We start from the raw sequence: 277,997 nt of genomic DNA, 5'->3' as shown, positions 1-277,997 counted from the left end.
AGTTTCAAGTGTATTATTTCCCTTTTGGAATGTGAGTTTTAGAAACTATTTCCAAGTCACTGCTGCTAGTAGCTTTTAAACAGATCTGAAAACTGGAGTTCCTTCCACCATCTCTGTAGTTAGTGCAGAATTACCTACAACTAGCTTAATTCCTGTAGCTTGTGTCTAGAACAGATCCATCATTTATTATGGACACCTTGTGATTTGGTTTGTTATTAAAAGAGGCTTCTCTTGTCAATGGTAACTTTATACAACTTTTGAGGTTTTATAAACCTAGGGTTTAAATTCACTGCAACAAAAGTGTGCTGTCCATAAAGTATTAAGTACAAGTGGCATTTTCAGGGCCATTAGCAATTACGGTTTCAGCATTCTGCGATAGTTTAATCATCAGCAGAACGCTTTGATATTGCTACCGATTTCTTAATTAATCTAGCTTCTTTATCAATTTTGGTTTCAGTTTGTTAAAACTGCCTCTTTAATTTCTTTATGTGGACTTGGCTTTCCAGGTATGTAATCTGGCAAGAGTAAGTCTTTAAATCCTCCATCACATTTACAGCTTGAAGTGAAATTGGGGGTAGGGGGAGGGGAGAAACAAACGAACAAAAAAATAATCACAAAAATCCCTGAAAAAGTAAAGCAAGATGTGTTAAAACCTGAATCAGTAAAGATATACTGAACATTTCTATAAAGTGTAAATTCTGTTACAGTACCCTGAAAGTACTTTTCTTTAGTATTCCACTTTAGATGTGTAAATTTGAAATTCTAACTCGATGGTAAAATTTAAATTAGCAAAATGTGTGTGAAATGAATCTTACTTTCTTCAACACCAGTTTCTAAATAGTTGCGCTTCTAGTATTTTTGTAGTCAAAGTGTAGAAGTTAGTCTACAAGAAGCTGTTGTTTTTTGGTGTGTTTTGGGTTTTTTTTAAAAACAAAAACAACAAACCCACAAACCTAGTGGTCGGTACACTTTTAACCTACATAATGTTAAGGATGACAGTAATATACTTGAATTACCAGAACAAGGACATTCTGATAGAAAACCCAAGTAGTCTTGTTTCTCAGACTGCTATAGATACAGTACAATACAATCTTAATGTTATATGGAGTTAAAAGTGTAATTGTTCTGAGTTTGCTCCTTGGAATGACATACTGTCTAAAAAAGAAAAAGCTTTGGTAGAGGTGTTTGTATTAAATATGTATGTAGTGTATGCCCTCTTACTGGCTTTACTGTTAGGGAGTAGTTAACCATCTGCCCTATACAAATTAAACACTAGAAGGTAGAAAAATGTAGTGCTGTCACTAATTCTAACTGCAGTTGAGGAAACTGTACTTTGAATTGCACTAGTTTGCCAGCATCTCTGTAGAAAGGGAAATAGGAGTAACACTTGCCCTCTAGTAGTTACTAAAGGGTTGGTCATTCTTGCCTTATGTTTTAGGAGGCTTGGGCAAACTATACCATTGTTGCAAGATCTCCTTTTACATGTACAATACATCTTTTAATAGCTGCTTGAAATGCAAAACTGATTGTTCCTTGGACTTCTTAGCAGAGCTCACACAGACTTTGTGTATATTAAATCAGAGTAAGCAAGAAAAGGAACAAAAACGGCAGTAGTGTCAAAGTCTGTCCTAGTGAAGTAAAATTTAACATCAGTCTGAAACTAACAAATAGGACCAAGATATTTATTCATAGGTTATGGTTCAAGTATAATCTGTATCATCTTGGTCAAGTTGAAAGTGGATTGTTGTGGTCAGTGTGTCATAAGACAAATCTGCCTTATCATGCAGGAACAGAGTTCTGCTTCAGTTGAATGTCCAAGGAAATCTGGTAGAGATTGCTTTAACGGCATTTGATCCTCCAGACCTGTCTGTAGGTTATATCATAAAAATCCTTTTTTTAATCCTTAATTTCAGTGCAGTTTAGACATGTCACTTGTTGATTACAGAACACATGGTGACAGCCATAAATTAAACTTCTTGAATTAAGGTAATTTAGTTGAAGATGGAAGTTGCAGTCTTATCAGAGATCTGTAAGAAACAAAGTGGGAGTTGAGGTTTTTTTTTTTTTTTCCCCCAATCAAAAACTAATGCTTTGGCTCTTAGTCCTTCGACATGAATGGTGAATTTTCACTGTCATGATGAGAAAAAACATGTGTTGAGGCTTTCATTGGTGCTACTGAAGTAGTTGTATGGCTGTTGCGAATGGAAGTTCAGTGCATTTTGCATTTCTCTTAGAAGGTAAAGACCATCCCTGATGGATCTACAGGAAGAAATATCCAAGCATTCTACTGATATACAATGTGTAACTACATTTTGAGTACAGTAATTCATTCTGACTCCTTGCTCGAGCAATGAAGCAGTTTCTGAATCCATTTCATATGTGCATGGTGTGCTTACGGAGTTCGAAGTTAGTCCCTGGAGTTTAGAGACAATCAGACTTTCATTCCACTAGGCAAAACCCCTCAAAAACAACCCAAGCTCAAAAAACCCGAAGAGAATCCAGTAGCTAAGCTGTTAGTCTAGGCTCTGTACAATCATTCAGTTTCTTGGTTTAGAATTAAATCTTATATCTTCTTACTTCCCAGGAGCAATCAGTAGCATTATTGTAGCAGGGGCAGCTACATATGATTAAAGCTTTCCTGTATTAGTTTTGCTGTGCTGGTGCTTCAAAAGAAGAGCTGTAACCTAGCTATGATTGACCTCCAGAGGTAAAGGCTGCGGTCTTAAGCCACATGTCACTTTTTGTTTCTTAAAGCTGGCCTTTCACAAAATCCTTTTGTTAAGGAGATCCTGCAGGTCCCATCTGTACTGCTCAGAGTTGTCTTACTGACTTGAAGCATTTCTGTACAAGTTGCCATCAGGCACCTCCCGTTCCAAAGCAGTTTGTCGTTAGTGGTGGTGCAGTCAAACTACACCGCCTCAGTTTAGTGATTGCTTTTGAGACCCTGCCTCTTCCTAGCTTTGTGGTAGAACTGTGTGCAGTTGTTGCCATGCGATTGTGCTGATGTTTCCCCTTCCTTAGTAAGAAGGTGTTGGAGGAGTGGGTGAGAAGTATGCTTTGTTAAGGCAAGTTGTGTAGTACAGTTTTTCAAAATACCCATTAAAAAGTCCTACCCTTCCTCTCCTCAAACTTAAACTTTCCTTGGCCCCTAAAACAGCTTTGTGCTGTTACCTGCAGCTTGTGTGTTACTAGTACTAGTCCTCCTTTGTGTTTGGTTTTAGAGAATCAATCCACAGGGTGAGTTATGGATAATTATAATAACTACAAGAAAAGGCAGTAACAGCTGCACTGCAACTAAGTGTTGCAGTTAAAGGATTTTGTTTGATTAGGAACTGTTGCTGAGCCACACCTGCAAATGTGAATAAAGAAAATATCTAATAATCCAGTATATTTTAATTGCTTGAAAGCTTTGTTGAAATTAGAATTACTGGGAACACTACAGTTAGGTTTTCGAAAGGATTTGTAGTTATACTGTGTTTGTAGTTATACCTGCATAGCCAGAGGAAAAAAGATGGCACATTTCTCTCCGAGTAGAAGCACTGTCTTATTTGGTTATACTGCTGGCTTTTTGTTTTCAAAGTTCCTTAAGCAAAACAGCAGAAATCTTGGCAAGCCAAGATAAGAGCATGTACAGTATCCAAAGCCCGATTTCTCATTTTGAAGTGGGCTCAGTTTAGTCAGATGCTAGGAAGTAGTTGGTGTTTTGAGGATACTTTGTGTATTGAAACTCTCACTTTTTTAGTTCTCTGCATGAACTAGCTAGAACTTTACCACAGGGAGGACCTAAACCACCTCACTCCAATTTAGCTCCTTAACCTGAATTCAACTCTGCCCTGCCTTAGCAAGCTTCTTCCATGTATGTGCACCATGTTTTGTGCTTGTACACACTTAAGTTTCATTTGCTCACGAGTAGAATAACTTGCATCACTGCGGCATGTGAGTTTGCCTCAGTGCTACATTCCCCACACGGCACAGCACTCCCTGGAACCACGCAGCAGTCAGCCTTTGCCCGCGGTCGGGGTGCGGGCTCTCAGGCGGGGTCCCGCGGGGCGGTGCAGCCGCCATAGCTGCGGCATTCAAACGTCCCCCGCTCCCGACACCCCCCGCGAGCCTGCTCGCCCTCGCCCACTCATTGGCTCTGCCCTCAGCCCCGGCTACTTCCTATTGGCGTGTTTTCCTTTCTGCCCCGCCCCTACTGCTGATTGGCGCTACCGCCCCGGACGCCCTCGGTGGGCTGCGGAGCGACCGCTGCGCCCGTCGGCCGCGGCTTGAGGCGGGGGCTCAGAGGCGGTGTGCGGGCTCGCCTCTGTCCGCTGGCGGCTCCCGCCGAAGACACAGCGCACCCGTATTTTCCGGGGTGGTGGGAGTGTGGCGGGTCCTTGCCTGCGGCGGGTGTGCGTGTGTAGCGATCTCTCCCTTCGGCGCTGCAGCGCGCGCGGCCGCCATGGCGCTGGTGCTGGATCTCCTCAGGCGGGTGCTGGAGTACTTCGGCTGGCCGCCCGACCAGGTGAGACCTTCAGGCGGGGGGGCGGGGAGGGGGGCGGCTCTCGCCTGCCGGGCGGTGCCTGGACACCTCTAGTGCCTGACGTCTCGTCTGCAGCCGCTGTGGCGAAGGGGAGAGGAGGGGCCGGCGCGGCGGCGTGGTGTGGTACGACGGGCCTTGCTCCTTCAGTAGATCCTTGCGGTTGGGAAGGCTCGATCGGCGTAATTAGACAGGCTATCCGCATGTGGGATTGCGTGGGGGTCACTGTTCTGATACAGCCATTCAAGTGGTCCTTTTTTCTCTGAACAGAGAGGAAAAAAAATAAGTAACCTTTTGTTGTTAATGTCTTGCCGTTTTAAATGAAAGGCCACATAGCGATTCCCAAGTAGTAGTTAATCCTGTGTTTTCAGAGGCTTGGAAAAGATATTTTATGGGAAACTAAAAAGGTTAACTAATGTGGTGTCAGGGTCTCACATTAGAGTGTGAGTGTATAGGCAGCTCTTCAGTGATGGGTGTCAGTAGTGAGGCACTGCTGCAACTTGTACTTCTGAGGAAATTCTTGGTTTACTTACGTGAAACTAACAAACTGTCTCTAGGAGTAGTAATTTGATTGAGCTATACTGATTACTTTATGGTTTTGTTATTGGGAGTTCACGTTTCTTTTCATAGGCCATATTTTTGGAAGCTCACATGTTCAGCAGCAGTATCACTCATAGGATCAGAACATGCCTGCCTACAGCAATCTCATCAACAAGGCATTTCCAGCAGTTATACGCAGTCATAAGGAAGTATAAGGCTAAGGTACATTAAACTTATTTTACTTCTTTACTAATTTGTTTCCCCAAAACGTATCTAGATGCCTGCAGTTACTTTTTCTTTTGTCACTGCCTCGGAATATTACTACCCACATGATGTAGCTGCTACATTCTTTGTTGGCCTTTGTGCCACTCTGAAATGTGTTGGGTGCAGGCCGTATCTTGGTCGTGTTTTGGAAACAAAACCATTGTAGGCCTCTTTGGACTTTAAGCTTGAGAAGAGTGTTGAAAAGTCAGGTTATCCTGACTGTGTTATATTTAACTACATTATAACATTAAATTATTTAGTAACTTTGGTTGTAAGAACAGCAGACTTTGATTTTGCTTCTCTGATTAAAAGGTATTCTGATTTTTAGGTCATATCTGTTTGTGAAAAAAAGAAATATGGATCTACTCGAAGTGTTGTCCGTAGGCTTGGGACAATTCTTTCCTTAGAGCCCCACCCAAGACCTTATTTTCAAGTAAGTGATTTATTGTTATATATATGATGTAAAATTATGATATAGTGGCAATCACAGAAACACGGTGGGATGTCTCCCATGACTGGAGTGTGCCAGCTGATGGCTACAAGCTCTTTAGGAGGGATAGACAAGGAAGGAGAGGCGGTGGGGTGGTGCTGTATGTTAGGGACTGTTATGATTGCTTTGAGCACAAGTGTAGTGAAGGCACAGTGGAGTGTCTTTGCATTAGAATCAGGGGGAAGGCCAACAGGGCAGATGTTGTAGTAGGAGTCTACTATAGGCCACTCACCCAGGACAGAGAGGTAGATGGAATAATCTATAGGCACTTAGGAGAAATCTCACCATTGCTTGCCCTTGTTCTTGTGGGAGACTTTAACTTCCCAGACGTTTGCTGGAAATACAACACAGCAGAGCGGGACCAGTCTTGGAGATTCCTGGAATGTGTGGCAGATAACTTCCTGACACAGCTGGTGAGTGAACCGACCAGAGAAGGTGCCCTGCTGGACCTCCTCTTTGTGAACAGAGAAGGGACTAGTGGATGATGTGGAGGTTGGAGGCCAACTAGGGCACAGCAATCATGAAACAATAGTTCTCTATTCTTAGAGAGGCCAGAAGAGGGCTAAGCAGAACTGAGATCCTGGACTCCCAAAGAGCTGATTTTGTCATGTTTAGGCAAATTCTTGACAGAATCCCTTGGGAGATGATCCTGAAGGGTACAGGGGTCCAGGAAGGCTGGGGCATTCTTTAAGAAGGAAGTCTTAATGGCACAGGAGCAGGTGGTGCCCAGATGCTGTAAGAGAATCCAGTGGCAAAGAAGACCACCCTGACTAAACAGGGAGCTTTGGCTGCAACTCAGGGAGAAAAAGAGAGTTTACAGCCTTTGGAAGAAGGGGCTAGCTACTCACAATGATTACAAAGATTCTGTGAGGCTATGCAGAGTGGAAATCAGGAGGGCTAAAGCCCAGCTAGAAATGAATCTGGCTTCAGCAGTCAAAGATAACAAGAAACGTTTCTATAAGTACTTCAGCAGCAAAAGAAAGACCAGGGAGAGCCTCCATCCCCTGCTAGATGCAGGAGGAAACATGGTAACAAGTGATGAGGAAAAGGCTGAGGTGCTTAATGCCTTCTTTGCCTCAGGTCTTTAATAATAAGACTAGTTGTACTGAGGGAATCCAGCCTCCTCAGCCAGAAGACAGAGATTAGGAGAATGACCCTCCGGCAATCCAGGAGAAGATAGTCAGTGACCTACTTCATCACACAGACACACTCAAGTCTATGGGACCGGGTGGGATACACCTGAGGGTGCTGAAGGAGCTGGCTGGGGTGCTCGCCAAGCCGCTTTCCATCATTTACCAGCAGTCCTGGCTGACCAGGGAGGTCCTAACAGGTTGGTAATTGGCCAGTGTGACACCCATATATAAGAAGGGTCAGAAGGATGATCTGGGAAATTACAGGCCTGTCAGCTTGACTTCGGTGCCTGGGAAGCTGATGGAGCAGCTCATCCTGAGTGCCATCATACAACAGTGTGGAACAACCAGATGATGAGGCCCAGTCAACATGGGGTTATGAAAGGCAGGTCCTGCCTGACAAACCTGATCTCCTACTACAGGGCAACCTGCTTATTGGTTAAAGGAAAGGCTGTGGACGTTGTCTACCTTGACTTGAGTAAGGCCTTTGACACTGTTTCCCACAGCATTCTCCTGGCGAAACTGGCTGCTTGCGGCTTGGATGGGCACACGCTTCACTGGGTAAAAAACTGGCTGGACGGCCGGGCCCAAATTGTTGTGGTGAACGGAGTTAAATCCAGTTGGTGGCCAGTCACGAGTGGTGTCCCCCAGGGCTCGGTTCTGGGGCCACTCCTGTTTAACATCTTTACTGATGATCTAGACGAGGGGATCGAGTGCACCCCCAGTCAGTTTGCAGATGACACCCAGTTGGGTGGGAGTGTTGATCTGCTCGAGGGCAGGGAGGCTCTGCAGGGAGACCTGGACAGGCTGGAGCCATGGGCTGAGGCCAACTGGAGGAGTTTCAATAAGGCCAAATGCCGGGGGCTGCCCTTGGGCCACAACAACCCCCAGCAGCGCTACAGGCTTGGGGAGGAGTGGCTGGAGAGCTGCCAGTCAGAGAGGGACCTGGGGGTGCTGATTGACAGCCGGCTGAACAGGAGCCAGCAGTGTGCCCAGGTGGCCAAGAAGGCCAATGGCATCCTGGCTTGTGTCAGCAATAGCGTGGCCAGCAGGGACAGGGAAGGGATCTTACCCCTGTCCTCGGCACTGGTGAGGCCGCCCCTCGATTCCTGTGTTCAGTTTTGGGCCCCTCACTACAAAAAGGACATTGAATGACTCGAGCGTGTCCAGAGAAGGGCAACGAAGCTGGTGCAGGGTCTGGAGCACAGGTCGTACGAGGAGCGGCTGAGGGGAGACCTCATCGCCCTCTATAACTACCTGAAAGGAGGTTGCAGAGAGCTGAGGATGACTCTATTTAATGTAGTAACAAGCAATAGGACAAGAGGGAATGGCCTCAGGTTGCACCAGGGAAGGTTTAGACTGGATATTAGGAAGTATTTCTTTACAGAACGGATTGTTAGGTGTTGGAATGGGCTGCCCAGGGAAGTGATGAAGTCCCCATCCCTGGAAGTGTTTAAGAGTCACATAATCAACTAGGTTGGAAAGGACCTTGAAGATCATACAGTCCAAGTGTTAACGTAGCACTGACAGTTGCCAACTACAGCATATCCCTAAGCACTATGTTGACCCAACTCTTGAAGTGTTGACATAGCTTAGGGATATGGTGTAGTTGAGAACGGTCAGTGTTAAGTTAATGGCTGGACTAGATGATCTTCAAGGTCTTTTCCAACCTAGATGATTCTGTGATACGCTTCAACTGTTTAAGTTTCCTGGTTTCTTAATATAGTGGTAGCTTTCCTGTTTTTTTTAGCTCTGTGTTGCATCCCTTACGCTCTCTGTCTTCAACTTGCTTACAGCACTGTTTAAAACTTCCTTTTACCTTTTAGTATGTGCTGAATCTGGTTTCTCTTCATCCTTTTTTGTTTGCTTGCTTTTAGCTTGTTCGAGACCCAAGTCCATTGGGTAATGATGAACAAAGCACAGCTCCAAGTCCTGTAGCTCCGTCACTTGCTGATGTCCTGTGCATGGAAAATAACGAGGGACAAGCATTTACTAGACTTAGGTAAGTAAAAGTAGAATATATGCATAAAAAGGAGTAATAAAAGTCACTTACGTCTTTTCTTCTTTGTGGTATGTGGTTGTATGGTTGTGTGTTTTTTTTGTTTGGGTTTTTTGTTTTTGTTTTTTTTTTTCTTTTTTCCAAGCCCTTTCAGGGTTCCAGCTAATCCTGGGAACTCCTGCTTACCTGGAAATTCTTACTATGGAGAGTATTCTTATGTGAAAGATTTCTGAAACTGAGTCCCTTCTTTTCTCTGCCTAGTAGCATATCAGATGTATTACTGGTATTTTAATTTGTTTTCCCTCGCAAAGTACTTTGCGAGAGAGGAGGTTTAAGGAAAACTTGTGTATTGCAACATACAATGAGATTCTTATCTATCAAGCATTTTGATAAAAGTTATAAAGGGGAGAATAAGAAAAAAATATTTAAATGTCTCCTTTTGATGTTGATTACTACAGTGCTACGTGTGTAAACCTTGATGGTTGCTTTGAGGGAAGGAAAAACATTTTATAATTCTTTTTAGATTTTACAGAGTGCTAAAGAAAAATAGTTTTACAATTGTAAAATATTAGAAGTACTGTGCAATGACAAATTATCCAGGAATTTGCAGACATAAGTAGTATACAAGTCTTCTGCCCCCTGAGAAGGAATAGCAAGTTGGCTTATTGTTCCTCTAAAGGATCTGTTCAAAGTCAGAGGAGGCAGCAGTCAGAACCGAGGTTAAAATTTGGTCACTTGTATTGTCTCATACTATTACATCTGTATCAGACAACATAACTTTACTTCATATTGGCATGGTTTGTCTGTGATCTTTGCGCTGATTGCTGGTAATGAAACTACAAGAAACTGATGAAATAATGCACTTTGATAAAATTGTGTTTCATCTTGTGATTCGTGAGATGTTACTGTTGAATTATGTAAGGTTTTTCTGCAACAGATAAAAAATACTGGAAGAGTAAGAATATTGTTCAAAGGAACTGTGGCCTGTTTTGTCTTGCTTGTGTTTTTTTTGGTCAGTCTGATTCACAGATCCATTAAAGTCCATTCTTTTGTTGTTTTCATTCTTTCTTCCTCCTTCTTTCTTGGCTTTGTGGGATGTTTTTCAAGAACAAGTATATCGTAATTGGTCTCTTTTTCTTCTGAGCCAGTGTGAAGAGCAAGGGTTTTTGGCAAATCAGAAAGCAATGCTGCAGATCTGATTTGAAGTAGAAGGGTGACTAAGGGAAAAGGTCTAGTTTTGTTTTAGTCAAAACTTAGTGCATCTTCAATAAAGGAAATTTTAATTTCTTTGTTTCATAATTTGTTTGCACTCATTCTATATATTAAGGCTATTTTTGCAGGCACAGACTTGAAACAATTTCTAAAATTAAAACCTGAGACTGTAGCACAATTTTCTAATATAGTCTGTGTTCATATGTAGCTTACAGAAGATGAGGTTCTTATTCTGTAAGTATGTATTAAAATTCATGATTATTCTCCAATATATTTTCTGAAAGATTGCAACTTTTGCTGCTTGCAGTGTTCATCTTGCAGAGTTTGGTAAATGACTAAAATGTGTGAAGCTTAATTATTATTATTTGATCATTTCTACTTGACTCTCTGCCTTGAAAGAGATGTGAATATCTACTGTTTCAGGTTGGGAGGAGGGAGGTACACCTTTATGCTGTCAGTCTAATAGTTATTGAATAAGAACAGCTCAATCCTACGTTATGACCATATGATGTATAATCTATCCCCACATAAATTAGCTGACTTTTTTATGGTATCTTTTCAAGAATCTGTATATTACTTGAGCAAAGGGAGACTTAAAATATTTTAAAGATTATGAGTAGTTAAAAGTTTAAAGTTTCCTTAACTAGTTTGCAAATTTATGTCTTGCTGAATGATAATTTGCTTGAACAGATAGTAAGTTTTGAGATTTCCATTTTTGGCTGAGCCTTTTGAAACTGTGTTGTTGTTGCTTTCTAGGACTGAATTATGGAAAAAAGAAAAAAGTACAGTGTATCATGACCTACATCCATCTATAGATTCAATACAAAGTGTTATAAAACACGGTACACAAAAAGACTGTCTTGTTGATCAAGCAGCACTCCAGAAAATTTCTGCACTTGAAGATGAGCTAACCTTTCTTCGTGGTCAGATTGCTGCAATTGTTTCAGCGCAGACATTGGGAAGCATTCCATCACGTAAGCCCTTCTGGTTTGAAGCAAACCAGTTTTCATTTTTTTGTTTTAGAGTTCCTGTTCACAGCTTGCCATGTCTGATATTGATAGAGAACATCTCTAACTTATCTAACTAAAGTTACACCAGCTAAATGTACAGAATATAGTATTTTGTTTCTCTTTTTAGTATTTGGTACTCCTCCCCCACTTCTATTTCGTGGCCTGTTTGCCAGTTTTGAATGCAGTTGATCCTAAGGGATCTTTGTACTCATTTCCATGTTTGTGGAGGAGCTTAGTAACAACACTATCCATAGGCTACCAGTTACTGTCTAAAAAGTTACAGACTATTAATTATCTCTTTTGGGTTTTGTACTGTTTTTGACAAGTTATCAAAATAATGGATAGAAAAAGTATTCTAAGTCAGTCAGGTTCAGGCTTTAACACAAACAAATGCTGCAAATAGATGTGTCATTAGAGTATCAAAGATGGAAGTTCATATTGGAGACCAGCTAGCTTGTGACTTTTTCCCTTTAAAAGTTGTGAGGTCTCAATTGTCTTACTTGCAGACTAGCCCCACTGTGGTGGTTGGAATATTTGGAGTGGTGTGAGGTAGTTACCTTTGTGTGACATTATGAGGCACCTCTGTGATTCAGTTAGCTGTTCTGTTGGCTCTTCTTTTGTCTCATCTCCATTGCACTCAGTATTGTAGTTTATTTTACATGTTTTATGTTTATCTTTGCTTTGCTTTTGCTTCATGTGTTTTATTCTAACCTTCACTCCATTGAGAACGAACTGTATGTAGTAGCAGGTTGCTTTGCTGTTGGAGTGTTGCTTTGCTGATTTATCTAGCGCATAGACGGAAGATACAAATAGAGAAAATCAGAGCAGCACTAGACACCTCAGACTGATCATTTCATATGTTCTGAATCTGTGGCTTTGAAATAAAAAAATATTCTTTGTTTTAAATATATTTCTTCTGTGGTATAATGTGTGAGGTATGTAAGAAAGTGTTTTAAGAGGGCTGTCTTACCTTGATGTTGCTTAATACAGTTAATTGTGGAGGTATACTGCCTGAGAATCACTACTTTTCTTTTCTAACTGCATCCAGAAGCCTTTAAAACATTCAGCACATCAGATGGATTTTACCCAGTGCCAGCCATGACTTCTACGCCACTGTCCGTCTCTCACAATCACTTTGTAATTCCCTCGCCTCCTCCACTTCCTTCTGGTATACCATCTGGTGTCGGTGCTGGTAATTCGGGAATTGAACTTATAAAACAACGTCGTGCTGAAAGAAACAGTGGTTCAACTACAGCTGGTAGTGCTGATCACCAGAGGACAAAAAACGTTCCTAGTATGATGGATGTTTTGAAAGACCTAAACAAAGTTCAGTTGCGAGCTACTGAGAGGTAGGTTGAATTGAATGTGTACCTGAGTAAGTCAAGACTATGTAAGCATCACAAGCCTTAAGTAGCGCTAAGGAACACCAATGTAAAACATCATTTAATGAGCAGCTACTGCTGGCAAAACTTAAGTTGGCAACTTTGAAGGTCACAGCTTGGAAAATAAGATAGGTACTTGTGACATGGCTTTTAGATGCATTTAAAACAAGCTGAACATCATAGCATTTAAAACTGCTATGCTCCTGCTTTAGTATAGAAATATCAGGTTGCCCTGGGGAGGTAGGTGTGTTGCTATCTGAAGATTGCTTACAAAGTTGCCTACACAGTCACAGGAAACTGATCCGAACAAATAAATTTTTGGATTCACTGTGAAAGGACAAATCCTTGGGGAAACACTGGGAAACTGTAAACATACCTAAAAGAATTCTGGTCCTAGCTTTCAAGTGTTAAAGAAAATACATGCTGTATCTTTTATTGAAAATGTTTTGTAAATTGTATTTCAGTAGTGCAGTTGGATTATAACTATTTTTAATGGTCTGCCATTTTGATGGTAAGCACAGTTGACGTTACAAACATGCGTTACTAAGGACTGCAGTAGCTCTTTGGGTCGGTGTCGATGTGTTCTGCTAGGTGTGATGGAGGTTGTCAGATGTCTCTTCTGAAATTCTTGAGCTGAAGAAGTATATGAGAACAGCTGAGGCTGTAATGATTATGTGGAGCTCTTAATGGGCAAAGAATGTCACCTAAACTTATTGCATTTTTATTTCAGCATTTTCTTAACTGTGATTTTTATCTCAGAAAATAACTAGAACAAGTAGCGGACAAATCATCTATATGCAAGTCTAAAGCGTACCTTTACACTTTTGATGACATTTTCATAGTAAATAAAGCAGATATAAAGTGCACTTAGGTAAACCTGTGTGTTTCCTTATATGTGGTTTCTTCCATGTAATTCCATGTCTGGTAAGTGAAATGTTCAGGTTGACAGTTTTAACAACCAGCATGTTGAGCAGAGGTATAATTAGTAGGAAGTGGTAAGTGTGCATCCAAAATGCTTTCTGGATTTAGGCATCTGCCTGTATTCTGAAGGTAGAACTTAACTGAATAGTAAATTTGTATTGTTGGAGGGAGTGATGATGATCAAAATTGCTATAATGTTTCAGGCAGCAGTCTGATAATAGTTTAACATGTGCCCTGTAAAGGGAAGACCTCTGTTCTTGCAAGTTGACAGCCTGAAGATCCCTGTTTCTGCCACCTGAGCACCAGTTTACACATTGGGCAAGTGCTCTAACAGCTTGATTCTATAGGAAGGGTGAACTCAGTCCTTTCAGGTTTCATGTTAAACGATTTCTACTGTAACTGCCAGATTTTGAACTTGGTGCTGTCACTGTGCATTAATAGGTACAATTTGCTGGCCTGGAGGTAGCACTTTACTAGCAGAAGTCTGAATACCTCTAGATTTTTTTCAAGTATCTCAGTGGTTAGGAAGTCTTTCTTATGATTTCTTTTCTTGAGCTAGTCACTAACTTCCACATTTATATTAGGTCTTGAGGTGCAGGTGCTGTTTAGATCTTGCATCTCTTTGTTATATTTTGATTTTGAATTTGATAACAGTTTTTCTAAATTAAAATACAAACTCTTCTTTTTAATTTTTGCCTATAAAATTTTTATATTTGGATGCTCAGGTGCTCGCTTAGAGGGAAAAACTGTCTTTGAAGCCTTTGTGCCAAATGTGTTGTTTTTTTTTTTTTTTTAATAATGAAACTTGAGTTAAGTATGGTTTCTAAATGGGACTCTATGATCACTTGGCTGCATAGTTGACTTAGAGTGATTGTTTTCTTTAAATATATTTACTCTGAGGGATTTTCTAAGTTTGTTCTTTCTTGTGAGACCATAGAAAGGTATACTGTTTCAAACTTAAAATTAATTAATTTTAAATCAAATTATGTTCACAGTGGTTATGAAAGATGTTACTGGGAATCTCCACATACCATAATATAACTTATAAATGAGATCTGTGATGAAAACTGCACATTTTGCTTTTTTTTCCTCATTATTTATTTGCAATACTTTAATGCTTTTTGTTGATTTACTTCCATTTTTTTTTATGGCACACCATCAAGTTGTATTTTCAAGCCAAGAATCTGGCTGATAAGTTGTTAGGTGTACTTTTATTAGTCCTATTTGGTGATTTGCTATAAAATAACATTAGCAGCTTTTTTGTGTAATCAGGGATTTATAGGATAGGGTGTATATAGAAGTTCTGTCACTAGATTTTGGATCACTCAGTACAGAATAAGGGTCAGTAGACAATTAATTTTCTTTTCTTTTGTAGGTCACCTGGAGGTACTCCTCTTTCTAAACCCAAAAAGGGGCGAAGTTCTGACTGGGATCCAGTCGCTCTACTAACTCATGCACTGAAGCAGAAATTTGCACATAAAAATGATGATGAAGATGATTCCCTGGACAAAGAAAATCAATCTTTTGATAGCTCCCCATTTTCTAGTCCAGAGATTCCACTGGTATGTGTTTATGTAAGACTGTGGGTTTTATATTGTTGAAATGACTGCTCATTTCATGGATAGTTGCAGGGTTTTTATGAGTCTGCTGCGATGTTTTTAAGCCATTGGCCTAGGTAGTTGCCTTTTTCATGTATAATCAAGGCAGAGAATGTAAAAGATTATTTATTTTGAATGGATTTAGACTGGTAAATGCGCTTCTAGATATGCCAGGAGGGAAAACTTAGAAGGCTAGCTTCAAAAATTCAGCTCTCAATTGATTGAACTATGGGCAATTGCTTCATGGTAACTGGCAGGTATCCATGCATAGAAACTGTGTGTCTGCTTAGTAACACTAACTACTTGTTGACTAATTTTACAAATAAAGATGCTAGGAAGGTGCAGAGAGGTCTGACTAACGTGTGCTATGTGTTCAGAAATGAAAATGAAAGTATTGACCGTAATCTTTTTCTTTGAGGCAGCATCATTTCTGCACAGATTGCATCTTTATCCAGAATGAGATGTGATTCTGCATGCTGTTGCAAAGCCCATGAAAAATACAGTTTTTGCTATGAACAATAAAAGTGTAGTGGACAGAGCCATTAGACAAAGGTGGTTCTGAGCGCTGGTTTCTGTAGAGCAGCCTGTGCGGGCTACTTCAACTTCCACAGTCCAGCAGTACTGTTGGTTGTTTGTTAGACTTCCACAAACCTCAGAACTGCTTAGATGAGATGCATAGAATTAATTAGCAGTAATTTAAACTGTGTCTTTCTGTTAAGCAATTCTATCTTTAGATCTTACGAGTGAGATAAAAGTTTGGACTGGCATTTGTTTGCTCAGTGGAGGGAAATAATAATGCAAAGCGTATTATGGAAATCTAGACATTCTTTGAAGGCTGATGCTTATACTCATGGCTGGCTGTTTGGCTGAAAACTTAGCTTTCCTTAAGGAGTGTGTTCTAGCTGTATTTTTTTTTTTTTTTTCAAATTTCAGCTGCCACAAGGATTTTGCAAGTGAAATGTAGCATATATTTTACAGACTGGAGTGAGTCAGCAGCTCTGGTGCAGTCTTAATAAATTTCCCTGTTGACTTGTTTTTTTTTCCCCCAATGGAAAAATTAGAAGCTTCTTAAAAATAGCCAGGCTTGTATTTTGGATGCTGCAGACCATTGCATTTGAATAGCTGACATACCTGAGTCTAGATGCAAAGGTCAAAGTTAGATCCTGGAACACCTTGTCCTGGTTTCTGCTGGGTTAGAGTTAATTTTCTTCCTAGTAGCTGGTGCAGTGCTGTGTTTTGGATTTAGTGTGAGAATGATGTTGATAAACACACTGATGTTTTAGTTGTTGCTAAGTAGCACTTATCCTAAGTTGAGGATTTTTCAGTTTCCCATGCTCTGCCAGTAAGGAGGTGCACAAGAAGCTGGGAAGGAGCCTGGCCAGGAGAGCTGACCCAAACTAGCCAAAGGGATATTCCGTACTGTAGGATGTCATGATCAGTATATAAACTGGGGGGAGCTGGTTGGGGAGGGGAGATTGCTGCTCGGGCATTGGTCAGTGGGTGGTGACCTGCTGTGCATCACTTGTCTTTTCTTGGGTTGTATTTCTCTCTCTTTTTGTTCTCTTCCTTTTCATTACTGTTATTATGATTGTATTTTATTATTATTTTTATTATTATATGTTATTGTGCTTTAGTTAAGCTGTTCTTATGTCGACCCACAAGTCTTACTTTTTTTTTCCCATCCCCTCCAATTCTTCTCCCTATCCCACTGGGAAGGGGGGAGGAGTGAGCGAGTGCCTGCATGGTGCTTAATTGCTGTCTGGGACTAGCTAATCTATGACACTTGTTTATGGAATAGCTTTTGTTCCAGGATCTAATAGCTGAATTGTAAAGTCCTGGAAGAGTGATTGCTTAAGGCCAGCATAATCAGTAGATACAGAAAGATGAGATTTTTCTGGTTAAAGCAGAATAATCTCATGAGCTTGTAATAAAGCCTCTAATAGTTTACTCTTGAGTGTTTTGAAGAATAAATGTACTTTAAGTAATTGCACAGGCTTAGTATTTTATTCTTCCTACACTAAGAGAAATGCAGCAACTCTTCCAAACTGTCTTTACTGTAAACACCTTATTGAGTAGTGTTGGGTATAATTTTGTTTAACTTCATCCCTGCTCCCCAGGTTGGACGTTGCAGTCTGAAGCCAAGTGCAAAATCTAGCCTTACAAGAACTGATGAAGTTAAGCAGGTACCAGCGTGGAAAGTGAGAGCTCATATTTAACTGATGGAGACTTCTGAGGAAACTTCATAAGTGTGTGTAAGTGGCGGGTCCACTTTGAAGCTGCTGTAAGCTGCTGTAATGTGTTCTAGCACATGTCTCCTATGCTACTGAAGTTTGAATAGGGTTTGTAAAATTGCCTTTTCCTTCTCCTTAGTTTCCCAGCAGCCAAACTTGTGAATGTGATGCTTTTACGAGAAGCATAGACCCCAAAAGAAGGCTTTTATTGTCATGGAGCAGTGTCTTTGAAACCTGGGAAATGTAGGAAAGAAGTGTGTGTGAGAAAAAAAAATAAAGGTATTGGTGTAGCAGCTGAGGTGCGTGCTCTTTTTGCACTCCGGTGTAAATAATGAGGAAATGTAAACTTTTTGTTCATGTGTTATGTATAATTGACTGTATATAATGGTAGCTAATGCTGTTTCATTAGATGGTATAGTTGCCTCAGTTTTCCTTGCAGTTTGGTGATGCAACTCCATATTCCATGTGCAAACAGTATTCTAATTTATTTTGGGTGAGTAGATGAACTTTTATGGTTGTGAAACTTAGTGCGGTAAGTAAACTGCAGGTTGTCTGTTAAATACCTATAATATGGGGGAGTTGTGTTCTGAGATAAAGACCTTGTAGAGAGATCTGCTAGCACATAGTCTAAATTTCATATGTAAATATTATCTCTCTCCTTGGCTTCTCCATACTAAGTCTGTTTTGTTCACAAGAGTTCATAAAATAAAATTTACTTTATATCATAGATGTGTGTGGTACTGGCGTTTTGTGTTGCAGACTAACTTTTTTGTATATTAAGAACTGACCATATCAGACAACTTCTTAAATAAATTGTATTAACTAAAATTAATGAAAATAGAGCTTATATTTTTCCTGCCAGAGTCCTAGATAGAGTCCCTTACTTACAAATTTGTTACGATCCACTGCTTACGATAGGTGCCTTCACTTAATCTTTTGGCTAATGATCCTCATGTATAAAACCAAAATCCTACCAATTAGACTGTTGAATGTGTCCCTTATATATCCCATGTTTCTTCTTTTTCCCTGCTCACTTACACAGAGTAGACTGGCAGCTGGATTCCTTGCTGAGTCTTATTTGCACAGTTGTAAGAAATTACTGTGCAAATCCCCCATACTTGTGGTTTAATTTTAAAAGTTTTCTTTTGACTAAAGCTGGAGCTTAAGTGATTTGTTATTTTATGACTTCTAGGTATTTCTTTTAATTCAGTAATTCTTGAACTTTATCACATTCTCCCATTCTGTTCTCAGTCCATAACAGAGTGACCTTCCCTTTCTTTCCACTTTCAAAATAGGCATTTGCTGCATTCTCTACCTAAATTTGACAGCTGCTATGAAATCCATACAGAATAGCCTATTTGGCCCTGTATTTAACAATCTCACCCTCTTCTGTCAAAGCTCCCCATTGTCTTTTGTCTGCTGCTCTGGTCTCTGATATATACTAGGGCAGCAGGGAGCAATGGTGAAGGAAGAGGGATATGAAGGCAGGTGAGTCCTGGTCAGCATAAAGCCTATGAATCAGCTCCCTTTTTTTCTCAGTATCTGCAGTGTGATGAGGTGGAGCAAGTTATCTCCTGTGTTACATCAACATTTGTAGATCCAGGGGATCTCAGGGCTTGTGGCCATTCTGTTGTGACTGACAAACATGAAGGTGCAATTCTTGCTGTGAGAGACTGAATTAATCTGCAAAAGCCTGAATACAGTAGTCCTCTTTCTCTCCTACTTCAGTTGCTTTATGTGACCAGCAGCTGCTTCTCTTCAGGAAGAACTACTGTTTTGGACTGGTTTTGTATTTTTATTTTCTGTTCTCTCCAGAGTTCATAATTTAACTACAAGTTTGGCTTACAGGAGTATTTTGCAGCGGGAATTTTGAGTTTGAAAGTGTCTTTTCATTTTGGAAGGGAATTGTGTCAGAAATTTCTTAATATCTCTTAAACCAAGGATCTAGTGTCAGACTTCAGAAGCATCTGCAAATTCTACTAAGGTGTGTGACTCTTCAGGTTGTTTGGTACTCTCTCTGATTTTTGTGTCAGTCTGATGTGAATTGTACAGTAATGTAGTTTGTATAGCTGATCTGCTTCCTTAGGGAAAAGTGTAAGTCGTGGGCCATGTGATTTTTTTTCAAGTGTGCACTACCTACATATGTTACGAGAACAGATTCTTTGGTTTATGTATTTCCAGATGTTAATTAGGTTAGGCATCGAGCCCTGCTATACCTTGAAGTCTGTAGGTGGCATCTGGTAACATCTGACACTTCTTCAATACTAAGAAGTTGCGAAACATAGACAGGGCTGCTTAATAATGAAAAAGTGACACCCATTGCAGAGATTTTTTTTTTTTCCCTGCCTTTCAGAGCTAACAGAAAAGTGGCTTTGTCATCTTATTTTCTTTGACTAAAACATCTGTATCAACAATTTGGAAGAAGTTAAGAGCCTCTGAGGTTGTTATCTGTGCCCACCTAGAATCCATGCCCTTGTTCTGCTGATCGAGGATGCCAATTAGACACCAGAGTGAAAAGAGTAGGCTTATTTTACTGTTAATAATCAAGGATATAACCAAGTAATACAGAAATTAAGAAAAATACAGAATAGTACACTTAATAAGCAAGGTAATGCACCTAATCATTACTACAAAATGGGGAGAACGGTGATTAAGAAAGATACATCACCACTTGCATATGTTGGCAACATCCAGATCCGCAGTCGCTGGGGAGCCCCAGTTGCAGCGAGGATTTGGAGAGCCTGTCCCAGCAAGTGGAAAGTCCTACACGATGTGTCTATCTGTAGGCAAGGCATCCGAAGTCGCAGCAAGAGGGTCCAGCCTTATATATAAAAAACAGCGAGTCAGAATGACTGGCACCTTTCTTTGAGTGGAAACATCTGGTTTCGTTCTCCTGTTGGATTCCACTGAAAGCCTGGCCAGAGCTTAGGGGGGAGAACCAAGGGAGTTTCCAACAAGGCCAAACACCTGGATTTGCAGCCTTGAACAAGGCCAAACAGAACCAAAGGAGTTTCTTTATCTACTTGGTTCTGTTCCCGCAAAGTTTCCAACAATGCTATACAAGGAAAGTTGGATACAGTCTCATGACATTTCATCCTCACAACCAATTATATTTTGTCTAAGATACATCTTTCACTCATGAGCACACGTATTTCGTTAATGATTAGATACTAATAATAAACACTAATAGTAATACAGATTTTACTAATTAGCAGATACTAATAATGGATTTTGAGGTTCATCTAGAGGTCAACTTTGTTTCAGGGCCTATTATTCAGGCCCTAGCACTACAGCCTTGTTTACCTACAAATAACCTCATTTACATAAAGTCACTGAATTGCTCAGTGACAATGCAACTCTTAGAGATACAGTAGTGATATGGGGGAGAAGGAAGAGACTCAGGAATGTGAGCTCTCTAGTGGTCTGCTGGAACAAATCTTGTGAAATGTTGTGCCTTCTTATTATCACTGAAGAAGTTTGGAAAATTTATTCTCCCCCTACTCCTGATGAATTTTTTGGACAGGATGTCTTCCTTCAGGAGTTGCTGGGGAAGTCTCTGGAATGAAAGTTGGTTTTGTTTTTTCACTAGAAAGACTAAGAAATATGTACTGTATATCCAGTTATTCAATTGATAAAATTGGAAGAAGAATAAATGTTTCAAATATTTTGAGTAAATAGGGCTAGAAGGAAAAGTACAGTGTGGCTGTTTAAAAGCACTCAAGGATTTTTCCCTAGGAGATCCTAAGAGATTTGAGTTCTCTATCGGTGAGCTTCCCATTACAAGGAGACTAATAAATATAATTGCCTGAACTCTCAGAATATCACAGTTTGCTGACAAACTCCTATGATATACCAGACCTGTGCAGATACTTGCAACTGGTGAGGGACAATTGATATATAAGCTGTCATCTCTCTGTAGGTTTTTGGGGAAAGGCTCAGCAGAGAATATGCAACAGTATTCACTGCCTTCAGTCTATTCCTCTTTTCAGGAATTAATTATTGTTCCTTAGTCCTACCTAAATAGTTAAATTATATATCGGGCTCTTGCAAATGCCTAATTGACTGGGGACTCTAGCTAAACAAGTTATCCTTTGAATTACTGATCAGAAGCCTTGGGAAAAGAAAGTCCTGCAGGCAAGACTATTGAAGCAACTGGTGTCACAATATTAGTAAGGTCTGCAGCCAGATTTCACTTCTGCTTTATCTGAAATCTGTTTGTCAGTGATTGTAGGTATCCAGGAGACATTTTAAATCCCGATTCCTATACCAGTTTCTCAGATCCCGATGTGATCTATCAATACATTTTTCATAATTTTTCATTTTCCAAAAAAATGAAGCCTTCCTGAAATTTTCCAATGGTCAAAAATGGGCAACATTAGCCCACTGTGATGAGAGAAGCAACTGAAAATTTGACATTCGTATTGCCTTCGGTCAATGGCATGATTTGATTTGATAACTTTCAGTTATTAAAATAACTTTCAGTTGTTTTAAAATACAACAGAATTATAAGTGAGAAAATGCAGCTTTTTTCTGAACAGCACTGGCCTCAATATTAGTATGAATATTTTTTTCTCTTTCTCAGGCATGAATGTTCATCATACTTAACAAGTTTGGCATTGAGAATGTACTGCTGTGTAAAAGAACCATCTTATGTTAGTTTCACTGGCATTTGTGAAGAATAAGTTGAGAATAATTTGTTTGGACATTGAGATTACATAATCCTATTTCTTTTATAAATATAAATACATTATGTTGAAGAAAACCTTACATTTATTAATAACTTATTTTAAAATCACAATTAGAGTAAGTTATCCAGTATACAGAAACAGCTAGCTTCAGGTGGAATGTCTTGGTATTTGTACTACGATTTTTGAAGAGAACATATATGAACAGCAGTTCCTTTAGGAATTTGATGTAGTTTTGAAGGCTTGCTGCTTGTCTTAAAGTTTTAATGACAAACCTCTAGAATTTGAAAACTGATGGTGACCAAAACTAAAACCAAGTAGGTTTTTGCATATATGTATTTTATCTTGCTTTATATTCTTTATTTTTCAGTGCTAGTACTTGACATCTTACAAACTTCTTATCATGTATCAGCCCATAGGCCATTCTTTTCCTCTTATTCTGTTTGGGAGAATTATTGCCAGACATAAAATGATTCTTGAACTTCTTTGAAGTGTGAGTCTAGGGATTAATTACCAAATTCTTTCGAAGTACCTGTAAAGTAAACTTTCATAATTGACTTTGTAGAGTCTAAATCGTAGTTAAAAGATTTACAAGGCAGTTAACTGTTAGGGCACTAACTCCTGCTAAAATGCTTGATTTTATGATTTTGTTTGAGGTTTTAAAATACCAAACCGATTTCTGTCTCTGAAGGTGTTTTGAAAGGACATACTATTCTTTCTAATTTTCATTTTATGGCTTATACTTATGTTTCTTTTTCCTTGCAAAACTGTTATGGAAATATTTGTTCATGGATAAAATCTACACAAGGTAGATGTGTTCTTTTTATTTAGGTATATCTTTGTACTATTTATGTAATTCAGTATAACTTAATAGTGAAGCTATTGTAGTGTTTCTTCAATAAATGTACTATTTTTTTTCCTTTCTTGCCTTACATCTTGTATGCAGCATCATGTATTTTGTACAGTATATAGACTGCAATTCTATTCCATTCAATTATTTCACCAGCCCCTCTTGCCTCAATAATTCTTCCTGTATTGGCATAATCAGACTCTCTTGGTCACTATCTCCTTCCTCAGGGGATCAAAGAAATAGATTAAAAAGGAGAGGAGTTACTGCAGAAAAGCACATTTGAACCATCTGATTGATCAGCAAGTGTGCTGGCCTTGATTAAGGTATGTTCTGCCTCTGAGAAACTGGAAGTAGGTAAATTCCGTAGTGGTAGATATGGGAGCTTCCCTCAGAGAAACTCAGTGTACTTTTATTTCAAAGATTTGGATAGGAAGCATGTAGCTTAGCTATAAGGAATAGAATACCTGTTGTAAATCACCAGTGTATAAAGAGGGAAATGTCATTATTTTCCAGAATACTTTGTTGAAGTACAAAGCTGAAGTTACTATAAACAGTATAGGAAAAAAAGGACAGGGATAGTGAGTATGGAAGGGATTTTGTAAGAAAAGAAAGAATCTGATAAAGTCACCAGGAATAATGCGTGTGTTGTGAGAAAGAGTAACTCAAGTTATGTATAAAGAAACAAGGAACAGATTAATGCTTGTATCTGTATAAATAATTGTGCTTTTGTTTCTTGCAATTTGAAAAATGTGAAAGGCACAATCTGGAGGGGTCTTTGACAAGCTTTTTCCTGTCTTGCTGTTTGTAAATATTTTGGTGGCTTATAACAACACACATCATGCTCCATAGTTAAACCTTGAAACATTTTGTTTAGGAGCCCAATGTCTAACTGCTCTGATAGGTTTCACAATAGCTAAAATTATGTTGTGGGCAAAGACTAAAGAAGACAGCTGTCCTTCAAATCGGGAAATATTTTGTCCATTTCAGTATTATTTGCCCAGATTATTTACAAATTCTTGTGCTTCAGAAATATTTTCTCTCTTTTTAATACCAGTCACTGATAGAAATAATCTCTATTTCTCATCAGTTTCCAGTGTACTTTTTGTATCTCTTAAGTTTTTGTCAAAGAGATGTTTTGGCTGTCCATCTGTGGGTGTGTGTTAATAGAATAGCTGTCTTCTATAAGATAATCGATATTGACCCAAATGTCTGTGTTATTTAATTTGTATTAGGGCATCCCAAAATTAAGTTACAAGTAAATGATCTTGGCCTATGTTTAACAGAACTGGAAAGAAAGGATTGAAAATCACTTAATTGTGAATATGAATCCTAATCCGTTCAGATGTATATGGAAGCACCTACAACAGGTATTTGAACTTGCCATCCTAGCAAAAAATGAAGATTCCAAAAACTTCTATGTTACTAAAGGTATCTTTTTCTTTAAATTCAAATGTTATGTTTTGTGCTAGGATATTGAAATAGTAGTTCCATTTGCAATATCATAACTTTACTCAGTTTCATCTAGCCATAATTTCACTATTTAGCTGAGAAACATTTTTGATTGTGCTAGACATTAGCTTCCACGGTATTTTTATTTAGAGAATGAGTTTTAATAAGTAATTATAATAATCAAAAGGCTGCATTCATTATTTTCCCCAGTAATCCTGTCAGCAGGATCTCTCTTTCTGCAATGGGTTGTTGTTTTTTTTTCTTATGTTGAAAGAAAAACAGTGTGGTGCTTTTGTTCCAGCTATGTTTCTAGTCCTCTTTACATTTTAATTTCTGCTTACATTTTCATTCGGGCTATTTGCCTGGAAGGCTGAAGTAGGCTTTAAAAGCAGATTATTTTATGTATGTGAGCCAGAGTGTTCAGACTCTCATTTTGATTGTTACTGGGATGGAAGTATACCTTTCGTTTAACGCTAACTTAGGCATTTTATTTCAGCGGGTCAGAGAACCAAAAGCAGGAGCCTACATTCCCTCTTTAGGTAACAGAAGGGTAACAGCACAGTGTGCAAGGGTGGAGTTGGCACTGGTTGCAGTAAACTCCTGATCAGCAAAACATATCTTAGAATAAAATATATTTGAAAATTTTGAAAAGAATTGATGTAAATTGTTGATACATTCTGCAGATGAACTGAATGTATTTAACCACAAGAGAGCAGTGTTACACCAGCTCTATGTTGCAAATCTTAAATTTGAAAGTAATTCTGCTTTGTCAGTAACAGATCTAACAGCCAAATTTTAATCCCTTTATGTTTTTCTTCAGTGATATTTACTAAACTGTAGAGGTACATGCTTCTTACTAGTGTTATGGTGAAGTATATTTATATATATTTGGATTAGTACAAAGTCAACACCAGGCTAGTTTACTCTCCTATTCACAAAATAAATCTGCTACTTCATTTTCTAGGAGAGCAGACAAAAGATTTTATGTGGTGAGTTAAGAGAAGAGCTTCATCTGGCAGTAGTTTTTTCCCGAAGAATCATCCTTTCATCTCCCATGTAAAATGGCTGTTGGAGAAAATTTTCTGTATACATGTATAATGAGCATTGACATGAAATTGCGGGGATTTGTGTAAATAACTTTTAGGTTATACAAGTGAAAATATGCTGCTACTTACTGATTAAAAGTCAAAGAGACCATCTGGCATAAAAAAAAATCACATTTTTATTTCAGATGAAAGATTATACTCTGCTCCTGGAAGCATACACATTCTTTGCTTGTCGCATGTAAACAATGACTTGAATGAATTTAGGTGCATTCATAAAGCTGAGTAAGTATATGTTTGCAGGTTTGGGCAAAGTGCAACTTTTAGTAATGCTTCTGCATTGCTGTTGACTTCATTAGAGCTGCTACAGTGGAACTAAAGGCAATATTTAGCTACGTACTTTTAAATAAGGAGTATCTTACCCACCCCGTCACCTTGAACTGTGGAGAACCTGTACATTGAAAATCTTTATTCTTGCCATCTGTGCTTCCTCTTCAGTACTCTGCATGTTACTTAATGGGGAAAGTTAAACTAGATTGATTGTTCCTGCTTCTCTGTTTTGCTTCTTAGTTCTTATGCCATAGCACAGCAGCTGAATTTGCTGCGAGGCAGTTGCCACTGAGCAACAGCTGTTGGTATCAAGGAAGAGGAGGAAGAAATTCAGAGTAAGCGTAGTTTTAGTTTCTTCACATGCTATTGTTGTATTACAGTTGTTTGATGCATTGTCACCTTATAGTTTACAGCCTGTGAGTATGTGTTTTGTTTTTTGTTAGTGAGAGCTGTAGCCATCTGTGTTAAAAGTTCTGAAATAGCAGTATGGATCAATGAGGCTGGTTGTGTGTTCTGTATGGAAATGAGGGGGATTTGTCCTTTGGAATACTGTTTTTTTGTACATGTATTCTGTTGTTTCTTACTTAATTTTGTCTGCTTGGTATTTTATTACTCTATTTCCATTATGCTTTTTCTAGTAGGTGTATTGCTTAACTTATATACCATGTTTGACTGTCACCTACTGGGGCGGCTTGATCAGCCAAGCTGTTTTTGTTATTCTCTTTCCTAGCTTCTGAGGAAGTGTTTCTGAATAAAAATCAAGCTCAATGTTATTTTTTTAAATTTGTTAAGTTAGGAACTGCCTTACCATCATGTACAGTGGGAAAGTAATCTGAAAGTCAGTACTCTGGGATAGTAAGAAAAGTTAGTTTGAAGTTGTACCTTGATTTGACTCAGGTGAAATGTAGGCTTTATCAACAACCCCTGTTTCTTATCTGCCCGTTTGACCATGCAAATATTTTTAATCTGTGTTTGCTTCTGATGTCTTCTATTCCTCCCATATGCACTGTCTGTATGTATATGAATTACTAAGGTTTTACTTGTTATATTTCTGCAGGGTCTTTTTTTCAAAACTTCTAGAAAATATTCAGCCCCTGCATTATTTCTCAGTAGTGGCATAGACTTTAAGATTTGAAGAGTATACTTTTTATTTAGTATATTAGAACAATGAGGCTGTTAGTGAGACTGATCTCAACCAAATAACCTGCTCTATAACCTGGTTTGTCACTGATATCGTGGTTTTTGATGTTGACTTAGAATTTTGAGGCCTCATATAAAAGAAAGAAATATTAACATAAGGTAAGCAAAATAGCATGAAGCGGGATCTCCCGAATTCTTTGTAAGCTCTTGCTGCTGTTGCTAGGAGAAAAGCATGTTAACAGTCCTCTAAGCTAGTAGTTGCCTGGGGAACCCACAGAAACTTGTGCTATTTCTACACATCTGTACAAACTCAGACAATCTTTTTTCTTTCCTGCACTCCCCTTTTCCTCCTCTCTAGTCTAATAAAAGCCATAGAGAAAGGTTGTTGCATCTTAATCATGGAACTAAGTCCTTTCTCATTCCCCAGCTTACAGGTCTCCCTTACCGTAAAGACCCAGTAGCTTTGAAGAAAATCGTGTGTGGCCAGACCTTGACTGAGCACAATAATTGTGAATAGTTGACCTGATAAGAGTTGAGAATCATTAACATCTCACCTGGTAATGGTCACTGGCACTTTCATTTGGAAGTTGTTGCTGTTCTGTTGCTTAAAGAAGAATCAAAGTCTCACAGATTGAATAGATTTTAGGAAAAGTGAAAAACATTTACTTCAGAAAAAGCAGGATCACTAATTACTACAAAAAAAATTTTCTAATGGAGGAATGAATTAAATTTGCTTGCTAGAAAAAAGCTTTAAATTGCGGATTGTGAAGCAATTTGCATCTGCAAATTCTAAAGAAGCTGGCTGAAGGACATACCTGACCTTTTGTATTCACTTTGCAAAACTTCAGAGTAATACAGAAATTCAGAAAATTATTGTGGCATCTAAGTTTGCTTTTTAAGAAAAGTGGAGTAAACCAGGTGACTATAGGTCCGTTAACATGTATCAATTCTAGGCAAAAAAATCTGTATGATAGGATCCTATTGCAGATTTGGAACTACTTAGATAACAGCAGTGATCTCATGACTTTATTGGAAAATAGGTATTTTAAATAATCTTTGACAAAAATAGCTGCAATAGAATAGTGTGAATTAAAATATAGCATTCACACAATCCACAAAGTAAATGTTAAATGGATATAGAACTGATTAACTGGCAGATAATAGTATTCACTGAAAAGCAGTATTTCTACTAGGATTATCGAGAATGGTTCTATGTTAGCGTAGTTTCATATTTTTAGTAACGAAATAAGTGATACAAGTTGTGGATAATTAGAAACAGAAATTACATTGTGAGAGACAATGCAGGTGGGAACAATGACACAAAGCCATAATGATAATGCCATAGGAGGTTAGGTCTTCAGGAAGAGTACATTCTGGTACAGTCAGTTGAAAAACTGTAAAGGAATTTTGTTCAGATTTAGAGGTTTTGCTTCTGTATTCTTTGAAAAACAGAAAATCTGTTTGCAATGACCTGATTTGTCTGTGAATGCATGAAGACATGAAAAAAAAAAAAAGGTTCTTAAAAGCCTCTTTCTCTGACAGAAAGAAACAATACTAACCAGTAACAGGAAGTGAAAACTAGAATCATTTAAACGAGAGTGCGTTTAAATGATGAGCATGACATCCACAATGGGAAGTGGTGACTCTTATTTATTTTTCCTCTATAGTAGAACCCAAAGCTGGTTCTACAGTGAGCCAACTATGGAGTGAAACAAACAAAACCAATAAAAACCTCACTATGGCTTCTGATATCTAGGTGGTCAAGGCTTATTAGATGTAAAAGCTCAGGTGTCAGACACATGAATTAGGTGAACTTTCTAAGAGATTTTTCTTGTCTGAGTCACCTTTTGGCAATGGTGTCTTCCTTCTCTGCCTCTGAAGTTATTTTTTCCAGAGTTTTGAAGTATGTTTCTTTTCTATTGTATTTATCATAGTTTGTCTTACAAAGAGATCAGCTCTTAATAAAGATATTTGGTTTTCATTTCAAAAGAACTTTTAGTTTCACGGAGGGAAGACCTTGTTCTAGTCTTGAAGGTGCAAGCTCCTTGCTGATATTCAGAGCTGTAAGAAGACTGTCGTGGATCTCAGTAAAATTTAAGATGTGCTGTGCCAGCTAAAAAAATGACATCTGCATTATTATGTAAGATGTCCCTGGGACCAATATAACACCCACAGGCAAAACTTGAAGCTGTTAAGTAACTCAAGAGTGATGATGTAAGCTCTCCCTTTAAATTAATGACACTGAGGTACCAGAAAGAAAGAACTGGAGTTGGATTGGTGAAGGGGTGTAAGCTCTTTCCTCAAAAACCCCAGCAAAATGTACAGGTTTTTTTAAGGCACTTAGAGGTGATCAATTCACTTTTTCCACAAAACCGTAGAAGTTTAGCTACTTTATCATTAAAGTAAATGCTGTCCTTTCACATCTAGCTCTCTACAGGATCTGTGGTGGTTTTTTCTTGTGGTTTGAAGTAACATGGATCTTTTATTAAATTATTTCTATTGTGAAGACTTGTGGTAGGAGCAGTATTGGTGTCCCTTGTGGGGTTCTGATCTATAACTAGAGCTCTCCAAAGTGTAACCACAGTGCAAAGAAATAAATTCCACTTTTATCTAGAATTTTATGTACAATGTGACTGTTGAGCTGTAATAGTCTAAATGCCAGATCATTTTCTTAGCGGCTTATATTTCAAAGACCTCAAACATGTAGGCCTAAGTAGTGGAACTGTTCAGAAGAAAATGAAGGCTGTTGGTAATGCGAGGTTATGTTTTGATATGTTTAGGTATAGGGCAGATGGAGAATTTGGCAAAAGACAGCTGAAGTCCAGACATTTTTCCTACACTCCTTCCTAAACAAACATTAAGAGTAATATTTTTATCAATGAATCCTTGAAACTGGGAAATGGAAATGTATACAATAATGTCTTTAAAAAAAATAGGCTTCATACTGTTGTAAAATGTGCTTAAGTAGTGTAACAGGAATTGAAGCTGACCTGAGCTTCAGGGAGATGTTTCTCTTGAAATCAAAAAACCATGTTTCAATACATTAAAACCTCATACATACATTAAGAATTCAGAAATTACCAAGAAAGACAGAAAATAAAAAGGAGGTTAGAAGTAACTCTTCCTCCTCTTATTGTGCCCTTACATGTGAGTCCTTGCTTCCACTTAACTCAGTACCTTTCTGAGTGGCAGCGAAGTCTCTTATGTCTCTCTCATGTCTAGATGATAGCTAAGCTTCTCAATAATTTCATTTACTTGCTGTGTTCCCCAAGTGAGCTGTGAGCTGCTTGCTTATGGCTCTCTTGCATGAAATACCCGGCAGTATCTGACCTTTTTCTCTTCCAGCCCAATCCAGAGCATCTCAGAGAAGGAAGAATTCCCCTTCTCTTTTGATCATAACGTATGACTGGGAACATAATAAATACCATACTTTCCCAAAGAAATTTTTTTTTTTTGTCTTGCTTGTGAGTAGTTGGTGTATTCAACAAGCTGACTGTAATTATGTGGAGGGGTGGGGTGACAGGACATCTAAGAAGGTAAAAATAGAGGCTTAATCAGTTTTAGTCATCTTCAGACGGGACTACTGATACAGCGAGCACGGAGAAATTGAGAGTCAAGTGCAGAAGGAAGTTGACTACACATCTTTTCCAGATTCCTTCACTTCAGTACACTAATACCTTCAGGTAATATAATTTGTGTATGTTATCTTTGTAGCTACAGTGAAGGTAAATGTAGGAAGTGTATTTGCTATGTTGAAGCTTTTGTATACACCTTTGTGCACCTGAAGTATACAATGTGCCAGTGTCAGCTGTTTTGAGTAGCTGAAGTTCCCATCCAACATCACCACTGACTTATTTAATTTATGGTTCTTAGTTTGCTTAATGTCTGTCTTCAGGCAGTCCTCAGGTAACAGCATTGTTGAGGAAGGTTTCCCTTTAATGCGGGATCAGGGAAGTTAGCATACATATGTATCTGCATCTTAATTAGGCCTTAGTGCTGATAAAAGGTAGTTCAAAGCACATAGTGCAAATGGCCACTCCTTCATGTTTCGTGCAGTAAAGGTAGAACTGATGGTGTTGACTTTTTTGCTACATTGAGGGCAAATGTGTTGTGCATAGCTACCACAGAGGACTGTGCCAATGTCCTGAATAACTTGTCATATACATGGAACCTCGTCCTAGCAAAACAGTACATTTTAAACAAAGTAATTCCACTTGTGTCTTGGTCTCATTTGATGATGCTAAAATATATTTGTTCTCCTCCCTTGAAAGGTTGAGTTGATACATATTTATTCACTGCAAAACATGAAAGATACAAAAGAGTGGTCTTTGGGACAATGTTTTCTCTTTCTTGCTGAATCTGTCTCTAATCTAGCATATGCTTCAGTATTTCTTGGGATTTCAATTGCCTGAAGTGACTAGTCCTGAGTTTGTCTCCAGATGTTAGTAGGTTCTGTTATAGAAATGAGGCTGGGTGCCAAATACATGTGTAGGTGTAGCTCTAGATTTTTCATTTTGGTAGCTGTATTTCTTTCATAAATATGCTTATGTATGAGCTAAGCTCATAGGAAGCCTTTGCATAGCTGCTGACCTGCATGAACAGGTTATGGAAGTGTGATTCTAAACAAAAGGTTGATTTAAGTCTTAAGGTATGTTTCCTCCAAGATTATGATTTTAGTAATGTTTGTTTGTAACAATGAGTTTTCTTTTTGTTCATTTAAGTGTTCATTTTAGGCTTTGCCATGTGGTTAATGTATTCTTGTGGCAGCAACTTCCACATGTATTGCTTTACTTCATTTTATCCATATTTTGATTTGGAGAAAACAGAAGCTCCCAATCTGCCCAAATGTTCAGTTTTTTCATAGGTGGTACTAATGAAGCTACAGGTGGTTTTTTTTCCTGTCTCTTCTTTCTGTGGGTTTTTCATGATTCAGATTGCTTTTTGCCACCCTTCTTTGCACTTCCCACTCTTGTACTTTGCACCTTCTAGAGAGTGGTGATTAGTATGAAAGTGATGGCATAGAATTTATCTCTGGGTGGTAGGAGAGGTGGAGATAATAGTTCAACTTGTCTTTATCCCTGTTTGTACGGATTCTAATACTCCATTTTAGTTACAACTTACTATGAAATCCTGGTCCCCTTCGTAATTTAGTACAATATATTTAGAGCTCTGTAGGGTATAGGATTCAACTCTTCTCTCTGCAGTGTATAACTTTGTCTGACATGAAATTCATCTGCTGTTGTGATACTTGCTTCCTTGTGTGTTCAGGCCCATGTGGCCCTGTGTAGACAGACACCCAAGGTAGCTTTTAGGAAGTGGTGCTGCTGGTAGCAAAACTCGATTGTCATGCATGGAGCTGCTGCATGATGTTTAGTTAAACTCTGCCTGAGACCCAAACTAGCCCAGGCTATATTAAGGTGATCCATTGGTTTAGCAGCAGAGCTAATCTAAACTCTTTCTTCTCTATCTTGTGGTTATTTTTCTGTCTGTCCATAAATAGCTGTTTTAGACTACTGTACACAACAACACTGAAAGAACAAGAGGTGCAGGAGTGGGAACCCTAGTTAGTCTCACCTCTGTGCCCAACAAGATCATGGAGCAGGTCCTTCTCAAAACTATGCTAAGGCACATGGAAAATAAGGTGGTGATTAATGACAGCCAACATGGCTTCACTAAGGGCAAATTGTGCATGACAAATTTTGTGGCCCTCTACAATGGGGTTACAGCACTGGTGGATAAGGAAAGAGCAATTGACGTCATCTACCTGGACTTGTGTAAAGCATCTGACACTGTCCCACACGACAGCTTTGTCTCTAAATTGGAGAGACAAGGCTTTGACTGATGGACTACTCAGTGGATAAAGGAACTGGCTGGATGGTCACACTCAGAGTTGTGGTCAACAACTTGATGTCCAGGTGGAAACCAGTGACAAGTCATGTTTCTCAGGGGTCAGTACTGGGACCAGTGCTGTTTGTTGGTGATGTGGACATAGGATTGTGTGCACCCTCAGCAAGTTTGCTGATAACACCAAGCTGTGTGGTGCGGTTGACACACTGGAGGGAAGGGATGTGCCATCCAGAGGGACCTGGACAGACCCATGCAAACCTCATGAAGTTCAACAAGGCCAAGTGCAAGGTCCTGCACATGGGTCGGGGCAATCCCAAGCACAAATACAGGCTGGGCAATGGTGTGGATTGAGAGCAGCCCTGAGGAGAAGAACTTGGTTCTACTGGTGGATGAAAAGCTGGACATGAGCTGACAATGTGCACTTGCAGCCCAGAAAGCCAACTGTATCCTGGGCTGCCTCAAGAGAAGTGTGACCAACAGGTCAAGGGAGGTGACTCTGTCCCTCTATTCTGTTCTGGTGAGACCCCACCTGGAGTACTGTGTTTAGCTCTGGGGCCCCCAGTGTAAGAAGGAGATAGGCCTGCAGGTTCAGAGAAGATGACTGGGAGGCTGGAGCTCCTCCCTTATGAGGACAGGCTGAGAGGGTTGGGGTTGTTCAGCCTGGGGAAGAGAAAGTTCTGGGGAGACCTTATAGCGGCCTTCCAGTACCTAAAGGGGACCTACAGGAAAGCTGGGGAGGGACTTTTTACAAGGGCATGAAGTGATAAGACAAGGGGTAATGGCTTAAAATAAAAGAGGGTAGATTTAAGATTAGACGCCACAAAAAATTTCTTCACTGTGAGGGTGGTGAGACACTGGAACAGGTTGCCCAGAGAAGCTGTGGCTGCCCCCTCCCTGGCAGTGTTCCAGGCCAGGTTGTTCGGGGCTTTGAGCACCCTCGTCTAGTGGAAGGTGTCCCTGCCCATGGCAGGGGGGCTGGAACTAGATGATTTTTAAGGTCCCTTCCAACCCAAACCGTTGTATGATAAGCCTGCCTTGTTGCTAAAATGAGTGTATTTTGGAATTACACCACGTTAGCTCAGAGAGGATTGGACTGTGTTGGACATTGGAGAGACCCTGCCTGCCTCACCTTTAGGTAAAAGGAGTCTCTGTCACCTAAATAATTGTTTGTCACATGCATATTATATTGCTTCTTAATGAATAGTTATATGTCAAAGATTCTCCATCCGAGCTTTAAACCACAGTTAAGCCTTTGGCCAGGACAAAAAAATCGCTGTATTATTATTTTTTCTTTTACTGTTCAATGATTAGTTCCAGCTTGTTAGTCTGCATTATTTGGTTTGAACCATGAAACATCAGCATCTATACAGACAATGCCTGTGTAGAGAGGAAGATGTATTGACTTAGCTGTACTTGAAAAGAACACTGCTGAATCTGTTGTGGAAAATTGTGAGTGGTTTTCCAATGCTGTGTAAAACTTCCCCTGGCGAAACCATCACAACTCCATCCATATATAGGACAGATCTCTAAGGGACTTCATTCTAGAATTCATTCTGCAATTGAGCTTGCATACAGGGGACACAGGAAAACACTTTTTATTATGATTCTGAAGGTGGTTTTTAAGAAAGCAAATTTAAAATGTTGGCTAAATAACACGGAAACCAAATATATTTCCAGCTCCTCTGTTCAGTTGAGTTGTAGCATTTGCACTGCACAAACTATGTTTAAAGTGTTGTTACTGAAGACTTTGTGATACAAATAAATTCTGCCTTTAGAAACGTATCGAAGTCAAGAAGAGTCCCTGCAGTGACAAACATTCATCAGCGATGACACTTCTCACTTAGAAATACTTACCAGTGTAGAATGTCAGTAGTTCTCATATTTTCAATTAAACTTCACAGGCCTCTGTCATGTTGCACATTTATACAACATTATCTGCAACTGGGAAATGAGAAAAAGAAGGCTAAAACTGACCCGTTACATTGGAGAACTAGTTACTGGAACTGAAACAACAGTAAAACTCCGTCTTCTTTAAATACTTAAACAGGGAAACATCTTCTCTGGCGTTTGAAAATCTTTCTGTTATATGCTTAGGAGAAATACATGGAAATAGTTTACTTGCTGATAGTTCCATTTAAATTCCTACAGCAAGGCTAAGGGTAAACTTAGAGAAAAGCTCTTCTTAGAAACAGTGCACTAGAAAAGTGTTTATTCTGCTGGTAGGAAGGAGAGGCAGTGGGAAGATGGAAGCAGCGGAGCTTTTGTTACCTTGTTAAATCAGAATGTCTTCTGCAAACTAAGGCAATGCTTTCAATCAACTGCTTCCACCAATGAACTTTGGACACTTTTTTTTTTTTTTTTTTTATTAGTTGTCATTCTTTGACATGATGAATACTTACAGCAGTATGTTAAAAAAGATACAGTTAAGTCTCTTGGCATCACTGCATAGCAGTCACAGCATTTTCACACAATCTAGTGCTTCCTTTCAGAATGATGCATATGGCATATATACGCACATATGGGGGCTGATTCTTGGTCCCAGTGAAGCTGGTGGGACCAGTGTTTGGCCCATAGAGTTGTATAAGATATGTGAATATGTATATATAAAATGCTTTACAATAAACATGACATATACAATCTTGACTTCAAAGATAAGCAGAATATATTTTACATCCAAGTTAAACTTATGCTCTGCACTTAAAAGTTTATGTACCTAAAATATTGGATGGATTATAGAAACAAATAATAAAATAATAATTTGCACCAATCAAAGTAATTTTGATACATATTCATAGCATGAAGCTTGCCTTGGGGTTTTATTTGTGGTTTGGGGTGGTTTTGAATTTGCAGGATCTTAATTAAAATTTAAGTATTATTTTTGTGGGCCGTGAGTGGGGGGTGGTGATGTCCGGAGGAGAATGGGAATACTTTATGGACAACTCGGATGAGTGACTTAAAATATAAGGCTATAAATTATGGCTGGTACCCTGACTGGTGCCTGAAAATAAAATTTTAACTACTTGAGGGTTTCTCTTTTCTGAGGAGAGTCCATTTGGAAGGGCTAGTATGCATTCTGTCTCTGTTTTGCTGGAAACTTTTAATAGAAATTTCAACCACAGCTTGGAAAAGCTGGTGAGATAGCTATGCAGTGTGAAAATGGGCTTATCTCATCTACTGTGGTTAGCAGCCCTCTCACTGAGTATTCAGGGACACTTGTGATTTCTGTCATGAAAAAAAGCAGTTTATACAAAAATAATTGACCCATGTTGTGGATTAGGTTAGATATAACTGCAGATCATGTGTTTGGTATTTTTTGTCTCCATAAATTCAGCTACCCCTCTCCATTGCTGTATTTCGAAGGTACACAGTCCTTTTTCACCCTTTTGACTGGTGACTGGAACGCTGAGCCTTAAAAACCTAGGTTAAATCATTACTTACCAAAATGCATACATATGCATCATTTTATGACTGCTTTATTATTGTTGTTATTTATACAAAATTTCCCTCTTAGATGGTATAAAATCTGCATTTAAAGAAACTGTATTTTAATCGAATTGTATTTGTGGGGCATAAAAACATTTTAAGCTCCTGCTTTTAGTAGTTTTATGCTTCTTTCCTTCTATGAAAAACCTAACAGTTTTAAAACTTCAGAATCTTTCAGCAGCACTGGCTCAATAAGAAAAAAAAAGTCAGTTCTAAGGGCTTTCTGTAAAGTGGCTAATAGGGCTGACAAGACAGAAATTTATGTTATCTGCATAGACATTTTTCTATTTTGTGCATCTAGCATTCTGTTGGCATCCTGAGGAGAAATCGCAGGACAGAAATGTCCTCTGAACTAGAGAATACCAAATACATATCACAACTGCGTATACGGAGCACTGGTGCTGTTGGATTGGCTGTATCAAGTATGATTTGGCTTCTTCCATGGGAAATCAAATGGTAGCATTTTGTGTTACAGACCCCAGTGAATCTGGCTAGCAGGCATCTGCTGCCAGAGCCCAACTCTTCAGCACGCTTTTGTCTAGAGCACCTGAGGCAAACTGGCCCAGACCCAAACTTGTGTAATGAGTTTGGTTTACAAGTACGGAAGCATTTCTGGAGCCACTCTGAACCTATTTCAAGAATTGTTTCATTAGACAAGGTGAGGGAAATCTAGCAAGTATGTTCAGCACACCAAAAAAACTGCACAACCTGTTCCTTTAAAGAGCAGCTTTTCAAAGTTGGGAAGTTTTAACTTGGTAAGAGCAGACTTGTCAAGGACCCTGTAGGTTAAATTACAGAAAAGGTCTTGGTTTTATTGTAGCTGTAACAGAACTTGATTTGTACCTAAGCTTTCCTGTTGGACCTATTTTCTGAAAGCTCCTCAGAAACAGCTCAACAATGTATCTGTCAAGAGCTTTTTATGCTGCTAGACACTGGGTTTGCTAAACTTCAGAACATCTTAAAAAATTTCTCTGAACTAGATGGAAAATGGCTCCCATTTCTTAGTAAAAAGACAAAACAAGGGAAATTATATCCTTTTGTATGTACTTAAGTGCTTCTACAGACCACATTACACTGTTCAGGCAATGTCCTCATAATTGTCCTAAATCTGTCAGGAGAAGGAAAGACACACCTAAAAAGCTGCAAAATGGTGATGCTTCCCACCCCCCACCATCAGGTGGTTAAAAAGACATTTATGTTCTGCGGTTAGAAATAATTTTATTCTTCAACAACTCTTTCTCTGCTCGTTATGGTACGCCTAATATGCGAGTCCCATTTAGTAGAGTGAGGAAGAAGAATATTTTCTACTGCTTATAGTTTACAAAACAGTAGAAGAGAAGAAAAACATCATTCTCAGGATGCTTTGTTCTCACAGTGATTTCCACCTTCCTACTTCAGTGGGTTTCAGTCTCTTTCTCTGAAGCTACATGTCCGATGAATTAGTAGAGTAAAACATCCTTTACTAAAACTTACGCCTTTTATTTTCCTTTAAACGTATTAGTCATCTTATGAGCATGAACACTTTGTCTAATCAAGTCAATATTCTCTGTAATTGAAAAAAATTCTATTATATCTCCCCTTGCACTGCTATGACTAAATATTATCTTTCTCAAACACCAACTTAAATAGCTCTTTCTTTGTTGGCCTCTCTGAGGTATTCACATCCAAACATGATTATATGGCCATATCTGCTAGTTCTTTTGGAAAACAGCTATACAGATTTGATGTACCGGGGGTTTACAACAACACTATATTTTACCTGAATGCAATTAATTTTTCTGGGGGCACAGGAGAAGGGACAATCACTTTGGTGCAATGCAGTAGTGTCTGAGAATACAATCTCATTGAAATGATGGAAGCTTAAGTAAAGTTTTATAAAGATTATCTGAACTGAGGTTGTTTATGGCACAGATAAGGCCATGTATCTTTCACAAACACAAGACCATAGAAAATTCCTCAGCTACTATGATAGTTATGACGATTTTCCTTAATAGTCTGACTAACATGTGTTTTTCCTTCATTGAGTGAGACTGATCTAAAAGTCAGTTGAAGTATTTTTTTAATTAAAAGAAAAATACAAATGCATTTTGATGCTGGCTATCTAAGGAGGGAATGTGGGGAAAAAAATCAGCTACACTGCAACATCACTCAAGAAAACAATTGGACTCCAGAACTATTACAATGTCGTGCTTTGTAGATCACTAAGCTATTTAATAAAAATTCACACTCTTAAATAAATGGTTATCAGATTGAACTGTCAAATTATATGGTGCTGCTGTGGGTTCTGTTTTTTTATTTGAACCAAAAACTTCAGGCTCTGTGAAGCATTTGTCTAGATCGATGTGCAAGGTGCCATGGATTAACAACACTGACCCATATGGAATGTGTTTGAAGTTTTCAAGAAGTTATCCTGCCAGACTTCATTCCTTAATGACCTTTGACACACCTTGGATAGTGGAAAGGCAGTTCAGAATCGTATCTTGTGATCGTATGGTTTTGGCAGCTATCAGAAGATGAAGGATGCTAAAAGTTAAGGCTTTCATCAACAAACAATGGTGTATATTAATAAACTCTATACCATATTTACAAATGCTTTCTCTTGTATTAAAACTAACAGTATTCTGTTCACAGTGCCAATGTTTTTACAGGTAGCAATCCCACAGTACTCCAGTATTTTGGCATGGGAATCAGTAGCGCTTTGTATTTACAGAAAATGTACATATATGAATATAAACATGTTACTTGAAACAGTACTCAAAAGATAGATCTGCTCGTGTTTCAAAGGTTTAGACTGTATGGCACCTTCCCTTCTGCTTGCGAGGGAATACTGTTCCTTGCAATGAGAAGATGCCCGTATTTTATCCAAAGTGGCATAAAAATGATTACCAAAATGAGCCTTGTTACACTGGAGTTGTGTAGATGGAGAGTAACTTCAGTCCAAGGTTTATAGATCTGTTGTTTAGTGCACAGAATACAAAAGTTAAAAAGGTTTTTGTTTTAATTACTAAAATAACCAGATTCTCTCTGCCCTCTGTGAGCGCTCTCACTCAGCTAGTGTCCTCTGGATGCTGAAGATGCTGGTGGTTTAATGTGCAGCCCAGCTGCCAGCCTGGAAAGCATATGGTGCTCTGGGCCTATATACATATGTCACAGTATGACACGTGGTAAATGAATATATAACCAAGAGTGACTTTATCTCCTCTGTTCTCTCAGTATCCTCCCTGCTTCACGGCAGCCGTAACCTGCCCAGCTTCAGTACTGCTGACTGGGACTCTGCATTCAGGCAGTTCATGATCAGGAGTGATGAATGGCATCAGGCATATGCAGAATTTAGAGAGGGGAAAGGAACATGAAGGAGATCCAGAAAGGAACCCAGCAGAACTGTGGGCTTGTTCGTGAGGACACTTACAGCTTCTGCTTTGCCACTTCTTCCCCTTCCACAGTCTTGACAACAGGCTCCTGGCTCCCCAGAATTTTGTTTGCTGCTGTGATCAAGATGGAGATAGCAGTGCTATAAGGAAAAGTGCAAAGCTGCCACTAAGGAGTCTCTTCCTTCTTTAAAGTCTGTTCTTGGCTGCCAGTCACTTGACCTGAGTGGTCATTGCTCCTACTACTGCTGTGTTGCTTGTGGAGCAAACTCCTCCACTTGGCCTTGTTCCTCCTGAGATGGTTTAGCATATTTCCAGATAGGGGGGTATCGCCTGTAAACTGGGCCCACCTCTCAAAGAGTGGCTCTACGATGTACGTCATGAACCCTGGGGAAAAACGCAAAGGACAGCAGGTGAGGAACAACTTCATTCCATGAGTGCATTACCCCACAGAGTGCCTTGAGAGGATACAGTCATATAAGCGGCAAAAACCTTGACGAGAAATAACAATAAACCCTCAAGCAGCCATCAATTCCTTTTGAAATGCACAGCTTTTGACCAGCACACATGAGAGGACGTGGCTCTATCTTATGTCTAGCAGTAAAATCTGTGAGAGACAGCATCCTTCTCTGAGATTTCATACCAATATTTAATCACATGGCTGCAATTTTTCTCCACAGATATTAAAATGGCCCCTTTTTTCCCTATCCAATGTCTCCTTTGTCTTTCCGCTGAATGTGACTCTTAAAGTACCTGCAGTTATTATTGTTAAAACAAAGGGGTGGGGGGGGTGGGGGGAGTTTCTCTCTGAGCTTGTGCATACTGAGATAAACATGGAGAGAGGAGAATGAAACTAATACCGATTTGTATGCTTGGTATTGTATCCTTCTGCTGATTGCAAAGGGGGCTTATCTCCAGTTCAAATTTTTGTTCCAGGTCACCTGCAAAAAAAAAAAACAAAAAAGGAGAGAAAATAATTTTCTGCCACTTTTCTACCTACTCCAGACTCTCACGGTGACTGCAACTGTGTGGATCTGAGCAGTTGGAATCTTCCACCAATGATGACCATGTCAAATGTCTATAAATACCATTGTTGTTTGGACTTTTTAGGTATCAGAGAAACTGAGTATCCATACAAAGAACTATCTCTCTCAGGAAAGGTGACTTTTGAATGAACATTAAATCTGAGCACTTAAATGTTCTGAGGACCTTAATTTTTAAAATAAGATTGCCTCACATGAAGTATTTTTAAGACATTCTAATTCATTTACTCACTGTTCAAATGTCTTCCCACTAGAAAACTGCAGAATATAAATTTTAGAAGAAATGCTGCTCTTTTAGTACTGTAGTGTGAGTCGCTACTGTGTGTGCTTGTGGAAATGGCTGTTAAAGGGCAGTGTGATGGAGCCTGGCTGTCCACAGCTGTGTCTGCACTAACAAAGAGCCAGAGCACGGGCTTGGGTAACGTGTTCTTGTATCAAGAGCTATGGAGTTCAAGTTATAAATGTGGAAAAAGGATGAAATTAAAAGTTTGTCCTATTACTGTGGTGTAGCTGGGTATGAGGTCTATGGCTGTGCTGCTGCATTGAACTTGTATCACTAATTCCCTGGGTGGTCCAGGAAGTCCCCAGAGAGTCATCTGCACAGGACTGACTCGAGACAGCAGACAGACTTCAAGTGGTTGAATGAACTCCTAGCCACCTTCATAGCAAAGTATTTGATTAATTGGAGCAGGAGGTCTCAAGGTGCAAATCTGGGACAGCCAGATTCCTGCAGGAAGCTCCTGCCCTGGGGTCTGTTTCAAATTGTCAAAGAACAGCCTGGCTGGGGGATTTGCTTACTCCAAATGCCATCTCAGACTGCTCCTGCTACAGAATTGACCAAATCGGCATTGAGAAGATGCTTATAAAGAGTCAGTAGGAAATATTCCTGCAGATGCAGAAACTGTCATTCATAACCATATTCTGTATATAGCTAAATCAGGAGATGTTTTTTTATAAAGTTGAAGGTAATCAACAGCAATAATCATGCGTATGCTGGAGTTGTTGCAAGAGGTCCACAGGCCAGCTGGATTTAAGAATTCATCAGAAAAATGGCTCAGAAAGTCTCATTCGCCTGTTGTCATCCAGACAACAATCACTTGACTTGTCCTGCTAGAGAGGTTGCATTTCCCCACACAAACAATTACTCCATGCAAAGATTGCTGTAAACGAGTTAGGTTTTGGGTGGTTCTTTTTTTTTTTTTTTTTTTTAAACAGTCTCTCTGTGAATGCAATATATTAATCCTTTGTGATTGTTACCCTTCTCTGAGACACTGCCACAGTACAGTCTTGGTTCCTGCATGAGGTACAGGACCTTTCCTGTCCACAGCAGAGGAGGGAAGGGAGACTAACTGTGATGCCACTTGCCCTCAGACAGTAATATTTCATCCATTTGTTTTACTAATAAGGATGTAGTGAGAACTAGTTATGCAAAACCTCAAAACCTGCTTAGAAGATGGGCCTGCTAGATCAGACAAAATATTGCATTCAACCCATGAAGAAACATTTTGCTTTAAATTCACTGTAAAAGCTCTTTTCTCTCTAGTAATAGACAGTTTTGATGTAAATGCCATTGTGCTACTCAGGTTCTACAGCCCCATATAAAATACCATGATGAGTTTTTAAGTCTTGCCTTTCTTCTCTCTGCAGCATGCAATTTCTTCTTAAATCTGAGGGGATTTTCAGTTTTAATTAGATATTCAGAAAATATCAGGGAAACATTTTTAGTTTCGCAAACAATCAAATGGAACAATTCAGCAACACTAAGACAAAATAATAGTTTGTCATGTTTCCAAATGTGCAGTTTGACTGTCCTCTTCTTCTCCTTTACCCCCTCCAAAAATTTTTGACTGAAGAAAGTGTCTAACTCTGCTGACATCCCCTCTATAGGTATTCTAGGTTCAAAATGGTTGACCTGTCTTGCTCAAAGTGTATCAACATCTTGTTGTCTTTGACAAGTCATTTAATTGACAAAAATAAGATTTTCCTTTGCATGGTAAGAACTTAAATAATGGTCAGTAGTTTTATGTTTCAAGTTGCTATAAAAGTAACGGCATGAATTAGTTGCTGAGAAATTTCATGCTGGGGAAAACCTTCCAAGCAATTTTAAAACCTCACCAGAGAAAGTGATCATTAATATTGCTTAAACATCAGCTATTTTCTCAAAACTTTGTGTCTTTCCAGTTCCAGTTTAATATAAACAAATCAAGTTGCATTACTTGCCCTGTGTTCCTAATTGTCTTTTAAAACATCTGGGAACAAATTAAAGTATTATTCTAGGAAAGGGTTGTGTTAGGAGCTGCTGTAGGCATCAGGTGCTCCCTGAAACATATCTGAGTTGTGTATTTTATTTGCTAACAGGTGTAGTGTAGATGCACCGAATGACTGGAAGATCAGGATCTGAGTCTATTGAAATGGCATTAGAAATGTTTAATACAAAAAATCACTGAAACTCTGTATGCCTTCCAGAAGGAAGATTAAACAAGGCACTAATTGTAGTATTACCTACCTCATTTATAGTTAAAAATCAAAACATGAGAGCTGTGGTTTTCGAATGTTAAATACCTTCAAGCCCCAGTGTCGTGCATAAGGGGGTAGAGGTCTACGAAAACTTCTTAAAGTGATAATAGTATCTAAACACATGCTATTTAATACTGTTTTCTGTGTCACTTACCAGGATTATAAAGTCACCAGTGATAGTCAGACCAGAGTTTCTGTATATTCTCTCACATGAAATGCTCTTTTTCTCCCTGTTAGACTTTTAACTGGTCTCATATGCTCCAGTGACCCCTTTTGGAGGTGTATTTTAGATGTTATATTAATAAATCTTGAGTCTTATAAGAGTTGAGAGTGCTGTCTTTCTCAGCATGGTCCCTCAATACACTAAAGGTGAGGTATTGCACAACTGGGGCCTCCATCTCATGAGCTGGATATAGATTATGCCTTGACTATACATCTGACTAAATAAACATGCATCTGGCAAGTTGTTTATGTGGCTTCAAAAACATCAGTCAAGGACATTTCACCAGCTTAAACTGACGTTGGCTGAAAGTTAACTTGCTGATCTACTTGTCCTTGTTATGGACTAACTCTACCAGGTACCAGCTCGGATGTGGCTTAAATTTGTAGTGCAGAGTTTTAAATGAACTGTGAACTTCACTGTGTGCTCTTCCAGTGTTTGTGCTGCTTGCCTTCAGCTCTCAGGATGCTCCAAACAAAGAATTTAGCAGTGATTAAACCCTGCTGCACCCTGTGTTGTAGCACAGCGTGACCTTGCCTATGCAGATAGAGCCAAATGGTGTAATTACTGTGCTTCAAAAAAGCCCCTGCCTGCCTGCGCTCTCTGCAGGGGTTTGAAAACATTTGCAATAGGTCCTAAGTGAGCTTTGGCTTGGCTACTTTGGCCCTTTCAACAGTGTTAGAAGAGCTCAGTGTGCTGGGAACTGCGCTTGAAACCTCTCTCTGCATTTCTGCACAGAAGAATGTCACATATTTGGGAAACAGCGAGGGTAAGGCTCCCGTTGCAGCTGTAGTTGGAGCGAGTGTGAAAAGTGAAGTAAAACACGGTGGACAGCAGTAGGATTTTGGTGCAGTGTAGGCCGGGTGCCATTCCAGATCAGAAATGCTAACAGTGACTGGAGGGTCCTCGGAGAACAACTCAGCCGGGGCTCTCCAGCCAAATGCAAGCACTGAGGCACAGCAGAGCTCTCCATTCTGCCTGAGGCTGCTACAGGAGCAGCAAGGGCAGAGAAATACTTGCTGCTCTTCTATCCCTTCCACTTTTCAAACGAGGCATAGCATCTCTTCAACAGCTCCTTCTTGAGGGACATTTCAAGGCAAACTGAGTAGGTTGAATGCTACATCTGTCTTGCCACACAAAAAGCCTGGAAAGCTGAGGTCAAAGAGGACTGCCACGCATGAAGGGACTGACCTTGCCGGTAAAACTCTTCGCAGACCCGTTCACTCCACTGTTTGCTCAGATCCCAGAGCCGGCAAGGGTTGCAAATGTCAGCACACTTGAGTGCAATCTGAAAGCAAGGAAGAAAAGTAGCGGTGAAAAAAGAATTTGATGTCTAGCAGTGCTTCAGCAATATATCTGCAGTCATGAAACTCCCAGGCCTCACCAGAAACGTTGGGAAGGGTTAAGATCACCTTTTGGAGACTCAGCCTCACCCGAATATGCCTTTTGAGGAAAGAGCAATTTAAGCCGCAACAAAACTTTCATTCAGCCCTCTGCTTTACCATAGTGAGAACAAGAGGAGGGCCAAATTCCAAGGCTGCAAAGTGTTTTGGATATTCCTTGCAAGGAATAAGCCAACAAAAGCCTCAGGCTGGCTCCTGCTGACTGCCTGGCTCAGCGTCCATGGCTGATGACAAGGAAGGGAAGAGCCAAGCTGGTGTATTTGGGCATCATTTCTCTGTGGTCTCAGTGAGTGACCTTGCATCTCACTTCAGTTACACTTCATCTTAATGTCTGCATAGTTTTGTTTACAAACCGAAGCACGGGGCTTTCCACACTACCCCTGGCTTGGTTTCACTTAGCTAACTAGTACTGCAGGGCAATGAGTACAGGAGGGCAAGAGGTTTTTAAAATCAAGTAACAACTGCTTCAGAAAAGTAAACCATGTAATAGTCTGTCTGTCTTACTGCCTTGGAACAAGATGTCATGTGCCTTGTTCCTTCACAGATTGAATGCAGTCAGTTAGCCTGACAGAGGTCAGAAATCATTCTGGCACCTGGGAGGAAAACATAAGAAATATTTCCTGTACAAATTCAGACCTGTGAACTGGAGGAGGGAAGTCTCCAAGTCTCTTTTCTCTCTGTATTAAATTGATTAGCCTTAATGTGACTGTTACAAGGACCTGTGAAACATTCTTTAACTTAACCTGATCAATCAAGTTTTCTTGATTTTTTTTTTTTCTTCTTCCACAACTAATCCACCAGATAAATAAATCTCACCATGTCTGTGCCCTAGTTCCTGTCTTAAAGAGAGTGCATAAGAAACTTTTTGCCACAGTTGAGATCTGTAATCCCTCTGCCTTTGGCATTTGCACAACTTTCTTGCCTAATCTGTCCAGAAATATGATACGCCCACCATCCTGGCCTGCATGGTCCATGCAGGAATCTGACAGAAGATTGTGCTTGATGGAGGACAGGCAAGCAGATCACCACATCTCCCACACTGCTGGAGAGGGAAGAATGAACAGATCAGCACTTCTTTCCTTGCAACTGTCACCTTTCCTGTAACCTCGACAAAGTGATGACGTGTAGATGTTTGTTTTATAAATGACAATAATTATTTAAACTCCTTTATGTATTTAAGAGTGAAATTCATGTCACTTCTCCAGAGAAACATGTATATGCAGCTACTTTAATCACAATAATGCTTTAATAAGTAGAGGTTTATTCTGAAGAGCCTGTTAATGACTGCAGCTTAGCTGGAAGAACCAGTCTCAATCTATTTGTTTTTTTAAAAAATCATGGTTTCCTCATTAGCTGGGCAGCTCCACTACAGAAGCACCTGCTGCCATGGCAACAGCTGTCTCTGCAGAGGCAGCTTCTGAACATCCATCCCAGGAACACGACTTGGGCACCTGATGTCAGGCTGTCTTGGAAAGAATAACAACAAGGGGGCTCTCCTGCATAGCGCCAGAAAATAACACCAGTGAAGTGGTGTTTGCCAGAAGAGAGACTATAACCTTTGCATTACCTGGCAAGAGCAGCAATGGTCTGGAAATAAATTAATTAATAGCTTATCTTCACTTCTCACCTTCTGACACTCTCCTGTACCTGTTGCATTCACAGCTTTTTAACTCAAGGAAATTACATAAGGAAATACTGGAGACACATTATGCTTGCGTGACGTGCCAGGTGGCAGAAGGGAAGTGTTTATGGTGATAGGTAAGGAGATGCTGATGTCCAGACACACTACTGTATGCTATTCTAACATATATTAGGAAATACTGTGACTTGAAAAATGAATTAAAAAAACAGTGGAAAAATATTTTTCAAAGTTACCTGAAGCATAAAATGTCTGTCTTGTGCATCCTCCAGCCTCAAATCCTGATTGTCAAGGTGAGATTTCAGACGGATCAAAAACTCATTCTGCCTGTTGATGTCTGTTGCCAAGATCAGGGAGCCCAACTGCTGCTCGATGTCCTGTCTGCAATTGAGGAAAGTAAGACCCTTCAGTCATGGAACCACTGAACATTAATAGCTCAAAACAACGTGCTGTGGATCATAGCTAGCATAAACCTTCCTCTTTCTTTATGGATCCAGTCTGATCTCTTTGGTCTCTGCTGGGGTTTGCAGGGTACAACTGTTCTAGCTGCCTAAATGGGTTGAGGAGGAACAGATAATGTAGAAGAAAAACACTTGTTGGCATAGGTAGTTCCGAAAGCTTCTGAAAAGTGCTAGGAATGTAAAAACAAAACCACAGCATGATGCATCTAGAAAAATGCTCACATCTTACTTCAGTTGCTCAGAGCTGGGTGGTGAATACTGCAACTTTGAAGTTGCAGTTAAAGTTGTGAAGGACTTGACTGAAGTCCTTTAAAGTACAAGTGAAGTTGTTGGTCTGATGCAAAGGATTTCTGGAGGGATATGGAGTTTATTGTTTCCAGGTAACTTTTTTATATTCTTTGTAAGGTCACCTGTGATTAATATTGTAGGCTGTTCAGTGTCTCAGTCTCCATTCCTTGATGGCAGTAACAGTGTGTAAAACCAGCAGGTAAACAGTTAGCATCAACATGGCCAAGGTACTCATGGGGCTTCTGTTTTTTGCTTCACCCAAGAAGACGGTGAAGGCTGAATCACACCTCCTGTCAGGTGTGGAAGTCCTGAGCTGTCTTGATGTTACTCAACCAACTCCTTCATTTTTCTATTTCATGCTTTTTAATCTCTAAATCTTTCCATATTTAGTTGGTGCTATGTAGAACAAAAAATGTGAACAATGGATCTGAAAAGGTCCATTACTGATGGGACTCCCAGTGTTTCTGGTGCTGACACGGCCCACTCCTCTGCTGCTGAAGTGGCAAGGTCTTAGGAAATACTTCTGCTGTGTAACTCTGTCTCATGATTTCCTACTGCCACCAAGAGACAGCAGGAAGATCAGCCTACTCTGAAGCCTGTTTTAAAAAGAGCGAAGGAAGCCATGGGTTAGTTTCAGTGATGCATTCGCTCCGGCGGACACTTACGTCACCTCCTTGGGCAGGTGGGCGAGGAGCCGTGATTCTCGAAGCATGCCTATCGTAGATCGCCAGTGATGATTTTCTAGCACTGAAACATTCTAGGAAGGAATAAAAGGAGTAGATTCAAGGATTAGGCAAGTATCTGCGGTACAGACACAGATTAACCATATCACATGATGCCTAGAGCTGGTTGGAAGTGCTGTAACATGAGCCTAAAATGTGTGCTTTTTAGCAACCTTCTGGATTTCAGGAAATGGTCTGGATTTCTACAGTTAAGGAACTTGTGTTTCTAGGTTTCCTAGCTAAGGTCAATCCTAGAGCCCTGTTGTTCTACCGTTTTTGAGTCCTGCTGTGAACAGAGGAGCTAATCTCATCTGAGTGGGAGGTAAGCTTGCATTCTAACAGATTTATTAACAAGTGAATTAAAGAATGAGTGCAAAATCATATTTTTACCTCCTACTGATCCCAGGTTGTCTTGTTAGCTTCTACAGTTTGAATGCAAGGCAGGCAAGAAAAAGAAAACTAAACTGCCAAATCTCCCTTGGAGCCAGGGAACTGGAAGATGCCTGCAGCTGCTCACTGAAAGCAGGAGGAGTATCAGTATCACTGAGCATCTGCAGGCTTCAGCAACTTAGTCTGCAACAAATTTTGAGTCCTTTTTGTTTCTTTGCTTCCAACTAAGTGGAACCAAAGTTAGGTTGGAAAAAATTCCTAGGGAACAGAAACCCAGCTTTCTAGGTTGCCTGTGAATTACAACAAGCTGGGTATCTTATGTCTGATGACTTCATATTATTATCCTAACACACAATGCATTTGTCAGTCATCACTTGTTTAGTTCACAGAGTACTTTCTACCACTGAACACCTCAGAAAGGTCACTTGTTCAGAAACCTCTAACACAATTCTAATTCATAAAAGCATCTGCTTGCTGCAGAGAAGGAGCCCAGCAAAGCACCCCTCCACTGAATGGCACAGTCCTGTTATCCACAACAACGTACAGTGTGAATGAGACAACTGTCACCTAGCAATAGGGACACTCTCAGGGGACTTAACGATCCCTGTTTTGGGCAGTTTATGGCTTTTGCAGTAGACGATCACTGGATTAAGAAAAACCAAACAGAACCAAACTTTCTGGGCAGGTAGCAGAGCAAGAACTCCACCCTGTCACTGCCAACTGGGAAACAAGTCAGAATCCCTCTCTCCGGCCACTGTTAAGCTCTGTATCCCTTCTGCACAGTCCCACAGCTTTGAGGTGTAGTAGTGCTGCCTTTCCTGATGGATGCGATGCACAGCTTCCACTTCTCCAAGAGGGACCGAACAGTATTTTCTTCTTAAGGCTTCCCCATCCTCTTTTGTAATCCTGTCATACCTAACAACTGTTGCAACACTAAACATTGCCAGTAACCAAGATCCAATCTGCATTTTGATAATCTCATCAGTGTTTTTCTTGAAACTTTGTGCTCAAAATTAGTGTAAATGTGACAGGCAAATTTGATCTCCTATTACAATTACCTTCTGCAGTATGTTCTATTCTCACAATTGCTGATGTTGCTTTGATATTTCTTTGTTTTGGTTTTCCCCTAATAGAAATCACAGATACTGGGGAAAAAATGAACCAAACCAAAACCAAACCCAAAACTTTCCAACCATGTAAAGACTAAATCCTTTTCCTTGGAAGAGCTGACAAACTCAGAACTCACAATCAGCTCTGCAATATCCAAATTACTTTTGACAGCAATTCTGTTCATTAGCCAACTTAAATATCCCTCTTCTCCTTTTGTCCAATACATCAGGATGGACTTTTGCAACCTGGCACTCTAACCAAGAAAAACAAGGGAATTTATTAGGACATAAAAAATTTCTTTCTTCTTTCACGTCCCTAATCTGAGCTGAATCCTGGTCCCAGCACTCACCCCAAATTCATCTTCCTCCCTTAAGGTAAATTAGACAAGCCCTGCCTGACTGTCACTTTTGAGAAGGCTTACCCTTGTTTAATGCAGCGCTTGTGTGCACAGTTCCTGCAGCCCTGGTCTGACTGCACCCTTGAAACATCCCAACTGGGAAAATTCTCCCATGGTTCAACCACTCTGTGCTCCCTTTCCCTTCTAGCATGGTGGCATTACTTGCTGGGAAGGAGCTGCTTCAACCAGGGAATTACACTCCATGGATGCAATGGCTCTTTGGTCACACTGAAGACCAACCAGAACAGGGCTGAGCATGCAGGCATTGAAGAACTTTCTTAATCCAACTAATAGTGACTCCAAGGAAAAAGGAAACTCATGTATCCATCCCAGAGTATTCCTACTTCTGTAAGTTTCTGCTCTTTGCCTGCAGCTATAAGGAGAAGTTAAACCAAAGCTGCTGTATCATCTAGCTTCCCACACTTAAAGTACTGGAGGAAGGAAAAGGAAAGGTGAAGTTAACAAGCAACAAGTGAGCATGAAGTCATATGACTCCCTTAAATGCAAACAGCCAGAATCCCTGAAGCTGCTGCCAACAATTAGTAGAGTCAGCTATTCCACCTAGGAACACTCTACTGCCTTATTAAGACTAATTGCCATGAGCTATCTGATTGCCCAGGCTGGTGGGGAGGTAACCCATGCAGAGAAAAGTCTGTGTGCTGGTTTGTAGACTGGTTCTCAGCTCTGCTTCCTAGAACTTTTCATTTTTTTAAAAAACTGAGTAGCACAGGTTTGTTTTAAAGGCTGCATGATAGGAAGACTGTCACATCTACCACTTAATACTAGTGGGTTGCTATAATACAGACTTCAGAACTCTGAGGAAAAAGAATACTTTTTTTACTTGGACTATCACAAATTCTCCAATCCATGACCATCCCTGAGCCATTCAAACCACCGCATTTGACATATGCGTTTGGAAAAGAATAATAACTTGAAGAGAGGAAGACTTGCTTAACTAGGTGCAAAGAAAACTTCAATTTTAATTCGGAGTGGAAGGGGATCTAAATGTCTTTCAATCTGGTTATCTATTCTTAGTCACTGAGCAGCTGGTTTAACTACACAATGTTAAATAACTGAAAATGATACTTTAATTACAAATGGTGCTTTTAAGGAAGACTGCAAAGTAGAACTGTCATAACTGATGTCCAAAACATATTGTCCTAATTCTAGTTTATATACATCTATATTAACATTGCAAAGCATTCTTTTATAGATTTCTCAAATGTGTTTTGTACTACAGATACTGCATGTGATCATTCCAGACTTCTAAACTACTGCCCTTCATTTAAGAGCCAGAAAAAGATAGATCTCAACTCTCTATTACTCAAGTCAAAAAATAACACTTTATTTATATCAATGGATTTGTTTTCTCAGGAAATTCATACATAATTCTCAGTAAAACAGAATTATATTTTTTTTTTTTTTAAAAAAAGAGTATTACTTTTTCTGGTATTAGGTTTCATGTGGAGTTTTGGATAAATACAAGGCAGGATTTTATCTGGCTGAGCAACCTTGAATTGTATGCTACTTCCAGTCAAAAGAAGCAGAAATAATGCTGGATAAGTCAAATGTATCAACCAGAATTTGAGTTATTTGTGACTTTTAAGACCACAGAGACCTAAAACAATGACTATCAAGCCAGACTAAAACTTCTACTTTTCATTTTAATGTCCAGTGAAAGTTAGAAGTATCACATAACAAGGAATGCTGTTGTGCTCCTCACAGGAGAAGTGACCTCCAGATTCCTAGTGTCACCTTCTACACTCTCAACTGTCTTTGTAATGCTGGAGACTTGAATGAGGCACTTATATTTTTGTGGAAAATTATGGTGCCTCACATGCAATAGACTCTTGTGGAAATTACCCTATAGACTACAAAAAAAAAGTCCTGCATCATAAAATATGGATTTAGTTTGAAAATAGAAAGTTCTGAAGGTGATGACACCTATCTTCCCGAGACATGATTCTCCTCATATATGCACTTCAGAAGCTGTCAAACACTCTGCATCTTTGTCAAATACTGACCTTGTTTTGCAAAACCTTTTTTTCCAGATGATTCAAATGTAAAGTTCTAATTTAAATGTGCAAACAATCAAGAATAAACAGATGACATAAACAGATAACCCTTAGTCTCAGTTATTACTGCCTCAGTGACAGATGACTGCCAGCTATGTTAAAACTTACTTTCATTTGATCATTTTTCTGATTAGTCCCAGCAGTTCTGTGGCTCTGCTACTTAAAAACCAAAACCCCAAAACCCAAGTACTTTTTTGTTTCAGTTTCAAGCACATGTGAAGTACTAATCTTAAGAAGAATGTAATTGATGGTTTTAAAGACTATTCACTGAATCTAAATTTTGGATTAAAAATGTTTTCAGCAAAACTTTTTTTTTTCCAGCATTGTTATTTTTATTGGCATCCATATACTGTACACTACTAAAATCTTTGGAAACAATCTGGGTTCAATTTCAGATAAAATAATATAAGTCAAACTTGCCAGTAAATGTCCCTAAACAGGATAGTTAAAAACTGTATTTGCTGCTGAAAGATTGCATTTTTCTGTATTGTCACTGCCTTTTCTAATCAACATCTGAAAGTATATTCAAGCCCAGTTAGCTGAGCAGAAGCCACCTCTCCAAGATATTAATAGTTTATTTTAGCTACACTTTTCAGATTAGCCTGAATTTTCAACCTAATTATATATCGCTGTTTCCCACTATTAATTTGAGGACTTGTTGTTTATACCTTTTCACAGGACCAGGGTTTTTGTGGAATGGTTCTACCCACTCCTCTTCAAAGGATCCTTAAAGTGACCTTCCCAAAGTCCCCTGACTTAGTCCCCTGGCTCTTCTCCCTCCCCACTCAGCTAGCCTGACATTTAAAAAGACTGGAGCAAAATGCACCAGACACATATGGGGATGACTTAAGAAGCTGCATCAGCTTGTGACGAGGACAGTCACAAAGTTTTAAGTGTCTGAGCATCACCGTGCCCTGGCTGGGACTCCCACGGTGCAGCCTGTTCCCTTACCTCAGGGCAGGACAGCTGCGTTACTACAGAGTCCCCTTCTATGGGAAAACCTAAATACTGCTTGAGTAGGGCAGGACAAGAGAGAATCTCTTTTCAAGTAGTAAGCAGATCACAGCAAAATCTTGATTTGCTAAGTATGTGCAGACAGGTATGTAGCTATTAGCGAGTTGTCTTCAGTTAGATTATTTTTTTACTTGGGATACTCCGTTTCTGACACCTTATTACAAAGGCTGAAGCTGACTCTTCCAAAGGCTAGAAGCCAATACCATCTCCATTTATTAGTTATGAATTAAGGTTACTGCAACCAAAATGATTTACAGCATTGTTCTGGCACGTATATTTAGGTAGAATGTAAAGAATAGAGATGTACATATATAATAATAATGTATACATGCATGCAAAGATTATACACCTAGGGCAGCTGTAGATAAAATTCAGAGTTACAGTGATTGACATAGGCCAAAACTACAAATATATTCAAAAAGGACCACAAAAATCAGGGCAGGATGGGTTCATCGGTAGTTATTGAACAAGAGGGTCTGTATTTTTGTTTCAGGGAAGTGTTCTACTGCTTGCCAGAGCTGGGAGGATGTATACCAGGTGAAGGAAAGCTCTATACTTATCCCAGGCTTAGGTTTCTCTCTGGGATCTTTTACTGGCTGCTCTTAGAAACAGGATACTGGTCTAGACAGCCTGTGGTGTGACCTACAGTGGCTGTTTTTAAGTTCTTTATTTATATCTCTAGGCACGTTTGTGTAAATATCCACAACTTTTCCTTTGGTTGCCTTTATCTTCCTTTTTTTTTTTTTTTTTTTTTTTTTTTTTTTAAATTGCAGTATTCATTAAGTGTTTAATTTTACTAGAGCCACACTAAGCAAAAGTTTCTTTTAATGCAATGCCAATTTAGAACATGCCTGCTGCTTACTTGCTCACTGAAGGAAGATGAAGTACAAATTGCCTCACCATGATTTTAAATCTCCTGTCCACAGTTCCTTACCCCAGATGATCTACAGCAGAAATAACCCAGGCAACTGATTTGGCTTAAACGTCCTCCACAAAATCTGACATTTCCACCTTCTTTCTCATTTATATCAGCTTTGCTGTAAGAAGAGACACCCAGTGAGGAGCTTAACTGAAACTGTCCAGTCTCTAAAGTGCAGGTTGATTTGATCAACAACCTCCCGCTTCCAGATTCTGGCATTGAAGTTCACTGCAGATTGCTTAAGACTCTCCTTGACACCATTTTATGTATTATCAACTTCACGAGCAGTTTTACCTGGTAGAGGCTGGCAAGGTGGTGTTTAGTTTTGATCAGAAACGGTTGGTTGACCCCTGGATGATCCACATCATGAGCCGCAGCAGCCAGCAGTCCGAGCATGATGTCCGATGGGGTGAGGAAGTTGGCAAGCTGAATCACACATGATAATCACAACAAGAACATGAACAGTAACCACTTTTTTTTTTTTTTTTTTTTTTGGTAAATAAACAAAATAGCTGACAAAACATTGCTCAGTTTTGTAGGCGTTTGTGCACAAATGTCAAATATGAAATAGATTTTGTGAATGTTTTTTTTAAGGTTACTTGAACAAACACCTATAAAGATAGACTATATAGTTGTATTTTATTACCGTTTGTATTTCTTATCACTCTATCATTCATGGCAATATAAAGATTGTTGTTACACAAATACTTGAGCATAGTCTAAAAGATGCAGTTTGAAAAAGTAAGTAAGTATAGTAGCCGGTTGGCTTATGTTAGCATACATGATCAGAGCTCTGCCTCACACAGTGTTTAGTAATACCAACAATACATCAAGCTTCACTTTTCTAGCAGAGTTTATAAACTTCTGAACTTTCAAACTTGGCTGTTAGAGACCTCAGTTCAAATATAGGTATTTTATTAGAGAGCATAATTCGCCTTTTCACTTCAGACATCCAAGTTTGAAAACTTGCCCAGACTTTTTTCTTCTACACAGATTATCATTTAGACGCAAATTTTGTTATCATTGGAAAAACAAAATAGGAAGTCTTAGAATTTTCTATTTCTGAGAGTGAGGTAGCAATTACCAGCCCAATGAGTCTGTGCAGAGTACAGGTCCATGAGCTGAATGAAGCATCCTGGGATGAGAAATGAGGAGCAGTATGGTACAGATTCTGGATGTTGGCTGTCCTCTGTACTTCTTGACAGAAGGGACTTGCGGATCTTGCAGGAGATTGAAATGCAGGAAAGCTGGGGCCTGCTTCTGTCCTCACCATTACTATATTCTGGTCTAACAATTTGGTAATTCTAGCAGAACTTTCTTTCACTGAAGTCAAGCCAGGAAGGGTTTAGTTATATTTTTATACTGTGGCTCAGCATTACAGTATTACAGCGCCCTCCAGTAACACACCAAGCAATGTCACACCCTCACATTGTGAGGGCTTGCTGCAGCTCCCAAAAGCTGCTGTTCACTTGTGCAGACAATACAGACAACAGAACCAGCTGAAGGGACCGTTTTCCCCTTTTCTGGTATTGTACTGCCCAATTTAGTATTTTGAATTATTGATGTGAGGAGCTTATGCCCTGAGGTGACTGAGGCACAGGCATGCGTTGCCTTCTGCTGGCTTTGATGGGAGGATTGCAGCCAGTGGTGGGCAGCTGGTACACACAATCATGGTAGCTGAGCTCATACGACAGCACTTTGGTACATCGCCTGCATGATGGGAAGTGACTCCAGTAGCTTGTTTGAAATGTCTGTCATCTGTTGCTGACTCTGCTACTGATTTGTTGCTGACTTCAAGCATGCAATCATCTTCCGCTATCTAAAAACAGCTTTTTGAGTTTTTTTCAATCCTGGGAAAAAAATTTGAGAATTAGCTGAAAGCAACATAAGCGTGAAAGGTTGTCATTACCTTGGGCTCCCTCAGATAGCAGTGCATAGCTTGTGTGACATCAGCAGCATGGACAGCATTGTGGTATGGGTTTTGGCTATGGTAATCTTCTTGAACCATAACTGGGAACCAAAACAGAAAACAAAGGTCCTTTTGTCTCTGAATGCCATGGGCACAAATAGGAACTGGATTTAAAATACAATTTGAGGTTTTACAGTCAGCTGCCTAAGGAGTTTCTTCAAATAGCTGTAGCTTACTTAGACTGGTGCTCTTATTGGGATACCTTTAGAGAAAAAATGCATGAAAGGATTTGTGAGGCCCAAGGGGATATACTGGGTCTAGTTCATAAATCAACTCTTTCTTGCCTTAGTGAAGGCTCTCATTCAGGAGTAAAATAAATAAGGAAGAGAGGCAAATTTATCCACAACGGAGTGTAATTATTTAGGCTGCTGTCATAGGGGAGTAATATGTCATTAAGGCAGTACCACCTATTTTACAGCAGCAGGGGGTGAGGCCCTGATACCCTAGCATCATTTGTTATTTGAGTGACTAACTACAGTCAAAGGCATTCCTACTTCTTCCAGGCACAGAATCAAAAGATACAGCATTGGAGTATTCAGAGCAAAATCTTCTGCGATAATTTTAGTCACATGTACGTGTTCATTTTAAAACACCAGCCCCTCTTGTTTTACTTTGCAGTGCTGGAACTGGTCCAGCTGGACCAGGAGCACCAACCTTTTAACTCTCAGCTTTCACTTGCACAGAAAAGCATCAAGCTGTGTGCTTCTGTTCCCTGCAGCAGTGCCTGCACCATTAGGTGGTCTCAGAACAACACCATGTGAACACTGGAAGCTGCACGTGAACTTGCCCAAAGCACTCTCCTAGGCACTATCAAATTAATCAAACAGAAAGGTAACAGGCAGATTTCCCAGGGCACTCATCTCCAGCATGGGGAACGCCAAATAGAGTCCTAACCTTCAGTTTGCTTCCAGCTCTGTAAGCATATGAAGTTACAGTGGGTAATCCTTTAAACCCTGAGTACCACTAGCTCTAATTATCTGAGCATCCACTTCATGGCTGCCCACAGGAGTTAGAAAAGGCAGGGAGATTTTGTCTGTCTCCACACCGAAGGAATATTTTCCAGAAGCAACAGTTAGGCAGTTTTAAAGAAGACACCCTGCCTTGGAAACTCTGCCTGACAGCCTGACAAACCGGCATTCAGCTGCATTCAAAACACGATGCAAAAAGTAATTGATTTTGGCCAATTTCTTCTTTTGGTTCACTGACAGCATGGGGCTAATATTTCTGTTGGCAGTAACAGCAGCAGGGGCTTTCATCAACACTATTCAGTGCAGACAGCTTGACATAATTTGTTAAATTTTGTACATAAGCTTTTAACTGCCCTGGGTCTCAGTGGTCTATTAGTCACTAAAATAATTACCCTGCACCACAATTGTACTGTGCACAAGTAGGTTCTGTAATGTCTGTCTGTCTGTGTGGGCCTGCTCGGCCACATCTCTGCACAGCATACTTTTTTTTTTAAACCACCAGTGCAATTATGGTACAGGGATGCTTCAGCCCACTGCAGAGCTTTTTGAAGTCCCTCCACTGACTTAACAGGTACTGAACCAAGCACCTGAGTGCCTGCAAATTATGTGTATCACAGAGATGTTTTACTGAAATATTTTCAACAACATCATAATTTTACATAGATACACAGACCAAGGCAGTACCTTCTTTGATGCCCTACTTAAGCTGTAAACTGCATTTAAAGATGTCTTTGAGGTGAGCACTTACCTAAAAACCTGTGTAATGTAACCATATCTAATTGGAAATGGTGAATAAGTCCATGCACATTGAAGAGGTGACAAAGCAGTGTTACGAGACTGTTTCCTAAAAGTAGAAAGAAACAACTCTTAGATTCCCTTATTAAACCAAGCAAGACTAAAATCTTGGTAATTTCCTAAGTACTCATCAGTTCCTATCATGAGCTTAGATGACACTCATATACTCAGAAGTAGCTTATATAAATTACTCCTATATATATCTCTATCAAGGTTTGATGGTATGGCTGTACCAGTGGAGCGCCATTCTTGTGTACAGATGCCATAAAGTCACGTTTGCTGTTTCAACATAACACAGAAGGAGAACTGACAGGCTTGTCTGAGAACTACATCATCTCCATAATTGAGGTCTACCTCTGGAAATGACAGAAAGGAGAATGGCTTTTCTGCCACTTCAGTTTGCCATACTGTACTAATTAATTAATTACTGAGAAATCAGCAGTTTGTAATTACATTTTTTATTTTACACATGGCTTTAAAAACACATCATTAACCCATGTACCTAGCTCAGCTACAATTGCATCTCATAACAATGATGCAGCCAGGAAAAATGAGTTGCGGCATTTACGGTCTCAAGTTACACTGATGTTACACTGGCCTTACTGTGAATCCAGTACTGCAAACACTGGCAAAATTGAGTCTAACTAGTATTATATGATCATCTATACATACACACAGTATTTTAAAAAGTTTACACTGCATAATTCTGCAGCAATGTTTCTACAAAAGTTAGAAAAAAATTCCCCAAAACATACAATGTATAAGCAATGTTAGAAGGGGGTCTTTTCTTATTTAATGCAACCCAGGAAAGAAAGAAATACATGTATGAAGAAGGCATGGAAACTTTGCCCATGACTATTGAGCAGGGGTGCAGAAAGGTGCTTTAGAAGAATTATGCCTTTGCCTCCCTTGCCATTTGCAGTCCTCTCTGCTCTTCACTGCCAGTCACTCAGATGAATTACCTTCTAACCCAACTTTTCTCTACACCTTCTTCCCCAGCCAAACCTAATTAGATTGGGGGGCGGAGGGAATGAAGGATCCCATTCCTATGATCAATACAGAAAGGAGAAAGGTGCGATCATGATCCTCTTCAGCAGCTACCTGATCAAGAGGTATTGCCTACACACTGGTGTGTGTGTGGTATTACAGGCAGGCATTTAGACAAAACATTCCACAGAGTTTTACTTTCTTAATGAATTTCCTAACTTGTGCGGCTGAAAGAAGCAAATGTATCTTCAGTTAAAGGTATTTCATGTTGATAGAAATCGACGGATTATGGAGGTCTGAACTTACTGACCAATGTATTTAATAGGTATATTTAAAGTACATTTGGACTTCCTGGCTAAAGGAAACTGAAAAACTGCCTTGAAAAGGTGACAATAACAAATGTAGGAGACGATTAATACAAAACCAGACAAAACATTATTCTGTAGTTCACAAACAGCCTGAAAATATTCAAGGATATGATTTTAGGAGAATTTAACTGTGTCCAATTTCTCTTCAGTAATCTAAACTGGAAATGTTTAGCAATTAATTAATTAGTGTTTTTTAGATCAGTCATCTATGAGGGAAATTAAAATAAAAACTTAAAAAAAATTCCTTACCATTTGTCAAGCGGTCGAACAAGAAAATGTCAAAATCCCACATTCCCACTTTGGATAGCATGTGCTATGAAAAACAAATATGAAAAGGCAAATGACTGGCATGTCAATCTGTAAATCAGATTTAAATTATTATTCCACATTAAACAATCACAGGATTGGTTGCTGCAGCTTTAAAGTTTTGTTTGGGAAAGCTATAGAGACGTATTTCAAATATCAGACATCAGGAACTGAATTTAGCGGTACTGCATAAAATGTCACTTGCACTTTTAACTACGGAGGTTTTGAACTTGACACTAAAAACATCTTCTAAATGGAGCTCAAAACAACAAATAATATACACAAAATAAGAAAATAATCCCTTTTACTGCACAACATTTTTATTGTTCTTTCATGTCCCCAAATCAATTCAGTAAAAATTCTCTTAGGTTTTTATTACTTTTTTATTTTTTCTATTGGTTTGTTTACCAATATAAAATTATTTTATATTGGTAAACAAACCAATACACAGGAACAGACTTTATAAACTTAGGTACAGTGCTTCTCTGAAGCCCACTCAGTCACACAGAAGAATCCATCATTACCATCATATACAGTGTTTTTACAGCTATAGCAGTTCAGTCAAGAGACCGAGTCTGGACTCACTGTATGACTCACTCCAACAATGGCACGTGCATGAATGGAATGTGTGTTCACTCCCATTGCCTAGTCTGTCTTCAAACCAGTTCTGGATTCTTAATTACTTTCTAATGCCTGGCGTATAATCTTCTCTTACAGAGAGTAAGAATTGCCTAGCCACATAATCCCAATGCTACCAGTTGTGCCAATTTTGTTAGAAAATACCATTGAAAATACTACTAGAAGAGCTGCAAGATAAGTGAATTATATTTTGATTATTGTGAAGTTCTTTGCAGTGAGTATTCCCTGTTTCTTAGCATTTGCCATTATGGAGAGCTAATGTGGGTTGTCTAATAGCTGCTCCAGACCAGCTGAGAGACAGTATCTGTTTTCAAGTGGGTGAACTAAATCCCATGTCAAGGCTGCACTTACATAAATCAGTAATTCAGCCAGGGATCCTTCATCCTTTTAATAAATTCAGATTATAATTTCAGTTGACAGAATCTGAAAATGCTGAATTTTCCTGTTGCTCTGGGACTAAGCCTTTAAAGCGGTAACCATAAAAGAGGAATAGACAGTCTGTGTGCTGTGAGGCAGGCAATTAACGAGGGTCATTTAAGAAAGATCAGCCATACATTTGAAGACTGAAACAAAACTGACACTCTCTGGAATATTATTGAAAGAAATGGAGATCCGGAGACCTGTCTTACCCTTGCTTGCCCAAGGTAGTCCTCATCCAGTAGGTACAGTGAGGCTTGTGGTACAATTCCACGCAGTAACCGGGATGCATGGAAATACCTCTGGAAACTTAACAGTCTTTTCACTTTTTTCTTGGTGCCGATTTCCCCTGAGAGTGTAGTATCTGTGAAAAGCAATCAGTACAGAAATCATGAAACTCAAGATGAAGGATGACATTCTCAAGAATTTAATAAGAGAAATATCAATAACTTTATAAAAAAAATCATAAAGTTCATGCTTCTTCCCCATCCACACGAAGAGGCAGTATCCAATCCCTATACTTCAGCATAATATATGTGTTTATTTCAGAAGGAAAATACATTCCAGTAAAAAGAGTACTAACACAGGACTTGGAAGATCCTGAGTTCAGTTCACTGCCTGTAACTGGCTTTAATGTGCCCCAGGCTAGGTGACTGAGGGGCTGATCTATCACCTAACTGTACATGTCTGGATGGAGCGTAAATGACTAGGCAGAGTTAGGTACAGGAACGCGGCTCTTACTCTTCTGTGCCTCTGTTCCCTAGCTGTACAACTGAAAGCAGCAGCAACTTGCTACCTCACAGGAGTGTCACTGGAATATATTAAAATTACACAGCACTAGCATACGAGGATATAAAACCAAAATGTGACACCAAAAGAAACCTCAAAGTACAGTTTGAAAGCACAAATGTATGACCCACTTTTGGAAAATGAGAGAGAAGAGAGAAAGAAGTAAGAATAGGTTAATAATCCTACTGTATTGTCTGCTGTCCTTCCTACATATTAAGGCAAACTATAAATGAAGAAAGTATCTTAGTTCTACAATTAGGAAAGCAAGTATACTCAGGCAATACATGCATTTCTGGTTACTCAACAGAATACATTCTTCTCACTCAGTAGCAGAATAACTCTAATTCCCTAATGCTATATTACGAGATTTTTGCATAGGGCTAAAAGTGACACAAAAACCAAGGCAATTTTTATACAGTGATTAAATCAGTAATTAGAGTAATCAAATTACCTTATTGTTAGTAAGAAAAATATGCAGGCTTCATAAAACTGATAATGACTTAGGTAATTTCATCTGAACTTTTAACAGAATGTCACGTACAACTGTGATGTTTTCATTTTGCAGTCTGGTCTTAAGTTTTGGGAAAAGGGAGGACAGAAACTGGGCAGTTGTTCGAAGGAAGTAAGATTCAACACAGTTTTATTCATAAAAGGAACTGAAGATTAAGCATTCATTTCAGAGAACAGTAATGATTGCTTGAGATAAGAAGCTGCATAGCAACTCACTGGATTTCAGATTTAAATAACAGCTCATGAAAAATATCCACGGACTGAAGATGACTCTCTCTATTCTACTATTCCTTTTTATGAAAAAATGCTGACCGCTTGTTCTGCTGTGAAATTAAAATATGACTTTGTATGCTGGTTTTATGAGTATTATTATTTTGAGAGGTTTTTCAGAGAAGTCATTAAAGTTTTTCTGGATCATAGATAGTTCAGTATTTGATTTCCCCAACAGCAGATGTGTGAGCACATTCTGTGGCAAGTTTCTTCCTTAAGTAATCCAATGGCTATTGAGTGACATGAAGTCAGCAGCAACAACAAAAAAACATACTTACATATTGAGTACCAATAATTAATATATTTTATTACACCTGCAAGTCTCACACTTCTCGTGGGCAGCCCAAAGATCCCACTGAGTTTTAATAATATAAAAGCACAAAATAATTTTATTGCGACTTGACAAGCCATGTGTTTTCAAGAATGCAAACAGTAACAATGTCACTACTGTACCAGCCTGAAGGTTAGATTTTCATTTATGATGTGCCAGAACCTGCCTTAATTCTCTCACACATTTTAAAAGCTGAAACAATTTCATGGCCCGTTGAAGGAGTGACTAACGTAGGTGCTAACAGTTACCCAGTGACAGCGACATGTGGAGGAACCGGTAGACTTGTTTTCACATTTCATTTATACAGTGCTGCTAAGAAGTGGCTGGCATTCAGTTTAATTCCTGGATAACAAAACACTTAAAATTAATTCACTTTTTAAACTTGTGTCTGCTGTTTCTCAACTTCCCAACCCTCCTAATTCCATCTTTGCCCCCAGACTGTGACTGCTTTCAGGTAACAAGTTTAAAATTTAAAGTACAGAAAACTTTCCTTTTGTAGTACATTAAAAATGAGTAGTCGCTCCAATCAATTTTTATCTAAATTACTATCTGGTTTTGAAAACAGATGAGTTAAATTACTACCTATGCTCCCCTAAACTGTTTTTAAAACTCACATGTGGAGTGGCTGTGAATGAATGACCTGAAGGTGAAGGTTTGGCCCGAGTCCCAACAAGCAGCTGTACGCTGGATTATGAAGAAGTGGATATTTTATCCTTCGGATTATCAGATTACTTCAGTAGCACAAATACTACTTACCAAACCACAAACAGAGCAGGTTGAAATAAGTAATTTCTTATTGTGAAACATATTTTCTGAATTGAATGATCAAACTTGTTGCCACTGCTTTGTCACACTGCTCCGTATGGTTGTCATGGGTCTCAACTGAAATTTAATCATCATCAGACAGCACCTCTGAAACATCACTTGCCGCTTCAGATAAGCACTGTATTACAATACATTATGCAAAAAAGATTACCCACAACAATCTGTTGCTCTGTATTTTCATTCATAAGGGAAAGAGTTCATAATACTGGTAAAGAACAGTAGGAAATGTACTTTCAAAACTGGGCTCTTGACAGAACAGCCTGAAAACAGCTAGTACTGCAGGCTAGCCACATGCAAACTCTGGATGTTGACTTAAAGGACATCATGTTAAAATCACATCTTTTTGGTTATTTCAGTAATAACTGATTTGTCTATGAATCACAAGACTTGTCAGATGATTGCTATGACCCATAACAGATTACTCTGCCACCCGCAGTAATGTACCTTATTATGGATGGTGTCTGGCATAAAATCAGACTAAGACTCTGCCCTGCTCCAAGCACAAAACACCCCAAACTATTATAATCTCACCAGCACTTTCTCTTTCTCCTCCCAAGATCAGTGTCAACCAAAAAAGAAAAGCACATATGAAGTTGAGAGAAAAAGGACAATTTAGAAAGAAGAGTAAAAGGTGAAGCAGCTGAGAGTGAATGCTCAAATTCTGTCCACAGTTGCACCTGAATCTCCCAGCAATGAGGAGCCATTCCTAGCATATGAGATCCATCAGATGACATAAAATCAAGATGCAGTTTTAAGAGGAAATTAAGAGTTTATGTGAATGACTTATAACTATTTCTTTACTAACAACTGCAAATTCTAATTTTAATTTTAAATATAAAATTTCAGTGATGACAGCTGATGTAAGTCATATAGTGACTCTGAAACAGGAAGTTATTGATAGTTATTTCTAGTTAAGATAAATTAAATTACAAGTAAATGAATCAAAAATATCACTGCAGATATCGCTGAACTTGAGCTGCAGAACCACATGCTATATTATCTAGTTAAAGAACACAGGCTGGAAGGCTCACATGGGAAGGATTTAATAAATATGTGCAATTTTGAAATTAACATGAAAGATGAAAAAGAACAACTTTTGATTATACCCATAGAACTTCCTTTGAAAACCGCTGTTTATCTTTAATCATTGTGGCAACTTCTGAATGCTTTGCTTACCTAAAAAAAGCATCATCTGTATCTTAAAATATGCCCATTCTCATATCCTGTGGAGTTACTGCCTAGCACAGTGGTTGGAGAAACCCTTCTTTGTATACTGAACAAAGTTACTGCAGGAATTACACAGACATATTGTATAAATTACATGCACATTTACAGAAGCGTCCGTATAAGCATTCCTCACAAAGCTTAACTAAAGCCTGAGCTCACAGAGTATCTCCTGATGTCTTTCAGCAGGCAGCAAAAGTGGTTGCATTTTTCTTTGCGTAATTTGATAGCCAGAATCACATATGCACACTACCAGACCATGGATGATGTCTAGATACCGCACGTGGCCCTCAAGAGGTTAATAAGCTACAGGAATCAATGGTTGCCTTCTCTCTCCTCACAAAGTTCCTCCAGTTAACACAGCTCTGCTTGCCTTAACATGATCTATGGCTCACTACACCCCAGCTTCTGTTATTTCAGGGAAAGAGGTTTCCTGCACTAGGAACTGCTACCACTTTTCTTTCAGATTTCTTTCACATTGCTGCGTTAGCGTGTGCCCACAGGCAGCGTGAATATAAAAATGATGGAGGTTATGTTAACAATGGTTGAGTTAACATCCAGAAACAATCACATAAATCAAATTTGGACAAGGATGTACTTAACTCTGCACCAGACATTCATTACATTGTTATTGTTCTTTCAAAGTAAACAAACTTGGTTATGCATTCAAATAAGGCCTTTGAGTTTTCCTTCACAGTATTGCCTTTTTCTATTTTATTGCACCTCGGTGTACAATAAAAACAGGTCACCCAGCAGCATGAGTGGATAACAACAGGTTTATTAATTTTCAAAAGCCAACTGATTCAGAAGCAGAAAATGTTTTTCCTCTTCTTTCCAAAAGGATGTAGAATAAATCAGGTCCTCAAGCACTTGCCTTTGACTCATATGGTTTATAATACCCTTCCCCCTCTTAAGAGGATGGAAAGACTTTCTGTACTCAGCCACTGCTCTACAACTGTATGCCTGAAGAGTCAGGCAGGATTGATGGAGAAGTGCTGGCATATCTGGAAGATATGATGAGAGGATCAGCCCTGCAATTTACTGTCCAGACATCTTACAAACAGCAAGGACTCTGGGAAACAATTTGTCTGTGGTTCTATATGTTATGGAGGGAATTTCCTGCACTGGTTCCTGGCTTGACAGCTAATTAGAATGCTTTGATTTGAGAGCCCAAGAGATACGTAATTGATTTACTAGGAATAACTGGTGTTTGTCCATTTTTTTGTGTGTCAAACCATGCCAGTCATTTAGATCACCTTTACTGAAGTCATTGGGCATACTCATTGCATGACTTGGTTGCTAAATTCTTCTTATAAAGAAGAGCACATAGCATGGATGATAGACAAAAAAAATTGCTGTGCCGTCTTAATATCTTAAATTATGGATTTATCATATTGTCCAGAAGAAAACTGCAGCATGAGTAGGGATAGCTGAACTAACACCGGTAATCTAAAACTTAATTCCAAACTTAGTATTTCAAATTTGAATTTTGGAGAACGCACTGGTAAACTGAAAGAACAGATAACCTCTTCTCTCTGCACTGTCTAGGCTTTCCTGTTGCCTTTTATCTTGCAGTCCAAAAACCTTTTGGAAAGGAAACGTTGCAGTTTTGAAGAAAGGCCTGAGAAAATGCACAAAGCACCAGAAACCTATGTAAAAGGATTGTTGCTTGAAAGCTTTCAGTCTAGTGTAGAAAGACCAAAAAGCTCAGATGAATATCCCAGTTGTACTTCTTAGTTGTCTGTGGCTGGTGTGAGAAACTGACAAACAGGTCTGATTCAAAAATCGTAAGATTGTGTCAATTTTATCATCTGAATATACAGTGGTCACAAGAAGACAGAGATTAACACCTTGCACTTTATCTATAGATAAACAAGTGTTGTACTGAAATCTTGTAAATGTAGAAACCCTCATGAGACTTCCTCAGTCCAAAAAGGTTGTGCTATAAACATTTTGTTTTTACTTGCTTCTCTAATGTCTAAATAATTTTTTGTTTCTTGACTTTTGATAAAAATCAGTTTTAGGGGTCAAGCGCTTTCTGTTTGCTGGCACTTTTCATATGGGTTGCAACTGCATCATTTCTCTTTAAATGTGTAAACATTTTTTCAATTAGGAAGAGGCTGTGAGAAAGAGATGGGGAGTCTGATCACATCAGAGAAAAGTAGAAAATTAGAAGTAAACCAAAAGATCTTTAAAATTTTACGCTTTAAGATTCCATTCTTCAACCACCTGCACAAGTGCACAAAAGCAATGCAGAGCCCTGCTTACAGAAGAGGCGCTCGTGTGCTTCTTTGGCTAATGTAGTTAATGAAATGTGACAGGTTCTGGGACATCAATTTTGCAGGTCACCTTGCTGTGGGGTTTCCTCTTCTTTGAACACCACTTGAGGTGATGGTATCTTGTAACAGCTCAGTTTCCAGATCATAAAGTTCCTGCACACTTGTTGGCACCTTGAAGAACGCCTAGTCATGCAGTTTCCCCCATCCCAAAATATATTCCTTTTGATGCAGTTTGAGACTACAGAATTTAAGAATTATGCAGATTATCCCACTTATATCTAATTATCCCATCATACCGAGTTCTGGAGCAACTAGGGTTTCAAAGCCCAGTTAGGTAACAGAATATTAGCCTTAATAACAGGAAGAGGAATAGATTAAATCCAAATTTCAGATTAATTTAGATGTGTTTCTCTTCACAATTTGCAGCCTTTATTGGGGTCATCAATCATCTTTATGCAAACAAACATGTTGGCATCTTTTAAGCCTCCTACAAGTTCTTAGGAAATGGCATATTGTGCTCCATTTTGCCACAAAGTCATTATAATTTCAATATGAACCTTCACTTCGCCCCTTCAAGCCTCATACAGTAGCACAGTCAGGACCTTTTTTTTCCTAAAACTGCAAATGTTCTATAGCTGATTATAGTTTCTCCAACAGGAAATGGTACATCTCCTCCCCCTTCACTCCCCTTGAGAAAAAGCAACATAACCTGTAATAACAGCAAACCCAGCTTTCATTTATCATCTTAATGATCCCTTCTCCTTGTTCTTTCTTTTCCGTCGGTCATTTGGAAAGCATCCTCAGTGTTATCTTCAGTAAACCCTTTCCCTTTTCTAATCAGCAAAAAGGTGGGGCGGCAGAATGGGTCACACATCATTTGGAAACTTTTAAAGGGACATTCTCAGTTGAACTGAATCCCAAATCTTACTAAAAAAATAAGTTACAAACCTGTACAATCAGGTCAGTGTTCACTAAGACTTTGTGTGTGAAGACTTTGTTTGGTTCTGCTTGCTCTTGTGAGTTCTGAAGCATTCATAAACCAAACTGCTGCATTTTGTTAGCATATGGGGGCACCTACATCACTCAGTTTTACATTCGGGTTTTCATTTTCTACAAATGTAGTGTAAAAGCTAAACAAGGAGCATGAATGGCAGGAAGTAGAATATACTTTTCAACCTACCTTGTTATTAAATTTTGCAGGTAACAACTCTTTAGAAACACTTAAAAGCACAAACAACATCTTGAAGCAAATGAACTTGCTGTTATTTGATGAAAAGGAGGAACAAGACTGACTTCCAATGACAGAAAGAATTTTTGAATATAGTGAAGTATTACTAGAAAACAGAACAATCTTTGTGCTGAAACATTAGGAGAATTCCAATTCCTCTTCCTTTAAATAGGTAGCTGAAAGCAAGGCCACAGGCTGACTTCAGTTCTGGAAATGTTCTTCCCATTCAAACCAGACACAAGCTAACGAGATTAAGAAGCCCATATGACTTCAGGATGTTGATGAGTACCTTTTGGACATGTTTATCCATAAGGAACTAAGGTAGGTATTATGTAGTAATGATGCAGACCTTGTAAGATGTCACCCTAGAACCATCTAGAACTTCGGACTCATCTCCATGAGCTGGGTTGGGATCCAAGTAACCCAATCAACCCTTGAAACTTCCTCACAAGACTTTTGGTGTCCTAATTTAACCTGGGTCAGAAATATCTAAAAAGGCATCTGTCACTCCCACTTCTTTTTCTAGCCAAAGGCAACAAAACAAGACAGTTAACCAAACTCTTTTTAACCTCACTCATTTGGGTTCAGGTTACTTGATGGTTCAGTTTTGGGTTGGTGGTTGTGGTTAAGTTTTGTTTTCCCTGGAGATGCGCCCTACCTGAAAGCCCTGGAGTGTTCAAAATCCAAAACCAAAAATAAATGTAAATTTTGCAAATGGACCCTTCTGTAGACAGGCAGAAACCACAGATTCAAACATCCACAGACTTTGGTTCTTTGAGATGGAGACTTTTTCATGAGTTCATATATTCCCTTACTAACCCTGACAACACTTTTCATTTCTGCAGTAACTAATTCATCACTTGCAGCAAAGCATCACTTTATTTGCAAACAAACTGAAACCCAGGAGTATTTTGCTTGACTCAGACAGCAAATCAAGAACAGAGACTGAACGGTACCTAGTATCACTGTTTATCACCATCTGGTACTAAAAGTAAATCATCCATACTAACTTAATTTGCTAAGCTAAGCTTAAAGCAGGTGGAGTTCTTTTGGACTCAACTTCTGCCTGCATAACAATACCAAGATCCTAGGTAATATGCAGATATACCTTTGGAGTGTCCATGTTTTGACCTTTTAGATATTCTTAGGTATCACTCTATGTTCCTGTTCTGGAAGGCGTAAGGAAACAGAAATCTCTTTGGGTAACACCATTTTGATTCAGAGACTCCACTTTGCTGCTCACATACTACATCCTTTCCTTGTTATCCCTCCTAGATCAATATAGAGAGAAGTGAATTCTATCAGCCACTGGGATACTGTGGATAGCTTACTGAAAACAAGTGGGTGCAAGATAATGAAAGCAATGGTATGACTGATACTGTGACAAAACCAAAGTGTCCCTAATAAAGAATTTTTCAGGAAAAGTTAGAAATGCAAGCAGAAATAATTTTAACTACATTATTCCATGACAGACATATTTAAATATAGTCAATTAGAGGCTAACAATTTTGTCATCTGCAAGCAAAAATTTGATCCAGAGGAAAGCCTAGCATAAACAACATGGGAACTGGAGAATTGCTGTTTAAGTCTTAAAAATCTCCTTGTCTTCTGACTTAAAGCTCGACAAGCAAATTTGTAAATAAAGTTACTCATCTCAGATGTAAACTATGTTATTTTGTTACTCTACTTAATTTCACCTGTCAATAAAACAATCTACATAATTGGCGCAGAGTGAGGTCTTCTTGGTTACTGCTGCACTCCTGCCTACAGTTCTAGATTTATTACAAGGAATTCCCCCAAACTTCTGGCTAATGCAATGAAGAAGTGCCATCACAGTCACCAGCACAACTCATCATGAGATAACGAAATCTATTTTAATCAATGCACATTACTCACTGGCATGATCTGGTTCAATGACTCACTTGAGTGACTTTGTCAATCAGAGAACTAAGTTATTGCTCCCTTACCTTATAGTCCTTTATTTCTCAAATCCAAACTATGCTTTGCTAGAAGGAAAATTGGATCAAGCTAATTTTCACTGAAGAAGTGTTTCAAATTCTGAATTATTACCCTGAAAATCTCATTTTCTATCCTGTGAACACAAAAAGGTTAATTTAATTCACAGAAATGCAGAGATGCCAATAAACTGCCATCATTAATTTCAACCTTTACCAGGTTAGGTTTTCTTCCACTGCTCCCATTTTAAGGAATGGCTTATTTGCATGAAGAGAAAACCCTCTCCTCATTTTCCTGTAAACCTATAGGGCTGTGCAAAACTTGTATCTTTTAGTTTAGGAGTTTGTAAAGTCTGAATATTTGTTCATAAGCAGCCTAGTGAACATGGAGCCTCAAGTCTGCCATGTCCAGCTTATTTTTTTCTGGGGTATATCTATCTTCAGCCATCAGGAGCAGGTGGTCCCCTTGCCTTACTACATCAGGATGGAAAAAGGGATGGTTGGCTTGCCTCTGGGGGTCTTCACACCAGGCTGGCTAACCAACATCAGCTTCTGCAGCTTCCCTGGGGAGAGGAGTTACTATGTAGCTTCCCCTCAAGCTTCTGGCTTGATACTGTCAACACAAACAAGTATCTGGTTGGTCATGCAGGTCTCCACAAGTTACAGGGATGACTCAAGAGGCTGAGGCAAACATTGCTTCTTGCAATGCAGAACCAAGGAGTTCTTGGTGACACAGCGGTATTTCACATTCCATTTTGTATTCCAGAGTCTTCTTAATAGACCCCAAATCCACCATTGTAACTACACCTCAAGGAAAGCTTGCAACTAGGCAGAGAAAAGACAGGAAGATGCTAAAGCCTTGCATCTCCTCCAGACATGATCCTGCAAAATCCTCACAGTCCTGACAACCTGGCACTGACAAGGTGAAAGTTAGCTCACTAACTTTCTATATATTGCAGAGAGGCACCAGAGGAATGTGTAGATGGCATCACAGACGTTAGCTCAAACAGCAAGAAGAGAACATTAATCCAGTTGGCTTTGATTAGGGCTACAGAAGATCCCATTTTCAGAGTGCAGGAAATTTTCCTATCCAAAAGGACTTAATGGTGTTTAAAGTTACACAGTGACTTTACTGCAGGACTCCAGAAAAAACAAATGATATGGTCTACTCTGTGTTGACCCTTAATATCCATACTAAGGAAAAATCCACTTTGGTTTGACTGAATCTGTAAGTATGTTAAAAAAGTTACATTTAAATAACCTTTAGTCTGACAATAGCAATGCCCTGAATTTTTTTTAAATTTCAGTTTTCAGAATGAATGTCAACTCTGTTCAAGAATGAGCTTCAGTGTTTCCCCTTAGTTTAAAACAAGGGTGGTACTGTTATTTGGAATACTTCAGATGGTAGAGGGAACAATCTCCATTTAAGCTCAGTTTGTCCGAATTAGTGAGAAGCTGGAGTAATGTTTATGCTGCATTTCTTTATAACTTCGGAGGATATTTACCATAAAATTGTCTGTCTCATCCCTCCCATACTGCAACAGCTTTCAGTTATTGCCCCCAAACAAATGTAACATGGTGCCAAAATTTTACTGCAAGTATTAGCTAGGCGCTCTTCAAAAAAGTTTGCAGTAGTGACATTTATATATTTCTTTTTGACAGGATGTGCAGCACCATGGGTTTTGCTGTTTATAGGGTATGCACAGCAGAAATGGATTTGACAGGCAGATGTATATGAACAAATAATATGAAAGTTTGTTTACTTCCTGGAAAAAAAACATGTCTGCATGCTCTGACACCGAGCATCTTCATTTACCTGTAGGTCATTGAGTCAGCCAGGCCCAGCGCACTTGCCATGTATGAAATTTGTAGTCAAGTGTCTAGAAATATCACTTCATTTTGCACTGAAAAAATAAGTCAACACCACTCCCTAGGCAGAAAGCAGTAAGTACATAAAAACCTGAAAACAATGGGAAATCCAAAAATCAGGATCCTTGCTTTTCCTTACACAGAGATCATGGTAAGATGTAGTGACTTCTTTCAGATTATAGAAAAGCAGTAAAAAGAAAGAATAAGTCAGATGTCCCCAAGACAGAGAGCACAGGAACATAAAGCCCCAGGTGCCCCATTTCTGTGGGACCAGATACGCATGCAGAGAAAGGCATCGCTTTTAAGTTCAGCAGTTACAGGAGAAGGGTTATGCAGAGTGCCCTGCTCCTTGTATGATCAAAGGCTGAGTATTCACCAGTACATCTCTCGATGTGGATCTCTCCCTAGACAGTCCACAGACAGCACCAGCAATTCCCAGAAGCTGGCAGGATCTTAAGGATGGCAGGATTCATCTACAGGGGATAAAACTGAAAGCCCTATTGCCAGAAAAAAAAAAGAGCTGAAAACTTTTTGGTTTCTTTAACCAGGTAGGCCAAAGAACATATGATGAGAATTTTACATAATGTGTATGTATTAAAATTTAGTCACACTTGAACGTGAATATATATTGACTTCTACTTCATGAATAAAAATAACTGGTTTATTTTCTCTCAGACTGTATTAGGGCATCAACAGTAGTATTTCCAGCTAGCATAAAACCAGTTTTCATTGGCAAGCCAGGACTAAATTATCCTCAGAGTTCTGCTCAACCAGTGCATTATTCCCTTTGTCCAGGAGAAACTACTGGACCCGTCTTACCCCTTATGTCTTCCCACCTCAGCCACAGCAAGCACTCTGATGCACTTACAACCTAGAAAACACTTTTAATCAGTCAGGCCAAAAGCAAGCCATTTGCCAGCTTGGGCAAATGCAGCCGATCAGAGTCCAAGTCCTCCCTTTCCTGTTAGACCCTCTTTTCTCCTTAGTCCCAGCCAAATCTCACCCCTTGTGGCTGGGTTTCTCCCCTACTCCTCACCACCTCCCTCCCTTCCCCTTCCCAAGAACTTGGGCAACCATTTACACAAAGAAGACGTAAAACTTTGGTTTGATAATTGCTTTTTAATGAAAAGCATAATTTCTAGAAGCTTAAAAGTGCCACCACTAAACAAACTGTCGGAGTTTCAGTCTGTTTTGATGAAGGCAGTGCCTAACTTTTGTTTCGAAGGTTACACAGAGTGATCTGTGCAGTACAGAAAGACACACTGAGATCTGCCTGTATCTGAACATTGGAGTTAACACAGCATTCAGACTGAATGATACAGGGCCTGAGTGTTCTCTTTGGGTTTTTTTTGTTTGTTTTGTTTTTTTAATTTTTTACACACTGCCTAATGAGTCTGCATCAGTACAGAGAACCCATCAGGTGAAAAAAAACCTAACAGCATCTTGATTTTTTTTGTTTCTTTTAGATTTGCCCTCCTTTATTTACAACAGTGGCAAAATAACTTCAATCAAAATGAGGTTAAGATTATTTTTAACAGATGTTCACTGCTGGCCTGACCCAAAATCCATTGACGTCAATGAGAAGACTCCATGGGGCTTTGGATTGGGTTCTAATTGTTCGAAAAATTAATGTTATTGTAAACCACTGGTCAGCGCTGTCACATGCTCCCCTTCTGTGCCAATTCTATATGACCGGATAACAGACTCACATAAATCTGTTCCAACTGTTGGCTAAGAGGCTAAAGGACATAGAGGTTTATCTTTTTAATTCTGAAGCACCCCCGTCCCCTCCAGCACACCCCATGGCACTACTGTATTTACTTGACAGACTCAGCATTATGGACAGTATTCATACAATCAAAACATTTCACAGTCAAACACTGGGTGGGAATAATAGAATTATTAATACTGACTGTGTGAAGACAGCTGAACTACAGATATATATGAAATGAGATACTTTGGTTTGTATACTTTCAATACAGATAATTTTTTTTTTTTTTGATGCAGACCTGAAGGAAGGGTTGCACTTACTGTTAAGAAGACGGAAGTCTATAAACGGGTAGGAGCCACGGCGCTCGGAGAGAACCCCTGTCTGACCTCTCACCCGTGCATCTCCTGCAAAACACAAAATCCCCAGAGACATTAGAGGGGGCAGCTGCCTTTCTCTGCTGTTTAGATCTAGATCTATTTTCTATTCAAAGTTATGAGGTTACACTCCTCCAGTGGGAAAATTAAGGTCCAAAAAATCATCTCCCATGACATCCCTGGGTAATTGGGTAAAGCAGTACAGCTGATCGTCTTATCATAACAAAGGCATAAAAAAACCTCATGTTTATCCTACTGAACAGCGTCCTGCCCAGTAAGTAGACTCTCACTGTTTCAAGAGTAGTGCAGAGGTCCACTTTTTTGCCCAGACAAGAGCAGCTGGATTCTGACTGTCATGGCATTCATCACACACAAAGGTCTCAACCGTGGACTAGGCTCACAGTCCAACTGACCTCCAAAGCTGTGGGACTGATCTCACAATCATGAGTTGATGAAAAAAAATCCCCAAACAAAATACAAAGATTTTTTTAAGGTGGGTTTTTTTTGGATTGTTTGTTTTTGTTTTACTTTCTGCTCTTTGAGCACTCTGGAAAATGTCAGCCTCAAACACTGAAGCTGCTTTATGTAAGGGAAACCTTGATGTTCTCAGATAAGCATTACTCCAGAGCTTTAGGATGTACATTTAGATATCATAAAGTGACAACACAATACTAAGTATTGCTGTGTAATTCACATTGAGTAGTTCCTGACTCACCATGTAACATTGATGAAATAGGCAGAACTCATTTAAGGAGAAAAATGCTACTCAGATGAGTAAGAGTTACAAAACCTCTCTCCAAGTAGATCAGAAGTAGTGGGAAGCAGATGTCATTTTTACATTTCTAAAACCTTAAATATCTTGTACTGTAATGCAATTGTTTCTTTATAGGCAAATAACAAGACCAAAATATTAAAAGTTCTTAAATAAGATGAAGTTTGGAGATTTTAGAGATTCAGGTTAGAGCACTCTAGTTCTTCACAATACCAGTTTCTCCTCTACAGAAACACTGGCCACAGGTTGAAAGCATACCCACTGCACTTCCTCAGACAGCACACACTGTGGGCCTCTCAAAGTTTGCAGCAAAACTACAAATTATTAGTTAGTTTGAACTGTGCTTCCTCTGGGATATGAATATAGCATCTGACATCTAAACAAAAATAATTTAAGAATCTGGCTGCTAGTACTAGCTTCTAATGCTTGTGTTTAAAAACTAGAAAACATCTTGCAGCATAAAAGAAGGACCTAGTTAGATGCTGTTATTTTTTTCTATCCAACGTTCACTTAAAATGTGCTTACAATTATGTTTAAGGGAAGAAAGCCAAGTAGCACTATTAAGTTAAATATTTGAGGTGGAGAAAAACTTCTGTGCCCTCTAGGGGTCCTTAGAGGTTATGAAAGACACTGGAATGTGCACTCAGATTAAGAATATTTCAAACACAGTCACTTTTGATTATAAATATAAATCTATTTTCTCTCTCTGTACTTTCGCTTTGCTCCTGTGTTTCCAGAGACAGAACACGTGTTCCCATACTCAATTCCCCCTTGCCAACCACTCGCTCTATGGAACCAGCCCAAACCAACTCGTTCTTGACTCCACTTACCCCTCCTGATAGCAGGGGCAGGAGGTGCAAACCTTTGCCTGCTCTTCAGCTGTCTCACTTCACAGGTATGACAATAGCACAGGTCTACCTTCATCAGCAGTTTAAAATCATGTGCAACTTGTGACAGTGGAGGTATATCACAGAATCATTCAGGTTGGAAAAGACCCTTGGGATCATCGAGCCCGACCATCAGCCCTACTCTACGAAGTTCTCCCCTACACCATATCCCCCAACATCTCATCCAAACGACCCTTAAACACATCCAGGGATGGTGACCACCACCTCCCTGGGCAGCCTATTCCACTGTCTGTCTATTCCACTGTCAACTTATTCCCCTGCGATTCTTCTGCTAAATCGCAGAAGGGTGGAGCAAATAGTCGGGGAGTTTGTGAAACACCAAAGCAAGATGCATCAGCACCCACGAGTCAGAGCTCATATGGCAGCACCCGGATTTAAAAGCACTGCTGTCCACCACAGGTAGACCCATCAGATTGACTGATTTGCTCAGAAAGAGTAAGAATGGAAAGCATATGGTACACATTATTTAAAACCCAAAAAATCAGACAGGCTTGTGACTGTCACTAATACAAGCATCAGCAAATTAAGAACGGGTGTGATTGAAGCTTTTGTTTTTTCCATATGCACCGATGAATTAACAGGAAACTGCAAATAATCCCCTGCATTAGCACACTGATAAACATGTCACTCCTGACTAAATCAACAGATACTTTGGAAAAAAAGGGAAATTCAAACTCCAAAAATTTGAAAAAATCCTAAGACATAAGATACTGTAAACCCAGAAGGATTGATCTTTCTGGACATGAAATAATATATCTCTCAGATCAAGAGAGGCACCATAGTACTAGAGAATAACAAAATTGTACAGTTATGTATCCCAAAACTTGCCTAACTTTGATCTTAATGGTATGACTCCAAATTTTCAGGAAGTTAAGCAGACAACTGAAACACAGGAGAAAACACAATGTGGGCTTACCAAAAGCAGACCATACAAGATAAAACTTGATACTTAATTACCTTGAAGAAAATAGATAACTCAGACAAAAGGAAAAAAATCGATACTGTAGTGCGTTTCAACCATACGGACTTTGTTAAAAATATAAGAGAAGTCAAGACACGAGTACAAAAACTGAAGCTGGAAAAGATTAAGAGTAAGAATATAACAAGGTGCACTGAAAGGAAGCTTTTGCTTGGGAACAATTACTGCGTAAGAAGATTCATATTAGGAATGGTCTTAAAAATGGTCTCTAAAATGGTCTTTTATTGATGATCTTGACACAGAATTAGGAGAGCACTAGTGAGATATGATGATAACACAAAGCTGGGAGATACCAGATACATACAGCTAGAACTATTTTAAATAAAGTCCACTGCTACTGTCACCTTCTCTGCCCCAGGTGCTCTATGGCCCAGCTACCTGCAGCTTCCACTTTCATTTTAATGGTAGTCCAGCTCTCTCTCCTGGTGCTGCTGATGTCTCCTACAGAACTAAAGACCAGTCTACTCAGACACATATGTACACTATACATGCAAGGTAATTTCAGTAAAGAGAGGGAAAGCAAGGGAGGTATTGATGCCATTAGTCAAAGCACTTTGGTAAAAGTTCATCTGAAATACTGCCTCTGAGAAAGCTGAACTCCTCCTGGAAAAAGTGGAGAGAAGGACCTCTAGGAAGATGATCAGGGCGCTAAAGGCCATTTTATAAAAGGAAAATCACCCTGTAGTAATGTGCACCATTGATAAGACCATTGATAAGCAGCAAAGTGCAAAAAGAAACACTCAGGTGACCAGAAGAGTATTCTGAAGGAGGAGATGAAAACAATTGAAGCAGCTGATGGCATGGGCTTTATACACATTGAAAGATGACCTGAAATAGTTAAGGACAATCCATGATGATTGATAAACTTGCTACTAGCTCTATGTTCCTCAAACTAAGAAAATGTGAATGCGCTTTACTTAACTGGCAAAGTTGAGGACCTGAAGTCATGGAAAATTACTGATGATTCTGACTGGCTATTTGTGCCATTTTACATTTTTTACAGATAATAAAAGTTTGGGCTGTCTCTAGCACTGTTAGAATCTATACACAGAATAAATCTGCATCCCCTCTGATTTAGTAACAGCCACTAAAATCCTTATATTTGAGGATTATTAACTTTACCCTCAGGGAAGGCAAGTTTCTGATGAGTCAAAGATGTTATCAAGTAGCTCTACCTCATGAATCTGTTATTTCAAAATACTTTGCCAGGTGCCACCTAGTCTCTTTCCACATCATTAGAGAAAGATTAGTTAGGAAGTGGTGGTGGGCTAAATCAACCACACCTGCCTTCCTCCATTTTTTCTTGGCTCACTTATTTGGAAAACATTTATATTCTTCCTTATTGCTTTTAATTACCTCTAAGTACATTCAACAGAGATAACAAAAATAGGGATTGCACCAGATGTACACCATACCACATGATTTTTAGTTTCTGAGAGGCAAAGGTTGTTCACGGCAACATACCAGACTCTCTTTTGAGGGTGACTTTCATCGGTCCAACAGACCTTTAAAACTTTTTGCTCTCCACCTTAAAATCAAGCTAAACAATTGTTCTGACAATTTATGTAATTAGCAGTTTTAGATAAATAATCCTTTTTGGAGCAAAAAGGAAGGATTCTGTGGAAACAGGGCAGGAAATTTTGACAGCTCATTGTGTTCCCAAGTGAAACAAGCAGGGTGAAGGGAAACGACAAAGGTACAGGTTCTCCCTGGCTGCTTTGGGCTCAAGATGCAAGGCTGGAACATTTTCAACCACAAACACAGAGGTCTGCACCCTTGCCAGAGCCAAGCTGCCATAAGAACTTCCAGCGGGAACATCTCCCATATCCCAGGGGCCACCACGCTCTCGAATTTTACTTTGTCCTCATTAAAAGAGACAAGAAAACAAACCGAACAAACCAAAACAACTTACATTAGGTAACAGGAGCCTGTGTGGCACATGCTGTGACTGACATGAATGACAGCTTATAGTCATGGGAAAATCAGATATGGGGCAAGATCCACTGTGCACTGCGGCCATAGCATCAGCGTGATTTCAAGATGGGCAGAAGGATTAAAAAAAAAAAAAAAAAAAGAGGCAGCTCTTAGCTGCCTGTCACATCTGGAGGAAAGAGCCATCTGCACCGAGGAAAACAACTTTTCCAAGACTTGCCTGAAATGACGTGGGATTCAATTTCACTGAGCAAGCACAACAAATCAGGAGAGAAAACAGGGCCATAGCTGTGACAAAACAACAGAGCAGCTTCATGCAGCAGCAGTTAGGATCAGCCACCAAATTACTGATTTTAGTTAGTACACAGCTCCGTGTGGTAAGTCAGGAAGACCACAGCAAATTCACAAGAGGTTAAAAGTATTTATTCTAGTCAAGCTTTTTGACAATTTGCATCCAAATATTTCTTAAGCTGACTGTTTTAGAACAACATACTGCAGTGGCTGAGTACTTTCCATGGAAAACCAAGTGACAGTAGTAAGGCCTCTCGTGGACTTGAGGGAGCTCCTGACTCCTTCACTATTTCAGTTATGAAAAGGCTTGGGATTTCTGAGATGAAGGAAGATGAGTTGTTGATGGTTTAAGCATCATTCTGGTTTTGGTGGAAAGCTTTCTAAGAGGGGGAAGTGTTGCTGTGTAAAAGTAGCAAACTCAAATGAAGTTAGGTTTAAAACAAGTAGCAGAGGATTACTGTAATTATTTTTGATTTGAAGACATCTAATGCTTGTTCATGGTGATTTCTGCTTGTTTGGATTATTTTCATTCTGTTGTATTAGTGTTATAAAGGTTACTGTAAATTCTTGTCTGCAGAGAGAATTTTATGCAGATTTCCTCATGTGTGTAAGATCTTCAGCGAACAAGAACATTTCCTCTGAGCAGACACACAGCAGGACTGATGTTAGACGTTATAGAGACGACTCTACTTTCCAGCAGGAAAAACAGGGGGAGCCACCTCACTTCATCCATTTGCTGGCATTGAATTTAAGCATGTAAATATTTCAAAACACAAGGTTTTCTGTGACATATAATGCACGGTTCTACTATTTCTGGTAATAGCCCTAATGAGCTCACGAGTAGTGATTTCATCCAATACATTCTGTAGTTTCATGTCAGAATTCTCTTCAAAGGAACTGTTGGTTCTCTCTTTTCACAAAAAGAGGATAAAATGATGGTGTAGAAACCATTTGGTTTTGTAGATATTTTTTACACAGAAAATCACTTAATTTCCCTGCAGTAGTCTTACCCCATGAATGAATTATTTTTGTTTATTTTTTTTACCAGTCCATTACCTGAGTTTCAGCTATTCAAAATTCCATCTCCAGACCAGCAACAGTTGCAGATGAAACATTTCACTCATCCTCCGTTTTCTTACAAAGGTGTGTTTTGGAGTAAATGTTGGTTCTTATGCTCAACATAAACTAGTGGCACTGCCTGACTGCATCCGCCAGCTGTAATTTCTCCCCTCCTTTACTGACCAAAATCTACACAACTGCTTATCTTAATCTCTTAATCAGTATTATCACCATTGCTTGTGCCAATCAGTAAAAATTGAAGAAACAGAAGCTGACAGTCTGTTCATAAAACCCTCCCCAATGCTAAAACTCTCTTGGTAAATTTGCTTTTGCACTGACGCACAGCCTATCTGGATATACAGCCAGAGGAAGGCCCTAAGATCCACAGGCTGGTCCCTTCTGACAAAGGAGAATTTAAAGTTAAATGAGTATTTCACAGGAACTCTCGAAATCCTTCCTTAAACCATATCACATCACATCAGTAACTCTGGTGAAGAGATTCTGAATTGAAGTATCTCAAGGCAAAGCTATTACAACATGCACAATTTGGGTAAAGTGCTTGCGGACAACTGAAATCCAACAGGATGAGAAAACTGCCATAAAGAACCAGGTAGCAGCAGTAATCAGCAATTCACATACTGAAGCAGTACCCGCACTGCCCTCCTCATGGACTTGTTTACTCTTGCATGAGCAAACGCAGAGCCTGCAGAACTAAGTAGCTATCTCTGACTGAAAAAATGGTCAGACTTGATTAGGATAGACAATCCTGCATGTGCTGAAGAAGGTAGCTTTCCAAAGTGTCAATACATTATATTGCACTGGAAATGCTTTCAATTGTTTCCGAGTTTGATAATGGGCTACAAATTATTACCTTAAGGTCAGATGTATTTCATGCACTCGTAGGTGTATGTCAGTGGAGTCACTGGTGCCTCTGCCCAGTGACTAATGCTTAGAGACTGAATTGTGTTTCAGAATTGCACGTTTTTGTCTTTGACTGAAGATGGAGTCTAAGACACTTCTGTTCCTAAATTAGGTGCCATGATTATGAGCACAGCATACCGGGGGAAGGATCCTATTCAGACAGCTGAGACCACACCAAACCTCTTATCTGTAAGTATGCTTTCCACTGTGATTATTCTTGTTTATGCTACTATTCACTTTGTAATAAATGTAACAGACACATACACCTTCAGTTCACAGCAATGTGAGCACACCCTCAAAGACACGCACTGTGTATGCTCATATAGTTTAGTATTATCCCACAGCTCAGTTAAACAAAAATCAGCACTTGTTATGCATTAGTAATTTGGAGTACTGTTCTCTATAAAAAGAAATAACTACTCTTTGATACTAGTGCGTGATACTTAACTATCACTATTTTCTAAACAAAAAGTTTATATAAAGTATACACGAAGTGCTAATTCACGGGACATAAAGCCAGAAAGGGAGCATGAGAACACCATTTACACAGACTGCTTATTCACATACAAAATTTTAATTTTGGAGACATGAGAAATTCAGATATAGAAGTTTGCCTGCACAAATTTTGCAAAATTCTACTAATGGCTTTCACGTGCAGAAGAAGAGATAGACAAGTGCAGGCATCTAGCAGCCAAGAAGAGTTATATAGTAATAATAAATACTGTAACAATAAGAAATTAATAATAATACTATAATAAAATAATAAATAAAAGCAGAGGACAGATCTTGGAAAAAAGAATCCAATGAGAAAGCACGCAGACTTGTATAAATACAGCATTTTAAGAAGACTGAAGTAATCTATCATTACCTCCATACCTGCAATGAACAGTTTAGACAACAATCTTGACCTTGGTAAATAGTTTGCCTGAACTATAACGTAACAAGTTCATCATCTATCATCTAGGGGGCTGAACTCACTAGTAAAAGATGAAAATAAAACCCTGTGAAAACAGGCAACTAGGAGGAGACGTGACTCTGCTTTTTTTTTTTTTTTTTTTTTTTTTGAGTGATCCATTTATAATTCCCACTATTGCCTGCAGTTTATAGCACTCACAAGCAGCACCATATGACCGATGGCATCTTGAAAGACTCACTGCTGCTGTGATCCTGGATGGCAGCACTTTGGCTGACCTGAGGCTTATCATAGCGCTGCTGCTCAGCAGGGTTCAGTGCAGTAAATGAGGTTCCAGGACACTTTGCTGGATCAGGGAACCAGACTTGCAGTGCACAGGGTCCTCTTAGTCAATTGGATATTACCATTTCTAATATTTCTAGGGCTAAGAACCACCTGTCTGTATTTTGAAGTTTTTATACTGCATTATTGTTGGGGTTTTAGTCTTTTCTGTCTACAGATATTGATGACTGACTTTCCAGGGAAAGTAGGTATTAATATAGATAGGGCGCTGAATTGTCTTGATAATTCTTGTCTTCCTAAATGGTTAGATAGCTTGTAAATTACTCTGCATGAGAGGATGGGAGCTATGTTAGCAGAATCATGTTCTCGCATTGCTATCATTGCTTTTGCTCTAGACCCCTGCTGGGAAGTGGCAAAATTTACTGGTTTTCTTACGTATGAAATTGAATCTAAAATAACACCTTTAAAACTAAAGGATACATCCTGAAATGTTAAGAGCTGTAATAAAAGTAATAACAACAGCTACAGTATGATCTTAGCAACAGATAGTAGGTTACATCACCATGGCAACTTTGAAGATAATATCTTACTGTCATGCTACTATCCCTCTCCCAAATAAATTACAGCATAAATAAAACCACATTATTTAAATTGTACTTTTTGCATTCTAGTCTTCTGTTAGACTCCCAAATATTAAAATAAACATGTATGTAATAACAAACTTCTAAGATTTGTACACTTCCTATTCCATACACACAAATTTCCAAACTAGGTTAAGTACTTTAATATAATGACTTCCGTTTTGTGTGAAAGAAAAAGCACAAAGAATCTGTGTTTTGTACAAGACCAATGCCAAAAAGAGGTATAGAGTTCAGATCTCTATGCATAGTGCATTAGGTCAAGCTACTTCTACTGCCATTGACCAAAAGGTACGATTTTCTTCACTCACTGTTACACCCAGACCTTAAGTAATCCCTATAAATTACATCCTTTTAACAGCAATAACATGCTAGATACAGCTGCTCTTTCAGAGATCCCTTTGCATTTGCCTATGTACTGCAACTTCAAATGGAATTCTCTTAAACATCTACGTCTTACTCATGGATTTCTGACATCTACATGAATTTCTGACCTGAGCATTATCAAGGCTTTAGGGCTTCCTTCCACTGTGAGAACACAACCAGACTCATTGAATCTGCCAGTGAGGGTTTTGCAGTTGAAGAATAGATTATTTTTCTGCACAAAGTTGAGGTAATTGATGAGCATTTATTCAAATAAGTTTGCGTTACTGTTCTGCGTTCTCATTTCCCACCTACCTATAATATTTAAATGATCTTTTAAATTAACTTTTTTTTTTTTAATTCTGCAATTTCCTCAAGAATCTCTGTTTGAAAGTATGTGCATATTATGGGTTGCATTGATGAGCTACCTGAGCCACAAAGTATCATTCTCACTTTCTGATAAAGCACTATTATGTAGACAAGCAGAAACTGGTTGACACTACAATCCATGTGTATCTAATGTAGCCATTGATTAAAATTTTATATATAATAGATACCTACTTTATGTAAAGTAACAATTGATATAATGACACAAATATTAATAGAAAAGTGCTGATAATTCCAAAGTGGAATAGAACAAATGGAGCTTGTTTTGGGGAAATGTTCAATAACTTGAGATCAATGGTTTTTTATTTCTGAAAAAGAGGGCACCCTTGGAATTAAAATGCAGTACAGCAATCGTAAAACCTGAGCTCATTTCCTGGTTTCTTATGGAACAAATCGCTTCCTTTCCATGCCTCAGGTTTCCAGTTCTGTGTTTTGTTTGTTCTGTGTAGACAGCGAGTTCCCTAATGCAGGGCCTCAGTGGTTCAACACCATTTTCTACCTGCAGTCCTGGTCTATATCGCCACAATGCAAACACTGATTATCCCTGCTTTTCATGCTAGCAACAGTTAGGCAACATTCAAAGAAAATTAATGTGGAGGGTTTTACTCATGCCATCACACCAAAATTTGCTTTCAGCTCTTAACAGGACACTTAAGAAAATTTCCTTCTATTTCCACAGCTTTGCCGACGAGATTTCTACACCCTCCCTTTCAAAATATACGTGTTCAAAAATGTAAGTAGTAATACAGCAATTGCCATTACAGCAACACATCGCCTACTTCTGAAATGCTCAACATCAATCAAAACCTAAAGTCTGTCAATAGCTTTTACAGATGGCAGTTTTGCCTGTGGAGAAGCCAAGTAGGAAAAGTGCAAGACTTTTGATATTTGCTGCCTTCACATTTTGCCCTGGAATTGCATGGCTGCCATTTGCCTCACACACGAGGAGATTCAGGCTTTGCTGATTCTGCCTGTCTCCCTGTATCTAACACGTCTGCCTAAAGATCATACGGTGCTTGCACAACCCTAGGTACATCTATGTAGAGTCACCTACAGAGGTGAGACAATAAAGTAAATGAGTCTCCATTTTGTGCATTAACCCCAGGATGATCCTTCCCCAGTCTCTGCATGTTCTTCACCTTCTCTTTTCTCACTCCCCTCTGCTCTATACATATATATATGTATAAAGTCCTCAATCAGGTGTGACCCTTCTTCTTCCTCCCCTTCTCTCTGACTCGCTGCTATTTCAGCCTCCCCTCTACTCACTGCCTCCTCCTGAGGCTGGAGTACTGTGCAGCTTTGTACCAGCAAGCCCAGCAGTGTTGGCCACTTAGTCCTCCTGATGGTGCTGCCCAGGAAATCTCCATGGCTGGGAAAAACCAATGAAAGGGAGGAGGAGGAGAAGGAAGCACTGAGCATTGGCTCAGCAGCACAAGAAGGTGCCTGTAATATCTTGTAGGAGAAAACTTTACTCACCACCTGAAGCTTTGCTCTGATTGAGAGCTTTACCTACACACGAGACTGCAGGAACAAATGTTTGAGATTAATCATTTGACTTTTGTTTATACATCATAAATTGCAATAAATTTTTTTTTTGCATTCAAAAGCAGTATCTATGGCAAATAGCTGGAAATCTTCTTACTGGTTTTATATTTGGTTTAGTTTCTCTGTGGAACATACAAATACCTCCATAGTTCCCTGAATTACTAAACAATAAGGCAAGAGAACTTTGTCCAAAACAAGCACAGGTAACCTTAGTATTATTTGCTTGTTCAAGATAAGTATTTCCTGAGCTAGCCCCACATTTTATCATGTAATATTTCTTCATCAAAATATATTATTTTGATGAAAAATTCTTTTAAAGACTGTTTTATTGTTTAGAAAAAAATAAAAATAGCATATAAAGGTAACATAACTATTTGGAGTAGAACATTCTTCATTTTGATGACAGACAGGAAAAAAGGTGCATAAAGTGGAAGCTTGACTGTTCTACTGCTTGGAAAATGCTCTTCTTTTCCTGTTTTTACACTGTATTTTTCAAATTATCAGATCTTTGAAAAAAAATTATAATAAAGCCTGCAAACTACCAAATCCAGAACTCTAACCTAACTAGAATTTAGCAAATATGCTACCTCTTGTACTTAAACAGATCACTGATTTGCACCATCTTTGCTGTGTACTATGTATTGAAAATTTAAAAATTCAGAAAAAGTGTGGCAAAAGCGAACCAACTTCATGTTACTCAAACACTAGCCTACCCTCTGTGCCCTGTTCTGTTATGGTTCAGTTGCATTAAATATTTACAGTCTAAAGTACAATTAAATAACAGTTTACCTTCTTTACTCCTTGCACATTCTTAAGAGATGTGAGCATGAGATGGCTCAAAGAAAAATAATTAGCTACATATTTCTGTAATTACAAAACAGTTGATAAACACATCTAATTAGGTGTTTGCCATTGGCAAAGAGTGGTATTTCCCCAGAACTTGGTTTCATGTTTCCCTGACCAGGATGTCAAGCAGCAGCAGGAGCAGCTGGCGCTTGGGCTTCTTCCCCAGCAGATGTGCTGGCAACCATGGCTTTGATGAGGCCATCAAATAGGCAAGCTGCTGCCAGGTAACCTCTGCCCGACTTGTTCTGGTGATTATGGGGCTCTATCCCAGCTCCTTGTTCCAGAAACTGCAAAACCTTAATATCTGAAAGGAAGAGCAACTAGCAAGATTTGCAAAGAGGGATAAACATAGCTCACTGTAACCGGAGCTCCTTTCAATGACCCTTTGCATCACCAACTTCTTTCCTCATCCCGCAAGTATGTACACCTACTCTTTATTTCACTTTGACACTGAAGTTATGAACATCAATGTCACATAAGGGACCTGCACCAAACACTACCCTTTGGGAGGAAAGGCCAGGCATATGTGAAGGGAGAGAAAACCTTCTCTTGCCCTGGAAACAGAAATGGATCGTGCTTGGCCCCTCGCTGAGGAAGATGGACAGAGCAGGGGAGGAAAGGAAAGTATTTTCTTCCTTCCTCCTACTCTGTACGTTCTTCCACAAGAAGTGGGGAAAAAAAACTACTTGCTGTTCAACTTTGCATCAATATATATTTGTTTAATAATCTCCCAAAACCACCATGAACGGACAAACACATGAATCAACATCGTAAGCACTGTACTACTAATCAATCTCCTAACCAGCATAACCCAGACGCCTCCATTCATGAACCACTACGCTGGAGCTACACTTAAAAGCCAGGGCTGCAATACAGGCCCACCATGGGCATAAACCTTGCCAAAACTTTATCTACTCTGTCAGTGCCAAGAACGCTACTGGGAGGCGTGTGCAGGCACCCCACGCCGAAGGGAGCCCGCAAGGCAGCTTCCTGGGGATGCTGGCGGTCCAGAGCATGTTGGCATCATACCCCTTGCGGAGGCCAAGACAGCCTGTAAGAACTTCCTATTCAATGTTTTCCAATTACTTCATCATTTAAGAGGTGTAACTGGTAAACATATTTAATTGTGCTATCTACATTGCCTTATATTTGAAGCTAACTAAAAGCCCTGTGTATTTTATCCATGTTTTTTGTTAATACAGAAAACCAAGACCAAACCAGCAACAGAAATATTATGATTATTTCAAACTATTTTACATGAGAAGTGCCCAGTCCTCATACTGACAGCATATGCTGCAACACTGCCTTTCTCTACAACTAGGGCTGAAAACAAAAGCTGAGGCTTTTGTCTCCTGTGTTTTAAAATGTTCTTAGGGAATTCAAATAATTGCTAAAGTATTTCACAAAGAGGAGGAAACCTCAATCTAAAAATTCTAATACAACAAAAAACCAGACCTTTTTGGGTGGAGGCAGAAAATACTGGAGATGTTTTTATAAATCCCAAAGGAACAGTAAACCGTAAAAACAATAATTTAATTTTGTCTCAAAATTTACCTTTAAATTCCAGCTTAGCAGCCTGAGTTCTGTCTTAGATATTCATAGAACAGATCGTTTGCTGGGCAATCCAGCTTCTCAGGCTCCTCCTCAAATAGTATTTTAAAGGAGAAAGAGCAAGACAGCACTGCAGTATTTGCTTTTCACAAACCCCGGTAAATTCCAATAGAGAATAACTCCGGCAGAGACTTTTTGGTATGTGCATGTGAAGGTATATAAAAAGCATTTCTTGACTTATCATAGTCTTGTGCAATTCATACTAAGCAGATTTTTTTTTTTTTTTTTTTTTTTTTCTTGTTTGTTCTGGGAATTGCAAGACAAAAACCAGAAAAAGTAGTAAGATTACTGTCTTTTTCTTCAAAACAGATCAGCTTGAATAAATATTGAGTATATCTTAAAGTAACATCCAGAAAAAAGTTATGGTTTTCCTCAACTCTACCTTAACAGTATATTCAGTAGCTAATGGTTACCAAACAAAAATCAAGAACTGTATGAAAAATAATCCTAACTAATTAGACTCTACTTACAAGTGACATCTAATACAAAGGTTCTGCAAATTAGCTTTTGAATTTATTACAGAAAAGCAATTCAGAAGCTCTGCTAGAAAACTCACAAGAACCTTCTCTCCCCAAATATTTGGCTAGGTTTGTCTTACTGAACCAGTGAAACAAGTACCTAATCACTTGAAAATTTTGAAAAAGTTCAATTTTCATTTGCTTCTACACTGAAGAGAAAGTCCATGAAGGTTTGTAAGAATCAGCTCATCATTATGAGATTTCTGCATAATGTCATAAAATTCTGTCTGTAGTTGTAAAACAGACTAATGTTTTGGAGGCTCTAATACCAGATGTATATTACTGGGAAAAACGCTGTACTGTGTTAGTTCCCACACAAGTGTAGCAAGGTAATGTATATTGTATTAATGGATATTCAAACACAGATTCTGTATCAACTACATGGAGAAAAACTTGGTTAAAATTCTACCAGAAGACAGAAGCGTGCCTAAAATCTTAACTAAGGATGTATATTCCAGATCACCTTAAAGTGATCTTCTTGCTTTATTCTTTCCCAAAAACCTAAAGGCTGGGTAATTTCTCTAGAATGCAACAGGATCCCTCACAGAACAAAGGGATTGTAACAGAGAAAAATAAATCACTTTTTCGAGCACCATCTTATTTGTGTGGCAAATATACTGCTGCTGTGAGTTTGTTGTTTCAGTGTGACATGTTCTTACTCTCTCTGTTTTTATGAAATGAAGCTCAGAAAATGGTTTTTTCCTAGATCTAGGAAGAATATTTTTTCCTAGATCTCAGGTATCAAGTACCGGTGCATTCCGTCCTTGTGTTGGCTACTGTGGTTGTTCTGCTGGCCCATCTCCAGGTGTCTCAGCAGCCTCAGATGCAGATGCCTGATGGGCAGAGAGATCTCATGTGCACAAAGGCTGGTTGAAGTGGCTGCAAGTGGTTACTCCCCACAAGGGAGCTGAACAGCCTGTCTTGCTTTTTCACCTGAAAAGACAAATCTCACTTTCCTGAACTGACTTTCCATTTGTATATAAAAGGAGAAATAATTTCAACTCTGTGGAAACAGGAATGGGGTTCTGGAGGTGACCCAGTCACCTTCCCATTGTCTGAACTCCTCTACGACCTCATTTTCCAATCTCAGCAACTGACATCATCACCGGAGCTCCTAGAAAAGTAAACGTGATGGTCTGGGGAGGTGCTGGGAGTAACAAGAAGAAAGGAACAGGTTGCTGTTAACCTTCCATAGAAGGAGCAGCCCAGCCAGTGCTCCCCCCAGGCCCCTGGGACAGAGGCAGAAGTCACTGTTCCCAAAACTTTCTTTTTCAGAAAGTTGAAAAAAATCCCATGTATTCAAGACCTTGATCCAGCAGCCACAGAACTCTGTCTCCTGAAAATAACCAGTGACATCCTGCACTCCTAGGGCAGTCTTGTCAGGCTGCAAGGACAGCACAGTAGAGAACACCACACATTCCAAGAAATAGATTCAAAATTAACTTATTATCCTTTTTTCTCCTAGTCAGGTAAAGACCTGGAGTGGAACAGACAGAAATTGCAAGAAATTAAGGTTAATATTTGCTTTGTAAAATGAAATATATGTAACTGTTAGTAAGAAGAAAGCCTTGTATCCATTCTTAACATACTAACACATACAAAGGAAAAATACTATATTATACACTAGTATTGATTGGAATTCAGAAGATTCTGGCTACAGAATCTACAGAATGTTTGTCCTTCAGATAGGGATTTTTTTCTTTTTTTTTTTTTTAATCAGTCCAATCTGATGAGATACAGGATGGAGAAACTGAACTACGTTTTAGTAAATCACAGGTTTTGGCAGAGGAAGAAATTATTGCTTTGAGCAATACCTTGTCTAGCAGTTGTAAAAGGTAGGATATTGGACTTTCTTTATAAAATGAGCTTCTCAGAGAAAAGCATAGGTAGCTAAAACAGAATAGTACAGAGGCTGTTATTTGAGTTTCTTCCACAACTACAAGGTACTAGAAAAATAATCACCTTTCCCAACAAGCTATATACTACTATTTACCATCATCAGAAAACGTGAATGATCATAAAGAGAAATAGTAGCTATAGAGTACAAACGTCTTCTTTACACTACATGTAGGAGAGGATTGAGGGAGTAGGGGGAGATTAAAGGCAACTATTCTACATCTTTTCCCACCGTTTAGATCAAACTTCTTTCTCTGATTTCTTTTCTCCAAGATTTTATGTGCCGTCTTACCATATTTTCTGTTGAAATCAAATACATTTTAGCTTTCATGAAATCCTACGTTATCTAATCAGTAGTGAAGCACATAGTGTTATGAGAACTTTTCTGTAAATATTAATATTACATACAGTAAAAATAATCATACTGAAAAAACACTCTTACACCATAAGGTATCTTCAAATACCTTCTGATTATTTCATATCCTACTTTTGCAGGGCAATATATTCCCTGACCAAAACAGTCTTATATGTTTGATAGATTCTGAGAAGAAATTGTTTAACAATCTTCATTCTCTAATCTTAACAGCAATAAATAGGTGTGAAATACATTAATTTTCCTGAAAGCTATTCCACACATCCGAGAAAGCTTCATCACTACCCATTCTTGAAAGGCTTTTATTATTTTAAACAGTACAATAAACTTTCAATAAAACCCTGTGTTTTTCTGTTGTGTTAGTATGAATTCTTACCCTACTTAATGAATTTGAGGGGTTTTTCCCCTCCTAGTGTAATTTTTTCAAAATAGGAGGCACTTAACATTTCAGATCTATCATAATTAATTTTATCCCCAAAGACTGCCAGCGACATGTGTTTGCTGTTCTATCGCTTTTAAGAGGAAAAGTGGGTTTGTATAAACAGCCCTACGTCATCTGCCTGGCAAGCTATCTGCTCCATCTGTGAGCGGCCCTTTAGTTTGAAAGTTCCTGCCTAATTGCTGCAGACAGATGTTCTCCTGCTGTAGCTGTAGACAACACCGGAGGCTCCTGCCACGTAAATTAACCAGCTCAAAGACATTGCTTTCCCCGATTCAAAAGTCTACAAATCCTTATACACAGCAGTAACACAAGGTCTCACCTTTACCCCCAAAGCCACGTTTTCCTAAATGCAATGTTTCTAAACATCCCCTCTAGCTGCTCTGTGGCATTTTCTTTGTCAGGTGCCCCCAACATAACACACCCGTTAATATTCTGCATTTTATAGCTCACAGTAGAGCTTTTCTATTATTATGTGAAATTTGTCCCCCTATCATGAATCCATACTGCTCTGGGTATACATACCTAACATGCTACTAGTCTGTCAATACTAGTGAGAACTAGTCGATTCACACGAATGAGATATATACAGATGATAAGCAGTCTCTTCTCTTAAGAGAATTTTTCAAATTTAAAAAAAATTATTAAAATGTTTAAAATTTAGATTTAGATTTTTTAAATTTAAATTTAGAATTTTTAAAAGAATATTTACAAACATCTTTGCTTTCTGAGTTGGAGAACTTTTCTATATACTGTTTTGTGTAGCTATCAGTTATCTTGATTGATCAAGGGCTAGACTTCTAACCTGCCTATTGCCTTTTTCCCCCAACACAGACTGCTCAGGAAATATTCCCCCCAATATTTGGAGGAGAGGGGACTGTGCACGGTAGTAGTCCTCATGTTCTCAGATATCTTCTTCAGACCAGTCTAGAAATGCATGTCTTACGATGGTACAATAATACATCTGTCTGCTGCATATAAAGAAGGGCTTTTCATCCCTTTAACAGCTACTGAAATAATTTTTATTGGCTGATCTTTTCCACCAGAATTTACTAAACCTTTCATTGTCTTTGGGACATAAATCCACTCCTCTCATAAACATAACCTGGCAAATGCTTTTATAAACCTGTTGAATATCACCAACTGTAGGAGAAAGTTCATTGATGAAAACTACCTTTATTTCTCTGACCTAAGAGGGACTCATCACCCAGGTTACTTCTCCAGTCTCTTTAATAAGGCCTCATCTTCTTTTGCCTCTCCTTTATGTTTTTGCCTTAAAATGCACTACAGCAAGGAAGGCCCAGTCAGCTCTCAGCTTTGTTAGCCACTCAGTTGTATGTCCCACCCACCTGATACTTTCCTCTTTTCTTTCCCCGCCTCCTTTCCCCAACATATGGAAATTCAGCCTAGCTTGGTGACAAATATGTTTAACCTCTCCTCACCCAAGCACTGATCTCCTTTTTAGCCAACTACTCTGAGACACCAGCATTGTACTACACTTGCCAGAGACGACTTTTCACTAAAGTAGTCTGAGACAATGCCTGAAACACAAGCTGGAACACTCGAGCTCTCTCTAAAATTTTCATGAATTAATGAAGAGGTTGCCCACTAAGACTGTGTAGTCTCCATACTCAGAGGTTCCTAAGACCTGGCTGGGTAACGTCCTGAACAACCACTTGGCACAGTAGGTTGGACTGGAGACCCTTCCACTTGTGTAGTTCTGGGGATTTTAACTCAATGTTATGACTCTGGGCTTGTCTGAGAGTAGAGGATGGCAGAGTTGCAGGCAGCTCTGTGCAATTCTTTACCCCCGCAGCTGTTCCTGCTTCTGGAAAGGAAAAAATGTCTGTCTTTTAACAGGATCTTCCTTCTCCACTTTGGGACATTTTTATGTTATTACTTTCTTTTGTGAACCTGTATATCCATCATATTCTCTGACAGTTCTGCTTCCAACATGTCTCCACATTGTCCAGGTCATTGGCCCCACTAATCATTCCTCCTGCATCACATTTAATCTAACCAAATCCCATTTCTGATGAAGATTTCAAGAGACTTAATTTCTGAGATTAACCTATCAAGACTATCTCTGGTAGAGATGTCGATTTACTTTTCATCTTTGCTTCGGCAGGAAGCAGAGCAACATCTTGAACCCTACAAATCTTGCCTACTGTAAGATCATGTTCTCCTCCCTGAAATTCTTTTGGGGAAGCTGTTTTTCAAAGTGTCTCCTCTTCCTCTGGTCATCATTCTATGCAGATGGGCAGCACAGGCAGTCTGCAGGTTGCAGCCAGCCCAGGAAGGTGCAGCACTGTGCACCATCTGATCCACCACAGGTCTGGGTTGAGGCAGCCATCTGTGACCCGTCATAGCTTTTCTCTACATCAAAGAAGTCAACATGCCTCTTCTCCCCCAACATTCTTTTTTTTTTTTTTTGTTCATTGATGCTTCCTTGTACATTCCAGTTTCAGACAGTACTGAAAAATGCCACTTTAATATTGATCCAGCTGCATCAGGAATGAAATAGGCCAGAAATCCTTCAAGAGATCTTGCTTAAGTGTTAACCTCTGTTCAGAGCCATTGAACAGTTAGGCTGCCAAATTCCTGATGAGAAGATGGTTGTTATTATGCCTTATCTTCTCATCTACAAGACCTTACTTGAAGTCCTGTAATTGCTAGTTGTGGGGACATATTTCACACAATTTAGCCTCATGTTCTTTGCGCCAATGAACATTTGTTTTTGGCTCTGCAAGGTGTTAGACCTTCAACAAAGTACAGGTGGTGGTGTTCCAAGTCTCAGACCCTGTCACTTTCTAATTGTTCAGATTTTATTTATGTTTTGATTTTGTACTAGCTTTCCTACAGTCTCTTGCATGCACTTATTAAACTGCTGAGGCACATGCAAAATCTTGCTATACAGGCTGCGTATAGCTTGTTTCCTAGATATTTCTCCCTAGAGGTGTCCAAAGAGCAATTAGTCACCAGTGGGACAAAGTTTTAAGAAACAGTTTCCTAATCAACACAACTATTGAAATTCACTACATATGTTTGCAGAAATAATTCCAATTTTGTGAGAATTATTTCTTCTACTCCTTCAGTTGCATGACAATGAATCAGTACTTCATAACTGGAACTATTTAGCTAGGCAGATTTACACCAGTAATTTACAAGACTTTGGAAAATAAAACATTATCAGGTTCCACTTGGGCATTGGCATCTTTCAGACAATGTGCCATCATAAGACATTACACCATGCTTTGATCTGTGAAATTTCCCATGCGTGAAATGATTTTTAGAATGCAACTGCTTCAGAGCACATGATTTTTTTTTTAACTCTCACAGTTAAAAATACATGCTTCAAAACCCTGAAATAGATGTGTGATGTGTCCAATAGCAAGACTGTGAAGATGAGTATGCTAGTCTCATCATAGGCTAAAAGTCAAAGACAATTCAAGGTAGCAGCTGGAGAAAACAGTACTGAACTAACATGTATTTTACTCAGCTTGGCCAAGTCATCTCTACTTTTCTCTGTAACATCCAAAAGTTCCTGTCCCTGAATTGCCTCCACTGTTTTACTGCTGCAAATATTTGTGTGGCAGCCATGATAAAAACTGACTCATCTGAAAAGGTACAAAAGCAGCCTGGTACAAATTTGGTTCTCTCAGCCACATCAGCTTCCCAATTATCACTTAGCATCAGCATAGCCATGAGAACCAGTGAACATTACCACTAGTAACATTTACAGGGCAATTCTGCCCAGGAGTAAAATCCAAGTACGTTGTCTTTTTTCTTTTTCTTTTTTTTTTTTTTTTTTTTTAAAAAAAAAAACCAAACCAACACAGGACAGATCACATACATTACTTATTCTAATGACAAACTATTAACGCATGGCAATGATCCAGAACTTCGCTAAGGGCTGTACTGGCAAAGCAGCAAGTGGCAAAGTTGGCCATGAATTAAATCAGACTGGTATAGCATTTGAGCAGCCAGGTGCCTGAACAATCCTCCAGTGGGAAGAAAGGGAAAGCACAAAGAAAAATTAAATACAAATATACTATTTACACACATTTAAAATACAGATTTATGTACATAAATATATATTTAAATGCATTTTAAAGATTTTTAAGATGTGATGTCTCCCAGAGCAGTGTATTGATGAGGCAGTCAAAATGGCTTCAGCAGAAGTTTTTTTATCGAGGGAAACAAAGATTTAAACAGTAAAAATATTTCAGGAACATGCCCCCTACCCAAAATTTGGTTTTACAGCGTGATTCTAAGATGAAAGAGTTTGACAAAAAGATTGACATTGGGAAAAGAAACTGTCCTCTCACTCTCTAGTTTACACTTTTATTCACTGGGAAAACATATTTGGGGATAAACTGCACTGACCCTGTTACATCTTCAGGAAACACTGAAGATTTTTTATGACTAGTGATTAAGATCACAGAATATGCATTTTTTTCAACTAGTGTTGTTAGGGGTTGCTTTCCTCTGCAAAGCCTTCTACAAATGGTCAGATGGATTCTGGCCAGTTCAAAATATAGAAAGAAGAACATCAGCCTTTTGCAGTTAATGCAAGCAAGGCATGAATGTAATCCAGGCTCAGTTCATTCTCATGTAGCTGTTAAATATAATATCTATTTCACAGATGGAAAACCAATTCTGGAAACTGAAACTGACTTCTGAGAATCCAAGGTTTTTAAACCATCAAGTCCAAAGTCCTTCATATCAAACATCACTCATCCTTCACCTGACTATTTAATTTAAGCTGTTTCAGTCTCCAAGAGACTTCTGCACTTCAGGACAAAGGTGGAGAACTGGGTGGTACCTCAGGTTTTCAGTACCTGTCCTCCTTACAACGTGCACGTAAGTGATGTGCCCAGACTGCAAGAGATGAACAAATGAAAACCATCATGATCCCCAAATGTGACTTATTTTACAGTAAATTAATGTTGAAATTGAAAAAGGTCCTGTATTTATACTCAGGTCACTAAATGATCCTACCACATAGCTTTGACTTTTCATGACACAAAACATCACTACAACATATGGAGCAAGGTGCAGGGCTGGACCCGAGTTTTGGGATTCTCCTAATGCGGTCCGATGGAGGGGTGGCTCCTGGTTCTGGGACCCGCTCCACAAACAGGCAGATTAAGTGCCATGTTCTAGCACCACTTTCTTTTTGCACTTGGAGGCAATAAAAGGTGAGTCTAATTGCAGGTGCAGTTGAAGCCTTCCATCTATCAGGTCAATGCACACTGCCCTACATTAATTTTTTGCAATCTCTGAGGCAGGAGACAAGTGGCATTAACTAAGACCCACTCATAACTAAGGGAAGTGCTAATACAGAGAACTGAAAAAATCAGATGAAAATTAACAGAATAGCCAGAAGCAAACAGCATTATGTCCTTGAAGCAAGGGAGCATTCAAAGAACATCTATTCCACCTCCATAAGCTATGGATAATTATCTCTCACTAGAGTTTTGAACCTCAAATGACTAAACTTCATTAAATCTTCTCAGACTTCAGTATAAATACCACTGTAGAAATAAAATGTCTTTCCTCTACAGGAGGTATTAGTCCTGAGGAAGTTACACTGCCAAGTAGAAAAGTCACTTTGAAAAAGAACTTCCATGTTGGCTGAGGCAAGACAACGGACAGCAGTCCGTTTCTACAGCATGGATCCTAAATGGCTGCAACGTAACAGGTTACTGAACAACTGTGCAAAATGAAAATAGTAACATACACACACCCAAAATATGTAGCAGGGACACAAATGCTGCAGTACAGATGGCTACTCTAAAGGACGTAAATGCAAACAAAACACCCCACTGCCCAGAACATGATGTTCTTGAGCATGTCATGGCTAGAGTGACATCTTTAAAAATATCTCATTTGTTAGGTAGGAAAGATGGTATGCAACTACTTCTGCACAGCTCTCCAGTAGGTCCAACATCCTTCCTCCTTCGTGTGAAAAATCTATTACAGTCGACTCTGAGCCTCCATAATTGTTCTCCATTAGCGATAATTTACATGATATTGCAGCTGTCACTGAATGTCAAGGTAATTTCCCTGTTTTCTTTCTCTGGATTCTTTTAGAAATTCTAGTTTAGAGTACGTACTGTAAACATGTTCTAACAGAGGAGACTACTAAAGAGAAAAAAACCCTAAAGGACATGAAACAGTAATTTTGAAGTATCTTGTCATTACAGAATTGACATTAATCAGTTCTAGCTCTGAAGAATTTGTCTTTCTTTTTGCACCCAAGGAAACACTGTGAGGAGTGAAGAATTCAATTTTCTTATCCGACAATGGCACCAGGACAGGGTGGAACAATCTGTCACTCCACTTGGAAAGTTAGTAACCTGATGTTTTTAATTCAGTGGCTTTAGTGCTTCTCAAAAAACCCAAAGTTTATTTTTTGTAAAAGGCACTTCTGAGGAGTACATGCCAAAACTGGCTTTAAGTTCTGCAGGCCTGAGAATTGCCAGAAAGGCCCTGAGCTGCCTCCAATTTCCAGCTGCAAGCTTGGAGAAGAAGCAGGTGCTGGAAGTAAAAGCTGCCTCCACACCAGTCCCACTGCTGGCGGAGTGAGGCACACTGGTCCATGACATGGTAAACAGGCAGAGCAGCATGGAATTAAAATGTCCTGGCTGTATACACACCTGTGACACACCAGACCTAAAAGAAGATGCAGTGTAAGCATGCTCTCATCAAAGCTGTTGTTCTAGAGTACATGGGACAGACCTGAACTTGGTTGCTACGAGAACCCAGGCTGCAGGTACAGATTCTTGGTGGGTGTGACTGATGCAGCTGATTACAGTGGTTTGCAACGGATTTGTTAAGATTGTCTTCTCAAACCCTACAGATCCAAGTTATGCCCTGCATTTCTTACTGACAAGTGTAGCCAAAGACAACACTGACTTCTAATTAGATTCTGAAAGAAATACATATGACAGTGCTTTATAATGCCATTTAGATATGGAAACTGAACAGTTTGGAAAATCATAAAAGGCAAGAAGAATGTATTGGCTGACACAACTGGATCACTACTTTTAAAATTGTTCCTAAAGCAGATTTAGACCTTAGCTGATTTTTTTTAGTATGGGTGGCTCTTTAATTTACACTTACTACAGATTATTCAGGAACTACTTATGGAAGCATAAGTGAACTTTAAAAGGTGTAAGATCCATTGGAAATTTGCCCTGGGCAGATTTGGTTTCGTTTTGAATAATCCATCTTTCTTCCAAACACAAGTCCCATTGATTATCACTATGGAGGAAATCTGCTTTCCGTTAAAAAGTAATTAAGTTGGTTTGCATTCACTTCTCTGTAGCCAAGTCTTCATGTCATAAAACAACCACTACCATTTACACTATTGGATGAACTTCTCAGGGGCATTAGCAGGGAGTTTTGAGGGCTCTGCTGACCCAGAGGATGACGCGCCCTGTTATTCCTGAAGACTGCACTGCAGATCAGGAGAGAACCATGCAAAGGGAGCTAAAAGGGAACAGCTACAGCCACCATTGACTATGCTGAGATGATTGAACAGAGCAATTCACTCCTGACAGCTCTATGCTGTCCGTAACAACCTATCAAGAGCAGCACATTCTACTTGGAAAAAATAATTATCTGTCAAGCAGCAATTTTTCAAATAAAAGTAAAGAAGCAGTTATTGAAGGCTTCAGACTATATCAAACATTGTTTGCCCCTAACAACCAATGTAAGTGGGGAGGGAAAATACTGCGATACTATTCTGTGCTGAAGGGGGGTGACCAAGAGAAAAGCAGAAAGCTAGAACTATTTTAAGCTGTAATTCATTACAGATATTAAAAAAACAAACCACCACCTCACAAAAAATAAGAACTCTATACCTCCAACATGGTAAAGATGTTTCCTTAATGCTTTAGCACATGGAAGGAGAATACCATTTATCCACAATTAAGAAACTGTCCAAAATCATGGTCCACAGTTACACACATTAAGTATTTAGGAGAGACATCAAAATCATGCTTGAATTGCTAACAGTTGCTTTATGAGTGAAGTTAAGCGATAAACAGACATATAACTCAGGTGAGAGAAAAATTTCCTTTTGCTCTTTCTTTTACTTTCTCCTTTTCTTACTTTTTAGCATCACACCAAAGGAAGGGCAGTTGCACAGGTCAAGAGATAAAAGTAATAACAAAACAGCAAACCTTCAGATCCTGTGAGCTCTACCAAAAATTATTTTGGCCTAAATCTTTAAAAAAAAAAAACTTCATAAGCTTTTAGGCAGAAGTGGGGCAAGCCACTTAAAGTCCATCCAGGCAAGTAGCTGTGTAGTGTGTTGGGTCCCACTGAGTGCTGGGTCCCGCTGCACCGACTTCTCCAGGACTCAGGCAGGAGGGATGAAGGAGGGGGAGGGACTGCTTCCTTTCCCTGTGCCTGTAATGGGAAGGGATCAGGCTAAGCAGCAAGAGCTGTATTTTCTTGCCCTCTGCCTGGTTTGTTGATACCTTCGGGTGAGCAGGCTGCGGGCCAGCCCTGCCATGCATGTTGCATCTGGGGGTACGAGAGCACTCCTGGCTACTCTGGCAGTGTGAGAAATAAAGGCAGCTTTGGGAAGGGAGTGGATTTAGAAGCTAAGATGTAGGTTTCTCTTGTGCGTCTGATCCATGCCTCATATTGCCACTGAGGTGAGAGTCCCCATGGAGCCATCCCAGCCTTCCAATAGAAATCTCTGGGGAGGTCTATTTGGGGAACAGGGAAACTCCCACTCACAGCCCCTACATCCCTCTGAGCTCTCTCAGCCCATTTCTCCATATGCCCATCTGCTTCTCCTAGAGCTTCCACCACTCTGCGTGGCCTGGCAAGTCCCACCAGCCTTTCTCAGCCTTCCTTGTCCTGAATTTCTTTTACTGTCACCAAATTACTGAGCTCTGCTGCCATCAAAGGTAAGGACAGAATATGCATTCCTTTGTCTCTGCTCCCATAGTGGCCAAATCCAGTTTTGCCTTCTCTATAGAGAAACCTTGAGCTGCCTCTAGATCAGACCATCACAAACTAACCTCACTAGAGTGCAGCAGAACCTAAAGGCTGAGAGAAACCTATTTCCATACCTCAAATACTTAAATGTAAGCCTTTGCATGTGAGCTACATGCCTCAGTTCCCATTACAGTCAAAGCCAAAAGTCGGTGGAGCCTAGAGAGTTATTCAGTGGACTCAATTTCCTGGCTACAGCAGGAAGTCATGGATCTAACCTCAGTACCTTGAAGCATCTAGCTTGGAGCTGAATCACTGACCCCTAGTGACCAAGAACAAAATTCTCTAGAACGACAACAACTCCAGGACAAACTGTATAGAAAGCAGATAACTATGTTAAATGCTGGGGGTAATTTAGAATAGTGTGTAAAATTCTATTAGATTCACCTTATTTTTTGAGTAAGGGATGGAGCAAAATATTTTCAACTGTTATCTGACACAAAACTAATTGGATTTAAAGGCTATCAGTTCAACAGTACTAAGGGAAAAAAAGACATCTAAATAGGTTTTCAGCAGAAACCTATTTTCTGGATATTACCCGAGAACACTTTAGATTTCACTATGCGTTCTCACTGTAAATATATATTTCCCTCATCTTAACTCAGGAAAACCATAACATACGAAAACATTTGCTTTCCATAGCAAACCATGTTTAAACTTAACTAATTAAACTAAACCCCTAGCAACCAACACTAACATAACACAACTATGCTTTGTGAAGTCAAACCCCAGAAACCAGTCATGACCACAGTAATCATGTAATACTCGTGGTCACATTCATTGAGCTACATAGTATGGTGCCCTTATCTGAGTATTTACTAACTTATAGCTTACCACAGTTCATTAACTATTATCTCACACATTCTTGATTAGCAGTATGTGAGATGCTTTCAGGCTGTACAGAACCACTGCAAAGCAGGAAAATATCCTTTGTCAGTCTGCCTAAATCTGTAAATCCTTACTATCTGAAACTAGTGAATACTTACAGGCTCCTGTTGTCTTTCCAAATTCCTTCCCACAATGTAAATGTAAAAATCACGACTCCTGTGAAACATCTGATACTCCTATTTCACTGCACCCTCACAGCAGCTAGATGCAACAAGAGAAAATAAGGATTTTCAACAATAAGGGAGTAAAAAGAGGATCTTTGAAACGTGTGTGTGGGAAAGTGCAGTTTGAGATAATATGACAGTTTATGCAGCTAACTGAGGAATGCTATGATTGTCCAGATGATGTTCAGTGCACTTTCATATATAAATGAAGTTGTGCTTGCTTAATGGAATTAGTGCTAGAATGAACAGCTTTCAATCCTGGAGATGGAGATACAGTTTTTCTTTAATTTCTTGCCTTTAGGTGGAGTAGGCTAATGGAAAGGCAGTATTTTTGGTCTCACCAGAGAGACACAAAGAAAGTTAAATCACATTTTGGCTGGGTTGGAAATCCTGAGGGCATAGTCCATCTCACAGTATTTTTGTTCAGTTTCCACTAGATTTTAGGTAAAGAACTCTAATGGGTTATGATAAAATTAAACATACCATCTTCAGGCAGGAGTAAAATTACTTTAAGACATTTCTCTACGAGCACACAAATTAACATCTACGGCTTTGACTATTCCACATACATAAGGCAGACTGCTACAGCAGACCACTTATTTTGGTCCAAATCCAGTCACGGTTCACATAAACAGGCCTTGTATGATTCACGGCCTTCATGTCCTCAAAATAATATTGAGATAAGACTTCTTTGCAGACTTTTGTTTAAGCATACATTTCAACTAGTGTGGGCTAAACCCAGAAACTGTAGGGGAAAAAGTAAAGCACTAGCCAGACCCAAAAGCATTCTTCCAGGTCTCGGAAGATGCTGTTCTTAGTGTGTGGTTTATCTGTCTTTTGAGGTCCACCTGTGCAGTTTCTAAGTGGCTCTAGAAGTGGGTCTAAAATAAGAAACACAATGACAGAATGTGTTTGAACCATGGGTGCGCTTGCAACAGGAAATCGAATTCAATACAAATTTTGCAAAGGCACCTCTTGTGACAGCAAACAATTACATTGCTCTGCTTTTCTAGATTTTTCTGAAACTCTGAGAGAAACGGCAATTTTTAAAAAGTGCTGATGTACTGACATGTCATCTCCAGTTAACTACAATCACTAGCATCTCTGCAGTTTGTAATTCTGAATAGATGAATTTCTATGGAACCAGTAAGAGAGTGAACAAAACTACTTTAACCCATGAGTATTTCTATTACATATTTCATACTACATAGTGTTGTATCAGGGTGAGAGAAAATAAGACAGAACTGTAAGGAAGGAAAGCTTGAGTTGCTGTGTGACTACCTTCTGTGATTCTCACCCTTACACTCACAAGAACTCTATGGAGAGGATGCTGATGTTCTCATCACTGCTGCAAAAAGAGACGAGTGCATGCTGTGCTCTTCTGGAGACATTTTTTTTTACTCTTCCTGCTTTTGCTTTCAATCTAAAGCAAATTCTATGCTTAGTAGATACCTATGACCACTCATCATTATTTTCTGATGTTTGTGGCTCAGTGGCAAAACCTCTCATCAGAAGGAGGAATTTCTTCTCTCATCAGGATGTTTTCCACCTCTTGCCCTCTGGCATTTCCTTCATTCATCTGCCCATCTTATCAAGAGAGATGTATAAAGTTAAAAATTTACTGCATTGGACACTCCTCCTTTCTGCAATCTATTTATCACTGCCAGCCTCTTTTGTGCACAAACTCTGCACCCCAGCATTAGCAGCAAGTGGACCCCATGGGGTACTGCTTGAGAGGACGGTCAGCCTCTCCCACCCAACAGGTTGTGTAAACTGTGCAGGCGACAAAGTTTTCAACAGCTCAAGGATGATTCAAATCTCCCAAGAACCTGGAATGTACCTCTGTTTAAGCAGAAAGAAAATGGTGGGTAAATAAAGCAAATTCATGCTTACTATTTAGCAACAGCTTTTCTCTCATCATGATTGCAGTTTCTGTAATCTTCCTGCCAAAAGTTGTTTATTTCATACACAGGCACTGCTGCATAAAGCCCTGCTAATCTGCCCTTGCCGCCTCCTCCTGTGCTTTGAATATAACAAAAGGTAATCTTTTGTTATTTTTGTAATGAAAAATGTGAAGGACACGTACTTTTCATTTAAAGGCTTCTTTGTACAAGTCTGAAATATGTTTCAGATATAACCATTAGATACTTATTAGATGTAAACAACAGTATCGTCAAACCTGACACTGAAACAAAAAATTCTCCTTTCCCCCAACACCTCTCTGTTCTCCCAGCTACTGTATTATTTGCTGTACTGAGCCTCTGACCAGAAGAGACTGTTCACGTTGGTAAGTACAGTGTAAGTTTCAAACTCCATTAGCATCCAGCACATCTGCTTGCCTAAGCGCTTTCCTTTTGTTGTCTTTCATTAAACACAGAATCATGCAGTGAGGTGAAACATATCTGGAAATATAATGTTCGTGCTTTCAGGCTGGGTACGTCACCCAGAGCACGATAAGATGTTACAACTGCACTTTCAGAATTTCAGGACAGAAGTAAGAGTTAAGTGGACAGGACTGGCACTCGCATGGACCCAGCCACTCTTTCATGACGCTCTGAAACTGGCTTTCTACAGCTTTCCCTTCGTAAGAGTTGCTACCCACCGGCCAGTCATGCCAAGCTGTTGGACACTTAGGCAACAACCAAATTCAGCTTGCTTGGACTGACATTTTGAAAACTCAAAGCCATGAAAAGGATTCACAGCTCAGGGTGATCTAATGGTTAGAAAGAACAAAAGTAGAGAATGGCAGCCTAATGCTTTTCCATGCCAGTCCTTGTTTGATCCCATTCTACCCTAAAAACACCTTCAGGCCCAAACCCAGTACAGCCCCAGGATGGACAGGCCTGAAATGCATATGCCACCAGCCAAATATCAGAGTAAGTCTGAATTTTGACCAAGCATGTATATTTTTCTAAAAATAAATAATTTTTTTTTTGGATCCTGCCCTAGTCCCTATAGGGTAATTCAAATTAACAACAGGGTGTTATAACTAAGGATTTGGACCCCGAGCTATTAAATTTCATCACTTTTTCATTTGGACATCTGCACATAAGAAAGTATCGCTCACTGCTGCTCCCAACAACTTACTGTTGTGTTCAGTGACAAAATACATAACCTTGAAAAGCCTTACCAACCCTGCATTTCAAAGGTATTTCATAATTGTTTACCTCTTGGCCTGAACAGTAGTACTGTATGTACAAGGCCCCCTTGAACTTGTGTAACTCCAAACTGCTTAGAAACTTTTCCTCAAATAATTCTAATTTCTTCAGGAAAAAAAAGCAAGCAATAATTATATTCAAACAAAGGATTTTTGTTCGGGCTTTTTTGTTAAAAATAAAAAATTCGTTTTTCTTTTACCCCAGAAAGGCAGTTTTCATTCCTACTTATTTCAAAGGAATGCCTGCAATTTTGCGGTATTAAGCAAACCCCAATTAGCAGTCCACAAGGTGTTTTGAAAAACAGTGCCTAATGTGTTACAGACACATTTAGTGGCCAACTTCCAACAGCCTGAAAAAATGGCTTTTTTGAAAGAAAGTTTGGGAATTAAGTCACTTCAATTTTACTGGGAAATGCTGATAGAAATAATTCTTCCAACAGTTAATAAAACTTTTTTTGTTTTTTATTAGTTGTTGGTTTATGTTCTCTTACAGGAACAGAGCAGGATATTTGTGGCAGTTGAGAAATTTGGTTTCCTTCAGACTTTCCTTAAAATCCAGTTCTACAACTACTTCCTGCTGAGCAAAGTGGTTAGTCTTACAAACCTTAAGTCGTTATTTGAGTACAGTTCCAAACACATCTATTGATCACATTTGTTTATTTAGATTTTCTTTTCCGTTTTCTGTAATCTAATAGCTGCGGGCTTTTTTTCACCTGTACAGTGCCTAGCATAATAGGGCACAGGTATCTAGACCGCACAACAGAGCAACCTCCAAGATGGGGTTTTACAACAGTTATGAACAATAAAGGATGGGGAGCACGGTTTACTTTGGGAGTTATCCTGAGCTATCAAGACTATCACTGAGCAGAACGCCCTGCCTGACACAGTTTACCCACACTTCAGAAACAAGACCCCATAGATTTAAAACACCCAAAGCAGCACTGCTATATACAGATGACACTGAAGCTACCGCTCATTCACAGTGCTGAGGTTTTATTCCTCCCTTCCTCACCAGAAATGCGGAAATGTTTTACGGACGCAAAAGTCTGAAGGAAGCTAAAGGACATTATACATATGTGTATGTCAAATGCTTGTGACTATATTATGCCACATATTTTATATTCCTTAATTTCTCTTCCCTGCAGAGGAAAAAACCCTCATCCTGTTGTTAGTAATCCTTTACAAGTGATCACGCCCTAGCCAACTCCAATAAGCACGTTTTATTGCTCAATTAGTTCTTTATTTCTGTCATGCCTAGGAACAGAAGCTAGATCTTCAAAAGTTTAAACCTTTTTTTTTTTTTGGCTCACATTCTACACACACTGTTTCTAAAACTTCCATCCTTTCTCACTGACACATAAAAGTTCCTGGCCTCCTCTTTCCAGTTGCTAATCATGCCTCGGCTTCTCATGAAACTCCAAGAGGCCCTGGCAGGCTCAGCTCCTTTCTCCTATTCATTTGCTAGCATGAAGTGGGGCAGAGTGGGACTTACAGGACAGATTGACAGAAGGGAGAAAGATTTATTAAAGTCACACTTGGAAGACTTTCATTACCATCAGGATAGACCCAAAGGGAAAAAGTATCTTAAACTTTGATAATTTTTTACTAAATTAATAGAATAACATGAATCTCTAGAAACATCATAAATTACAGATCACCAGTCTCGATAGTGTAAATAAATAACGATTGGTTGAATTAGACATACCATTTAATTCCTCCAATAGCATGTCAAAACTTATTTCTGTCTTGGTCTGAGAAGTCAGCTTTGCTGGCCAACTGCCATTTTACGCTTTCTTGGTTTAAAATTTGCAAAAGGGAAAAATATATTTTTTTTAAATGAAAGCTATAAATCAGTAAATTAAACATTTCTGAGGAAGGATCAGAGCTTAAACTGAGTGATTTTTACAACACTGGCTTTACTTTATGATTTACTGGGCCTCAAGCAGCCAAAATGGGGTCAGACGGTGAAAAGCTTTCCCTTCTGGTTCAGTCTGGAAATTTGGAAGGGTTGAGACACTTACAAAATACCGGTCCCAATAATCTGCCTACTACAACCACCATACTGGTAGCTGGTCTTGCTAACAGGCCACTGCTTTCAACAGTGCAAAGTCTTCCAGGCAGTCACCAAGCTTCAAGTATTAAGTGATGATACTCAAAGTGTCTATTGGTTTATAAAGTAACTGCCATGCTGCTGAAGGTACCATCCTTTTAGCTCTGTTATATCAGAGGAGCATGCAAACACCTCTAGCCTCCCTCAATGCAAAATGAGCTATTTAACCTCACTAATGAACTTGAACCTACCGCCATGGTTTCCCAACGTTATCATGGTTATGGTCCATCTGTACCCACATGTTGCAGCTGGTTTTAGAGGTGAACTGTACAGGACACTACAAGACAAACTCTGTTTTCACCTCGCTGCAGGCATAATAACCTCTGTACAGGAGATCAGCACTGATGGCAAAGTAAATCCAGAATGAGAGAGGGTTTGGCCCTTATCTCACCTGTTAACTAACACGAAGGCTCTCTAAATCCATCCAGTTTCAAAGCTAGAAATTCAAAGACAAGATTATAAGCTTTTTCTTGTTGAATTACAGCAGTAAGAAAAGCTGCCACTCTGAGCCTAAATAAATTGTATTTAGGGCTTGGGCTCTATTTCAAGTTCTTATTAGCTCCTGGAAAGGTGCCACAGCAGCTCAAAATCTCTTGCCTGAAGTTGCGTAACTCTGCTGTACAAAGAGGTTTGCATCTGCATGGAGAGAAGACCATTTCTTTTGATTTCCCGTTTGTGGCCCTGCTTAGCTCTCTGTATTCTCCATGTGCTGAGCAGCCCCAGCCAGAGAGGCAGGTCTGCTTTCAATCTCCATGTCCTCCTGCAGCCCAGGAAACACAACCCCACGCCACACAGCCAGAAGGCACCACCAGACCACCGCTGATCCGATGCACAGATCACCTGTGACATGTCAACACTGTTATCCCTGAGCAACTTCTGAGTGCCTCATGCATAATTCATTCTTCCTTAAAGTGGTTTCTGTGTGTATTTTGATGGCTGACACTCCAAGATCATTTCTGATCTGTTGCACACTGGAATCTAAGAGCTCTAAATGCTAGCTGACTTCCTCTAGAAGGCACTACATTACACACAGAGTCTTTGTTCTCCACCCCCCAAAAAAACCCAAAACCCTAGCACCTTTCCTGTAAACCAGTTCATTACTTCAGTAGCTAAAAAGGAAATAAAAGAAAAGTCAGTTCCCTCCCCCACCCTGCACCTTGCCACAGACTCATACAGAACACCCATCTCAGTGGTCACCCATCCTCCCGTCTCTCCTAGGTATCTTTTCAAGCAGTGGAGACTGCTCTTTGAAAACTATCTCTTGTGGTAAGTTTGCAGGTTGCATTTTCAGAGCCTGTCACTGGTGATTTAGGATAATCACAATCTGTGGCTCCACCAGCTTGACTTCTTGCCTCTCTCAGCTGGTCATGCTTTCAGGTGTGGCTTTCCACCCAAGGCAAGCAGGAAGATATATCACTTGAGGTGTGAGAACAGGAGCTGGCAAGCAGCTCCTATTTTTTAAAATTTTTTTTCATGATTTCCCCATGTTTCTTTATTTGTGGAAACATCCTGTAAACAGAGACAGCAAAAATAGATATTTGCCCTGGTTCCATTGTAACTTCTGTGCTTGCAGATTTTACATTTGATAACTGAGGGAGAGAAGTAACGGAGAAAAGTTTTCATTCTTCTACTTCCTCTCCCCAAACGGGAGAGAGTACCACCTCTTTTGTGCATTGCTGCCTCCTTTTCAGTGGCCACATTCCACCAGCCCCTACTTCTGTAAGAAGTTTGTCCACAGACATCTATTCATACATATCAAGCCTTAAAGAAAGCATTTTCTTATTTCATCCTCAAGATGACAGCCTGCAGTGGAAGTGATACATAACCTTGCTTTCAAAAAAGTTTTTAATTTATACAGCATTCTTACTTGATGGGCTACTTAGATTTGTGATGTCCTATAGCACTACAAAAGTAATGTTGAAGAAGTCATTCTTTCCTCATTTCAGTGCAGCTTACTTTTGCTCTCTGCTTATCCAGTCTGATTAAATTGCTGTTTTCTCCATTTAAAAGATTTTAAAACAGTCATCCAACTGTTCTGATTTCCCATGGATTAGTTGCACTTCCCCCCCAAGCCATCTGTCTGGCATTCATATTTTTACATGCTTTTCTTTTTACTATCACGCTGCTTCATATTATTTGATCTCTGCTCCTTCCACTTCTGCCTCTGTGTGTGGCTCAGACAGTCCCGTGTTATTTTAGCAGCCTCCAACTGTAAGAGCAACATGGGACATCAGACACAGTTTTGCTGTTGTATTTCCTACTTGTGCTTGCTCACAAGAGGCTGAGGCCCTTCTCTTGATAAAAAGATGTTTCTGGGAACAGGAACAGAACATTCAAGCAATAGTATTAAAGCCAAACAACTTCTACTGGCAGCACCTTACCAGTTCACCTGGGAAAGCTGCTGGCTCCTACAAGCCATACGGTTTTGGTGGTTGCAATGTTTGAGATCCAGAATATAATGAGGTTTTCATAAAGTTTCGGTACCTACTCTCTCCTTCTGGACAAAGGTGAAAGAGAAGCTCTCCCAGGGCAAAAAATATATACCTTCTGGCTAAGACACATCATTCAAATAGTCGCTGTCTGGTAGCATGTGTGACAAGAAGGCATGAGGTGATTACCTGGGGGAAAGCAGGAGTTCTATTGACTTGAGCCAGGGACTAAGTATTTGTGAGGCATTTCACAAGCCATTCATAGAGCAACAGTGAAAGCTGTATTTCTGGGGGACATTAAATGTCTGCGGACTCCAACAGGACAGTATTCTCTACCATGTGCTGTCCTTCGGTAAAGGAAGGAGCAGTAAATAAAATTATGCCTGTAACAAGGAGGAAGCAGGGCGGGGGCAATAGGGGATAATCTGCTGCTGAAAGCAGCATCAGTTCTGCTGTGCAGAGGTGGAGGCTGCAGGAGGGGAAGATGTAAAAGGCTATCTTAAATACAGAAGAGGCAATTAAGACTCCAGTTTTGGGAGCCAATTAAGTTGAAGACACAAGTGTGCATTGCAACAGAAGAGAATTAATTTGTAGTGCTGTAGTCAGCCTGGTCATGGCAATTTGGAAAGATGCTTAAAGGCACGGTAGCCGAGGAGTATGTCAGGACAGACTTTGCAGTAGGAAAGGAAAACACATGACTAAGAAAAGGAGGACTTGACAGTGATGGTGAAAAAAAAATCCTGTATCAAACTGGTCTGCCTTTCTAATGTGGAGGAGAACCGGAGACTGGATCTTCTAGCTGTCTACATTTTCTCACCCTTATCTCTCTATCTGATCTAGACTCAGCATGAAAACTGAAGTCACCAAGTCTAAATGGGAGAATAGGGGAAAAAGAAAGTTAAGCAGATGACCAGAAAAACACAGATTCTCAATTATGATCTAAGCTCCAGTAGCTCTGCCTCTACTTTGTGGTGTTGCTCTTAACTCATGCTGTTAACAAGGTCACATCCAAAACATTTTTCTGTCTGTATGACAAGACAGCTAAGTATAGAGTACTTTCCCCTTCTAGTCATTTGATCCTATTCATAACATATAATCTCTCAGGTCTCCAGTCTGTGCAAAGCCAGACATCAGCACATTTTTGGCTACAGGGCACCTACAAAAAGATTAGTGACAGTCTTGTGAGGCTTGTGTTGTAGATTCTGTCAAGGGGCCAACATTTAAATAAGGTACCTTACATTTTCATTATGAGAATTCCAGACCATTATTAGCAAAGTTAGTTTAACTTTTAGTCTGTTTTGCCAGCTACTAAGTACATATTTAATGATGTGCATTGCTGGCAATGGGGGAAGGGAAGATCTATTCCATTGCTATTCCACTGGGAAATTAAATGAGCTTGCAGAGTATGCCTAGTTAGAGGTTATAACTTTATTCTGAATTCCACCTCTTTAATGTAATTATGATTTAATAGCTACACACCTTCAGTAGATGATCACATTTTACAGATCCCAGCTTACAACTCAGAAAACCGGAACACTGGGTTCTGTAGGTAGCTTGAGCAGTTATTTGACATTAATCAGGTTGCTTCTTAAGACACTTAAAGTCAGACTTGTATCTTAATGAACCAAAAATTCAGACCTAATTACTAGTGAAGATTTGAGCATCCAGGTTCAACCAAGGATCTGCAAAATCTTGTCAAAGGTCATACATTTCTCCTGATTATGCCAAGTGGGTAAGTCATGCAGACCACCCAGTGAACACACCCCATTCTAGTTAAGACTGGAAAATCCCTTCCTCCCGATTCTCTCATTTCCTCCCCATGCAAAATACAGTCTTAAGCACACTTCTGTCTTAAGATACTTATTATTTGCTGCACTTCACCTTGCATGCTGATGTTATCCGCACTAGCCAGTTAAGTCCTAGTATCCCTTTCACTTCTACTGTAAAGAACAGTTGAGGAAGAAACAGAAGGTATCATACTGAAACCTGGTTACTCATGAGTCTGGGCCAGAGTAGTCCTGTAACAGCTCCTCTATTTTCATGTCTGCAGCATGTCTTCAAGATGAGCGCCTACACTGTCGTAACTTGAGTTGCTATCCATGCTATTTTCTGTCACTTTGTCTGAGATGCACAAAGCTAGAAAAACTGGTAATTCACAACTCATGAGATGCTCCTTAAAAAAAAAAAAAAGTATCTGAGAGTCAGTGCACAACTGCATCAAGCCCAGTTTATCTGTGCGGCCAATGCACTTGATCCACAGCTGCAATTATGGTTTCCAGTAAGAGGGCAGGACTACTGGACAGAAAAAAGGTGGGGGAAAAAGATGTGCCATCACTGGTATATAGCGGTGATCATTTCCTTATTCATGACTGACAAGGAGGGAATTTAGGATTAAACTGAAGTGAGACACACTAGCGCGCTGAATGGCACTAAAGAAACTCCTCTCCTTCCGACCCCTACCCTTTGGTAGTATCCTGTAAGTGTCTGCTGTTCCTCGCTGCTCTGCTTTCTTCAGCTTGCTGACTCTGAGCAGGATGTTCAAACTGACCTCGCTTGGAAGCTTATGCTGATGCTCTCTCATGTAAAAGCCTTGCCACTCTGCCATTTTAGGGCTCTAGTTCTCAGCTGTGCAGTAGATTCTTCTCTGCTTAGTCCCTTTGCCAGTGGTCATGGAAAGCAACACACCTCTTTTACCCACACTGAACTGGAGTTCAAGAAAGGCCCTAGGCAATTGCCAGTATTAATTTAGGCTGTTAGCTTTAGTTTCCAAATGAGAGCATGAAATGTATGCTCACTAGCACTTCCAGGAAGAAGAGAAAACAAGTGTAATAGCTGTGCAATCATGTATAAAGTTCAGAATCTCCACAGTTTTCTGTTTCTCATTGTTAGTGTGCTTGAACAACTGAATCATTAAAGTAATCTGCAAGCAGGGCATACAGAATTCTTTTTTTTCCTCTCCCTTCTCTTAATGAGACAAACCTGCATGCAAAACCCAAGCTGGATCAAATCACTCTTTTCGGCATTTCACAGGAGCCCAATCTCTCTCACCCCTTTATTCTCTCTGTTCCATTGAGAATTAAAAATGCAATTGCCGAATTACTGTGAAGGCAGCTGTTCCTGCAGTATATCCACTCAGGCTGGAAGCAGGAAATAAGAAATCTTCCATGAAAGCCTATAATTATGAGATTTCCAGCTTAAGTTTTGCACACATGAACTGTTCGGAAGATGTTTGGATAAGCAAAGTTTGGAACGCACAGCTATTTGGATAAGCACCTGGGTGCTTCACTGAACCAGGTCTCCTGATGATCAAGATACATGCACAGATAACCCCTCAAGGACTAACTGCCGCTAACCTTAACTAACAGAAAGCTTGTTCAGAGAAGCACTTCTTATTAGACAAGGAAGAACTTAGCCAACAGCTATTAAAAACAGGCTAGTGGACTGTATACTTAAGGTGTTTTCTGCACCTGTCAAAATTTTGATGGCTAAAAAATATTCTGTGCCTGCATTTTCCAATTGTTCTGTATGATTCTTAATTGAATATTCACCTGGAGGATATGTGCAACACACTAGTTTTGGACTATTTTGGAACATAGCTCTACCAAGCTGAAAAATAATTCCTTCTACTTAGATGAACCTACTTTACAATTTAACTTTCAAGAGCAGCGTTCAAACAGTAGTGTAGTGTAGTACTTAGTTTAGAGTTATTCTGGCTGATCTGTAATTCCAGCAGCTGAAAACAAAACATTCAATCTCAAGGCGGTGCTTAAGCAACAGGGAATGAAGTAATGCCTGCCACAGCACAGTGCATTCTGAAAACCCTCCAGGATATCGCTTCATTTCTAACTGCACCTGCACAAAGCATTTAAGTAGGCCTTAAAGTTAACACTTTGCCCTTATCTTAGGTCAGGGATAGCAGGAGAACACCAAGATAACAGTATTTGAAGGGCACTTCCTCCACACAAGTCAGAGCTGGCTACAGAGGAAAGGATTTCATACTCTCCCAAGGGAAGTGGAGCTTCACAAGTTTCTCTTTCAGAAGGGATCAGAGCTGGGGAAGTTTACAGCAATTTCTCCAGATGGTCTCCTGTGTATAAAGAGAGACTTAAAGAGTACACCTTGCACAGGGTTTCACCCACAAGTACTGCCAAACACCCTGGTTTAGAACAAAGCCCATCCCTGTCCATAGAAAGATGCTCCCTGGCTTCAGTGCACCTTGAACCAGGTCCTCAGTTCTCCAGACTGGGGAACACTCCCACAGGGCAGCACTCACAAGAATTGCCGACAACCTCTGCTGTTTTAAAAATGTCATTTTCTGAGAGAACTTTGGAGGATACCTGATTTTCAGGGTATTTTGTTCAAAGAGCAATGGAAGGGGTTTGCCCCTTTATTGCTGCTGTAACAAGGGGTAGATCTGACAGCAATACTCTTGATGACGAGCCTGCTAAACCCTTCTTGTGTTTGACCCTCCTCTTTGTACACCCTTGGATCACACTACGTTCAGCTTTGCAGCATCAGGACTTTCACAGAACAATACCTCTTCCTAGCAGGTGACAGGTTAAGACAAGGAACTTTTATGATCTTATGATGATTTGAGGAGGCAAGAGGGAAAAGCACCGTTGGCTGTCCACAGAAGAATCGAAAGAATGCTTTATCTAGGAGCTTAATAAGAAGGATTTATTCCTTCTCTCATACAGTGTTTGTTTGTTTGTAGCCATAACAGTGACAGAAAATATTTTATATTACAAGCTGAGGAAAAAATGAAGAGCTGAGACATTTTTGTCTCGTGTTTGCAAGTCCACACCAAGAATCAGTCAAGTACTTAAAATTTATTTTGTAATTTATCCTGTAATTAAGCAGGCTAAATGCTCTTTTTGAACAAGGTTAGGATGACTTACAAAAAGTTTTTAACAAATGTCAAAGCATGTTTCAAGCTGGAAGTATCAACAGGGGTTTTTTTAAGTGTTTGCACTTTTTAGTCCAGACCAAGGGAAGGCAGGAGGACTAGCATGTTTTACAGCATCATGGCCAGAACTGGGTGCATAACTGCTGTGAAGAAACAGCCTGAGGACAACCAAGTTTTTTCAGTCAGCCTAAAGCAGCTGACAGTGGGGAGTTCCTGCGGTATAACTCCAATTCAGACAAGTTTGCCCATTCATAAAGATGCCCCTTGGAAACATGACAGCAGTTAAGCAGCATGTGAGCAATCATAAGTAACATGGTTTAGCACATTCTGAATGCAGAGCTCTGGGGAGGGGGTCAGAATAGACCATAGTGGAGAAGATGGTGACATGGGCACCCTTCTCCTTGTGTTGCCTGAAAAACCAAACTCATACTTCATAAAGCAGGGCTACAGAAAGTTGTCTGGGATGCACGACTCCAGGCAAACAGTTCGAAGAAGTATGACAGACCACAAACTTGTAGGAGTGCTGAAATAGCAAACACATTGCATATAACGCTCTACTCCGACTTCAGAAGCACTGGAAGTTAGAGGCAGTATCAAGCTACCCACGGTGCATTTTAAATGTTTCTCACAACACTTAAGCAATACACAATAATAATAAGGCATGGCTAATATCACTACTTTCTATTGGTAGTCGTTTATCAGTTTAATTCTTCACAGAGTATAAAGCACTTAAGAGTCAATTTACCAAAGATAAAACTATCAGCTCTAACCCTAATGAAGCAAACAATCATACAAAATAAAACCCCATCAGAATGCCTGTTTGTATTACAGTGCAGTAACTTCCTTTAGAAACACTATTTTTACATAGAAAGCTACATCTTTGGCTCCTGATATTTACAAGAGCTTCACTGAAAGCAACAGATCTTGCCACCATTTTACAGCTCACCGGAATTTGCTCTATTTGTGTTTATAGTTTCCAGCAGACTGCTGATTTGTCTCTGAGTTGACATATCAATAAAACCTCTGTCAATTTTCCAGCACACGAGCCGCATTACCTTCTGCATGTTGGCCCACACCCAACCCGGGCAATTACATTTCATCTGCTAACTTTATCCTAAAGTCTTAACTCTATATTGTAATATTTTTCTTTCTGTTGTCGTTGTACATAGTTGAACAGCTGCTCAAAGAGCTTCTCCAACTATTTCTGCAAACAAATTTTGTTTTCCAACATTCACAATAACACAAACCAAAAATGTCCCAGCAGGCTGAACTGAAACACCATTCAGAAATTGTTGAGATTTTCAGATTATTTCTTCTCTACTGTTTATCCTTAGTCTAGCTCTTATTTTGGTGGACATGACAGTGCTAGGTTAACTATTGACCTTGGTGATCTTAAAGATCTTTTCCAACCTAAGCAATTCTATGATTCTGAATATCCCAAAACCCTAACAAAACCACAACAGAAAGTTTACAGAAGAATGAAGTAGGAAAGAGTGGTTAAGCACTTAAAGGTAGACTTGAGTGAAGATTTTCACCCCCAAATTAAGCAGTCTGGCTGACAAACACATCAGCTCATTTTGACATGTTCAAAACCAAAGACTTATAATATCAGTTCAACCTCTCCTCTCATTCTGCACTACATTTTAAAAATACTTCTAAATAAAGAGTTAGCTGCTAAAAAAGGACCAGAATTTGAACATTGACCATGATTTAATGTCTCAAAATGGATTTTTTGACTTTTGAAGCCAATTCTCTAATTAGTCAAGTATTTTGGAAAAAATGTAACTCTAAATCACATGCATCACTAACCTAAGTTCAGCCATAAACCAAAGAGTTATGTTTGAACAAGATGACCTACAGATGTGGTCTGAATTCTAAGTCTTTTGGTTGGAATGCTTGGTCTACATACACACAATATAGAAGCGGTACTGCATACTGTTTAATTTCACTGTTCTTAATGAAACCATCACACACAGTTCCACTGATTTAACCAGCTCTTCATGAGAATATGGAAGAGTACATTTCCTGTTTTCAGGGGCTGGAGTTTCAACACAACAGTCAGAGAGCAATCAAAGTTGCCACAGGTAGCCTTGATTCTATCAAATTCATATTCTTTGTCCCCAGTGTGTGCAACAGATTTAACAAGTCTCAACATAAACCTTAAAAAAAAACAAAACAAAACATAACCTCAGAAAAATACAGCAGGCTGCCCTTCTGCCTGCTGTGCATCTCTCAGTAGGACACAAATGAAGTTGTTTTCAATCTAAGGAATAACACAAAAGACTGGTCAGATGCTAAGACAATACCATTTGATAGCTCGTGTGTTTTATTTATTGCCGACATCTACATCTGTGGCACCTACATGCTCAACATCAACTACAGAAAATCATGAGCTTTCTGTTCACCAGACCCCCATTTGGTTCTCAGTAACTCATAGCATGCATGCATGAGTTTCAAGACATCACAACGGAACATGGTTCAGCAAATGCACACTGGAACAGGTTGCCCTGAGAGGCTGTGGATGCCTCCTCAAGTGTTCAAGGTCAGGCTGGATGGGGCTTTGAGCAATGTGATCTACTGGAAGGTGTCCCTACCCATGGCAGGGAGGTTGAAACTAGATGATCTTTAAAGGCCCCTTCCGACCCAAATAATTTTGTGATTCTATAAGTTATGACAGGAAGGGAAAACATGAAGTTTATTTTAATGTGTGCAGTAAAGCTACTGCACAGCATGATAAAAGTTGTATATTGCAAAATAAAAATTAAGCAGAAAGCATGTTTCCTTAGATATCATGGAAGAACTGAATCTTTGGGAGGTCTTGTGAATAACTTCAGGGAAGACCTTCAAGCAACCACTGAAGCAGCACACAGATGATTTAACTCTGACCTCTCAGGTCAGAGAGGTGTATCACAAGATCGCTCAGCACGCAGCTGCAAGGTTTGAAAGAGCAAGGGCAGTTTGGACAATGGCAAGTAGTTTGAACAGATTACTGAGTTGGAAAGGAGGCAGTTGATTGAAGAGAAGTAAATGGCCACACCAATAATTGGGGGAAATTTTCCCAGCAGCTAAGTGTAATAGGAGTGATGTGTGGTACTGCTTGTTTTTCCTCCTCATGGCAAAGGGACTCATCAGTCAACAATGAGCATGATACATGCCTGAATCAGAACCTACATTTCTGAGAAAACATCTACAGACAGAAAGAGGTGGAAAAAAACATTCAGAGTTGTTTCAAAAACCCCACAGAGATCAGTGTCTCAACGGACCTCGATAATTCTAAATACCACTGCACCTTCTCTGAAAGTCTCGTATGTCTGCTCATGTGCAAGACTCAGTACAGAAACTCTCACTGGAGTTATCTGGGATGATCACTGTAAATTTAAGAGGTTGCTAATGCTCATAAGGAAGACTCTTGGAGGCAGACCTGTACCTGTTCCCCAATCAGGTTTGTTTAATCTGCAAAGCTCTGCTGCTGAACTCTAGGAGAGGATGATAAGAAAGTTAGGGTCATAAACAGAACACAGTTCCCTCCTAGAGATCAACATGGTTTCAGTTAAGAATTATTTGAATAATTCAATTGTAATAATATCAACACATGCTGTTATTCAAGTAAAAAGTGTTGGCTTGCAAATAATCTATTTGAAGCATTGTAAGGAATGACACTGAATTATACCCATTTCCTACCCAATGCTTCTCAAATTAATTATGTTCCATTATTGCACTTTCTTACTATCACATGGCCAATCTGAGTGTGTGAAATGGCTTCTGGCACAGCCAGACAGAGTCTTCACCAAACCACAGTTTTGTGCTGATTTGGTTAGGGACTGAAACAGGGGAAAAGGAGTTACTAAGCAACAGCAGGCCAGAAGCAGGAGAAAGGTCTGCAGTCTTAATTGATCCTAACTTTAAAAAGCAGTGCAGCAGTAAGAGAAGGCTCAAATTGTGAATTTTATTGCTTTGGAAGGGAAAATAAATCATCATTAGAAACCCCAGGCAGGCAGTCTCTCTGAGATCTGGGTTCTTCATTTATCCCAACTATATGCTGCATGATGTATTGCAAACACTTTTTTCGTGGAGAGATTGAGTAGCTTATTCTCAGTACTGAACAAGAAGATGAAAGACCCAGATACAGATCTTTTATTTGAGAGCCCAGCATACAGAGACAGTTTTGCTCTCTAGCAACTCCTACCTCAGGGAAGAGGAATGCGGTAAGAATTACGGCTATATGGGTCCCCAAGACACTGCTATCCACGGAACTGACATCATGTCCAGATATAGCTCTGCTTCCTCCTCACCACCTATGGTTAAGAGGGTTGTTCCTTTCTAGAAAGCCAGTCCAAAGCCGAGTCCAATCACTCAGACTGGGACAAGGGAATTTGCTTAGCTAAATCTCTGTTAACGTGATCAAGCAAGGCAGAAATCCTGGCAGTTTCCTTCCAGAATCCACATTTATTTCCTCCTCTTCTACTGTAAGCAAAGTAGTTTCATGAAGATGTGATAACAGAACATGAGTTATCACATGAAAACTTATAAATTTAAATGAAAAATCCCTTGATGTGGAAAGTGCAATGAACTCTACTACTGAACAATCAGCCTTTATTTGCCTAGCTAGCAGTACTTTGAGCAGAAGTTATTTGCTTTAGCTTCACCTGAAGAAAACCTGATTTCCTATTGAAACACTGCCTTTCTATAAGATACAAGTTACACAGTTTGGTTTTTTTAAAGGAGCCAAACATGTACAAAACACCATACAAACACAAAGCTGAGTACCTCATGCTACTGATCCTTCCAAATTATTATCTTTTCTTCCCATTTCTGCATTCTTTGATTTTGCACTTATTTAAGTATATTAAGTTTTTATTTAAGTAGATTTCAGCATTTACTGGTTTTCCCACATACTCCAATGTACTTAAAGTGACTAAAATGAAACCACAAGAGGTAAAACTACTAGAATGACTGTTGCTGAGGAGGAAAAACCAGCAACCCAGGTCTCTCAAACTGTCTGATGATTCGTATTTAAAGTGTTGAGAGTTAAGAGTCACCTTCTGCTCTGATTTGTACTGGTGCAAGACAACCAAGCTTATGAAATAGGATCTGGCACCATGAAGAGGATTGTCCCTTCACAGGATACGAGTAATAGCCACTTGAGTAAATGCAAGTTACTCATATCCTGCGAGTGGACTAATCTGTCTCTGTACATTCATGCACATTTTTAGTTGCCTCCAGGAATCTGAAGGCGAATCTCATTTGTTACCTAATGAAACTAATTTCATCAGATAAAACACAAGCATACTGAAAACCCACTATTACTCATACATGAGTGTAACCAATGCAGCATTGCTTAAGTTCTGTTTGATTAGGGTCCACCTCTGAACACTCACCATTCACCACACAAACCTCAATCTCCCTAGTTGGCTATGGTACATTCCCAGCTGATTTGCTCCAAGTCCTAAGGAGCAATTTGACCTCCTCTTTCTTTATCCACAACACTCGTACTTACTATTCTTTTAAACTAAAGTGATTCCCAGAGTGGGGTGGCAGGTTGTACATCTTCCCTGGAGCCTGAGAACTTACCTTCCCTTGTCCAAAACAGAAGCAAACCATGCCTTTCCTAGCTTAACTGCAAACATCTGAAGTAATGGACATACAGTGACAACCAGCCAACCTTCATGGGCATCCAAAAGTGATACACAGATACTTATCTACTATTCACATTTATATATACAGTTACACACAGAGAATATATATATACACACATATGCACTTTGAAATAGCGGCAAGATTATTCTACAAAAGTCATTAAATTATTCTGGTACAAAATACTGTAAATTGTTGGTCTCCATAAAGGAAGAGGAAGGCACAATCTCTGAAGACTTAATGCACCAGAAGAATTTAGTGACCGGGTTGCAGAGATGAGATAATGCTGAGTTCTGAAGGAAGTAGCCACACAGTTCCAGTATGTCTGTTAAGGCACAGTAGTACGACGATGGGAGAATAAAAATATCATCAAGTGATACTGAGACATAGGCCTACAAGCCTGACTTCAACAGAAGTCAAGAGGTTTTGAAGCAGGCAAGAGGTTGCTCCCATCAGAAGGCAACAGGTTTTGAACCATAAGCAATGTGGAGCGTGGGTTAAGATGCAGTATCAACTAATCAGAAGTCCCGTGCTAACATGACAACCCATTCCCACCTAGTGCAAGTGCAAGAAGTCTAACCTGGACTTCCATAACGCATTTGATGTGCTGCCAGACAGCTCCGTGACTTTTAGTGAGTTAGGAAAAAACTGACATGCGAGATTTATGCACTTAAAAAAGCACGTGTCCTTTAGCCAGTAATATACCACGTTGAAAGAGAAAGTGGTGGGATGGGGCACTGTTACTCCAAGAATGGGCCTCGAGTTTTTAATCCCGGTAGCTAACGACACACAACTTCAGGAGGCTGTGGCTCCGCGCTGCACACGGGAGGCACGGGAAGATCATGTCGAAGGAGCCAAGCACAGAGATCGGGGTGAAGTCTGGCGGCGTGAGAGGAGAGGCCCTGCACCGAGAAAGGCACAGCGGGGGCAACCGGGGAAGCCCTTGGCGCTTGGGGGGGGCGGGCGGCCACCCCCGCTCCCGCTGCGGCCGAGCTGCTGCCCGGCGGCCCCGGCGGCGCCTCCACCCCGCCCCGGCACCTTGACCGCGGGGCCGCCGCTGCGGAGCTCCGTGCGGCGGCCGGGAGAGGCTCCCCCGCGCCGGCAGCAAGCCCAGCTGCCCTGCCTGAGCTCTGCCTCAAAGCCGCGGAGCTACGCGCTCTAGTTCTAAGCTGAGCTTTTATCGCCCCGCGTATAAAAGCGCGCAACAGATGGCACGGAAGAGCGCCGTCTGCGAACGGAGCTGGCTTCCAGAGCCGGCACAAACTCCGCGTGTGCGTGCGGATGCGCTTGTGCTGTCCGCGGGGGGAGAGAGCGAGCGAGAGGTGCCACAGCACGGCTTTAAACGCGGACGCCCGTCGCGCAGCGCTCGTCAGCCCCGCTCCGGCACCCCGGGCCCCAGCGGCTCTGCCCCTCGACGGGCCGGGCCGGGCCGGCTCCGGCCGCTGCTCCCGGCCCCCCGCCGGCTCCCCCGAGCAGCAGGGGCGGAGGAGACCTACCTGCCGAACCGCCCAGGGCATCCTCGTTCTCCAGAACCCCTCTGTGCTTCGCCCCGCGGAGCTCCCCCTTGGATTTCCAAACGAGCTTTACCATCTTGATCATCTCGGGCAAGTCCCAGGCCAGGGTCCCCTGCTGATAACCGGGCAGGCTGCCCATGGGAAAGGGCATCGGCTCTTCCCCCGTCCTCCTCCGCCTGCCCGGCTCTGTCGCGGGGAAGAAGCGCTCCAGCACCGGCATCCTGGCCCGCGCCCCCCGCCGGGGAGCCGCGGCCCCCTCCCGGCCCGAGCAGCCGCGATGGGCATCCAGAGCGGGGCGGGGGCGCCCGGCCGCCCACCACCGCCGCCCCCCGGCCCCGCGCTGCGGGCGCGGAAGGAAAAGGAGCGAGCGCCGAGCTCCGGCCGCCGCCGCGCTCCGGCCGCCCGCCCCCCTGCGCGCCCTCAGCCCGCCGCCAGGCGCCGGCAGCCGGGGCGAAGCGGCTGGCGGGCAGGCGCGGAGCCGCTCATGCCGGCGCAGCGCCGAGCCCCGGGGGCGGGGGCGGGGGCTCGGGCCGCTGCTGCGGCGGCTGCTGCTGCCGGCGGCGGCGGTGCGGGGGCTGGCGCAGCCCGGCAGCGGCTCCCGGGGCAGGGCCGCCCCTCACGCCCCTCTGGGCGCTAAGGAGGGGGGGTGGGGCAGGGAGGAGGCGGTTTGACTGTATCCCTGCCGGGATGCCATGGGGGAGCCCCCACCCCGCCACCCCCCCGCCTTCCTCCTCGCCCTCGCCCGGCTGGCTACGGAGCCGGTGGGGGTTTTGGCCTCTTAGTCAAACCCCGCCGTAACCTCGGCTGCCCTTCTGCCGGGAGGAAGGGCGCTGATTCACGTCCCGCCGCTCGCTGCGAGGGCCGGGAGCGGGCCGGGAGTCGGCGGCCGTGCCCCCCGCCTCCACCGCTTTCGGACGCCAACCCGAGGGAAAGCACCCAAACCCAGCACCAGCAGGGCAGCGAAGGTGCCGGGCGCTCGACGGGTCCGAGAGGAGCGAGCCGCTGAAATGACGGGTTTGGGGGGGGTGCGGTGTCTGCCCCGCGTCCTCATGGCTGGGGCCGCCGAGCGCCACCTGAATGGGTTCACGCTAGGACACTGCCTGGTGGCAGCGATCACTCACAGCCTCCGTCGGGAAGACAATTATTCATCGCTAATCTTTAAAAACAAGGCAAAGCCGCCCGGGAGAGGGCTCCGTCTCATGCAGAAATTGGGGGGTGGGGGGCGTGTGCCGGGGCTCTGCAGCCGTCAGCGAGCCCGTCCCTGGGCTTGGGGGCTGCCTTCGGCCGGGCACCGCAGCAGCACCCGTCCCTTCCCCGGGGTCCCTGACCGGGAGGAGCCTTGCGATTTTCAGAACTTTTATTTTGCCTTTATACAATATATGCCTTTTACCCTGCCCCTGGTACGGGTCTGTGCTTTAGGTGTTAGTCTACAGAGGGTACAGCAGAGGGGTGGAGGGTGGGCTCTCATACCAGCACTTGGTTTTCCTTAAAATTTCAGAAGACTTAATGGGATTTCAGTGGGCATTACAGTACTTCCTAGCATGCATAGTAATATGTTTGTCTAGTCCAGGTTACATTCAATGTTCTGCCTTCCTTCCAGATGGAAAAAAAACCTCAAAAACCTGGCAAAGAAGCAGGATCTTCCTTCACAGAGTAAGAGGAGACAAGAGAATGGACTGAAAATTAACAAACACCCTTAGGTGTAGAAAACAGAGAGCACAAGCCTTTCCTCCTCATGCCATCCTCAGCAGGGGCAGCGTGCTGTTCCCCTGTTCGAGGATCCTCTGCCATCCTTATCTTAATGTTCCCACCTCAAAGTGACAACTCTAATGCTTTTCAAAAACTAGCCCTATTTTGACTGCAGGCCATAGTGCCATATATTTGTATACCACACTTCCAGGTGGCTCTGTCCCGAAAATTGTGAAGCGCTTCCGAAGTATTATACTATTGTTGTACTTTTTGCAGAGACCTTAGCATCAGGATATCCTGACTCTTGGAACAAAGGGGTTAAGAACAAAGAAAACAAATAGATGATGTACAGTACAGTAGCACAAACATTAATGCATTTGTACAATCTATGGTTACAGTTTTGTAGAAAGACAAATTTGTTTTTAAGTTCATATGGCTTCTTGTGATATTTTAGGTTTTTCATATTAGTGTGTGTTGTGCAATTACTCTAAAGCAATGTTGTTCCTGTTAGGGGTAAACTAGCCAACTGAAGTCCAAAAGACTTAGAAGACTACTTGCCTACTGAGTTAAACCTTACACCCCAACTACTTCATTTTGGTTTTGAGCTACAAGGAGTTGCAGTAACTTTTTTTTTTCCAGTTATTGTTTTTCCTCTTTGTTTACCTCTGCACTTCCTGCTCCTCGCTGGGGCAAAGAGCAGAAGCATCAGAGCACTGTTAAAGAAAGCTATCCTTGTGGCATTTCCAGCTTCACTGGATGCAAAAAATACCAGACATCTCAGAAGAGAATGTATTCATAGATGCCCAGCCCAATTTTTAGATGAATATCTGAATATAAGTGCTTAACAGATCTTAGCCACCAACCCTCTTGACAGCAGCAACAGCAATCTTTGGAGTTTTCAAAATCTACACTACCTTTTTATATCCTTAAAACTATGGGAAGTTTTGTGCCACCTGTAGTCGGGTCACTTGGGTATGTACCTGCCTTGTCAATAAGATCAGGCAGTCAGAATCAAAGCATTAATTATTGTATCTGTTTTCACTTACAGTTCTACATGTGCAAAGCACAAGGCCAATCAAAAACCAAACTGAAACGGTGATCTGTTTGTTAATTTTAGTATTTCAAAGAAGTTATGTAATAAACCTATGTATTTTTTCTGGGAAAATTAGTGTCAAATGAAATCAACTGCTTGAGATGGCCTGGAGTTACACCCCACCCACCCCCCGATTTGTGGCCAGTTTAAGGATCAGCAGTGACAAATGAAAAAGAATAAATAGTGTAAAAAATGTTGCCTGGCATTAATGGGTATGTCTGTAAATTAATACACCTTATTCTTACCAAACTTGTGCTTCACAGTTGTACTACAATTCAGTGATTACTTATCCTTAATTCATCCAAGATTTTGCTGTTACTGATTGATTCTTGCTTTGTCTTTGTTATAAGAATGGATCCAGATGAGAGCTGCTCACAGGAAAGCCTGGAAGATCCATACTTGTTTATGAAGCATCATCTGTAGCATCATTCTCAGAGACTTTAAAAAGACAAAATGCTCAGATTTTGCAAGTTATCTTTTTCCCTGACTTCAGTTGCGCTATGATGATTTGCCCAACTTGAAGATGTGACCTCAACATAATGCTTTTCATTGTGCTTGAGAAAAGCCATCAGAATTAAAAGATAACATGCTCCTACACAGCAATGTACCCAGGCATTTTTGACTGCATTTTGAACAGTCCTTGAACAAGCTCGGCTCACCTAAAACTTCTTTTTCATTCCCGCTTCCAGCCAGAATTTAAGAAGTCTTTCAACAGAAATGGATGACTTTATTGCTACTAACTGCATTTCTCTCTGACTCCGAGTCAAAGCAGCTTAAGTGATTACAAGAGAAATATAAATGTATTAGCTCTGGCCCTCATTCATCCTGAGAACCAATGCCAACGAAAAGGCGAACGGAGTCATCTGAAAACCTGACAAGGCAGTGCGTATTTTCACAGGTAGACACGAGAACTGGAAACGACCTGAGGAAAGGAATACTGTGGTGGGAGAAAAGGGAAGGGAGTAAACTGACAGATTAATAGCTGGTGTTTCATAATTGGTGTCTCTTAAAAGGCTTTACTTGTTTGCTTATTCACTCCAAAGTTATGTACTAAGAGCAGCAGCAGCAGAATTGCATGCCAGATGGTAGAGGAAGTGCCTCGTGTATCTTTCCAGTCTACTGAAGCCTGCAGGGCCGTCGTTAACCCACTGCTCTGGTTTTCATTGCAAGTCCCTTTCTTCCCCTTTTTTCTTTTCCTTCCTTCAAAGAAAATGGAGGGAGGGGGAAAGAGGGGAAAAAAAAAAAAAAGAAAAGCCATGGTTTAAACTGGCAATAGCACCATCCTTTTGGCTTTGAGCTACCCTGTCCTGTGCCAAATATACTGTCTCCAGCAGCTCTCCCACAACAAATCAGTCCAGGCACACAAAAGCTGTAAAAAAAGAATGGTGAAGAAAGATCCTTGATTCCCCCCCTCTCCCCCCGCCTTTTCCTTTTGCTTCCCTCCCCAAGCTTCATTCTCTAGCAATGACCTCCTGCTTGCCAGTGCTGTAAGTGATACTGGGACCTCCAGCCTGCAATGTTGCTGACAGCTTCCCTAGAGTACAGGCGTCTTTGCCTTTCTGTACTAACACAGCATTGTAAAGGAGAAGTTATATTCTATTATTCCTCTCACTTCTATCTGATAGCTGATGTTTGAAAAAATGGCTCATAAATTAGTAGAGTGGCAGATTCATTACTATTGGAAACTTTGTCTATTCTTTCAGCTAACCCACACCACTGCATTGTGTCACAACTTACAAAGAATGTATTCCCAAACAAACACCTGAAAAAATTTGATATTGTCTCTTTATCCAGTACATTATTAAAACAATAATGGAAAACAGACTACCATTTTTTTAAGTGATTAGCAAACATTAAATACTTCAAATGTAGAGACCAGTTTCAAAGACTATCAGATAGTGATTTTTAGAAAGTGTAAAGCATGTGTCTTCAGACAGCACTCATTAGTGGAATCATCTTCAATCAGTAGTCACTTATGAAAAGTATGCCTTTGCCTCTGTCCTAAGGGTCACAGAGTCATGCAGAGACAATAGGCTAGGCCATCGCCTGGGGTCAGACCCAAGTGATGACACCATCACTGTGATCAAGTTTTAGAAGTCTTCAGGGATGTGATGACCTTAAGAGAAAAGAGAAGATTGCGAGTGCTGGGGCACAGCCCTTACACATAAAGTAAAAAAAAAAAGCTCCACGGATTTGCAAGGCAGCCTAAAGTGAGCAGCAGAGAAAACAAGAATGTGAGTAACTTTTAGAAGAGACAAGGGAACAGAGTACCTAAGCAGCCTGGAGAATAGGATAGTTGAAACATAAGCAGGCAGAGTTATGCAGAGCTTGCAAGAATTTTTCTAATGACCTCCTGGAAGGTTTCTTTCATTGCTTGAAAAAAATCTTAGTACAATTTTCTTATTCTTTGCCCCACATTTGTCTCATTCCAGATGTCTACTATTTTTAATTGTATTCTTACTAACAAGAACAATTACTCTTATTTGTTTTTATTACTGCCATTACTTTATCAAATACATATAATATTTATGATTATGAATAATTTTAGATTTATATGGAGAGAGTGTTTTGCCAATTATTAGGCCTAGCATAAAGGACACAGCCAGCATAAAGATGAACCAATAACCAAATTGTATTTGATACAAAAGGGTCAGTACATGGGTGAGCATTGGGGGTACAAGCAAGACAGGTTATACATAATTGACATCAATCCCAGTGACCCCAACAACAACACCGCACAACCAACAATGGGTGGAATAAATGGTGAAATGCAGTTTCCCATAGAAGGGACAGGGGACAACTGAGTCAACAAGCCAAGTACATAAGACCAAGGAAGCCACATACTGAATCTCTACACAGGCCACATTTACAAAAGCCAGACCTGACTAGAGCCCAGTTCCAGGGATGTGGGAGGTCCTTCCCCAACAGGAAACTCTGCAAAATGCATCCACCTCACAGACAGACACTGCCCCTCCCTGCAAGTGGTCCCAGCTTTTATCCCTCAGTGGGACACCTGACCTTTGTTTACTTAATGCAGGACACCCTTGGGCTCATTTACCCAATGGCTCTCCCTGCAAGGCAGCCGCACCCTGGAGGGAAGCCTAAAGGTAAACTCACCCCCCCTTTGTGAAGGGCTGTGGGAATCACCCATATGTCAACCTTAATTTGGGGCTTGGGGTTGAAACCCCAGCATTTCAGAGAGTTATTATGTCTTTGCTCTAGACTGGACATAATAAATTCTATAAACTCTATCTCAGAACTTTTTCCCCAACCCTGACATTATTTTAATATTTTTACTATGAATTCTTAACAATTTGCTAACATGTTTTGATGCATACTCAAGGTACACAGTAGGGGATTTTTTTTATCTGATACCATCTCACTGTCAAGAGTAGTGAAATGAGTTTCTCAGGGAACGGTAGGATGTGCTATTTGTTATTGCCTGAGCTGCACACAGCATCGCTCTTTGACAGTCTCACCTACTGGGAAATGTTGAAGACAGACAGTGGTGTTCTATGAGTTCATGGTAATCTTTTGTTTGTTGTCATCAGTCAATCAGACTCCTTGGAAAAAGATTCTGGAAACAGAGGAGTGAGGATTGCTTGAGTTCTGCAGGGCAAGGAGCCAATTGCTTTTTCTTTCTTAGCACATGTGAGATGGCACATTTTTATGATTAACAATTTGTACTACTAACTAAGCAAAAATGCTTGTGGTAAAGGAATAAACAGAAGTCCATAGCTAATTGGAAACAGTGAGGTTGTGTAATTTTTCCATTGCCTGCACTGGAAAATTAAAAGTTCAGCATACTGAATCTGATGCTTAAAATCTCCCGCAGTACACAGTGAAATTCTATGTAGCTTTAAAGGAAGTAACAGATAATAGACTCATTTCACCTTAATAAACCATGATAAGAAAATAATAATGATAAGCTGAAGGAGGAGTAAGAAGGAAATTGCCAGAACTAATTTAACTGTGTTGTACGATGTATTTGATGGACTCTATTAGTTTATCTCCTCCCTCAATTCTTACATGCAAGCGAGATTCACCTGAGCCAAGGTAAAGTAAAAAGATTTAAGAAAAACTCATTGCCAACCCCAAACAAGCTGTTATGCAGTGATCATTGCAATGGTTTTGCAACAGGTGCTTAATAATGGACTAAGGTAATGGAGTGGGAGGTTAGTAACAGTGCATCTAATTGAACATGTAGGTAGAAATCAGGTAGGCAGAACATAATAACCTATTATACAAGACAGTGCAAATTCTAGTCATCATCTTTATGTAATAAACCTATGACAAGAATAACTGCTGCATTCTGCAGTATTCCTTTTTGTGAATAGGTAAAAAAAGACTGAGTAGAAAAAGGGACTAGCCAGATAAGAGACTCTTATCTCTTAAATGCATAACTGAAATTAAGTTAACTGGATAGTCTCAATGAATTCAAAAGGATTACTGCTGTCTTTAAAGCGGAGCACGTGCATACATATTAAGTACTTACAAATTATGTCAGCATTTTGAAAGATGAGAGATGCACCAGATTTGAAATATTTCTTCTTTCACCTACTACCTTAATAAGATGGCGTGAGTGGCTATATAACCTATAGTACCCTTGCCCCTTATATGGACAAGACTTGCAACTATGATTTTGTCTCTTCCTGTCTTTTGAAATTATAATAATAAAGTTAGTGGCTGAAAAATCTGCATTAAGTGATATCTAGTTTAAATTTTTGACAAAGAAAGCATAGTACAGTAAGAATAAATGCGATGGAAATATAATGATAAATATAGAGGAATAATATGGCTTGCTCCTTCAGATACCACAAGATCTGATAACTTCGTTTTTCATTTTAGATTGCAAAATGGAGAAGACATAATATTTGACTAGGAAAACAAGCACTATTTAAAATAAAATTAATACATATTTCTTAACTTTTAAAACGTTTTATATATTTGATGGCTGCACATACTAATATTGCAGAGTATCTACTCCCTGTTATTCTTCGTTTTTTGTCTTTTTGACTTTAATAATTCATGGTGAATTTATCTCTGTGTGTAATCTCATTTAGACCCTATAATGAGCATTAGGATGGCATAGGTTAGGGATAGGCCTGGTACAGACCTCCCCCAAATTTATTCCTATTTGCAATGCAAGAGTAAAGTAATACAACTGAACTGGATTTTGCCTGATGCCATGTACATTCTGATAGCAGACTTATCGCTGGCAGTGACTAAATAAGCTTGATACTTTGATCAGGTTGAATACCTAGGCCACTAAACTATAGCAGAACAAATACAGACGTGTATTTTGGATGAAATATCTATGGTACTTGAGTACCATTCCTACATTTATGCTCATGCTGTAACCACACTGTCTGTCTTTATTCTGTCTGCACATCAGCTTTCCGATGATGTGCAAACCCCAAAGCTGAGGTTATTTGCCCTCTTACAGAAGTGCTATGGCTTCATTTCCCTCTTTGTGTCTTGCATGACAGCAGCGAGTGCAGTTTGCTGTGGGGATGGACAGGAGATACAGCTGGGAAGTCGTGGGAAAGGTCTAACAACGATGCACAAACATCCTAGTGATAAACTAAGCTCCCTCTGACCTACTTTCTCATGACTGCAAAATCAGGTCATATTTACTGTAATCAAGCTCTTTGCGTTTCTTATAAATGCATCTGTGTAAATGTAGCTCCACCAGTATCAGCAGCTTTGGAGCTCTACTGTCACCCCTGTGCTGGCATTTTATTACCATGCTATCAAAACCTATTGACAGTTACGCAAACACATGTTGGTTCTTTTCTTCACTACAGCTTCCACTCGAAATGTAGTCTTGCTGATGATGCCGCTGCAGAAAGAAAAAAACTCTTGAGCAGATAGCCTGAGAGGAAAAGCTATCTATAACTGGTTAAAGGCATCCACTAGATCTGCAGATGGAGGGGAGGCTTTCTGGAAAAACTGTTTCTCTCAGATGTATTTGGGCAGGCTGCTCTCAGTAATTCAGTTCCAGCTGAAGTATGCTTTCCAAGATATCCTGACCATATGTAAAACCATAAATGTTTTCCAATGTTTCCGAAGATATCTGTTACAACTTTTTTTTTTTCAATCCAGGCAATCACACATCATTTTGCAGGGCTCTGCACAGCTCTTACGATAGCAATATTCATTTAGATACATAGTAATTGTAAGATACGTTATTCTAAAAAAACCCATAATTGATCAAAAGCTTAGTAAAAGAGGAAAGCATTCAGGTTATTTTGATAAGATGGTCATGCAAATATTATACTTTATACGGATTTTTTCCCAGACCTTAGCCACATATCAGAATATGAGCTTTGGTCATGGTTTTGACATCCATAAACATCTCATCAGTAGCAATGGGATTTCAGAAGTTTTCAGGTGGGATAGTCAGGCCAAAATTTCTGTCTCCCTTTCACTGCCCGTTCAATACTAAGGAGTATATTTGCGTGTCCTTGATCTATTTTTCTGAGGTCTGCAATATCATATGCCAAGTCAATTACAAGACATCACTTGTTATTTAATCTCACAATCTGAAGACTTTAGGGTTACTCTCTTTATCTTGCTTTCTGCTGACAGAGATGCTCTAGAAACAACAACAAAACCATTTTCAGCCACCTTTGAGTGGGATGAGAGAGCTAAACATAAAAGTGATTGCTCCCACAAACATTTTCTCCCACCCACAGTTGCAGTCTGAAGATGCTTAATTCAGAAACCAAGCTCAGATCCTTAGAATGACAGGCATCATCTTTTCTCTATAAATGGAGGCTTGGCAAAGAGTCACCCTTTTTCTGAAGTCTGAAAAGTTCTGATCACACTCAGAGATGCTAACTGAAGGAGATTGCTGTGTGTCTCCATTAGCCAAGGAAAGAAAATTTCAGTGCTCAAGGGAGCACTGAACTGCCAGGGACAATTGTGCTCCCCAGTTCTCTACTCCACACTTTCCATAGAGCTCTGGTCATGCTCTTTGAGTGCTTTGAAAAGTGGAGGTGTTAGACAGTGTTTGTTACTCTCCCAAAATCAGTTAGAAAAAAGTCCAAATGATGGTCTAGTCTATCTTCTTGCTAATGCTGGCTTGTTTTTAATGGAATATTATGCATATACTAAGTAAGTAAATGGTTTCTGTTGTTTTTATCAGGAACTTCTTACGCACTTCAATGAAACCCATTACACAGCTTTTGCTGTTATTTTTAAAGTATAATATCAATGTTCAAGTAATACCAGATGAAACTGGTTTCAGCCACCATCAACTTTGGCTTTTCAGAAAGGGAAAGAAATTCTCCAGTATTTCCAACTTCAGCTGGAACATTGGCACAGGGAACAATTTAGCGGGGCTAGCATGCAAGGAAGTGATGTAACTTTTACCAGGTTTTGTGACTGTGTGGAAAAAAGTCAAACATCAGTTGGCCTATCACCCTATTAAACCACTAGTTTCCTATGCCAAAGAATTGGAAAATGAACTGCATCTCCTTTGCTGACATTTGCCATCTGTATCAGATGTTTAATGGCTAAATCTCAGGTTTCCAACTGTGCCATTACATGTGCTTGTATATGTCCAATAAGAAATACTTATTTAAGTCTAATTTTTGCATTAACATAAACTTCCTTTTCTAACATAACTTCTAGCATAAACAGAAGTGCACGCTCCTCTAGGACTACCTGCTGGTTCCTTTCTATTTTCTTTTAAAAAACACAGTTCCTTAGTTCAGAATACAATTGCTAACATAATAAAAATAATGTTAACAGTAGCAAGTTGGAAAGCAGAATTTGTTTTATGAAATGTCAGACTTTGTTTTTATTAGAAATCAGAAGTTAAAACCAAATGTCCATCAGGTAGAATTTAAAAATTCACAGTAAATTAGTTCTGAGAAAATATTTTTTTCCTTTTGATGTAACAAGTATTCTGTTGAGATAACTTCAAAACATTGCATTAGAATAACAGATCTTATAACCTGATATTTGAATAACATTTAACCTGGTATTTGAATAACATTTGAATAAACATGTTAGAATATTAAAGTCTAAATAAATTAACAAAACAATAGCGAAGGAAAATTACCAGAAAAGGTCAGAATGTAATGCTGGTTGTTTTCTTAAGAAATGAGAAGCAACTTTCCATCATTGAAAAAATGTTAATAAAAATATTTTTTTTAGAAAAAAAAGGTAACACTGCCTTTTCTCAGGCAAAATTACTCCACTGAAAAAATTAATCTTGCTGTAGCTATCTTACTGAACATTTTCTATCTGAAAGTGTGCGGAAGCAAAAGCAAGCACTGGACAATGCGAATGCAAGAATGGGGATGCAGTTGGGTAAAAAGCTTAATGGCTTGCAGGTGGCTTGTATGTGGCATGGAAGAGAGAGGAAGACCTGATGGCATCTCTGTAGCACTCAGATACCTTTGAACCAACAGTGGTGAAAAAACAGCCTTAGCAGCTCTGCAGTTAATGCCCTTTCCTGTGGCTGGGACCAATAGGATGTGATGTACCGTGGTAAGAGGAACTGGCAGAAATTTCCCTGTTGAAGCATAGTGAAACTATGGAGAGATAAACAGGAGAGAATGAATGGTAAAAGAGAACTATATACATTCAGTGGCTGGTAGTTACTTACTATGGCTAATTACTTTTATTTTATAAAAAAGATAATGAAAGGGGCAGACATTTATTAAGCAGTCAATAGTTGGTCTAGATAAGATGAAAAATGCTAACTTTGCAGACTATATATTTAAATCTTAAAGGCGAATAGAAGTTTTATTTAACATGTACATCAATTTTAGGTTATTTTTGTCATTTCCCTGCAGCACAAAGCCAAATATAACTTTCCTAATTGCTTTTTTTCTTTATTACTGGATGCCAATATGGATGCCAGTGCATATGTGGGAGTACAAATCATTTTGGATTAGATCAATGCTAACAGATGTCTGTGTGGTTGGAGCCTTGTTCTACTAGATGTTACACAGACAGGTCCTAATTATTATTCAAAGGTCAGTGTAAGAAACAGGAACTGTTTTTCAATACTGACTTTAGATACCCAGCTTGGCCACTAACTTAAACAGAGAATGAGACAGTCCCCAGGGGTGCAATTCAAAGCACCCAAATTAGCTTTCTACTCTGTATCACCCTATCACAAAGCCTGTGTCTTCTCTTTGACTCAAAGAGCAGACATGGGAAAACAACTAGATAATTTAACCAGCCAAGTTTTGTGCTGGTGTTTGAGTAAGCTATATAAGTAACCCTAAATGACAATAATGCACAGGGGAGTAGCATTTGGCACAGACCAAGGACCCTAAATTATAACAATTGCCATTTAACAATTGTTTAGTAGAATTCATCACATCTTTGGCAGAAATCCAAACAACCAAACTTTCCTTCTTTTTGTTTTGAGGTTCAAACATTCCTTGCTTTCTAAATAAATAAATATTGGAGTCAGCTGTGCGCCTCAGTTTCTGCTGAGATCAGAAGTGGAAGGATGAGAACGGTGCGGAAGGTGCTCCCCTTCAGTTGTTTCCGGGGAGGAGACTCTCATGAGAAAATTCTGACCTTAGGTTTGCTGTCTGAATTCCAAGATGCTAAGACAAATTGAAACAAGCATTCAGAACTTTAAATATTTATTTATTTATTTATTTATAAAATGGCATCATCAAAGCTTTTGAAGTTTGCCTGTTACCTGCTTAAACATATCAACAGTATTGCTTCGAAAGTATAGATTTTGCAAATTCAGACTCTGAAGCTCAAGAAAACAGCAATGGTAATGGCTGTATGAATATTCATAAGTTAAGAGAATAACCAAGACAGTCTTGTTTTCAGCAGTTTTCACAATATCTAATTTATGGGGTTTCACTGTATTAAGGGCATTCTCTCCCTTCTTCTCTCTTTTATACAGCCCTTATGGGAAAATAAAGGAAAATGAGCTGTGCTTTTGTAATCGTCTTACATCTCTACAGATGTCAGCTCAAGAGTATCCAAAAGATCTGTCACACATTACACATACTCTTAAAAAAAGTAATGTACTTATTTTCTGGACAGATACAAATTCAGCTCCCTGGTCTATCACATTGTCTCTGTGATAACTAAAAAATTAGTTTTAAACACTTTGTCTATATCTAAACTTCCTAAACTTAGGAGTTCCTCCTGGTTCCAGGGTTGGCATTGTGAGACTCAGGGCTGGGATGAGATCTGGAGCCTACTTCTCCTTTCTCTCTTGCCCCCTGATTTCTCTGGGAAGAAGTCCAGGGATGTAAGCTGCAAAAGCACCGTGCTGCACTGGATTATGTTGGTTGATAAGGAAACCAGAAGTAAGTGGTTTGTAGCATCTTATACCTGCCATGTTGTATAGCTGTAACCATTTTCTTGTGGCTAATATGAGAATAGTGTTATCTTTCTTCGAAGAAAGCAAGCAAACAAAAATCTTAGGAACAATGAACCTTTAGCAAACTGTAGTAACAGAGGCCTTTTACCTCTTCTTAGATACTTATATAGTTATTCTGGACTATTCAAGATTTATAGTTATCTTGTCATCCTCAAGGTTCAAGTGCAATTGGCAAGACAGTACAAATAACAAATACATGTTGAAATGTAACACTGTTAGCCAGGCTCAGAAATGGTGGTGTTTTTTTCAGGGAGTCGAGTAGGAGTTCATCACTTTGCAATGCCTATGAGTCACACCAGTTAGCACTGGCAGCCCTGCATGACCCTGCAAAGTGCTGTCTCCCCAGCTAACCTCCAGGCCTGAGTGTCTCAGTTTGCAGGATGTCTGAGCAGCTTTCCCCTGGGCCAGGTGTGGGCAGGGACAGAGTACTTGCAACCACCCCTGAAGTCCTCAGCAGGTGCAATATTCAAGAGGTGTTAGAAGTGTCCACCTATCTTATTGTCCAGTCCACTTATTATTGACAAAAAGTGTCTAGCATCTGCAGTTGCATTTATTCTGAAGAAATATTTAAAAGATATTTTTTTGTCCACCCACATTTGAAAATGTTTTTTTCTTTTATTATTTGTATTGTCTTGCTGATAACATCTGGGTTATTAGGTGAGGGGACAGTTGCAAATTGTGGCAATGGCTATAAGCTCTGCTGTTCACCCATGACTGAAGTGTGAACACTACTGAAAAGGGTTGGATATAAACACTATTTGTGAATATGTAACTTGAATATATTATGAGGGAAAATTTAACGTACTGTTGTGGCCAAAGCAATGTTTTGATCAGAAAGGTGGGATAAGGATCAATTTGGTCAAAAAAGTGGGATAAGGACCAATTCTAAGAGTCATCTTTCATAGCCACAAGTAACAAAGGACTCAGTTACTTTATATTGTTTGGGATAAATAATTTCCCTTAATTTAACACAGGGAAAAGTGCTTACCTAATTCATCTTTTGTTTCAGTTCTGTCGTGACTGATGGATCAACTGAATGGTTACAGCTGGCAGCCACAGCCCACACTTGCAGCCTAGCCCATGTTGGGCAAAGCTGCGGGCCCAGATGGAGGCTGAGATGTTCTGGAAGCGAGACGTGCTCAGAAATTGCCCTGTCTGGCCTATTGCCAGCACTGTGCACTGTAGCACTGAAATGAGCTGCAACAGATCCTTGCCTTCCCACCTAAATACCAAAAAAGCACTGCTGATTGATGCAGGCCAGTTTGCTCAGCATCCTTAAGGGAAGGGATGCATCTCTGAGAGGAGCTAGCACTTAAATGCTTTTTAGCATGAGCTAAACCGTATGAAAAGCTGTGAAACAATAAGAGAGGGAGGCAGAAATTCCTGTGTGTGATTTTTCTGCTCCAGCTGTGTGTAGCCTTGGGTGGGAAGAAAATCTTCCTAGCCCGTCTGAATGTAACGGTGTCTTGTTCCTGAGCAGAACTGATGGGCAACAATAGAATTTGGAAAGTTGTCATTCTGAGTATCTGTAAGCAGTTTCCATGCATTTCTTTAACATAGGCTGTTTTCCACACTATGGAAGATACTTATTTAATTTTGTTGTTAAAAATTTACATAAAACTCCTCCAGTTGTGCCGCACTAAAAAGCATTTAAATGTATTAAATCCCTTTTCATTATGAATCAGTAGATTTTAAAACCTAGAAGCAGCAGGTTTCTAAGAGGACTGCTGATTTTGGTGTCCTGATTTCAGACAATCCAGGTAAAAGCATCCAAAATGAATTGATTTTAAGGAACTAATGAATAAGTATCATCTGATTACAGATATCTTTTTAATATGTTGCACATTGGTATCATAAAATCATAGCCTGAGGTTTTAAGTTGTGATGGAAAAGATAGAATAGCTGAGGAAAAGGTATCATTGTTCCTTAAAGAGCCAAATTTCTTTTTTAAATATGTGGTATGTTTCTTGGCTGGACTAATTCCTCCCATCTGATGGAATATTATCTGCATTCATGGAGCATGTCCAATTTAGGGATTTTTCTCTATTATACCATGTAAAATGCCTTTTACATACACAATATATTACTGTGCATTTGCTTAGTACATGAGCATTGGATGTTTTCTGGAAAAAATCCACTCCTGCTAATGCTCATATATGTGGAGTAGGTATGTGTGCAGACATAGGAAGGCAAGGCAAACACACCCGCTTGCACATGCATATGAGGGACATTGAGAATTAAAACCATAAATATCAGGCAATATGCTATTCCCTCTCTGGCTGAATTACCTGTGATGTTTTTAAAATATGAAAATTGGACACCAGTTGCAACCAAGTGTTTTAAAATTCCCTTAAGTATTCTATAATCAGAATTGGCTGTTTTTAAACATGACTCCTCTGTAGAAGGGCATCAGAAAGTTTTGAGCAGACAAGCGGTAAGTGTCTTGGACATCTGATTCTTCATACATGTGAGTCCTCTCTAAGTCTTATCACCCTTTCTTATTTCACTCTCTTATTATTATTCCTCCTCACAGAGGAAGAAACTCTTGAGCCATCCTTGGGTCCCTTCTAGTTAACCAACAAAAATAGATAATTTGATTCATGTGAGGTATTTGCATTGCTATACTATGAGCTGAAAAGAGTTCTCAAAATGCCTGTGTCTTTCTGGGGACTGTCAGGAAGCTGCAGATAAAAACATTCTTACTGCGGACACATACAAATTTACAAAAGAGGTAAGGAGAAGGCATGCTGCTCCCCTGGAGATGCTATGTGCTGTCTGTGAAGAGAATTTACCACTCTTAGTATTGTGCAATATAAATTCCTTGCTTAGAGTTGAGATCCCTCATTTGTACCCTTCAACCAGTTCTTCCAATGCCTTTCTATTACTTATTGCCTCTTGCCTTCTCTCCTTTTCCTAGATGAAACTCTTTCTTAAGCAGTAATTTAATGGAGTAAGAGAATATAGTCAAAGGCTTCAGAACTAGGAGATTTTTTTTATTATAAAGTTCCATAATTTCTTTTGTAAATTTATTTAATATGTTGGATCTATGCATGAAAAAATATACATGAAGATATGTTGGATAGATGCATGAAAAAATATGCATGAAAATATGTTGGATCTTTGTATAAAACATGACTAAACAAGCCTAGGATCTATACGAGTCTTGATATTTTGGCTAGGTACCAGTCTCTTACAAACTTTTCCCCACATCACTCACCAAAAACAATCTAGAGCTTCATCCAGGATTATCCATTTCCATATGCAACCTATGATGGGAAAAGAGCTTACAAACATTAACAGGTATTCCATAATGGTAAGTCAACGAAATGAAATACTCCAAAGAACTCTGGTAGAATTTTTTTCCTCTATATAAGCCATCAAATCCATTTAGACAGCCGAAGTTTCAGAGGACAATTAATGACAGAAACAGTAATTACAGGAAAAGCTACCTCAAAGAGCCTGAGTTCCACATCAGTAACGAACTGTTACTGATGGATCAAGAAGATAAGGCTACCTTTACGGAAAAACGGGAAAGGGTCTAAAAACAGATATTCCTGTTAACAATGGGGAAGTATCTGGAGAAAAGCCAAAGCTTCATTTATTTGTGCAGCCTTTAGGGAAGAAAGTATTGTAATGTATGGTTGCTGTGTTAGGAATATGAAAAAGCAAATGAGCAACCCAAGAGGCTGTTCAAACAAAAATCTATCTTTAAAGGTAGTGTGTAGGATTTGTGGGATTTGTGCATGCTGAAGGTTTCATAGTGCTTATGTGGATGGTTTGCGGATGTTTATAATGAGAAACACAAAAGTGTTCATTAGCATATGAAAGAGAGAGCACGGTAGGGAATCTGACTTCCTATCACATGATTGAGCAAAGCATTGAAGGAGAAGAGGTATATCAATTTTCTAGTGCCAGGAGATGTGAGGGAGAAGGCTGCTGGGATCTGCAGCTGGCCCTAGACAGAGGAATTACTTTGTTTGGTATAACTTTGTGAGCTTTCATGTGTTTGTTTCCCTGGGGGCAGGAGTTAAAACCTGTTGTGATGTGATAGTCCTTGACTTCCTGGAAGCAGGAGATAGCCCACCAGATGACTCACTGCCTCAGCACACTGGGGTGGCCAAGCCAGCTCCTTCCTAGAATCTCCTGGGTCAGTCACTGAGTGATGTGATAAAAACTCTCACTACAGTTCCAAGGGACGATTAGGACTGCTGGGACACAGCTCTAACACAATTTCAGCAGAGGGATGGCTGAGCAGCCAGAAAGCAGAAGCAAGGACAAGAGGTATGTGAGGACAGGAGTAGCAGACTGACTAGGTCTTGTGAGTATTCCCATTATTTCAGCAGCCCAGGGTCAGCTGAAAGTGGCAAATTCAGGCACAGTTAACAACAGACCCCACCTGTACGTCAGCTGAAATTTTTATTGTTCTTGCAGCATGAAGTAGGCCAACATGTAGGCAGAACCTGGTGGCAATAGCAGGTATTCACTACAGCTGCTCACTGCTGACTTGGAGCTAGAACTAGACCTTCACATCTGCTGGGCGATGTACGTGTTCCTCGCTTTTGTCAACTGATAACTTCCTGGACTTCTGAATTAGGAGAGTCTAAGTTTTACCCTACCATAGCAATGACATTCCAAGAGTGCCAAGTCTGTAATTTAACAATAATCATGAAGCCAGTAAGTCACAGATTTGTTTAAGTAAGACCTGGTTAGGTCACATCTCTTAAAAGTAAATGGATACAAAAGATTAAAGTGGATTCAGCAGCAAATGATTATCTTTGACCACATATTATCAACTAGATGGCTTTATGCCTTTAAATCTGGGATAATTATGGTTTTCTCCAACAATATCCAATTACATGACGAATAACCTTGGCGTCTAAGGCAGGAACCTCTGATATGCGTCACTTCTTACCTCAAGAAGACTGTTTATCAGAGTTATCAGTGCTGGCTGCTGAAAAACCAGCCTGCTATTGTTACATTCCCATTCAGAGCATGCTGTCTTCCAAAACATCCGAGCAGACCTGACAGACTGACGGCTGGGAGTACTTTGACATACTCTACCAGAGGGAACTCCTGGGGGGGAAATAAACCAACTGCATTCATTGCACTTCCTCCTTTATAGTGTGTGATAATGTAGCTGGGGAATGCAGGGGCTGTCTCTCCTGTGAGAGACAAAGCAGCAAATATGTATAGGAAATCTTCAGTGCATATTTCTGATTTGCACTGATTTCATTCCAGGTTCTTGTTAATGCCAGTAGTTGGATAGTACAAAGACAGAAATGTCTTGCACTGTGAAAAAAATGTCTTTTATACACTGGGAACAATCACTCACACACAGAGTGGTTATATTTCTGATTAGCCTTAGATCCCATAAGTAATAAAGACTGAAAATTGTTATTAGAACAACAGGTGTCATCATTAAAATGCTTCCTAAGAATCAATTAGAAGGTAATGTGAATGAAATCTGTACAGTAACATCACATACTGTGTTAGAATAAGAACAGTCTCTATAAAGTGGAAAAACAAAGCATGAATTTCATTACAGAATTGTTTGGGATATTCTATAATAGAAACAGCTATTTGATATACACTGTATTTAGCAATTTAGCTATATAATGTGCTAATTATCTGGGGATATGCATTTAATATATCTAAATGTGGTTTAAATTTGGGGTTATTGCTTTAAAATCAATTACTATTAGAAAGAAAAATTATCTTCCCAGCCCTTTGCCAGAAAAAGAGAAGCTTTTGACTCATAGTTAATCAAACTTTTATTAATAATTAAAGAATGTTGATGGTTAGAAGCATCCTACAGGTGCTATGCACGGATATTACAGATGGGATCTATCAGTCTCTGTTTCTTACTGAATGTGAGAATATATCATAGGTCATCAAGGTGTTAAGGAGTAGATGTAAAAAAATGTTCCTGACATGGGACTTAGGAATTCCAAATAGGATTTTGTGCTTAAATCCAAGGGCAAAACTCTGAAAACTCCCACTTAGCTTTTGTCTGACATTGAAAATGCTTCCAACACTGTGCCTGGTGCACATTTCTTGCTTTGCTTGCTTGCTTTTTAACCTTAAAACCCAGTTGGTGTCTGAAAGATCTGAGTGTGAGCATGCCCAAAAGCACCTGGGAAAAAAGCCACTGCTACTTTCATGTTTCCATCCTATTTGCATCCAGATATGAAGCATTCATCTGCTGAAGTCCCCTTGTGTTCACTCCAGTTGACGTTCTCAGCACGTGCCAGGTACAGGGTGCGGCTCATCACAAGCTCGAGTGGTGACCATTACAAAATAGGACCAGGAGAAAAAGAGATGCCTCTTCTTTATCTAACAATAAAACTGTACATGGAATTTATGTAGCAGTTTAGCATTTACATGGGTTATCCATAAGATGGGAGGGGGGTTGGCCAGATTACATTTTATTGTCTGCTGGGTGGAATGCTTCAAATCACCTTGCCTGCAGCGTTAGGTGTGGTAAGCAGGAACAGCCAGTCTATGCAAAAAAGAATTTAAGGTTCATTGTGTATGTGTGTGCAGGAGTGAAACAGCTTTGTAGTGTAATGGGTATGACATGCACCTAGAATGAGGGAGAACGGGGATCTTGTCTATGCTTCACAGTCTGCTCTTGGGTTTCATTACAAGAGTTTCATGGGGACTCCTGGTTCAGAAACCACAGTGCAGGAGTAGTACAGGATTTTAATTGGAGCAGATTATGCTGTAATTTTAAAATTTAATTTATTTTTGGCTTTTAAAGCCAGTCTTTTTTTATTTAAGATTTTAAAAAATTTAAACCAACTTTACAGTAGCTCTCTGTCATTTAACAGTTGGTCAGGTGCTTGTGAGCCAAATCAAATGCAGGAGTGAGTCCTCAAGTGAACAGGGACTGTCATTAGTTTCTTCATATTCTTTTTCTAATTGGCTGATAAGCTATATCCAGATGCTTTCAAAGCCCCACTGGAACTCCAGTGACTGTTTGAGCACTTGGTAACTATAGAAGAGAGAAGCTGCAGCTTCCCTGTTCCAGTGTTGCTACTTTGTTTAGTGGATACACGTTTAAGTTCCCGCTTTGAATTGACATTTGCACTTCTCAAGCACTATGGGACTCAGACACAAATTGCTGTTATATTTGCCTAGTAGAAATGACAAATAACTTGTCACAAAGCCTTGCATTACACACCAGCCAACACTTCAGAGTAACTTTATGAAGACCAGGAAAGTGTAGACAGAAAACTGTTCTGCCAAGACAGATGCACTCATTTTGATGGCCTGGCTTTGGCAAACTTCATTAAAAACAGCTTTTGTTCAAAGGGCAATTGGCAAGTGTTTGTGCACCAGCACTCATGGGAGAAAGCAGGAACATGGGAGCAGGTGCTGCATTGGCCAACCTGAAATGGAGGATGACTAAAACCCTCCTTCATTCTCCTCCCTTGCCCAATTAAATCCAATTTAGAGCAATGTTTTGCTACACATTGCACCAACAATTAAAGGGAGTAAAAGCCCAACTTACTTATTTTACAACTGAAGAAGTCCTTTTTCAGAGTACCACAATAACTGCTCTTAGGAAAGAGACGCCACAGGTTCATCAGTGAGCAGAGGACATTAAGAGGAGAGTTTTATATCTTGTCAAGCAGACAGCTCCACTATGAGCAGGACACTCTCACAAGCTACACAATAGCACTGATCTACACTTGACACAGGCACTTTTTGTATCAGGTTCATCACTCCCATTACGCCATCCACGTCCACGTGTTAACACAACTCCGTCTCGCCTTATGTTAGTTAAGTTACTACCATAAAGTAGGGTCACTGCATTTGGGTAGAGATCTTATTAGCTCTAAATGAATAAGCTCAGTCAAGAAACATGACAGAAAACTGGACTTTTGGCTACAAAATAGTTTTATCAAAAAGTTTCTGAATTCCACAGGAATTGTTTCTATTTGTCAGAGCAATTTAGTGCTAATTTTCTCCCACAAACAAAATTTGAGTTTCCACCTGGAAATATTGGATTCAGAGATGCCTTAGTAATTCCTCAGGTGAGCTTTAGCATGTCTGTCTCATTATCCCATTTTCCCCTGTGACTGAGGTTACTCAGCCAAGCTGAACCTGCTGTGAGGTGTCACCAGGGACTCCTGTCATATGCTGGAGTAACTCAGAAAGAGACACTGTGATGCACATCCCACATAAAAGACTGAAGTGTACAGACCTTCAATGACTGTGCCTATAAAACGCCACAGCAGCTTCTCTGAATCTAAAGCTTGGTACTGGCCAAAGGACTTCCACTAAAAGTTATTGGATTTGGGTCTCAAGTTTTCATCTTTTAGTGAAATGTAATCATAGGATCTAATTTCAGGAAGACATTTTTTTCAAATGTTTCTGAAGAAACTCTTCCTCCAGTTAGCTTAGATGCATACCTGTTATCAAAGGCAGGCAAGTTTTCAAGTGGAAGAGAAGCAGGCATAGCAACAGGAGAAATAAAGACAGGAGCTGAATGATGGGCCCTGCCTATGTGAACCTGTATTTCTGGTATAGCTCCTACTGAGGGAGTTAAATGTGTCCATAATCTGAGATCCTGCAGCACATCTTGTTACTCTTGAGGCAGCTTCAGCAAGAATATAAAAAACAGATGGACAAAGGTGCTAGTAGTTTAGTAATTCCTGCAGATGATCTTTCCATGTTGAGGAAGAAGCTTTCTGGCAGGACAGTGTGAGAGGGATTTATGCTGTTCCCTCTTCAGAGGCTGTTTTGCAGAGGGAGGGCTTGAGACTGCACAGCTGCCAGCCTAAAATCTTTCTAGATTTACTACTGGAAATTCACTTAAAATTAAACATCAGCAACACCCTCCCCCAACAAAGATGAAGAACAAAAAATGTCAAGTAGGAAATGTTCAGGGTGAAGAGAGAATTGTGGTGCTTCTGATTAAAATCAAAATCAAACTCTCCCCCATCTCATCCTAGGAGTTCAGAAAGCTTTCCAGCACACATCTGCCTCCAGTTTCCTCTTTGTTTATTCAGTCGTCAATTATCAAGAGACTTTTTGTTTTGTCTCAATGAGCTGCACAATTTGAAGCAACTGTAGTATCTAAGATGGTTCTGCCTAAACCAAACACAGATTTGTTCATGGCATAAAGAAACTGGATTGGATTAAAATAAAAATATCCAAAACCAACAGAATTTTCTCTCTAAGCTGTTCTGAGGGTTATTATAATGTCGTTTTCCCCCGTGAAACAAATAATACACAGACTTCAAAAGCCCTGAGTGTTGTTCTCAAACAACAGAAAATGAATGAGATTAAACATCATGATTTATGATGCTTCCATTCCTTCTTTTTAAGAAAAGGGAAATATGTTAATAATTAAAGTCACATGAACTCAGATTCTTTTGGCTCCTAAAATATTATGACATGCACTTGCCTAAAGAGTCCTCTAGGACAAATGTACAATGACAGCAATTGCACTTGTGCCTTGGAAGTGGTAGCTCCCTGGACATATTATTACCTCTGATTAAACCAGTAGATTAATGCCTGTTTTTATGCTCTCTGCTGATTGCAAGAAATTACAATGGAGCATCTGCCATTCATCTTCCCTTTCCAACAGAGCTCTGTCAGTGACTGCTATTGTTGCTACATCATGTAGCTACTAACCAGGGACTCGAATAATTTATGCTACCCCTTAGCTTACTTTCACATCCTCGCAACTCTTTCCATAGAAGCAGTCTTGTGGTGATTTTAATTGAATATTCACAGAATGGCTGGGTATATTGGCAACTATATTCGAGGTTTCCAAAGCAAAGCAAAATAATAGCCAGTTTAACAATGGTTTTGTTTTATGGCAGATACTGACCTCAGTCTGTAAATATAAAGTGCTGGAAACCAATAGGTAAAGAAATTAGGTTCCTTTAGAAAATCTTTTCAGGGCAGTTAGAGCTGAGGGAGGTAAAATTTCTGTCTTTTTCTCAGACAAGCAATGACAAATGCCTGTCTCAATGATCAAAGTGCCAGAGCACATTCTGCACAAAGTGCCCACTCGTACCTTAACTATAAATTTGTTTTCCTACTTTTCTATAAACCTGAAATAAAGCTCATGGAGTGAAAATGAGCAGGCTTCTTTTTAAGATGATGTTCAAGATGTCATACAGCATTTAGTAACAAAATCAACAATAAGACAAAAGTACTTATATCTGTATGGGCTATCTTTACATACTGTTTTCTAACTGGCTGAAAGACACTGAAAATAACTATCTCTTCTGTTAGCATGTTAATATGTTTTTTGTTATGATAATGTTATACAATTCTGATGTCTGTTTATTACTATTTTCAGATGGAGAAGTCAATTCTAGGCTACTAGTCCTTGCTTTCTTGTAAGAAATATCTACTATATAAGTGTATGATGCCAATATTTCTGTGTTCCTTTCATTAGCACTCTGTTAGAAAATGAAAAGACATTGTAATATTAATTTGTCTTGTACAGGCATAAATAAAATGTGAGGATCTCACTATTGTGTATCAATAAGCAAAGCTCTGGAATATTAATAATTAATTTGAATTAAGTGTTAAATTAAATTTTATCTGTATAAATCTATAAACTCAGTGTGAAATCCTGACCTAGAGTAAAAATCATTTTACCTTAAGTTTCAAAAAGGATAGTATTTCACGATGGACTGAAATCACATTTACCATTCCCCATAAATGCATTTTAATTTCAGAGTATAAGACAAATGTCTTAAATTTATTAATTATGCATGCATAAATTGATGGCATGTGTACTGGAAGCAGGCAAATGATATGTGGGAAAACAGATGCTTAAAACCTATCATAAATTGAAATTTATCTATATCCTATACATCCTCAGTTAAACCTTAACTGAGCTGAATGGTCCTGAAGGCAATGTGGGGGTACAGAAATCTGCAGGTTAGAGCAGCTGTTTAGTTGAAGTCAGAGCCAGTGTTGACTCTCTGACAAGGTTTACAGATGCAAGAAGATCAGACTGGTTGAGTTAAACAGCCAGAGCTGAGGCCCCACTGTCTGTGCTGTATATGCTTTGGAGGATTTGGTTTGGACTACTTCTAATTTATTTCCATTTACTAAATGTCTAATAGCAGTTAGAATGCACTAGAGGTGCTCCCAGAGCATGTGTCTTGCTCTGTTTCATGTGAAAGTAATCCAGTTTGCCTGTTCTGATACTGCTTCATAATGCAAACTTTAGTTTGCATTAACTTGGGACAGCATCTCAAAAACACACTCCTGATCTGACCTAAAGCACTAATGTAGACGTACTGTTTACAAGAGGCTATAGAGTACCCTCCTTAAAAATTTTACCATGGGTTGAAATTTGTATTTAAAATGTTCTGAAAATCAAAACCGTATTTCACATTTTAATGGTTGAATTTAGTCTTCATAGTCAAACACTTTGTGATACAGTCAAATTTTCTACCCACAGGACAGTGTGATCATCAGGCCAATCTTGACCCATTAAGCATCTGAAAAATCTTTTGTCGTGCCTTCAATTTACTTTATTCAACTAAAATTCAGGAGCTATTCAGATGTCAGAAAAGATCCTGCAGCTATGTCACAGAGCAAGAGAGAGAGAAAGTAAGACTTCATATAGACAGTGAGGAAAATAATTCAATTAATAAAAACAATTTGCTATCTACATTACTACAAATATGCTGAAAACTTAGAAATTGTACTTATATTAAAAAACAATAAATTATCTTACAGGTGAGGTTGATTTCCCTGATTTGCTATTATCCCCCATACTTCAAATTTTAAACATCACAAAAAACAATGTCCATACTCCAGGAGTAAGATTAGTTTCCTCCAACTGCTTGCATTCACACTTCAGCTTCTTTAGCAGTCAATGGGCAGAAATAGGCCCTCTCTGAGTAGGGTTCCTCAGACCAGTTTTAGACATCTATTTTGCAATGAGCTGCGTCTGAAGGAAGTACCTCCTTATTCTTTTCAACTGCAAAAGGGAAGATTAGATAGCTGTGAACTTAAAAAAAATTTTTTTTACAGATGTTTACAGACATTCTGTCAGATGAATCACATCCCAACTATCTTCAGCATTATTTCATCTGCAGAGTGAGAGGAATGCCCTATAAGGGAAATCCAGTAGGAGCACTCTCTGAACTTTTCTGTAAGAAATACAGTAATCTCTTGACATGGCTATTTGAGATTCAGAAATTCCATTTCTTGTTGCTAAATTGAGTTCCTGTCATTTATTACCAATATTCACAGTCACAGTCTATGATTTCATAAGACCAGAGCCTCAAGAATTTGGATCAGATCAGGGCTTGAGCATGCACAGTGCTGGACACCGTGACTGACCCTGGCATGGGAATGTATTTCAGCCTACGCTTCTTTTGGCTTCAATGAAAATATGTAAATACATGCTTAAGTAGTTTGATGATGAAGGGATGATCTAAGAGATCAACTTAATGCTTTAAGAAGTATGAGATGTACAAGGAAACAACAGATTATCATTAGAAAGGATAATTTAATTAAAAAAAAAAAAAAGGGAGATAAAGCCATCAAGAAAAGCTAGGTACCCAGCTAGCAAGGCCAAAGAAGAGCAGGTGTTTGATTTTGTGGGTTTTTCTTTTGTATACTAAAAGTGAAAAGAAATCCTACAAATAAGATACTCCCAATTTTCAGCAAGAATGGTAAAATTATTAACAGCACTTCAGAACAGCAAAATTTTTTAGCTCCAGAACACAGGAATACAATGAGACATCCTTTACAACACAGAGCAGAGAAGAATGTAAGAAAATGCATTCTTAAAATGAAAAGTTTATGAACATTTACAGCCAGGAACTGAGTGCTTGAAAGCACAGGAACTTCACGGCTTTCTCAGACATAAATCACTCTAAAGGTGGCTACACAGTAATCTATAGGAAAATACAGAGACTGTGAAATTTCAAGGTATGACCAAGTAATAATTAAAGAAACAAAAATTAACTGCTAGAGATAAGCTCAAACCACAAAATATAAATTTGAACGATTTAAATCTAAGTTTGGATATTTTACATCTGGAGATTTTATTATACTTATGCTATCATGAAGGGAAGGCTGGCTGTAGAACTGTGGATAAGTGTTTTCTTCTTCAGTTTGGTCCCATTAATAGATCTAATAATTGCTTCTTTCCCCCCTTTCCCATTTTTTGAGAGAGAATTATTACAGCAGTATGGTTAGTCACAGCAATTTTCTGTACAGCAAGTACTTTGGGTGAACACATCCCACTCATAACTGTTTGGACAAAGAAGATGGTAAATTACGTGAATGCAGTCCATGTTTAGGCACGAGGTTAGGCACGAGGAAAAATCAAACTGTGAGGCAGTGTACTGAATAGGCAATTGAAATCTTTTTTCCAACAGGGGATCAGCAATAACTCATGTGACAAATACCATGAAATAAGATATGAGATCATCTTCAGTAAATCAATCAAGCAACTGTTTCTCTGCTTTATCTAAGAAGTGCCTAGTTAAAAAAATAAATTAAAAAAAAATAAAATAAAAGGAAAGGTCTGGAAAACAAAACTCAGGATTCTCCTTGTCTTACATGTGTGTGCTCCTCCAGATGGGGTGCAAGTCACAGGCCTATTTGTTATCCTCCTGGAACCATACCCAGCATTTTAACTTGTGCGGGGTCACAACAGGTGGAACAGAGAGCACATAGCCCCAACCTGAATTCCCGTGGTTTGGTGGGTAAGAAAAAAGTGGGTGCTGTGGGTTTTAACTACTTAATGGTGATGAAAGTCCAGAATTTAAAGTTTAAAATTCCACTAGATTATTACATACATGGGCAGCTGAATGCAATCCTTCTGTCTGCAGCATGCTTTGGACAAGAAGGGGGGTACTTCCTGGCTTTGCACCGCACTAAATTTGCTCGTATTTGTAGCCATGGTTCAAGTGCAACTGCTGGATAGGACTTAGAAACCTGTGTTTTTTCTACATGTGATATGTGCTGAGATTCTCAGCCAAGTCAAAAAGCCTTCTGATAGACAAAGAAGCTGAAGAGTCAGGTGTTAGCATATTTTTAGTTGGGGAAGGAGGGGCTTTTTAATGATATCTTGAACTTTGGTATCTTGACTGAATCCTGTGGTCCCAATGAATGGTTTTTGTAGATGTGGGCAACACAGTAACTCTCCCTTCTGGAGAAAGCCATCATGGTCTGTTTGCATCATATTAATGGTGTTGGATCCTCATAATTGAATTCCCTCAAAGTCCTCTGACACCCCCATTTCTTTCCGGCACCAAGCTCAGACAAGGATAAAACTATATATGGTTCAAGTTAATGTAAATAGAAAAAAACAGCCAGAAATTACATTTAGAAAAGTGTTTCATATGCCTATTCAAAATACCAAGGCCAGTTATTGTCTTCTTCAGCACCCTTCTAAAATGTAGAATACTGCAAGACAAGTGGTTTCAGTCTGACCTGATCTACAGGACAGAACAGGATAAACAGGTGGTCACTGTCACTCAGCTACCAGGCTATATAATTACCTAAAATAGTAATTAAATCAAAATTACTGCAATAATAAGATGGTATTAAAGAACTGCTCTTTAAAATGTACTAAGGGCATCAGAATTTTGAATTTATTTTATCTTTTTTGTAGTTTCTTGACCAAATGAATTGAATAGTCATGAAACTAGGAGATGGATTTGATATTTACGTTCTTTGTGGTTTTGGGCACAAATCTCATGATAGTAAAGACAAAGAATTCCTACTTGTTTAGCATGAAAACATAACACAGTAACGAAGTGGCACAATGACGGTGTGTGTACACTATAAACGACTTGACAAAGGAGTCTCTGTTGCAGCCTCGTGCCCACTGGTTTGCCACTTTCTCTCTCCAAGTTACACTCAAACGTAGGCAGCCTGGCATCTCGACTGAGGCCTTCCAGATAAAACCTGGGGTGATGCACCAAGTCCTTAGACTCCTCTGTACTGCTACAAATCATGAGCGGTCTTGGAGAAAACAGGTGAGATTTAGAAAGCACTGCATTTCAGGAAGAGACAGTCAACAGGGGGGTTAGGTCTTAAGTGACACGGAAGAGCAATAAGCTACTATTTTGATGGTGGCAAGGTCACAGAGATACTAGTTTTTAAATGCGCTCACAAGCATAATTGTAAGAGCAGCAGTTGAGTATTTTTAAAGTGCGTTAATACACTGGAATGATGTTTTAGAAAAAAAAAAAGGAAAAAGTATTAGAAGTTATTTGAAAATCTCTACCTTTTTTCCTACTCAATTGTGGAAGAACTACAGTTCCAGAATTCTTATATACATCATACTGTTCTCAACAGAATAAATTGTTGGTAAGGAGACTTTCACTGGCAGTTACAGTATAAAATATAAGTGAAAAGCTTCTAGCGTGGGCCTGTATGTTTAGATTTGAATTTATCTACATTAACAAGATATCAAAAAGAAACATGGTGTTTACCTTTCTGTATGCATTCACACCATTGATTTATAGTGGAAAAAAACATGCTTCCCTTCATCCTGTGTTGCAAGCTGCTCATGGAATAGAAACCTATCCTTTTGTAGCAGACATCTTAAGCCTCCTCCCTCCCACCACTATAAAGTTCTGAGTAATGCTGATGGGCAGCATAGTGATGAGTGTAGATTTCTTGCTAGCCCCTGTAGATTCTAGGCCTTAGAAGCATATTGCTTAATTTTACAAAAATTAATTCCTGTGCTTGTCATATTATTTGCACTGACAGAATACTTAGTCGGCATAAGGTCGAGTGCATGTCTAAGTCTTCACATGACTGGGATATAAATAGTTCTTATATTGGGCTATTTAGAACACCATTGGTCATGCATGCCTATCAGTTTCAGTAGAAGTTTTGCGTGTGCAAGGGATATAGGGTCACATTTCAAATGATGTCAGTGAGGGCTCCAGAAAGCTTTGCAAAGCTGCAAAGCTTGACCAGCGCAGAACCATTTGACTAGCTGCTTCATTTCTTTTTCTTCCTCCACTGCAGGGAAAATTGACACATTTAACTATTCCTCAGTATTTATTTTTCTCAGTAAGTTATATGGTTATTTACCTGATTAGGTTTCTCAAAGTAAATTTTAATAGAATTTTTTTTTCCCCAGTGAAGGTGAGTTCAGCAGTTATGTAAGGCAGAGGCCAGCCAGCCAGAGCCTTGCCAGTACCCCTCAGTCCTGGCTTTCAAAACAGTTGTTATTCCAGTAATGTCTCTCTCTGTTAAGCTGCGGCTGCCAACTCTGTTCAAATGTGTGGTGGTTTTCTGCTGTGGGCAAACAGCCACCAAGACTGAAGCTGCATCCACAAAACTAATTTCATGGCTAAATGCCGATTCCTTTAACCATAAGTCTCCATAGGTAATAAACAGTGGAAGTATGCCACAAAGCAGCCTTTTTTGGGGGTGAGGGAGGTAGGCACCTCACTGTGCTGGAATATGAAAAAGTCTGTTGCCCCAAAGCAACACAGTTACGTTCTAGCAGTCTGAGAGAGAGAAAAAAAAGAAAAAGGTGCCCCCCCTCCTTTTTTTTTTTTTTTTAATTGCTTTTTTTCTTGGATGAATTTTAAATGGCTATTTGTGAGAAAACTACTTTTATTCCAAACAAGGATTCATCTGTCTGCTTTTTCAAGGATTAAGTCTACACCAAAAGGGAAACAAAACTCACTGACATTATTCCTGTCTGTGTGGAATTTACAATAATGAAAAGAAAGCACCTCAGCCATTTGCCATGGGGCGTCTGGAAGTCTTGTGTTTTCATCTTACTAACTAGCTCCTTAAGGAGGGCAATTCACATTTCTAATGGAAAAATCTTTGCAGAGAGCAGAGTTGGCCAGCAAGAGATGTAGCCTCTTCAAAATCTATCCAGCATTTCAGTAAGGAGTGAAGACCAAATCTGGTGGTGGAAGACTGCTTACTAAAAACTAGATCATTTGCTTTTATCATCCATCCTCCTTACTTCACTGTCATCAGTAAGGTTGAACAGATTAAAACTGATGGGGTCCTTTAATTTTGTATGTATTATCATGAGTGCAGCTACCTACTTTCTATACAGCAAATATAAGAATAACCCTATCTACTCTGTCTAAACTGCTATTTATCTATACAGTGAAGTTTCTGTTCTAGTTGGCCGACGTTTCTTCTTCTGTACTAATCCTAAAGCCTGATATGGTAAAGTTATTCTTGCCAGGATAAATTCATAAAACTCAGTGCTCTGCCATGTAGAGGTTACTGAGTTAGCTTTGGAGGAGATAAGATGTGAGAACTGGTTAAGTTGCCTTAACTTTGGACTCTTCCAAGCTAGTATGCAATTCTTCCCAGCATAGTTAATTAGCTTAGGCATCCAACCAGCAATTTTCACAGCAAACTAACCCAATTATCTCTGCATGATACGGCATTGTGTCATGTCTGAGCCTAGAATATGTCTGTCTACATATGGGAAAAATTAACCACAGGTTGTGCCATTGAAAATAGCAGTGGGTGCTCTAGGGAGAGGGATAGTTCCTTTCTGTCCTTCATAATACGAATATCTGGACTAATAACCACATAGTGAGTACCTTGCTATAGGCTCAATTTTTGTGCCAACTATCATTTTTTAAAGTCAAAATCATTATAAGGGCATTGAGAAGCAGTTGGTTTTAACTTCTAGAATGCAGCATAAAGCAAAAGCTTTTTGACATCCAGTTCAGCATTATCTTACAATTTTGTCATTGTTGAGTGCTTTCACTAACTTGATAACAGCTCCAATTTCAGCAGAACAGTGCAGATTTTCTACCTTGCATGGGAAGTGGTGGCTCTGGAGAGACTCGGAGATTCAAGGGAAACCTGACAACACACTTCTATCAACACTGTGGTATTTTTATAACCTACATTACCATAGTACTTCAGCTTCTCATTGTACTTACAAATTTATTCTTCTTGTTTCTAAGAATTGAGGAAGCATTTCTCTGCCCATTTTTCAAAGGACAATGGATGTGCAGGGATGTTTAAAGCCTTAGCCAATGCCAGGCTCAAGAAATCTGTGATAAGATTTAGAATCTGAACACCGGTCCTCAAAAGGCTAAGGTGGGCCACTGACTGACTTTCTTCTGTGACAGTTGCAAAAGTTGTGTGGTTTTAACTAGTATAACATAAAAGTGTAAAGAAACAAGCACGATCTAATGCATAAGAGGGAGAATGTAATTTTCTGTAAGAACTTTAGTACACATAATTACACTGATACTAAGCATATCCTGGGCAGAGCACATAGTTATTATCTATTATATCCTCAGGAAGCACTGCTAAGTGACCATTTAATTTAGTTCAAGTTATTTCTCACCCTTTGATTACAAATATTCATTACTCCAATGCTGTAAGATGAGGTATTAAACTGATTCTTTTGCTCTTAACCTCAGGTTGAGCTATATCTAGTCAGTCCATTGAAAATTTACCTACTTTTACTATAGCCATTGTAAGCATTTAGGCATTTCTTTATTCTTTCCTGTTTTCTAGCAGGAAGATAGGAAAAGAGTAAGATTTTCACTGCAAGCCTCTCTTCCTCAACCTTTATAGTACAAGAACCTCAACCACATAATCCACATTACCTCAAGAAATGTGGACTCAAAACAAGCCTAGCGTTATGCCTAAAAACCTTTAAAGCTAGAACCAGTAGCATAACTCAGATACAGACCTTTTCTGACAAAACCAGTGGTTACCATTTTAGAGTACTGCTCGATAATATACTGTTCCAAGCATGGACTGGTCTTGCATCAAAGATCCCTTAAGAAATACAGTCAGTACTCCAGACTCCTGTGTTTCTTTTCTTACTAAGTAATTATCTTCTTGCAGTTGCTGGGACTTGCCCTCTGGATTTCTGTCAGCACTGTATCACTGTTACAGTAAATGACAGCATGACAGTTACAGCATATTTCAAAGACCATGCACTCAGGAAAGATGTCCCTCTCTGAAGGCACGTTTTGCTTTGTTTACTAGTTACGCCCACAGACGTTATAATGTCAGCTTTGCATTGATCAGTGACAAACTTTATGTTTCATTCTCCTGGAAATTAAATTCCCTTGTAAAATCTGAAATTGGACACTACATAATGCACTCAGCACAAAGTCTTAGACCTTTTAGGTTGCATGATTCCTGCTCCTGCTCTTCTGTATAAAGTTCAGTATGAAAGGAGGGCTACCAGAACAGACACCCTCTGGCTTTATAGCACTACCAGAACCACACACATTTCTGTGATAAATCAAGACAGTGGAGTTTGTCTCCAGTAATTGCCCTCAGAGCAACCATATAATGCTCGTTTCTTCTTCCCATACCTCTTACAGAGACAGTTGTGGGATATCCACTTGCACTTAGAATAATCTCAGCTCTGTACATGATTTGGGATACGTTGGGGTGAAATGTAATATCCTGTATCATATATGACACTATAGTCCTTAATTTGTTAGAGACACTGAGTAATAATAGCAAGCGAAATATTTTTAAATACAAGAGATATAACCTCTGAGAGCCATTCACACCTTTGGCATGTCCCCTTGGAGTCATTTTTACATTCCTAGCAGTTTCCTCACAGAGCACAGCATATGTTCTCATTCTTGCACATGCATATACCACAAGACATAGATAAGAATATATGTAATGGAAACAAGATCTTGTTCTGCTCACTGCTTCTAAAGAATCATTTGCATTAAGGATGATGCCAAACTCCCAGTTTTGGACTGACTTGTTATAAAGATGCCAAACCAAATGATTGGAATTGAAGGATTCATCTGTCTGCTTTTTCAAGGATTAAATCTACACTGAAAGTGAAACAAAACTCACTGACATTATTCCTGTCTGTGTGGAATTTACAATAATGAATCCTTCAAAGCCAGTGCAACAGACTTTAATCTTCAGGTCATTTTTTTTGTTCTCCCCTCTCCTACCTCCCTGGTTTTTTCCCTAATAGATAACAACATTTGCATGGATAAAACTTCCTTCGAACTAGAGTATTACCAACTCAACGGTACTTAAGATGTAGATTATAATTGGCATAATAAAGGATCACAAGTGTATCTTTTCTGTCAGCTTGTTCCATTAAGAACCTCTAACCATGGATCACTGATGTAACAGATCATTATGGCCCATTGTGTCATTTCATCTGTTGGGATCTGTGCGCTATAAGCATGACAGATTTCCTCCGCAGCAATTATAGTCTATTGTGACAATAGGGTTTAATGAATATAAACAACAAACCACATAATCTGTTATTACAGAACACAACTATGCACCCAGATGGGAATTAAGTTCCTAGACATTGCCAGTTGCAGTTTTAAAAATTGTGACTATTTCAGTCTTCATGTTATTAGATGCAATGCTCTAATTTTACAGCATGCATTTGTATCAACCCTGGCAGGTGAAAGGTCTTCAGAATTTAAAGCCTAATTCTGCAAATGTTCTGTGATTTCATTTTTTCTGAGTAAATATTATTTTTTAGGTTTTTAGACACTTATTCCCTGTCTTTCACTGTGATACTAGCTGTGCTGTTAATGTTTCAGTACTAGCATTGGAGATGAAATGAGCAAATACAATAAAATTGGTCACAGAAATTAATGAAACATAGCAGAACATTGCTGTATTGTTTTCAAAGAATAGACACTTCTGCTTAGTATTAATTTTCACAAATGATGGGCAAAGTGCTACACCCACACAAATCTGTAAAATTAGTGATTGAAATTTTTCTGACTGATGAAGCTGAAGGTCTGACCTAGAGGCTTTTGATACATATTTATCAAAGTAATACTCTCTTTCAAAGTCCAGATTTTCAGATTTCAAATATGGGTTCTGGACTTGAGTACATCAGAGGTTACAATTATAGTTACAACTACAGTGTTGGTACACTATTTTTATCTATACAGATGGGAACTGCTGGAATATATATATATATACACTTTGTTTCAATAATTGAAAATTCACCATAAAGAATATATTCATGTGGATGACACATGGATGAGTTATATAGAGGCCACTGTGAATCATCATGGCCATTATCATGTACTTTTGAGAAGAAATACCCACTTAAATGTACTTCCACACACTTCTTGTATCAAAAAGGAAAAGACTCTTACCCTTACCTAGCATGCGAACACATTTGGCATTCTGGTCAGGACTATCAAGTGAGATTTCTCCGCACCTCTGAAAAAAAAAAGGATGTATTTAGTTAAAAACTCTGTGATAGTATCCCTGTCCTTGTCCTCTGATACTCCGTTTATGTTTTGGAACTAGAGATGTTCAAAGGCACATTGTAAAAATGCCAAAATCAAAAGATTTTTAAGTAGCCAAAGGTTGAGGAAGAATGGACATTGCTAATGTGCAAGGATGGGTCAACACTGTATTCCAGGGTGTTCACCAAGAAAACCTCAAGGTAACACCTACAGCCTTTGTATCTATGGCTTAAGCTACTGCCTGATCCATGTTACTGTTAGCATCAGACCTAATTATACAGGAAGCCTCATTTCCCACCGGTAAATATTGCAGCCCTCTCCAGTATACTGATTTAGTTGTCACACAGCTGCACCCTACACAGGATCTGTGAAATGATCTAGCTGAAAACAAAGCAAACAGCCATGCTGATCCAACAATTTGTATTTCTGTAAAACAGACTTATTTTAAAATCCCCCCCCAACTCTTAAATATTTATTAAGGAAAGCTGTCATTTCACAAAATTTGAAGTCTCCATAAAACCTATGAGTAAAATTGGTTTTGTAAGGTGAAAATAATTTATGTCTCTGTGCTAACATGTTGATGAAAAATAATATTCACATGTACAGATATACTATCAGGGCTGATGTTCTGACCCTATACAAACCTAGTGAAGGATCTGAAGTGTTGGGTTGTTTTCAAAGGTAAGACATAATTTTTGAGTCCTTTATACAGACAGGCATGTCAGTTTAGCTGCCAGGAGAAACATAATTGGTATGGCTCATGGGTCTGATCCAGCTCTGATTAAAGTCAGTGTACAGATCCCACTCGCTTCAGTAGTGGTTGCTTCAGGTGCTACAAAAAAGATTTAATTTTGTATCACTACACTCAAAGCTCGTGATAGGGGCTTAAGGATAGCCTCGTATTTTGTAGGTAAAAGTGGTCTGTACTTCCTTATCTACACATTTGTGGTTTTGGTATCTATGACCAAATGGGAATAAAATCACAGTGGATCAAGTCTGGAGAAAGCACTGAGAGCTGTACGTTTCCCTTACTCTCCCTTTCTCTCTCTTAGGCAGTTTCCCCTTTTCAGCACCTATGGCTTTCTCTCTGATGTAAGACAAAGTGGTTAGTACTGTCTCTTTTTGTTGTTGTTAATAAAAGTGACATTTGCAGCAAATATTAAAACCTACAAAGAACCAGGTAAGTAAAAAAACCCCAGAGCTTCAAAGAAGATGAAACACAGCAAGTTTCATAAATGAACAACACATTTGGAACTCACTACTTTTAAAATAGCTTTCACCTCCCTTACATCGAAATAAAAACAAACAAACAAACAAAAGCCCATCTCCCACACAGAGTCTTTTCATATATCAGTACATCTAAAAAGAGCAAACAGATGTCTATATTAACCTTCCTAGGTGGGAGCACATACTACTGAAAGATTGCAACAGAAAAACAACACCCAGCATTTCAAAGTTAATTTTATGAATGCTCTTATACCAGCTCCCTGTCAGTAGACACAAAAAGATGCTACTTATTCTTCTAAGAAGAATGTTAAGATATGGGCATCTTTTCACAGAAATCTCCCAGCTTCTCCTTCATGACCATAAGTATACTTAGACAAACACAGATGTAAGAAAGCATGTCAAAATTCACTGCCCGCCTCACCCCTGAATTTATGCTGCTCTTAGAAAATCTTTGGTTATTTTTGATTTAGTCCCTCAGACTTATTGTATGTTCCAGACGTATTTATATAAACACCACGTTACAGGCTGGCAAACGATGTCTTAGAATATCTAACAATACTCACCAGCCCTAGTGTTATGAAATTGGGAAAACGGCTAATGTTCCCCAGAGTCCATTAACAGCCCACAGGATCCATTATGATGATGGATGAACTTTGAAAACTTTGCAAGTAAAATTCAGATAACTGTATAGAAGTTCATAGCCTTATCTGCATTCCCTTAACCCCTGCAGCCCACAGAACTGGCTGAAAATCATGCTACAACAGTCAGCCTAAGAGATTTTTCACTACTACCACTGCAGCTGGAAATACCAGGAGAAAAAGCTTCTGCAGTAATTTAATTTCTGATGCCAGTAAAAGCTCATAGGTACACATCAATGGGATAAAAAATAAGCTGTTGCCAAACTGCTCAGAGCACCTGAAAAAGACTTAGTTGGATCCTGGATCTGTAAGGTGGCACAGAAATACTGCAGGGACTCATTTTTACTCATCCAAAAAATAGAGTTGTTGGGGCATTTTTGCATTTAGCAAACATTTTCCATGAACAAGAAGTAAGGAATGACTTCAGGTTTTAATCTTTGGGATTAAACCAAGACTTTGCCACCACTGCTATGACTTCTTGGATAAGCTTCTCCTGTCCTTTTCCTGGCCCAGCTTACTTCCCTTTCTGGTTTGGGTTTGTTCCTCCTGCTTGTATATTGGGGCTGGTACTAAGAGATGAGGCCGAGAGTGTCTCCAGTCCCTGTCCATTTCCAAACTAGTCCCAAAGCAGCTGCTTATTCTCCCCTGAAAATTTCTAAGTTGGCTACAGAGTCAGTCATGGATCCATGAGAGAGCAGGAAAAGGAATTTAACATTTAGATGCTGGTTATTCTACTTTTTAATTTCAACCAGTTGGAAAGCAGAGAGATGAAGAAGAATAACCCTGGACATATTGGCTGTACATATGCAGACCTACTGCGCATGTGTACATCACCATACCTATCTGTTGGGGAAGCTGAGAGAGAAATATGACATCTCAAGACTGGCTAAATCGTCTCTAGAAGCTGCTGCTTCTAAGTAGCACTAGCTGTATTCATAGAAGTCAGGTATGGGAGAAGATGTCAGGTTTATGTTCCTGTTTTAGAGATATGAGTATCAGTGGTGAGCTGTAAAGATCAAACATATTATCCAGTTAGGAACAGCAATGAACTCAAACAGGAGAGCTGCCTCTAAACTTCATTTCTTGAAAACTATGAAGTTGGGTTCACAATCCTGACCTATATTTGAAGCTTATTAAAGGTTCAAAATTCCACTCACTACAAATATGATAAATCATATTCTTGGATCTAAATGATTCCTGAGTTTGAGACATTTTAAATCTCAGTTTGGGCTTCATGGTTAGGACTACTACAACACCGGTAGGACTGGCTCTGCTATATGTAGTCCTGGATGTTGGGCTGGTGAGTTTATATAGGCAGCCCTGCTGAAAATAACACTTTTCATTTTCACTTCCCCTGAAGTGAGAGAGGATTTGTTGTTGAAAATCTTAAAACACTGCTGTGTTTGGAAGTGGTCAGAATTAACAAAGAAGTGGGTAAACACAAGTAAAATTCACTCCTCCAAGACTTCATTATACCTTCGTATCTCTTGAATCACTGAACTCTGGACTAGACTGTGATGGTTTATTTTCTCTTTCTGGAGAAGAGGAAGTGTAGTTACTTTCAGTTAGTAATATTTTCAGTATTTCCACATAGGATTGCTGCCTGAAATTCATTACGCATGTGAAAAAAAATTTATATTAAAAAATAAGCTAATAAGTTATCAACTGTCAGCTCCCTTTTTTGAGGATGCATGCCATGATGTTGTGTTTGTTAGGCAAGCTGGAACATAGTAAACTAGAATGGGACTTACAAGTCCCCCCATGGAAAAAGAAACTGAATCACAGAGCAGCTGAAAGTGGAGCTTAAAAACACAGAGAAAAAACGAGAATGTTGCTTTCAGAAAACAGGGACGAAAGGACATAATATTCAGCAGAACTGTGACATGAACTCAGGTCCTTTGATAAGTAAATTGGAGAGCTTGAAGCCAGTCTGTCTGGCTATGATGCCCCAGTACCACCTGTTGGAAAAGGGAAATACCATATTACACAGGCACCATCCTCCATAGTGAAAGACTCTGCTGGAGGAGGGTGCTCTCGGGCAAGATGACCTCTTTGCAAGATACTATGAGGAGTACACAGGAAAACAGGAAGCCTTCTGCAAGGAGCTCTGTGCCAAAACAGTGTAAGTAAAACTGCAGAATAGTAGGGCACAACTGGCAGAAAAAGTTCATGCAGAGAGCAGATGGAAAATCTGCTCTAGTTAGTTGTACTAATGCAGTGATACATCTCAAATTACTTCTACGGTATTACGTGGTCATTCACAGGTTGGGTTTCCATTTCCAGCATGCCTGGGCTCACATCACCTACATTTGAGGATTTGAGATGTGTAGCAATAAACAGGGTGTATATACCCCAGACAGAATATGCCTGTAGTTTTTCTTTTTATGTTGTGGAGAAAACTTTATCTATGAAAAAAATGTTTTTGAAGTCATTCTATTCAACCTGTGTCTGTATGGTAAATTAAAGCATTACACTTTTTAAGAAATGATGTAAGTCAAGTAATTGAAATAAATAAGGCTAAATTCTTACCTATGACAAAATTCATTAAGTAAAGATCTGAAAGTGTTTGTCATGAGAATTGCAGTAAGTGGCATAATTTTCTACCTATTAAATGCATGTAATTAGCATTTAACTGTTTCAATAATTTTAGAGTGTATAGTGCTTTAAAAATATAACTGTTTTTCTGGCACGAAATTTGAACATGCACAATTTTGAACTTCTAAAGCTGCAGACAACCAAGTTTTGAAGAGTCAGCTTAGTCAGTTAAAAAGTTATTGGAGTAGGAACTGTATTTATAGGTTTCTTTATTCTGTTGTGTTCTGCATGTCCTGAGTATGGTGTTCAACACATAAGTTTCTTCCAACACTTCAATAATCAATGAGGTATTTGATGTACATGATCAGTGAAACATGACGATAAGGGTTGGATAATTTTCTTTTTGCAGGAGGTGACAGGGATTATTATTCCTTCAAACAGAAGAGATGCGTTAATTGCACATTGATGGCATGGCAAATATTTTTTAAGAATCCATCTGATTTCTTTTTTGAACTAACCTGAAGTTAATATGTTTTGCTCTTATCAATAGTAGAAACAAGTGGATTCCATATACAATATTATTTGGTAAAAGAGTATTTTTTTTCCTTTTTGATTTTCAGAGTATTGCATATAATGTCTTATTCCTTTAGAAACCAGAGTCAAAAGATATACTTGTAGCCACAATTGATTAAAAGAATTTAAGGCAGACCAAACAGCTTCTATGAAAAAAACTACGATCTCAGAGGCAAAAAAAATGTTATTGTTATTTATATTTCTGTTTTCCTATTATGTTCCTTTGCTCATCAGCTTTAAAAAGTACTCAAATAATGTTTTCTAGTATTTAAAAGCATCGTTCTAATTGCCTAAGGATTTATAAAGTCTGTTAATGTGAAAAGCAACACTACTTTGTAATTCTTAGCAGTCTTTTATAAAAACAGAGGCCACACATATATATAGCTAAAAATTAAGGGCAATATTTCACAAGGAGTTAGGCCACATTATCTTCCTCTTCAGGGTGTCTGGAAGATTTAAGGAGATTTAAGGTGGATTCATCCTGAATGCTGACGAAATATCAGAATGCAGGAACTGTAGGATTTTCAATGGCTTGTTACACTTGTGGTATTTCCAGATCTGTCATTCTGTCTCTCTGACAGGAACAAGAGAAAGTACAGGAACTACCAGAGCAGACTGACATATGTAATCTGTCCTGCCTGCAGCCTTTTCGCAGGCACCTCCCCCAAATTAAGGCCTTGTAATAATAGCTGTTAGTGATTAAATCAGTATTTATGTATAAAAAGGAAGTTCCTCACCAAAATTCCACAGAATCTCGAGATGCACTTAAATGGCAAATACTTTTGAATTCTGCTGAATCTTTACCCATGGCCTTTGTTGGACTTAGCAAAGGAAATTAAGCCATTGTTTTTATTTATTTAGAGGCAAAAGCTTCTTTTTTTCTATATCACACCTTTTTCTAAATTTAACAGGCCTGCCTCCATATGATCAATTTTCTCTAGAGTGAATGACTGCAAAAAGATCACCCTATTCATATGACCTTGAATTGCCAACTCTGAATTCTTTGAGAACTTTACTTAGCCTTTCTTACATGGAAGTATGTATATAATGAATACAATTTGAGAATTGCATATATAAATATTCCCATTGGTAGAGAATACCACTAGAATATTTCAGCTAATGAAACTGCCCACAATCTACAAAAATTGTGATTGTTTACATATTACCTTCCTGGGCCTTATTAACAGTTCTTGTAATGATTATAGATAAAATCTTACACTTACCTGAAAATTTAGCCCTACATTTGGCAAGTGTTCCACTAAATTGGACTGCAAAAACCTACATTTATCTTGAACTAGTATGTACTGTGTGTATGCCCACCCATTTATAACTGTGGTGTAATCACAGTGTATTGACAATTGCCTTTAAAATACTATCAGCAGCCAGAATGCTGCTACATTTGCTGCTCTTCAAATTACTACTCTAACATTTCAACTATTACATTGCAGCTATACAATATTTCGTGGGTAAAGTTTCCAGCTTCCCTGTTCAGTATCAGAATTGAGGCATACTTAAACTGAAAATTCAGGTTCTATTAACATCTGGATGATTTTCTGCAGAGTAGAATAGCTATGTCTGGGCAGACTTGTTTTGAGAGTTACTCCCTTTGCAAGCTTACCAGTGAAAGAGGTTTCTTTTCCCTTCAGGAAGTTAAAACATGTTGCTCAAATAACCTTTCAACACTGTCAGTGTCAATCTCCAGCACCACCTTGGCAATGCATTTCATTCTGGAACTTACCATGCTGTAGACCCTCAGCTAGTCTGAACAGAAGGCAAAGCAAAATAAGTAATTACAACTAAATTGAGCAATAATTCCCAACCAACCATTGTTGCCAGTAGTCAGCAACTTGTTTGTGGGCTAAATAACCCAAGGTGAACCTTCAGGCAGTTCGTTTTCTCACAAACCTGTGATTTACTATGGTTAAGAGTGGTTTGAAATGGATTAATGTTGCTGGAAAATGGATATAGCAGTTTAACTGCTTTGTTTTCTTCTTCAGTTAAGGAAAAAAAGTTTAACAGTGTGTGACTTCATTAGGGAGGCGCCAGTAGCCCTGACCCCCTGAGAATCTGTCAGTGTTTCAATATGGCATCCTTACTTTTAAGTGTTTATAACATAGGCACTGGGAGCCAAATCTAGAATTACTAAGCAGTAAAAATGTTGGGTTTTAATAAGCAGTAAGTCACAGTTGAGTGTGCATTAACAGGCAAGGCACAATTTGTAGGCATGTTCTGAGGGGGTGCCAACATCCAAGAAATGTTAAAGAACAGACTAATTTTTTACCCTCATGGGATGAATCTGTATTGCAGTTCATTTTCTAGTTTACATTTTAAAGAATGTAAAACATCTGTAGATGACGTAATAGGTCCTCCCACCAGAAAAACAGTTCTAAGTGGGAGGGAAGATGGGAGGAAAATATCAATACTAGGGAAAAGGCAAATTCGTTGTCTCTATTTATTGTTGCTCTGATGTGAAACATCAAAGTTCTCTGTATTTAAACATTTTCTGGACCACATTAATTGCCTTTCCTCCCCCTCTGAGTTGCAGAGTTGGGCTGTTTAACTACTTTCTATGGTCACTGACATTTTAAATTTCACTTTCTATTGAAATACCTAATGGGAGGAAAAGAGGATTTATTTGTGAAAATTTAGGTCTCAACTTCAACCACATGCTTTTCTCACACACTTCCCACTGATCTACTGGATCAAAGGAAGGGTCAGAGCCTCAGAAGTACCGACTGACACACAACTCTTTCCAAGAAGCAAATCAAAGGTCTGTGGGAGAACAAATCTCCTGAAGAGTCTCCTCAGGCTATTCAGAGCAATGTGGGATGAATTTTTGCACCTGCTTATTTGTGTGTGCCCACTGCATAGCTTGCGCTTTGCATACAAAAGGACAGTCTCAGGAAGGACAAAAAGACTGAGTGCCGGTAAGCTGACACAGGCATCAGGTTCCTCCCTCCTAATAAGACTGTCTCCCTGACCACTTTCTGAGCGGTACCAAGTGCCAGTGGACACCTGCTCCTCAAGAGCTGGGCATTCATGGTTCCATAAAACATTAGCATGCACCAAGGCAATCCTATTTCACCCTTTCCAGGACTTCATTTTGAAGAAATGGGAGTCGGTGAGAACAACCCATGCCAAAAGCATACCAACAACCAGGTAATGTGTTCCTGTGTCTGCTGCCTTCACTCACCTTCTGGCTTAGATGCAGATTTAGGTAACAGAACTAGCACTGGACCAACAAAGCAGGTAGGAGAGAGTTAGAAGTCATCAAACCAACCTCAAAATATACATGTGGAATGTCTCGTCAAGCAGACAGCTTCAGCAGAAGTGAAAATAAAGCACTTAAGGGGCAGAAGGCAGGAAACCACTTCTCCCTAGTTCCTCACTTGGGCACCACGCACTGCTTGAGTCTGAAGGTAGCAGGGTCCCATGGATCGCTATACAATGACTGCAAAATCAGTCATCCTGTTAAACGTGAGCTTTTCCCTTTCTCTTTTCCTCTTCCTGCTCTTTCCCTAAGGTAAATTTGTGCTTGATGTCTGCTATTCATGAAGGACTGCAAATAAATCTTTGTGTGAACAAAATCCTTTCTGCAACACTGTGTCATCACATGATGCCCTAAGGAAACCTGGGCCCAACCGCTGTGCAGAAGACACAACCAAAGAATGTCCTCAGGCCTTGTTTTCATTAGCTGTGTAGATGATTTCAATGTGTCATAACATGAAATCCTCACTTCAGACTGTAACTCCTGAGCTTATCACCAATCATTTACAGCTTTACCCCCAAATTTGATTCTGGTTATCCTTCGCAAACATTTTTGAGCTCTCCTGCCTCATACTTATTTTTAAACTCTTTTGCTGCTATAAGCAACCTTAATACATAAACACTGTCTTCAACTGTCCTGTACTAATGTCCTGATACAAAATTTTGTGGGCAGCTGTCCAGCATGTTACCAAACACAAACTGTAAAAATGGGATCTATAGTGGTATTTTAGCTTGTTAACACATGCTTCTGCAGTCATAACTATTAATTAGAAGTACTCTTAGTTCAGTTTAGAAAAGGAAATCAAATCAAAAAGCTAAGTAATCTTAGAACTGCAAAAATTACTTTCAGAACTTCAAGTACAGCCAGCATACATCATATTTCTACATGCAGAACATATGGAGCTAAAAATCAGCAAGTGTTGTTTTGACAGGAAAAATTTGCATTTCAAAATTTGTCATATTAGACATTGGGGAAGAGCATCTTCTGCATTAAAAGGAAGTGTCATTGATACTAACGTATCTTTTTGACACCTTTCAAAGTGGTATTAATAATGTATCTGGAAGTATCCAAATGCCATTATTATCAGGAAACATTTAGATGCTACTTCAATAATTGCTATGAATGTATTTCAGACAGAGGGAAATCCATGGGGTTTGGATATATTAGTTACAGTTTCCAAGGTTGAAGTCTCTTGGAGCAGTGCTAGAAAGCCCAATTTTCTCCCTGAAAATAATTCCCAGAAGCAGAGACTTTCTTTTAGAGTATTTTTTCAAATTTTCTTTTTTGTTTTTAATGTGTGAAAGCATCAGTTCAAAACAGGTGTATTGTTGGCAAATGCTGCACAAAGCTGCTCTTTTCTCTCACTTCTCAACAGATTCTGGTTATAATCTCTTAACCAAGATTACATCTATGCCTATCCTTGAAATGGTAAAAGAACAAAGCTCCTGCAAATGTTTCTTTTACTCGTGGTAAAACTCATCACAGGAGTTTACACAAAGGAATGAATTGCTCAAGTAGCTTCCTTCTTCTCTTGCAGGCCCATGGCCTTCCCAGGTGATGTGCATCTTGATTTTCCATATAAAAATTGTAAAGGCATTTCATTCTCTAGAGACTTATTTCAGACTTCAGAAACAACTGGAATAAAAAACAACAAAAAGACTCCATGGAACAAAATGTCCCCTAGGTCTGCACTCAAAGTCTTCTTGAGCCATCAATCACCAGTCTAGAGAAAACAAAGCCATCACAGTTTCATAGTTATGTGCGACTGTCATAATCCTGTTTTGCAAACAGGTATTCAGACAAGTCTGGAATGATATTGTAGAGTTCACTTCTGTGTCTAACCCAAATAAGATCATGAGCACATTGGAGGGTAAAAGACCTCTTAAGTCACCCTACTGCCTACACTCTACCTACCGCACTTCATTTTCTTAATAAGTTTTCATCACTAAGGAAGATGAAAGTGTTTTAAATTTGATTATGAAGAACCGTATTTCTGCAGAAGAAAAAAGATCTTGTACCTCACACTTCAGATAACTATGACATACAGTAAAGCACATTATATAAGAAAGGTAGTATTTAGTAAAAAGCAGGGTACAAATTAATTTCATAGAATGCCTCTGTACTAAACCACCTTTCCTTGTAATTGAAACACAAAAAAGGAAATAGTTACTATTCTTTCAGTCATTGCTAATAACAGACAACACCTACTATTTATGGGAGCTAAATGAAGGTTAGCAAAGGATTTGGTTGAATGCAGTTCCCTCCCTTCATCTGGGTTTACCTTCTGAAGATAAATTCTCCCAAAGAGACATGTCCTCCTGCTGTATGTAGTAATCCTCAACTTGTTGCAAAAATGGCAAGTCCTTGTCTCCTGTTACTCCCTATTCAACTAGATACTGTTTTTCTGAGTGAAAACTGAGAACTGTACTTCATCTGTAGAAGAAAAAGGTGTTAACCTCTTGTTGTCATGGGAATAATCTTACATTGCCGTTTGGCCTGGTTTTGCCCCTATCTTCAACTCTTAGCTGCCAAAGTCAACACAGTGAGCATATACTGGTGCAGTTTCTATCATATATCCCCTACCCCCCTGTATAAAACCAGACAATACCTTTGATTTTTAGTGTTAACCAATTTGATTCTGACTAATATGCATGGCATCATTTCTATTCAGTGTTTGCTACCAACCTCATCACCATATGTCTGAATTTGTTGCAGTAGGTGTATTAAGTAATGTGACTATTATCTGCCATATATAGTTTGTTCATCTGGTCCCCCAGGGGAAAACTGGGTGTACAATGTAGCATTTTCTTTTCAAAAGACTTTTATTTTTCAGTGTGTTTGTTTTTGTCTTGTGCTATTTAAATGCGATTTGTTCTATGTATTTATGTTAAAGATCGGATTGAAAAACAACTCCTAAAATCTACCGTTTTCCATTTTTTTCTTGAATTACCAATTTTTACATGATAAGCTTTAAGAAAAATCATTCTCCCTGTATATTTTCAGACAATTGCTAAGACACTGAATAGCTTACCTAGTTATTTCTTTAAATTAAGCCTCTGTTTTGGTAGAACATTTGTTTCATAAAACTCCCAATGGACTTTTGGAGGACTTTTTTGAATCTCACTTAAGGGAACTGAACTGTCCTCTAGATTTTTAAGTTCATAAAGGAAGAGAGATGGAGATTTCTAGAGACTGATTTCGCTCACCTGTTTACAGAGAAAGCCTGGATGCCTAACTCTTCATCAGTTAAAGTTAGAAGGATTTAGCTGACTCTCAACACAAACATCTGCTGTACATTTGGACTCTAAAATCAGTGTTAATCCTGAACGTTAAAGGATGGATTTGTACAACAGAAGAAACGTTCTCCCCGTTGTCACACTATGGCAAGGTGGTTGGCAGGTAAGCAGAAATGAAGGAATTGCAAATGGTCTCACCAGGACATGTGGGATATCCAGAACATTTGGTTATAGAGGGAGGCCAGCATGGACTATTTAACAACTCTAGATTCACTACATTTTTGTGAAGGAATTAAAAAGATGTTTTTAATACTGTTTTGATCATGGTTATTAGGACTAATCGACCACCTTGGAAGAGTACAAGGTGAATAGCACAGTACAGCTGTAAGGCTCACAAACAGCTAAGGGAAAATATGCCATTTTCTTAACAGTAAACAGAACACCTTTTCTGAAGCTATTATTTCCTCTTAGCTTTAAAGAAAGGATAAATTAATAGGGAAAATAATGTTTCCAGTTTTCCTATTTTAGTTTGTTATATACTTTAGTATATAACATAAAATGCTTCTAATGATGTACAAAAATACAGTTATAATTTGGGGGGGGTAAAGGTTGGTGAGTGAATTATACTTTGTGGGAAGCAGTGGTACGTTTAGAAGTTGTGCAGTGCAGTGATCAAGAGAAAGGAACAGAAGCACTTTCCTTGTCAGAATCTGAAAGCACCTCTTATTAAAAATTCTCTTTTAAAAGCATTAATACATTTTAATGGTGTCTGCAGTATTTACATATGGCACTTGTCATTCTTCACAAATGAGTCATGGTTTCCCATATACTGCAATATACCCGAGCCACGTGACTCTGATAAAACCGCACATATGAGAAGTGGGACATTTGTATTATTTTATGAAGAAAGAACAATGATGTTTTTTACAGCAGCAATTAGAATCTTTGTTTAAACTTATTTTCTTAGCATTTTAAAAAATCCTTTTGAAGCAGAATTTACATAATACATAAATAATGAAGTTATACCTAATTATCTTGGCTGACTTTACTTTAAAACTGAAAGGTACTGTTCACTTTATGCCACATGATCCTAATTAATAACCCAGGTGAAAATTCTGTTCACTGCAAACAAGTTTTTCAGTGGAACTGTTCTGTGTACCAATTAAAAGAGGTTTTGAAGTACCTCCTGTTTATATGAAAACACATGAAATTTGCATTTGGATCTAAACTCCTGTTGCTCAGACACATCTGTATTATGGATGCAGATGTATTTCTATTATTTGAATGCTGGCAATGCAATGCTAACCTACTGCCTGAAGTAACTGCAGCAGATCTCATGCTGAGACTGATACAAACAATGTAATGAGTTTTTAACAGGTCTCTGCACATGGAAAACATTTGGTGTCTCTGTGACTGTTTTTATTTTTCTTTTTAGTCCTTTCCATTTTTATGTAGTTACATTACCCTTGAGGGAGGCTAACTTTTACAGTGAGATACTGTACAGATGGGAAATGGAGGAAAGGACTTTATTACACAAACTTGCTAAAGGTCACCAACCCACTGAAAGAGCAGGGAGTAACATTCCATTTGACTCTAATACTGTGTACTAGTTCTTACATTAACAGCATGACTACATTTACCTTGTTGAGTAATGGATGAGTAAATACAGGAACCAATAGTGGAGACTGATGAGCGCTCTAACCTCATAAAGCTAATTGAGTAGCTTAGGCCAGAAAAATCAGCTTTGAGGAGAAGTATTTTGAAAACAAGTTCACCTTAGATCAGAAACACTGTCAAGATTTTATTTCCAAAAGGCACCTTGGTGACTTAAGATCACAGTTATTAAATCAGCCCTGTGCTTGTTGACTGTTTTTTTCCTTATGGACCTGTATGTAAATAAATCCACCACACAGAGGCAACGCATTTTTGAGCACATGAGTAGCTCTGTCTTTGTCTCTGCTTTGCAGAGGGAGTAAAGACCCTGGCTGGTGCAACAGTGATTCTTGCATAAAGCTAAATGGATTTGTACAAAAATGTGAATGAGGGTAGCAATGAAAAATGCCTTCTCAAGCCTTCCTTTCAAAAGGAAACATAGAAGGGTTTATCCTAATGAAATGTCTGTTTCAGAATAATCAGACTTGGTAAAAAATCATAAAACTGAAACCAAAGAGATTCTAATTTTGAAAACAATCACCAAATGAAAACTCCTTAAGTTAAAAAATCTCTAAGTAAGACTAATCTTCCCATCTGGAAGTACAGTAATCCAAAAGGAGGATAACAAAATTATTGTGTGGGTTTTTCAATGTTTTTCTTGTGTTTAGTGTGGTATTTCACAACTGACTGAGGCCTCCTTCCTCAGTACCTTGGGAAACATCCATTGCAGCATTAGATTCTATAAATGAAAAAAAAATAGTTTGCCAGACATCTAACTCCTGTAACATAAGAATTTGGCTTTTTGAGTAGCTCAGTTTCCAGCCATTGCTAAAGTAATCTACAGATGGCAGACAGCCTTCTATGGCCTCTGGAAATCATGCTCCAGCTGAACTAGGAGGTCTACTGACTCTGGGTTAGTGCTGCTTAGACTTTCTAGCTTCCACAGACAGTAATTGTCCCAGAGACTGATGTGGATAACACTCAGCATCCCCCATGTGTAGATAAATCAGGTGGCAGCCATCAACCCAGGTCCTAAGAAAGACTCAACCCTGCCTTTCTGAAGAGCAGAAAGGCAGCTTTCCTCTCTATGCCTAACTCCTAAGTCACTCCTAAATCATTGAACAAAACTACTGTCTTCTGTTGCTTAAGTACATACAAGTTAAATAACAGGTCCTGTTCATCACTGAATGCCCATCAAAGATCAAAGCCATCACACATCAGTGGCATTCTGGACATTACTGTGATGACATAACCCCCCATTCAAGGCTGCCCATTCACCTTTACTAGACACTAACTGTTTAGCTACTAGTGAACTGCTCTGGTGGTGCTCGCTAACAACAGCATATTTAAATGTCATGGGCCAGCCTGGTTAGTATTTTGAAGTGTATTGGTTTTCCCACAGTTATATTGCTTTATGAGAGAAAGTTCTGTTCTCAGTCTACCTCCTGTCTCAACATGGAGATTCAATATTGCTTGATCGCACATTTATTTTTTTCTGGAGACTATATAGAAGGGATTAAAAAAGCCTATTGTAATAACACAGAAGACTGGAAAAAGATTAAAAATGTGTCTGTCCCATGAAAAGGATGTTAATCCAGTATCAAAAAGTGTTTAGGCTGTGATATCTTTGGAAGCTTACGGATGTCACCTTACAATGGTGTGATAACTATGAAGGATCTGACTGGAACCAAACAAAGCTGAAATTCAATGTCATCCTGCTTATCCTTTACATGTTATATCACACTAAAACAGGGAATTTCAAAACAGTAAATCACTATATTCCCAGTGAGAAATCAAGGATGGAGAATTTCCTGTCCTTTGATATTTAAAATCAGAAATGCTGATGTTTTCTTTCAACTTACTTTTATTGGTTTTGCATAATACTTGAAACAATACATAAAATAAATATTTCTCCATTTTGTTCCTGAACATTTTTACAAAACAAACACAAAATACCGTAACCTTGTCTACTCTGTTGACCTTCACCACAAGTGTCCAGGACATGAGCGTCTCCACCCACCAACCAGCTACATAAAGGATTAGTATAGTATTTTTAAAGGGAAAATCAGGAATGTGCAAGGACTGCTTGAGAACCCATAAGAAGAGATAATGGGGAAAGTACACTGTTAGGAGTTTCTCCAACAGTCTTTACCAAAAACACGGGACACGGTGGAAACTCAAGGCTTCTTTTATAAGGAAGAGCAGTTATTAAAAAGTAGCTAGACCAGGCACAGTGCAGTAGTCACAAAAGTGACTTTTCTAACTGTCTTTGAAAATTTTGTCTAAACATAGTTTTGAATCCTGGCAACCTGTGTCTTACATCTGACATCTGGGGGACCTGGTATCTGCCACTCAGCAAAAAGAAATGAACTATCTTACCTCACCTCCCGCAGAGAAAACTAACAAAGAACGCCAATAGCCCTCATACCAAAACACTGATACTGTCAAAGTCTGCCAGAAACACTCTATCCCATGCACCATCACAACAAAGCAGATTTACTGACAGAGAAAAGAGCATCAGCAAACCTTCAAAGAGACACTTATTGACCAGTCCACATCCAATCTGGACTGTGCTTCCAGAACACAAATTAACAGATATGTTGACCTTTTCCCAAATCAGAAAAGGTTAACATACTTTCAAACCTCATTACACCTCAACCAAAAGGAAATGAAAATGTTTTGACCGGTATACTTGATGTAGAGGAACAAGTGCACACTTACACATGAACACACAAACAAGGTACAGCTTCAGTTCTTCAGTTCATAATGTGCAACCATCCTTTGAAGAGCGAAATAAGGGATTGATATCACCAGCTCTGCAATACAGCAGAATTGGAGAACAGAGGATCAGATCAGTCTTTGGAGAGAATTTAGAAGTATAAAGGCCTGAAAGAGGAATTTAAATTCATGCTTTTGTGAAAAGTACTTTCAAATCTCTCATAATCAGAAACAACCAATACTTTGCTACATAGCCTTTTTACATCAGTTTCTAAGATCTTATCAGTGCTTTCATCAGAGACAAAGTGTTATCTGGAAAATCGTTCTTCACACAGATTTTAGTAAAATATTATTATTTTCTGAACTTTCCAGCTTGGAATAAAAGCTTTGTCTATACTAGCAAATTAAAGATACCAGGGACTGTTCTTTAAGGCCAATGGCAAAGAACAATTCACATCCATCATACGAAATTGTTAGTCTCCAAAACAGTGGCCGCAATCGAAATACTACTTAGTCCCTGGCCAGTGCAAACTCCTCAAACCATACCATGAATTCTTTGGAAAAGTCCTAGTCAGTCCTGGTGAAAACTGCACCGATATAATGATATAGTTGCCAAACCCCAGGATTTTTTCTAGCACTATTTATTTGTATGGGCAGAGCCAAAGACTGGGGTTTATGTCACCCAGCTGTAGGTATCTGCAGCAGAGTAGTTACTGCACACTCACTTTATATTAGAGTCAGTGGTGGTTTTGTTTGTAGTGCATACTTCAGGGGTCCATTTAAGGATGAAATGGAGGACCTTACAAGTGTCTGTTTCCCTCTGCAGATTAAAAGCAGCCCACAGTGGCAAACTGAGTGGGACCAAGCCCACCTAAAGATTATACTGCTCTGAATCAAATCAAACGCCATGGATTTGCAGTCTTCACAACTGCTAAAATAAAGAACTAATAAGCAATGCCTGGAACTGTCTGAAATACTGTAAGACTGCTTCTCCCTGTAAACCTGGCAAGAAAGCCAAGTACTGAGCCTCCCTTTCCCTGTTTGCAGTGTGAGGTTTGTGTGTTTAATTACCTCACAGAGATGTTGTGAGGCCCACCTACATAATGTTTGCAAAGTAATGTTTGTAGAGCACTGTATGGTACATGAAAAGTAGGAAGGCGAGCCAGGCACCGAGGTGGAGACAGAACAGGCGATCAAGCTCTGGATTCCTATGTTTTTGTTCACTCCTCTGGCAGCTTTTGCACTGTGGCTGCAGACATTTAGATAGCTCAGCTTTGCAATTAATTAATTATTTTCTCATTAGAAACTGTATTGAGGGCCCCTGTATAAGACTACTGTTCACAGATAGCTTACAAATTGCTGCTGTTTTCTACTGCATGTTACATCCTGGCATAGCTCCTGCATTTGTATACAGAGAGTGGCACAGATTTTCTGGTCAGTGCTGACTCTGGACAGTTTTAGCTCCCAAGGAAACTGCTTACGAAATGTGTGTGAAAACAGCACTATTAAGGGAAATAATACCTATCTAAATTGTAACAATCCTTACCGGTGACTGCTATAGAGATATTTACACACATGTGTGGAGGACTTCACTGCGGGCTCACAGCAGTTGGGGAAAGCCAGAGTATCTAGCATGAATGGTGGCTGTTTAAGCAGGGCACAATATTGCTACTGTTAAAGACAGCTGGGAGGAAGTCTTAGAGGGGCATCATGGTCCACTGACCGCACACTTCTGTCTGACAGCTTTGAAGGAGGCCAGCAAGAAAAATCTATGCCTATCAAGCAGCAGCGAACCCTGCTCCTCCCTGGGGACCAGTGAGAGCTGGGAGACAAAAATTCAGTTGCCTTAACCATTCACTCCAGAAAGCAAAAATATCCTGCAATTTAAAGCCCCATTTTACATTCTCAATGTTGGCTCAAATGCATTAAAAGAACTGGAACTGCAGAAAGCTGGTCTCTGGCTTTTGAATCCTGAGAGTCTCAGCAGGCAGACACGTAGTTATAATCTCTGCCTATCTCCCATTTAGGCCATTTGGCTCAGTGAGTTTCAGAATAAACTAGCCGTTGCTGGCATTTGAGCACTTGCAAAACACTGTCAGGACAGGAACATAAGACTGGTCTAAATCCAATTTAAAAGTATGCAGTCCAGAAGGTGTGAGCTCTCCTCCCTCATTTCATTAATACTCACACTAGGCAGCCTTCTCTGTTATTTCTTGTTACACATGCTGTTATGATATGACTTCTGTGCTTTAAAACCAGTATGTGTGGCCAGGTGACTCTCCAGGAGATGGCTGACTCCTGTTGCTTAAATCCACTGTACCATTTCCATTGGCAGAGACTCATGAAAGCCAAAGTGGTTTTAGCTGGTGGGAGAGTAGTACCTCATAGCCAAGTTTCAAGGTGGAAATCAGTGTAGAATTACACTGAGCATTACAGCAAGGGCCAAGAGGGAGAAGGCTTCCTTGCATTGCCAAGTGCTTCAAAGGAGAAGGATTTATGACTCCTTTGGGAGATTAGGATGGTGCCAGCTGTTGATGGTAGCTAATATGGCACAAAAGAGAGGCTAAATTCGCACTAGATTGAATGCCCCTGAATCAACAGAATTGCACCAGTATGAATTTAGTTTGATTTTCTGTGAAAAGTGTCTATAAAAGGTGATGCAAACTCTAGAAAGCATTTCATTTACCCAGCTCACTTTCTCTTAATCGGTTCTTAGGTTATAGTGCTAACTATCTCTTCTGTCACGTACATTCCGCTTCTACCCTGAAAAACCATCAAGGCTGCTTGAATACTTATTATTTTTACTGGCTATAGTTTTTAAAGTTAAGATGGAGGACTGTTCATAAAAACTTCTGTGTAATTACTGAAATATGCAAAGTTATGTTACTTCTTTATATCTACAGTTAGAATGAACTGTCCATAATGAAGGCATAGATACAAATGTTATAGAATGAACAGGATGTGAGAGGAAGGCATAGAGTATAAAGATGAAACATTTGTGCTAAGTTTGAAAATGTGAAAAAAAGAATTATTCCTAGAAAACTTAAATTCTTAAAACATACACAGATTTACTATTTTCAAAACTTAATTTTGTTTTATGTATAAAAGAAGCATTATGACTAATACATTTAGCATAAAGGAAACATTGCTGTATAGGGCATTGAAAAAAGTAGTAAAATCTTTACTTTCGAGTAACAAAATATGTAATTTCAGTATCAGACCTGCGCTTAAATTGATGTTTCCTTGTCGATTTCTTTTTAATTTGGGGAAATATGAACATTGAAATAGAAACCTCAGTATTTTTAGCATGTATGCAACGAAGGAAAGTTGTGTCTGCGGGGATCAGAAATAATATATCATGGCAATGTTTCCTTGTTACTGGAAATACAACAGAAAAGTTAGTTGTCCACAGCTGTTGTCCTTTGTGGTATGTTCTTTATATGCATATTCTTGCAACAGTTATTCATAAACACATAAAAAAATTTACCATATCCATAGAGAAAGATGCAGTTACTTTGCAGATAATGCCATGCACCAGTCTTCGTCCCTGACTCTTGCTTTCTTTGAACTCTAGTAGTTCCAGAAAATAGTATGGATTCATGAGAGGGGATAAGTTAATGGATTATAAATGCTCATATTGACAACACATCGCTAAAAAGACAAGGAAGTTCCTCTTCAGAATTCTTACTTTATAGGTACAATTTTCACTATTTTACAGAATACAGCCAATGTTCTCCACAAATCACTATTTAGTGAAAGGAAGTGCTTGGCAACTCAGGCTGAATAAAGAATTAAGGTTTGCTCTTCAAAGGTGGTATGGTCTCTGGAGACTTCAGCAGTGGCATAAAAGCTGATGAAGGTGTGACCAGTGCTCCATGCAGCAGCTTTGCAAATCTGCAGTGTTGAGGACATTGCACAAGCAAGGTCACAATTTAAGCTCTGGCATTTCTGGCATTGGTGAAGTGAGAGCAGACTACATGCAGAGTTAGGCAGGAAGACACTTTCTACTGTTATCTTACAGCTTCCCATTGGAGGCAAATCCAAGATGTTTCCCTGAATGCTTTTCCTTTCAAAAAAGGAAGGCTGACCTAATGTGCAGTATGTGTTTAGCAATACAACCTATAGACATGAGGGTAGTGTCAAGCTGAAATCCTCAATGAGATGAAATTTTGACACTATTTTAGGGAGAAATTGTGTGACAGGAGGAACAGGCATGAAACCCTACAAAAAAGTTACAGCATCAGTAAGGAAGAACACTGAAACTTTTGTCCTGCATCTCACAGCCAGGTACTCTGCAAGAGGAGTAAATGAGAGCCCTCTTCTTCCAGTTCAAGCAAGAAATCTTGGAGAAAAAATGGAGGGTAACTCAGGTAGTGAATCCAGTTTTTTGGTTTCATTATTGATCAGGCAAAAGAGTTTTTGAAAGTGTGTACCAACCTCTCTGGACAAGACCAGAAATGTATGACATGGGAACTGAGCTATAGTAGAAGCTTCACAGCTCTTGAAACTCAGTCCAAGAAAGTATTTTTCATGAACTAAATATGCTGACAAGAATAAATAACCGTTCTTATCTTTGGTAGGCAGAAGCTGGGTCCAAAGCTTTGGGAAATACCATGAATGCTAAAGAAAATGAATGGCAGAAGCTGATGCTGGGAGTGGTCCCAATTCCTGCATAGATCCTTCCAATACAAAAACTTGATTTAGACATGGAAGTTTGTAATTTGTAGACTGAGACGTGCAAATTATTTGAGGAATGAATTGTGATAGCATCCTGAACTTGGCACTTGTGAAAAAAATACATTCCTTTCCAAGCTCATCACAGAGCTTCGGTTTTCATTTTTATCTGTGAAATGTTAGTGGCCAAGTCCTAAAGCAAGAGCAAAACTCACTCATTTTTCTGCCAAGTAATTCTAGGATGGAACAAGAGACTAAATCAGGAAGAACACTCTGTTAATATCTTACAGAGAGGTGGGGAGTGTCTGGGATGAGTGGTCACCCTAACCTAAGGTAATAACCCTCAGTATTAGGAAGCAGAAGTTATGGCACAGAAAATAAAGAACAACAGAATTTAAGAATTTAAGACTAAGAAGAATTTTTAAAAACTTCTCCTATCCCCAGTGTGCTAGAGACATCCAGCCAATGTCAGAAAAAGGTGATAATCCTAGTTAAGTGTTGCTGCCCTAGTCAGTACTTTTAGAATCTATAGAAAAGCCCAGGTGAAGATCTGAAGGCTTGTCTTCATGTTACCTCCTGCTTGTGGGATATTACAGTGGTATTGATACGGTTGTCTTGTTGCTCTGATGATCTGCCTCTTGTCCAAAAACTAGTGGTTTTTGTTTTGCCTGGAAAAAGAGGTGCTGCATGATTCAGAAGATGCACCAACAGAACAAAACTGGCATTTTTCATTGTTAGAGCCTGAGAAACTCATAGGCTTTTTCAATACGAAGTTCCAGGGATAACACTGACATTCAGGAGCTATATAGTACCTAAAGCCATTGTAAACAGAGCACTTCCTAGGCCACGCTCCTCTTCCTCTATAGACAGTGAGTGTAGAAATCCCTGGTGGTGAAACAACTGCACATAATATGCCATTTGAAACTGATCCAAGAGGCAGAAACAGCAATGAATTATTTGAACGAAAGATCACTCAGCACTTGTAAGGTGAAAAAAATCCCTTAGTAGAAGCCTTTGAAGGTAGGTAGGGAATTCAGTGAAGCTCCAACTTGAAAAGAGATCAGTGATGCAGATCAGGATTCACAAAATTGTTGTGATTTCTCTACTGCCAGGCAGTAGAGAAAATAATCTTTCATGGCTGCATCTAAAGCATCAGAGCTTGATGACTTGGACAATAATCAGGTGAAAAAGCAATGGCTAATAGTATTTTGTTGGGTATATCCATACTTAAGTAAGCACCTGAAGAAAGACTGGGGAAAGAGCTAAAAAAATAAAGTTGAAAGTGCTGTAGGATGTCATTAGAATATAGTTATGTTTGAATAAGGAATCACAGTAAATCTAGCTGATAATACATGGAAAATATTTTATCCAATAGTGTAAGTAACTTAATTTGAAGAACTTATTTGCGATTTATAGAAATAATTTTGTAGGTTTTGAGTATAAAAGAAATACATTGCTCCATAATGCTTTAACAATCACTGAGATAAAATATTTCAGCTGAAAATAAAAGAAGATTTTATTTTCACTCTTTCTCAGTTTTTCCATAGCAGGCCTTAAAAAAAAAAATCTTGGGGAAATTAATATTTTATTTTGAAAATGTCCAGACTTTTTTCCCCAAACTTTCTCATCTTTAACATTGCTCCTGTGTTGTAGTGACTAACTTATTTTCTTTCTTAGACCCAATTTGCTATTACATCAGTTTGCCTCAGATTTAAAAGGTCAGTTAAACTGACCTGATAAATTTAATATACAGAAGAGGCAAATCAAGTCCTTCATCTCTACAATAATTTATCTAGGTATTTAACAGTTTTAAAAAAAATGTTTTGCTATATACTATGGTATTATATCTTCATGCTGTATTTCTTCTATCACAGCTTTGCTGTCATTTCCCAGGTCTCTATTGAATTGTTTCTCTTCAGTCTTCTCTGTGTATGTTCTGCTATACTTTCTCCTAACACTGTCATCCTCCATCCTTTCCTTAATATGTTTTTCCTGTATCTGCTCTACCTGAATCTCCTATTTATCTTTTACCAACTTGGATATAAATTAACACAAAATGCTCCAGAAACTGGTGCCCTGTCATTTACAGTTTAAAGAAATTGCAGCAGACCACAAAAATACAGAAGGTGCCAAGGTAGAATAGCTGAATTTCAGGTATTTGAATGTGTCATCATCAAAACTCCTGCTCTGTAATTTTTTGACAGCAACCTTTCCTCTCTGCTTAGAGATACACTTCTGGGGATACTTATCGTTGCTAAGCAGTTTGCTGCCTGTCTCTGAGGGTGTGCTGACAAATGCACATCAACCTGACATGAACTTGGATCTTCCTCAAAGAAGGAGAGATTTCTGGGTCTGAACATGGAAGGGAAGGAGGAGAGAATTTATCTGCTGAGGCAGCTTTGAACAGAGGTATTCCTGAGAGATGAAAATGGTGACAAAGTATGAAACTTGCTGAAAGTAATTTTTTAGAGCTTGTTCACAAACTGGTTGTGATTTTAAGAGCTGGTCTTACTGGACTAGGTGAAGTCATTTCCAGAAAAGTCTGTCTCATGTAAGAATATCTCATTTGAGAACTGGAATGGGCCTTCAGTATCTCTCAAATGAGGTATTCCCACATGTGCCCTGAAGGGTCTGTGCTTAGCGTATATCAAAATATACCTACATACCTTGTCCAAAAAACAACTTGACTCCCTAGTATGTCACAAAAGGGATGTAAAGATGTGACTGCCCCCTCATTTACTGCTGTTAATGGACAGCTCAGGATATCAAAGACAGTTCAACTAGTGAAGTGGACTGATTGTGAAGTAAAGAGTCTATGACTGGTTTGCAATAGGGAGAGAGCAAGTGTCCAGTGTTTGGCACTTATGGTGTTCTCACCTGTGAAAGGAAGGCCTGGGGTTCAGGTTCACAGAATCACACAAAACCACACAGAATCACCTAGGTTGGAAAGGACCCTGGAGACCATCTAGTCCAACTGTTTGCCTAGCACAGTTCCCACCTACATCATATCTTTAAGCTCTAAATCGACCCCACTCTTGAACACCTCCAGGGATGGGGACTCCACCACCTCCCTGGGCAGCCCATTCCAACACCTAACAACCCGTTCTGTAAAGAAATGCTTCCTAATATCCAGTCTAAACCTTCCCTGGCACAACTTGAAGCCATTACCTCTTGTCCTGTCACTTTCTACTAGGCTAAAGAGGCTCAAACCCAGCTCTCTGCAGCTTCCTTTAGGTAGCTGTAGAGGGCGATGAGGTCTCCCCTCAGCCTCCTCTTCTCCAGACTAAACAATCCAGTTCCCTCAGCTGCTCCTCATAAGACATGTGTTCCAGACCCTGCACCAGCTTCGTCGCCCTTATCTGGACACGCTCGAGTCATTCAATGTCCTTTTTGTAGTGAGGGGCCCTAAACTGAACACAGGAATCGAGGTGCGGCCTCACCAGCGCCAAGTACAGGGCCAAGATCCCTTCCCTGTCCCTGCTGGCCACGCTATTGCTGACACAAGCCAGGATGCCATTGGCCTTCTTGGCCACCTGGGCACACTGCTGGCTCCTGTTCAGCCGGCTGCCAATCAACACCCCCAGGTCCCTCTCTGACTGGCAGCTCTCCAGCCACTCCTCCCCAAGCCTGTAGCGCTGCTGGGGGTTGTTGTGGCCCAAGGGCAGCCCCTGGCATTTGGCCTTATGGAAACTCCTCCAGCTGGCCTCAGCCCATGGCTCCAGCCTGTCCAGGTCTCTCTGCAGAGCCTCCCTGCCCTCGAGCAGATCAACACTCCCACCCAACTGGGTGTCATCTGCAAACTGACTGAGGGTGCACTCGATCCCCTTGTCTAGATCATCAATAAAGATGTTAAACAGGAGTGGCCCCAAAACAGAGCCCTGGGGGACACCACTCATGACTGGCTGCCAGCTGGATTTAACTCTGTTCACCACAACTCTTTGGGCCCGGTTATCCGGACAGTTTTTTACCCAGCAAAGTGTGTGATTGTCCAAACCTCAAGCAGCCATTTTTGCCAGGAGAATGCTGTAGGAAACAGTGTCAAAAGCCTTGCTAAAGTCAAGGTAAATTACATCCACAGACTTTCCCTCATCCAATAAGCAGGTCGCCCTGTCATAGTAGGAGATCAGGTTTGTCAGGCAGGACCTGCCTTTCATAACCCCATGCTGACTGGGCCTGAGTATCTGGTTGTCCCTCATGTGTTGCATGATGGTGTTTAGGATGAGCTGCCCCATCAGCTTCCTGGGCACTGAAGTCAAGCTGACAGGCCTGTAATTTCCCGGATAATCCTTCCGACCCTTCTTATAGATGGGCATCACATTGGCCAATTTCCAATCAGTCGGGACCTCCCTGGTCAGCCAGGACTGCTGGTAAATGATAGAAAATGGCCTGGCGAGCACCCCAGCCAGCTCCTTCAGCACTCTTGGGTGTATCCCATCTGGTCCCATAGACTTGTGTGTGTCTGTGTGATGCAGTAGGTCACTGACTGTCTCCTGGATTGCAGGGGGGTTGTTCTCCCAGTCTCTGTATTCTGGCTGAGGAGGCTGGATTTCATCAATACAACTGATCTTGTTATTAAAGACTGAGGCAAAGAAGGCATTAAGTGTGGGAGAGCTGAGCACGCACATGACCAATGTGATCAAGCATTTCCCGTTTATTACAACTAAGAAAGCCTTAACGTTCTCCCGCACACGTAACACGCAGTCCAAGTCCTCAAGATTGGACAGTTAACTTAGCCCGCGCTTTAAATCTTCTTATGATTGGATGAAGAGTGCCACATCAGCCTTGCCAGGCTTCCTGCTTTGTGTAACTTTCTCTTCTGTCCCAAGCCCTTCTGGGGGTTGTTTGTCTCGTTGTTTCTCCCCCCTTATTCAGGGTTACGTCCTTATCGCATTCTTGCTCAGGCTGAGGCTCTTATCAGTCTTGTTCTCACGCAGGATTGCTCACATGTCCATTCTCTCACAGAAAGTCCTCTTGAATCCCAACAATTAAGCACCTCAGCCTTCTCCTCATCACTTGTTACCATGTTTCCTCCTGCATCTAGCAGGGGATGGAGACTCTCCCTGGACTTCCTTTTGCTACTGACATACTTATAGAAACTTTTCTTGTTATCCTTGATTGCAGAGGCCAAATTAATTTCCAGTTGGGCTTTAGCCCTTCTGATTTCCACCCTGCATAGCCTCACAGCCTCTTTGTAATCAGTATGTGTGGCTAGCCCCTTCTTCCAAAGGCCATAGACTCTCCTTTTCTCCCTGAGTTGCAGCCAAAGCTACCTGTTCAGCCAGGGTGGTCTTCTCTGGTGTCAGCTTCTCTTAGAGCACCTGGGGACTGCCTGCTCCTGAGCCATTAACACTTCCTTCTTAAAGAGCGCCCAGCCTTCCTGGGCCCCTGTACCCTCCAGGACAGTCTCCCAGGGGATCCTTTCAAGCAGGTGCCTAAACAAGACAAAGTCAGCCCTTCTGAAGTCCAGGATGTCAGTCCTGCTTAGCTCTCTCCTGACCTCTCTAAGAATAGAGAACTCTATTATTTCATTCCTGACTCTTCTCTGTATTTTGCATTAAATAGCTATTGACCAATAAATATAAGCAGTCTAGAGAGCAAAGACCATAGATCCTTTGGCCTTTCCTTTCCTAACACCATTGTCCAAACCATAAAGAAAGAGAACCGTGCTTGCTCTCACTCCTGGCCCTGGTCCACTCATTTTTTAATGGCACCAGGCAAAGAAGAACAACTTCAAGAGGTCATATAGAGCATATCTGTACTCCAAACAGCATGCGGTCCGGTGGTTAGGAAGATAGAAGATAGTCTGTCACACACCAAATCACTGCTTTTAGCAGTAGGCCCTTAGGACTATATCATATAGCATTGGTTACAATATAGGAGAGGTGCTGTTGTAATGTCTTTCACTGCTTATACAAAGATATGTTTTTTAGTTTCTCAACAGAGGCAGGATCAACTAACAAGTAAAAGGGGTTCCACTATGCATCTTGGACAGAGGTATGTACATAAGCCTATGAAAAGGGTAATGTTCAAGAGACTTTTTTATTGTTACCCTATTTGCTATCTGGAAGTGCTGTTGTATCAGTTTACATAATTGGCTCAGTTTATGTAAGCCTCAAAAAAACTATTTGAAGAGAATCAGCCCTTTTTACTAGCATATTGAAATGCTTTAAGATATTTTTCTGCCAGAAGTCCACGCTCTGGGAAGATTCAGATGCAAAATTATTATATAGAACAAAGAGAAGTCGGAAGTAGTCATTAAAGCTATAGGTGGCACAGGCATTTTAACAGTTACTTAGCAACTTTTAAGGAACCCCGCTTCAGGAAATGGTTTAAAGAAGAGTTTGGTGGGGCAAATGATGGGTACATAATTTAGACAGAAATAAAGAAGAGGTCACTAGAATATAAAAGCCCTGAATGTTTGTTTATTAATAATGGGAAAGAACAGTTGCACAATACATGGGCACTCAGTTCCTATAGGCAACACAATCCATAGGAAATTTTGTAAAAACCAACTGTAGAGTAATGGTGAATGCTGATAATATTTTGAAATACTCAGCAGCTGATCATGTTGGTCAATTCAACCTTGTTATTCTCTGGAAAGATGCTGTAAGGAACTCTCTTCAATGTTACTGCTAAAACATTATTTTACTTGCATTTCCCATACTGTATATGTGTTACTGGGTAAAGCATGTGAGAATATGTTTGCATGGCAGATGCTCCACGAAATAAAGCTGTACTGTACTTTTGTTTGCCACTAACAACATCTTGGAAGTTGGGAGATATGCCAATAACCATGAGGCAGCTATGTTGTTGGGATAAACCACAAAGACTTTGCAAGCTTTCTGCTATGTATTTTTTCTGAAATTGTAGTTAACAATTTCATTCCCACAGTAGTGTTTGGTCATTCTTACCCCTGTAGCTGACCCGATTTATTGATCAAAACAAATCAACACAAATAAGTAACAGTTAAGTGAAAGTTGTGGAGTTCCAGGCAAGCTGTGGGGAAGGAACAAGCTGCATTTAGTCACCAGCAAGATTTCACAAAAAAGAAGATATAGCTAGGACCAGTGCTGCTTGCTCAGCACTTGTTCTTTTCTCTATGCAAATCATTGGAACTCTTAAAATTATTTCTCAGTTGGATGAAAACTTATGCTGTGCTCATTTCATCCACTGTTTGGCATTAAAGCCTAACAATGGAATATTGGCCATTTATGATAATGTCTTTTAGAAAAAACTCTTGTCCTGTGGCTACTTGCACCACAGATTTGTTTAACAGAATGTAAAGTTCAATAGAAATCCCATATCTCATCAGACTCTTGCTGATGGAAGTTTCTTGCCATGGCTTTCTGGGATGGTTTCAAACAACATGCATGATTTTCTTAGCAAAAGGCAGTGAAAGAGATGCTCACCTCAAGAACACACTGTATTACATTAGTAGATTTTATCTACTTATTAAATAAGTAGATAAAGGCTTTCTTTTTCCCCACAGAAATGTCAGTTGCTTAGATGTAATGTGTTTGTATGTGTCCATAAAGAAATCATCCAGATAGAAGTGAACATATTGCAGAGGACAAGGAAGAAGCAACCTAACTTCCTTCATTATAAAGGTATTATAAAGAGGAAGAAAGACAGAGGGAAGACACAGATGTTTACAATCAAATTCAACTTATTTAAGATGTACACAATGGGAAGAAATGCAGGTCAAGAATCAAGAGGCAATCAAGAGGCCTTGGAAGGGTGAGAGCACACAGGCCTTATAATACATTCCCTTTTAAGCACTGACTTGGAATCTATCGCTAAAATGTAAGCAAAATAGCTGTAAAAACTTTTATTAAATATTTCACAACTTTTGTGGCTATTTTGCATAGGTGATGAAGTTCACCAGTGTTACTTTTACCCCAACTCATCACAGGTCTCAGCCCTGTCAGCAGACCATACAGAGTCCAATTTAGGCTGGAATTTTTGTTTCTTCTATAAAAGCTGAGATAAAAGTATACAATAAATCTTTGCTAAAACAATGTCAAGAAGTGTGTGATGCCATTAAAGACTGTGTAATACATATCCGTGCTGGAGTGGCATTAAGGCAAACTTAAAACTTACTATTTTTTAAGGAAATGTCATTGCTTTCAAGCTTGTCAAGTTTGTCATTGCCATAAAGTATGAATCTGCCTTTATGAAATGTTTCTTAACCTCATTTAGAAAACATCTAATGACACATGGAAGTTGAAAATATCATAACAGGAAGAATGTAAAAATTATATATGAAGATATAGATGTGTATATTGCTTCTGGACTCACTCATGGCAATGTTAATTGGACGTGTGGTGCTGCAACTATTTAGATATGATCAGAACACTTAAGAGCAAAGGCAGTACAGTATATACTTCTAAATCTAAGAGCAGGAGGCTAATTATTGATTCTGTCCTCATGTCTACACCTTTGGGATTAAACCTATTTCTTCCAAAATGCTATCAGTCTTAATTATTGATCTACAAAACCTACAAATATTAGATGAAAGATATTTTGTAGCTTAAAAAAGCCTTATTTGCTTCATCATCAGGGGCTTCTAATCACTGATGGTTTACTGCAACAGTGTATAGAAGAAATGCACACCATATTGGATCAATCAAAACGATAGTACACATGCTATGATTAGAGAAGTGACTAGCCTCTAAATGTAAATTTACCAGTTGTAAATCCCGTGGCTATTTTTTTTTTTTTAATTGTTCGGGCTACTATGTAGTATTGCTACTGCCAGGACTATTTTACAGTGAGCTCTTTACGACATCTCTATCCACATAGTATGATGCGGTCAGTCATTTTTCTTCTGCATATGAGTTTATGCCTGCTACTATATATCTGTCTTTTATTTATAGATGAAGTGAGAAAAGACATTGGGTCTTGATAAAGATCCTCTTTTTCTGTCTGGACTGAAACACAAATGGACTTCAAGATTGAAAATCAAAATGAAACTTAGGGAAAAAAATGGTAAGACAAAGGGTCTATCTTTCATTTAAATCACAGCTGAAAATATTTTAGTTTTCATTTCAGTTTACTACTGATCTCATGATATTTGAATTAATCAGGAAGAATTCTTCCTTGAGAGTAGACTCTGTCCAAAGAAGGCATGATTTTGGTGAATCACGAACCATTCACCCATCCTCTAAAGCACACCTCTGTGGAGTATTTGTTATAATTTGCTAAAAAAACCCGATCTCCTCAGCTGTGATGGTGTCATCATCAATCTCCAAACTAGGTTTTACACTGCAGTATGAGAGCCACGACACCACTCAAGAACCCTCCAAAGTATGTCAAGGCTGTATATTTCCCTGCCTTGTTTATAACTTGTATGAACAAATTGCACTATGGCGTAACAGCTTCAGATCATGACCACACCAATTATTAGTCAAAGTTATAAGATAAACAATTAATTTACTTTATCACAGTGAAGATAAAGCGCTTGTGTTATCTTTAAACAAGCTACACCAGATAAAATAACATGCACTGTACATCTCATGATACTTGTGTCCTATCTCTAGCAGATCCTCCAGATTTCTTGCAAGATCTCACTCATTTAGGAGAACCAGAGATTTCCTTATCTGACTAGCCAAGTTGTCAGAGTGATGCTTTGTAAAAGAAATCATCAGGATATTGCACAGCATGTGGCTGTGAACTTAATTACCACAACATACCTCATCTGCCACAGCTGCCCTTCAAAGTAGCAGTCCGAAACTTGATTTGTGGTCCTACAATTACACCTTCCCCTTGTCCCTAACAAAACTCTTTGCTTGGTGTAGATGGAAGCATTGAAAGCTGTCAAAAAAATTTAAAGAAAATCCCGTTCATTCAATGGGAGAAAAAAAGAACCGTGATAACTGACAATCCCATTTTCAGAAGAACATCTCCCCGAATATTCAGTATGTAAACACCCCAAGATTTTATCCACCTGGCATTCGCAAACTAATCTATTCTCCAACATTGTGACTTAACAGAAACAACTTGCATAATTTACATACATTTTAAATATGAATAGATGCATACAGTACAATTTTAAAATTTTCTAAACTCAGATGATCTCAAAAGTTTAGAGCCCAAGAGTACAATAAATAGGGCAAACTTGTAAGTGGGATGTTATGTCTATCAGTTATCAGGTAACACCATTCCTTGTCACAGTTTCATGTTTGGTGAATGAGTAAATTCTTCTGCTCTTTGTTATGAAGATCTGTGATAGCTCAGACAGGAGAGAGGCAGAAAGGTGATCTAGAGGGCTAAGTTTTTGACCCCACAATCTCTCAGAAGACTTTTGCTAGGAAGTGGCTTCCAATAACTTTACGAAAAGGACTGTTCCCAGTCTTGTTGTAAAAGAACTACACCTCCAGATGGCTGTCTTCATGTTTTCTAATTCTAGTGTTTTCTTGTTGTCAGAGGAACACTTTTGGTTTGTTATAAATTGGTCAGTGTTGCTTATTCAGCTCTAAAAAGTTTCTATAGTAAATATTTGCAGAAGAAAGTATAAAGCCTGCCAGAAAAATTATTCAACATTTCAACATATCCACTTCCCACCTAAATGTAGTACAACTTGGACATACCCCATCTAGTTTCAAGCAGAAGCAATCAGAAGGAAGGAAGGACCCCATCTAGTTTCAAGCAGAAGCAATCGGAAGGAAGGAAGGAAGGAAGGAAGGAAGGAAGGAAGGAAGGAAGGAAGGAAAGGAAGGGTGGGCTTGGTAAGTGTATAATACGTACATTTTATATGTGGGAACTGATTAGCGTAAGATACAATCTTAATAGAAAAATACAATATTGATGAAGAATCTTACTAACTTGTACATAGGCATATTAAATGAAAACTCGTAAAGCTTCATAAAAAAGAGCACTGTCCACGCAGAAGACAACCACTAAGTATAAAACTTTGGTAAAGAGCTACTAAGCATTCTTTTAGGCATCTTAATAGACAAGTGTCAAATTATAGCAGAAGTCCTCAAGCAGCATAATTGGTATGGTAAAAAACGTGAACTGTGCAGTTAATTTTGAAATGTATAAATTAAGAAACAGTAAAAACCTCTTTATTTTCCATTTAACATTAGACTGCTTACTATAAAACATGTTCCAGTGTATTTTCCATTTTAACTGTCTGATGCAATAGCCTTTCCCTCTTTGTGATGAATATTCTGACAAAGAATCAGTGGCAACAAAGATGTGTGTATTCTAGGGATTTCTGATGCTAACGTTTTTCAGCCAAGTAAGACTGCCTGTTTTTCTAACTATTCCTCCACAGGCACGCTGGATGAAAGTAGGTCTGCGCGAAACATTTCTTAGAGATTAAGTGTCCACAAGTATTAGCCTGCCGACTATGACAATGACAATAAAATCTTGTTTGGATATACCAAAATAATGCTGCTGAGTATAGCTATTTATCAGAAGCATAAAATGGTGCTTATTCTGTTCATCTAACAACATTTACTTTATGCGATGGAACCACAATAAGGGAAACAGTTCATAACACCAGGTCTCTGCCAAATCCCTGAAGTCAGGGGAAACTGGCTCCGTGCAGAAACCCACTGTTTACAGCAGCTGAGAGAAGTAGGGTAAAAGCAGGAAGAAGTGCTCTGCAGTCAAAAGACCTGTCAGTCAAAGAGAATTCCAAGGAAGGGAGTTGTAGGGGTTGTTACCAGATCTTCAAGGACAGGTTAGGTGGGCATGAGAGAAAATCATCCAGAATGTAAGAGGCCAAGTGATTCAAGAGCTTTCATGTAACTACTTGCTGTTTAAGAGTTTGTGTTTATCTATAGATGAAGAACTTTCTCTAATTAAAAACACTGGAATTTATAAACTCCAAGTCAGTGGCAGGAGAGTCAATGCAAAATATATTCTACAAAATACAATAAGGGTAAAAAAAAAAAAAAAGGAGGAAACAATTGGAGCTCTTGTGCAAAACAGCAGTATTCTTTGGTGTCACTATTCCTTTGTTAATCAGGAAAATAGAAAAATGACCCCACTTAACTTCACTCCAGAAAAGGGTGGAAACACAATCCAGCTGACAGCTATCCAGTCAGGCCTATAAACAAAGAAATCTAATTTTTACACATTTGCATACCATATTCAGACTTGTATTTGTCTGTGTGTATATTACACATACACACCATTTTTGTATAAATACACAACATCCCATTCTGAGTCTGAACATGACAATATATGGCAAATCTATAAAGCAATGCAAAAACATACAGAATTTTTAAAGTCATACAACTGAGATAAAAACACAATCAATGCTGCTCTTTACTTTAATATGTAAATAACTGTGATTACTGTAACCTCCAGGATTTTTTTGATATTATGGAAATTTCATCAGGAAGTGCCGCACTAAGCTTTGATAGTAAACAACTGTAATGAAGAGATACTGGTTTCTATTTTGGATCTTTTACTTTCTGGTTCTGCTTCAGTAGCACGAAGTGTTATGCTCGGTTTCATCACTGTACAGATCTGCTGAATTGCTAAAAATCAAAATGATTAAATAAAATGTAATATTTCAAAGTTAATTTATAAACAGAAGAACACGCTGTGTTAGCAATCTAACATCCAGAGCTTGTCAAACTACTAAGAATATTTCATCTAGTCTGCCAACAAATCATATATGATGACTTAAATGTGCTTAAATTATTCCTTCCCCCTCTAATAAAAGTTTTGAAATTACTTTTCTTGAAGAAAATAATTTAATATCAAATTTGCATTTTTTCATCTATCACTTGCCTGTTTTGTTACATGTTACTTATTGAGAATATTTTCTCAATTTAAAAAGATTTTTTAAAGAAGGGCAATTCGTATTTCTTTTACAAACTTAAACAAGCAGAAAAACTAATTTTTTCCTTCTTCTTCTAAATAGAACTGTGGCCATGAGACCATTATTTCAATAATTTTTCTTGTTTTATCACACTGCTTTTTTCTTCTATCTTTTCTGGATAGCCAAGTGGCAGAGGGGAGCAATTAGAGAAAAGAAATAAAGTCCTGGCAACTTAAAAACATCTTTACAGGCAAAGATTTTTTCCCAAACAGATTTTTTTCTAGAATGAGTCTTGTGAGAAAAAGATCATTGGCCAAAACGGTGATTTTGAAAGAAATATTGGAAAACATCAGCCACTCTTAATAAGATCTCTTAACAGTTTTCTTCTTTTCTTATTTGGAAATAATAGCTATACATTATTTTGCACAAATATTTTATTTAATTGGTGTCTTCTTTGTAAATCTGGTGTCCAAAGAGTTAATGAGATTTCAGGAAGGCATGGTGGTAGGCTATGCTGGAGGGCCCTGACTGGCTAAGAACTGCTCCAAGCAGCTGTGGCTCCATGAAGTTCCAAGGAATTGCAAGCACTTACATCAAATCTAAATATATCTGTATCTGAAGAGTTCCTATTAAGTAAAATAATCAGGCTTCAAAGGTGGGAGTTTACCATGATTTCTGTATCTAGACAGTTGAATTACAGCACTCCTCTCAGCTTTTCTTGAGAAGAGCCAAAACTAGTTTTTGTCCCCACCTGTGTCATAAAATGTTTTAGTTTCTGGTTTTCTGAGGAAGGAAAAGAAAAAAAAGATCAAAGAAAACAGACCCTTTCCTGTAAAATCTTTCATCGAAATACAAGTGAGAAGTTGTGCTGTGTGCAAATGATATATTTCTATTGAAAGCTCCTTCAGCAATCTTTTTTTGTGTTACATAAAGTATTAAGCTATAGAAATAAACATGGACATTTACAACGTCTAGTGACTACCTACAGCATGTCATTATATGAAGTCCTGCAAACTAGCAGCTAATTCCTTTGCTTATAGACTGACCAATGGCTACACTTTGCATGGACCACAGACAGGATCCTTTGCTTTTTTCTACTTCTGTCCACTTTCTTCATGTAGACCTCACAAAAAATAAAAAGAAGGCAATTTTTTTTTAAGAGCTTGCCCTTTGCTAAAAAAAAAAGTAATGCAAAATTCTTGAAATAATGCCATTTATGTAAAGTGTATGCCCAAGCAGACATGTAAATAGTCATAAGATATTATCATATTCTTCTGGGCTGCCTCTATAAAAAAAAACTAATGCCAGGAAAGGCTTTAGGAAAGGGAAGTAACAGTTGTTCCTAGCATGTTCCCTCAGACACTGGGTTTATCTAAGGGCTACACGATGGTACCAGGGCTGCTCCGCATGGGAGTTTAGGACAGGTAAATAGGGCAGGTGTGTTTGGGGATCCCTGAAGTTTACAACTGTTCTGCATGGCAGTTCATCCCTGCCTGTCTCTGTGTCTGAATGTATAGCAGTATCTGAACCAGATTCTGTTCACAATTAACAAAAATAAAACCAAATGGGATCAGGGTAGAGATCCTTCTGGTTTGTAACCTATTTTAACAATGACCAGCAACACATATTTAGATAAAGGCCATAAGAAACAGAGAACAGGGAGAGTAAGCCTTCCCCAGTAAGTAGATGTCCTGTTTCTGGAATTCAGTAGGGATTTCATGAGCAGGATGAAGCTGGGCCATCTTGTTTAGCAGCATTTAATAGATCTATTCAGCATGAATTTTCCTTGTCCCTTTCTGAACTCTGTTGTACTTTTGGCCTCCTCAACATCCTGTGGAAATGAGTTCTATGATTTAATTACACATTGTGTGAAAAAGTACTTCCCTTTCACTTAACTCTGCTGCCTGACATTCTAATTTTCTGTTCCCTAATTCCTATGTTATGAAAAATAGTTAATTTCCATACCTTTTGAAACTCCTAGATCTCTGTTGAATCCTTCCCTTTCTAACTTATGACTCTTTTAACCCTCCATTGCTTTTTCCAAACTGGAATCTGAATCCATTTATGCAGTAATGGTCAACAAACCCTACTGCAACCAGAGAAGGCTGGCTGACTTCTGGCAGGGCTGCCTGTCTGACTTTGCCGTGGCAATAAGGAATGTGGCTAGCATGGATACATTACTTAAGAAGCTTTTCTCTGAGATACTAGAATGACGATATCCACCACCATTTCTCTCCACAAAGGAGGTTTCATATGGAAGAGGTTTCACATTTCAGTACTGGAGCGCAGTTTGGCCCTTGGAAACTACTTCACCTTTATTTTTACTCTATAATTGTGGGGAAAACCAAGCATTACCCTTCTCTTTCTTTAACATGTTATCAAATTCTAATATATGGAAGACAACATCTAAAAAACCCAAAGCCAAATTCTATCCTCAGTTACACTTTAGTAATATCTTTCAATATCCACAAAGTTGCAAACTCCTAGTCAGTGACTAAGTTGGTGCCTGGGGGAAGGGAAGCCTCTTCCCTTTTTATTCTGGGGAAAAGAAGTCTTCCTGGAAAAGTCACTAATTTAGCTTTGACTGGAGTTACCATGGCAGTTCATTTATACAGGCTTGAAATTATTTCTGTAAGCAATATTTGTTTCTGGATTTACATGACATTTTTGGCATCAGCTATACAAGTGCACCATAAAACTGGTTTATTTACAGAACTTTCACCCCCTGTCAACACACAGCTGCCACAGAATGGAAGACAGATGAATACGGCCTATTTGTGAGTCTCTTGAGAGAAATGCATTAATCACGAAGCCCAATATGAAAAGGTACAACCAACTTCTTCAGCACTTTCTCTGCTATGGTCCATGTTTCATTTATATTACTGGCATCTCTGAAACACATGTTCTTGGGAATGAGAGTGAAATTGTCAGCAAGTACAAATCTTGAAACCGTTTCTTTCTGGTTGCAAAAAACCTGGGCTGAATAATTATCAACTGTTTCTGCCATCAGCTTTAAAGAAAACTGAAGCAGATATGGATGCGGAAACTAAATGTTTTCCTGGAATTAATCCTAGCACTACTTGGGGTTGAGAAACAGGCTGTTGTTAAGCCAGGCTTTAGGAACTTTCTGCTGTGATACTAAAAATGGAGAAACCTGGAAGACGAGAAGATTAAATTCCTCACCTTCTGCTTCAAATACCCAACATCAGCTTATTACACTGCAAAATACATGGACATGACATCTCACTGATGTAGAATGCAGAATGCAGAAAACGAAGAAAATGAAGAAAATACTGAGATCATGAAAGAAAATTTAGTACAAGAAATGAAGATATGGAGGAAACGTCAACAAGAAGTAGTGTGAAGGAGAAACGCTGCCAAACAAAACAAAGGAGCCATGTCAAAAGTTTAGGCACAATATCTGTTGAAATTGGCTGAACTTGAGAATACCAATCTAACATGGAGGAAAACCCCAATGCAGTTGCAAGAACATGTACTATCTATAACAAAGCAGATACGGTTGGTATTTGATACAGAAAATGAGAAACAGGGATGTGGGTAAATTTGAGGCTGCTGCAAAATCATCATAAAATCTACCTGAAAGGAAGTAAAACGGGAGGTAGTTCTTAGATGAGAATTGGAAAAGAGGAATCAGAAAAGAGGAACTCCATGGATTTCTCAGAAGATATGATTGGCAATCACGCGTAGCTGCTGGAAAGCAGAAGATGACAGATCAGTGAAGAAACATAGCAAACCTAAGGCAATCTGTAATGCAGCCATAGAAATACTGGCCTTGAAAACAACAGGATAGAGAGGAACAAAAGGGAAAGGCAACTTTGCAGGGAAACTTAAAAAGTGATAGAGATTAACCTTTCAATTATCATAAACTGCTGCTAAACACATACCCAGAATTTGTTTTTAATTTCTCTGTTGCTAAGTAACTTCAGCTAGAGCACCTCAAGATTATTTCGGAAAACAAATTTATCTTTTAACTTTCTTTCTTGTCATTTTTGACCTTTTGTTTTTTCTCATGTCAAAAATTTAGCTCCAGAAATCTGACCACTAGTTAAATAAAATTTGTCCACTTACAACAGTTTAATTAATTTCTAATATCTGAAGATGTAGCACAGCCACTACTGAACATCATTTTTGATCATAAACTTCATGGTGCAATTCCTTAAATTCAGTGGATATGAATGTTCATGATATGTGGAATGCATTGTATGTCTCTGCTAAAAAAAAAAAAAAAAAAAGCTATAGAAATAACTCCAAAAGTTCCAGCTTAATCACTTGAAAAATCAGATAAGCTTCAGACATCCGAAGACAAATCTCATATATAAATCAGAATGAAAATAATTCCGTAGTGTAAATTAGAGTTGTTTTCATGTTTAAATTCTGTAGACAGTGGAGGCAATATGTTTAGATGAAAACAAGATCAAAATGAAGACCTAGGAATGCAGTCCTACTAAACTAATTTGAAGTTTCATCAACTTCAAAGCAAATTTATGGCAAAGCATACATTCATAGCCTTCTACACTACCTTCACTATTTAAATTGGCCTTATAAATTGGCCTTAGAGTGTAACATTGGAGTGGCAAAATATCAGTCATAGGAATCAGACCAACACATCAAGAGAGAAATCATAAATACCTGCTCATACACAGATGGCAAAAGACTTCTTTAAACCCACCTGCAGTAAGGCAGGACTCGGTATCCCTGATTGTGAACATGCGAGTAAAAACTTCATGCATTGCCTGAATCAGAAAATGTTAGCTTCACCTTATTACCTGCATCTGTCCATCATATACTGCACCAATATCACTACAGCCTCACTCAACTTCAGTCAACTAGTTCTCATGAAGACCTGAAGCACGAGGCTAGACAATCAAGATGTAAACTGGATAAGAAGACAAAATAGAGATACAGTGCTGGATATCACTCACACTTTACACCTACCTTCTCAACCAGCTCCTTAAGGATCCCAGCACATGCTGAAAAGAAAGGATGACAAGATGGATCTTGAGTAAGTTTACATTATAATGTCCCTCACAGAAGAACAAATCCCCCTATGACTCTCTGGAGGTATTTTGGCAAGAAGAAACATTCCTCCTCTAATACAGAAACTGGTCATAACCAAAGACATTTAGAGCTTCTGTCAAATCAGTTTAGGAAATGAGACTCAGTTTTCATCACTGCTGGGAGAAGCTTATCTGCTAATGCAGTCAATGCCATTTCAGTTCCAAATACGAGTGCAAAACTTCTGTATGCTGCCAGAAATTGACATTTCAACTACCTGCTCACTTGCTTTCATCTTTGCTGTCTCATTCAATGCCAGATCATTTCTAAATGATGGGGATGCAAAATTACATTGAACAAGGAGGCTCTTCAAAACCTTCATACTACTGTGTTTCCCACCACACGTTATTTCAGTCTCAAAGTAAGCAAGGATTATGTTATAATTTTTCCTGATTTGAAATGACTGGGTGGCATGTAGGACATGATTGCCTTTCTGTTACAGCCTGACTGTTCTCCTGAAACAGTGCTTTAGGACCTCAGTGAATAAATGGAGAAAAGTGGGGTAATTACATAAATTTTGTTGTTCTTGTTCATCTTTTTCGGTGAGGAGAGAATTGTATTTCTGATGTGGTGCTCAGGAACATGGTTTAAGTGGTGGACTTGGTAGTGTTAGCTTAACAGTTAGACATGATGATCTTAAAGGTCTTTTCTAACCTGAAAGAATCTGATTCCACAATGTGAAGACCTCCAACCTTTTAACCAAAAAATGTTGAGTACCTATTAATGGCCAGAAAATACTGAGTACCTGTTAATGGCATAGGCAGCTGAGGTGACTATGAAAGGCAGTACAGATGCTCTGTCTTTGAGTAGACATACTCCTGCATGGTTAATGTCAATCAACTTCAGCTGGCAGAACAGAATCACTCTCAGCTGTAGCAAATGTTAGAGTCTAAGATGTTAGGAAACAAAACAAATTCTCCAATGCCTCTTCCAATTAAGTTTGCCTTCCAATTAGCAATGTGGTGATATATAACACAGATCCTTTTCAGAGCAATTTGTTTCCAGTTCTCCGGTCGATTTCCAATGGCAAAGATCTCTTTGCCCCAGTTGAACAATTAATAATGCATGTGTTCCCAGGTTATTCCACTTTCCCCTGAAAGAGCAGGAACTTTTATTGTTTTTATAGAGATATGTCTACCTCAGTACTAAGTCTCTTTGTATCCCTTAGAGATGTGGTTAAACTGCAGTACCTAACTTTCCATTCCTGTTTCCAAGTACCCTGTCTCTTCACTCTGTCACAAACAATGAAGATGACAACATCTACTTCAACAGACAAGAGGAAAGTACCTTTAATGTATATTTAAGGTTGCCAGTCACGTTGACTGACACAGTGGGCTGCCAGAAACGTTAACTTATACCTTTAAAAAGGTGTACATTTCATTCTGTCTGTTCAATCTACAGTGGGACAAGTACCACAGAACATGAATCATTTATGCTTGCCAGGATCTGGCAAATCAATAGTAACCTTCTTTGATCTGCTACTTTGAACTGGATGAGTTCATAGAGCTGTACTCAGTCTAAATCCACAATGGACATTGTTTAGAGACTACTTGAAACAGCCATACAGCATTAATAAAATCAAGAAGGAAATATTTCCCCTGGCATCTGAAGAAGCCTTGCCTGTCACTCATTCTAAAGGGTTTCTTTACTTCAGAAATTTCATACTGGAAGATCTTTAGGGAACATCCAACTAGCACTGAAATGGTGTTAATAAAATATTACTAACATAGTTCTCCAGCAAGTCTGCATGTACTTTGTCCCATTGCTACAACAAAAATCTGTAAAGAAAAAACCTTTCAGATTTGAGGAAGAGAATTAGTTGACATAAAAGCACAGTAGTCTGAGACATGATTCTGCACTGGATTTGTAAGCACACTACAGTAATGAGTACCATTAGTAGCCAGAAAGAGCGAGAAGTCCAACCATCCTCTAGAGTCATTACGTGTTTAGATAGCAGCAATGGATGAACTCATTAAATAAAAGTGAATTAGACTGGAGCCATTCTTGGAAAAATATTTGGCTAATGACTTTGATGAGAAAATGTCAACATACATTTTCAAAGTGTTTCCAGCTGAAAAAATCAGGTATTATTAGAATGTCCTGTTCCCTTGAGAAATTTCTAGACCAGCTCTTTTGGGTGGTAAAAACAGCAAAAAAGATCCCATACTTCTCAGTTCATAACAAAGCTTAGCTACAATATTTTCAGATTCTGCTGATATTGTGTACAATTTTTTAATGATAATATACAAGCATTAGTACTCACTCATAGCATCCAATTCAGATTATGCAGTCTCTTTCCTAATTAATGGATACCATTAGGCAACATAGGAAGAAGATAATCTTATGAAGGGAATCATGTAGACCCAATGATTTCAGTAAAACTCTACCTGGACTTGCTGGAATGGTTCTTTTTGCAGGATCCCCTCTTCCATTTGTAACATGCATGATCAAATTATGGGAGCTGTATTATCTTTACCTCTTTTAACTAAACAGTACACATTTTCTCTACTGTAAGATCTTAGATTCTAATTTATTCCCACACATTAAAGGAAAAAAATAAGTATTGTGTGCAAACACTGTGTGTGTATGTATGTGTGGGAGGTATTCTGCAATGTAGATGCAGCTGTTGCTTTGTGAGCTCCAGCTAGTAAAACTAGAATTATGAGCTGAAGGTGTCCACTTTCAGGCTCCCCCCGTGGAACTACAAGGCCTTACATTTTTGATTCTGCTGTCAACAAATACCTTTGAAGAATTCTGAAAATTATGTTCATTTTTGTCTGGAGGTGATTTCCATGCAAGATGAGGAGCTATTCTATTGACTGTACTGGAAACCTGGATACAGCTGTCTTGCTGAATTGCATTCATAACAGGTAGAAACACTCTTTCTCAAGTTTGGTTTTTGTTTTGTTGTTTGTTTGTTTGTTTGTTTTCCCTTTAAAAATGCAGGAATCTGTCCTTATTTCTCTGTTAAAAAAAACATTAAGACAATACTACCAAGTATTTAAAAGAGAAACAAACAGCGGTCAGTTCAGTTAAAACAAAAATAAAAACCCCCACACTCTCCTGTGACTCTGTATTCTGAGAAAAATCCAACTCACCACCTCTTCTTTTTCTCCCTGGACCTCTGCCTGATTTATCAGGTAAGTGATGGTGCTGAGGATTAGCCATCCAAGTACCTGCTGCTCCCACAGTGTCTGCTTCCTAATTCAGGGACAGATTGGTACTTTGTTTCATAAAGATGCAAATAGGCACCAATGGGGGTTTCAAGACGAGATATAATACTTCAGCTTTCCAAATGCTTCAAACATATAATTTAAAGTTGGTTATGAATTTATATTTATATTTACTTCCTCAGGGCCCATATTCAGCTGATGGACCCTCATTTAAGAAATCTAAATATTTTCTTCTAGAATACAAATCAACAGGCAGTGGTTTTTTAACATATAAATTTCTAACTAATACAAGTAATTTGGAATTTATTTCCTGATTACCATGTAGAAGTATTTGTTATACAGAACAAGAATCAACAGTACTAGCTCACATTTGAATGTGTCTGGGCATATATCAGGGTAACAGCCCTGCTGTTAGCATTTCAGTAGCTAATAAGTGTGTATCAGGTATGCACATTCTCAAAGAACTCTGAAGCACAGAATCTCCGAAACAGAAATACAAGAGGCTGAAATAATTAATTCTGATAAAATGTGAGACCATGGACCCCTACCACACAAAGTTCTCGTTCTTATTTAAGTCAAGGTGTATAAACATACGCACAAAACTTCAAACACTGCCAAGCACTTAGGATACAGAAATAGAGATCCTTCCTTCTGTCCTTTTGCAAGTCTTACTTCAAATAAACAGCGATAATGAGATGTGACCAAAGGAAGAATGTACAACAAAGCTGGTAAGACCTCATGGGCCCAAACAATAGGTAAAGTGCCCATTCATTTTAGCATGGGCACTCTTTACACTATGACACAGAAATATAAAAATGTTATGTGGCAACCATCACTGTTAATGCAGCCACACATGGCAAATGAAATGGGCGTGCCTAGCATAAAATGTTATTACTAGGTTGTGCAAATATGATAAATGACAATATTTACATGTCATTTACAAATGACAACTATTAGGAAGAAGCAGTGTAAACACTGAGCAGGCACTCAGTGTTTCCCTATCAGGAACTTGCGAGAAATGCTCAGGCAAGAGACTTAATTCAAAATTCACTGAAATTGAAGAGAGACTCCCCTTGTATGTTAATGGGCTTTGAATCTGCTCTTAAATTACAAATAACACTGCAGTTGAGAATAAGAACCTTACCCTAAAGAAGTAAGAACAGTTCACAGAATAATGTACCGAAAATTATTAACTTGAAAATTATAAAATGTATTTTTTATTATGGAATGATTTTTTCTATTTTGTAGCATTACTGTATTCTCCTTCTGTTTCTGGCAAACAAAGGAGATACCACTATACTGTATATTCATCACAGCAGATTTCTCTATGTCAATGAACTAACCAGGAAACAAATAAGAGTTTGCAAGTGTAGTATAATTAAAGATTCTTCAAGATGACAAACACAGCTGTGCAAGGACCACAAATATGTAGGATTTACTTAAAAGCTTTTTACAGCTCTAGTATTAAAAGTCTGGCTCATTAAGAACTAGTAAGTCTATCACAGTTAGTGTCAAGGCTGACATCAAATATTCACCGAATTCTCTTTTCCCAGCCTAGTGAGACTACAGGCCTGCTGCTACTGTGTTATTACAACAACTAGTATGTGCACTAGAAAAATTAAGAAATAAAAATCTGTCATACACATGTACTGAGAGGCTTGATTAACACATTTAAAGTATTTTGAGTCTGTCAAACTGAAACATTTCACAAAATCAGCATCCAACTAATCTGTCGACTATTTCAGAAAACACTATTTACATGGAACCTTGTACAAACAACATAGCCTTGGGATTTATGAATTATTTTTTAACTAGAATATGCTGTCACAGTTGGAAGGTTCAAATATTCTATTGCTAAAAACACACTGTAAAAACTTGGACAGAAAGTGTGAGTAAGCCATGTAACTTTATAACAAAGTCTTGACTGTTGCTGATATTAATGTGTTGAGTTTCCAAGGCATGCCTGTGTTAAATTAAAATTTCAGCAGACTATATACATACAGACAACATATGAATCAAAACATACTCATTCACTTTCACTATATTGAATGCTGAACCAATTTTGGTTGCTAAACAGGAAAGAAACCTGTTACAGCTTCTGATCAGCTGCATCCCTTAACACTGTTACGAACACAAAATACTCCTTAAGTTCAACACCAGACCCAAGATAATTATTGCCAGCAGGTGACCAATAATTGGCAAATGCAATTAATCTCTATCTTGAAATGGAATCTAAGGAGTCAGTTCATCTGAATTTAAGCCATCACTTCATCACTTAGATGGGTGACTTCCTTCAGATGTTTCACAGAGGTATATTTTTAGTGTATAGCTAGCAAAAAGGATTATGCCACAACACAGAAGTGTCAGAATGCCACATTTTGACAATTTCCACAGGCCTATTTGTAGTTCTGCATCCAGATTCTCAATTTCTTATGTTGGTAAGAAGGTTCTTGTCTGACTAGTCACAGTGAGCACAAATGAAGAGGTTCCTAAGAATAGCAATAAGCACACTACAGCAATCAGCTTAGAAAAGAGAAAGTTTCTACATAGAAAAATAATTTTTACTTGAGAACAGAACAAATCCCACTCAGATACCCTGAAATAATAGGTGTAGAGCTCCACATTATCAGAGTGTAAAATAATCTTGTGAAAAACTCCTTGCCCTTTCTTGATCAAGATAAATCACATGGGTTATTGTATTACTCAAACAGGGCAGATTGGGACACGTCAGGAGATTTAATAAGTTCTGTGGAGTTTTGGTTCCTATTGTTATGCTAGTTCCTCATGGTTATTGTGATATTCTGGCTCTGTAGTAGTCCACAGGAGATTTATTATAGAGCTCATTACATTAATTTGATACACTTTAATTAAAATATTAATTAAAGATAACTGCAACAAGGGACCTGGAATGTGGTGTGTGATATCAGTTTCACAGAATGACATGTTGCTTCTCATCTTCAAATGTAGACTTTTAAGCAGGGCTGCCACACAAAAGTAGGCTTTTGACTTTATCTGTTGATGGTTTTCCAAGGTTGTTCCCAAACTGATAACTATTTGGGCTTTTTACCTTACTTGTAGTAAATTTCAGTATGTAGTGGTTAAGAGCCCTAGAAGTTTTCAGGGATGTAAATCTCTGAATTATAATTATTATTCATTATTAGTTACAAAAAAATTTGCAACAGCAGGCTATTAGAGCAGAGGACATGCAGCTGATGCTTCTCTGTCTCTCTTTTGTATAACCCTGTCCCTCTAATACAAGCTATTAATCAATGGGTTCAGAAATATCCTCCCTTGTGAATAAATGTAGCAAACACAGGCAGCAGACGTGCTTGAAAAAATTAGAATTTGTAAAGGTAAATGATGTGCAAATTACCATGTGGCTTCCCCGTGCATTTCACTGTCTTTGGAAGAGATACAAATAGCAATGCCTGGGCATGTGCACGCACATACACACACGTAAACAAAATCAGGCCTTCAAATTACCTGTAGTAGAAATTATTTGGAACATCATAAGAAATGGAGCTTCTATTAATCTTCTAAAAACATAAATACTGAATGAAAGCATATGTTAGATTTGAAACATTTACTATCATGTTCCTTTTGAACTCTAACAGTATACTAATGGATGTGCCAGAAAAATATGGAAGCACAGACAACCTAGAATGCCCAAACGGGTACCTCACTGAATGTGAATTAATGGTTAAGATGCACTGAAACAGAATTAGATCCAACTAATAGCAGCAACAGCCATATCACAGAATACCCTCAAAATATTCTGAAACAAAGTTTAAATTACCTGCATTGCTTTGCTAAAGAACTAAATTCTAATTTCTACATTTCCTTGAAATCGTTTGTCAGCTTGACCCTTCCTGTTACAGAAAACTTGTTCATAGAGGGGTGTTCCTCCTGTCCTCTTCGTAAATGATACTGGCATTTACGTTTACAGCTGGTGCCTGCTGGCAGTCCTGTCACACCTGCAGGGCTTCGCACTCTACCGATCTTATGTGTCTCATGTCTGCTGCTCAGAGTCACAGAATGGTTGACGCTGGAAGGGAGATCATCTGGTCTGTAGTCTGTCTCGGTGTTCCTAACACCCTCCATCAGTTATTTATACACAGTGATAAGACCTTTGCCGAGCCTTCTCTTCCCCAGGCTGAACAGTGCCAGCTTTCTCAGCCTCTCCCTGCATGACAGATCCTCCAATTCATCTTTGTGGTGCTTCACTGGACTCGCTCCAGTAACTCCACGTCTTTCTGATAAAGGGGAGCCCAGAACTGGATGCAGTGCTCTGGATGCGGCTTCATAACATGGGTTGTTAATAAACTATTAGCCCCTAATGATCTCAGTAGAAGTAGTCATTAAGGACTGTGAATTAAGAAGGCCTACAAAGTGTTTGTTAAATCAAACCAAGACTGATTCAAGGGTAGGCTCACAATTTAACTCAGCAAGCATGCACCAAAAAGAGTAACTTCTAATGAAGGTACAGTCTGAATTCCTCAAAAAGACTGATAATTTCAGTTATATTTTTTCTGTTAAGTAAATATGAAGGATAACATCTAAATCACTGATGAAAATGTGACATCTGAAAAAGTTCTGCAATTCTTTAGCTCATTTTAACATACAAACATTGAGATATCAACTTACGCAACACTTAACCAATGCAAATATCTAATCTTATTTTTATATGCTTACATTGCTTCTCCTCTTTCATTTGTTATACTTGACTGTTGTTTCAAATTAAATGACCAAACTGGTGGATTTCTGTTTGTGTGGCACCTTGATTATACAGCAACTAGCACAATGGAGATGGCAGAGGGAAACAGACATAACTGTAATGCAAATAAATATATAGAGAGTAAAGACATAGGAAAAAATGTTTAGTGAAAACAAATATTCCTTTGTCTTTCATGCAGGTCTGTCTTCAGTTTTGTATTTTAAAGGAAATACAGACTTTGGTATGGTATCATGAAACCATTTAGAGATCACCTTTGACAAAATTTGGCGTAAAAAAAGGAAAACATGTTTTGTCACAATAGAAAGGTTCACTGTTCTACAAAAGTCTTGATCATATTATTTCTGTTATTTGATTTTTACTGATGAAGACAGGAGCAGAATCAGTTTAGCTGACAAATAGTTCTATATTGTCAGGATTAAGCTGTCCAGTAGAGAAATAACTTTGCATTAAGAGAAGCCATACCAGATGAGAAAAACATCAAAGCAGATATCTGATTGTCATCAATAGGTAATTTTTGCTTATTCACATAAAGATATAGAACATCTATTTGTATCTTGATGCCATACATGTTGGTGCCAGTGATGGAAAATTTCTTCCTGATCCTGTGGAACACAAATTCATACTTTAAAATGTGAATATACTACCCTTACCTTTTGCAAACATCACAAATATATTACAGTTCCCTTCTCACTCATTTCAAGTAGCAAATATGCCTTCAGATGATAAGTACTTGGAATTTATACCCTTTTCTGCTAGTTCTCAAGTCCATCCTTCAATTAAAAGAACACTATATTAAAAAAAAAAACAGTTTGTTCACAGCAAGATGAACTTCCTCACCTTAAAGATAATGAAGCAAATTAAGCAAGACACAAAAAATCTCTGCAGAACCCAGATACTACAGCAAGCACTGTGGCTTTGAAATAGATGGCTCTGTGGACTGATCTTGTAACAAGCTCCTAACTGCCATGTAGCCATCTGACATTTGTATCCAAATGAAGGGGAACAGTGTTCTTAAATAGCTATGGGAAATGCTAATTTGACATGATTACCATGTGTACAGAAAACCAAAGGTAACAAGATATTATGGATACAGCTGATTTTGTAAACTGTTTGTACTTGAAAATCAGCACTTTAGGATTCCTACATGTTGTACTAGAAAAGGATGTTATGGATCAGTGATTTTTTTCTTGTAGTATTGAACCTATGCCTAGCGATACTCGTTTTTACAAGAGTTCTAGTCAGTTCATTCATGTAAAAATTCCCATTTGAATTCTAAATTACCTTTCTGCTGTAAGTAACAAATCCATTTATAAAGATTTAATAAGATGTCTAAGCAGGTCTGGAAGGCTAGCCTAGCTCATCACAGTATTGACTTGAATATATATGTTTTTAAAATTATCATATTTTCATTTTAATGTACTCGCTTTAAATCTTTACTTCTTACAGATAGTTTTATATAATTTTTAGAAAAACTTTTATTTTAGGGAACAAAATCCTTTCCAGGTACTGTCATAAAATGAAAGGAGCATAATTTTTTTCCTCATTTAAAACAGAGAAAATTAAGATTGTGATCTGTGATTTTCTACATATTAAGGATCAATATTGAAGGATCGAGTACGAGTCAAATTCTACTGAGTTTGTACTAAGATGAACCACCAGTGCCGTCTAACTTAATGGCACTACTTCAGTTTTTCTGTATTCATCCCTGGCATTTGATTTTTTGATTCCCTTTTCTATCCTCATTTTAGTGAATGTTAATCTCTGAGGTTACTCAGCAAACAATGTTCTTCAACTGACTGTCCTCACTCATTAGTACCAGACCTATCCCATCAGGAAAAAAACAACCAACCCTCTCAATTAGGTAGACATTGCTAATAAAGAGCAGTGATATACCAGAAGACCTCAGTCACCCACATCATGGGCAGAACAGTCCCCAGGGATAACCAGCAAGGGCAAACAAAGGTCACCAATGGCACCACGTGGTGTGCTGGGTGACTTGTTATCTGCACGGTGAGGCACAGCTAGGCAGACGTCTCATCAAGTGATGGTCTGAGGGCGGGCAAATCAGAGAGCACACTTGACCCACAAATGGCCTTCAGAATTCTGTAGAGGACATAGCTAAACAGGTCTGTAGACTAAACTTCCAGCAGGCAGAAGTACAGTTAGAACTTCACTATAAAAATTAAATTGTGGAAACAGAGTTGCCTTCCTCTTGTGTTTTTTTAGCAACAGATATATACGTATATTTATTTTCCGTCTTTGTTGCTTCTTGATAGGGCATTTCTCTTAATGAAGAATGACAAGTTTTGCTGTGCAAAAAATGCTGCTGCTTGTCTGCTTTTGGAACAGATAATGAGAGTAACTTCCAGGCTGAAACCAGTCTCTCAAGAACAGCCAAGACCTGGAAAAGTCTGAGAATACAAATATACAAATCTTATTGAGTGTTTAGTTTGTTTCCTAGCAGTTAAACTATTTCCTAACATTTAAACTATTCTGTGTCAAACTGCATCTTTTATCAAGACTTCCTACATCGTAGGGTGATATTACAAGAATAATGCACAGTTAATGTTTCAATGTGGCTGGTATGAGCTGAGGTACAAGAATAGGGAAAATAAAGAATGATACAGACCGCAAAGGCTAGAGGCCTCATGCATTGTTTGTTGTCAAACACTAATAGTCTAGTTTGATGTTTCTGAGAGTGATGTAAAACATGGGGTAACCTTTGCCTATTCCTTACTCTGGAATTCCCATGTACCAAACGCCACTGAGGCAGAGCAGATTCCCTGGGACGGCTGCCAGCACTGTGAGTACAGCTTGCTGAAAATAACTTAGTGCCAAGAAGATGCAAAGGGCAATCACTTAAAGGGAAAGATGCCATCAGAGGATTTAGCACAAGCACAAAAATACTACAGCAAAAGTGAGACATAGCGATATTTCTCTCTTTTTTTTAATTAGTTAGATATAAAATTCTTTATCCCTAGATGTAGTAATAAGATAAGTCTGTCTTTGATTTTCTGTCTTTGATTTTCTACTCTCTAAAGAAAAAGGAGAATTTCAAAAAAAGTGATAAAAGAAAAAAATGGGAAGTTTTCAGAAGTAGCGAGCAGCTGTTGTGAATGTAATATAAAATACAGACAGAAGAGAAAATATTGCATTAAGCAAAAGCTTGAGAATTTAAGGAAAAATAAAACACATATGCTTATGAGTTAGAAAAATATTTTGTATTTCTGAACAGTAGTGAAGGTAAAATATTTGCCCCAGCATGCATTCTCTAGTTCTTCTACAGAGTAAAGTGTTAGCTGAAGATAACTCTGCTTCTCCTATCATTGTGCAAATAGCATTAATTTTATTTTTAATAGAAATTCATATTATAATGAAATTATAATCAGTAACCGTTTGTCTATTTCTGGAATTACAGTGTGAAACTCTTTTGAAAATTCTGGCCTACCATTTTGTTGAAGTCTACCATAGCATGGCTGATGTGACATATTTGACATTTTGATTTTAAAAAATTCTGAGAACCTCACAAATACAACACAGGCAATGGGAGCATTAGGTGCTCCAGCAAGGCACAGGTTCCAAAATGAGCTCCCCAAAACATTTTAAAGGAGCAGATAATTTAACAAATTCTGAGTTTGGTCCTTAAAAGAAACTTCATTTAAAGGAAAAGTGTTGGAGTGACCAAGATAAGCCAGAACTTTGTTTGTATGCCTCTATTTGTAAAAATAATAGCTGTAAAGCCTCTCTTAAAAAACCTCTTTTCTTTATTCATCAATGTGTCCAGAAACGTTATCTTTCTAAATTGTAGTTTTCATGAATATATCCATTTATGCTATGCTCTTCTACAACAGTGAATGACATTGCATGCATGAAGCATGAAAAATGTCTTATAATTTCTTATACCACACGTGATAATCTCACAATTTAGGCTGACTCAATTTCATATCTGCCTGGGCTAAGACCAAGGCCATTCCCTTTTCCATGACTGGCTTTCCAGTGAATGCCTCTTCCAGCCCAGAGGGACTGTGGGAACACTGCCCAACATTCATGGGCAAGATGCAGTGGAACATTAATTAGTAAACCACCTGTGGGCTCAGCAGGTACTTGACTCAGACAGGCATTGAGGGCAATTTAAGGGACCAGCTGAAAATTACACCACCACTGACTTTTCACAAAAGCTTTCTAGATCTCCTTATCGCTGGAATCTACAGGTATCCATACCTCAGAACCACCCTATAACTCTCTATAGTGCAGATTATTTGTAGCCAGCACAGACAAATCTGTACTGTCAAATGTGAGGGTAGAATATGTTGAATCTTATCTCCCAACAGCAACCACAGGAGCAAGTGTGTTGACAGTATTATTCATATTTGACTTTTTAATATAAATTAGCTAAACCAATTTTTTCTCTCTGCTGCACTCAAGTGGCACGTCTCTGCAAAATTCAGTGTTACCACAACTCAGATCCCAGGTTGCCACAAAGGATGACTTACAATAGTGACTTTATAAATTAATTATTGTCTCGTATATTTGCAACATGGACAGGAATTTCCTGGTTTGTTCAAAGGCATTAGATTTGCTTGCATTGAACTTTATTAAGTGTAAAATGGTCTAGTTAATGAAGAAGTTGTTAACATCAGATTGTGACTAATTTTCTGTCTGCTACTACGAGAAACAGCATTAGTTCCCGTGCCAGAACCTATAAATCAGTGTGGTAAAAAGGTAATTTTTAGACAAGTGTTCTCATTAGAAAATGAGGGTAACAAAGAAACAAAAAGGAGAAATGTTCCTTTAATATAATCTTTAAAAAAATGTCTCTAGAAATTCAGAAAGTAATGCAGAGGCTTTTGAAGTTCTCCTAAAATGGGAGCTGAGGAAGGTCAGCTGTCAAAGTACTGTCAACAGATGACAAAGGGTGGCTTCATAGCACTGAGATCTCTCTGCTAATTGTTTTCTATGTTTTAAACGTCTGTACCTTTTGAGACTTCTTTAGAGAATGGTTTATTTGCAAACTAATTTTCATCAGCTTCATAAAAAGGTGTAATGCCAAACACAGATTGACATTAAATGCTTTTTGCTTTATTCCTTTATGAAATATGAAATAATTTTTACTAATACTTGAAAAACAACAGAAGTCATCTCAGGCTTGTTCACATTAGTAGTAAATATGATTAAAAGTTAAAAAAGGATTAACCAAGTGCTGCTTCGTGGGTTTTTAAACTAAACTGCAGTTGTGTATTAGGTGGTCCATAGGAATGTGAGGTTGCCCCTCCAAGAGCCTTTCTGACCATCTGATATGTTTAAACATTATAGTCCTCTCTTTCTCATATTATTTGATTTAAAACAATGGTTTATAGCATTTAAGCAAAAAATAAAAACCAACCCACACTGCTTTACTCTGCTAGAGAAGAACTAAAGGGCTAGATATGGGGGAAGGATGAGAAGAATAATATATCTGTGGTGCATGTGCAAGCCTCTTTTTAAAGCAAGTGTGTTTCACAGATGAAAATAAGCACTACAAGGAAATCTTAACAATCTTTTCAGCATTATATAGTTATATAGTTATCACATAAATAAACCATGGATTGCTGTTATTTTTTTTTTTTTTTCACTTATTTAAAAAAAAAACCAACCAAAAGTACTACTAGATCTACTGGGAGAAGGGTGAGAAGAGGGTTGCTGAAAGATTTGGACATTCAAGAGTTCAGTGACCTCTGAGCTTTCAATTCAGGCACTATAAAATAAAAAGACCTAAGCAGATTTTTCAAAACGGTCACCAGATTGGAACCAGATTTTCAGTCACCTTTACCCACTAGCAGGCACCCAAAGCAAGCAAAGTCTCTGTGCCCCTCAGTCCTCACAAGCAAGGTGGGAATTCCTTAGTAGTGGTGAGATATTTTTTCTGCTCAAAATATATCTGGGCTTTCCTCTTAAAAGCTTGTTGGAACAAAAGCTGTTCAGGAGGAGGTGCTCATTTGGAGAAAACGCCCATTAGAAAGGTTTCTCGGGTCCAGGACAGAATTCCTGCCCGAAACAACCTTTGTGTGCCACTTCAGCAGTGGAGGAGCTCTGGTTTCACGCCATGGCTCAGCGTGGGGCAGCGGGCTGTGGGCTCCTTCTGCCAGGCCCTGCGAACACAGAGTTCAACCCTTGGGGGTCACTGCAGTGGTAATCCACCCTAGGAAAGCCAACACAAGCAGAGAGGGAACTTGAATGTTTTTCTCTCATACCCTCTTGAGAGCACTAACCACAGGCTGTTGGCTACTTCTGTCTGAGGTAGAATGGGAAAACATTACCCAGGCAAGCTCTCGTGCACAGCAGTTTTTCAGATCTGCCCATTTCATTTAGATCCTAAAGTGAATTTGAGTTTTTTGAAAGCTTGAACAATTCTATCATCTTTGATGATGATATATAGCACGAACTTCATTCAACATACTCATGTTACACTGGTTTTTATTACCATACTATTACAGAGGTTGTATTTTGGTAGTGGATAATATTATTACAAATATAACTTTGTGGTTCAAAGAGACAGGATCTTACAGCCTTAGTAGATGAAAAATATATTTTGTGATACAGTGCAGTACATGTTGGTCCCTAAACAAAATTATTTCCCTGTTATTCCTCAGCTTTTAAAATTATTACTTACATAGCTGTGTCATTGAAGCAGATCATGGTCTATACTGCAAACAAGTGAGATCAGCCCCCTCTGTATTACAAACATATATACTTTAGCAGATGCAAGCAAAGCTAAAAATTAACTGTGAGCTTGTGATTTCAAATAAAATCTGGTAAACACTTCCTTTCTTCCTGTGAGAAATGGAAGGAGAAGGGAGGTTTAGAGGATGATGGAAGGGAAAGAATGCACTGCAGCTTCTCCGGAGTCATCAAAAGCAGCCGACGGTACCGCAGTGCTGAGGAAGTTGTGGGAAACTGGTTTGAAACAGGTATGGCAAAAGGCTAATGAGCCTAAAATTTGATCTAACTGGTGAAGAGAAGGAGGGCTTATAAGACTGGGAAGCTCAGCAGGTCTGATTATTTCACAGATATAAATTGGTGGAGTCCTATTAATGTCAGCAAAATCATGCCATTTTACACTCTCACACACTGGTCCAATTTGAGTCGTCTTTTTATCTTTCAGTTGTTCAGCTTTTTAAAGCAGTCCTACAAAAACAAAGCAACTGTGCACCTGAGGAATTTGCTTGGTGAAGAAACACATTCCATTTTTATCTTTCTAGCTGGCACATATAATTTATTCAAGAAAACGCGGGGGGTATTTTATTAAAAGAATTATAGAATTTGTAAAATATATTTTCAGTATAGTAGTTCTCTCTCTGCAGTATATTATTTTCCACTTTATCTAGTATTATAAGGGCACTGTCAAGAAGGTTTTTTGGTAACAGTGTTCTCAGATCTGCTAAAGCATAAAACAACTCACTGTCCTCCCAAGCCTTGAACAGGCAAAAAACTCCCTCCTCTCCTTTGCTGATGTGTGCAAGTTCTCCTTTATTAATCAGGACTAATTATTGTTTTCCTGGCTGTCTTACAGTCTTCTAATGACCATATAGATTAAACTGGAGATACACTGCCTAATTAAATTTATGATGGCCGTTCTGATGCCACTTGAACATTGTTATTAATAGACACACAGATATTACAGCAGTGTGTGAAACAGAAAGGCCTATGAATAAGTAATACAGACCCAAGTAATATATCAACATCTGAAACAGAAAGGGGCAGTAGCCTGTTTCAACATGGTTGCCAGTTCACACAAAGCCAGAAGTGTGCTTTCTCCATGAAGACCTCATGCATCTGCTTTCATCTCTCTCTGGGTGTCTATGTAGAGTTCTCCTCCTTCCCAGCAGCCTGGTACACAGCAGGTCCTCATTCCATCTATATAACTTTCTCAGAAGTTTAAAGCCAAGTATAAGTGGTAAGTTGAGGGAAAGGCAAAACCAAATGTCAGCTGTTGCCCTTATTTAGTGTACTTCAGTGTGCAGCTGCACACATAAGTAAAGCTCATAGCACCGCTACACACTCAGTTCCTCGTGGAAACTGGTGCTCTTCTACAGAAATATTAAGCAGATGCTGGCCTCTGGGGCTTTCAAATCAGAGGTCCTAGTTCTTGTTCTATACCAGGATCGTCACACATAAAGGGGAAAAGAGCTACACCCTTTGGATGACAGCTAAATGCCTGGGAAAGTACTAAGGTATTTCATGCCAGTATGTGTTCGTTTGTAAAGCACAGCAACCACCTAGGAATTGTCATCACTCTTTCAAGGGATAAGTCCTTGCACACTAATGGTAGGTCTACCACCCCGTATTAGGACAAACCCCAGAGCTTAGCCAGTCTTCACAAGCACTGCAGGAAGTGTACTGTGGGAAAAAGGTTGGGTAGGGGGAAAGAAAGAAAGAACATGACAGTACACATCCTTTCTTTCAGGAGGAATAAAGGGCAGTTTCCAAAGGGAGCAGAAGTGATTACACAGTAGCTTAGTATCATCCTCCAGGAGTTGTCTAGTTGAAGCTGAGGTTTTTTAATTCACTTTTACAGATGTCTATTTCTCTGAGCCATCACTGAGTTGCTGAATACTGCAGCCAAAACATGCCTACCTCCCACTTTATCCTCGGATAGGTAATGATTGTCCTTTCTAAAACATCTTTCCTAAATCCAGATGGGTTATCATAGACTCTGCTATGAACAAACATGTAGAAAACTGTATACAGATCCCGACAGCAGTTGCTCTACAAGTGTGTTTTTCTGCCTATGTGACAATTAGCTAAACTTAGTTTGACAGAAGATTCTGTGCTCTACTTTTAAAAACTTTACACTGCCAGCATTAACACATGCCACAGTGAGATACTAGTTGGTGAGTTTTCTCATACCAGGAATTTTTGTGGGCAACTAGTGTAAACCTACCAGCTGAGGAAAAAAAAATACCTCTGCTACTATCTTCTTCTAAATATTTGTTTCTTATTTTTAAAATAACCTACTCAAAGAGAAATAAATCCTGATGTTTGTATCTGCGTGCAATTCTTTAGCTAAACTATAACAAATTTGTCTCTGTGTGTGACTGGGAGAATCCTAACTGCTCCTCCCCACCTATTAAGAGGGAGAGATCATCAGCTATGTTTATCCATCCAGGCAACCTGGATGTCTTTTTTGGTTCATAGTAAGCTAGCAGAAGCATATCATATACCACCATGAGACTATGTGGTTTAAATAAGTAGCTAAACTGAGTTCTCATCCATCCTCACTCTCAACTCCCACTGGGAGGAAGAATGGAATAAGGAAATCAAACTCAATAGGGTCCTTTCATTAGTTTAATTTCTATATTTCAACACTGTTTACATAACAAAACGATAGCTATGATTTTTTTTTTCACTAAGAACAGAACAAGTGAAAAATGTATATCAAAATTACAGCATTGATGGACAGCAGATACCACACTATTAAATGTGTGCAAAAGAAATGCTTAAATCAGTCGATTGGTTTTTTTTGAGAATTGTCTCTGCACCAACTTTTGACTTACAGTTTTGCCACAGTAGTCTGGCTTCTGGAACTGCTCTCTCTTCTATCTGATCTGGCTCTGATTTGTTAATTTTCTACTTTAAAACTGGAGGCTTTAAAACAGATAGCTATCACTAGCCCAGATCTAAGCACTGTGAAGCCTAGCAATGTATCTCCTGAATCCCACAGACTGTTACAGGAGAACAGAAATGATAAGTTCAGATGTTCAAATATTGTTTTCTACTGCAATTTTCTTGGAATGCTACTGTAGTAAGAATAATAATAAAAACTAAAAAGTGTTCTAAACAATTTTCACAAACATACAGAAGAATTCTTTTGGCTAAAAAATCTTTCAGAATTTGACTTTGCATTTTAAATTTCTATAAATTGATTAAATAAATTGTCTTAAATACAACATTTTTTTTTTTCTCTCTTGTATTTATACAAAGCTAATACTTCAGACCTGGAAAATACCAACTACCATCAGAAGACACATTTTTTGATTTCCACTCATTTACTGTGAAATCACAGAAAAATGTTACCAGCCACCCTCATCTGATTGCTTATGTGACGCTTGGCTTTGTGGCCCAGCTTTTTAGTTACTGTTGTTCATCTTTAGCAGTCTAAAAACACTCACCAGAGAAAAAGAAGGCACTGGAACTTCTGAACTGCTTTGGACACTTAAGACTACGTGTCTGTGTGTCCCAGTGCCCCCAGGGAATAAACTCCAAATAACATCAGATCCACATCCTGAAGCTTGTGACTGAAAAGTGCAATTTTCACACTAGATATAAAGCCACTGAAAGTATAAAAAATGATGTCCCTGCTTTCTGGCTGAGGAACAAGAAAAGTGAATGCTGTAATTCCAACATAGAGAGTCCCATCTTCCACCCAGTATGGATGTGGGAGGAGAAATACTGAGCCATCATTTCATTACAAAACACTTAATTTTCTTCTGGCAGCTGGTAGGACCCCAGCTGTCCCTTTCACTTTCACCCTGTGACAAACACATGGAGTGCTGTAATAATTGCAAGCACGAAAATGGAGAAAAGATGAACAATAGTGAGTTGCTAAGAATGCTCATTTACATGGGATGTTTTCCTGGCTGCTCCAAATCACTTGTTTTTCCGTTAGCGCCACTGCATCAAGAGCTGTTGGCCATATATCTACCTTGATTAAAGGACAAATTAGGTCTTAAAGATTTTTATGATTAAATAGAGGTGTCAGGTTTTAGTCTATTGACAGTAATGGCTTGGTTAGTAGCAGGTATTTCTGCTTCATACAGCTCCTATAAAGGAAATTACCAGTACAATAGAAGTTTTTTCCCTATGAGATTGAAAAATCACAAGAAAACCATATATACGTCACAAAATTTCAATTTTCAGACTGTTTCTCATTAAAGTATGCTTTAACTATTGGCAGAAGAACCATGGGGTGAACGAAGAGAAACTACATCTGATTGAATGTCTCAATTATACTTCATAATTGCAATGAAGACACTGGAAAATCAGTCTGCTTGAATGACCTACCTAGAGGTCTGGTAAGGGCAAGCAGAAGGCTGGGTTTCAGAAGGGATAAACACATAAACAGGGAGGAAGGGGAGGAAACAGCTGCTGTTACAATGGTATATTTATATACTAGTTTACAGAACTAAACATTTCACAGTTTTAAAAAGCGATCTGCAATACACTGGATCAGACTTAGCAGAGTATGTCTTACTCTGCTGGAATCACTAGAACTTCACTGGTGACAACTCTTGTCCATGCTACAGAAATAAACTCAGAATGAGCAGCCACTCATATCACATGAAATTTCTACAACAGAATTCTTTTTTGAGACAATGTGACTGCAAGCATCAGTAAGTGTTTCACCCACTGCAGAGATGCCAACCTTAAACTGCATTTCGTTCTTGATGCCGAACTGAGAATATTCAGAGAAAGCACTGCAGAGAAACTTTTCTTACTAAAGTAGAAAAACAGTGTCATTTCCTCAGCTAAATCTACTTAGCATATTTACTATTAGTATCACCAGTAGTAGTTGCTACGGAACACAGATGCAGCAAAATGTAGGTTGTAGAGCTTAAAAACTAAGCTTCTCTAAAAATTGCTTATCAAAAAAAGTGAATAATTTAGTTCTAGGAAATGATTATAAACAAATGTCTTACAGATTGTCTTTTGGAAACTTGGATATCCTCATGTAGTTACGGCGCTGTTCCTTACAGAACAGGCTGTAGTCCCTACAGACTGAAGCTTCTCCTTAGTCAAATTTGCTAGTTAATCATCTAACAAATATTATAATAACCTTTCTAAACTTGGGGCTAGAGAAGCAGTGCTTTAGTTTTTGAAAACAGCTGGCAGCTCACGTAGTAAGATTTTGGGGAGGGCTGAGGAGGAGAGAATGGCATGGAGATTACAGAATCAACTAATGAAGATTGACTTTGGGTTGTTGGAAGATATGAAAAAAAAAAATATCCTCAAATATCTCCAAAGAGATGGGACACTAAAGAGGTTATCTTTGACAAGCCTCTTTGTTTCTGCAGTCATCTGTGAAGATACAGCAAAGGAAATGGAGGAGCTGCAGTTATGCATTTGCAATACACGAAGTCCTTGTTTTCCCACTAGGCACTGCAGAATAGCAATTGTCCATTCACAGCACATATCACATCCTCTGCATTTCAGAGCTAATATTTTTGCAGTCCTTAAGCTAGCATGCTTCAGTCTAGTGTAGTTAATTTTTGTAACCCTTTGAGGTGCATTATATGAGGTAGGTGTGCTCATGTTCTGTTTCTTGTTCTATAATTTGGTTTTTTTCAGGTATAATTTTTAAAGTCAAACTAAAAGATTTTCAAACTGCAGAGGGTTTATATCTAGAGTAACATTTCAAACAGAGCTGTAAAAAGTCTCGCTTCACAAACTGAAGAAATATGAAGACTGCCAGTTGTTGGGCATACCTGTATATTACCCCAATTAACAACAGAAACTGGTTGTGATGGCTAAAATTATTTTTAAGGCCACTCATACACACACACACAAGCTCTGACAAGTGGCTCCTCCTCTTATATTTTAGAATCACACTCCTCAAAACAATGTTAGTTTTATGCTAGCAGTTGCTTTCATTTCCTGCAGCACACACTCTCCACTGTAATGCTGCAATACTCATTCAAGGCAGATCACTAGCTCAAATATGAATCGAACCTATATGCCATCAAACAGATGTCAGGCTACATTACTTCAACTTCCAAGCAAATTTCCACTTTTTTTCTGTTTAAGTAGCAAAAGCTATCTGAAAACTGGTGTTGATACAAGATGATCAGCTCCCTCCCTTCCCACTGAGGATCTGCTTGTAAGTCAAAGTGCAGGCAGCTTCTTAATTTTGAACTTCGGAACCCAAATCAAGTAAAGCAATCTAAGCATGTAATAAAAAAAAAAGATGTGGTACATGTACTCCTAAAAATGAGGCCGATATTCTTTTCTGCTTGACCTGTTTATTTCCAACTCTCTCCTCTAACTCTCAAACTCACAGCCCCCTCAGGATAAAACTGAGTTTCTGCTTTTCTTTTCCCTTCATCTAAGCCAGCCAAGTCCCAGGTCTCCTCTCCTGCCACAGAGCAGTAGGAAAACATATAGAAAAAGCAAGCACACTTTCCTCAGTGCTGTCAGAAAGGACAACAATAACAGATTGTTTCTGCAATCTTCTTTCGCCATCAAATGGTTAAATCAACAGAAGTTAAAATTTTCATCTAGTCCGAATAAAGAGAAAAAGGGAGGAAATTCAAAAACCGGTTGCTGTAGTAACAATCACCAGTAAAAATATTTTCCACTAAATAATAGTATTATCTCCCTCTCCCCCTCACATTTTTAGTTCCCCTTCAAAAATCATCATGCTGCCTCTTTTAGATTTGCTGTACATACCTCAACCATTAAACAAGACATTTAACCATAGTGGCAGTTCTGTGACCTTTGAATGCCGTGAAATCTCTAAGCGGTGCAGCTTGTTCATGAAGACTTGTACTGCAGAATCCAGTAACTGCATCCAGGATTAGGAATAGAGTAAGTAACAACAGCAAACCAAAATGAAAAAAAAAAAAAAAAAAAAAAAAAAAGAAAAAAGAAAGAAAAGAAAACCTCCCCAGGTCCCCCAACCCAGCCAATAAAACCACCTTAAGAAGCAAAAAGACTCGGGAAGAGAGTGCACTTTTCTGCCAGTGTAGGGCTGGGGTAGCGCGGCGCTTGCTGCAGTGTGCCCGCCCGTGTTCGGGAGCCGGGGCCGGGCAGGGCTGGGAGGCGCTGGCAGCTGCCACGGGCGGGCGAGAGCAGACCAATCCGCCGCCGCACTGTCAGCTCCGTGCAGTGAAGCCTCTTCTGTTTATGTTTCCTCATTTCAGGAGTGACGTCAAAGGGTTTAGTTTTTCCTCTGCATGTGCTATTAATTTTAAACGACTGCTATGGGAAGAATGTGGCAGCGATTTAGGCAGGCTACCCTACTCGAAAGAAACCGGAGTCATGATTTAGCTGTCCTGCATTTAGCTTAGAAATATTTTATAATGAGAGGTACCAGAAAGATCCAAAATACCCACACAAAATGGGGAGAGGCTATAAATACGCTGATATATATTGTTCTTAAATATACCCAAGATGTTTCCTGGTGAGAGATGGGTATCTGTGTGGGTCGTGCTGCAAAATCAGACCTGATCCTGCCCTTGCCCTGAAGTAAATAGGGAACTGCTCTCTAAACTCGGTGGTGTCACACCCGTGTAAACCTGGCAAAAGAGATAAAACTGAGAATACTGCACACATCCCTTGATCAGTCAGCAGTAGCCACATTGCAAATTAGCAGACTTCTTTCACCGCCCCCTCAGACTCACAGATGCAGTCACCCTGAAGGTCGGCTGCTCTGGGCAAACACCAGTTTGTTCCACTGGCAGATCGCAGCCCAGCTGTGCTCGCCTACGAGCTCCGCTGTGGACCACCACACAGCATTTTATTTCATACCGAAGTGCTTGTCAAAAGGCAAGAGGCAATGGTGAAGCCTGGCTTCCTCTATCACCGCATCATTGTCGATGGAGAAGCTGTGCAGCTGAGGCTTCAAAAACCAAGTCAATTAGCATGGGCAACAGAGACCACAACAGCACAAGATAATTGATAGGAGGTCAGTTGACAATGTTAACTGTTTAGTTATCTTCATAAATTTAATTTTATCGATCTGCTCTTCTAAGATTTCCTTTCAAAGAGATTGGTTTATGAGGCTCAGTTAATTCCTAAAAAGTCTTAACAGTTTAACGTTTAATTCTAAACCATACATAAATGCTTTTGAAAGTGGATAGGCTGACAGCTCTTGAGAAAGAAATTTCTCAATGACCCACAGAACATGTACAAAAATAGTAGAAGTAATAGGAACTTCTCCATGACCACCAGTTGATGCTACTGAAATGTTACTCCAGAGCAGGCAAAATATTTATTTTTTTTTTTCTCACTGAATAGTCTGCCTATGCTATCACTGCTGATGTAATCAGCTCCAGCAACAAATGCAAAGGGTTATGGTGCTGTAAATGCTTGAATAACAAAAAGTGTTAAATAAGTTTGATATTTACAAAATCAATTAGAGCTCATTAAGTTCATCCAACTGTACTTAGAGAACTGTATGAAGCAATCTGGAATGCATAAATAGGAATATTATTTGTAGTACCCAGAAAATCATCATGTTAATCTTCACACAGCATTGTTGAGGGGGCAGCTGAGTATTGCGCTTTAGGAATTGCACCTCAGGGACCAGCTGTGGGAATGTCAGTTGAAAATGATATGGGTTCCAGTGAGAATGATCTGGAACTTGCAATCTGTGAAGAAAGCCTGAGACTGACATTGTTTAGTCCAAAGGACCTATATAAAGGATACATTTATCTAAAACCCCCCCACCAATACTAGAGTTTATTCTTTGGCCTGGCGACGTTATCTGGCCTTTAAACTCTTTTACTGCCTTTGTGATGACATAGTTGCATCTGATCTGGTAATGTCTCAAACTGTGTTTGGGAAGTGATTAGGTAATTCCCAAACACTATGAGGGCCTGTTCTAGGAACATGACATTGTAGATAACCAAGTACATTGTTTGGGCCTGTGTTCTGGCTCTGTTTATTTTACCACTATAGATATAGTCAATTTGCAAAGAAGGGACTCATTTTTTGTCCATATTTGTTGTGGTTAGAACAAGTAAACTGCAGCAGAGGAAAGTTGTTTGACATAGGAAAAACTAAAGGTAGGAGAGTGAAGTACTGAAATAGATAGGCTGTGGTAGCCCACAGTGTCCTATTACCGGCTATTTTTAAAAGCATGGTTAGACAACCATTATTCATGAGCAGTTTTGATATAGATGATCCTACTCTGGAGTGTAGAGGTAAGAGTAGGAGATTTTTGAATGTCTATTCCAATCCCATTTTTACCATTTTCTGCATTTTAGTATTAATCTTCTTAACAATATAACACTGTGTTTTGTGAATTAGAGTCCTGTTGCATTCAAGTTCTGCGCAAAGTCTTAGGTAGGTATTGTCTCTCTCCTAAAGAAACTAGAGGTTAATTCAGCTTCCCAGAATCATGTGGCCCTCTGACACTAAGTGGTCACTGTGGTTTTTGTGATGTAGATGCTTCTTGGGTGAAAAGATGGAGAGGTCTAGAAGCACTTATGATGCAGTTTCTACTTAGACAAAGATAATCTCAAATGAGTACATGCATGTAAGGATGGGAAGGAGAATGCATGAGTGTGCAGACTGCTACAAGTGCTGGTTTCCTCAGCATAGCCACATGCTTTCATGATGGGATGGGAAGGGCTGCTGAGAAGAAATGAAAGGAGGAAAAACTTTAGCACAGATTTGCTAATCTGATCAGATATACACTAAAATATCCTGAAAAAAATAGAAACTCTATGATTCTTTAAAAAATGCCATTGGAGGAAGCAGAAGAAAGCAAACCAGCTGATGCTCAGCCTAAATGTCTCTATACTTATGTAAAATGTATTGAAAATAATAGAAGGAGCTGGAAAACTTAATGCAAGATCAAAATTACAACTTAATTGACATCACAGAAACTTGGTAGGGTACAGTCGTGAATATGTGACCAATAATACTGAAGAGCACAGCTTGTTTAGAACAACAGGAAGGAAAAAGGCAAATGAGAAATTCAGAATGCAGCAGGAAACACAAATTGAAAGTCTAAATGATAATACAAAGTAAAAGAATATAGGCATTTTGGGGGATCTGCTGCAGACCCAGGCAGATCAAGTGGGTAACTCTTTTTGTTAGCAATTAGCAGGATTGTCTGGAGCACAGAGCTTGGCCATAATGGGAGATTTTAATGATGCATCTCTTGGAAAAGAGCTGAGCTGGTCTCAGACACTTTGGTTAATTCTCTCCAGGATAAGCATTGAGAGTACATTTGGGGATCCCTCAAATTTATAAGCCTGTTTTTTTGAGCAGTCCTGCTTGACTAAGTATACTTTATTTGACTTCCTTTTATAGTCCTGGCTCAGCACTTGTAGCACTTTAATATTTGTCTTTAGCTATTCTCCCTTCTCAGCATAGGTGGCATAACAAGACATGCTATCCCCTACCATGGGATGACATTCCTCTTCTCAAATCTTTGACTCTTCCATTGTGGTCTTTGGAAAGGAACTTTGGTATTAGAGAGACTGATTAATCTGCCTCACCCAAACAACACTCCTTATACCCAGACATGCTCCCTGAAACCTAAAAAAAAAATATAAAAAAATTAATCCAAGTGCCAGTACAAATTGTGTTTCTACATGATAGGACAGGCACTGTGCATGGACAGGCAAAAAGATGCCTCCTTCCTAGGTACTTTCCACTTTCTTCCCTCCTCTATTTCTACCCTGGCCATCTTTAGAGAGGGGTCTAGAGGGGAATCACATATTGCTCTTCATATTGCTGTCAATGGCATCTGAGGCAGTACAGTAGTTTTAGAGTGTGGGAATAAGGAGTGGAAAAAGATGCATCTTTTTCAAGCTGTTGTCACTGCTGAATGAGTTCATGCCTGACTCTTCTTTTCCCATCCCTCTGCTCCCCCCACAACTGCTCTGAAATGCAAGGTTCTAGATGCTACAGTAGTTTCCAGAGGTATTGCTACCTTTCCTTAGGGCATGAACATGTAAGTCTGAGAATGCTGAAGACTGTGATAAAACTTGTGCTAAGTCTGTTGCAGCTTTCTTTGTCAAGGGACAATAAAGGTGAAGAACTAGTGCAGAGGCACGGTTTTCTGTAGTCATGAAAAGAAAGGAAGGAGAGGGTGGACAATCACGCTTGAAGAAGCATAGTGTCAAGGAAGTTTATGCTTATCCCACCTCAGGGCAACAGAGATACTACTCTTGCAGGTGAGTTTATATGTTACACTGGATATACTGCTGTTGGGAAACTTTTTAAGGCAGATTTCTCCAGGCTGAATCATGTGAAATGGCTGGATAGTGACAAGATGTGGATGTCCTGTGCCTGTTTATTTGCAAATTAATGCCCTCAGTTAGCTTTTTAATATTGTTATAGATGCAAGGAATGGCTAGAAGCACCCTTGGTGCAGCATCTGTGGAACAGTCTTCCTTACAGTTCTCTCCTTCATCTGGGATCTGTGCAATGTTTTCAGTGTATTTACAGACAGCCTGTGTGAACTGTCAGAAGATGCTGTCAGCTGGTGATTAGCTGAGGCTCAGGGTTGTCTGGAATGACCCAAGGCCAGGATGCAGAGAGCAGTATGACTCAGACAAGCGTGGAGGTAGGTTAAGGGCATGATGTTGTTCAGAGAGGTGATCCCCAAAGGAGGACACAGATTGCTGATATGACTGTAGACCTCATTTATCTGACCCATAAAGCTGGTGTATTGGTGAACGGTTTAGACTTCTGGGCTTGACTTTATCTGACAAAATGCTGTCATAACAAGATTACACTGCTCCTGAGAAAGGTGTCTACGACGAGGGAGTGCTTTCCAGCTCCTACACGCTTATCTGTGCATTATTCTGTCTGGCTTTCCAGCCTTGGTCCTACCTACCTATCGTCAGACATTTTTTTCCAATATGATCTAGAAATTCTGCTGTTTCTGGCAAATAACTTTCCTCTAACTGTCCCCTATGCTATGTCAGAGTTCCCAATCTCCTTTACATTCAGCATCTGCTCTAATCTGAATTGATGAGTTAAAAAAACCCTATTTCTTTATATTACTGTGTTTCTTTCAGCTTTCTCTCTCCTTGGACAGCACAAAGCTAAGGACATATGCACAGGAGAAAGGTCCCTCTCTTACAACATCTGTTGCAACTCAAATACAGTCCAGGAATCTCAGTTTGGAAGGACAACAGTTGTGATCTGAGCCCAGATATTGTAGTGTGTTCCCAGGCAATTTGGGCTGACCTTAGACATTTCCTTGGCAAAGGAGAACACAAGGGCATTTGGGCAGAGGGTCAGCACTGGGGATTTGTGAACAGCCTCCTACTTCACAGGGCAGAAAAGGAAATCTAGGCATGTACAGAGCTTTAGGTGCCCATGCATAGGTACTGTCAGGATTTAGGCAGGTAGAGTACTGAAGGAAGAAGGAAATTTACACAGTAGGAGATCTGGGGGCATGAAAGTCCTTAAGTAACAGTAGATGAATTAGGTATAAACTGTCTGTGTATTATTGGTTATAATTTTTCTATCAAGACTAGAGTACCTAGATACAAGGCTACTTCTCTGATTTATAAAAAATTAACATATCACATTACTGATCTATAAAATATATATTGTCCAGTATATTAAAATCTATAGAAAAGGAGAAAAGTTCCACAACTTTAACTTGGTTTGGTTTAACCTAAGAACATTTGGAGTTATGTAATGTGACCAGATTCTTAAAAGACCACTGCACGCACTTCTGTATACATAGATTTTAGTGATGGGAAAGGTCCCTAATAAAATGCCTTTTTTTATCTATCAAAAGAGTATAGAAATAATTTTTCTTCTGTGGATTAGGTAGTTCACATAAACATCATTGGATAAGCTCAACAAGTACCATATGGGATGATGAAAGCATCAGGAAGAGAGTTTCAAATGCCTGTTAACTTGGGGCACTGATCTAGAATATAGTGTGGACCTTGATTTTCGGCAGACGTGACTCCTGAATTAATTGAAAAAAATAACTGTATACATTAATATTATGAACTAATTTAGGTTTCAGTCACAGTCTGGTTTCTGTTTTACTGTCTTTACATGAGTTTCAAAGGGTGTCAGCTGGATTACTAGTGAAAAGGACCATAGCATGGCTTGCTCTCAGAGTCAGACTTCCTAGTCAATAGTGCACAGAGCAGTGGTAAATCCCCCAAAGTCAGCATAGAGCCATATTGGCAGAGGTGTAGGTTGTGCTGCTACTGCAAATGCTGTATATAAGCACAAAGGACTTCACTGTCTGGGACAAAGAAGATGACACACAGTTCCAAGGCATCAAAAAAGAAGGGTGAGAAAACATCATTGTGAATGACTCATACTTGGTTTAGTGATCAGACCATATGCAAAATCATTTGTGGCTTCCTAATATGACATTTGATTTCAAACTCAGAAAAATTCAGAACAGAAAAGTGAAAAGTTTAGTGTTTTCCCTTACCTGAAAGATGACACTTTCTTTTATTTTGGCCAGTGCTGAATACTTTTGTCTTTACTCCGAACACTCAAAGGCGGGCGGCACAACTTCCCTCTAAAAATTCAAACATATTCAGAGAAAATTTTTAGCTTTTAGTAAAAAGCAGAAAGATCAGCAAATCCAAAACTTTATCCTTTTAATAGTACTGTTGCTGATACTTCTCCAAAAGCTAACTGGTACAAGCAATTTTTTACTTTATATCTGCTTTGTTTCAGCCAGTGGCTTCTTTTATGAGGTTTCTGGTGTTTAACACAGTTGAAAAAGAAGATATACACCAAAATCAATGCTCTTCTGTGCCACAAAGGAAGTTGAAATAACAGAAAAACAAACCAGATGCAATTCTGCATTGAAGAGTTAAAAGTAGTGTCAGAGAGGTTAGTATATCCACTGGTGAAACTTCAGAAATCAAAAAGTGTTGCAAGAAAAAAAAAAAAGCAAGCCTTCTTTATTCGATTGGGTATCTTATATTATATGACCAGCAAGGATGGGTAGGAAAAATAATGATATGGTAGTTTCTAATTCAAAAGCTCTGTTTTAATATTTTAAAATTTGTACTGCATCACTCTTTTACACAGATAAACACACAGGTAAATGGTTTTTTGAAAAATACTGAGAAAAAAATGTACACAATTCCTAGTTTTTAATTTCAACATACATAAACTACAATGAGCTTCATTCTTGCTTTTTCTTTGCTTTTTCCTGCTTTCTATAAAATTTTACGTGCAGAAGGACTTGATTGTTCCTTAAGAAAATCTTTGAACAAAAGTTGGAATTAGATTGTAGAGTGGATTTTGCAGAATAAAGTAAATTCCAATTTAACAGTTTTTCCACTTAGGCACTTCACTATGTTTTTCAGAATTTGAAGATTTTTTTTCTTATTTCCATTTTATTTGCTATGAAGTAGGCATTACTTGAAATTAAACAGAGACCAACAGTTTTAGAAGAAGATTAATCTGTCAAAGGGAATTTTAGCTTTTGCATTAAGCTAATAATGATTTACTTTCTTACCCTGTTGAACTGAAACATGGTAGTGTGAGACAGCAGGTATAGGCCTGTATGATCAAAAGTACGTATAGACGTGCAAATGAAAATTAGTGAAAATAATTTGGTTTTGCTCAGCAACTAGTACTTGCACATGAATGAGGATCTGACCAGCTAGTTGTATAGCTGTCCAGCTGTTTTTTTCCCGCTCACCTCCTCACTCCACAGCCTGTATCACCCCCGTGTTTTGGGATTCCCATGGAGTCTGCAAACATTAAATGAGCTCTCTGTTCTAAAAACAAAAAGTTGTACGTATTTCATCATATGTTATGCTTTTAATATACAGAACTAAACACAAACCATTCCTCTGGTTTATGTGCTTACAAGAAAGCGTGAAAGAAGTGTAAGTGTACAGTTTAAGGTGTCATTGCCATGGCTGGTGCCCCTCCCCAACACTGTGACTACACCAACTGAGTAATAATCCCAATTTTGTTTCATTACTTGAAATTAACCAATGTAGTGATAAAAGTAGTATAGTCAGATGAAAGGGAAAAACACTCCTAAGCTAAGAAAAAGGGACAAATTCTCTCACAAATATACAAGAGTCATAAATTCTCAGCAGTTCTAAGATCTCAGTGTTAATCTCTTCTAGGCTGCAAGGTCTGAGTCCCAATTTTTCACCTTGTTTTTTTTTTAACCTATCTTGTTTAAATCATCTCAGTGCTATGCTCTCTGAAATGCAAGTCAAAACATAACTTCCTTCCACAAAAGAGGAAGGACATTGTTGGGGTCACAAAATTCCATTTCCTTATCATCTTACACAAAAACATCCCTAATTACTGTGTCGTCACCAACATGTAAAACAGTCTGCAAAGTTAAAGCATATGTAGCAATGTACAATCAATAACATTTATGCAGTAATAGATTCGTTGCTTTAAATGAATAGTAATGATTTGAAGTGGTTTTCTATGCAGTTTGAACCTTTAAAGTAACCATAATCATAAATTCTTTGAAAAAGCAAGTTGAAACTGGTATGAGTTCATTCAAATGCTAAAGATGTGAGTGCTAGGTAAGGTAGGTAAGGGTTGTTAAAACAATGGAAATGTGTTGAAGATACATAACGGATAAAATCTTTGATTGAAGTCAATGGGAGTTCACCATTCACTTTAATAGATTATATCTGCTATACTTTATGACAATATACTCATGGAGTATATACTCAGTGTTAACAGTGTAGAGATACTTCAAACATGCAAATCTTCACACTTTCTTTACATAGATTCAGAGTCTTGATAAACAGGCAAATTAGTTCTGTAAGATGCAAAACGTACATGTTCAGCTCCTCTTGTGAAGGTAGATCCATTAAGGACAAATACAGGTTGCTCTGATGTTGTGCCAAACATCTGCAGTTTTGTAAATTACAGAATACAGTAACATCTTCAACAACTTGCCTTGGCAACGGTGACATATGACAAACCATTGATTTTTTCTGTCAGTTGCCTCCCTCCTTTTTCAGTCCTCTCATTCTAAACATCTCTGATCCACATCTTCACAGACCTTAATGAAGACCATAGCTTCCCACTGGCTTTGTAGGCAATGGATGAAGTTGGGCGATGGAAGTCATTATTCCCTTAGCTCTTCAGCCTACCTGTCACCTGGAGGCTGCCTCTCTTGCACTAATGTGCTTTTTGGAGCTGCTTCATGTACAATTCAGTTGCTCTTGATGTGACAACAGTGACCTCCAGGAGAGGCATCTCCTCCAGCAGTGTGACTTCATCTCTTCCATGCATAGATACATTATGTTGATTTAAAATTCAGGACATCTAAGAACTCAAGTTACTGAAAATCATGGGGGACTGCATATAATATTGCACATAGAAATACTTGCTTTAATGTGTCATTGGTCTTGTGTAGGCACAGATTAGCTTACCTAATGTGTAGATTTTATTTATGTTTAATGCTATCTTATTTATTAATATATTCTAGACTTGGAAACACATGTAAATGGTGATGGGAAAAGTTAGTTCCTTTCCTATATACTACTATAAATTTTAGGAGCTATCTTTTCCATTTTTCATATAAAAATGTTATCAGTGGATAATTCTGGTAGAACCCTGGAAAAGTAAACTCCAATAATTTAAAGGCAGTATATAGCATTAGACGTAAGAAATAACAGGTATAGTTTCTTTGGGACTATATGCAGTGCATTATGCATTCAGTATAAAATTCTGATGACACAAATGTTTTCCCAAGTAGGGTAGAGTAACAATTACAACAGCAACACACTGATCTGACAATATGAATATTTCTGCATCAGAGACATTTTTTAGCACAACAATAATTACAAAGTTACTGTGGCATGCATTCACCGAAAAACATTAAAGATGGGACATAGCTACCCAGGTCCCCTACATTTTGGAGTAAAGGTCTCTCCTTTAGAGTGATTTATACTGAATTTTTAATGGCATCAAACAGGACCTTAATTAATGCTGCCTATTACTGCATCTTACCCATCCTCCTCCTGCATGCACACTTCTGGTTTATGATCAGAAGTCTTTCCCCGTGACCTCTGCAGATCCAGCCTGCAAACCAGGTGCTTGGTGCCCCTGTTTTGCACTCTTAAAATATGCAATGCCCTTCCCAGATGTTTGCAATGCTGAAGTATGTACAGTGTAGCTCTCTTTGATTTCTGTCTTTCATGGTCCTTATGTCTGAATTTTATTTTCAGTGTCACAATGTTTGCTAAACACATGGAAATACTCCTGGATAACAGCTGGAAAAACGTAACTATTGGGAATCACAGTTGAGCCAAGCTAGGGAATTGGATCCATCTCCTGAAGGTCAGTAAATACATATTTAAATAGTAGCTAAATAAGGACTGTTAAAAGTAATTTCTGTTCTATGCAGTTTTCAGGTATGGCTATGTATCCTGTGCTTCTACAGTTTGGTTCACATCTGAAACTCCAGGTTACTGTGTAGCAAAGAGGAAACATGGAATCAAATGCTAGGAATGGGAACTGTCGTGCTTAAAGAACACCAGCCATTTGCACTGAAGTGCAATTGCTCTTTATCTAAGATATTTTTCTAGAGTGATATTTTTCTGTGATGACTAAGATCACTCGGTACCGTGAAACAAACCAATCTCTAATAAGGGCAAACCTGACATAAATGAAAACTACTAAAGAACAAAAATGAACAGAAAAGAAGGAAAATTTTACCACCACCAAGCATTAAGAGACATATTTTTACATGGTCCTAAATCTTTCCAGTGTGAACTTTAAATCCTAAAGGCAAAATGTCTCACCCACGAGATACATAAACAGGCTAAACATGACCCAGATTAAGGGCAAAAGCAAGCACATGGCCTGCACTGACACACAGAAGGAGATGAGCTCAGTGATGTTCAGAGATTAACTCAGCTAACAAATGAGGATCACGACAGATTTGATAGCCAATGTCTTGTTAAAAAAACAGCAGCATTACAGACCACTCTCACGCACTGAGATATTCAGTTGTCTGATCAGGAATGTGAAACATACTTTGTTCTATCAATCTGGCTGATCTCTTACCACGAACAGTGATTTTTATTTCTGAAATGCCAAATTCAGACTTCCCTACCTACACACAAAATCCTTTCTGGACTGCAGCTCTGTATACTCATGGACACACAAACACATACATCCATTTATTTCTTACTCTTGTTCAAAATGTCAGTATTTACCATTATAAAATCCAAGTGATCTTTACGTATTCCAAAGAGAGGACAACATGTTAGGCACAGATGCAAGTATCTGTTCCTTTTAACAATTGTTAGTCACTTTGTGGAAACATTGTTTTGTGAAAGTCTCCTGGTTCATTTTTCAGTCAGCTACACCATCCCATCCCTGGAATTTCAAGGTCAGAGGACAGCAGGATAATTTCTTACAAAGCTATCACACATATAAAGAGAATTAGTTCAAAATTAAACTTCCTTTACAAATATTTGACATTGACTGAAGGAGCAATTCTTTAAAACAAGAGTCTTTAATAATTTGAATGACGTGTCTTTATTTGCACCTTCTGTTTTCACTGCTGTCTTGCTTAGATCATTCAGATAAACACAAGACAATAAGCAGCTGCAATTGTTATTTGAACCAGTATTAAGGAATAGAAGCGCTACTGGATGAAACACTGACATTAGAGAAGACAACTGAAGATTGCGTTGGTATAAAAAATAGGAATTCTGACTCAGGGCGTTACATTTTAGTCACAACATGAAGCAAAACCAGACAGTTCGTGTTTGTCTGAAAAGTTATGAGAAAGATTTTCCACTGTGATTGGGTGCGGAAGCACTAGAACTCTCCTGAGAAAGCATCTTTTGCCCAAACATGAAAAGCCCGAGAGACTTGCCTTGCTGAACTTGGATGCAGCATTATAAATAATGAGCATGTGTCCAAGAAGCCATTATGAATTCTGAGGTTTGTTGCATGTCATTCATCTCTACCCCACTGAAGAGCTGTAGGAGCAGAAGTACCTGTCCAGGGTTTGCAACCATCCCTGTATCAGAAGTCGTGCTCATGTGTTGTACTTGAACTTTTTAGTCACATTGTGTACAATGGATCTCTTATGTAGTTGCTGTTCTGGGAGAATAAAAGCATCTTTGCTTGTTGTAAATGGACAAAGGAGAGGAGCCATAAGATCAAGCAGTAGGTAGAGGAAGTAAAATCTGGCTCCTGTATTGGATTCAGCCTAGGACCTGGATTTGTCCATTATATGGCTACAGGAAGATCCCACCTTGTTGGCTCACAGTGCAGCTTTTCCCCTACTCCTTCCAAATGTATCTATTCATACCACTGCCTGGTTCTCTTTCTTTGGACGCTATGGTGTTTTCCCAGGCTTCCCACGCATTGTAGAACAACTGGTGGGACACCTCCCAAGCCCTCAGGGGCCTGCTGATCACACTTGTCTGCATCACAATTGCCTTTCCACCTTCAGATCCAGAGCTCTATAGGAACTGGATTTAGGTGGAAAGGAATTCTAGGATAAATAACAAAGTATGGTGGGAAGAAGTGGACAGTCAGGTCTCCCTGATCTCTGTATAGAACTAAAGTTAGAGCTATTGTCTGCTATCTGAAATAAAAATAATTCCTGGAGATCTCTCAAGAACCAGAGGCAATGTTTCCAAATCATCAATTTGTCAAACATGGTTCTTGCTGTCTCTTTCTCCAAGAGAGACATAATGTCTTCTGATTCTCTCTGACTCCCAGTCTAGAAAAAAAGAGGAATTTACAAGTCCCTACAGTTTGGAAAGGGAATGCTGTGATGTGTACAAGGCCATGTCAACACAGACAGACTCAGACTGCCCACAATGGTTTTACCCATGTTTTGTGCTGCTGCTGAATGAGCCAGCTTAGACATGAGAATCACAGAAATGCATCCAGGTAAACAAGATCTATATGCAACATATGAAGTGGAACCTTATGGCTTACTGTGGTAAGTCATAAAGTCACTTAGATCTTTGAATGGGATCATACAGCTGCTTATAGAGTGAGTAGCTATTCTAAATGCTGGCACTAGCTGCAGTTTGGCAGGAGCTGCCATCTTCCAGAGAGGCAGAATTCAGCTGGGGAATTGGTGGCTCCTTTGAAGTTCTTGCAGACAATGCATCCACATTGCTGTAGACAGCTGCTTTCTAGAAAGAACTTTTGGACTCAGTAATAACTACACTCAGTGTGTACTAATAATAGTAAAAGGCTGAAGCTGAGTTATAATTTTTTGTCTATATTGTTCTAAAATACAGAAACATAGTTTTAAAACAGAAGTATGTCCCATTAGCACTACCAACAACATGAAACTTTACTGTCTCAGAAGGAGGGTCACATATTTTACCTGTGTTTGCTCAGCACCTTTCACTGTAAAATCCTGGTCCATGACTCACAAAACACCAGTAACAAGCAGAAATTTCTTCTTGCACTATCCTACTGCATTCTCTTATGAGCTTTTTGAAAGGATGAAGAATTCTTTGACGCTTAGTAGTTTGAAAGCATTTGAAAGTGTAATAGGCATGCACATTCAATACTTTATTAATTCTTCTACTGTTGAACATTTTACTGAATATACCTATTAAGTAAAGCAGAGGTGCTCATGAAATTACTAACCAAGAAATTCCTTATACATCAGCTCAGTGAAAGGGTGAACCACATTGATGGTAAGATGCACTTCATTTTGGCTGATGTGTTCAGTTCAGCTGAGTCACTTCCATCAAATCAACTGTAAGTTTATCCAGGACCATTGGAGAAAGCTACTGATTTATTAGGAGATGTGTACAAGCATTAGTCGGGAAGACAGGAAGTATTTAAGCTTTTGCTAGTATAACACATGTTTTATAAATCTGAAACTCACTAAAGTGGGTATTGCTCTGGAAAAATAGAACAGGATGATGATAATTACTAAAGACACTCACTACGGTAATCAAGAGTGGTAGAGGTCATGCAAATGAACGTCGTTTAGAGAACAGGATATGAGACACCTGACTTCTCTGGACGGAGGACAGGGAAAGAGATGGGAGAGAATGTTAAACGGGAGTGCAAAGGAAGGAAACATGAGACAGAGTGAAAAGAAGGCAAGTCCATATCATTTACGTCAAAACTGCCTTAAATAAGAGCAGCCAGGAAGATATTTCAGACTTTTTCCATTTTGGTGGTACTGAAATAATTTATGTATGAAATTTGTAAAGAATCTTACAATCATTTGGTTTTAGAGTAAACCACAGATGTTTGAGATCAAACACATAGGACTTGATCACGAACAAAATGACAGAATGGGAAACTGATGGGAACAAAATGAACTGAACAGATCTGATTTTGTCACTACAAATCCCTCTGAATGGATATGCACATTATATATCTCAGTCCTTCCAGGGACTTTGCATCAGTCTGACTATATATGAGCATGCTCAGCAGTTAGAGGAATCTTCCTTGACACCCTCCAGCTAAACTTACTCAATCCTTCCCCCTAGGCTAAAAGAGAGTCCTTTTTTTTCCGGTTCTCCCAAAGAGGCCTGAAGGTCTCCCTCCTTCTGCAGCTCCTCAGCAGTTTCTAATCAGCAGAACACAGCAGAAGCTCAGTACAGCACTGAGCCTGACATACTGAGGTTCTCCTCAACTCACCCACTACTGCATCTGGCTGGAAATTTCCTAGAGGCCAGGGAAGACCTCTGCCTAGAAACTTCCAGCGGGAGTGGATATGTATTTTGATACACCATAAAACTAGTGTTTACTACATTTATATGTAGCAATGAGTTGCTGCTACCATATGTATTAAAGAAACTTCTTTGAAGTTTTCTTCTTGGAATTCTGTTTCCTTCCCTGAGCTGCAAGAGCAAAATCAGAGGTGTGTGGGCAATGTCATGATTTAACAGGCAATTTCTCAAGCATGAAGTCACAAACATGATTTTCATTTCACTTATTCAATTCAGTTCAGTCTTTGGAAAATAAAAAGCATGAGATTTTTTATTTATTTATCTTTTTAGTTTTCCAGTTAGATTTTTGTTAGAAGACATTTCTTCAGGCTTAATTCTACACTGTAAATGAGGCTTAAACAACAGTTATTTTCTTGAATGTTTCTCTGTAAAGATTTGATTGATTGATCCAGCCTCCCTCTTAGTTAAGTGACAAGTGAAGGAAATCAGTGTCATCCTTTATAAAGAGCCAAAGGCTGTCACATTAACCACCGTTTTGTTAGATGTAAAGCTAGAGCCATTGAAATTTCATGCAGAAGTTAAGCAAAGAGTGTGTGTAGGAGTTACCATGATGTCCTAATAATTCCTCAGTGTAAGAACATGTCTTGTGGAACTACTGGCTCAGAAATAGAGAGAATATGGATGTGCACTGAAATAGCTATATTCTTACTGTCTTCAACAGGAGCACTGAGATCTCAGATAGAGTTCAGTTCCTGTTGGTTTTCTTGTGGTAATGCCATTTCCTTTCATCTGTGTGCACCCAGCAAATTATTTGTAGATTATCTCTACCATTCTGCATACTAATACTTTACTGCATGCCTTACCACATGTTCCTTTTTCCTTGTAACTCATCAACAGACCATTCCCGGGGAAGAGCTTATGAAAAAAACAGTGTACAAATTCAGCTCTGAATATAGTTCAGCTCTGAATCAGCTGAGAAAAGTGACTCCTGTGCAATTGATCAGTCATGTATATTTTAAAGACTGAATATTTCACCTGAATTCTGCTTTACCTACCCATAAAACATTATTAAAATAGACCGATGATAAAACATCTACAGAGATTCATGTTCCCATGCTCTGTTTCAGTTGATTCTCAAGACATACTATTCCCCTTAAAAACACTAAGTTAGTAATTTGTTAGTATTGTTTTCCACAACAGGAAACATCTGATTTGTTGTTATTAGGCAAGGCAGCAATACATGCCATAACTTAGCAAGCTGAACAGCAATTGACTTTCATGATCGTTTGCCAATCTTCAGGCATTAATAGGAAGCCAAAATCGTTTCTTTTGACGTAATCTCTGTACAGTAAATAGGGCACTTGTGCAAATTTGATGGGCTTCATTAAAGCTTGTGAAGCAAGAGAAAAGGAAAAGATGGTGCAGTGTAATGGAGTGTAGCCTTGGGACACTGCATTCTGTGATAGTAGAGAGTTGCCAGGGGAAACTGCAAGATGCAGATTCCAAACATGTTTTGTAAGGGAAGAAACATACAGATAGTGAGATGGTGTCCTTTCTCTCTCCTTTTCTATGTGTGACTGCAGTATGTTCATGGAGCTCATAACCAGTGATCATGTTACTCCTTCTGTACTGTTATGTCTTGAAAGACTGTCCAGTTTTAAATCGAGTGTTGCATGAATGCTTAGCAGAAGTTTTTAAGTACCAAGCTAGTATATGGTTTGACTGACAGCAGCTTAATTTTCAAATGCAATGCACCCAACTTCACGGGTGCCATGACTCACAGTTGGCAGCCTCTAGACAGAGCAAGAAGAGGAGTACAGTCAACCAACCTTCTTTCCAGTTGGTTTTGAGTTTTGCTTTTTTTACACTCTGATTTGATCAGCTGTTTTTCTCCCAGAAATGGAATCAGATTTCTGAGATGGACTTGCTAATTAATATACACCCTAAACTCCATTTTTTACTATCTTCTACACTAAATGTAGGACTTTCAAGTTAACTAGAAGCACATCTACTTTCACTGTGCTTTGTACATGAATCAGGTACCTTTCTTAACAAAAATACAACTTGCATGTCAGGAATGGAACTGAAAGCTCTAAGTAGATCGATCAACAAAGTCAGCTAATAACCACAGCTTTTCTTTCTGTCCATTCTTTATGACATATCTGACTAGATCCAATAATTGCACATGTGCAAAACAAATTCCTCCCTTGCACAGGTGAGAAAACCAGAGAGCACAGGGCGATCTTCCCATGCCCCTCATAAACCCTATATCTGGGTCAGTCATCATGGCAGTTAGTGATATTATCTGAGTATGCAGCCTGCTTTCTCTGAGCATCCTGAGTAGTCATTTTCAAGAAAGCAGCAATGAAGAAGGAAATGTCCAAGAATTTAAATCCAATTTTTTTTTCAAACGAGGCAGCAGAAAACTTGCTGCTTTTGCATATAACACTCTCACTGAACATAAAAGTATACATATCATGCACAGGGCAGGGGAAACTGGCATTGCTAAGTGCTGGCCAATAGTTAATAGTTATAACTAAGCTAAACGCTCAGTAAAAACTCTGAAGAAAAGAAGAAAAAAAGAAATCCCACCCACTCCCCTCAAGGCAAAGCAAATAAATCCTTCCATTTATATCTAATGCGCTGCCTGCCCCAACATACAGCAATCACCCCTGAATTGCTGAAACCAAGTCTGGAGTTTTTTATACAAGTGCTTTTGATTTAGAGTTGCATTTGTGAATATCCCCACAGCACCGGAGAAATCCTGCCTTGTAATTAGCAACTCTGAACACCGTTTGTAGAATACAGCTGCAAACCTTGTGATTTTATCCTGTCTCTGAGGAAAATCACAAGGGAAATTTTTCCTTTATCTCACAGCCTAAGCCAAATCTAGTCAGTCTGCAATTCATCAGGTTATAGCTCCTGATGATGAGACATATTCCTATGTAGCAATTAGATTTATCAGATGCTGAACTGAGTTGATCTTTACAATGAGAAATAGTTAATACATTGTCATTAAGTCAGCAAAGCTTTTAGTGAAAAACAACTAGCATATTAGAGAGATAACTACAAACAGAATGGATTCTTAATGCCAAAAGTGCCGGATTCAACTCTGTTGTCGAAACCAAGCCAGTTCAGCTAGGAACTCATGGATGTTCATAGATCATTCCTAAATCTGAGATGCTCTGTGGTGTTTTCACTACCATGGTCCTATTCTGAATCCCTGTTTTTAAATATATCTATGCTTTTTTCTCCGACACACATTATATCTAGCTTTTATATACTTTTTCTATTCCAATCTGTTCAGAGATGCTTGTAATCGAATCACTATCTTTCTTACTGTCTTTGTGTTTTACAGATTGGGAAAGGGGCACAGTGCTGCAGTGATTTATTTGAAACGGTGAACAAGGTGAGACATACAGATGAGTGTTCTGCCCAGGAAATTATGTTGTTTGCAACACACAGTCACAAAGTGATAAATTTCACAAAGATATACTGAAATCAGAAAACAATCTGTCTATGAAATACTGATACAAAGCCAAAACACCATTATTAAAAAAAAAAAAAACAAAACAGCAGACTAACACATGTGAAAATGAATAAAACTCCAAAAACATCTGAATATAAGGCCTACCACTGAATACAGCATGAATGCTTTGCTGAGTTGGAATCCGTGGGGAAGCAGGGGAAAAACTAATTCAAATTAAGTAAAAGGAAATGTATCAACTTTCAAACATTTCACCAATAACACTAACAGATGAATAGAAATACAAATTATTTGTAGTGATTAAAGCAGCATATACTGTTCAAATCACTCTGATTTACTTAGATATTCTGACAACGCATTTAGTCTCTTGGATTTGTCTTGTTATTGTGTATTATGCAAAGGCTTTCACGCTTTAACTGAAATAAAAAGCTTACAAATTGAAAAGAAATTGGAATATTCTACAAGAATTATTTCAGGTCTGGAAGTGATGTCTCAGACATCCCAGTCTTCCTTATATCAACTAACTGGGCTAAGATTGTTCTTGATTGGTAAGTACATTCACAGAAGAGAGAGTTCTGAAAGTAAACGCCCAAACTACTTCAGAGAAAATTAAATTTAGTGGTTATCTGGTTTCAGTTTCCAATCTAGATGTGGAATACGTAGTTAGCTAGGTACCTATAAGGTTCTCTATTATCTGGAGTCTTCAGCTAGGTATTAGATGGGTTTTCTTAAAGAAATACCATAGGTCAGACAGAAGTGATTGGATGAGTGCTACTTCAACTTCTGTTGTCCTATTGTGTAGCAGTTCTTAGTAGATCATAAGCATGGTGCTAAAACATAGCTGTGTGATGGAGAAACCATCTTTACATTCAACATTAAAGATACTGGTTTGAAATTAAGGCCCCTAGGTTGCCAATATGCTTGTAGTTTGAGCAAAGCCATCAGAGACCACACTGGTGCAGGCAGCCATCACAGCATCTGCTCTTACCAGAACTCCTTTATAGGACACAGTGTCAACACCAGACTGTAATTGCAGGAAGAAAACACTTATTTCCCCCTTTAGAGTTAAAAATCTTACATGTTTTTCTAAAGAAATGGAGCCACTTAATATATCTAGAGACAGAACCAAAGAGTAAGGAGCTACATTTGTGCTTATTTGAAATGAATGTAGCATTGGCTTTTGCTTCTTATTGCAGAGTTAATATTTGCTAGTCTTGCATTATTTACAACTTCTTTGGATGGACTTCATGCTGTCTGGGAGAACATCAGTAATATTTCTCCTCGTGACCTTCCAATCAAATTCTTACAGATATGCTGGCTCACTGTCTGGATATATTTTGGGATATACATTGTTTTGTTGCCATAGATTACTAGAATTTTTGGATAGAGGAAAACTATGTCTTTTTTCTTACACACAAAAGTGATTTAAGTGGAGCTCATTGGGCAATGCCAGTGACCTCAAATGGCAATGGCCCATCCTTATTCATCAGAAAAGCAACAATGGGGATGTTCCAGGGAAGAGGAACTAGCTAGGCTTTGTTCTTAGAAAAACAAAAACCCTAACAAAAACCCAAAGCACAAAACAAAACAGAAACAAAGAAAAGGAAGAAGTCTTGGCTTCCTCTTGGCTTTTTTGATTATGAGTCTTGTTAGTGGCTCTACACTGGCCCCCAGCCACGCTATGACACAGGGTCAGGCAAGATGCATCCTGGCTGGTTACGGATTAATAGGAGTCCAGCTCTCAATAATATTCAGTCTACACAAAAAAATAACCTTGGGCAGTCAGAAAGTCCATCAATGTTCAAGTATTAATTAACCTTGTTTTCAGCCAGGTATCATTTTCTGAAGAGACTGAAACATCTAGGGCTATGGTAATTGTTCCCTGTACCATCAGAATTCAGTTTTTAATTTTTTCCAATATTATATAAATGGGCATGGGCCCTGAAATATATATCCTCTTGTTGATAGTGCATGACACATCAGATTATCTGATGCAAATTGAAAATTCATTAAAGGCAATTACAGAACAAACTATTGTTTATTTTGTCAAATCACAAGACTCAGTGGTACTGCTTGAGAGTTTTAAAGAAACTCAAGAAACAGCTGAAACTCACTGTGATGTGTAGCCTCCTCTCTGGAACTGTTTCATGTCTGATGACTGGAAGGTAACCAGCATGGCAGCTACTTAATGAAGTGGTTTCGGGCATGGTCTGAGGGAAGTCTACAAGCTAGTAAGTTTATGTCTGTGTTGGGCAAATCAGTAGACATTATTTTAAAGATGTAAGTAACTTGATACTTGAAGGAATATGATATATGTGCTACTGGGAATTGCCTCTGGGTTTTTGTTTTATTAACAAAAGAGATTTTGACTGGGCAAAATGTATCCTGCTGCTCAAGTGATGGAGAACCTTCATGTTTCCTAACATCTGCAGTCCCACTGCATAACTTGGTCACTGTTTCTCTGCATCAGGCTACTTTTTGCTATATTTCAAAATACTAATTTATATGGATGGCCCTTTTGGTCTAATCTAGAACAGCTGTTCTTAGTAGAATAATATTTTCCTTATGTCTGCTATTTGCATATTAAATGCAACAGAATGTATCAAATTAAACCAGATTTTTTTGTTTAACTTTGTGTACTTTAGTATATTGTCAAATATCTAGTAAATCACAATATAAGCAGAACAATTCTCCCAATTCTGACTTCAGCCTAGGAGTTTTGTATCTTAATTAACTAAATGGAACATAAATAGATTACTTAGCACAGAGACTGAGAATAATCTGTTATTTTGGGGACTAATAGGTATATAAAACTGTTTATAGAAAAGGACATACAAGGAATTGTTGGACTGCTTTATATGTCTTAATGAAGCTTTAAATTATATTAATCTGCTAATCTGCCACAATTTTTTAAAGAAAAATTCTGTGGGCTGATTTTTATATTGCGCTTTTGTGTAGCGTTAAGTTACAACTTGTTAGCGTTAAGTTACAACTTGTGCAGCATGAAGTTGCTACTTATCTTGCCTAATTCTTTGTTTTGAATATTTCTATTCAGATATCAACATTTCAGACATGTGGTCTCATAGGAGAAATAATAAGGCTACGTTCTGACTGCATAATATCATTTCTCCCCCTAAACCCTCCCCCTGTACTCCCATTATATCATAATGCTAGATACTGTTATTTCTCAGAGGAAAGTAAAATTCTACCATTATTGCTTTCTTTAATAACTGTGTAAGTTCCAGAAACTTTTGGTCATCAAGTACTTGATAACACCTTATCAACTAACAAGACCACCTTATTCTTCTTATACTCTTTACAGACAAAAGATATTTTTCCATTATTTACTACTGTAAACAAATTGTCATTGAGAAAGGATATAATATTTGGGCAATACATATTGTTCTGAAAGATATCCTACTAGAAGTAATAGTTTTAATACGCTGTTCCATGCCACAGATGTTACTTCAGCCACAGATTCAGGTTTAAACAACATTTATTGACTTTTTTGCTTATCTTTTTTAAAGATTTGCATCAAAAAAGTAATTATTTTTTCCAAACTGACTGCCTAATCATCCATACTGCTTAAGACTATAAACTCTCAGTAACAGTACAGTACTATCCTATTTTTAAAGCTTTTTTTCCTCCACTTTGTTTTAGCTTGAAATTTATTCTGACAAATATTTCAGAATAACTCTAGTTAGTTTCAGACACCACATCTTCAATATGAAGTTCATGATTCTTTTTTATGGGTCAGTCTCTCTAGGTAATATTTTCTAACATAACCAGCAGGGGTATCCCAGTACTGGTTTTATCTTTCTGTTCAGTCTTGCAGCTACGCTATAAATATTGTCAATAGTGTTAAGTCTTTCTGATGGAGAAACAAACTGTTTTCTGAACTGGAAATTAACCTTGCTTACTTAAGAGCAAAACCAGCAATACTAAGACAAGCTTATGACTTGAGCAAATGTCTTTGATTACATCTGAACATTCCTCCATTGCTGTCTACCAGATAAAATCTCAATATAAGTAACTTGGCTGGGCATCAGAGCTCTGTATGAGCACTGCTTTGCTTCCTGGAGGAGAGGTAAGGATTTAGTGTTCCTGTTGTTTTGATTTGGCAGATAGGATTGCTCTTCAGCTCTTCCTGAACTGTAACTGAGAATGATGACTTTTGGATTAGTTGCTAAACTGTAATAGATGGAAATCAAGTGCATCAGATGGCTGGTTAACAATTTGCAGATGATCTCCTGGCATCTGTGAATGTATTTCTCTATCAGCAAAACGTATAGATAGCCTTCACTTCATTTGGTGTTTGGTTTGGGTTTGTTTTTCTGACAGACTTTTCTCAACTTGCAGTATTTTCCCAGTACCCCATGTAAGGGGTAAGGAAGGTTGTCTGGCAAAGGAAAGAATGATGCAGAACTTTTCATTATTCTCTATTAATAAAGCTGAGACAATAAAGAAAAAGTTTGTACCTTGGGTTTTTGAATTAAATGCTTCCAGTGTGATACAAGTGTATCCAACATAACGAATTTTTTGAATCTGCAGAGAGATTAAAAAAGAAACCATCGTCTGAGGCGCAAACAGCCCCATTCACTGCAAGACTGTTACCTCATGTAAATAGTATTTTCAAATATCAGAGCTCTTAACTATTTTGTTACAGAATGCATGTAAGAACAGATGGGAAGTACAATACAAAGACTTAAGCTATGCACTCTGAGAACTGCTCATTTGATAAAGGTTTTTAAAAACACACAGTGGAAGGAAAATTTTATAAAAAATTAAGTTCTTCTAAAGAAATAAGACCCAGCTTTCAAAATGTGCTAACAGTTGCTTGTCTACTTTCCGTAGACAGACAAAGCAGACGGAGCACAAGTTCTTTATGCCACCTTCTCAGGAGCTCAGGCAGTTAGGGTGCCAGTCACCATGGGAGGTGCTGTGCCTGCTCCTGACTCTGCAAAGGGAACTTGGTGCCTTTCCAGCTCCTGTGTCACCTGAACAGGGCAGCCAGGCCCACCTGGCTGGCTGACAATACTACACCAACCACCCCTTCCCATCCTCTTGGGTAAGGGCTGTGATAGGTGTAGTGTTACAAAACCACATGTGAATAACACAGGGGATTGCTCAGCTGTCCAAGACCTGGAACTACCTCAGCCAGACCAAAACAACTGGGAGGCCATCATTGTCCTGACAGCTTAATTCTCCACTTCAATTTCTTTTCCTATCCAACACCTTTTAGAGTCAAGATGAGTCTAGAACAACTACAAACTCACTGTCTTGGGAGAAATACAGGATTAGCTCCCTTAGTTATGTGCTAGGCGACATGTCAGTGTATTCAAATCTATAGATGTGCACTGAAGGTGAACTGGGAATTTGGCAGCCCCTTCTACTTAAGCAATTCAGAACAAAAGAATGTATTTCATCTCTTTGTATTTGAACTTCTCTACCCTTTTGGGCCTTTCTGACTAGGGAGCTGCATTGTAAAGTCCTTAACTGGTAGCTCTTCAAATAACATTTGGCAGTCTGTGACGGATGTTATATTCCTGTTATGAATAAATCAGTAACGTAATTATTAACATAAGGGCTTTTATTTCTAGTATTTATAATTTGATGGGCTTTAAATTCTCTAGTGTGACTTCTACATCATAGTTCAGTTTCATCTGTATCATTTCAACAGGACTTGTTTGCATTGACAAACATCTGTAACAGTTACGATATGGATGCTAATTGCCCTTCTATATCCATAAAGTGGATCTTTTTTCTGTAACGCCCCCCCCCCCCCCCCAAACAAAAACCACCACAACAAAACCCCTAACCTTTCAAGTTGATCTATAATTTGGTTTATACAAAAAATTAAAACTGTTCTTACATCACCATACTTACATTGCTTACATATTTAAATACCATTCTTACATTACTGGTACATGGATGTTCACTTCTATGTGATCTTTACCGGTCAGCCATGTACATGTTGTGACAGAACCATGGCCAATCGTTGTGCCCTTACTGTGGCTTGGGTGGTTTCTTTCACATTTGTTTTAGCAGTAGTTATAGGCTGATACTTTAGAAGTTGCCATTCCCTTAGGTAAGGCAAGCCAGCTACCTAAGCAGGGTGATAAAGATCTCTGCAGCCAAAATAAACCAAGAAGTGAGCTAAAGCAAGGGTCTGGCTTGGCTGAACGGTAAGGGATGAAAAAGTCCAGTGGAACCAACTGCACATATAAGAAAAAGAAAATACATAATGTGATACATGAAGTTACTGCAATTGCCAAGCAATAACACCAGAACAATCTTATTGCTTCACAAACACAGACAATGCAAAGCCTGGCTTAGATCTGGCATGATTTACCCTTGGCTTCATCACCATCACTGGCTAAATATCGGTATTTGCTGCATTCTGTGCTGTGCAATGCATAAATCTTTTTGAATATTATGCTACATGAGGCACAGTCAAGTCAGTCTCACTGTGGAATACAGAAACAGCTGCACTTGCACACAGGCACCTTAAAGCTGATTTTACATTTGTATTTCTTACTATCTATTTTGATTTCTTTTATTGCTAAACAACAGCCTTTTGCATTCACTGAAAAAGGATGATTTGCCAATTTTCCAAGAACAAATTTGTTCTTGCCTAACTTGTACTTCTTGTAATTGACTTCTAGAGTTGTTTTTTTTTTTTTTTTATGGTGTGGTTTGACAAAAAAAATAACACTTCAATAAGTTGAACCCACTGACAGTAAAGGACCATTCTGTAGAGGGTTTTCTGCTTCAGCCCCATCTCAAACTTATTTGATCTTATGTTCTTAAAACCATACTATATATTCATCAGCCTGTAATACTGTTGCAGGAAAGTTCATAAGAACTAAGAGACAAGGCCATTTTCATATATTTTCAGAATATGTATTTAGCTGCCATCTTAAGCAGTAACTATGGTGTCTCCTTTCTCTGGAACAGAAAAACCTGGGGATGAGCAACATTAGGACTGGACTAAATTATTCTGCAGCACTCCTTGTGTGTATTAACTAAAATATGGTCTTTTTTCATCCCTTATACAGAGCTGCATAATTTTAGATGTGTGTTTTGGACACATCTGACATACATCTGACTGGAAGGGTGCCTGATGTACTGTTATAGACATATAATCAAAAGCAGAAACTCCAGGCCACATATCTGTGGTGATTTTGACATAAGGGCCTTTTGCTCTTTAAATCCATGCATGGTTCTTGAATCAGAGTTTTCTTAAAAGTAGGTATATAAAAAAAGATGAGTTTTACAACTCCATTTTAACACACACCTAGTCAGTTTTAATGCATTTAATATGTAAAACTTTAATTTTTCTGTCATTCTAACTTATTAACAGAAAGTGCTATTCTACATCAGGTCTCATGTTTCACAGAAACCTATGTGTACTCAACCAATAGAATTACATTTATGAGCTAAACTTAACAGATCATTAAAGGACATAATTTGACATGTCCTATTATCCAGATTTTATTTTTATAAATTTGTATATAATTTATAGATTTTATATAACTTTATATATGAGTATCAGTTATATAAGTTTCTCTTAATTGAGTTTTGTATCAGCTTTTCGACTGTTTTTCCCTGGGTTGATGCTAGTCTGACAGACCTGTTATTGCTTGAATTAGTGTTTTCACTGTTTTAAATGCTGGCTTAATTATTTTTCCTGCCTTGTTGTGATTCTGTAGCATTCTCAGACAAGTTCTAGATATTCTTTGCTGGTGTCTGCAAGGAGCACTTGCAGGCTGTGATCAGCCTTTTCTGATTAGTCTCTTCTCTATTTGGACACTAACAGAGGCTGCTGGAAATTCCATCAACAACAATAATCATAGAATCATAGAAACATAGAATGGTTTGGGTTGGAAGGGACCTTAAAGATGATCCAGTTCCACGCCGCCTGCCATGGCCAGGGACACCTTCCACTAGACCAGACTGCTCAAAGCCCTGAACAACCTGGCCTGGAACACTGCCAGGGAGGGGGCAGCCACAGCTTCTCTGGGAAACCTGTTCCAGTGTCTCACCACCCTCACAGGAAAGAATTTCTTCCATCTACCTAACCTAAATCTACTGTCTTTCAGTTTAAAACCATTACCCCTCATCCTATCCCTACACTCCCTGATGAAGAGTCCCTCCCCATCTATCCTGTAGCACCCTTTAAGTACTGGAAGGCTGCTACAAGGTCTCCCTGCAGCCTTCTCCGGGCTGAACAACCCCAACTCTCAGCCTGTCCTCACAGGCAAGGTTCTCCAGCCCCCTGATCATCTTTGTGGCTTCCTCTGGACCCCCCCCCCCCCCCCCCCCCCGAGCAGCTCCATGTTCTTCTTACACAGAGGGTGCCAGAGCTGGACAGAGCACTCCAGGTGGGGTCTCATAAGAGCAGAGTAGGGGGTGGGGAGAGTCACCTCCTCAACCTGCTGGTCACACTTCTTGTGTTGCAGCCCAGATGCGATTGGTTTTCTGGGCTGCGAGAGCACATTGTCAGCTCATGTCCAGCTTTTCACCCACCAGTACAGCCGAGTCCTTCTCTGCAGGGCTGCTCTCAATCCACTCATCACCCAGCCTGGATTTGAGCTTGGGATTGCCATGACCCATGTGCAGGACCTTGTTGAACTTCATGAGGTTTGCATGGTCCCACCTCTCAAGCCTGTCCAGGTCCCTCTGAATGACATCTCTTCCCTCCAGCGTGTCAAATGCACCACGCAGCTTGGTGCTGTCAGCAAATGTGCTGAGGGTGCACTCAATCCCACTTGTCCATGTCACCAACAAAGATGTTAAACAGCGCTGGTCCCAACACTGACCCCTGAGGAAAGGCGCTCATCACTGCTGTCCACTTGGACACTGAGCCATTGACCACAACTCTTTCAGTGCGACCATCCAGCCAATTCCTTATCCACAGAGTGGTCCATCTCTCAAATCATTGTCTCTCCAATTTAGAGAAAGAGTGTCATGTGGGACAGTGTGAAATGCTTTGCACAAGTCCTGGTAGATGACATCAGTTGCTCTTCCCTTATGCACCAATGCTGTAACCCCATTGTAGTAGGCCACAAAGTTTGTCAGGCATGATTTGCCCTTAGTCAAGCCATGTTGGCTGTCGCCAATCACCACCTTATATTCCATGTGTCCTAGCATAGTTTCCACATCTAGTTCATGATCTTTCCAGGCACAGAGGTGAGACTCATGGGCCTGTAGTTCTCCAGGTCTTCTTTATTTCCCTTCTTAAAAATAGAGGTTATATTTCCCCTTTTCCAGTCAGTGGGAACTTCACTGGACTGCCACAACTTATCAAATATGATGGGTAGTGGCTTAGCCACTTCATCTGCCAGTTCCCTCAGGACCCCTTGGTGCATCTCATCAGGTCCCACGGACTTGTGAACCTTCATGTTCCTTAAATAGTCTCAAACCTGATCTTCTCCTACATTAGGTGGTTCTTCATTCTCCCAGTTCCCACCTTTGCCTTCTTGGGTGGTATGGCTGGAGCACTTGCTGGTAAAGAATGAGGCAAAAACATTGGACATTTTCATTCCATCAACAGTCTGAAGTTAGGTAAAAGATTCAGGCTCCCTTCCTCACTGGTGAAAATAATGTTATTTTCCTTAACACTTCTTTTCTCTTTTTCCTCTACCGCCATCGATATCAGCTCCCATAAGCACAGAAATGAGTCACTGCCCCTGTCCCTACCTCTTTGTTCTAACACTGAAAATGAAGTTACTCTGGATATTCTAGGAACCAGGTATTGGTCCATACATCCAAACATTTAGTAAACACTCCAGGGAAAGAAACACAGCAGCTGTTGTTCTTGGAAATCAGAAGATACTATGAAAGTGATATTTTTTCAGTGTAACATGCAAATATTTTTTTGTCTCTGGGGTAAAACTAGACAGAAAAAATGTATGTATAGATAACTTTGTTGCTTACTGTCTCTCTTCAGACTTACTTTCAAAGCGTCATTAATGATCACAGTACTTTAAAGACACTGGTATTAGGTATTAATCTAATGCTTCACTCCTGTGAACTGTTCATTTTAGGTAGACTCTTGCACCATGTCTACCAAACTGTCCCTTTTTGAAGGGGCTCAGATCCTGGAATGTCCTATTAGCTCTGAGGACTGACTATAAGAATATATGTTAATCACGTACTATGATGAGAAGTCATAATTGAGACTTCATTATATTTATATATATCAAATCATAAATGATAATTCATTAATAAAATAATAAAAAATAAATTAACTGGAATATTGGAGGAAGAGACTGCAGTTCAGTTTGGTTGCAGTAATCATTTATTGAATCTGGAGAAGCCCAAATTCTTCTAAAGAATATTTTGCAATGATGACTTGATGTTCAGATTCATGCTACTCCCTTCTGTCTATAATGACTTTTTTAAAATTTTTGGTGAATGTAGCTTGCTTGTCTTTAATACTCTACCTTGCATTTAACTAGTTATTCAATGAATACAATTCTGGCCTCTGAACTAAGTGGCCAAATAACATGCAGTAAGGATTTTATCTTCATTGTAATTGAAAATAAGGGTACATTTCCAAAACTATTAAAAGGACAGTATAACAAAAAACTGCAAGTGTTGGTTCGCAGTGGAAATGCCAATAGGCTACACAATTACCAAGGGATTGATGTGCCACTATGTTTACAACATATACCGAAGTATATTACAACAGTAATAATGGGGGGTCACATGAAATCATGGAGTGACTGTAAAACTGGTTTATGAACTATAAATGCTGGGCTTTGTAAATAAAGTCATACTAATGAAGTGTCAAGAACTGACAGGATTATATCGTCAAATATGTGAAATCCTGATTAGTTTTGACACACCACCAGATTAAATGAATATATAATGGTGGAATATGTACTGGAAGGACTGCAGAAGTGAAGTTAAATGTCAGAAATATACATAATTGTTGCCTTTCTTCCTGTTCTATGTGCTGTGAAATTTTGATCCCCTTTGCTCTTTGAATTCTTTACATGAGTATAAAGGCTGGATCATTTTTAAAGTCTGGAGAAATACATATACACCAATTATTTTAAAATTTACTGGTTAATAATCTAATCAGACTGAGGCTTTAACAACAGAGCAGGTTTTGAAACAAGGCAAGATTGTTAATAATAATATACTTTGGCTAGTCACACTGGTATTATTTTTATCTCATGCTCAATCACTCTTCAAACTCACAACGTTTCTGCTTTTAAGAAATCATGCTTCACATGTTTGATATCACTGTTGATGTAATTAATGTCAAGATAACTTTCATATGTAAGGCCCAAATATTGCTCGTTACTCATTGAGATCCTACTTGGAGTAACATCTCTTATTAAATCAGCAAAACTGAGACCAATCACAGATTGATGATTTTCTGATAAGATTTATTTCAGGATGCCATGAAGAGGCAGACACTTTCAGCAGGTATAAGAAAGATTAGATAAATTAATGCACAACAGGTCTGTAAACAATATCAGGAAGAGGCAAAGTTCTGCCCTCTGACATTCCTAATGCAACAATTGAGGGTAATGGTGGAGTAGAAGGGGAGTGGATGACAAAGCAGCCAGGCTGAGGTGTTCTCCCAAAGCAGCACCTCCTACTGCCATTAGAGTATTAGGATAGGTGGATTACTGATCTCACCCAGTAGGGCAATTGTTACATTCTTTACCTAAACTCAAATAAGGATGTTTGAAATGGATAAAGGATGTTAAAATAAAACAAAAGTGATTTTGTTAGCAGAGAAGATGAAGCAAAATTTCTTGCAGTGGACACTTGACTATTATTATTACAAAGACAGATAAATAATATATAGGGTCAGAGTAATTAGAAATGCATAAATGTAAAGAAGACACAATAGAATTGTGAGAAGAAAAAAGCAACTTGCCACATGGAGTAGAGATAGAAACATGAAATACAACCGTTGATAATTGTAGCCAACTGTACAGTAGAAATTAATATAGACATGAACAAGGACAGTATGACTTCAGATTTCTGTGACTATTAATTATAAGTAAACAGATAATGTGAAACTGGTCTTATTAAAAATCTCTAGCTTGACTCCACATGCTAGTTACTAGGGTGAAAGGTGTAACAAAGTGTCTGAATCCAGTGCTTCAATAGATGGAAGCGCTGAGGATCTTATTTTCCAATAACTTCAAGTAGTATTTACACTCAACATTCCTTCAAGCTAATCATACATGTAAAATCAAACGATCTAGCACACTGAGTTACTTAATACTGCTTCATTTTATGTATCTGAATAACTCCACACAGTTTAATTCATTCAGTTGCATTTAAAGTTAGTAATATCCCACCCATTAATTTTGCTTTAAGTATAGTTTTGGATACTTCAATAAGCAGAATGGTGAGGATTAGTGAAAGAGGTTTTGAAGAACAGTGATTATTTATGAACTTCAAGTTTGTTATAATGAAAGACTGAATGAACTAGATACAGATCCAAGTTCTGTTCTCAGTTATACTGCTGTAAATCCAGAACAATTCTACTGATGTCACTGGGTGAGACAGACAGAAAAGCATGTGTTTTGGTACAAAGAGCTAAAAGAAGACTTAGGTTAACACAGGATATAACTGGACAAAGTAACTGAATGTTTTTTCTCTAAAAACCAAGCAAATACTCTTCTCTCCTTCCAAGTTTGCTCTAATACAAAAACGCTAGTCAAATTACTTATCCAGCCAAATTTCCAAAGAAGAAAACATGTGTGCATGTCTCTACAGCCCATCTCCACCCTTTGGAAAGAAATCACATAGATTTTACATGCAAATGCCAGCTCCCCCCCCCCCCCCCCCGAAATTTCATGGCACACATAACAGGATGAGAAGGGAAGCTGCACAGTATCTGATGCATCTCTTCAATTCTATCAGTCTTCCTGACAGTTGCGTGTGTCAGGTTAGCCTGCTTTGGGGTGGGAATTTAGACTACACATAATGTTAGTGAAGTTATCCAGGATTTATATCAAAAGCTTTCTAAACTTCAAGAAAACTATGAAGTCTGATATGACAAGAACTTAGAAACTGTAGGTATGGACATCAAAGAAAGTGTAGGACTTAGGGTAGATAATAAGGCTGAGTGCCAACTCTTTAGAAGCATTATTTAATAAAAGCAAGGGCATAGAGACTGTCAACAAGAGGAATTATTCAGAGCTAAATGGAGAGAATGAAGTTTACATTTAAAGAAAGACAGGTGTCTGCTGAACATCACAGTAAACATTTTATTTTACTCTGGAGCACTCTCTATATCCAACTCATAGCAGGTCACCACACACACTTAAGAGTGGACTGGACAAAGCAGTAAAACCATGGATATTAAGGAATTCTTCAGTGAAAATGGGAATACTGGGTTACCTAATAAAACAGAAAAGTTTAAACATGTGGGTTCACAACTTATAGCAAATGGTATTTATCAGTCAACTTTTCCAGTCACTTTTTGTCCTCTTTTGGTCTATTAGCAACTTAGTAAGAGGAGTAAATCAAATCCCTCAAAAGCAGTAGTACTCTTTTCAAATGCCCTCATTAAAATTCTTGCCAGATATTTTTCCCAGTGAAAACTATTTATACCATAATTATTGTGAACAGCTTGGACAGGTGAAAAAGACTTCCCAGACTTCGCAGGTTTGACCTGGACAGTGTGAGCTTCAAGGTTTTTTCAGGTGCCGGGGCAAAATGCAAGCTATACCATTAAAAACTGGTTGTGCCTGACTCGCAGCTCATGCAGCCAAACTTGTCCATAGGAAAGATGCTTCACTCTGAATGTCACTGTGGTTCCCAAGTGTTTTGCCAATTATTAGGCCTAGCATAAAGGACACAGCCAGCATAAAGATGAACCAGATATATCAATAACCAGATAGTATTTGATACAAAAGGGTCAGTACATGGGTGAGCACTGGGGGTACAAACAAGACAGATTATACATAATCAACATCAACCCCACTGACCCCAACAACGACACCACACAACCAACAATGGGTGGAATAAATGGTGAAATGCAGTCTCCCATAGAAGGGACGGGGGACAACTGAGTCAACAAGCCAAGTACATAAGACCAAGGAAGCCACATACTGAATCTTTACACAACCCACATTCACAAAAGCCAGACCTGACTGGAGCGCAGTCCCAGGGAGGCAGGAGGTCCTTCCCCAACAGGAAACTCTGCAAAATGCATCCACCTCACAGACAGACACTGCCCCTCCCTGCAAGTGGTCCCAGCTTTTGTCCCTAAGTGGGACACCTGACCTTTGCTTACTCAGTGTGGGACACCTGGGGCTCATTTACCCAATGGCTCTCCCTGCAAGGCAGCCGCACCCTGGAGGGAAGCCTAAAGGTAAACTCACCCCCCCTTTGTGAAGGGTTGTGGGAATCATCCATATGTCAACCTTAATTTGGGGCTTGGGGTTGAAACCCCAGCATTTCACCAAGGCGCTTTTGACTTCAACCAGTAAAGGAATGTTTTCAAGCTCTGAGTGTCATTTCTTCACCACAGACTTGGCAGGAGCCAGGCTCACTGTGATGATGTCTGCAGAGCTAGAGAGAAGAGGACTAGTGTTACCCTTGTTTTAGTCTAGACTGATCTGGTAGATCTGCTTCAAGTTAACTCGAGAGGATTTTAATCTCACATACTTGTCAGTCTGTTTCTTTCAAACTGATTTTTAGACAGTAAGCCTTGCTGCAGAGTTTTTAATTTGCATTAATTAACTGCATTAATAAGCAATGACTAATTAACTTGTAACATCAGAGGCTTTCCAAAAGCTTTCCAAACACTTTTTGTTTAAGAATATTTGTGGGCTGTTTATAACTTCCTTGCTTATCTGTTACTATATTACACTAATAAAGAGTTAACTTCTTGCTTATTTGACTATAATCAATAAGTTATGCTGAAGTCAAATCGCCTAAGGACTTATTTTTTCCTAAGCTTACAGAAGCTATCTCTTCTTGACCTGTTGTCAAGCTAATGTGTTAAGTATGTTGTAATCTTAGATGTGAGATTATACTGTTGTATTATCAAATTAGACATTAGGGACAGATCCAATAGTGAGTTGAGGAGCTAAATGGCATTTTAGTAATCTGAAGTCCTAGAATCATAGAATATCTTGGGTTGGAAGGGATCCATAAAGATCATTCAGTCCAACTCCCTGCTTGTTGCAATACCACATAAAACTAAACCAAACCACATCACTAAGAGCATTGTCTAGAGGAGCAAGACAGAAAAAATGCCTTAGCTACTAAAGATTTCAGGCAAAAATCTCTGGTAGATAAAAATAAAACAAGCACCTCTCTGCCCAGGTTTCCTGAACAGTTCAGTTTTGCTGCCTATGCTCAGAACATGCCTCAGTCTAGTACTGAATTCAGTTAAAAGCATGTGATGACTGTGATGGTCTTCCACATACTAGAGGAGGGATGAGAATCCCAGGACTCCTTCCTTGCCAGCTGTATGCTCAGACTGCAAGACTGGTGTCTGGCTTTGACACCATCCACTTTACTGCTAGATCCGTTGTTTTCATGTTCTGACTGCACCAAAGTGTTGTTCAGAAGGAGTAGCAAGCTACCCCATAGCCTGAGCGTGAAGGTGTTCTCCTGGAAAGTAGGAGAGTGAGTATCTGTAAGTAAGGTCCACAAAGACTGAGATCCGGGCAGATTCTCATGGCTCTAACTGATGCTTACTACACAGAAATTGGACTGCTCCCGTTTGCATCAGGAATTGGACTGCCATTGTCATATGACCGAGCATTTAAATTGGTGCCACTGAAACCTAATACTCAGAATATAGATAACCACTGGTGTCACAGATAGATTATATCTACAGATGTTTTTCCGTAATTTAAGAAATGCAAGTGTATGACCGATATTTACTATTGAGAAAAAAAATATTTGTCATATTCTGTGGTTCTCTGAGTTTGGTTAGTTTTAACTCTTGCAGACTTAAAAGCATAAAGAAGTTTCATGTATCCATCTAATGAAGACCACTGATTTATATGTTCAGAGACACATCTGTAGCTTCAGAGATCTCTTCCTCTATGAGTAAACCTGTCATTTTGTGGACAGATAGGCAGAACACCTCCTGGCAAGTATCTGCTACTCAGTCATCTTGTTTAGACTCCTGACTATTTAGACACCCTCTTGACAGAGGACTAGAAAATAAAGGGGATGATGCTTTATCAGATAGCCACATCTTCTGGATTTTCACCTGGAATTCTGTGATGTTATAGATATCACCGGACTTTTCTGACTTTTCTTATTAAGTGGAGACACAACACTCAATTACAAAACTGTCTTGAATCCTGATGATAGGGAGCAATGACACAGTGACTTCTGTCTTTATATGAAGGGTTTGCTTCTGCAGAGGGGGTGAAGCCCCAACTTAGCTGTCCCCAAACCACATGATGGAAAGGGGCAGAACTCTCAGCATTTACAGTATATTCAAGAGGACTGAGCTTGACTCCAAAACACAACTTGACATCCCACTCTTCAATATGAAACACTTTTCCATCCATGTCCTTGCACTGCTGGTAGGAAAGCCCTGGCATTTTGATTTAGCTTAGAAGTTAGTTAAGGCCTAGTGCTTTGATAATTTGTCTTACATCACTAAAAAAGAGGTTCTTACTTTGGCTTATGATTTTACAGCTCACATGGGAACCTTTTAAAATGCAGAGACGAGAGTTTTTTTCTAGCTCTGATAACTAACGCTTAGTTGTGTTAATTCTATACCTGCAATAATATATAACAAAACAGCTGAGCATTCCCCAGAAGGCTTGTTGTGGTTTTGAAACAGTGTCTCAGGTTAGATCTTTCTTTACACTGAGATTTTGTCACTGTTGTTAATAAAAGATAGTTAAGCAAGCAAACAAGCCTATAAAGCTGCAGCTCCAGATTGCCTTTTAGAGGATCCAGTCCTATATATTATTAACAAAACCTGAAATTTTTGGAAAAATAAGGTCTTTTAGCAGGCTCTTAATTTTCATTAAAAGTAAAAATATTACAGCTAACATCATTGTGTTATACCATCAAAGCCTAAAAAAAAGCAAATCATCATGTCAGTAAGTTGGCAGAATAGTAGAAAAACAGTAGTGAATATTTATGAATAACGCTAAAAGCCTGACCTCAGTGAAACCAGTAAGAGTTTTACCATTCAATGTGACAAAGTTTCATTGAAACAGAATATTTTGTTGCTATTTATGTGGTATTTATTATTTATTTATAATGTAGTAGTATTCAGAGACTTGGTAGTTTATTCATGGAAGAGTTGTGAGTCCCAAAACTAATTCAAAGGTTTACACAAATGAGCATTCATTGCATTTTGTCTTGTTATTCATTATTTATTAAGGTTTTGTTGTAGTAATGTCATATATCAACTCAGAGGACAAAAACAATAACGTGACTCAGTGAGTGATACCATATTTCATGTAAGTGAGCACAGAAAAAGCTATCCAAAAGCTGAAATTTGTTTGCATAAATTATTTGGTGAATAATTATGACTAACAAGAACATTAAAATAAAATCTGGATCATTGCAGAAGATGGCAAAGAAAAAAGCAACCAAGAACAAGATAAATTAGCCCATGCAGAGTGCTGTAGTGCCACAGCTGAGCTGCCACTGCTCTTCAAGCTACATCACATCAAGCTAGCTTAGGTTCTTTTCCAAGTTGCTGCTGTCTTGTCTAAATAAACCATTCACAATAAATGATTCAAACAATTCTAAATCTCAGAATACATCAGTTCAATGATAGATACTGACTCCAGCAGTTTCAAAATGTCTGTCACTCCGTACCATGCACTTTGAACTCATTCTTTAATTAACACATTTAATCATAGTAATAACATAGACAAACATTTTTTTAAAAAAATGTTTGAAACCATAGAAAAAAACCAACTAAACAAGAATGTGTGAGTTGTGTTTTCTCTGTGGTACTATTGTTTGAAAGATCAGGTTTAATTTGCTGCTAGCAATTTCTCCATTTGTCTTTTCTCATTCTGCCCAGGTTTCCCTATGGCTGAAGGGTAGTAGTATAAACCAGCTTCAGAAGCAAGTACCACAGTTTTGAGCTGTGTGATGTCCTACTGGGTTTTCTACGTGAAATTGCTGTTCAACCAAATAAATCAAATACAGTCTAATAAATCCAAATACATTTGAAATATTCAGCCTGATTTCCGTATTATTGGAGAGAAACACTGCCATTTGCTTCTTCTGACTGAATTTAAAAGAGGAAGCAACATCTGCAGAAAATGAAGGCTCTTGCTGGGTGCTACAGAAAGCACCCCCCCACCCCCCCCCTCAATTTCTGCCACTGGATAGCACCAGATGTTTAACAGAAAGCAAATGCAGAAAATAGAAATCTTTATATTAATGCTTAGAACCATGTGAAGTAGAGATAGAAAATAAACTCTGTGGATGATGTTTCCTTAAATGGAACATGAAGCCAGAACATACTAACCTTTTTCTCTTACATTACTTAACTTTTCCCTTCATGGAACATAGCATAAACTTAACACAGCCTTAGGTCAGGATAAAAATATTAAAGACTACATCGTCTGTTGGGTGTCTGCTTCCACTTGAGAGGGCCTCTTTGCCAGGAACAAATGCTGACAATTTGATCTGGTTTGGGATCTACTCAAGACTGCTTGCCCAGCTTCTGCTCTGAACTGTAACATTATGGGTGACCAATTTATACTAAAGAAGTGGTGATTTACGTTTGAACTATAGTTTTTAGTTGTGATTTTTTTTTTTTTTTTACTATAAAATCTTAGTAGCTTTTGCTAAACAGGGTTTTGAATGAGAAAGTTTTGTGTATTCCTGAAAAAAGTAAGGCTTTTTCCTTAAATTACCATAAATGGTGCAATGTTTGACTTATTCCATTTGGGATTTCGTTGATGCTGAGTGAACTTGCTGATCTACTACAAAACATATTGTAAAAACTCAGCAAGTAGCTGCCTTTGCTCCCTTATAAAGAGATTATAAAAGTTTTTATCTCACTGGGGCTTCATAAAAATCAACACATCAAAGAATAGGGGTAATGTAAATTACAGTAGAGAGAAGATAGACAACAGTTTGGACAAAAAGTAGAGGAGAAAAAAATCTATTTCTGTAATAGTGCCAAAGGTCCTCAGTAAATTGCGTTCAGAAATAGGTTGAACTTAATTCCCTTGTTTTAAAAGCCTCACTGAGGATTTATGTAGCTTGCAGTGCTTGTTGTCAATAGTTTCAAGTGGCCATGTCCACCCAAACTGCAAGAAGGTTTCAGTCATGCAAACACCTTTTTTATTTTCACAGTCTAAAACATAGTCCGTACCTCCACATACATATTATTTTAAAAGGACAGAAAGGTTCATATATACTTCAGGATTTTGTAAAAGTAAACTTTTGAAAAACTTGAAATCGTTATAAAATGTTTCCAAGATTTGTGCTTGTTTTTTCAAGCACCAGCAAGAGTCTGTATACATTATAGGAATACATTTATATAACGCAATAAAATGGGGGGAAAAAACCTTAATCCAAATGCCTTGAAAATGACACATTTTTCTATGACAAGTTTGTTCAGCTGCTATCAATAAGGTCATTATTTAACTATTTTCTAGATGGAGACAGTTTATCTTATAAAAAGGTTTTATTTTGTTTTTTAAAGGACATAGTTCAACTTTGGCTTGGCTTTTGCAGTGGAGTACAGCAAATCCTTTTTCTACAAACAAAATGTTCTAATTTACTGCCCTCGATAAGATCCCCAGGCTTGCTTAAATTGTTCAAAGTGTTAGAGGTGTAAACTATGCCAAAAACTATACTAGAATAAATATTGCATATATTTTCAATTTGCGGTGAATGTAATGCAAAACAATTTTGGTTGTTAGGCACATTGCAAGCAGGCTTTGTGCAGGCTTCCCACACACATTGCTACCAAAGCACTTCAGTCCTGACAGTTAACACCGTATGATATTCCACTCTTGAATTACCTGACGAGCAGCAACTGCCAACTCGGTCGCTAAGTTTTGGAATATTTGAACCCTATAGACCTGATGACTTGTTGGTTTTTTGGTTTGTTTTCCTTAGCACCATGCTTTTTACACACAAATGCTATGAATATCTGCTCACTGTGAAGGATTTCTACTGCATACTTAACTTTGCTTCCTAGAAAGCCGATTTTCCTCAACTTACTTTCATTTAAAGACATGGACCACGTTCTTTCTAAATGAAGCTACTGCATTGTTTCTCCAGCTTCTGTTAATATAAACCTTGTGTTTACTGAGAATATGAATACTTAAATTGGTCTTCAGTCTCTTTTTAAAATTTCTTAGAGCATAAGAAAATGTTTAACTCTGTGTACAAGTTGATTCACTTGACTACTAGAAAAGATACGCTCAGTACTTTGAAATGGGAATGGCCTGAAAAGTGTCTCAGACAAACAAAAAATACTCTTTCTCCAGCAGTACTGGAAAGAAAAAGCAGCAGGTTGTGGGGAGAGAAACGACAACATGCCTGGTTTTATGCATTAACTTAAATTTATATTGGCTTATTCTGTATTACACACTAGATATTTTCCAGTTTTGTTCCACAGTGGTCAGATGAAGAAATCTTAGAGGATGGAGAAAACAGGCAAAGTGAGGATAGACTGCTTTGGAAAGACACTGAAGACCAGTAAACACTTCCTTAATTTTATTCTACCTTGCCTTCTATCATTTGTACTATGAGAGCTCAGTGTCACATGTGGCTTTGGAGCATTTGTCATAGCAACCAAACAAATTTGTAAATGCCTAACAAGCCAAAGTGTTGTCCAGTCATACTTCCTTCAGACTCTTGCTGTCAAAAAAGATTTGTAATAATGACAGCTATGACTATAGTCTATGCACATATATGTCAGAGAGAAGCTTAAAAAAAATCACTATTAGTGAATACATGTAGAAAATTGTTACTTATTTTGGAAATGTAATCTGGTAGATTTAGGGAAAGCCATTGAATTAATGGTTCCAGAAAGTCTACCTACCACCTACACATCAGTAAAATAAAAAATACAGAAAAACATATCCAGATGAATGGTGCAGAGAGTCCTTATTTTATTCACCAGTCTAAGTATTTTTTATGATCCTAGGACCCTTTATACTGAACTTGGAGTCAAATCAAACTCACTAGGGATTAGGGGTGTTTTCAGAAACAAATCCTGCCACAAGGTAACCACCAAGGGCATGCTGACTTTTGGATGGACATTCAAATAAAATTTAAGTACATGATCCTCTTTAAAATGTAATGGCTATAGAACTCATCTGTTTAGTTCCTGTGCTATGAGAACCTCTGCTTTCCATCTGTATGCCTCTCACGGAACTGGAATAGCACGGTTCTCGTACAGCTTAAGGTTAGAGCGCAGCACCTGTCCACTACGCTTAGCTAGAACACCTGCTGGGTTCTGCTCTTTCTGTCTGGTTTGGGGAGGTATGAAAGAGGTGAGCTTGGCAATTTGACAGTCCTATTGTTCAACATTGCTCAAATATGGTTCATTTCTAAAATTACAAACAAAGTATTTACAGGAAGACGATAAATAGCATGCTGGTTTTATTCTATCTACAAACACTGTGCTTATTTGTTAGTTTCCTCTGAGCAGTTCCCCAGTATGAGAGATTATATTCACCCAGCTGAAGTTCCTCTGCTCTGGTTCATTCTCAGGTTTTGCCTTTGTTTGTCCAAACCCGCTCATCAGGCTCACCAGGACACTGAGCCCAACAGTTCTGTCATTATCATTAACGACACTCATATGTTTGCTTGAGGTGTGACTGATCTTGAATATGTCTTCCTTCCTTGTTTTTAAGTTTACCTAAAAGAGCTTATTTGCAAAATAAACACCTCATAAACCCAGTCAACCTTGCTGCTTTGTTGCTGCTTTGTTGAGCCTCACTTCCGAGCTCATCTTTGCTTCTCTCTGTTGCGCTCCATCCTTAATACCCATTCCTACTCATCTATTCATCCCTTTGCTAACTGATGCTTGCCCTGTTTTCAGTTTGGTTATATTTGGTCAACTGACATATTTAACACGGGACATATTTTAATGTAAGAAATTCCTGCATATGGATGCACTCGGATGGACAGTTGCCCACCAACATCATTCACCTGTGCCACCTCTTCAGAGCAGCAAGAGAAATGAAGTGAAATGGCAGATTCTCCACCATTTCTTGAACACTCCTGTACTTATTATAGGTCTGTGAAATTTCATCTTTATCCTGACTCATTCTTGTCCTTTCTTCAATCAAAAATACTGATGGGAGATACAGAAAAATTGTGCCACTCACACATTCACCACAAGTAAATACAGTAAGATAAGAGTTCAATTATCCAGAGAAAATGATCCTGATGCACCTTGTTAAAGACACCAAAGTGAAGCAGCAGACATGTTAGCTGAGCAGACAGTGCTGCCTTAAATGGCTGTCAGAAAAGGAAGGAGGACGGGGAGAATATTGATTATGTGGCAATTTAGAAGGCAGGGGGACTGATGTACTGTTCGTGTTGACATAGTTCAGCAATCTTTTCTACACAGTGTGACAGCCATGCTAATCCTCTGTGAGAGCCTGATAGGCTTATACACCACAGCCTGGCTTCCCACATAAAAAAACTGCATAAAGATCCTGTGTGAAATAATGTTTTCTTACAGACTTGCTGTTTTGAGGGTGCATCATACCTAACCATCCTCCCATAGGAAAAGAAGGTAATCATCAATGACAATAACTTGGCAAAGGGAATAGAACAAAGTATTTCTGTGACAATTCCCTTGTTAGGCTATCAAGAAAAAACAGTGTCATATGTAAAGGAAATAAATTAAAAGTGCTGTTTAAGTGTAAGATTTTTTTCTTTCATTCACCACTCAAGGAAAAGAGCTTTCACACAGAAAAAAAAAAAAAGTTTTTCTGTGGTGATCTGAGTACATGTGACAAGAGAATCCTACCTGTTCTTGGGATGGAGTGAAAAAGCAATGTAATTCAACTGCAGACAATGAATGAACAGGAAAAAAGAGTTGAAAAAGGGAGTAATGCACTACAGGAATCCTGTTGTAATTACAGGATAACTCATTTACTCATTATTAAGCATTTTGATTTAGGAGAATGGATGAAAGACAATTTAGCTGCAACAAGATTCAGTATGTAAATTGCTCAGTGCAAAGATCATGTGGGGGTTTTTTGGTATTTACACATATTCCAACTCCCACTGGAGTTTCTGGGGACTACTATAATACCAATATTATTGCTTCTAGTACTACATCTATGGTACTAAATGCTACAAAAACATTTATAAGAAACAGAAAACTGATTAAAATCTTCCATAAAGAAAAATAAAATTTAAAAATGGCTCTAAATTACATAGGATATACCAAGGTTACAGCACTTGGCAGTTCATGGTTTCTCTCTCCTTTGGACCATTGTTGAATTAAGCTTGGAATGGCAGGTAAGGGGGCTGAAATATAATTCTGATCTTGTTAACATGAGAGCCGCATCATCTATTTTTTTGTGAAAAGAGGTTAAATGATGGCCAGTAGAAATCTATTCAGCCTGGGCTAAGATGCTACATCTGGCGTAGATGGCATAGACATCTCACAATTCCCAGTACAATCCTAATGTCTACCCCTTAGCCTTGTTTACAGCCTTGGGAGTGTGACGGGAAAAGATGCCCCAGCTTTGGGGTTGTACGGATCTCTGCTCTCCAGTGTGGTATTGTTCTGCTTTCTGGGTTTTCAGCATCTCCAAGTGGCTCAGTATTGCAGCCTATCATTGATCACCCATGCCACAAGTGATAAAGCAGAATCCCAATCAGTCACAAAATTGGCATAGCTTTTCGTCTCTCCAAAGTTGAGTTTCCGTCATGCTGACAGTGGTCTAATCATTCAAACCAGGCTGAGCCTGGACAAAAATGTCAGCACCCATTTCTGTATTAGGGGGCATTTCCTACGGAGTCACACCCTTTCTTGTGATAAACTTCCCTATCATCTGAGACATGAGATCCCTCCCTGTTGCTAAGCTCTAGCAGGTCTCTTCAAGTGCTGGACCCAGACTCTAACAGCTTCACTCTTGTATGTGGCATTGTGTCTTATTCCTCCCTGCTTTCTCCCTTCTGGACCAGTTACCCCCTCCAACTATCAAGTGACACCATTACCTCCAAGCTTTAGTTTCCTTCCTGTGTTGCATCTGGTGTTTATCCCATTCCCCACATCAACCTGAAAAGAGGAGGAGGTACTTTCCAACGTACACTATTCTCCCAAACTTTTTTATTAACAATATGCCAAATTTTCTCCCGCCCCCCTCCAGTCCCCTTTTATCTGTTTCCCTTTTTCTCCCCCTCAAATAAGCCAGCTACTTGATGATCCCCTGGCTAGTATGCTGACATGAAACTTGCATGTCATGCTGACATGCTGCTACCTTGTAGAGGAGAAATGAAACTACACCTTACTATTTAGAAATTAAAAAAAGCATATTTTATTCCCTTCCCCCTCCATATCTACTTGCCAGCTTTCAGTTTGATTGCTAGCTTGGTTTTTTTGTCCCCCTTGCACACAGCATTCTGCTGAAAGCTTATGTGTACTTTTCTGGATGCAGAAAGCTGTAATGTTCCACCCACTGCATTGCAGTTGTGATTGAGAAATAGTCTGTAAAATACAGTGGGACACACAGAAGATTTGAGACACTATTACAAATATATTTAATGTTAATATCTTATAATGATGTTTATTTAGGAATCATATATGACATTAAATAATGACATTATTGCTCTGCGCAAAGAGTGTACTCTCCTCCTTTATTTGAAAAGGTTCACTGCTTTTTTATTTCCATTTGATTTTCATGAAAACAGCTAGCTGTTTATTCCTTAGCGACCACTTTCTTACTGAAGAAATTGTTGTGTAACAATATCCTTTATGCCTGAAAGGCGAAGCTTGTCTTCAATCTGAGCCCAAGTGAGAGAAATGCCCACCTTACAACAGTCCTCTGCTTTCCTGGCAAGTCCATTCTGTGAGTCATCACTACATGTTGTGTAGTGGGGCTCACAAAAAATATTCTTGGAAATAGCTACCCTAAAGCAATTCTGATGGGGCCTGAAGAGTAAAGCCCAGGCCATTACTACAGGTCAAGAGGTGGATATAATACTGTAATGAATATAATGTCATGCTCTCAGATTTTCTCCAAAACATGGACTACAATCACAGGAACCATCAAAGCAACCACCTAACAGTATTGCCAACAGATGAGATTTTCATATTTCCTATGTTTCATGCACTTCAAAATTATTTTTCTAACAATATGAACATCAGCCTAACAATTAATTGAGCTAGCCATTATATGCTATTTTTAAATGGATTTCCTTAACTGTTTTGCAGTAGTTTGAAATGAAGGACCCACAGTACACAGAGCAACAGCACTAGACAGATGCCGTGCTGGAAGGGAAGGGAGAAGGGAAGGGAGAAGGGAAGGGAGAAGGGAAGGGAGAAGGGAAGGGAGAAGGGAAGGGAGAAGGGAAGGGAAGGGAAGGGAAGGGAAGGGAAGGGAAGGGAAGGGAAGGGAAGGGAAGGGAAGGGAAGGGAAGGGAAGGGAAGGGAAGGGAAGGGAAGGGAAGGGAAGGGAAGGGAAGGGAAGGGAAGGGAAGGGAAGGGAAGGGAAGGGAAGGGAAGGGGGTGAAAGAGGCAGAGGGAGGGAGGGAAGGAGGGAGGAAACAAAACTCCCTCTTTTCATTTCTGTCTTCCACCCCCATTGAAGCAGAAAGTGCTGTAATCTTTTTTTTTCTTCAAAAGATTTGCAATATATTTTACTTACAAAACCTCTTATACCTGGTATACAGAGGACAGTGTTATCATAACAACAGGATTCATGACATACTCTTCTTTCTATATTGTCTATTTGAAAAACTAGCTCTGCCAAGAACTAGTTTATTATGTGAAGAAAGTGCTCACTTTATTTTCTGGCTAGACACAATTCATTGTGTTCCTGTGGGTGATGACAGGTCTCCTCCCTGTTACAGCTGAGATCTGGCAAACAGCTATTTGATGCTGTTAGAAAAAAATCTTTAAGACAAGTAAAGGAAATGTAAGCCTGATTTAGAAACTCCTTTAGAAGGTGAAAGTTAGAAAGATGTCTGTTTACAGGTTAGTAGGGGATAACAAATCAAGGTTAAGTGAAGAGTATTTCAACATTCACCTGTTTCCTATTTATACTAATAATTTTGGATATGTCTTTGTACATGTCTGTTACGAAAAGATTTCTAAGCACAAAGCATAGTTTTTGCTTTGGTCTCTTGGAACTTATAGTCCCTGCCTCTAAGAAGAAGATGATTATAACTACATATATCATAGCTGTATTTTATGTTAATTTGTTATTGTACATTTTACATTGATATTTATATATATGTGCCTCTATGTAAAAGCCTCTAGGGAAGACTAAGTATTACATTTCATGCTCTATATTATGTTTCATAATCTTTAACACTACTTTTCTTTTCATTAGATGATGAGCTATTCCTGAAAACTTCTTGAAAAATCTGGAAACAGTTACTGGGGGGCTGTGGTAATGGTAATTCAGCTGTGATTCAAATTCAGAAAACCTTGTAATCTCCTATTTCTGTCCAAAACTGAGAACTATCCATGAGGTAAGATGACTATATAGAAAAAAGAAAGGTGAGCCTTTGGTCTACAAAAAGATTATTTGTTTTGTGTTAGAATTATAAAAAAACCCTTCTTAAGTGAAGTGCCATGGTATTCTGCAATTAACAGATGAAGCAGAATTCTACGACTTACTGCCTTTGGTACAAAAGTTGTTGAAGGATTCACAAATAAATTGGCAATACTTTGCAGAAGATATACCAAACGTTGTTCATCAGAAATAATCTACCCATTGAATTGAGTAGCTTCCTCCTTGAAAGCGAGGTGGTGGTGACACCACCTTGATGGATGCTGACAAATCTGCCTTTAATTGTTTTCATTTTGAAAGATTACAGAGTGATGGGAATATCAGCAGTGAAACTACAACAGGCTTTCCTTACTCTGTATTTGGATGGTGAAGCCAACATTCAACACTGATTTGAAACAGATTTTCCAGAATATTTGGAAACCTTGCCAGGTATTTATCATCTTGACCACACCCAGTACAGTAAATGTAAAAAAAAATAAAATGTATTTGATCTTTTGATTATCCTCCTCTTGAAGGAGGATTCTGGTCTGGATGGCATGACACCCCCTTTTCTGACAGTTGTCTGTTTGGCCATATTCTACAGTTGTGTGCTACTTAAAAACACAGTATACATCAGTGAAGCAAACCCAAAACACCTGGGATCTGAGAAGGTCAAAAGTGTGGTGATTTAGATTGTGCAAGCAAACAAAAAAAGCAGGTATATATATTTTTTTTTCAAAAATGTTTGCTATAATTTAATGTGTATAAAACCCCCCATTCATGCTATCTACTACGTGTAACTGGAGCTGAAAATCCTATGGGAAAAGATGTTTGGAAAAAAAAAATTTGCTATCCTGATCTTTTGCAAGGATACTGGCATAAAAATGAAACAACCTTGCCCCATCCTTCTGCCTTCTCTTCCTCTATCTTGAGCACAAAGGTGTTATATAAACAAAATATGACACCTAAAGCTGAACAAAAATACAGTTAAACTCTGTATCCAGAAAATAAAGACCTCTGGAAGACTATATTCTTAGGAGTGATGTTTTGGGCAGTATTTGCACATCCAGAAATTGAGAAGAAAATTTGTCCAAACACTTGTTCTTAGTTACGCTAACATTTACCATTCTGAAATTATTATTCTAACCAAGAGGACAGGAAAAACTCTTCCTCACATTCCAATCTGATTTATATCTAAACTCTAAAGAGTGACTCTAAACACTCCTCCCTTACCCTACTGCATCTGTGCTCATATCTCAGCCTCTTAAACCTCAACTATAGTAATACAGTATGCTGTCTGGCTTTTTAACACTTTCTTTGTCATAATCTCTCCAGTTTTAAGTGTTTGGTCTAAAATTTTCCCTGCTGAGTATCATCTCTGGGCTGAGTTTTTAAGTAATAAAATTATGTGAGAAACCAAATGGTCTAATATTTGCCATATTCAAAACTTCTTACAATAGTTTTGTTCAGAAACTTTTTGGCCTCGATGCTTTGAAATGAAGATGGTAGATTCTCTTGGTGTCTTTTTATTCATCAAGAAAGACCACTTCAGTTGGACATGCTCTAAAAATCTGTGATTCATGTATGTTTAAAATAGACTTGACAGAGCTTGTTAGCTTAATTTTCTAAAACTTCTGTCTGCATTGAGCATACTCAAAGCAACACAGGCTTTTCTTGAATTTCTGCAGACTGTTGTAGGGCCTGACTCTAGAACTTGATATCAAGTAAAATAGCTGCCTTAGACTGTTCCCCTTGCTGAGGTCCAGGCAAGTTGCAGGAAAAATTAACCACTTTGGAGGAGAAGAAAAACAAAGGAATTGTTAAAGACAATTAAACACTTACTTTAAATCATATGCAGAAGTAAGTGAATTTATGGGAAATCTCTACTTCAGTGATCCCTAGCTTTGAGGATCTTTTCTGAAATTTTATGTTCTTTTGACATTTTTGAAATAGATCAGATTTATTTTCATTCTCCAGCTGTCTACCAGCAAAATTCTTACTAGTTTCAGTGTGCAAGCATTATGGGGTAAGACTTTCTTCTGTTAATTGGTGCATGATTCATATATATGAGCAGCTGAAAAGCTAAAGTATATAGATTTAACTGCATATCAGCTCAAACCATCTACAAGTTATTTCTCAGCACAGAAAGCCAGGCTACCTATGTCATCCTTTCTGTGACTGTATATCCCTGTAGGCAATGGATGGTGATTGGTGGCTAAACCAAGACCTGGAGGACACTATTAGTCTACCTCACCCTTTTATTTCCCACTATAATGCCAGTGCTTGCTTCTGTATTCACTGTTGTTTGCTCTTAGCTTTCCCATTTTTGCCCTACAAAATGGCAGCATCTATTTATGTTTTCCCTTTATCTGAAAGTATCAGGATATTGCTACACTATACTACAAGCTTTAATAAACCCTCAAAATACTTGAAGTTTTCACAGTGCTTATTTCATTAATATGAAACAAATCCAGGGTCTCACATCAAGATAATTAGTAGCCTGAACTTTTGGTTGCATCCAGAATCACAGCTTTGTTGAAATCTGTTATGGATAATTTTTTTGAAAGCAACCTCTTCAATGTCAACTACAAAAACTTAACATAAAACACTGACACCAAGGAAAAATTTCTTGGTGTTTTCTAAAAACCCAGTTTCCTGCAGACATGCACAAAGGCTGCAGACATCCATTTTTTCAGTCACAAATATAGGCAGTGATATTTGTCAAAAATAATTTCAAATGTATTTTAATGAAAATAAAGTGATTGAAGTGCGGCTTTCCAATTACAAGCCCCCTTAGGAACATCAGCTGTAGCATACTTTCACAAAACACGCATAAAAAAAAAAATCAGCCCTGAGCTTGAAAAATCTTCAGCAAATAAATCTGCAGTTCAGTTATCAATATCTGGTAACAAAATACATGGTGAGAGCAGATCAGAAAAACACTGAATATGGTCAAATGTTGAGTTAACTATTTATCCTGATTAATTATAAAAGTGTCAGTGTCTCCTGTGTTATTTTTAGAACCTTGATTTAATAAAGAGGAAGAAAGTGTGAGAGCGAAGAACTTGGTGCAGGATAAAAGACAGTTTTATACTAAATTCAGCATTTCATGCTAATAAATATGCCATACTAATGTCACAATAAAAAACTACATATAATGCTTTCCCAGGCAAAAAGCAGCAGACTGGCTTTCCATGGCTATTGCTCTTTGCCTTTCACACCCGCCTCATCTACCAACTGGATCTATCTTGAAGGAGAGACCTTAAATTCCTGCAAGCAGACTGTAAAGCACATGCAGTAGCAGCAGTGTACTGACATTTGCTAAGCACCAGCGTCCCTCAAGTGACTGGGAGCGAAGCCATTGACGTCACTGAACAATAGGCAAAATATTTCCTCCTCCTCCATAGTCCTGAACTGTAAACACCCAGCTTGCACACAGCAGGCTGAACATTTGGGGAGAGGCGGAGAAGGAGAATGTGAAAAACTCTCAAGTGATGCTGCTGAAAACAAGCAGCTGTTCCTGCATAACCAGTCTCTTCTTATTCCTTCCATTTTGCTCTGAAGATTTCTGGTGTCCCCTTAAGCGTAGGTCACATAGTATAGAAGATAAAGCTAAAATAAAGTATAAATAAAACTGTGTCTACTGAACTCACAAGGAATTTTTGGAAATAAAATGCCTAATATTCATTACAAACCCCCCCCCCCCCCCACTCTTTATCGCTCTTTCTGTCTGTTATGGATAGCCACCGTACTACAGTATTGTAACAGTCATCCATGTGTTTTGGGCAAGGTGTGATGGACTGAATGTAAGAGAATTTCCATCTCAGTCACCCTCCCTCCATGCATCTAGATTATTGCAAGCCGAAGAGAAAAAAAAATTCAGAATTATAATTACAAAATCACATATAGATCAGTATATGCTCTAGATTCACTGTAAAGACTGGTTTAACTTGTAATGTTACACATGGCATAGGCAGAAAACAAAAAAGCAGAGTTAATCCTAAAAATGGGAATGTAACCACAGCTTCTTGTGACTATATGTTAAAAAAACCTGATGCATGGGTTTGTTAGGATTTATCAGTTGTTGAACAAAATATTTTACACATGTATAAACAGTTAAACAGTGCTGGCAAATAGTAAATGCAGGGAACATAATTCAGCTCCTTTTTCTGCAGCCTCTTGGAAGCAGCTGCAATCCTAGAAGTAATAAATCTTCCCCATCTCTAGAGCATCCCTGGGAAGATCCCTGGGGTGGAGGAAAAGGAGACCACTAGAAACAGGTAGTAGTGAGGGGCTAAGAAGAGCTCAGAAATGCTGTACCTCTAAAAAAGCTCAAGGAAACCACTGAATCAGGGAGACCTGAAAGCTGCTGTAAGCCACCTCAGGGAATACAGTGGCTTATTCAGTCCATCAGTGTAAGCTAGAGACATGAATCTCACTTGGAGTCCTCAGCTTTGGATTCAAAAGCCAGCAATGGAAGAAACCCTAAGAAAGAGCTCCATAAAGATATGAATTTTGTTTTTAAAGGTTCGTCTGAAAACATCAGCTCGATGTGCCTGCGGAGAACCTTAGGGTGCCAAAGAAAATACTTGTGTCACCTGATTGCCAACTGAATAGTCATCTCTATGGAAGTCAAAGTGATCCAGGCAACCATATTTTTTGTCTTCCTCTTGCTTCATTTAGCTTTTGCTCACTTTGTCCACAGAAGGTGGTGAATAAGCCCGCTTGCATCATATTTGTTCTCAAAACAAAGACCAAGGAATTACCCCCATTACCACTGTCTGCAGAGGGCAGGAGGTAAGAGCCAGGGAGAGACACCGTTTTTTCCTGTGCTGCTCTCTGTTGACTGAAGCTGTAGGTGGCCCAGCACATTTGCAGCATATATTGATTTGTAATTTCAAAGTGCTGAACAAACAACTCCTTTTTTCCAAACAGACCACAACTAATTACTCGTTATTGCTCATTTAATACACAGGAAAAGTAGGTGGGCAAATAACATAGTTTGCTGTGCAATTAATCTAGCAGGCCACAATGCACTAACGATGTTGCTTCATGTTCAGCTGCTCTGCCCTCACCGAATTAGATCTACTGCTGGAAGCATCCAGCTGAAGAAGAATGAACCTCATCACCTCTTTCACATGTGCAGCAACAGCACACACGATTGATTGCACTTCTGGGGCTTGACACATACTGTCACACACGTTTTGCCCTGTAAATTGATGCTCTGGCACTGAACCTCTGCAACCTGCTTGTGCTTTCTCCACAGTAAACAATGGCTCAAATGCAGGTTCTCATCTTCCCAGGGAAAGGGCATGTTGCAAAGTAACATTTTGCTGGATTGTTTTCCCTTTCTTCTTTGTCATTTTTGCCTTCGCATGGAATGCTCTATGGTCAATCACCTCCTTCCTGCTGAGCTAGGTGGCAAAATCAGCATGTGGAGAAAAAAATAACCAGATTAAGTGAATAAATGGCTGCCTGGCATGACCAGGTATAGTCAGACAATTATGTGTAAAACTAGCATCAAATACTATTTTTCTGATCTTATTGAATCTCACCTTTGTTTTACCTGAGCAACTACCTACAGTGCAAAGCAGTGTGCTTTCCTCATTCATGTACATCTTCTTGGAGACTGAGAAAGCCTTGTACTGCTTTGGGAAGCCAAACTTGCTCAGGTAAACTTGGAAATTTGTGTTTTACTGCACGTGCACTATCAGAGAGCAAGTGCCAAAGCCAAGGCAGAAATGCAAATAGAGGCCTGAGTGTAGCCTATGCTACACAGCTGAGAAGATCTCAGATCTTGTTGTATGCCCTACTCATATCCTGGTGCCAGAGTGGTACAATAGTGATGTGTTCAGCAACTGTCTTTTAGCAGTATTGCTTTCTCCAGGAGGAAAACTCGGGCATCTGGATTTGAATGGGACCAAGACCCTAGGACAACCTGTAAAAATATCTGCCACTCAGTCTAATGTCTATCTTGGCATCTTCTTTGCGTAAGGCTATTGCTGGAATCCAAGTGCAAACTAAGAGAGAGCTACATACTCTTTAGGGAATAGCCTAAAAGAACAGCCTGGAATGGTAAGTACATTTACTTCATTCATAGTAATGCACTATTTAAGCAGACCTTTAGGCAAACATTTGTACATTTAAGTTTTACTAGTACAAATATTCACAGAAAATACCTCTTTGCTTGGTTGCTTGCCCACACAGATATGAATACCATTTGGTGCATTCTTACTCTTGTTAACTTTGAAGGTTTTCCACCTTTTGCCTTTCACACAGCTGTAAACATATTTCTCAGTAAACACTGTGCATAGGACACAAAAACATTTCAAGTTATTCCCTGAACATTTTTGTTGAAAGAATAAGGGGTGGAGGAAGGAGTGACAGAAAGAAAAGCAAAGGAAATCTTCCCTCACTGAAGGAAACATGCTTTTTGTATTTTGATATCTCGGAGTGTATAGCTGGATTTTATGCATATTCACCTTCAGGCAGAGCATGAGAAAAGAAAATGTGGTGAAAGTACTAGAAAAGTCTGCACTGTAATGAAGTATCCTACAATTTAACTTCAGTGAATTTGCATAGAATTAAAAGATAAATGGACATATTTCCTCTGTTTCCCACCTGAGGTAAAATAGTAGAAAGTGTAATATACTGAAAAGAATATAATCAGCATTTTCCTTTCCATTAATGTGACCTAAGACAATCAGAAAAACCAAAGGTAAAACTAAACCACATGTGTATAATTCAAAACATAAGCAGATTCCTTAGTTTATGCATATAGTGTCAGAAAATACTTTGATAAATAGCATCACTGTGCTCCCAGGAAACAATGGCAGAGACATTGCATGACTAAATTTTCAGGGGCTAATGTATCTTTACACAACAGCCTGTAGAAATTTGTTCTATTGATCTTGCTTTAGGATCTATCATATTATAGGCATGTCAATCATGTTGAATTAAGACTTCTGTTATGACAATGAGTCCTTCAGCAGTCATGAGATGGGAGTTGATTAAAAACCAGGTTCCTATGTGTCCCTATGTTCTTGGCATCCATAGGTCAATTATGTAAGTATCCTTATTAGGATTTAGAAATCTAAACTTGAAACTCAGATTGTGAATTTTAGCAAATATGGTACAGCCAGAGGTCTAGACTGAAATGCAGTATGTGAAACAAGTGTTGCTACTTAAAGTAACTGAAGAAAAAATGATCTTCACAAGACAGTTTTGAACGTGGAAACCAAAGCATTCTCTGAATAGCTTCTTGAATTTCTCTGGATGTCACCTTGAATTCATATTGCTGTTGACACATAAGTATTTGATGATTGGGCAGTATTTCCAGTCCTTACATAACAGCTAGATATTTATTCCCAGCAAGAGTACTTATGTTATAATCATAAAGTGGACACAGCAGGTAAAAAACCCTTATATACTGTCAGAAGTGATGGAATTTAGATCAACAATGATAAAAATCAAAGACAGAATGATGTTACATACTTCTTAGCTATGTTTTTTTTTTTTAAATAGTAATGATATACTTGCTTCAAAAATTAGTGTCTTCATTCAGAAAAACCTCAAGAGCTGTGAAATCAAAGCAGTGTGATTTCTACTACTTGGAATAATTGAACCCACTAGAGATACTGGGAGAAGCATCTTGGTGCTGCTGGCCCAGTGTTTAAGAAAGTCCAATAGCAATGTGAGTGAGCACATACCAGCAAAAGGTATTCAGAAGACCTTAGTGAACTGTAAAAGAAAAGTTGGGTTCAGCCTTTCATTGAGGACCCAAGTTAGCTTTTATCCAGTAATTACTGAACTTGTAGAAACTTTATTACACTTCTGTTGAAGACAGTACAGCTTTGACACGTTAAGGAAATTAAGCACAGGTAGGTCTATTGTTCTCACTGACTAATTGCATGTTTAAAATTAGACATTCATTAAAGAACACTTAATTGAAGTACAGAACTGCAGTGGGAAGAGGATTAGTTCCTACAAAACTGTCATTATTCACTGCTCTGCATACAAGCAAAGCTTTTCTGGCTCTGTGTCCTGTGTGGCAGGTCAGAGAGTATAAACTTCTATAGTAAGCACAGTGGCTTCAGCTCACAGAAGCTTACAATATGGCTGCAGTGTTTGCCTTTTACCAGAGTAGATTGGTGTAATTATCTTTATTTTGAATTGTCTGTAAAGACCTACCAGAAAAACTTCCTAGGAAACCTTATGCATCCTGGAAATATTGGCTATTTAAAAAAATTTCTTAATATGTAGCAAAAAGAAATAAAATTAAATTAATGTTAAACCCCCAAAATTCCATGCTGTACACAAATCAAACACTGATAAAGGCTAAGATGCTGACATGCAAGGTCATAGCAGCTCTGCGAGGACTTGGCTTACCCCCAAGGTGGCCCTGACATTCCTCATGTTATTTCTAATTCTGGAAGTTGAGAGCAGATTTATTTACTTAATAGGACGCTCAATCTATTGCTCCAAAGCTACCTTTGTAGAAAGGCTGATATACATGAAAGGCTGATATTTAGGAATAGCTGAAAATATAAGGCAAGTGAAACAAAACAGACTGAAAACCTACTGAAGGTTTTGAGATGTACCGGTAAAGAACAACATACTTCTTTTGGCTAGATACTCACTGCAGATTTAGATGAAGACCATGATTTCATCCAACATTTTTGTGGTCAATTTTCAGCCAGGATGTTTAGATAAAGTAAACAGCTGGAACTGGAAATTTGATTCTTTGCTTACCGGTAACATCTCAAAACTGAAATGCATTTCATGAGTTTAACTCAGAACCTGGCTTATACAGAGCTAGGATTTTACATTCACATCTAGAACTCCCTTAGTACCTTTCTCCTGACCCTGATTATTTATTACCATCCATCTCTTTTACACGAATGCAAAGGAAATAGATAAAGGTTATAAAATATTATGAAAATGTAAAATGCGTTCACACACTTTAAAAAAAAGTGCAAAAGACAACCATGCAACAGCGTGAAAAAGTTTCACGTTGGTTAATTCTAGAGGAAATTATAGAATGAAATGACATCATACCACGAATAGATCAACACTGTGTATCACCCCAACCCAGGAACTGATTCAGCTGATACAGTTATTCTGTATGATACTGACCTAGGGGAAAAACAGACAAATCAATGCCATGCCAATATATCTTCTTACTTTGGATTAAAGATTTTACTGCACAAAGGGCCTGGATTAAATAAAAATTAAATAAAAAGTGTTTAATAAAAGCAGATTCTGGTTTTAGAAACCATGTTAAATGTACATTAAATCAGGCACCTGCAATCTAGAAGAGAGACCGGAAAATGAGGATTCAAGCAGTTAGTATACTTACTTTCTTTTCAAGCATTCCCATCAAATACTGGTATTGGATGTGACACTGCTTTACGTGAATGCTGCTCAAAATTGCACTGAAAATTCTGCTATTCTTTTGCTTTAAATGAAGGCAGCTATAAGAAGGAGCAGTTTCATTTAACAGACTTTTAGAGGAAGCTCTAAGAGAACAGAAGCTCAGCCTGCATGAGAGTAAGAAGCGTGTTCCTTTAACATTTGCCTCTGGCTTTAGGCATATACCACCAAAGCTGCTAAGCTTCAGATGTCAAGCATCAAACTCTCAGAGTGGATATTCTACACGAAAATACACTGAAAAAAACTAATTCATAGCCATCAATAAAGGGTCTTATTCACGAGCATGCAGTTGCAGTCTCGAGCTATGTGATTTCCAACCTGCCACAGAGTATTACAATTTTGAATGCATTTTCAGCTTTGCAAAGGTCAGAAATCTGAAATGGAACATCAGATATCACAATAAGTATTTCAAGACATGGATCCTTTATGTGTCTGCATAGCTTCTTATTAGAAACAATACTGTGGCCAATACCTTAATGGGTTCTATTCTTTTGACAGAAAATACTAATCTAAGATTTTTTTACAAAAGAAAAAATATTTGTCAAAAAGATACACCTTAAACTGGGCCAGGCAAAAATGAGACTTTTTGTGATTAATGCATTCAGAATGCATTTTTCCCTAGTTCAGAAATTCACAATTTATTAATTCTTAAGCACTAGAGTGTTTTTCATAATGGCATACTATTGTTAATCAAAAGGTCTCCTCTGTATTTCTTGGAAGAAAGCCAAAGAAAAATCACATTATGCCTGAAGGGCAACGCAAATGATATCTCTTCCTTATCATCTATTTAATTTCAATTTTTTCAACGAACATTTGAATTTCCTCTCTTAAATTACATTAAAATACTGGTTTATATACCTACATCTACCATTCCACTGCCCTCTGCTGGAATGAATATGTTCTATAGACTATTTAGGAAAAATTAGACAGTGTGGTTGAGTAGAGGTTGATGTTTCTGGACCCAAAAACTGGGTGTTCCTCCCTTGGTGAAGCCTGCAAGCAGTTGGCTGGTACATGTTGTGTGTATCCACAGGCAGATGTTTGATCATTATCTGTTTCCAGCACAAATAAACATTCCATTTAAAAAAGTAAAAACACCAAGTTAAGATGAAAACTGCACAGTTAAGTACCCAAAAGTCAGGAAATGCCAGAGGTAAAGTTTCACATGGAAATGCGTCTCTAATCCCATGTGCATATGAATTTACAGTGCAGATTTTAATTATACAGAGGAAAACCTAATTATTCTTCTGTGCGATTTCAGGGTGCTCTCAAATTCACGTAGTTTTCAGTATGGTTAGCTGTATCTAAGGATTTAGCTGAACCTGTTCTCTATACTGAACTCCCCAAAATAATTTCATGTGCTTTTCTGCTTTTTGTTATTGAAACAAGTCCATCTATAAACATAAGACGCAAATGAAATTAATTCATAAACAAACTGAACACACAAAGTCAATTTGAGTTGTTTGAATACTCTGATCTTTAATTAATAAATTATTTAGTAGAATAATACATTTAGCCACCACTTACTACCAAGACAAATAACTATTCATAACTAGTATTTTTCATAACCAAAGGACAATTAAATCAGACTCTTCTCACTCTGTAACCACATAACTGCCTGAAGTGAACAAAGGATGATTTACAATCACTCGCACAAACACAGAACATTAACTGAAAATGAGCAGATCTCTAATGCACTATCGTTGTCAAAAAATGATCAATAAGTCAATGCTGATTAAACATTAATCTTGATGCATTTAAAAAAATTCTCCTTGTTTTTGACTGGTGCAGCTTCTCACTGGACACTAAATTACTTTCAGGTCAAGAGGCTGGTAAAATTGACTGGGAAACAGAAGGTATACAGACAGGAAACAGGCTGCTATAGAGAAAACAATGTCTTCTTAGATTTCTTCTAGTTTTTATTTAGCTTGTAATGACAGATCTGTAAACCACTTCTACTCTGAATTCATTCTTATGAAAAGAGGGAAAAATGAGAATCAAAGACCTTGTTTCAATATGAGATACTCACACTAATTAAGCTTTTTTTACAGATTAACAATGAAAAATGTTACGTGTGCTGCTAGGTCCAAGGTAGTACATATCCTGTAAATGACACAACTATAAAATCTATTTGTAAAATCATTTATGTTTAATTCATCTACAGTTGTGCTATAAGTTAACTGAAGTTAATCACAAGCTGCACTTAAGAAATATTTTTGTTTAAAATCATATCTAGCATACAATCCAGTCATTCACGTTTCCATCAGAAATTGGTATTGTTCACTTGCAGCTGTCAGACTAAATTTTATTTTACAGAGTATTACAGTAACATGAGTAAGCCCCCCCGGCAGGAGTTTGTTACAGACTGGAGAAGCCCTTCTCCTATATTACCTGGAGGCCGCACAATGTTCAGCAAGTCCCTTGGATCCAAGTGAATGTGGTGGGAAAATCTAATTAAACGTTTGGGGTTTTTGTTGGTGGAATTTTTTTTTTTTTTCCTGGGGCTGCTGGGCTTGCATTGCTTTGGAGCAGCAATGCTAATAAAGCAGTGATAGACCCAGCTGTGTTTTGCTGCTGAGAAGTCAGGGTACAGAAAGTACAAACACAACTTGCTCCCGGACCTCAGATGGGGAGACGTGTAACCTGGTGTTACCAGCACAGTTGGGCAGTGTAACTTCTCTGCTCGAAGGCTTCAATCGCAGAACTTTGAGGTTTGTTCCAATAATTTAAACCCATGAAGGAAAACAAAACCATCCTGACTTCCTTTGCTGAGGGAAATTCGTGATTTGGGTACGTCTGTTTGACACATGCATACCCGTTCTTCCAGGTCCCACAGCTTTCCAGCAAACGAGCCACAAAGCTATTCCCGGCTTGTTCAGGCAGGAAAATCTCCTGGTACAAGAATATATTTTCCTTTCCCTTCAGTTGAACCTTTGCCCATCTCCACGTAGTGGGCCTCACTTTAATAGAGGGATTATTCCCTGTGTATTTAAATACATAGGAAAAAGGAAATTGTCTAGAAGTACAGAGTGATCTCATTGCTGTATCACTTTTCCCACCAGCCTATTTTGGAGGCAAAGGCTGGATCCTGGGGCTTGCAGCTCAAAGCCACCTGACCTAAGAGACTGATCATACTCATGTTCCCTCTCTCAGTTCTCAGCACAGTGCAAATGAATCAAGAAGCCTGCAAATGTTTTGAGTAATATAATATTTAAATGTTAATGCATGCAATGTTGTCTTAGTGCTTTCTTCATCAATTTGGTGACATCAGGGAATGCAGTGGGGTGCAGTGACCACTGATGAAATAGAACAATGTCATTCTTAAATCTAAATGAAATTACTCTTACCTTGTGTGTGTACAGAACTAGCATGAAAAGTACGTTTGAAAACAAGACAAAAAATCCAAACAAAACCTCAAGCTATCTAGAAGGGACTGGGGAAGGAATGATTTAAAAGGAGATTTTAATTTCTAGAACCAGTTTAAATCTTCAACGGCTAAAGCTAAGCATGATAGTATTAGGTAACCATTAGTCTTAAAATAGGAGCTCACAAGTATTGACACATGTAATAATAAATCAGATTTCTCACATTTCTGTCTTACAATACAAGAAAAATGTATTAATTTCTAGAAGCTTTGGGAAAGACATGGGATGATTCTTGTATACATTCTTGCACCCTTATGTGAATATATTATTATGGAGAGCTATGTTAAAGAAATTAGTTTTAATATTAAAATATTTTGTTCTGCAGTCATGTGGCATTGGATGGGCAGGAGGAAGGAATAAATTGCTCAGCCTTTGCCATGAAAATTCTTTTTTTCTCAGTAACACCTGCTGGTTCATTGCTTATATATTTCAATGAACTATAGCTTCTATGAGACTATGCAAAAGCAGAGTCTCCCTCAACGGTATCTTGAACTGGTCTAAGGGAAGTTCTGAATCCTAAACCAAAAATCTTCCAGTTGACTTGGAAGCTTGTACATGCAGCAGAACACCAGGCTGGTGAGCTCTTTGCAGTCTGTGTTGCTAAGGAGACCAGAGGCTGATTTTGGAGAGCATTGTAAGTACATTTATATAACAAGGAGTTGCAGGTTTCAGTGCCGCAAGAGTACAGATTTTTCCAGCAACATGTATTTGATATATATGAGAGAGTTGTTTTTTTCCCCAAAAAGCATGTCTGGGAGGATAAATGGAGAACTATTTGAGACAACTGTAAGGGCATTTTTCATTTAGTTATATTTATTTATTCTTGCTCTCATGATATTTAGGTAATCAATAGTATTGAAGGAGTGAAAAGATTCTGAGGATAAGAACAGACAATCTAAGCCAGGCCCATAAAAAATACTGCTTGAAGGTTGTACACTGCTCCAGACTAATTTGTGTGGCCAGCCAACCGCTGACAAGCAGCAGCCATCTGCCCAGTGGCGATTCTGATCCATGAACATGCCTCCTTCCTCACCTAGCAAGTGAACAGAGGCAGGGCTGACAGGGCTTACTGGGCTGACTGGGCCTGGTGTTGAATAGCTGAACCATTTTCTTTCCTATCCTTAATTTACAGGTACATTGGATGATCAGGGGTGTTAAAGACAAAACAATTTTTCTAAAGCACTCTCTCTTGCCCTGGTTCAGTTTTATCTATTTTAACAGGGTATTGAAAAAGCTATACTTCTCATTTGGTTGAAAGAAGATGTAGAGTTTTGTAGGTAATATTGATTGATTTCCTATTCAATAAAGCCCCCCTACCATCCTAATATCTTCTATTTAATTTCATAATTTTGACACAACGTAGTATGAGAACGACATGGAAACAGATTTTTCTTATTTGTTTGGCAATTCACATGGAAACATACAAACATGTTTGTGTATTGGGAAACATGTTTGTATATTGGGAAAGTACTCACTTTTACCACCAATGCTGTCTCATCAGTTTTGTAGTTAAATTGAGACCTTTACTAAAATATTTATTGAGGGGAAGTTGTTTTGAAGAAATTAGTTTTTCATTTAGTTCCAAAAATTATCAGCATTGTGGGATTATAAAACTGCTGCTCTAAGAGCTTATGGGGGTGCTTATTTCATATTAGAATGTACTGGTCCTCATATTAATTTATCCACTGCAGAAATAAGAGTGAACAGTTCAGTTTATTCACTTCTTTATAGACATACATAAGATTCTGTCGAAATATGGGAGACACAATTTCTTAAAACTGGGTACTAAAGTTAAAATTAATAACAACAGCTGACCAGACTTTCCTGCTTTTATGTTGTTTGGGGAAAGCAGACATTACTTTCTGCTCTTTAAAATCCAGATTTGCAAGCAAAAGAAATGATAGTCCTGCCATCAGGATTCTGCAGTTGCAGAAAAAGATGCTTGCAACTCTTTTGATTTTTATTGTATTATCTTGGTATTTGAACGCCCTAATGAAGGCAGGAGCCAGGTACTGTAGAAGCACATGCAAAGTGATAGAATCTGACTCAAAGAATTTACAGACTAGCAGAGAGTATCACAGACAAAGACTGGAAGTGCAATTTGCCTAGCATCTGATTTGTCGAAAGGAAGGAATAGGAATTCCTTAACCTCTATATTACCCAAGTGATTTAAAATAATTAGGGAAGTATTATTAAAGAGAAATTGTTCAGATTTATATTGCTAGTTCTGTATTCAAGGAGTTGCCCACATCAGAAAACAGGTTTATCCCAACCCATATAAAATAAGCTCATATGACTCATAAGCACCTTGCTGAAGACAATTGGTGCTCTACGGAATCTAAATGGAAGGGCTTTTATTTGATAGTGAGCTCTGTCCATTGTGAAACCCGAGAAGGAAGTATTGAGATATGAGAACAGGTGTTCTGCATGCTGAAAGGCACAAACCAATCTTTCCCAGAATAGGTGAAATAATAGTGGACAAAACTTCCGTATAATGCTGTAAAGCCTTCTTAAATCCAAGTTATTACTAAAAAGTGTCTTGCTTTGGAGCACTTTGCTCCTATAGTGTTGTGGTTAAAAATGATAGATTGTTTCTAGTTTATTGTATAAATCCAGTGTGTATTTCCTGTTATTTTAGAGAGTCTGCATGGGCGGCAACCAAGAAGAAGGTTGTATGATTCTGGCTTCTGTACTCTGAGTCAGATCGAAATTCTTGAAAGGAGAAGGAAGGAGAGAATTGCTCTTTTCCTCAAGGGCAAGCTCAGCTCCTCAGAACTTTTTATTCCTGAGAGGACCAAGCTGCTTGCCTACAGCACGGTGCTGACTCAAAGCTGAACTCTGGAGGAAACAGAAGAGAACCATTCCTGAGAATGCAGAGACGACTTCAGTGTTTATTTCAATCCACAAAGTCACTGCCACATGCTAACCTTGGCAGGACTTCAAGAAAAGGACACCCGTCCTGCGAGAAATGTTTGGGATTGATTTTTTTTCATGCTATCCTTCTCCAATAGGTCTGATGTTCCTTACGTCCTGAGGCATCTTCTTCAGTTGTGTTTGTTTTTGTACTAACATCAATGTAGCATTAAAGTTTGGAGTCTTTTGCAGTTTACATAAGAGAAAGTGTGACAGAAAGATAGCAGTGGGGTTCTGCTTCAAGATTCTGGCAAATTCAGTGTGCAGACAGAGAGAGGCATAAATACCAAGTAACTCCAGGCTGGAATGTCAGGACCCAGATATCCACTGTGCTAACACATTTGCTATTAAACTGCTCTTCACCTGACAAGGATTATAGGATTAGAAGAATAGGAAATGATGACACTAAGTAGTTCAAAGGGCAGCTGCATCAAACAGCAGATATCACAGACTCTACTGAAGACTGCCTATCATCGAAAGGCATGAAATCTGAAATTCTTATGAACTAACTCATCTGCACAGTGCTCAAAGCCATTTTTGTCATATTCAGTGTCACAAATAGCAATGTCGTAGTTGGCTGACTGGATCCTGAAAAGAGTTCTTGAAAATAGAATATTTCCCACTAGAATTGTGTTGCCCAGTATTTAGTATCAGTTCATGATCAAGCTGTTGGGTTTACAAGTGTTCAATTCTGATGGACCATTATTTTAAATTCTAAAAGATGCCAGATTTACATTTTTTTCCTTGGGGAAAGAGGTAAAGGAGAAAAGGTTGATTATTTTTTATTAGCTCTTTCTTACTTTCACCAACTACTCCATGTTTTTGTTCCAATCAGCCCATAGACAAAACTACTAAGTTAAGGATTTTCAGTATGATTTGTTGAATTTAAATTAATCTGTATGTGTCAACAAAGAGAACCAAGTCAGATATTAGGTTTGCATTAACAAGCAGATTAAAAAATGCTGTGCAACAGCCATTAATGAACATGCACAACTCTTCCATAGATTTCTGAAGAAGCCTATGAGGAAAAAGATTTGATCCCTGCTTTTCAAGTTGACCTTTAATTTGGTAGTCATAGGAATCAGATCACTTGTGGCCTTAGTCTAGCAAAATGTTTCTTCCTGCTAAGAGTACAGGAACAAATCCTAATCAGAGTAGTAATGTGTTCACAGCTATATTTTCTGCTAAATTCTGTCTTGAAGGACCATAGAACCTAAGAGAAGTTGTGACAATTTTAGAAAGAGTGGTAGTGAGTTAATACTGGAGTTGTGAAGGAAAACAAACCATTCAACAATTAAAAACCAAGACCAGAACTTGTACCAGGGCATTTTTTAGAAGATTAATTATGTAATCTTTCTGGGAAATCATCAATGTCTGATTCTAAAGTTTATTTCTGTTTTCCAAACCCATAAGATTTAACAGATTTTTAAATTTATATATATATATATATATTTTTTTAGAATTAATGAAGATTTGGGGTGAAGTTTTCAACAGCATCTAAGTTATCTGATTTTAAAACCTAACATGTTGATGATCTGAGGTGTACCTGCAGCTATAAATGATCTTTCTGCCACTAAACCCTAATACTTGCTCATAGAACTTTCAAACTAGTCCTTATATATTCTGGCAAAATACTATCTCAGCTTCTAGCAGGGAGGAAGGCTATTGCCTGCACAAACAGTTTTACTGGATTAGTTACTCTCCAGAGAAGTCGTTTTCTTTGAATCTTTTTCCAGATTCAGGCTTTTCACCAGACAAGCTTAAAAGCAAAAACAAAAGTCTAATCAAGGAAAGCAAAAGCTTAAATTCTTGATTTCAAGTCTGGAAAGTTACAAAAGTGAAGGAAACCAAGAAAATATAATTATAAATTGTGTCTGGCAGTATTATATTTTGTGCTTTGAGGGATTATGTCAAATGCTTACTGAAGGAACAGCTTCAGCTCATGCCACTCCATGCCCACTCACGCTGTTGCTGTTAGTATGGGTTAGAACTAGTTTGAAGATCTGAAGAGTTCCCGGACTGCTACAGTTTATCAGAGACTTTTGTGATTTATTTTCTCCATTTACTCAGAACAGAACCCTTCTTTCTCTTTTCTGGCATTGTTATTGCACAGGAATATAGCTTCTGGATCTACACAATAATGACTGTGTTGACTCCAGTCCTCCCACCCTGTCTTTCAGAAGAAGCTATAAAGGAGTTTTACCTTTAGGTAATTAGTGAGTATATGAAGTGCATGGCATCACCCACAGTGTCAATGCATATGGATGAGTATTGAAGGAGAAAGAAAAGTTACTTCCAATGACTCTGGTTCTTCTGTATTTTTCTTCTGCACTCTGTCCATTCTGTTGCAGGCACTCCTGTGGTCAAAGGGAACTGCCCTCTTATCTACCTGGAAATCAGAAGGACAGGGAATATGTGTGCCCTGCCAGGACTGTGAGGACAAAAAGTATGTGCTGCTTTGATAAAAGGTACTACTCCTCACTGTAGAACTTCTCACTCCTATATTCTTATTCCATCATTTGTACAATAACACTCTTATAAGCTTCCAGTTTCTAGACAGCTTCATTGTACATGCACTGTAGAGGTCACAACTGCAATTGATGTTGCAATTGTATTACAATTTTAGTAAGGCTACAGCTATGGCTTAAACTCTGGTGGCACACACCTTTATCTCGGAAACTACTCTGGTGGTCTCATAACGATTCTTAACATAACATAACAGATTATGCATCTGGGTGATCTCTTCATAGAACTGGATATTGACATTTAATTTCCTGGCAGTTGAAACACACAGATATTAGAAAATACCGAAGAGGACTTGTTCTATGAATAAACCAAACTAGAACCTGAGAATCCCTGCTTTATTAAGCCTTGTTAGTGACTCAACGTTTCCAACTGAACATAGTGGAGGTGCAGGAGTACTTTAAATGCCAGTTTAGACGACCTGACCCCCTCAGAGCTGAGGTCATCAGTCTCCTCCAGCATTGACAATAAAGATGGATTAGTAATCAGTATGAGTGCCAAAGCCTCCTGACTGTTTGAAAGCCTCTTGACTATCTGGATGCAAAAAGAAGCCACTGTTTAGCCAAGAAATACTTATGCAGGTAAAATTCACACTCTGTGCCCAGGAATTAAAGGAACAGCA

At 38.9% G+C, this 277,997-nt stretch overlaps 2 protein-coding genes across 5 annotated transcripts; one reads left to right on the top strand and one right to left on the bottom strand.

Moving 5' to 3' along the window:
- Positions 1-4,319: 4,319 nt before the first annotated feature.
- MTFR2 (mitochondrial fission regulator 2) lies at positions 4,320-17,990 on the top strand. The gene is made up of 9 exons (XM_074896378.1): positions 4,320-4,507; positions 5,153-5,284; positions 5,655-5,759; positions 8,824-8,948; positions 10,914-11,131; positions 12,216-12,516; positions 14,846-15,032; positions 17,186-17,320; positions 17,439-17,990. Exons 1-8 carry the CDS (start codon positions 4,445-4,447, stop codon positions 17,282-17,284), a joined length of 1,230 nt encoding a protein of 409 aa, XP_074752479.1. The 5' UTR covers positions 4,320-4,444; the 3' UTR covers positions 17,285-17,320; positions 17,439-17,990.
- A 16,669-nt stretch (positions 17,991-34,659) lies between these two features.
- Positions 34,660-214,483, bottom strand: PDE7B (phosphodiesterase 7B). 4 transcript variants are annotated; one of them, XM_074896377.1, is made up of 14 exons: positions 214,299-214,483; positions 214,051-214,165; positions 154,252-154,312; positions 73,453-73,536; positions 60,354-60,505; positions 59,029-59,092; positions 57,378-57,473; positions 55,602-55,702; positions 53,987-54,118; positions 47,731-47,822; positions 46,553-46,697; positions 44,466-44,562; positions 40,355-40,435; positions 34,661-39,881 (listed from the first exon to the last, which is right to left on the bottom strand). In XM_074896377.1, the coding sequence occupies exons 2-14, from the start codon at positions 214,069-214,071 to the stop codon at positions 39,664-39,666; spliced, it is 1,344 nt and encodes a 447-aa protein (XP_074752478.1). In that variant the 5' UTR covers positions 214,072-214,165; positions 214,299-214,483; the 3' UTR covers positions 34,661-39,663. The 4 variants fall into 4 exon arrangements, with proteins under 4 accessions (XP_074752476.1, XP_074752478.1, XP_074752477.1 ...); XM_074896375.1 differs by lacking the exons at positions 154,252-154,312; positions 214,051-214,165; positions 214,299-214,483 and adding exons at positions 107,906-107,914; positions 119,991-120,398 and having other exon boundaries at positions 34,660-39,881; XM_074896376.1 differs by having other exon boundaries at positions 214,051-214,483.
- Between the last annotated feature and the right edge of the window lie 63,514 nt (positions 214,484-277,997).

The sequence above is a fragment of the Athene noctua genome, chromosome 1, assembly GCF_965140245.1.
Source record: "Athene noctua chromosome 1, bAthNoc1.hap1.1, whole genome shotgun sequence".
NCBI classification, from domain to species: domain Eukaryota; kingdom Metazoa; phylum Chordata; class Aves; order Strigiformes; family Strigidae; genus Athene; species Athene noctua.
This window is presented reverse-complemented; position numbering and strand designations above follow the sequence as displayed.

Bases quoted from the DNA above. Each gene is read 5' to 3' on its own strand.
- MTFR2 (XM_074896378.1), top strand. From the start codon at position 4,445: ATGGCGCTGGTGCTGGATCTCCTCAGGCGGGTGCTGGAGTACTTCGGC. The intron at 4,508-5,152 runs GTGAGACCTTCA...TTCTTTTCATAG, and splicing joins TCGGCTGGCCGCCCGACCAG to GCCATATTTTTGGAAGCTCA. The intron at 12,517-14,845 runs GTAGGTTGAATT...TTTCTTTTGTAG, and splicing joins CAGTTGCGAGCTACTGAGAG to GTCACCTGGAGGTACTCCTC.
- PDE7B (XM_074896375.1), bottom strand. From the start codon at position 120,219: ATGCCGGTGCTGGAGCGCTTCTTCCCCGCGACAGAGCCGGGCAGGCGG. The intron at 60,506-73,452 runs GTAAGTGCAACC...TGCTTTTCACAG, and splicing joins AGACTTCCGTCTTCTTAACA to ATACTACACTCTCAGGGGAA. The intron at 57,474-59,028 runs GTAAGGAATTTT...TTCTACTTTTAG, and splicing joins GTTCGACCGCTTGACAAATG to GAAACAGTCTCGTAACACTG.